This window comes from Ammospiza nelsoni, chromosome 2, assembly GCF_027579445.1.
Source record: "Ammospiza nelsoni isolate bAmmNel1 chromosome 2, bAmmNel1.pri, whole genome shotgun sequence".
NCBI classification, from domain to species: Eukaryota; Metazoa; Chordata; class Aves; order Passeriformes; family Passerellidae; genus Ammospiza; species Ammospiza nelsoni.
Genome location: NC_080634.1, coordinates 53,210,824 through 53,474,378, shown reverse-complemented (window position 1 = coordinate 53,474,378; position 263,555 = coordinate 53,210,824). Strand labels below are relative to the sequence as shown.

Here is a 263,555-nt window from a genome sequence, read left to right as displayed (position 1 = left end):
TACAGCCTGTCTGCCCATTTGGATGAGATGTGCATTCCATGGGAAAACTTGGAGCTAGGGTATGAAAAACCACAAAAATCTGCAATACCTGTAGTTTTGTTCTCAGGTGACAGTTACCTAACTGGAAGAGAATTTTCTTGGCTTCAAAAAGGAGGGGTTTCATTCTTGTTGCTGTATTGTACCTTTAACTATTGGATACCTTCTTCAGACTGGTGGGTAGAAATTGCAGGCAAGCTGTATAGCTCCGAGGATGACATTCCGTTCATCTGGGCTGGGCTCTTGGGAAAACATTTTTAAAAGGAGAAGTGGCTGAGCTAAGAATAGATGATTACTTCTAAATTTGCTTTCTAAGGGCCATTAAGTAATCAAATGAGCTCCTGTGACTGGGAGGAAAGCTCAGTAAACCGACATAGTGCTGGGTCAGCATGTGTACGAGTGAGCACACAGGAGGGAGCTCTGCATGGCTGAGTGGAAAGTTCCCAGTGATAACCATGACGTGTTCTCTTCAGGATAAAGGATTTCATTAGGTGAATATTGAACAGCCCTTACTTTGGTCTACACCACCTCCCAGGGTCACTCTGCAGGTGATGACCCAGCCTAGATGTCTGTAATTCAAATGGGGGACAGCAAAACAACCCAGTATATGGAAGTACTTACCTTTAAGGCTTCATTTTATTTAGACAGTTCTGAATATGGAATGATGTTATAATTAGGACACTCAGCTGGGCTGTAGGAGATGATGATGATACAGTGACTCAATTTCTCACTTGTCTGTGGGATAACAACTGTTTCCTGTGGGCGTTGTAAGCACTATAATTCTGTCATGTTATAGAGGTGTTTCCAACTCAACGTGACAAGCATTGCCGGTTAAACCCTGCAAGAGTCCTCTAACTCAGAAAAATGGAACAAGAAAATTTAATGAATGGTGGAAATTGTGCATGCTTATATTTTTCATACACCAAAAAAAAAAAAAAAAGAGATTTTTTGAGTTTATTGGCTGGCCACCCAGAAAGATGTGATACCCAGATTTCTGCAGTGCCTAGTTTCCTGCAGGCTGCTCAGACCATGGACTGCTTCTGCAGCGTAGCAGAGCCCTGATCCCGATTCTTTGTGACAGCCACTTCCACCAGTCTAGACCAAGTGAGTGTGAGAAATCATGGCAAGTTAATAATGTTTTTCATCCTCTCTTCCTGAAGGCTAAATGTCTTCTCTGTAGGGACAAGGATCCTCCAAAGGGAGAAACAGAGCAGCCCACATTTGCAGTCAAAAGGACAGCCACAAGTAGAAACACATAGTCTCTTCTGCAGAGTGCCATGGGCATTACTTTGAATTAATGATTTCAAAATCTGTCACGTTCTGCTTCAGAAACTGATGGAGGAAAGGGCCCTTTTATCTTCCTTTCTTTACTGGCATAAGAACTGGACAAAATCTGCTATTTTGTCCTAGCTGAGATTGGTACAGAACATCCCTTATGACTGAATCATTGCCAAACACCCTTGGGGTTAGAGACGTGAGCCTGAATGAAACTGTCAACTGTACTGGGAATATTTTCAGTTCCCTCCTCATCTCTGGAACCACTGCTCTGATCCACTTTCTCCATACCTTTTCAAGGAAAGAGATAAGGTATTTGGCTTAGATTTTGGATTTTGTCCAGGTAGATGTAAAGATGGAAACCCCTTCTTACTGCCAAAGTGAGAGATACACAAAAAATACAGAGAACACTTGTATGTTAAAACTGATTGGGAGCAAATGGAGAATGGTAATAATAATAATAATATGTAAAGTGACTTCACTCTGTTAGTGTTTCTTCACTTGAATAACTTTTGAAGTGTGAGTTTATGGCTTCTAACTTAGCTGTAGCTGATTTCACTTTGAATTCTTCAGGCTTCTCAATCTAAGCACAGAGATCCACCCACAAGAAACAGCTTGTAGACTCAGACCTTTAGCTGGAAGAGTTGGCTGACTTATGTCAATCAGCCTGCCAGTATATTCTCTCCCTACTCCCTTCCTAAAATAGCAGTAGCTAGTTGAAAATTTGTTTTCATGGGGGTGGGAAGGTGATAGGAATAATAAAATGAATTCATAAGCCTGGCTGTGCATCATCCTGTGTATATTAGCCATTCACATGTGGTGCATGGCTCCAGAGTTCACAGTAATGCCATTCAAAGGGATTTTGACATTTAAAGGTCAAGTAGCACCTCATTCATTTGGAGAGAATAATCAAAAAAAAAAAAATTAAAGTGAGCCTCAGAAAGATAAATTAAGAGAACAATGGTGTGATAGCTTGCCATTTTGCTTGCAAGGGGTTTTGAAGATCAGTCAGTAGTTTCTCTTGCCATTCACTGTGAAATATAAAAGGGGTGTATAAAGACAAGCCTCTGGCGTAAAAATGGCTACAGTGCCTCTCTGCTAGAGATCAAATAGCCAAGGTGCTTTGAAAATCAGAGGAAATAACAAAAATTATGTGACAAAGTTCTGCTTGCTGCCTTCTGCTTCCTTCTTCAAAGAGCTGGAAACTGAACTAGCCTTGCCTCTGGTCCATGCTTTCCTCCATTTTGTTGCTTCTCTTTTTTTTTTTCTTTGAATTTTTTTTAAATCAGAAAAAAAATTGGTAGGTTTAGGAAAATGTAGTTATTAAGGAAGAAGAACCAATTGAGTTTTAAAGGCTCTCTTATTCATCTTAAAAGTCACTGAGTCGTGCTGGCAGAGGGCACACAGTGCTGCTATTTGCACAACCTGAGGGCAAGAAACATTTTTTTAAGCTCTTGTTGTTACAACACTTTTATAATAGGCACAGTCAGAGCAAAAACCTTCCGGAAAAATGTAAAAATTTTTATAAATTTGTTCTCTTGCATAAGAACTGAAAGGTGAAGCCAACTTTTCCCCCATTCCAAAGCAAAAATAGACCAGAACAACAAAGAGCAGATTAAATTCTCAGCTTTCCTTGAACTCCCTTTAACACAGAAATGTGATTTCACAGCTGGACACTCTCCATGTCTGTAAATCAGTTTGTTGCCTACTTTTCCACACCATCCAGCTCACCTGAGAAGCTTCCTTTGGAGTGTGCTGTTGAAATGAGTCTTTAGGTTGGATTTTTAAAAGGTTGCCATTTAGCTAGATGGGAAATAAATACCACATGACTGTAATGATAGCACACACTCTTTATCCCCCAACTTTTGGAAGGATGAAAGCACAGGCCTGTCTTCTTTCAAGGCATTTTCAAACTTCCAGTAATGAGTTAGCAGGAATTTATTGATGGAAACAAAACACTGTGACTGCCACTGCAGAGTTCCCCACAGAACTGCCATGCACATCAGCCTGGCTGGTTTGAAACTACCACGTGTTGGCAGAGAAAAGGTGCAACACACTTGAATCACTTCCAACATGCAAGATTTCTAGGAAAAAAAAAGCCAAAACAACACAGTGAAAGGTCTCCCACTATCAGATTATGATTTGTCATTGCCATATGGAACACTTAAAATGAAGGTTAAAGAATTTTCTAACTCATCAGTTATTTGGCTCTTCTTTTTACCAAGTTTCTGAATGCTGGTTTTACAATCTCATAATTTAATAATGAAAAGAGTAAAGAGCAAACACTACATATGAGTGTCTGTAAAGGACATAGAAGACTAAGCAATATATTTAAGTTGACTTAACTGGAAAAATTTAACTGGATTGTGCTGAGATGTTGTAATGTATGATTTCTATGAACACTAATTTTTAAGGAATACAACAGTTTTGTCTCTGAGCTCCTCCACTGTGGTGCAAAAAAGGCATACATGTAGTGCAATGGGATTATATTCCTTGGGAAGAACTTGTGCAACTTTCTCCCTACCAAAAGAAGCCAAGATAGTGAGTGTTGTTAATTCATTAAACAACTACTACAATACAACTGGCTTTCAAGGCGAATATAAACTCTTCTGATTATTTGAACTTGAAAATAAATGAAGTTTTTAATATTCCAACTATGATCAAAAGAAGGTATTACTACAAAGTTATTACTTTGATCTCCTGAAGGAAATAAAGGGGGGGAAATGATGTTTTAGTAATTCTTCAAGTACTATCTAGTAATACAAAGTATATCCAAAATAGGATTTTTCAGGCACTCAGAACCCGTTCTAGATATTTTACAGTATTGTACATCCTGCCTAAAAATATTTCCCTGTGCCTGATTTTTCTTCCTATCATTACATTGCAAAGACACTTCAAAGCAGTGAAAGGACTCATAAGAGTCACCTGATGCCTGGGCTTCCATCACCACCAGCCTGTGTCATGTCACAGAGGTATTCCTGACAGATGTGGGTCCTTCAGGATCTGTATCTCAATTTTGCTTCTTCACTTCTGGGTGTCAATACACCAGGTGTATTCATCATGCACAAGAAGAGAATCTAAGAGAAAGAGTTGGGGTTGTTCAGCCTGGACAAGAGAAGGCTCTGGGGAGACCTTGTAGCAGCCTTCCAGGACTTAAAGGGCACCTGCAAGAGAGCAGGAGAGAGACTTTTCACAAGTGAATGTAGTGGTAGAAGAGAAGAGGTAATGGTTTTAAACTGTCAGAGAGTAGATTTAGGTATTAGGAGGAAATTTTTTACTGTGAGTGTGGTGAGACACTGTCACTGGTTGCACAGAGAAGCTGTGGGTGCCTCATCCATGGAGATCTTCAAGCCCAGGTTGGATCAGCTTGGGGCTTTGATCAACCTGGTCTAGAGAAGCTGTCCCTGCCCATGGCAGGGGCATTGGAACAAGATGTTTAAGGTCCCTTCCAACTCAAGCCATTCTAGGATTCTATGATTCCATGATGTTGGCAAGTGTATAACCTGTCCCTCAACAGGAGTAGTTTTTTCTTAATCTTCTAATAGCCTGGGACATTTGAGTTCTTTTGAGTGCTGTTTGTGTGGCTGTACGTGTGATCACAATAGCACCAAGTTTATGTAGATCTGTCACAGATGCTGCCTGAGACCAAGTCCCTTGGCACCCTGCTCTGAGTTACCTGGAAGCATTCCCACAAGCAGTTCTGGCAGTTTTATATTTATGTTGGGCAGTGCTTTGGGCTCCAGAAACCAGGGCCAAACTTCTGTCCCAGGATTATGTATCACCTTCTCTAATGAGCTGGAAAACACACCAGAATGCAGCGCTCGGAAACTCAGTGGAAACGACCGTACAACAGCCACTGGGGGAGAATTTTCACTCATCCCAGCTGCCAAAGGGGCTTTGTGCCAACAAGAGAGGCAATGCAAGACAGAAGCAAACCACTAGCAGCACCCTTGTCAAAGAAATGTTGATAGCTTGCACTGCTACTTAAGAGTCTCAAACCAGATTTAAGTGACCTTCAGGATTCCATTCACAAAAAAAAATGGAATAATAAAATTTAAATATGCTTTGAGTGTGGGTTTGGATTTCAGTTATCCTGAGGATCTTGCTGAAGAGCTTAGCTGGGTTGGTTTACAGGCAGTGTGTAAGTTTTTTTTTAAGTGCCATCTTCCCCTTCCGGTCAGGTCAGCCAGCCAGTCTGCAGCTGAGTTCCATGGAGATACAGAAAAAGGAGTAAAGCAGCTGCAGTTTAAAAGACCATAAATTACTCCATTCTCTGATGGTGGGTGAGTGCAGGTTGCACTAATTTTTCACGCCAGCATCCCACTTTCCTTAATGACTGCCTTAGCTTCAGCCCTCACAACTGTCTTTCAGGCAGTTTTTAAAGCATGCAGAAGTATCAAGCAGAACCTTGTCATTTCTCCATATTTGCAAGTTGAGCTTTGAAAGGACAGGTTTTCATGAGTGCATGCAGGAGGACACAGTTGTCAGGGATGACAAAATCTGGGTGGTCAGGACTATTTTTTGTTTTTAATGCTGTTACACAAAATGATGTTTTCAGTATTACTTCAGTGAGATCCAGAAATATTAGAAACACTTAGACAATCATTGAGGGGGGATTTTGGTGCTTTTTTTTTTTTTCCCCTCACATTCAAGGAATGATCCAATTATAAGCCTATAGGAATTATGATCCTTCCTTAAGCTGGGAAAATGTTCTTAAGATCCCCTCTTAACATCAAGAAAGCAAGAAAATTGCTCCTAGAAAATGATTCCATTTTTGAGGCAAGTGCATTCTCACTGACATTTCCCTCTCACCTTTGAGAAAACTCAGCTGAGTCCCTGAAATTAACAGTCATAAATGTGTGTAAGGATGTGTGGAATGAAAAATTATATGGAAGGTAAATTACTCCTGGAAAGTAAAGGCCGTGTAGCTAACTGGAACGGAAAGGCAATTGTCCATTAGATTCAGCTCCCATCTATCCACCACAGCCCAGATGTCCACAGTCAGGACAGCCACAGGAATGGACTCATTCAACTCAGTGGTTCTTAGGGGAAGGTGGGATGATGTTCTGTATGGGTTAGACCATTTCCACCAGAGTTCCTTCCTTGCTGTGCTATGCATGGGATGGACCACAGACATTTCTAGCCCAGTGTGTATAGTTTGTTCTAGATTATTAACAACACGAAATCAGTAAAAGTGAAATAACAACCAAAACTTAACCAAAGCATGACTCTTTGTCCTGAGGTTTGATTTAGGAACAAAAATGTAAGCATTAATAAAAGGTTACAAGATTACTTATTTCTGCTTGTTCTTGTGCTGCCAACAGTTCTTGTCATTTGAAAATGGCCCACAGTGTCTTTCAAGGACCTTCCTCATCCCTTTGTTCTCCTCAGGGAATTTATCTATCACTAACCTTTAAAGAGGTTATTTTCCCAGTTAGTGTTTGGAAGCAGAACAGTTTGAAATATGTATCTATATGTAGAGAGAGTTTATCAGGATAAAGCAAATTTTGAGATTTCTGACATTAAATTCCTAACACATTGTATAAATATGTTGTGTTAAATGTCTGGTTATCTGGGCAGGGTAAAATGTGATTTTTTTTTTACTCAGTTTAGATATGGCCAACAGAATTATAAGCAACATAAATATAAGCTAAGACCCAAAATAAAAAATGGCTACTATGTGCCTAATTTAATCTTAAGCGTAAATTACTATTCAGGTGTCTTTTTTTTCAGTTGAAGTTTATCTAATTTAAGGAGCCCAGGACTTGCCTCTTCGCACCTTTAATATACTGAGTGAGAATCAAGTGTGTGGGTTTCCATCACCTTGATTACCCTTGCCATCAGAAGGAGAAACTGTGCTGCAAGTAATAATAGCAATAATAAGATACTTCCCTTTATTTTTTTATTCCAGGCAGAGCATTCCAGTCAGTTTCCAGAGAAGTATAATTCTTGCCAATAAGAAGATTAAAGGCTGTTTAGACTACCATCATTTGTGGTCCATGGAGAACCTAAAAGCAAAATATTTTACCAGTAATACCTGCATAATCATGATAAAGATACGAGTAACTTTTTTCCTAAAATGGTTATAGCTGCCCATACTTACAGGCTGTAAATAAAGCTGTCTCACAAAGAAGAGATATAAGTCTCATAAGTAAGAATGTCTGCTTTCAGTATGAAAGTGTTTGATCTAAGAAGCCTGAAGCTTGGAAAAGAAAATTGAGAAGATTTGTTCAGCCTTACATTTCCTCCTAGAATGAAATCTTTACACTGCTGCTTTATCAAGGCAAAATGGTAGGTCTGAAGATGAACTAAAGTATTGTGTCTGAGTTACCGACCTTCTGTTTCTTGAAAATAATTCCCTAACCAAGGGTTATTTGTTAGGATCACCAGTTGCATTCAGACATTACTCGGTGGTTAGCAGAACGCAGCATGCAGGTTTGCAATGCTTCCAAGAACTGTAGAATCATAGAATGATGCAACTTTTCAGGCTGGATAAGATCTTTGTTAACTTAGCACCGCCAAGACTGCCACTAAACCGTGTCCCTCAGTGCCACATCCATATGTCTTTTAAATACCTGCAGGGATGGTGGCTCAACCACTTCCATGGGCAGCCTGTACCTACGCTTGACAAGCTTTTCAGTGAAGACATTTTTACATCTGAAGAAAAATATTTTTTAGTTGCTTTTATTTTTGACTTATTTTTTTAATCTATAAAAAGTTCAGTTAGTTTAGAGTTGAATATAAGTTGACTTATAGATTTTTAAGAACCTCAGAAGCCTCAAAAACTAAAAAAAAAAAATTAAACATAAAACCAGCCAACCAATCAACCAAAAACCCAAAACAAAACATAAAAACAAATTCAAACTTGAACTTCTGGAATAGAAAACCTCCAAGCACCAACACAGGCTGGGGACCAACAGCTGAAGGACAGCTTTCCAGAGAAGGAGGTAGTGGCTTTGGTGGACAAGATGACCAAAAGCCAACAGTACACCCCTGTGCCAAAGAAGGCCACTTCTAACAGCTGCTGTCCCATTTCTTTGATTAACTTCTGTTCTGGACTTGCTCTTCAAGTTCTTTAAATTGGGGTAGTACCATTTGATTAAAAACCTGTGTGATTACAGTGAAGGCTGACTATCCAAGGCTTTTTTCTTCCCTTTTCCTTTGAATGCTGAAGACTTTCACACACCAGTTACTTGTGTGAAGATTCTGACATTTCCATGAGCTGATCAGAATATGCATAAGAAGACTCAGAGGATTTTCTTCTCATTACGAAAGTTTAAGTGACACAGTCATGTTGGGGTGTTTTATTCTAGGAAACAGACAAGAGTACCTAAAGAAATAGTTTATTGCTCATACTCTGAATGTTGCTATAATTACTTTCTCTTTGAAAATAATCAGATGAATGCTTGCTGTTGTTAGGTGAAGCCAGTTGTTAATTATCTACATTTTCTTCTTTTTTCAGTTATTCTTCCTACATAATTAAAAATTCTGCCCCATCCAAAGAGAAGTCTGCATTCCAGCTGAGTCTGAGTCTCCTCGAGGGAAACTTTTTTCTCCTCTTGCTGGATTTTAGATATCCCCTGCTGATATCCTGTCGTCCAGTCAAAACAGAATGAATTTGCAAGAGGCTTTCAGCAGCAAAAAAGTCCTTGAAGCTTTGCTGTAAAATAATACATGCAATGTACTGGAAAACAATTGAGCTCACAGTGCTGGAATATAAAATCGTAGCAACAACCGCTAATCAGTATGACACACCAAGCCCAACATTAATTTGGAACAATTTCATGTAGTTATTGGGGACTGTCAAAATGGGAAGTGGATGTAATAAAGACAGTAACAAAATTAACTTATAAAAGTGTATTGAGTGAAGCAAACAAACGCATAGAAGTTTTAACTGACTGATAAACATGAGGTCAGATTTCATCTCACAGTGCTGAAAACCTTGTCTGTTTTGTCTGAGAATATTGTGACATGCCTAAGAGCAATCAGGCATGGTGCCTAAGAGCATCCAAAATGACTTAGTATCCAAATGAAGAATTTAAAACCCTCCCCAAACATTTCCTAATTAATTCAGCTCACTAGATTGCCTGTGGACTGTCAGTGCTGATGTGAGGAATTGGCAGATTCATGCACAGTTAGAGACAGATTCTTCTAGAAGCCACCAAAATGGAATCTGACGATAGTCTACAAATACACAGTGTTGTCACTGTGGAATCCTGTGGGAATTATCATGTACATCAGAAGAGCACAGAAGGCAATCTAGATTTTGTTTGGAACACAGGCTGGAAGACTAATCTGAGTATTATCTGTTTTAAAATCAGTTAAATTAAATTAATGAACCTGGTTGAATGGACACATTTTTCTTTTTTTTAGTATATAAATAAGGCACTTCTCATACTTTTTTAAAATATTTGTGTGAAGAAAAGGAGATATACAACCACTGTTGTGCTGATATAATTATTAAAATATTAAGATTTTTGTAATTTTATGGCCAATTAAGACATATCCAAGCCTAGTGTCAGTGTTGCACTAAGCATGAAATTTAAATTGTTGGAATTTGGAATGCACAAATGCTTTCCAAATAGTAATAAGTTACCCAGATATTTTTCTGTGCCTGTTACTCTGTGAACATGAATGTGCAGAGCCCAACATGTACAGGGCATTAGACAAAGCAATGGGCCAAATTCAGACTGGTGAAGCTCAGCCAGAGTGTTGTGTATGATTCAGTAAGCTTTTACTGTGCAATAATTAAAATAAATCATGCAACAATGCTATGCTGCTAATTGTTTACAGATCTTCCTTTGCAAAGTGGAAATTGTTCTTTCCTCTATGAGGGTCCCATCATCACTGTTCAGAGTTACTGAGAACAGAGCTGATCTCTTGCTAAGGAGCACTGCAGTAGAGGAACTCGAGAAATGCAGGAGTGTCACAGACATCTTTTCATTAAAATCCTTTCTTAGGATTTTTTCCTGCTGAAGCCAAGAAGTTTCAGCAACAAAATGTAAACAATGGTTATCTGCTGCTGTGGAATGCAACAGGTGGATCCGTGATTGGTCTCCTGTGGATGTTTGGATTTACTGACCACTCACGGCAGAGCTTGGTCTTGCTTTCTGCCGAGAGACAGATCTGTGTTATTCATTCTTTTCTATTCTTAGCTTAGCTAGCTTCTGAGAACTTTTCCTTCTTTTTCTTTTTAGTAAAGTCATAATGTAATATATATATCATAAAATAATAAATCAAGCCTTCTGAACATGGAATCAACATTCTCGCCTCTCTCTCACCCTGAAACCCCTCGTGACCACCATCACACAGGGGTTCTGTTAATCTAAAGTACATTCCTATCTGTTATCCAAGCCTGGTATCAGTGACCTGACAAGCAGTATCTTGAGACATCTAATTTGCTCTGCCTTTTGCAATTCTGGATTAATCTGGAATTTTGCTGGTATTTTGCTGGTGTCACACCTGGTTAGAGGTGTGACACCAGCAAAAGAGGTGTCACACCAAGGTTAGAGATTGAACAATATCATATACCATGTAACTCCTTATTACCCCATTTTGATCCTGACCCATTCTCGACTTTGGGGCTGCAAAAGCCCCTGAATATGCTGCATAACCCAGTAAAGAATTTTCTTTTTCCCCATGGTGATCCAACATGAATAACCAACTCTTTAATATATTTTCTAAGTTGCTCAAGAACAACTTCATTTATCTGAGATGTGATTGATGGAAAGCACAATTTTCAAACAGTGCTTAACAGCATGGAAGTTCCCAAGGTGCTGTGTAAGATGCAATGATTTTTGCCATGAAACAGATTTCTGTTGATTTTGTTTTCTATAAATATTGCTTGATCCAATGGATCTTGTTTTAGAGCTCTACTGAAACAAATCAATTACCTCTCGAAACTTTTCCCAGTATCATCTAGCTTTATAACCCAATACATTTCCGTTGCTAAGTACGATAATTTTATATAGTGCTCTACTAGTTTTTGATGATTTCTGGAGTAACTATAATAGAACTTGCCTTTATAAAATAAAGGCAATAAAATAATTTTTACTCTCTGATGAGGCCTTGTTCTGCTAAAAAAGTCAATTTTATAATAAGAGCTTCCATTAGGAAATAAATTTTAAGTAACTTTGAAATATGTGCCTTGAATTTGCTCTTCATTCACAAAACCTAATTTGTAAAAGATGTATTTTTAATAAGATCACAGTTATACAGGAAATATTAATATTTAAATTCTCTTGAGCCTGAAGACTTGTTGTTTAATTTTTTACATAATGGTGAAATAGAGTATTGAAGAATACAGTGTTCCTGCACATGTGTTATGCAGTTAAATGCATTTTAATACATTTTATTTTGTAGTGTGCCTGGTAGATTGAAATCTGCTGTATTCTGCTGCAATCTGGTGTTCATATTCTCACAGATAACAATGATATTTTTAGTCAATTTTCTCTTTTCATTGAATATATGGAGGATACAAAAAAATTCTTATGCCAGCAACTCCCTATACAGCTCTCTGCTAAGAACTGAGGCACCTGAAGCTCACACCTTTCTGTGTTCTCATACCTACTTGATGATTAATTAAATTTTTTTACTTCTCAAAACAGGAGATAAAAAACTGCCTTTCATAATTACAGAATTGCTGAAGCTGATGTCTGTAACCCACGTTCCATTTAAATGGTTGATTCCAGTGACATGAGCAGTGTTAAAGGAAAATTGCAAACAGTTGTAATTAATTTACAGCAAGGCACTGAGTTAGATTTCTTTGAAATTGTATTTCTTGTTAAAAGTCAGCCTGAGCCTCTAATAAGAGCAGATGGCAAAATAATTTTAAAATGCATTTCTTTTTAATACTAGAGGGATACCATAAGAGAGAGATTGTCAAACAAAACCCATTTTATATGGCAGCAGTTGAATGAGGAAAAGCAATAAGATTCATATTGTCATTTTTCACAGGTGACTTGTTTATATTTTTTCAGAGAGCTGTTAGGCTCTCTGAATGGTTAATAGGGAATTGTGTATTCATAACCTTTTCTCAAGGGGTTCCTCAGAACTACCAAATATCTTAGTCCTCCAGTTGTCTTCTGGGTCTTGGCTCCCTGATCGTCTTTTATTGTGTATTCTGGTTTGGGTAAGCACTCCTTTGGACTGAAACATTTAGTTCCCCACAAAATAAAGTCTAGGCGCAGTTCTGGGGATAACTCAGTCCAGAAACTGTTCTCCAAAGATGATATGACCCTACACAAGCTATTAACTCCTGCATTACATTCTTGCAACCCAGTCTCAGTGGGCTTTGCAGCCTCAAGCAGCCTTACATGCCTCCCCAGAAGAGGTAATACATTAGTTCTGTTTCATGTTATAAAAATACAGAACTTGATAGGCTGAAACAATTTAATTTCAATTTCTACTAGAATATGCAATCTATTAAAAACCAATTATGTTTCTCAGCAACCAGGGCACCTTGTAGGTCCCCAAGGTGGAAGCCCAGGGCTAGTTTGGATGCAGCTAGCCTGTTCAGGCAGGGGAAGTCCCAGTGTGGACAGGAGCCATCCTGCAACTGGGAGTGCAGGGTTGTCCCTTAGGAAATGCATTTAGAAATGCAGGTACAGCCAAAGATACTAGGCTTTACCAGTTATTTAGGCAACTGATGTCAAATTCACAATTGTGTTATTGGCAACAAGCTGCCTACAGAACTGCTCCACCCTGAAGTGGAAATATTTGTGCTTTGGTCCCACAGAACCTGTTTAATTTGTTTTTTACTTTGATGTGGTATCCACACACTTTAATGTGTATCATTCCACAGAAAGTCTTTGGCATAGACTTCCTCAATAATATTACTTTACTAATGCAAACAGCTCCATTGGGTCTCAGTGATTAGTTGTGTACTCAGGTGTTTTTTGCCCTGGGTCCCAAACTGTGTTCAGAGTAAAAGTGGTATAGGTTTGTTCTACCATGACCTCTAAATAAAAACGTCTGCAGTCCAGTGACTTCAAAGTCCCCATGGTTCAAAATACTTACCTATAACAAAATGGATGCTTTTTTTGATCTGGGGAAACAGTGTCCAGTTAAACTACATTTTGTTATATCCATCCCCAGCTTTCATTTACATGCCAAAGGTCTACTGCTCTTGCAACCCTTGAAATTTTATTAAGAATTCTGCTACTGTTAGCAATATGCTGAATCAGGGTGGGATTTTCTTTAATATAAATGTGCAAACCTAAGATGAACAGCTCAATACAGCTTTTCAGCTTTGCAAACTTGGCTATGCTTTAGGGAAGCTGACTTCATTCACCAGAGTGTTCTCACAGTTTTGAGCGGTGCATAAAATCTTTCCTTATATAATTCTCTTTTTTTTCTTCAATCCCTAGCACTTTCTTAAAGCTACTAAGCATACATGATATTTTATGTTATTTCTAAACAAAGTAAAAATCTGTGTACAGTTTAATTAAAGGCAAAGTTTTAACTAAGGAATTAGGTTTACTGATTTCTAGCAGGCTTAAGTATACCTTCACACACATCCATCAGCAAACGCTCCAATCAGCATATAGGTAAATGTTCTGCTAAGTCATAATTCTGGTTTGTTTTTTAATAATTTCATTGTCTGTCCTGTATCTCACCCATGCTCAGCTCTACTTTTGGATGTCTTCCTCATCTTATACCTCTTATATTTGTTCTCTATTTGTCTTTTTCATTACTTAGAAACTGCTTCTTTGTTTATTTTTAGAAAACAAACCTTTTTGTTTTATAGATTCCTCATCTAAGCATTCTTTCTATCACTTGCTGAATATTAAAGTTCAGTTTCTGTATTTACTGAGGAAGATGCTTCAAATCTAAGGAGAATTGACTTGGTTTTATTTTACAATTAATGTGATCAGCAGAAATATTACTTTCCAAACATCTCCAATCTGATGATGCCTTTTTGCACCCACAGTCAATATAAAACATGAAACATAAACAGAAAATGTATCCCCTCACCTTTTTTTCAAATCCAATCTTATAAAGAAAACATTCAACCAAGATCTTCTGAAGACACTTCATAGAAATCTGGAATGCAATTGCAGACACACACCTCCAGCTCTTGAAATTTCATAACCAAGGGCTGTAAAAACCATCCTTAGGAGAGGAGTGGAAACTTTCCTATTTAATTTTCATTTGTCTCTTTTGGGGAAAGTGAGACAATATTCAGAGGCTATCATCACAGTTCTTAATTTTGCCTTGCAAATTTGTGTCTGCAAAGAAGGCAGCAGAGACTCTGAGCCTGCCATCAAGTCTACGTAGGGATACTTCATGAATATATTCTACCAGGAAAATAGAAGCAAAAGAGACAATTAGACAGTATCTGGTGACCACAGAGGCGCACCAGGCTGAAGGACAAGCTTTAGGATTAAAGCTTTAGCAGGATCTAGGGTAGAAACTAATCTGAGAAGATGCTTGCTGTCTGTCATTGCTTGAGGCAGACCTGGTATTGTCATTCTGTGCACTCAGGGCTGTGTGGCCAGAAGGGTAAAGGGTTTGCCTTCTGCTGGTCATGGCAAGGCACAGTCACGTTCCCTCTGCCTTTCTGTGGCAATAGGCTTTCCAGAGTGCTTGGGAGGGAGAGGCAGAGATCAATGTGCACACACAGCCCCCTCTCCCATTATCACACAGTTCTCATTTCCACAGGCTACTGGTCTGATTAACAACTGATGCCAGTTTCCATTTGTTGGTATAATAGAACTGTTAATTTTATCAATGCCTTAACATTCGACATATAACATAATACTAGTGAGAATAAGAACTCCCCAAATACAACATAAACTGGGACTAAGAAGATAAGAGAATATCTTATACCAGCGGCCCATTACAACTCCCCTCTGCTTTTAGGGGTTATTTATATGCTATTTGTATTACAGTCACGTGCAAAGGGCTCCCACTGCAATACACTGAATCATAAAATAAATGGCAGTATTTTCTTTAGCACTGCTAATATAGGAAGCATATGCTTGTGAGTAGTACACAAATCACACTGTGGCAAACATTTCCAATGAAAGCCTGAGAAACCAATGGGCTGTACCTCTCAAACAGCAGGTATGTTACATATATTATATATGTTATAGGTTTGACCCTGGCTCTCTGAGGGGTAGATTTATGGTTGCTTGGGACAGACTAAATTCCTTTTAAGTCTACTGTATTGTATTTCATTTTAAAAACAAAACAAACCACAAAAACCCAAACAAGGCAATTTGCTTTCTTTTGAATTTTAGCTCATGCTTGTATCCAAGGGAAAAAACCCCCACATATAAGAAACTTACAATAAAGAGGATGGAGAAGCTAGGATGTACAACATAAGAGGATCTGAACAAATACTAAACAGTTAACCTCCCTTGTCTTATTTTGAGTTGTGTCTCATGTGTGTACATGGGCATACACATATATCCTTTCCTTTTCCTGTTTATGTCTCATTACCACTGATTCTTCCCAAAGTATATCTTCTCCTATCAGGCTTGTAGGCAGTACTTTGTCTTTTATCTTTATATAACCACTCTCCCCCTCAGTTTTCAACACAGCAGCCTGTTTCTTCCTCTCAGCCCCCACATGGCAATCACCTCCTCTTTGCCATATAGCTATGCAGTACCTCAGTTCTCATCACATACACATATCTAAATTTTCATAAATTCAGGAATATACCTGCTCTGCTTTTGTCTGCTAGATCCTATTTGCGGGAAAACATGCCAGGACTCCTTATATACCTAAAGGAGAGTATTTTAATCTATAGTATCTTGTAACAAAACCAATCATGTACATGATTCATTCAGAGTATCATCTAATAAACATCCTTTACTTAAGTTTGGTAGACACACTGCTGCATACTTAAAACTCTTTGTTTTAAGTTGGCACACTGTGAAATACAGATGGGGTTGACCCATCATGGGTGGAAATTAGTGTTCTTTAAGACCTATACTCACAAGTTTCATTTTAACTTGCATCTCTGAGAACATATTATATTAGATACACATAAGGGCACACATTCCTGCTGATTAGACTGGTGGTTTTTTACAGGCATATTGTCATCACACATAGTTATAATACTAAAATATGCAGCATAAGTTTAAAAGCCTATCTTTACTTTGTTTCCTCTCTTTTCTTCATCCAGCTTTGTGCCTGTTTTATTCTTTCACACCCTGAAGCTTCGTGTTTCCTCTCTAGCTAGAGAATGAAAAAGTATGAACACCAAAAACTCTGCAGGGAGTTCAGGAGAATGGATGTTACAACAATTACAATTTCTTTCTGCAGTTTTCATGGCTTCTTACACAGACAGAAGGGCAGAAAGGGTGCAGAATCTAGGGCAATTCTTCCAGCTTTGCACTATACACTATGTGGCCGTGGGGAAACTGAAGGACTCACTGTGTATGCCCAGCAACAATAAAGCAATCCCTGTTTAATAAGAAAGGAGAAAAAAGCATTTTTCAAACCAGATATTCAAGGATTCATCTTAATATGGAGTTCAGCCTGAATTTGTATAGGGTCACTTCAGCTCCCTTGCAAAATAAAGCTATCAACTTGTAACAATATTATTTTTGTCTCATAAGCCTGACAAAAGCACAGCTTTTGCTATAGGCACATTTTTCAAAACTATTCACACAACTGAAAAGTAATTATGATTCTGATTTTTTTTCTTCCTTTATAATCCACATTTGCCCTTTGCTTCTTTCTCCCTCTTGCTCCCTATTTTTATTTGCCAGTGGAAAGGGAGAAAACAGAAAGCAATATAAGTAATCCTGGGTTCAGATACCCACCTTCTGCTGGACTATTTCTGTATCCAGCATCATCAGAGATTAGATAAAAGATGGCATCCCTGGAAACCACAGCCCAGGAATTACATGTTTGAGTGAGTAGGCAGTATGGTTATGCTCCTGCATGTTATCTGTGTGCAAATGAAACAGAACTTAAATGAGCCAGAGGGGAGTGTTGATTATTCTGTAGTCCTACTTTCATTCTGGAATATGAAGTAGCATAGGAAGACAGTTTTCTTACTGAGATTATGGATGCTTGGGGAATATGCTGAGCTGCCCAAGGAACATGCAGGGATTGCATAAATGGATCTGTCTGGAAGACATTTGCTGAGACAGAGATTTTCTCTAGTGGTTTAGCTAAAGATATGAAAGTCATAAAATTCAGTGATCCTCAATTAAAAATTAGTTTGCTCTAAATTAAGGAGCAAACACTGTCAAAATGAGCACCTACCTGAACTTTCAGCATGTCTTTGGCAGTGAGAAGGTATGAACCATCCATTCTTCCACAGAGGCTCTTCACACTTTCTGGAGGATCACTGCCAGCTTGCCGCCCTTGTTGAACAAGTCATATCCATCGACTGCCTCCTGATCATCTGCAGGCACTGGAAACTGTAATCAAACTGGAGAAGAGGAGAGAACAAATCTATTTTGAATTCCTGAAAATGTTATGAAATAAGACACCTGAATAGAGAGAGAGTATTTGTGTCAGTGATGAGGAAAAGATTAGGAAACTCTCATCATTGGACATCCAAGAAACAACATAGGCAATATGTGCAACTGGCTAAACTCCATTTGCTCTGCTGTTCTGAGAACAATTATTTCAGCATCTGTCTTAGGAGCAAAGGAACTTTCTGCATCTGATGGTAAATTTACATTATTGGTGACTTTCATGTAGTTAAGTGATTATCATAATATTGTACAATGGATTTATCATTTCTGGAGTTATTCCCTTTTGCAGGTTTAACACAGTGTTTTACTAAAATAAGTCCAGGTCCTTTACTAAGAGTGAAAATTTAAATAATTTCAGGCTGGTACATTTGTTTTGCTTTTAAGTCATTTTTTTGCATCTTTTGTTCATCAAAACGTTTAAGTAGCTCAACTAACATGGGAAACAGGTAAAAATGTTGAAATTCTTTAATAGCATATATCTACCAACTTTTGTTGTGTACCAGCTTATATAATGCTCACATTTATGCTGAAACTGTAACTAATACTTCTCATAACACATGTAAGATATTTTAAATTATATAAGAACATTATATAGAATTATAAAGATCATTATATATATTTAAGTTCTTAAAAATAAAGAAAGGTGCATTTTCTGAAAGATTAGCTGTCAAACTTTACATTGGTTCAATTTTCAATGAAAGGCTTTAGGCCACTGTCAGACAGCAGTGGAAAGCTATGCTGACATTAAAAAGGCAGCTAGAACAGGGGAAATATTCACACAGTAACAAAAAAGAATCCCCATTAAACCATCTGAGACTTATACACATACAGGATATTGAGGTTTCATGTTCTTCTCTGCTATGTGCAAGAAATAATACTTTATATTAAGTTACTTGCTGTCTTAAAATGATTGTGCCTCATGTTTTCTGAATGGTTTAGTACTTAAAAAGTGGGACAAGTAATTATCTCTTACATAATAAACCATCTGCATGGATATATTAAACATTTGCTCAGTTGTATTTGATATTAAACCAGAAAAAGAATGTGGTTAAGTAGCATTTATCTTGCAAAAGATGTCAAAATCAGCTGAAAATCCATCTATAATATCCTGGTTAGTTGCTAAGCTTTTGAAGGGGTCTTGAATAGATCTCAAATGTGATGCTGCATAACTCAGGTTGACATGGTAACATGCATAGTAAGGAAAATCTCAGCTTTATGATCAACTTCATTTTAATTCCCTCCCCTTTTCATATGCTCCCCTCAGTTTCTGGAGTAAATGTATCTTAAGAGTCTCTGATTGCAACTCATAATTATTTGGTGTAATTAAGATGGCATGCTAGTCTTTTGTTTTGTAGGCTGCAGAATAGTAGCTGGTCTATGAAATGAATCCCTAGTAGCATTTTTTTAATGACCATGTTAAATTTAGTGCTGTTCTGAGAGAGATTATGTGTTTTTCTTGGTTAATGGGATGTTTGCTCTATTCAGACATCTGGCAGCACTGTGCCTGAGGAAAGAGGCAGAAAAGAACCTTGGTGTAGCTACTCTTACAGACATATAAACTGTTAAGGGTCAGTGACCACAGCCATAGGTCCTGAAGACCCTTGTTGAGAAGGCCAGGCCAGAAGAGTCATAGCTTGAGAATTCAGGCTGACATAATGATAGCAGGGCAGAAAAAGGACCCTGCAAGCCAGAGGCAAAAACAAGTTTGCAAGGACAAAACTGAGACATAGTCAACATTTCTTGATATCTTTGGACAAAACTGAGGCTTCACGGATGACTATCACAAAATTTTGTGGCTTAAAGTAATGTAAGCATGTGTTTAGATTGTTAAAAAGAATCTTTCTAAGAGCTTTATTTCTTCTTCAAAATAAATAATATTTTGTTTTTAACAAGGGTTCACATCTTTGTACATTCCTGAAGTATTTTCTCCTGTGCATGAGAGAGCAGTACAGATTGGGGTATGGTGTGGGATGTGTCTGGCACCTTATAGCATGTGATTGAGCAGAGGGAGGAAGGGAGGGAAGAGAGGAACTGCAGAGCTAAGATATCCTCTGGGGAACATGACAGACACGGAAAGCAAAGCGCTACACTGCACAAATGCATGAGGGACAGACAGGGATGAAGAGGAGAGGCAGGACCTGCTTCACTGTGTGACACTTCACAGGTTACTGACTCAAACTCACCCAATCCTTTTGGGTAAGTCTTGCATGATAGAGTGCTTCAGCTCCAAGACTGCTTGAGGGATAGGAGAACTGTGAGATTCCACAGAGGACAAATGAAGGCAGACTCAGTGACCAAAAAATAAAAGCTTAGCTGAATCTTTCTCTGCCACCTTGACATTGGTTGCTCTTCAATCTCAAAATAACTTGCCGCTTAGAAAAGTGAGATGTTACCATCACAGCAGACAGCAGTGTTACAGACTGAGAAATGAGTGTGTGTCTCCTGGCTTTATAGGGAAACCTTGATTTATCATGGAAACTTTGACATCATTGTGAGAGACCTCTTACAAAGGAAATTAAAAAAAATAATTAGAAATACTTTAAAAGGAAGCTGAAAAATGAAAGAGAAGATCTTCCTCTTCTCTGATAATTGTGGAATTAACAAGATTGAAAAATGGTTGAAACTTTCTATGACAGCTTCTGGGTCCATGGAAGCTTCACATATCATCTTAATGTCTGATCGCTTCCACAATGGCACTCCAGAGCATTAAAAAAACAACCTTTTCTTTTAAACTTAGAAGTGGGTTTTTTGTTGTTTGAATAATTCTTAATGTAATAACCCTGGTAAAATTAAACTGAGGAAAGAAAACAAGAATTGTTTGGAGACAGTTTCCCCTAAACCTACACCACCCAAAAAGGAAGAAAGAAAAGACAAGTTTTAATGCCACAATCTACTACAATATCATCAATTAATTGTTAACCCCAAAGAAAGGCTATTTTTCCACAATAACTTCCTTTATTGAAGCTTCACAAACTTAAACTATACACATTTTACGGTTCTTTAATGCTTTAATGAGGAATAATTCTGTTTATGTTAAGCAGCCTTTCTTATAAATTTTCAAGGGATATTTTACACTAAACTTCTGTGTACTAAAGCAAAATTAATTATTTCTTCAAAACAGAGGACTCTGAATTTCACTTTCATGGCAAATTAGATTTTGTTTTGTTACTATGTAAGAGCATGTGGATTAACTTTCTTAATACCAATTTCCTTTCTATCAACAATTATTTGAATGTAATCTTAAGATTTCTCTTTGACTTCTTTATGGCTATTAATAGCAACAGCATCTTTTTATCAAAACTTTTCTGTAATGCTATATGTGAATTTATTTCACATTGACTGCACCTAAACCCTCAAAATGTAACTACATACATGGACAAGCAGAAAAAGCATTATTGACCAGCTACCCTATTCTCTTCTAGACCTCATTAATTTTCCCCCACAAACATGGTTGCCCTATAGATTACAGTGGCTCTATTTATTATCAAAGGACTGAGTTGACAATCCAGAGACTTTTAAAATTACAGAAAACATCAATCTATGCCAGCCCAGAGCTTTTGCCTCACATTTTTAAACAAGTAATTCTAAAATAGCAGCTCTTAAAGTTATTTAATTTTGAATGATCCCAGATCATTGTCTTTTCGACTAGCTGAAGACTTTTCAAGGTCAAGTTTTTGAAGAATTTTGGGCTAATTCTGATTTGTTACAGTAGAACTGGAGGTGCCTGGCCCTGTCCAGAAGGGTAGTATGTTGGGATGATTTCAGTTTTGTATTTAGGTTTCTAAAGTCTGAGTCCAGTTTTAAGTATGTAAGTGCTTTCTCTGGGGGAAGATGAGAAGACTTTCAGCTACATTTAGATGCCTTCTCCATTTACTGGCTGTTTAGTTCCTCTCAGAGTCTCCAACTTTCATTCTTTTTCCTCTGTGTATGCTGATTTAGTTGTCTGTGCATCCCCGACATAATCTGTGATGACTGTGGCATATTATACTTTGATCCAATTTTACCTTAAGTCATGTTGCCACAAGAGTCACAATTATTCCATTAAAACACTGCTAATTAAAGCAGTCTGCTCTGTCAGACACAAAACTTTCACTGCCTGCATATTACCTTAGGTTTTTTTAGTCATATTTAGGATTGATGTCTGTGATTCTTTTGTTTGTCTTTTACCTGATGAACTTTACCAACCTTATGGTAGCTAAGAATAGCCAAAATAGCATGACAAGAGATATCATTAAAGAGCCTTTCTCCAGACCTTATGTTTTACATAATTTGGAAATAAAATTATTTCCTGCTCAGCATCTTAAAATAATACTTACTATTTATGCATGCACTGATGGTATTAGATGATTAGGATGAAATCTCTAAGACTACCATGATAGATTGAGGGTTGAATATCCTATAAATTAATCAAGATTTTACTTTCAGCAATAATGTAGGTAAATCTTTAATTAAAAGTGATGGAATTAGTTCTACCTGCTGCAGCTCTTTGTCCTGGGGTGGTTGAGTGGAAGGACCATCAGTGTAGACAATGTAAGGAATAGCAGTTACAGCAAGAGCTTTGCCTTACACCCTAAGCTGGGAGTGGACTGTGAGACAGGATGGCATCCATATCCTCACTCATAAAAATGCCCAAAGGATCTGATTGAGTTGTAACAGGAGCTTTGGAACCCAGCAGACACTGCCCAACAACCTCGCGTGGCCAGTGCGCCACAAAAAATAATATCTAGAAGGTGAAAACACTATTCCTGTGCAGTGAAAATTTGAGGCATTTCTTGTGTCACTAGAGTCTTCCCACTTCATTTCTCCTCCTTGAATGACCTGAGGTTTTCCCTGGTGTTTCCTGTTGATGTCCCTCACACATCCCTTAGGGACTTGGGACACACACTGCTGATTACCCACCTGAGGATGAGCTTACATCCATCTCTCCCTCCCTCTCCTCATAAAATCCTGCCTGAGCTACTGTGATATTCCAGCCCTCTTCTGATTGACAAGACCCACTTGGCAAAAATATAATATTTGGGGCTTTACTTCAAAAGTGCCAAGAGTTGGTGAAGAATTTTACACTCTAAATTCTTTTGGGAAGCATCTCCTTTTAAAAAGTAATGTTTGTAAAAATTGTATCTCAACCCTAGCCTCTCTAATTTGTTTTAAAAATGCTGGTAAACAAAACCACCACATATGCTGTTCTTAGGTCATTATAAAAAACAACAAAACAAAACAAAACAGTTCCTGCATTTAAATTCATAAAACATTCCAGCTGCCTCTCCAAATGAAAAAGACAGTCCTGAAATCTTCAGCCTAGAGCATGTGAATACCACTGAGATTCAGTTGAGGTTATTGTTAACATACATATTCTAAATTATTTAAATTGCTTCTGCTAAAGGTTAGCAGTCAGCAAAGAATATCAATTCTGTTAAACTAGTTTAAACCAAAGACCAGCAAAAATTCAGATCCTACATTTCAAAATTATTTTAATTCAGCTTCTTGGCAACAAAGGAGAAAAATTATAGGAAGAGTTTACTCAAATATATATCTTTCTATACAACATGATGATGGAGAATATTTGGAGATGGATAGAATTGTTTCACAGGTAGGATTTGACCTGCCACATGGATGGTTCATTCATAATTTATAAACTCAAAAGACAGGGCTTTAGGTTTAATGTGGTAACCAAAACAGGCAAATCAAATGAGCAAAACAGCTCTTTAAACATGTCCTTTCTCATACCTGAAATAATATGTCTGAAAGAAAAATAAAAGATATAAGTCTGACAAGCCATGCTTCAGCAGAAGGTCTTTCTTTGACATCGTTAAAGATGATGGAATATCAGAAAGTGAAATAATATAACATTCCAATACTGAATGTGTTCCCTTTACAATGAGACCTCTTTCCAGAGGACAAAGATGTAGAAATAACCTTAAGAATGTTTTATCCAATGACCAGCACGTAATTATATCTGCTCTATGTAAAGAGAATTAACTCCTGGTCTGCAGTTTAAAAAGATTACTTTCTTCGAGAAGTCATTTAAAAGAAAACAAATGAGGAAAAGAGTCTGTAACAATGAATGATTTTACCAGATTCAAGAATCCAGTTGTGCAGTTAGAGAGAGTTTTTTTTTTTTTTGAACACAGTCTCAATGAAGAGAAATACAAGACAGATAATCTAGCAAAAACTTTTCTTTTACCCATTATTTTAAGTCTGTGACAAAGGAAGTATCAATGACAAACATATGAGAAATTAACACAGAAATTTTACAATAACAATGAAGAACAGACAGAAATATTCAACTAATATTTCTTCATAATATGGCCCCATCCCAGTCATGAATGCCATATGTTTTTGCCTAAAATAATATGGAAATAATTTTTAGTACATGAGTAATTTTAAAAGAAATTATTACTCATCTGCCTGAACAATTAATGTTGCTATTCAATAAATTCTGGTATGTTAAGGATGTAAAACATAGATAAAGCCAAGGACAACACAAAAAATATGACCTTGATTTTATAATTCTATCTGTGCTGGAACCACTAGCAGGTAAAACAAATGGAGTCCTGGTATTTGATGTAATCAATACCAAAAATGATTGTGTGATTAGTGCCAATGAGCATGTCAAACTGGGCAGCTTTCTGGGTGAAATTGTTGGATATGATTGATGAAGATGACTGCACTGACATACGTGTCTCTAAAGTGACAGACATCCTGCAGTATATCAACCTAATTAAGTGACTGGCATTGCACAAAATCAGTGCAACACACAATAATTAATTGTGAAGCAGCTAAATGGTGGATCTACAAATGCAAGTATGGACAGCTAACCACCATCCCTTGGGTAATGCCTGAGGAATTTGTAGGGTTCTGCTGTTTCTCAGAAGTGGGTTTTTCCCGACGCGAGGCTGGTGCCAGACTCCCGGGCCGGGCTCCGCAGCGCCCAGCAGGCTGGTGCCGCTCCAGCGGCTCAGATCCCTGCCGGGAGCTGGCACCGGCTGTGTGCTGAGCTGGGCATATGCAGCAGCCACAGCACCAGCTCCCTTGGCCCGGTGTGGCATCCCGAGAGCCGAGGGCCTCTCTGATGAGAAGTGGAGGGAGCTGTAAACACACCCTTGACGCCGCTGCCGTGGGGGATTGAGCCCCGCATTTCAGAAAACGCTGTCCTCTGCTGCTGCATAAATTTATGAGGGCTCTGAAGAAATATTTAACAACATTAATGGTAAAATTTTCAGATGACATGAAATGCATAAAGCACTAAATAATGCAAAGAAAAAACAGTTTTTCTGTAGGGAAATTGACATCCTTTAGTGAGCCAGGATCATTTGAACGTGCTTTTTGAGACAGCTGAATGCAAGGTCATTCAGCAGGAACAAAGAATGTAGGTCACGTTTAGAAGACTGGAGACTGTGTCCTGGAAAGCAGTGACTCTGAAAAGGACTTAGGGGTCATAGTGGTTAGCCAACTAAAGAGAAGCTCCCAGAACAATGTTCCAAAGCATTTGGTACAGCCTTCAAGATACAGGAGTGTTGGGTGGTGACATAACTGTATCTGATTCTACTTTGACAAAGGTGCTCAAAAATTACAAATGTTCAGAAAAGCTGAAACTGTTGGAAGATTTCTAAATCTGAAAAACTTGATCAACAGAGATGAGAAGTCATGAGAAGTCACAATTACTTTGTCCAAAGTTAAATGATTGTACTGTGGTTTATAAAGATGCATTTACAGGGGTCTTAGAAATACACAATATTTCAAAGTCTGTCCAACAAGGAAAGACAATTTTCTATTAGGAAAACAGTATACTTTGTTAACAGGATTATTCTATAGCTGTTGAAATGTTTTATTCAGGTTTTGTTTCTATTTGGAATTGCATTGTTTTAATTCAAATGGAGAACAAACACAAGAAAAAAGGTAAAGCATATTTTAAAGTGCTTTAAAAATAAAAGCATGGTCAGAATGCTTGACAAACAGACTACACTAGTGTGTTGTGTCTTTATGTTAGAAACAAAACTTCAAATGAACAAAACAACATATTTTAAAAGATACTTTCCTACTGGTTTTATACTCTTGCCTTAATTTATACTGTATTCTTTTCTTTTGACCTTCTTTGATATAGTCAGAGTGAAAGTCATTCTTGAACATCTGTGAAATATTTTGAACACTTAGGCTAGATGTTAATAATACATGTCAGAGAGATGTAAACACCAATGGGAGAAATAAATTATGTACGTGAATACAGGGCACTATAGCTAAAGTAATGAGTCGAAACATAAGCAACATCCATTAACCTGATCATCAGAAAAAAAAATTCTTTATCATTGGAGGAATTCAGCTTTAAAGGGATGTTTCCTTTGGGTAGCAGAAGCCCCGAGACATTTAAATGAGATATTTACAATGAACTGAACAAAATAGCACTGAAGAATGTTAAAAAACACTCCTTTTTCAGGACCACAGTGGTATTTTCCATCTCTAATCTATGTGATTGTCTGCTTTTTCTTATAATTTAAGACTGTCATGAATATTTTATTTGATTGTTGACCTACAAAAGAAGTGGTTTAAAGAATAAAGTTTTGTTGTAAGACTACCAGAATTCCTTTAATATTAGTTTCCATTCTCCACCCACATAAACCAAAGTTACCAATATCACTGGTATCTGTTTTGTCTAAGCACAGACCGGGACATTTTCAAACCCAACAGACTAAAAAGTTGATGAAATACTCAATGTGGATGTGCTCATTTTTTAGGAACTGGCACCTGAAAAACAAGCCTTTACTGTAAAGTGACTCTGCACCTCATTGTCCATCGGGGAAGAGTTAAGTGCCTTAGAACAAGACCCCAAAAAACTAAGCTAGGTGGTAAGAGTGTGCTGAGGACACAATTGGACATTGAATTCTGACTCTTTTTGATGTTCAGGTATTTTAATACTATTACTCATTTGAGCAGAGGTTTTTCTGAAGGTTATAGGTGCTCATTTCTCTTTCAAATCTAGGGGAAAATGTGTAGCCAGAAGATGCCTGTTTGCTCTGTTCTTTAGTGATTAAAAAACTCCTCCAGGATAATGAAGACAAGGCAACAATTAATTTTTCTCCTTTAGGGAATCTCCTGTCTCCCGAGAACCTACATGTGGACTTCTCTGGGGGATAAGAAAAGAAAGGGAGTGCTCCATCCCCTTCTTTTGAGCCTCTTACATTTTTTGTAGATGGAAGGCTTGGTTTGCCTTCAGAGAGATTAAACAGGAGCCTCTATTCTGATTAAAGGTCTGTCAAAGGGAGCAGGGCACCCTGGGCTTAAGTCCCTGCTCCACTGATTGTCCCTGGATTTATGGATATAAAACACATAAATTGTCCGTAATACAGACAAACAAAGCCATCTTTTGTCCTTCCCAAATGAGTGCCATAACCATGAGGTTACAGACTAATTCCCTCTCTCTGATCTAATGCATTTTTAATTCTTTTAGAGTGGAGCAGCTCTAACAGAAGGGACAGACTGTGTTTTCTTCTCTTCCATGTCCCCCTGGACCACAGGCTGTTTACCTGACAAGCAGAAGAGGGCTGAAGTCTTTGCTACACAAAGGGGAGCAAACCAGATCCTTCATTGCGAGAAGGATCTCACCACTGAAATTTTTACACTAAAGTGAAGAATAACAAGCCTATGAGGACAAAGCACCAAGTAGGGCTGAAGTTTTGTGTGGAGGTTGACTTGGCAAATATGCTCCAAGACCTGATGGGCTCAGGGGTTGGGTGACTCCGATGAAGCCTGAGATGCCTTTAGCCAAATACACATTCTGAGAAATTTCATCCTAAAACCTGTAGCATCTATGGAATTTAGTCACCTCCAAGGTCAGTTGTAACTAAGCGAGTGCTATGAATAAGCATGGCTCCTGGTTTTAATGCCTAAATTCCACATCAATCCCACATTCAGCACCCAAGTCACGTCATGGGGCTATGGGAATTCGGTGGGATTTCAGCACCTCGCGCCCAGGCGAACCTCCTGGACATCCAACATACCCATTTGCTAAAATTACTTCCCAAGGCGCTTTTCGGACTCGGGCCAGATGCCCCCCTCGGCAGGCACAGCTCTGCCCCGGGCACAGGCAGCTCCGGATCGGGCACGTCTCACGGGCCGGGGCTGCCCGGGGCGGAGGGAGGCGCCGGGCGGGCCGGGATGTGCCCCGGGGAGATCCCGCCGGGATGGTGCCCGATGGGCCCGGCAGGGCTCGGCTGGCACCCGGCGCGCTGCCCGGAGCGGCTCCGGCATTCCCGCAGCGCCCATGGAAGAGCGGGCCCGCAACGGGAGGGAGAGAGGGGGAGACAGCGGCGGCGGCGGCGCCGCCCTCTGGAGAGCGCCTGGGAGAGGCTGGTGTGAAGAGCCGCATTTCAATGAGGGCCGGGCTAATGCAAATCACTGCAACCGGCAGCAGCAGAAGAAAGGCGAAGCAGCTGCAGCCCGGGCTCCCCAGCAGCGCGCTACAGCCAGGGGAGGCGTAACAAAGGCAGCAGAGCCGCTTTCTGCGGCAACTACTGCGCCTACAGCCGGGTGGTCGCGGGGGGAGGGCGGGAGCCGCCGCTCTTTGGCCGCTTCCCATTCCGAGCCGCCGCCTTCCCTCCGCGCCCGGCCGGCCGGTCTGAGTGAGGAGGTGCCTGCCAGGCTGCGGAGAACAGGTAAGCGCCGGGGCCGGGGCTGGGGCTGGGGCCGTGCCTGCCCTGCCCTGTCCTGTCCTGCCCTGCCCTGCCTTGCGCGGGGGCTGCGGCGTGAGGGGCCGCCGGGGCGCGGTCGCGGCGCGGAGCGATGCACCTGTGCCCATTGTGTGGGGCGGCGGCCTCCGCCGGGCACCGCGGGCGGCTCCGCGGGTGCGGAGCGAGTGCCGGGCTGTGGGAGCGGGAGCGGCCCCCGGTGTGGAGCGAGTGCCGGGCTGCGGGTCCGGCCCCGGGTGTGGAGCGAGTGCCGGGCTGCGGGAGCGGGAGCGGCCCCGGGTGTGGAGCGAGTGCCGGGCTGCGGGAGCGGGAGCGGCCCCGGGTATGGAGCGAGTGCCGGGCTGCGGGAGCGGGAGCGGCCCCGGGTGTGGAGCGAGTGCCGGGCTGCGGGAGCGGGAGCGGCCCCGGGTGTGGAGCGAGTGCCGGGCTGCGGGAGCGGGTCCGGCCCCCGGGAGCGGGCGCGGCGCTGCCCCGGGTGCCCCGCGGCTCGGGCATCCCGCGGGGGGCTGAGGTGCCCGGTGCCAGCTCCGGAGGAATGGGCGTGTGTCACACACGGTTCCCCTACGCCAGCAGAATAAACCCCATCTTTTCGTGAGCCCGCTGCCGCATGCATCCGTGTTCCCCCACCAGACCCGCCGCCCTCCCCCGGTGGCTAGTGGTCATCCGGCTCTGCTTAGTCGCCGAATGGTCTGCGCTGGGTCCCAGTCACATCGCGGCGTAGTGTGGTGGGGTTTTTTTTTGATCAGCATGCGTGTGTTTTTCATGGAAATGCTCACCCACACCTGTATTATAATTAATTCTTTAACAGATGTTAGGGTGTGAAGTGTTGGCATGGTGGTTTTTCAGGGGCGTGTCCGTTTTTGCGTATTTGCCTGTATAAGACTATATATTTATACACACAAACGGAAACATCAGATCAAATGGTTTAGCATTTCTTTGTCTGCTCTGACCTTGTGGTTTAGACACGCTTTTCCCTACATACCAGGACTGTGGAGCTATAGGGGAGCTCTATTTCGGTTTTGAGGATGTATTTGGGAATTACAGATAGTATTGATAAAAGCATAAACGTGTGGAAGAAAAGACAGTGACTCACACTTCTTCTTGCCCCTCATCCAAAATTAATAAAGCTGAAAGAGAAAATATCTTCCTCTAAACTTTTTTTTTGAAGGGAATGTATTAGAGATGGTTTAAGTAAAGATAACAGCAGACCTAAGAAAAATCCATTCTTCTTGGCATAGGAATTGCTTGAGAGATACAGTTTCTGAATTGTGCATTCTGGGATTGTTTAAATCTGAATAACAGGTTCTCACTGAAAATGGATGGGAATTGAAATAACTGACAGATTTTTTTTAACATGGAAGCAGTGATGGTGTGTTCTCAATCCTAAAATGTGGCCACTAAGCTGTATTTTGCATTTAACATATAGAGTGAAATGCCACAGCAAACGTTCTTGTTCATTTCACTGAAATGGGATGTAGTGTGCATGGGAAAAGCAGAGATTAGTCTTTTTTTTTTACATATATAAGAAAACACATACCCTGTACTATATGTAGGTACTTCTGAAGGATTTACAAGTATAAATCCTGCATTTATACATAAGCATATGATCCTGTGTCAGTTAACAAAGTCAGTTGTGAGCTGTAACCAAAGTAGGGTAAATAATTTCAGCTAGGGCCCCACATTTGCCTTAGGTGCCTGTGCTGGTCCAGCACATGGACTGCTCTGAGAAGTTGCTGAGCACATCACCTACAGCTTTGCAGCATCAGGGTCCAGCTGTATAATCATTGGTTTAATACAAACTTCTGCAAGTCAAAGAGCATCTGTAAGTTTTCCTCTATTTCTTCCCATGTTCTACAGCTGGTTTGAATACATCTTTTTTTTTTCCTTAATAGCCACATCATTATGAATGTTGAAACAAAGCTAGTGCTTGCTGGTTTTTTGTCTTTTTATTGGAAATCAATGAGAGAGGCCACTTCTAAATTAGGTCTATGTATCTGTGTTATAAATAAATTTTCAGTGCTTTACTATTCTGCAGACAGCTGCAAATGTACGTGGCTCCTAAATTAAAATGAATATGTTTAGAACCTAATGATCTTTTGATTATTCTATTTTTTGTATTTTTATGTCTTCAGTTTGCAGATTAATGTGCACTTTGTATTATTTAGTCTTGTGTTGGTTGTCAAAAAGTAACAGTATCTGCCTCCTTGATTTTATTTCAGAATATGTCAACTTCTGTTTATGTAAACTGTATTGAACAACTGGGATTGTTTTGGTCAAGGCTGAGGGGTGTTTCTCACAGTCAAACATGGGAGACACCAATTACTCATTTGCTCAATGACACTGATTTTATCACTCCTTTGGTGATGGCAAACGAAGCTGTTGGCCTTAATCAATTTGAATATTAGGCTTAGGGTATTAATAATATATCTTGCAAGACATAGAGCCCTGAAGTAGCTTGCTCATTGAAAAACACTGTCTCCTAATAAATTTTTTCTTTAATTTTGTGCCCTTTGAGCCCATCTGTTGGTTCAGAGGGTGTAAAGCATTTGTGCAAGGACAACTGAAATAATTTATTACAAAGCTTAGGCTATGAGGAAACCACTGGTTGGAATATGCAGGTAGTTTTTAACTTTGGGATTGACCCACTATGTGTGATAGTCCTGATTCTCATTGCCAACCTGCCAGATCTATTCCTCTGAAAATTTCTTAATTGCTTAGTTGTTGGCAACTGGCAGCCCTTCTGAAACAACACCTCCTGAGGTCACAGTTGGAACCAAGAGTTTAGTGGGGGCAAACGGTTGAGAAGGTAGATGAGACTCAAATAGCACCTGAATATAACATGAGAAAAAGTAGAAAGCTGATGCATTTATTCCTTTTTTCCAGTAGGTCAACTTGGTCCCCTCATTTTCCGAGATACTGAATTTGAACAAACACTTCTCAGTGTTTGCTTATCATTAGCATTTGGGTTCATGAGTGACATTGTTAAGACATTTAACTTAACTGTAGCTCTTAAGGCATGGCAAGAGGCTTATGTGTGAAATGACCACATGACTGTAGCATGGTTTAATTCAAACTTTTTTCTCAACCTAAGAAGCAGTCCTCTGTAAGAGCGTTGTATAGAACAGGAAGTCTTAAATTGAGCTCCCTTAAAACTTCTAAGTTTAAGCTTTTTCTGTCCTCTTCTGCATTCCTTAGGTTGAACTTCCAAGATGTCCCTTGGGAGAGATATGGAGCTGGAGCATTTTGATGAGCGTGACAAAGCTCAGCGGTATGGCAGAGGGTCCCGGGTGAATGGTCTGCCCAGCCCTACCCACAGTGCCCACTGCAGCTTTTACCGAACCCGCACTCTACAGACCCTGAGCTCTGAGAAGAAAGCCAAGAAAGTTCGTTTCTACCGTAACGGAGACCGGTACTTCAAAGGGATTGTATACGCCATCTCCCCTGACCGCTTCAGGTCCTTCGAAGCTCTCCTGGCTGACCTGACCCGAACTCTGTCCGACAATGTGAACCTGCCCCAAGGAGTGAGAACGATCTACACAATCGATGGCTCCAAGAAGGTTTCCTCCTTGGACCAGCTAGTAGAAGGTAAGCAGTAGGATCTGGAGGTGTAGAGTTAGGTTTGAATTGGCCTTTGTCTAATCTTTTAAATCTTTCAAAAAGAGGTGATGGTATTCTTATTGATAAAGGAAGGATTTTCAATGGTCTGACTAGAAATGTGGATATCTTAAATGACACCTTGAAATATTGTTGCCTTGCTACTTCTTTCCTTCTTGTTGAACGTGTCTAGCCTTTTCCTTTCAACATAGTGTTGTTAGTCCTGTATCCTGAAGATTGTGTCTAATCCTTCTTTTCATAAAGATGCAAGGTCAAACCATTGAGAGTTTGGTCTGTTGAACTTCAAAAGTTCTGTGGTGCTAATGAAACCTATGTGAAATTCAGTTCAGATGGTTTTTTTTGGTTTTTTAAGTCTCTGAAGCCTAGCGAAGAGCTCTACCTCTTCTCTACAGGTAAATACGTCTTAAGTAAAATACTAGCCTCTCATTGCATGGCATAAATGTTGGCAACCTGTTAAAAGAGTAATATTGTAGCCTTGATTTAGCTGGGGTAGATTGTAAAGTTTTTTTCCTCTGTAGCATATCCCTTTTCCCCAGTCATAGAATTGGTAAGGTTGAAAATGACCTCTTACATCGAGTCCAACCATTAACCCAGAACTGCTAAGGCCACCACTAAATTATGTCCCTAAGTGTCACATCTGCACATCTTAGAAGCCTACAGGGATGGCGTGTTCCAGTGCTTGACAGCCCTTTCCATGAAAAATTTTTTCCTGATACCCAATCTAATCCTGCTCTGGCTCTACTTGAGGCCTTTCCTCTTGTCTTATTGCTTGTTACTTGTGAGGAGAGAACCAACACCCGCCTTGCTACAACCTGCTTTCAGGAAACTGCAGAGATCTTAGGCTGTATGTAAATAAAGCTCATGTACCTGCAGTATAAACCATCACCAGTGGTTTAGTCAGAACCGACAATTCTTGGTCCGTGTTAAATGTCAGACATGCCAGTCATTAATTATCCCATTGAGAACAAATTTATCACTCCTTCAGTGATAGTTCTATTGCCAAAAGAAGCTGTCAGCATTAATCAATTTGAATATTAAATTTAAAAAATTAATAGTACTTTTCTCAGGTATTACAAATAGCTAAAGTAGCTTTTCCAACATGAAATGCTTCTGGGCTGCAGTGGATTTCTAGTGTAAAACATCAGAATGTACAGAGTATTAAGGCATTGACTATCACATGGCTATAAATGAGAGTATTTCTTACCCATGAAGTTCAAATGCCGGTACTTGATTGTGTTCCAAGAAAATAAAGGTGGAACAATTAATTCATGTTTGCTTCCATCCTCCCCCCGGCCCCTGTGTGCCATGGACAAACCAGTAAAGAATGGATAGATAGCCACCAGACAGCCAATTTAGAATTGTAACAGGGATTGTAATTTCTATGTGATTTTCATTTTTAGCACCAGGTGAGAGAACTTACAGTAACAGGATGTAATGAGAGGATCAGAATAAGGCTAATATGGAGCGAGAAGAATAAAAGGGTAATGGCAAATGTGGCTCCTGAAAGAGGAGTGCAGCTTTGCATAGCAGGTGTTCAGCCACCATTGGGTTGTCTCCTTTTTGTGTCGTAGCAGAGGAAAGCTTTTAAGTACTGAAAACCTGATATTCTTGATAATCTTCCTTGTGTAAAAAGGAAAGTAGGGAGCAACATGAAGATGCTTCAGAAAGAAAATTGAAGGGGCAGGATAGTCTAAGTAACAGGTTTGGGGGTTAGGCCAGAGCTGTAGTGAAATGGAAAGCAAACTGGTCTGAGGAGCAATGTTATCAGTTTCAGGGCACAGTTAAAACTATGTTTGTTAGGACAGTATTTAATTGGCAGAGAAAATCAATTTCTGGGAGGAAAGATCAATATTAATCAACGTCTGTTTAAAAGCAGTCTTTGTGCATTTGCTTATTTGATTGGTATGCTCAACAAGAAGCAAGTTTCATTGATGTTAATGTTGATTTGCCCAGTCCTTTTGCAGCCAGTCAGAACCAGTTTTGAAAATAAAGAACTGAATTCAAAAATAAATCCAGCAACCTGTAAGATTGGTTTATTTTGGCATCCTAGTGAAGAATAATACCAGCTATTAATCAGTCAGTCAAAATGAATGACAGTGCAAGGGCCTAAGTTTATTTTAAAGAAGGCATTTGGGATTTCTTTTTGTCCTGTGAGACTTTATTCCTTACCCTTGCAATGAATACATCTTCCCTTCCTGGTATAGTTCAAGGAGGACAGTCTTGTTCTCTTGTCCCATTAGGACTAGAACAGAAGTCAGTCTTTGTGTGGAAGAAGAGAGAGCTACATCCTCATTCTATCTGAAAAGGGGCTTCTGTTTATTTGTATAAAACTGCAGGGTGGGTTGTTTCACTCACAGAACTTCACAGTGGAGCACGGGTTCGTATATTATTAGCTCAATGATGGTTTTTGCATAAGCCTCTTCCACTCCTTACTATACAAATTTATTAGAGTTTGGCTCGTCTGGTACAGCATTAATTAGCTTGAAGCTGTGCTTTGTGTTTAAATAGCTGGAAAATCACTTGATTTTTGCCTCTTGCCAAATGACATTTGTGCTCCAAGAACCGAAATATGAAGTATTGCTTTTTTCATGGTGAGACTATTCCCTTCCTGTGTGAATTCACTAATTAATTTATTGAGACTGTTATGAATTTATGTGATTGGAGAAACATTGATTTGGCAATTCCAATGTAAACCAAATGTATAAAGCCTTGATTTTTAGAATTGGTTTTTGTCTCTATGCCTGAGGAAGTGAGGAAGTTCCTGTACTCTTACCTTCTCATGTGGTACATAAAGACAGAGAGGCTCTTGAGGGAAATGAGACAGCAGCCACTGTCTTTCATCCCAGAGCTAAATACACAAAACTGCATGAAGTACAGTCCCAAAGGAAAAAGATTGTAAAAGAGCTGTTTTGCTTCAGCTATATTTAGCTTCATTCTGCATACAGTTCAGAGCTGGCATGGCTGTGCACTGGTGATGTCAATTATTTTGAGATGCATGGACACTTTTTCTCTTTATTTGAAAGTAATGACATCCCTAGATGCGGGGGTTTTGTGGGTTTTTGGTTTGGTTTTGGTTTTTTGTGTTTGCTCCCCCACCTGTTTGTTTGTTGTTTTTTTTTTAAATTTTGTTTTTCTTAAGACTTACGTGTGTGAGATTTGTTGGAATTTGATAACAGAAGGCAGGTGCTGTTGTAAAAAGTTTCACATGGTCTGTAACTTCTGTCACCCTACATGAAGGAAATAATGCAATGGATTCAAGTTCCTTCTTTTTGTCAGCCTGCTGTTTGGACCCTCTCACGTTTAAAGAATGGATTCTGAATATAATCTGATGTGACTTTATTTCCTAGGCATGACATGCATTCAAAGCATGTAGAAACAATAAAGATAAAGTTGCTCTTGAAGGCTAAATTTTTTAGCTGTAAAGGAAGTTTCAGGAAAGAAATATTTGCTTTTCCAAAACTGTATCAACCTTAGAGGAACCAGCCTTAAAGGTGGAGAGATCTTACCCCCAAAATAAGCAATGAACATTGCAAGGTAACTCAGAAACAAAGAATATTTACAGTTTTTACTCCTGGGGTCCTGCTATGTGGAACAAAGACCACAGTGTCAATCTGTAGCCAGAACTGCATCTCTTTCTCATTAATTTTATAATAATATTACCTCAGAGTTTTGAGTATGAATTAGAAATGATTGTTTTAAATTTCTACGATACCTACCACAAAGTTAACCCTGCAGATGAGAGCTGGCAGTCAAAGACCAGCCGAAAGCCCCAGACCACAAGGCTGAGAGCATACTGGGAAACAGTTCTGTCACATGTCAATATTGGGTGCGCTGCCAAATGATTCTAAAGACTTCTGTCTGTGTCTGCATGTTTTGTGTAGGCATAATGGCAAAAACAGTTTTAAGGAATAATCTCAAAAAGAAAAATGAATGCCTCTCAGGGATTACCTCAGAGCCACAAACCTTGTTGAAGGAGCAGTTTGAAAGGATGCAGATATGCCAGCTTTAAAATCCAGTAATAGCTGTAGCCAGCTAATAACTCCTGGGAGATGTGAACCTTGCTGCAGGGCAGAGGAAATGCTGGGTCACATGAGGACTCGGGAAGGCTCTCGTGATGGAGGCAGGCAGTTTGTGCTCAGAGCAGCAGAGAAGCTGCCTGCCACTGCAGGGTTCAAAAGGCAGTGTCTCCTTGCTGGAGTGATGGGCTGCAAGAGTTCCTGACCTGTTTTGCATATGGGTCTTGCTACTCCTACTGTCACCTCATTTCTTGTATCTCAGCTTCTCCCTCTCCTTCCCAGTATTCCTGCTGCCTTCTTGACTCTGCCAGCCACTTGGGTGTTGTTGGCGAGGAGCCCAGCCAGGCCAGTCTGTAGGAATTGATTGATGTGGTCTCTGATGTTCTCTAGAGCTAATGGCTTCTTTTTTCTAGATCATGCCTACCTCAGCAGCTGGGAATTGATGGGCTGGAAAGATTCATATGCATGTGTAATGTGCTATCAAAATAATAATAGTAAAGTATCTGTTTAAATGTTTGTAGAGCTGAATCTATGTGGACATTTGTTTGTAGGATTAAATTTACCCTGGATATTTACCATGGACTTGATCCAGGGCTATCAAATTTAGGGAAACTTGGACTGAATCCTGGGGCAGAAATGGCTGCAATCCTTATATTGTTTAATAAACAAACAGCTGAATGATCCTGTTGCATAAAATAGTAGAGGGTTGTTCTGGCACTATTTATTTCATTATTTGTTCATCCATTAGCCTTTAGATCGTCTTTTGTCTTGCTTAACAGCTTCGTGGAAGTCCATGTGATTTCTTATTCTAGGTGCTTTACATTATTTTTGGTGGGCTTTTTTTTGAATGTTTACAGTGTCTATCTTAGTTGTAATAAGATTGCAGAGATTTGAGGGGACAGAAGAAGTATTTTTGATGAAGGGAAATGATCCCAACTTTTTAGTCTGAACTGAGAAGAAAGTAAATTTGTGAAAGAAGTCCTTTCCAAGGTTAGAGGAGATCTGATTTGAAGTTTCTGGTGCGTCTGATTGCTGGGTGAAAATGTGTGGGTCAGATTTATTTCCTGTAGATGCTCCATCTCTTGTGCACTGTTGCATTTTTTTCAGACCCTGCAGGAAGAAGCAAGGTAGACAAGGCAGCAGCAATGTAGTTAAAGTAGGTTATTGTTCTATTAACTAACACATTTGGGAGCTATCAAGTATCTGTAATTTATTTCATTCAGGCCATCTTCTTTTTGCAATCTGCTCAGTGTAGTGAGGCACAGTCAGAATTTTCTGTCCTTTCTCCACAGAGACTGAGATTCTGCCTTCTGTATGTATAAAACTAAAGGGTAGAAAGTGAAGAAAGGCACGTTTGCTTAGGCATGGAGTGCTGGGTGCTAGTCCCTTCCTCATCCTCTTAACATATTTCTTGTCCTGTCTGTTGGGGAAATGGACCCCAGTAAATCACTACTAATTCATAAATTAATAACTTTATATTCCTACTACATACTGTGCTCCAAGGAATCAACACTATTTTCCATAAATCGGCCAATCCTGACCTCCACAAAGAGGAGTTGATGTTCCCTCTCTGTTTGTGAGATTCAGACAGGTTCTCTCTTCCTTCTCCAGGGTTTCCACCTAAGATAACTGGCTTCATCACAAAGCCATTTTAGGCTTAGTCACCTTAAGCACAGAAAAGCAACACAAAAAATGGCTTTTGAGAGATGATGCCTTGGTCGTTCTTCTAGGGAGAATATCAGCAAGCTGAAGAAAACAAATGAACTGCTAATACCAATGTGGAAAGCAGGGAGACACTTTTGTCAGGAAAGCTCCAGTACTTAATTGCAGTGATCCAATGTCGCCTTACCAACCACTTTGTACACACAGATATTATTTCTACAAATATTTAATAAGTGAAGCAAGCCTTGAAATTCTGTCATGACCCATAAGAACTATCCTCCAGTGTTGCATGTCTCTGATCAGTCAGTTGCATTGAATTTTGACAGATGTGCAACTGCAGGTATGCTTTTTTTAAGCATAAACAATGTTTTGGGATCTGCCCTTCCACATGATTAGCTTTCTGAATAATTTCTCAGTGTTAAGATTTATTTTATTGTTCCACATGGCATTTGCCAGAAGTGTTGAACATTTATACAAATTAAATTGTAGGGTTACTGATCAACAAGTTTGAAACTGACCAACAAGTGCTGTGCATCTTTTTTGCAAGATTCCAGTGGTACGTGTTTCATTTGCACTGTTGCTGTGAAGAGGCTCTCAGGAAAGGGATACTTTCTAAGGTGTAATACTCACTTTTCTTCCTAGATGCCAGATCTCCTGGAGCAACTGGGTGTTCCCCTTTTCTTCTCCTAATGGCTATTGATACTGTAATCAAGAGTCAAAATTCCATTAGTGACAGATGGCTGCGCTGTGAAACCCTTGCTCCCCTCTCCTGGGGAGCTGCAATCAAATTGTCACTGTTAAATAGGCTTTGTTGTCAGTGCCCTTTGCTTAATCCAGTTTCTTCAAAGAATCCTTCTCAACCCTTGTTCTGTTAGGAATCTAGTGTCTGGAGATTGTTACTTTCTTCTTCCAGCTGCCAATTACTCAAAGCTGATGATGAAGAAGCAATAGCTAAAGCAGGAGATGGATTTACTGGACTTTTAAGTCATGCCCCTTTGAAATCTTTTTGCAGTCTGGAAGGTACTGGTGAAAAATAAGGAAATGAAAATCTAGGTGAAGAGCTTTTGTCCTTTTATTTGAGATTCCTCTGTACAAGCACCAGAGGTGTTAAAGGTTTATATTCTTACAGGCCTGCCACTTAGGACTGGCGTGCATGAAAATTGCAGTCCCTAGCTAATACCTAAAATAGTTTTAAATAACAACATTATGGGAGAAGTATCTGTATTTCTGTTAGCCTAAATAAAATAGTTCTTACTAAAGGTATTTCATCTTTGAAGTCCTTGGACGCTCTACCTCCAAGGTGTTCTTTAGAAAAATATGAGCCTCTTGAAGGGAAAGAATTATCTTGGTGTAAATATTTTAGTGATATGGTACCATTGGAGATGAGGAAAGGGCAAAAGTGCTTATGTTCAAACAATCCCAAATCTTCAGTGATTCTCGTGGTCCTTTTTAAATGATCATTTATATAAATTTAGTTTTGTAATGAAGAGCTGATGTGCAGTTAAATGCTACAAGGAATCCGTCTGACCTTTAAATGTAGCTGATATTAAAAATCATGTGGAACGCTGTCCTTTCAAGAAGGGGAACCAAAAGAGTTCTTAATAAATAAAATGTAAATCTTCTGAGTACACTGTGTATCAACATTTATTTATGAGCCTACCGCTTGAGAAGTGAGTTTTAATTTGAAGATTTGCTTTTAAATAAATGCTGTTTTCTGCAACTGAAGTGAAAAATTTCCCTAATGGGGCTGAACCTCAATATCCAGATTTATACCCCACCCCCCCCCACCAAAAAAAATAAAATAGAAGGTTGCCGGTGGATTTTACTGCTTACAGCCAACACAAGTGTAGAGAAGAATAAATTTTGCTTAAAAATTTTTAAGAGACTTCTGAAAATTATTTTATAGAGCGGGTATTTATTGTATTGATCTTAATACAGTCTTAATCATAGTAGAATTTCTTTTTTTTTTCCTTAAAACTTTCTAATTTTGTGGATGTGGTTTGGTGGATGCATTCTGACCTGGCACTGAGTAGCTAATACAAGAACAACTGGACAGGACATGGATAAAAGAGAACCTGCGCTGTTTGACCACTCATTGCTGAGCCCTTCTAATCTGATGTTGCCATACACATATCTGGATCTATCATATCTATCTTGGATATATGCAGTGGCTAAAAGGAAGAGCCTACCTTTATCCAAGCCTCAAGTCCCAGTGTTGCCTGCCTCCATTTTAGATGTTGTGACTCTGTGTGCTATAATGTCTCCAGAATTGGGTTGGGTGTCTTGAAACCTTAAAATTTCTGTTCAGAAATTAATTTTAATACTTAATTGTCTTTTAATGATTGAACTGTGAGTCCTCTTTCCTTAGAGGTAAGGGTCATTAGGAATATCTTTGGTTCTTACATGTTTTTTGGCATAGAAGGTGCATCGCTGAGTTTTGTTCTGGTTTTGTTACCCTGGGCTGAATTTCTGATACGAAGGCTTCTTTGCTGTTAGTATAGAGTGAACTCTTGAACCCAGAAGAAGTAAAACATCTCAGATGTCTCTGTGGGATTGTTCAGGAAAGGATCTTGCATTATTTGTGATTTAACTGTAGGCTGCCAGAAGGTGTGGTCTTGCTGGATCTAGTATTGGTTTCTTTGAGTTTTTTGGTTTTTGTTTGGCTTGTTAGTTTGTTTTTCCTCAGCCAGAGGACGAACTGGATCAGCTTGATGTTGCAGAATTAGTAGTGTCTTTGGTATGTACAGTCAGATCACTGAGCTGATCCAGTGCTGCTGCCAGCACAGGTACAGTCAAGCTCAAGGGAGAGTCAGGCGTTCCCAAGCAGGTGCCCCTTACACAGCAGCCTTCAGCTGGACTGGATTCAGATGCTAATCTACATGTTGCTGGGTTTTCTGGCTGATTTCTAGTTCCCCAGAAGTTGTGTGGGTGTGGTATTTGCAAAAATATTTTACTGTAGATAGTGCTCCAACAGGAAGAGGAACTAATAGCCACTATTTTTCTTTTTAGCATGGTAAATTTGTTGTGACGAGAAGTCTTTAATTGCTACTCTTTGTCTTCATTTCCCCACATATATATTTAGTCAGTAAATAATACAGGGAGATTTCTTGTCTATACATATCTTGGGTTTATGATGCCTAAAGCTTTAAAAAAAAAATCAAATGTTAACAAATTTCCAACTTTTATCCAGCTTCTTATAAAACATTATTTGTAGCCTGAATTTTTGGTAGTATTTCATAGTATTTCCTCCGAAATGTTTGGAGCCTGATGTTTTCTTAGGAGTGGGCCACTTAAGCATGAAGACTGGGGGAGTACTGTGATAATGTGCTGGGGCTGGGCTGCTGGTGAAATACGAATGCTGTTTACTGTGTTTACTGACAGCAGTGGTCCCCACTGCAAATAGTGTTTTCTGATAAGAAAACTGCTGCTTTCAAGGATTTTTGTAACAGCATTTCTTGAACAGTTAGCTGAAGAGTGATCTTTAAAAGATCACTCATTTTGTAGTCAGTAGCATCTGAGAAGGGAAGAGATCAATATTTATGCACTGTAGACCAAGAATAATAAGAATAATATTTAATAATTTGAGAATTATTTAATTTTATATTTTCCTGCATTTTTCTTTTTTTTCTTCCCTCTCCAATCTGACTTGCTGGACTTTTGCTTTTGTTTCCACAGGGGAAAGTTATGTATGTGGTTCCATAGAACCTTTCAAGAAACTGGAGTACACAAAGAATGTAAACCCAAACTGGTCAGTGAATGTTAAGACAACTTCTACTTCTCGTTCAGTGCCATCTCTTGCCACTGCTAAAGGAGGTGCTCCAGACACAAAAGAGAATAAGGATTTCATTAGGCCCAAACTGGTCACTATCATCAGGAGCGGAGTGAAGCCACGGAAGGCAGTCCGGATCCTGCTCAACAAGAAGACAGCACATTCCTTTGAACAGGTTCTTACTGACATAACCGATGCCATCAAGCTGGATTCAGGGGTGGTTAAACGCTTGTACACACTAGATGGAAAACAGGTAAGAATTTTCGTGATGACGGTTCTCAGCATGAAGAAAATACAATTTTCCAGAAGGAAAAGAATAGTACATTAGCAGAAAAGAGTCCCATTTGCTCTAGAACGTACTGCCAGACCTTCTACTGCTTGTAGTGTACTTAAGGTCTGTCAGCAGCTCAGGAACACCATGAAACATTACTTGGCCTTGGTGAAGGTCTTGCCATTTATGATAAATAATAGCTCTAAATCTGTTCTGCTGAAAGTGTGATGTGGTTTTGGCTCTGCACGCCGGAAACGTAGGATGAAGGATGTCACTTAAGCTCATTCTGTTAACTTGTTTCAGCTTTTTCTTGCAGCAGTTTTATGAGTCATTGCACTTGGCTTTCCGTAAACTGTAAGAACAGTGAGGACGCGTTTCACCATGATAAATGCAGACCTACTGCTCTCCAGAGTGACTAAATGATGAATCTTATTGCACCTAAAATGGACAATGAAGAAGGTGCAAGCTTAGAAAATTAATGAGCTTTTTTCCTTATTGCAGGAATAAAGGTAGGATTATGTGTGGGGCTCACATTCATGGAGGAGTCTCTTGTAGGTTTCATGTTATTTCTTCTGTGAAATAACTTCAAGCAGTGCCTCTTTTTTGCTGACTTATTAAATTGCAGCAGAGTGAGATTTTTGAGAGGCTTCTTATTGGGCTTGGGGATAGAGGGACATGAAAAAATATTACTGAATAATCCGACTTCTTTTTTGTCTTTCACTTTATTTGTAATTTTTCTATAGACATGTATTAATTATAGCAAAATGGGAGAAGCTCTTAACCTGCTGAAGGGCAAGGCTAATTTCAGCGTGACCTGAATTGATTTAGAGCAATGGTGACTCTAGAGAAATAAGGCAGATATTTGCATTTACAGATGTAACTTATTAAACCAAAGAAGTCTCCCTGAGAAGCTAGAAGCTGCTAGAGACCATATTTCTGCTGTAATACAGCTGTGTTTTTACAGATTCTGGGTTCAATGATGCACAGATAAGCAGCAAACAGTGTTGCTGTTGTGAGATGCTGCCAAATCTGCCTGATACAGGTAAATCAATGCTCAGCAAGATCTGGTGATGCCCTAACACATCTGCAGTTACTGGGGCTGATGTGCAGGCACAGCTCCAGAAACAGCTACAGCAGTACTCTCTGATCTCAGAGAGGGCAGTTCAAAGGACAAGCCTGCTTATTCAGAGCACTGGTTCAAATCAGGGCCAAGTTTGGCTTGACCAGAAGTCTCTTCTATCTGCTGTTTTGTATCAGTAACCTCTGACACCAGTTACACACAGTAGTACAGTTCTTGGTGACTGTGTACATGCCTGTAATGATCTCCTTACTGTGACTTTATTGGGAACTTTGACCTGGAGGAAAATGTGGATGTGAAATTCTGTTTTTCTGCAGCAAAGTTGAAGTGTTTGTTGGGGGAAACTCTCAACTCCTGTTCTTTCTTGTCTCATGCTCCAGGGAGCACTAAGACTAGTAAATTTGAGGAAGGAGTTGAGATTTTAAAGCTACAGAGGTCAGTGGTGGTTTCTGCTATGACATTGACAGAAGATCTTGAATAATTATTCCAGTTCCTGCAAACCCTCTCAGTAAAAAGGGAATACATATGCTTTGTATTTTATATGTAAATAAACTTGTTGTTTAGCTCTGAAGAAGTGCAGCCTGGAAGAAGAGACAGCCCATGTGTCTCCTGGATAATGTGCTCCACTTTTATCTTTTTGTATTTAAAACTCCCCTTTAATGATCGTTCTTAGAACAAACTGAAAAAAAACCCTTTACACCTGTTTTGGAACTCTAATTCCTGAAATTACCTAGTATTATCCTACTACTGGGGCAAAAAGGGTGACCAGATTTTCTTGGCCCTTATGTTGGCATAGTTCAGTTGAATCCTTTGTCAACTCATGAGCTTTGACTTGAGCTTAACTCAGTGGTGTTTTTGTTGCCTGCCTTGTAGCCTAAAACCCCCATGTCCAGAAGCTCTCCCAAGAGACCACCATCTCCACGCTCCTTCCCCTTTTGGATATACACATGGAATTGTGTAGCCTCCCTGGTAAGGTCAGGGTTTAGAGGAGGGGGTTTGTGTGTCCTGCAGGTGTAGCAGAGACTTTGCTTTCTCCATGTACAGGGCAGCTTTGCTGGCAGGAAGGGAAATGAATGACTCTGTGCTCGGCAGGAGCAGCCTGTTGCTCAGCCCTGAGTGGGGAAGTCATTGATTTCCTGTGCTGCCAGGCAATTGCTGCTCCATTTTTCTTTGCCAAAAGCCTGATCTCCCAGATGGCACTGGGGACACGATGATAGATTTTTTTTTATTGCTAAATTCAAGCTGTGAATTATTACTGGGAGGAAATCCATGGTAAATCCAACATTTTTCCAGTACTATTTGTAGTTGGAAACTTCTACTGTGACTCCTGCTGGGGTTCTGAAGATTCTGGAAAAGCCTGTGTTGAGGGGCTAAATCTAACAAACCTGTGATTAAATCTTTCATCACTAACTTAAAAAGCAATGAAATCCTAAAGCTCTGAGTCAAGAAAAGTAATTTACTGTAAGGATAAGAGAATAAAGCTCTCCTGGGTTTATTCTTTAGGACTATAACTTGGAGACAAGCTATTTTGTACTGTCCTCTCTTCTGATTTTTTTATAAGGCCAATGCGGGAATTGCCCTTCTGAAGCAATAATGAGTTCCCTGTATTGTTAATGCAGGTGGGCAGTGTGGTATGTGTATTGTTGTTGGATACTATCATTAGATGCCCCAGGCTAATAAAAGAAAGCAGCAAGAGTCAGAGACTTGGCATCCAAGTTAGGTGGTTGTTCCATACTGACACTACACATGGAAAAATAATACTCCTAGGTACTAAAATATTTGTCCTCAGATAGCCTTGTTAGTTGTGATGTTTTGATCTGTATCTCTAAAATATATTAATAAACATTTTGTTCAGTTAAGAGGAATTTAAATGATGACCTATAAAATTTGGTGGCAATGTACAGAGTTTGTCGTGATGAAAGAGGTAGTACTTAGACAATCAGAACCTCAGGAAAGTTTAATTGCTGGGAAGAAAGCTCTCCTTTGACATCCCGTTGATTTCCCCATCTCAAAAATTCCTTCCTGGTTTTGGAAAATTTAGTAAGTTTCAGTGCACATGATGCTTTGTCAATGTTTCTTAGAACTCCAGGACTTGATTAAGTAGGTGTGTTGTATTAGCCATTTCAACCTTTTAATTATGGAATAGCAAAAGAAATGTGTTGGGGGGAAACCAAACCAAAAAGAAGAAAGTAAACTAAACCTAAAAAAAAAACCACAAGAAAGCAATCCTCAAAAAATCAAACCCCAGCAAATTTAAATCAGTCTGTCTCATTGGGTCATTGGCAGTTCAGGGACTAAAACTTGATGTTTTCCAGTATTGGGTGGCTGTTGACTTAGGATTTCATACATTACTTTAGTTTTATTAAATAATAATAAAAAAAAAGTTTCTCCTTACTAAAAAACAGGGTAACTAGTGGCTTATTTTCATTTCTTTATAACCCATCAGAATTTGTACTTTGACTTCAAGGTCTCTGAAGCCTTAAAATATCATTTCATTTGTGCTAAAAAGGGCACAATATACAACAGCAATCTGATTATAAAACACACCAATGGCTGCATTTAGCATACTTTAGCAGTTTAATTATTAATGATTCCTCAGAGCTGGATAGGCTTCACACCGTGTCTGGAATAGTTTGTATATACTTTTATAAATACACTTAATTTCCACTGGTACAAGGGTCTTTTTACTCTAGAGAAAGAGATAGAATTACTTCCCTGTACCACAGTGATGCATTAGAAGATGGTGGGACTCTCAGAAGTGTTTAACAGTCTTATGAGCACAGGCCAATTCAAAAGCTTTCCAGGGGGAAAGCTTGAGGCGTTTTCCTTGCCAACTTTGCTATGTAAGGAAAATGAAAATAGAATGAGTAGGTGTAATGGCTGCCTGTAGGAATACAGATAATGAGGGCATGCTTTTACTATGAGCACTACTCAATTTTTTAGGTTAACCTGATGTTTAAGTTCATGAAGAGGTATTGTCAGCGTTGGCCCTTAATATTATCACATACTTGGGCAGAGAAAAGCACTTTCTCATGACTGAAATGTGTCTTGCTTCTCTGTAGCTGCCCTGTTCCAGTTTGATTTCTAACCTGTCCTTAACAGAAGGGGGTATTTTTACTTTGATGTGCATTAAAAAATGGCCTTCTAAAAGACAGTGTGTGGACACAGTGCAGACACTGAGGACACAAGCTGTGTGTGGAGATAGAGCCCAGTTGCTTTGTTGCAGGCTCTTCTCTGGTTTCTGTTTGCTTGGTGTACTTCTAGAATAACACCAATGACTGAAATGGGAGAAAACTAATCAAGGTCACATTTAACAGCAATATTGTGAAACAGTGCCCTTTTTAGAAGTATTACGATGTGTATATTTGTGCAGGGTATTTACAGTTTGCGTGTTTTGGCAAAGACTAAAGGTTGGACAACAGTGCTTTGTTACCTTGTACATCCTCCATGTGCTTTTGCAAGAACAAACATCTGGTTTATAATAGGACCTACTTATTTGAACAGGTGGTTTGCTTAGCTTAACAAGATGCAATCATGCAAATTATTTTTCAGTATATGCATTATGCTGTTGATTTGACTTCAGACAGATAAATGGTCAGTGCCAGAGATACCAGAATAAAAGTCACTATCTGTTCTCGTTTTTTTTTCCTCATACACAAATCAAATTACCTTTACAGGTATGAAATACAGCCACAGTTACTTAAAGACATATACCTTACAGAAAGTACAGTGTGAGGCATAGGATGTCCCTCAACAGCCTTGTTTTAAGCCATTGAAATAGCTATTAAAGAATTGTGACTACAAGGGAAGTGAGCATCACAGTACTGGAAAGCCTGAAGCTTCTTCATTGAGTTTAATATGCTTTTGTTTTTTATTGGAAACCCACTATAAAATGGGTATGTTATGATGCAAAAAAACTCCCTCTCCTGTGGACTTCTCATTCTGAGGACACATGATATTGTAGTTTTTAAAAAGGAATACCACTGTTCTAAAAAAATACTCTTATTAAGGAAGCAAAAGCAAGTGTTTGCACCTACACCTAAGATGAGCGTGTGATTTTTATGGTTTTGTTCTTAACCATTGAAAAAAATTTGAACAATAAGATCTGTATTATACAGTAAATTTTTGGCCAAAGGTACCGTTTCTTAGGATATATTAAACATCTAAAATGTCTTTCTCTACACCTGGATTGTCCTTGGTACAGAAACATCTATATACATGAAGGTAGGTATCATTCACAGAATAACATTCTAATCTCAGCATTTGGGTAGTGTATATTGTACAACAATCTAGACCAAAGGAATGTTAACCAAAATAAAATTTATGTGCAGCAAGTGACTAGTTTTGTGCTTGCCTCTAAGTTTGATTCACATCAGCATTAGTAATCTTAATGAAGAAGGTGCATTTAATTTTAAGGGTGACCGGTGGGGCATGTTCTTTATATTTGTAGCTGTAATTTGTATTGAAGTTTGTGTATTTCAAGTTGTAGCTGCAATCCACGCAAAATAGCACTCATTGTCCATTTTCAAACATTTTTCAAAACCAGGAAAAATGTTGAGTGCATCTTATTTTCTGTATCTCAGCACAGTAACTTTATCTTCTCCCTTTTGTTGAAGGCTTTGGAGCTCCCTGTCAGTCACAGGCACTTGGGTGATGTTGATTGACCAAAGAACAATGAACAAAGAACAATGGTGAATTCTCTGTGAGGTGTAGCTGTGCAGATCCTAATTGTGACTAATTGTGAGAAAACATTAAGTAAAATGACTTCTGCAGCTCACATAAGCATTTTAACAGGAAAGCAGCAGCTCTTGAGGTGGTACTTCAATAGTGGACAACCATCTGGAGTCCTGAAACCCATTTTGCTCACTCTGCATGAGCTGTTCTTTCCTAAAGGCCTTCTAATGTGAATGCTAGAAGGCCATACTCATCAGAAGATACCTGTGCTGCTTATTTTAGACATGAATTTTAGGCCCTGTCTGGGCAATTCTGACAGACCACCGTGTTTGTAGCTATGAGAGACATTTAAAAAAAAAAACCCAAAGAGTACCTCTCCACCTTGTAATGCACCTCACTTTCCCTCCTTCTTGCCTGCAGTATGTTTAATCAAAATATTTTTTTCTCTCTGGAAGATGTATAATTTCTGGCTTTACTGTTTTTAAACTGAGTTTGGGGAAGGATTAAAAAGATGAGGTTTTTTCTCGATACTCAGGAAAAGGCCCCCTTCATGATAGTCTGAAAAGCAAACAAAAGTAATCAATGAGTGAAAATTGTGTATTTAAGCAAGTTGTGATGGCCTCTGGGGGTATTGGAAAGTTCTTACGGCTACTGTTGATAAAAGTGGGTCTCCACTAAAAATTAGACTATACTTTGAGAAAAGCATAAAAAACTGGTTTAAAATCATTTGTGCTAGGGTAGCAAATTTGCTGGCAATTGGTGTTATCCTGGTGTTAGAGGTGAGGTCCTTGAACTCTTGTGCTTCTGGATGGGCTGTTTCATTGTCAGGTTATGACAGTGACTAACAATTTTAGTTGTTACTCAGATAAAGTCCTCTGAGAAGGAGTGAACAGGAGCCCATTCCTTGCTGAAAGCAGTGTGTGTTCATTCATTTGTCTGGGGTCGGTTCTTATTAAGCTGAGACTGACAACTGTGTTGCTCTCTCTCCAAAAGCTTCTCACAATAGGAGTTTCCATGGTTGCCAACTGGCATCCCACAGGAACTGCAGACTGACTTTGAAAATTGAGAAGACGCCATCTTCTGCATGCTTGGGCGAGGCTGGTGTGCTGGGCAAAACAAGAGCTGTTGTTAGGTGAAAGAGACTGAAAACTTGCACACCTGCTTCAGACTGTGTTAAACATCAGATAAGCTGATCTTAGTGTCTTAAAGATAACCAGATAGTCATTAGAGAGTTTATGTACTGTAGGAAGCCTTAAGGAACAGTAATTTCTGTCTCTTCAAGGTGGAGTTTTGTACTGTGTGAAGAAGTGTTTCTCAATGGAAAGGAGATGGTGTGGTGATTCAGAGCTTTCCATTTCTAGAATAAGGATAATTTTCCTTTACATCTGGCTTTTGTTTAAATATGCAATGTAACTAAGAACAGCTTATTATCCAGTTAAGTTCTGATTTGTGTTTAATGACTATTGGGGAAGGAAAAGAAAAGCAAATGGGAACATCCTCAACTCTACGATCTTGTTGTGGAGAGTTTTTTGGGGTTTTTTGCTAGTTGTTTCATGGAAGAGAGTTTGGAAAAGTGCTTGCAGATTTCTCTGATGATGCTGTTCAGCTGTTTTGTAGAGACAGGCATGAGATTACTGGTGATCATGGAGAAGAGTTTCCACTGCTCAGTAAAACACAATCTTTGAGAGCAGTTTGGTCCTTAATGAACAGTTGAAACCTTTAACCTTTTTGGGATGCTTTCAAACAGTAGCCATTCTAAACTTTCTCTGTTCTCCTCCCCCTGCCTTATGACTTTGTCTAAACCAAATGAGATTGATGGTTTGAAGATTTTTACAGTGTATTGTCAGTTGTTCACCGGGATTATTTTATTTATACTCTCTGAAGCTCTTACTGTTAGTAATTTTTTTTTTGTTGGCCAAGTGTGTGTTTCCTTTCTCTTAAGTGGTATGATGTAATGATCCTTTGTAAAAGCATAATGGGTGTTGGATTTGCTGGGTTGTTTCTGTTCTGTTCTGTTTTTCCTTCTAAAATTAGTTGTTACAAGAGGACTAAGAATTTCTAGTCATTTAGGAGAATCTTTAGTGTCATCTACAGAAAAAACCCAACACTTTTCTCTCACAAATTTTTTGTAACATGTTTCCTTCCTGAGAAATTAAATTATACTATACATAGGAAAAATTCTTAATTCTGCCTTGTAGCTTATGAGAACTTAAAGATTTCCTTTTTAATGTAAGTGTTTTTATATAATTATGTCTTTGGATGTTGGGCCTTGAGTTCTTACACAAACACTTGGAAAACCTTGTCAGTGCCTGTTTTGAAGAAAGTTGAGTTAATGAACTAAAGGGTAATAACTACTCAAACTCAAGTTTGAGCAGCTACCTGTGATTTAGTGCAAGTATATCCATGATTACTTGTTTCTTTCCACTTAGTTTCCTGTTCAACAACCTTTTGCCAAGCTATTGTGTAGAAGATGCTTATGTGAATGATGAATACTGAGAGCACAAACTGCATAAATATTCTGTCATTAGCTGTGTTTTTCTCTGAAAACTAATCCTTGTACCTATAGGAGCCAAGGTCTTTCAAACCTTTCAAAAGGCAATTGATGCTGGCAAAATAAGTCAAAAATTACTGACAATGCAGGAAATTGTAGTGTCAGCCCAATTTTGTACCTTGTTTTTCTAATTAAGTTTTTATGAAACCAGATTCTTTTGTGAAACTGCAGTAAACTGTGAAACATTTTGTGTTCAGTACTTTGAAGCTTCTTAAGCCATACACTTTGTGTTGCTTGTAGTGAGTGGCAAGAAACACAAATATTTTTGAATATTCAACCTAGTTAGTCTGGAATTGTCTTTTGTGATTCTTCTTCTGTAGAAAGCAAGTCTAGGGCAATGACATACTTTTCAGGTGCTCCTTGAGTTACTCAAGATGAATTCAGGTCTCTACCTTAATTTTTTCCTCTGTTGGAGATGCAATTCAGTTTCTTAGATGTGAATTTTGGAACTGAAACTGGGAGGATCTTCAGGGACAACAGCATTATGTAATAATAAATCAGTGATGTACCATGTATTCTGCCTCTTTCCCCCTCCATTTCTCTTTAAGCTTGAAACTAATTTGTTCAATCCTGGAGGAAGTATTGACTTAATCTCTTCTGAATCTATGTCCCAGTACTGTGTGCCAGTTCATAGGGCCAGACTGTCCAGACTCAATCAGATTTAGAAACTAATACAATTACTAGTAGGTGAAAATATTTCCATTGTACTGAATGAAGGCAGTAAAGCTCTGAGAACAGCTTAAATTTTTATGTATAAATCAAACATTTTTGAGACTGTTTTCCTGATGTCACTGGTTAATGGTATACAAGGTGTGTACTACATTTTTTCTTAAATTTTAATAAGTACTTTCTCTTATGTTTTACCCCAAGAAACTTCTAAAGTAGGCCAGAATACCTACTTCAAGCCAGTGATTTTGCTTAGCAAAGCTTCTGGGGAGGGAATGAAGCTTCTTCCATAGGACTGAATCCTTAAAGTCATAGACTAAAGAGCAAAGAGGTCTTTGGGGACCTGAGGACAGGACATAGTACTTTACACATAGATAAAAATGAGCATAAATGGTTTGAAATTATCAGAGGTAACTGAGTGTAACTAGAGAAAGCAAGGCAGAAGACTGTAGTATGCTCCTGCTGGAAAGCAGCAAAGCTTTATATGGGGTTTGGAATTCAGCTGTATGATACTGAAAATAAAACTCATGTTAGGTAGTTAAGGCTGATTGCCTCTCCCAAATCAGTTGTTGTAGTGGATTTGGTTTTCCATTAAATGTTGAATCTCAGAAACTTCTTTTAAGTAAAACTCCTCTGAGCTTTAATAGCTTAAAATTGTAAGAGACATTTACTCATCAACTGAATAGAGTATGAAATCTCAGTTTGAACTGCTTTTAATTATCTTGTTGGTTTGGTATAAGCAATGATTTTTTTTCAAAGCTGCCAGGCAACAGGGGACAACTGGGGGCATCTTGTGGAATAGGTAGGGTAGAATGGCTTTGATTAAAAGGAAGACAGACATTGCCTAAAAGGGATATGCTGACTTTTTAAATAGACTAGTGTTTGAATACATTCACCTGCCTTCCCTTGCAGACAGGTTATATGTCTGTTTTACATTAATTTGAATTGCAAACTGCAACTGCTGCCATATACCATGCATCCAGAAGCTAAACCTAGCTCTTCCTTTATTCTAGTTGCCATTGAAATATCTTGCTGTCTCATTTTCCCTTTCTTATTTCTTACTCACCTCTGAATCATTTTTCTGTTTCTGAAGGTTTTCTAGTAGTCTCTTTAATTTTCTTTGATTTTTTAACTTCTTGTGTCTTTCAGTACTATCTCCTTTCTTGATTTCTAGTCACAACTCCTGTTTTTTTCAAATCTAGCAAACTCTGAAAAATTGTGCTTTCTGTGGAGTTTCTTGTGTGTGAAATGGTTTCCTGAGCACATCTCAGTTCTGTGGTCCGGCCTTTGTTCTGTTAGTATATCTTGTACACTTATAACTAAGATTTCTTTAACCTTCTGCTGTTTCCCATGTGTTTGCATTTACACCCACACAAAATCTGAGTAAAAGCTAATGCAGTTTATGGAGTGTTTAAGTGGCATGCTTGTGTGCTCCTTGGTGAGGAAATAACTTTGAGAGGGAGGTGAGTGTGTTGTGGGAATGCTCCTGGCACACTGTGCACTGATAATGAGAAACCCTGTATTCACATGAGAGTTAACCCATGGATGCTGTAATTCTGTCTTGCTGATTAAGGAAAAAATAGTTAAAAATATAGAAATTCACAGTCATGAAAAAAGTCCATATATAGCCTTGTTGACTCTAGTACAGAGTAGTTTGGGGTTTTTTCCACTTTTTACTATAGCTACATAAGCATGGATGGGGTCAGTGCCCCTGTGTGGTTATGATGGTGCTAGCAGGGTTTATTATCTCCTGTCATCTGAATAGCCCATATTGTTGTCTGAAATGCTTTTGTACTTCTTTATTCTTGCTATGTCAAAATACTTCCAGAGCTCCAGCACTTTCACTGTTCTGTACATTTGTGAAAAAGAAGGCTGCCTATAGGTCTTAGAGAAAAAGAAATGATATTTGGATGTTTCTGTTTCTAAATCAGAACACATCTGTTCTGGGGCAGATTTGGGAGCATTGTGAATACTCTGGAGTAATCTGTTTAAATAGAGTGTGATCTTGATGAATTAGGAGCACGAACTGCAATCAGTGTGAAATTTAATAAAGCAAATATGAAGCAGTTAATGTAGGAAAGAATAATCAAGTGGCCTGTCAGAACTAGAGAAACAGAAACCAGATGAGAGAGCAGTGAGCATGATGTGAAGATCATTAACACAAGAAGTGTTGAACATTGCGTTGCTATGAGATGGTGGGAGAACATCCATGTAGAAGTGTTTAGTGCTTTTGCACTTGATTAGCATCCTTGTGAGTGCCGTTGTTCACAGCTTTTTTTTCTTCAGGGATAGGCAAACTAAAAATTCTGTTCCCCGTGTAAAGAAAATTGGACTAATATTAGCATTGATTGGCTGTCAATACCATGAGCAAAGGTTGAGAGAGTCATAACATCTTAAGGGATGAAATAGGAAGAGCAGGGCTATTCTAACAAGCTAAGAATGAGGAACATTAATAAAGCATTGATTTTTTTGTTTTGTTTTTGTTTTGTTGAATTTAACAGCAAATAAATTTGAGATGAGCATTTGATATCTGTATTCTGGACATGCCAACTGACTAGGTAAAGTCTCTCTGGGGCTCTATTTCTGTGACAGAAGACTGAAATGAAATAAAAGCTTTTATAATCATGTCTAGGTATTCCAGTAGTCAATGTGTGATAGTTTGAGGTAAGGTGTTTGTCAGAACGAATACATTTGCTCAAGAAATTTTGTTCTTGATAAAAAGTGATTCAGTTGAATTTCTTTTCAATCAGACAATTTCATGAAGACGTTATGAAGCTAAAGCAGTTTGAAAACATTGAATTTTAGATGTGGGACGAAAAGGACTAATTGATTAAGATTTATAGGAGTTGTTATAGATTAATGGTATTTGTTGGAATGTCATCTTGCTAAGAAATGCTTTCAAACAAAATTATTTGCAGCTTAATTTAAATCCCATTTAAGCAGCAGTATTTAAATGAGGTGGCCTGGTAGAGAGCCTGCTGTGCTTCATCCTTTGGTTGTTTGTGGGGGGGAGGTGATGAGAATGAAAGGATGAGACTTTCCTTTCTCTGGCAAGTCTTCAATGACACTGTAGGAGGAGTAGCTTTTAAATGCGGCATCCCTGTGAAAAACTAACCTTTCCATCTGCAGATGGAGGAGGGCTGTCCTAGAAAAGATAATCTAGCTCTGGTTTCTCTTGTGCCGAGTCCAACTGAATGCCAGTCATTTTTCACAGCATTCAGTAGGAACTGTTCTCTTAAATGCTACAGGAGGAGGAGGAGAGGAACAACTGAATGTCACTTTGTACCTCTGTAGGAAGAGGGAAGCTTTAACTTCGCCTGCTTCATTTACAGGCAAGTAATCAGGAGGATCACTGAAATTTAGAGGCGGGTGCTCTAAAAGGAGTGAGGCTCTCTACCACTACTCCCCGTTCCTCCCCTGGCTAGGAGAGGCTCTCCCTTGGCTTCAGCTTCAAACTCCAGCATCTTCTCCTGCTGCAGCACTGAAATAGAAAAATTATGATTATTATGTAGTCCTCATGCTTACCTTTTTTTTCCCATTTTTTTTAAAGCAGTCTGTCATGACTTCTGAAATCTTGTAGTGACAAGCAGCTTTACAGCTCCAAATTTTCTCCCCTAGAATAACCTAGGTAGAGAGTGTGGGAAGATTTTATATCCCAAATCAATGATAGTCTGTCTGTACAGTAAGTGTTTCTGTTCTTTGGGAACAAAGCCTCACTAAAAATGTGTACCAAGTTTCCTTAGCTTTATTCTGTATTATTTTAGATTACTACCTGGAAATAAGCCTGTTCACTTAGTACCAAAAAAACCTCCAAGATAAGGAAAGGCAGCAAGTAATTTTCAGCTTGTCAAGTAGAGCTGGAACAGATTTTCAAGGTGAAGTGGGTGTGTGCTGCATTAGAAAGAACAAAGATTCCACTTCTCCACCTTTGCAGTCCTAATCAATGTTAGGCAAAAAATGATGGATAACAGATGAATGGGACGCTGATGCAAAATAAGACCAAGACATTTTATCTTCATCAAGGTGTACATAATTCCTTTCTAAATTAGTATTTAATCTCAATCACTTAGAAAGAGGTGTAGAGAAAGGTATGCTGATGACTAAATAGTGGACATGAAGTTGAGCATGAGGCTAGATGACTGCTTTCTGTGAGGAGAGATGATACACAGAAGCTGAGAGGACAGTATAAAGGTGTCATGGATGATGCTAGGAGACTGCAAGAGTGAAGCTAACTGCAGCACAGAGGAATAGTAAGGAGAGAAAATGTTCTAGAAAGCAGCACAGGGATACTGAAGAGACATGAAAAGATGACTCGCTTTTTGCACAGGTATTTCTGTTAAATATAGGTCTGTAAAAGGAACCAATTTACAATCCAGTGAAACTCACAGGAACCCTGGGAGTAGAAGAGTTATCGGTAGTCCCTGCAGGGGGAGAAGCTGCTGTCTCCTGGCAAATCCCAAGTAATGCATCCCATTGAAGGAAGAGAGGAAGGACTCCAGACCCTAGAAGGGTAGAGGCTCCTTTGTTTCCAAAAACATAACAAGTAATTTAGTCATCTGCCATCATCGTAAGCTGCGATATATCCATGTATTTATGACACATCACAAGTAACTTTAGCAAAGCTTTAGCTGAAGCTAAGTAAGAGCTTTCCAAATAAAAAATTAGCAGACAAAACGCTTGGTAGACCTGCTTTGGTTTGTCTTGTTAGTGGAGCCATGAGTTGAGTTCTTCCCTTTAGGCAGCTATGTTCTGCATGACTTCAAAATATTCTGTGGGCTTCATGTTATCAGTCTTTCTCAGAAAAGATGTAAGTGCTGTGAATAATTCCATTCTGAGTCAATTGGCTAATGCTAATAAGTGTCAGGTATTGTGACACATCCTGCAACAGAATAGTCAACTAAATTTAACCAGGCTTTTTTGGTATTACTGTAATTCATAAAATTCTTGTGAAACTTTCTTCAGAAATCATTCCCTTGCTTCTAAATTGTCATATAGAGGAGAAGCAAGAGCTTAAGCTAATTACCAGCACTGCAAAACAGCTGAGCAAACTGCTCTCTTCCTACTTTTCTCCCTTCCTATAGGGAAGATGTTATCGTATAGGGAAGGGACAGGGAAGCAAAGAGAAGGTTGGCTTGGACTTATTCTTTCCTTCCCCTGAAAAAGTTATTTCCTGAACAAGGATAGAATTGATCTACACCAAAAAGATATTAAAAAGAAATTTTTACAGGCCTTGCATCGTTCAGGTTTCATTTTTTTGAGATGCCTACATCAATCTATGCTGCTCAGTAATGTGACCGTGTGGGAAAGGCAGGTTGGAGCTCTTTTGTGGTTTTATGTACACATACACCTACAATCCAACATGCACATTGGGGATCTTGAGAACAAATAGGGAGGCACAATTTTTTTTTTCTGAATTTTTTTTGGTTCGTTTCTTCCATTTGGTGTTGTCTGTGGAAAACCCCCGTGCTATCCCAGTTACTTGTTTCTGGTGGATTTTCACCCTCCATCTTCTCCCTACGTCTTGTTATGATGGCTCAGATTTCCCTCAGATTTGTAAAGTTTGGTTCATCTGGGAACTAGTACTGAGCAAAGCCCATCTGGACTAGTCCTTTATGGCAGATGGCTTTATAAGGAAATAGTTTCATATATGGCATAGCATGTGCAGCTGTCTTTGGAGAGGAAAAAGTTATTGGGAAGTTTGGGTTGGTTCTTCTCTGATCTTGCTCTGTCACTTACAAAAGCAAACAATCTGCTACTTGCTTAAAATATTTGTTAAAATCTTTTTGGGCTGTGGAAGAAATTGTCACCAACACACTCATTATTTTACCATTGCTGCTGATCTCTGGAGATATAGAAATGTGTTGCTCTGACATGAAAATCTGGAAGGCCTCATTTTCAGAGAGACTGGGCTAATGTTTGTTAATACTCATAGAATCACACAATAATTTAGGTTGGAAAAGTCTTTTAAGATCACTGAATTCAACAACTACACAGCACTGCCAAGCCCACCACTTAACCAATGTCCCTGACTGTTTTAAATGATTCCACCAGTTCCCTGGTCAGCCTATTTCAATGCTTGACAACCTTTTTTTGTGAATATTTTTTTCCTACTATCAAATTGAAACCTCCCCTGATGCAACTTGAAGCCATTTCCTCTAATCCTATCACCTGTTACCTGGGAGAAGAGACTGACTGTGACTACAACTTTTTTTCCAGCAGTTGTAGAGAGTGAAAAGGTCTTTCTTGAGCCTCCTTTTCTCCAAACTAAACATTCCCAACTACCTTAGCTGCTCTTCATAAGGCTTGTGCTCCAGACCCTTCCTCAGCTCCATTGCCCTCCTCTGGGCCTGCTCCAACACCTCAGTGTGCTGCTTGTAGTGAGGGCCCAAATCTGGACACAGGATTTGAAATGTTGCCTCACCACTGCCCTGGTCCTGCTGGCCACACTGTTGCTGAATCAGACAAGGATGCCATTTGGCTTCTTGGCCACCTGGGATCATGCTCACCTGGATTTTGGCCGAAATGTTTCAGAATAAGAAAGGATCCTTAATCCACTGGATGTCTTTGAATTGAGAATGAAGTTGTCAAAATAAGCAGTAAACTGCATTTATCACAACAGCTGCCTTCTTCCAACTAGTTAATAATTTGATGAAAAAATGAAAAATTGGAGATGCAGCCTCTTCGCTGGGTAAACTGAATTCATGTAAAGAATGGTAAAGAATGTATTTAGGTGGTAAAAATGGCTTTTAACTCACTGTTTGGAAAATGTCTTCTAAGCATAATGCTGTCAAGTATCTAGGTGCAATTTTATTGACTTCATGAGATGATAGGAAGTTTTGGTTTCATGAGATGATAGGAAGTTCCAGATGACTTACCAGGCTATGGCTTCAGTAGAAGAAAATTGGGACTGTAATAGAGAGTGTATCTTTACTTACATCTTCAAAGAGCAGAGAATGTGCAATGATGTATTTCAGTGAAAAAAGTTAACAGCCCACAAGCTAATAAAAAACTTGTAACACTTTAGGACAAAGGTTATAAAGAGTAAAGAATGTGTGCTACCCACCTTCTTTGGCCCTTTGCTAAGGTGACAGTGCCTCTGACTCTCCTAAGGCTTCACAATAGATAAGCAGTTGAAGTACAGAGCCACTTCTGAGATGTGTGAGAAACTCATCCATCTGTCTTACAGTTCTATCAAGAGAATTTGGTCTGTTCAGTGTCTGGTTAAAAGAACTCAAATTCTTTTTGTCTTGTTTGATATTTCTGGGTTTCTCTAAGGATAGCTCAAAATTTATGGTAGGTCTGTTAGAGCACTGTAGTAGAGAGAACTTTACAGGCAATATTTGGTACACCAACCCTTCAAGCTACAAAAATTAAATTTTGTCCTCTACTAACCCTCTGGAGAAGCTGTATATAGGAGTGTTTTCCAGGTTCTTAGGGTAAGCCTGTCTGTGTTGGGAAATAGGCTGTTGGTGTGTAATATCGTACGCTAGGGAAACATCTTCCAAGATTTTATAGCTCAAAAATGACTTCACTATTCCATGAAAATTAATGGAGTCTGTGAAGAATTTCTTTGTTTACATCATAGGCAAGGTGTTAAACTATGGGAACTCAGGAACTTGTGCAGTTGGGATGGTTTTTTTTTGTTTGTTTTTTAATTCACAGTAACTGATTGATGTGCAGCATTTCTCCAGAGCAGCTGTTTAGCTCCACTGGGTTTTACACACCTGACAATCTTGGTGATAATCAGCACTGATAACGCTGACTTTCACAGTTCATTGAATAGCTGAGCATGAGTGCAGTTATGTGACTGAATTTTGATTTGCAGAAAGCATTAAGAGGACCCATTTTCTTTTAAACTGCTGAGGTTCGGGTCTAGTTTCCCATGGAAAGAGTGTATGGGCTATTTATTTCAGTCCTCACTTACTATGTTTTGTACCTGTGAGTCTGCTTAAGTCAAACTTGAAAGAGCAATAGAGATTTTCCAGCAGTTCCAATCACTTTGAGGAATTTCATGGCTGGGTAAAATAGACTTGGGTTGATGCCCTTGGTGCTGCAAGTGGACTTTTCCCCTTAAGGAGGTGAAGCAGCCAGGACTCCTGTCACTGGTGCTGTGTTTTGCAGTAGTCAGATGGTCAGTGAACAGGTGGTTCCTGCCTAACCTGAACTCTGTGGAGATGTCACGGTGAATTGGAGGGGTCTGAGATTAACGTGGCAGGAGGAGAATCCATCCCATGCCCATTGATGGGCACCTGCCATCCATGAGTGGCTGTCTCTGAGCAAATGTCTGCAGGCTTTGTTCATCTCTTTCTCTGGGATGTATCATTCTGGCAGTTAATTTGCCTGGCTAGGCAGCTGAATGAGCTAGTTTTCTCTTTGAAGAGAGAACTTGCTGTGATATTGGTTTCCTTTCCTGGGAAATGCAGCGTGTGGTCGGGTTTTCCCCACCTTGTTCACTACTAAAAATGTATGCCTTGAGTGTGCTCTCCACATGTGCACATACTCAGAATGTGAGTGTGGTAGAATGCATTTAGAGGTGGCCATCTCCAGCATGTCTCTAGTTACTAAAGAAGAGAAAATATTTTCTACTAATAAATATTTATAAATGAATAAGAAACTTGAACATACATTTCTTAGCTCAAGTGATCTATGATGTACACCATTGTTCTGCCTTTTCACTGTGTTAACACTTGTTTTATCCAGCTTGCAGATATTTTGGGCACACTCCTCAACAGTTGTTCTGTGCCATTTTCCATCAGCCTTTCTCTTCCCTGAAAGAGAAAACACTGACTGGCTGGCATGGAAAGCATTCCTCTTCTGCTGCAGTATAAATCTTCAGGTGTATTTGCCAGCTTGAAGCAAAGGGAGGAATGGGCTGCTGGCTGCTGATGCAATGAAATGTTAGCTCTTTGTAAGTCCAATTTTACAGAAATAGTGAAAGTTACAAATAATAATTTAGTATTTTCATTTCTGATTCTTTTAATGGTGGGAGCACTGTAGGAAGTAATACAGAATATACCCACCCTATTTAGGGTTGCCTTTATAGCTGCTTTGTTTCAGAGTTTTTATAAATTAGTCTTTCCAGTTTCCGTGGCAACTCAGTTGTCTGCATTGGTTGCCAAGAAACAGCTTCTGCTGCACAAAGGGCAGGGACACTGCTGTGGAGTGATTTCATCCTTGGCATTAATAGGCAGTGGAAGCAAAAGCTTGATATTCCATGGAGTGTGGCCTCCATATTGACTGTTAGAACTTTATTTTTTTTAAAGTGTCATTAGGGTGTTGGCTTTAATGTAACTAAGCCAATACAAACCTGCTGTTATACACAGCTACAGAATGCCTGTGGAGAGATATGATAGTTATGTAGGCATAAAGCACTGGAAAATGTGTGTTCTGAGAACAGGTTAACCAGCCATACAAGAAATCCTGTGATTCTCTGGTTAAAAAATTATTTGTTTTTACAATAAGTCCCAATTCTGGGGCTTGTAGTCAGCAATTAAATGTTATCCTTCAAATATATCCCAGCAAAGACAGGATTAAAAGTGAGCATTAGAACAACACTTGGACATGTGGCTCCCTGGGCCCTCTGGAGATCTAAAAGATTTTTCCTGATTTGACCTGTTGTAGGACTACAATCTGGATTCCCATATGATCTTTCTTTTAAGAAGCACAAACTGGCACCTGTCATCAGTTCTCTAAAATGAATGCAGGCAGAGGGATCATATTGTGAGTCATGATTCTGCATTAATGTAAAATTTTATTTTTGAGGCTGCCTTCCAGCTGTCAGTTCCATGGCTGTGAATTTCTGAGTGCGCGGTCTCAAAGTAACCCAATTCTAAAGAATTCATTTGGAATTGGTTAAAAAAATAATACAAATACTTTCAAATGAGAATATTAATTTGCCTTTTAGTTTTCTAAGTGGTAATCAATATAAAATATTGTATATCAGACATAGTAATGAAACCTGCTCTGTGAAACAGTGAGAGAATTGGACACTGCCTAGGAGATTGGTGTAGATATAGAAATAGGGTTTTTTGATCTTGGTTTAGAATCTACAGCTCAGATTTAGTCTGCCTCCTCTCATTGATTCTCTAAAGAAGTGCCATTACTGTACAGTGTTACATGAATGCTGCTCTTCACTGGGGTTTGAGTCAATCACTATTTGGAATAGCTGCAAGGAGAGGGAGTTGAGTAGTATAATACAAAGTAATTTTATATATGCAGAAATATAGATACTCTGGTGAAGGAGAAATGCTGTTGCGTAGCATTGTCTGTCCACAGGTGCTTAAGAAAAGAGGCCCAGAACAGTTGTTTTCCTTTTTAGCTAAAATGTCAGGAGGAATCTGGAATTTCAAGGCAGCTGACAAAGTACGAGGAAAAGCTGAGCAGTTAGAAATTTGATAGCATCTCTGGTTCTGTGGCTTAGGCTAAAAGCAACATTACCTGTAGCCACTTTGCCTTCCCAAGGACTGAGCAAAATACAGCCTCCTAAGGTAAGTGCTGCCAAAAAGCACAATAATTACTTTCTCCTTTTTGGAGACTTTATAAAGTCCTTTACCACACAATACTGGCCCTCCTTTTGTGAACTGGCATGCCTGCAGGCTGACTCCCAAGATCTCTTCTGGACTTCATTTAGCTTAGCTTAGAAGTGCTTTGGCTTTGAAAAACTGGAGTTAAGTATCTGAAGCCAAGTTGGAGCCTCTGCCTTGTCCTCTCAGTTTGATGGATTACTTAGTGGAGGGCAGTTTTATCTGACTTCTGTTATCACCATTATTACTGGTTTTAATTTTTTTTTTTTTCGTTTCAAATGTAAGTGCAGAAGTGCTCAAACCTTTCCTGTGCTGTTGTAATAAAATAATCTGTTGTTTCGTAGTGAAGGTGTTTGTCAGGTAAGTTACAGAGCCGTGAGCACAGATAAAACTACTGGAAATCAGAGTGAGCAATAACTTTACTTAAATTAATAATCGGTTTGAAAAGCTAAATATCAGATCTCAGGTATGGTATTGCACCTTACGCAAACCAACTGAATTTTTCAAGTTAGGAATAAAGCAGTGGGTATGATGATGGTATTTCATAGGGCAAAACAGAGTCCTCAACCACCTTTTGCTGTAATCTGAAGGCTTTGAATAGAGAAGAAGAATGCACTGGAATATAAAGGAGGAAGTTGCCTATCTTTTAATTAATGCCATAAATAGCAGCCTGTTCTTTGTGTGTGCTCTCTCTTTCAGATACTTAATTTCATGATACAAGTCCTACAATGTTCTTTAAAAACCTTTTGGGTATTATTAAGTGGGGAACATTAAACTCTTTTTCTGCATAATGTACTTACAATAATTTGCAGTTGCCCAAATAGCTTTACAAGTCACTTGAGGCATGATTTACCTAAAATTTATATAAATCAATTAGATGCTAAAACATACTTAATGTGAAAGTTATAGCATGGACTGATCAAATCCAGGCAACAGGATTAAGTATTTGACCTAAACTTGTCCTTTTGAACCAGATGCAGGGCAGCACTCAAGCTGTAGACTTAAGGAGATGCTCTGATGCTGTAATCTCCAACCAGACAGGTTGTTTGAAGAGAGTGATCTTCAGTGATCGCTGTTTAAATATTTATTAAATAAGGATGTTTGTTATAAATACTGTTTACAAGAGAGCAAATGACATTGCAATACAATTCGGTGCTACTCTCTGAATTATTATTAGATCTTTATGTAAACAAGATCAGTCATGCGGATTGTACAGAACCTGGCTGAACTGTCATTTTTTTTCCCTCCTCTTACATAACAGTCTTTAAAGTCCTGATTTGCTACAACAAATCCACACAAATGTTTTCTGTAAAACGCATGTCCTATGTTCCATCTCTCCTTCCTGCCTAGCCTGACAAAATTGAACAAACGACTGAATACACACATGAATATCAATTTCTGAAGAAGTCCTCATTTTGCTATATCTGTAATTGCCAAAGAGAATGTATTCCAAAAGGAGGGCTTGAATGGGGAAAAAAAAGCCCAGGCTGGTGCCGTTTACATGAGATGGGGTTGCTTTGTACCTTGCTGATGTTGTCTGGTGTGCTCACATTGGCAGGATGTGCTTCCCAGCCTGGCTGTGGCTCTGCAGCTTTTGGCACAAAAGGTGCGTCTGCCAGCCCTATCCTGGTGGCTCCTCCCAGCTTTTGGTACCATCAAGGTATTCTTGTTTTGATCTAGAGCTGGAGAGTGCCTCTGTTCAGTAGTCCAGTTTTCTAATAATTCAGTCTTATAAAAAGGAAATGAATGATGATTTTAAGGTGTTTGTGCTACCTAATGAATGTTACAGTCATTCCAGTCTGAGGTAAGAACCCGTCTCTTTTTACAATGCCTCCAAAGTATCTGGAGAGAAAAAGAGATGCTGAATTGAACTGTGGTTATTTCACAGCACATCTTAAAATTCAAAACACTAAAGCTTAGATACAGTCTGTGCCATGTGTTGGAGCTGAGCTGTGAGAAAATTCTGTAAGCATACTAATATTGCCTTAGAAAGGCATTAATCTGACCAAGTAAATAACTTCCTAGAAATCTCTTGGGGTAGATTTCCCTGTGAGGGTAATTCAGAAGAATGTTATTGCAGAATTGAGACTCTTCTGAAATACCAATAAAAAACAGCAGGTGACTGGAATTTCATTTAGTCACTTGTCAGTACTTGCTGTCTGAAGTATCTAAATAATGTACCATTAAAAGAAAGTTACTCTCATACAATATTGCTGTTGATTTAATGACATGGACATCAGCTGTGTGATATGGCACAGTCTACACTTAACATATTGTTGACCCTTTTCAGCCTTGATTGATTAGTCCAATCAAGCCTTGTGTTAGAAGAAATTAGGGATATGATATTATGTTTACAATATAATGCAAAAAAGAAAAAAAGGCTCCAAAAACTACTTGTTTTATTCAGCTCCTGACAATGGACTCACCCTTTAGTCGCAGCCTGGCTCCTCAGATGTTTGGATTTGGGGCAAACTCTTTTGCCCATATTTCTGTATGAGTTGATGAAAATCTCATGTGTCATCCTTAGATTTATATTTTCAAATATTTTTTCTTTGTATTTTCAGTTCTGTGTGCTGCCTTGTTTAAGGATCTGCAAAGGTGTGGTGAAATTCTTTACTATTCTATAAAAAAGGACCTTTTATTTGTAGGTACACAGGTTGTGGTAATTTGGAGTGGGGCTGTGGCAGAGCCTGATCCCCAATGGGCTACAGCTGTGCAGGGCAGGTGAGCAGCATTGGAGGTAACAAGCTGTGACGTGCTGAGGTGCACTGACCAATCAGGAAAGGGCACACAGGTGCAGTGCATTAACATGAGGCTATAAAAGGTTGGGCTAAAGAACAAGAAGGGCCCATGCTTAATGCCTTATGGAATGGTATGGTGTTACTCTGTATTTATGAGCTTGTTAAACTAAGCTCTTCTGATAAGTGCATCTAGGTAAGTGCTGGTCTTGCTGTTTTTAACTGTCACGTAGCAATGTAGATGTACCTTTTCACCTCGTGCTCGTTTTCCTACCATTTTGAATAGTAGCTAGTATTTGCTTGCCTTAAGCTGGACCTCTTATTCTGATTAACAGAAACAATTCATAGTAAAATGGGATGACTTCAGCAAGATAAGGAGCAGGAGGGCAGTCATTTATTTCTGTAACAGAAACTTGTACAGTTTTTGCTGTTGGGACTTCGCTTTTTTTAATGTAAATTGTGAGACCTTAATGGCTTTGGCTTATCACAAAAGTTCCATCTAATAGTACTGACAGTTAAAACACACACAAGGAGAATATGCTTCCTAGGGCTTGAAGTTGGCTTAGTGGTGTTGAGTCTGATTTGGTTCAGCTTCCAGGGTTTATTGAAGTGTATATATGGGGAAAATCTCCAGGGTAGGGTGTCATACCACTGTGTTTATTTACTCAATTTGGAGCTTCTACATTGCCCGCAAGCCTGCTGCTTTGGTTGAGGGACCAACAGATGATATTGACAGCTTTTGTGCCCTCTTTGAAAAGGAACAGAGAAGGGTTGCAGTAATGACAAGACTTCAGAGATACTTGTTTTCTTTTGAACATACACAGGCTTGACTAATTTTTCAAAGCAGTGGCAAAAGCCCACCCTGTGATTTGAAGTGAAGCTGTATTTGTTATTCACAGTTGTTTTCAAGGGGGAGTCTTGCAATAAATGAGTTTTTCAGGCAAAATGCTCCCTTTTCTCAGTGCCCCTGGTTTCTGAATTTGATGGATTTTTTTTTTTTTAAATTTTGCTTTTAAATTTGAAGAGCAAGCTAGACTGGTGCACTGGCTCAGTTTACTGAAGTTGATAAGCAGCAGGGTACTCCCAGTGGCTATGCTGGGCAGCCTCCTTAGGTGTGTCTGCTTCTGCATCTTAATAACCACAGCTGAAAGAGCTGCAGCCAGCTGCAGGCAGTTTTTGGGAGGGATGAGTTTCATATTCTGTTCACCATCAGCAAATGACAGCTTTGGAAGGCTGCTGTTGGCTCAGGCCCAGAAGCCCTGTTTTGAAGGGCTGTGAATGGCAGGATGTTTTGAGCCAGCTGGTTGTCCCTTGGCAAGGTGTCTGCAACTGCTTCTGGTGTTTGGGGTAGTCATCCTTAGAGGGATCCTTATTTTGTGAGTTGAATTACATGGTTTATGTGTGTATCTTCAGAATGTGTGTTGGATTTCCCCTAATTAGTTGGTTTACAGTTTCTTGGTTGCTGATAAGAATCAAGAAAAGGGGAAACATTTTAATCTGTTACCTTGTGTGCTGCATGTTAGTCATGATGTTTCTACATTAAATCAATTAGTTATTATAATAGCTCAGCCTTGATTTGCCTTTGATCTGTGCATCAAACCATAATGCTTCTCTTGGTTGCTTTCTCATGGTTGCTGTACAACGTTTTCAGAATTCTGCTGTGAGTCATTATTTGGCAGGGACATGGAGAACTACAGGGTCTAGCTGAAAACTGACGAATTTCCACATTCTGCTGATCTTGGCCATATTGCAGAACAGTGGTGGTCTCTTGTACTTAAGTCTTTTGAGTCTTGTGTGATATTTCAGACAAGCTTTTAATCTCAGTTTTGGGCTTATTGTCAGAAAAAAATATTTGTATTGAATAAAATGGCTGTGCTGTATATTAATGTATCGTGTCTTTTGTGGTATTGGTCCTCACATACAACTCCAGGATAAAAAGCTGTTTATTTTAGCATGGCTGCTTTCTCAGCATTCAGACTAGTGGTGATATCAATCTCTTTTGTCTCAGACACTTGAAAATGAAAGACTGAATGATCATGACCAGCTTACAAAGTGGTTTGCTTATTTTAAAAATTAAAAAAATATGGAACTTTCACTTCCTTTCCCTGTCATCCCCTTCATCCCTTGCCTTTTTTTTACCCTACCAGATGCTCTTCCAGACACTTTCAGCTGGGAATAGCTAATAGTTCCCTGGTGTACTGCACACTGTATGATGAATTCTGGATTGAACAAGTATTGCATAATTGCCTGAGACCAGAAACAGGAGGTTTGGGGAAATTACCAAATATTGCATGACTCCTGATTAAAATTTTGCATTGGGAAGGAGTTAGTTAGTCTCCCAAGTCCAAGCTAGGGTTTTGGTATGAAAAACAAAGCATTGCACATGTGCAGTACAAAAATGGAAACCATATGTAATACTACAATGCCTTGAAGCAATTGTAAGTGAGAACGTGTGAGCCTGCAGTAGAGTTTAAAATGTGTGTAATAAGCATGGTGTGTTCTCTGCCCCTGCTACATTCCCCTTGATGCATTTTCACTTCATGCAGTAATTTGCATTTTTATGAGGATTCTTTATCCCTCATCTCCAAAATTTATTGGCTTTTGACTACGTTCTAAAGGTTATCCCCTGTTCCCAGGGCTTGTCTACAATTTTGCTCTAGAGCAAGAAATTTACTGTCCAGTCCGGATAAAAATACTGGCGATTACAGTGGTCTTTTTAATTATCATTTTAGGATGCACCAGAAGTAATTGCTTATCAGGCAACATAGTGTTTGGAAACAGATTTGGTGGCTAATGCAGGAGACCTCAAATCTTCTAGTTAGTGGCCTGTAAACGAATGGTTAGGTTTCTCTGCTGAAAGGCAGTGTGGAATTTGTGGGACTCCTGCAGGTACTTTTCAGAAATGCCTCAGCACTCTTGGCAAGATTTTAAAAGATGTTTATGTGCACTTAGCGGCCTGCAGCTAGTATTAATCTGAAAGCCTTATTAGGTGCTTAACAGCATCATTAGCTGCCTAAATACCTTTTAAACTATTTGTCTTTGCCAAAAGGATCACAAACTTTGCTGGATTGTTCTTTTAAGCTCAGCTCTAAGGCTCAGGTTTCTCAGCCTGTGCTAAGAGGTAGTGTCAGGTACAAAGTACAGGTAAGTAAACCCAGACACAATTTGAGATCTATGTGACTGGGTTTTTTTCAGGGTGTGCTTCACAGGAAAACTGGGGAAGGTACAGCATCTCCAAGTCTCAAGAGATTGTCAAATAGTTGTTCCAGTGAGCCATATAAAGATTTCCCTTCAGAGAAGGAAGTAAGAAAATCTAGTAGAAAAGTGGGGCTGGCCTTGGAGTTTCACTTCAGTTCCTAGGTTTGGTTCAAACATTCTGAATGAATGTGGATCATGCTGTTTTTGTAATAGGGCCAGGGACTATAACCTTCTGCTTAATATTGTCACCATAACAAATAACTCCTAATCTTAGCAGCAACATAGTAAAACAGAAATAAGAGACATTTTTAAAAAGCCCAACCCATAGGGCTGAGCAGCAGAAGCTGCTTAATAGAAAGGCACCTAAGATAGATGCTTGACTTCATGGCGGCTTCCATTGGTTTCTACCTGGCAATTCCTGGAATAATTAAAGTCTTCTATTCTACATTTCAGCTTCTCAGCTCTGCTCTGTACCTTCCCAGTCATTCTCCAGAGCCTCAGCATGAATGAGCACTGCATGCTCTCTACTGTGTCAGCTGCCTTAGCATATAGCTTAGAAGTTATATCTTGTCTTAGGCAATGAATAACTTTGTAATTTTTTCACTGTACATTAACATTCATAATCCATCCCTAACCATGATAATTTAAGAAATCAGTAAATCACTGGACTGTTTTTAGAGAGGTTTGCTGGAGAAACTTATTTTAATATGGGAAATCAAGGATAATAAGAAAGGACCCTGCAAGTATGGTGGTTACAAAAGAAAGTTTTTGGAAAATGGGGTGTTGTTTGCAGATGGAAGAAGGCAGCCCAATGACAGGAGATGTGCTAAAGTTGAAGTTCTCTCTCACTCTCCCGTCAGTCTTTGAAGACAAAGCTTCTTTCTTGGCAAAGTGATTTGGGAGAGAGTGGAGCATCCAGCAGTTGGGGAACAAGAGTGTAAGGACTACTTCTCTGAAGAGCTGGACAAACAAAAATTTATGAGCTTGCAAGGCTCATATTTGATTCAGATTTGACTTGTAGATAAATGAGATTCTGGTATTTGTTAATGAAGTCCAATATATGTAAAACAGACCTTTTTATTTTAATATGCCCTCCTGGAATAGCACTGTCCAAACTGTTTCAAAGAAGTTTCTTGGACTGTTTTTAGTTACATTTTTGAATCTGGAGCATAAAATGGCTATTGAATCTCTCCCTTCATGTTGTTCTTGTGGCCCTTCGGTATATTCTTACTCTTTTGCTTATCTTATAATTATGTATTTTCCTATTTCTCTCTGAGCAGGTGTGGTGGTCATTGCACATATAGTAGACATTTCCCTGGTTCTGAAACTCAGACTAATTTTTAAGATGGTAATGTTTAGTGTCATAGAGAGATTGGATTTTTTTATTACCAGCTCAAGTTCATGTGGAATAATTAACATGTTTCATCCAGATCAAATCTCCAGAGGTTTGCTGTCAACACAGAGCACCATCCTAGAAAGCAGTTTCCTGTTTGGCTGGGGTTCTGTTAGCAGTGCTGCCAAAAGATGCAGTTGTGTTTCCCTTTGCCTCTTCTGTGCCAGTGCCAGGACTCGGAGACAGCTGATTGAAGTCCCAACACCAGTAATCCCAGTACAAAATGGGGGATGGGGAGAAGGTGTTGCAGCTGGCCAGAGGTGGAGGGCTAGTATGTGATAGCCACATGAGAGCAGCATTGATGTGTGCTGGCTGCAGTTTGTGAAACCACATCCTAGCAGATATCTGCTGGATATGTTTGAGTTATGTTCGTTTGCTCAGATTTAAGAGGCTTTTCACAAGAATTTCTAAAGTCATGAACTTGACTGTGGATTCCTAACCAAATGGTGAGTCTGTGCTCCAGATTGTAGAATGATAAGAACTTCTTATGGAAATGAGCATTGAAGTTTTTTCCTATGAAGAAATCTCTTCATGTAAGAGCTGTAGTTGATGAGGCTTCCCACATCAAGGTGGTGTGAGACTGCTACATAGCATGGGGAGTTTTAGTCCAGATACATCATTCCTTGCCAAGTTTCAGAGAAGAACGTTTCCATTTATAGAAGTGAGTTAATACTGTTGTTCTATAAAAAAGGAGGAAACAAAGGCCAGAAAAGGCAGGGGGAAGGACAGGGTTCTGGTCAGAATAGGATGTTAATTGATCTCTTAGTCCTGATGGTGCATTACATAGCACTATGTAATCGCAGTGGTATGTAACAGCTCACCTCTGTGTATGGGGAATAAGCAGACTGTGCCTGCTGGGAAGGAGATGTGTCTCCAGTTCCATTCCCTTCAGCCACGGCTTCTGAGGAGGGAGTTCCCATGTGACTGGTAATGCTCAGTGTACAATGAAGTCATGTGGAGTTTGCCTTTTATATAGAAGCTTCTTGGTCTCCTTTCATCAGCCTTCAAAAAATTCTCGGCTTATTTATCTCTTTGCCACTGTGTGCCTCTAGGGTAGAGGACTTAGAGATACTGCTTATGGGACCAAATCAAATAAAGGCTATTCAGCATCCTCTCTGCTGAGTGACCTTTTCAACTTCTGAAACGGAGATGATGTACTGGGTAAAACATTGTGCTGGAGTAGCAAATAACCCTATTCTAAGAAGATGGTGTTTTGGTGGCAGGCAAGTAACATGAAGATGGGGCATAGTTGTGACCTTGTCTCTAGATAAAGCTGTATTTAATGATAAACAAGGAGCATATGTCTTCTATGACTTCACAGAAATGCCTTGAGAAAAGTCCTTAGCTTGAGTGCATTTAGTGCTGCTTAAAGTTCAGGGAGTTTTCAGCCCATTGGACTAGTTCTTTCTGCTTAGACAGGAAAGCAAGTGCCTGCCTTGGGTGGCAGAGCTGGCTGATGGCAGGATCAGTGGCAAGCTTCAAGTTACAAGTAACTAACGGCATACAATGTCAGGGCTTCATATGAATGTTTGCTTTCATTATTTGCTTTTTATCCCACTTGATCACCTCTGACTGTTACTGCAGCACATTGGGGTTTTAAGGCCAGATAAAAATCATCTCTTTGTTGTTAACATAGGAAGCTGAAAAATGCATTGTGTATATTTTGGTGTAATTGAAATTCAGGTTAGCAGGACCAGTAAACACAGAACCAGAGGATGGAATGGCTGGATTACGTCTAGCAGTTTCGTCATGAGAAGATAAGTTACAATACAGATGACTGCATAGGTCTGCAAGTGCCATATGTGATGGTCAGAAAAAGTTCTTTACAATATAGAAGCTCTTCCTTTCATTTTCCAGTAAACTCAATTTTCAACAGAATTTTTTTAAGGCAGTCAGAAAAGATATTGTATTAGGGCCCAAAAAGTGGTCCTAGGCTATGATGTTTCCTAGAAAAAGATGATTCCCATTTGATTTCAGGTAATAATATTGTTTTGGTAGGGAAACAAATCAATGAGACATTTACTTTGATATAAGAGTAGGGTAAATTCTCAGGCAGTTTGGGTGAACTACTACTTTGTGAATGCTACGCGCTGTCATGGCAAACCCAGTTTTCCTTTGGAGCAGAAACTCTTGGAGTGGAGGGCATTGACACAGCTGTGGCAAACCAGCTCTTAGGGTTTCTCCTCTCCCTCTATACCAGCTGGCAGAGGGCTGGTGCATCTGCTTGTCCCATTAGCAGCTGCCCTTCTGAGTAAGGAGTGTTTTAATACAGAGCTCCAGTGGCTGCTGCGTTTTTGGAGAGTTACCTGAGCTAGCAAACCACAGGGTTTTGTTGTTTTTTTTTTTCTGCTCCCGGCTGTCTGCATATGTGATATTGAAACATAAAGGGATGGGAAGTGTTGAAACTAGATCCCATGCTGAATTCTTAAATAAGATGAACCATTCCTACTAATGCAGAGTGATTTTGCTGTTTTCACTTACTGTATTGCTGGAGCACTGAGGCATAGCCCTTAGCAAATTGTTCAGAATGTATTATTGTGTCTGTTCTGTAATATCATCAGCTTGTACTCTGAAAAGTCAGCAGTACCTGTGGTATCTGCAAAGATGTAGAAAATGTATCGATGTTGAAGTTGAAAGAAGAGTTCTTTTTACAGCTGTAAAAACAAAGGCATTGAGGATGTGGTACTCCATAACTTTGGCATCTGATTGATGTGCTTTTGGTACAGCCTCACACCTAGCTGTAGGAGGCTGGCTCCTGCAGTGCTGGGCAGGAGGGAAAGGACTGCTGAGACCTGGAATTAACAAAAGTGCTGCTATTCTTTCTGACCTTTGGAGTAGAATTCACAATTCTGTTTTGAATATGGATCAGAAAGGGGAAAACTGAAGTGGCAATGTCTGGTATTGTTTAATGTATCAGAGGGTGGAGAAAAAGGATCCTCTGAAATAGAGGTAGCAGAAAACACTTATCTATAAAGCAAGTGCTGCAGTGGAAAATGGTGATTATGGTTTTGACAGATGAGAGGGAAGGATCAGTTAATGGTGAAAAAATGAAATTCAGGAGTACTTGCTCTCAACTCCTGCCCTGTTTTACCTTCTCAAAGACTGCTACTAGGGAATGAGAGGGAGTTGAGAAGTTACAGCTCTCTATGATGTTTGACTGAGACAAGAAAGAAGTGAAAAGGAGCAAAAGGTAGTTTGAAAAGTAGAAATGGATAGTTCTGTATTTTACTTGATTATGAATACAGAGCTAGATAAACCTCAGTATCTGTTGGATTAGTGAGTCTTTATAAGGAGGAGATAATACAACTCTGTCCCTTTGTTTAGAATGGGATTACTTTCTTACTGATGCTTGAAAGGATCCAGCTCGTTGGAAGCACCCATGTTCACCCAGGAAAGGAGTATTTCTATTTTGTTTGGAGGTAGTTTTCCCCTCTTGTTGCTGGAGTTATCCTTTTCTATTGCAAAAAAGAAAAGTCCCATTCTGTTTGAATTCCCCTTCTTTCTTAACTCCCTGACAAAGTCCTATGTAATGTCTAATTTTTATGTCTATATGATAGTTTTTAAAGTACTCCAAAGCATGGAATAGTCAATGGTAGCTGGATACCATTGACTCAAAAATAGCAAAACCCCAGGTATGGCTCTGCATTTATGCTTCTCTGTGGGAATTGATTCTTTATGATGGCTAATTAGCTGGAACTTTTATGAAGTTACATATGTATGTATTCGTCAAAGAGTTCATGAAGAATCTAAAGTCAGCTCTCAGGATCTGTAGGGTGAGAACTTATTTATGTTGGATACCTACGGAGAATGCAACCAGGAGCTTAGGCAGCCTGGCCCAGAATAGGAAGGGAGGGAGCCTTGCATGGCCATGAATTTGTGTCTTCAGGTGAGATTCATTAGCCTCACTTCAGATGTTTGTGTCCTCCTCTCTTTAAGTCTGTCTAAGCTGTTATAATAGTGAAAAAACCCAGGCATTTCTAAGGCATGACTGGTGATATTTTATAAGGGGAGATGAACTGGACCTGCAAGAGAGGATTGTTCTTTTGTGGTGTGGAGCTTGAGGTTACCAGAGTCCATGGAAATGTTTGTGTCGTGAAGGGCCACAGCCAGGGCAGAGCCTGACCACAGTGCTGGGGGACATGCCTGGCACTGGGTGCTGCTGGAAGCAAAGGGAAGAGAAAGGGGCTGGCAGGTTCCTACTTGCGAATCCACACCAGGAACAAATGTGGTAATAGGTTGTGCTCCTCTTAAGGGCTCTGAGAACTGATGGTTTCCTGTTCTGTGGGTTTTGTTTTGTGGTTTGGGGTGTTTTTTTTTTTTTTAAATTCTACTTTGGAGTGAGGGAGTTATATAACAACTCTGTCAGCACACCCACACCAGCAGAGGTGACACAGTTACAGCATAAGAAGAGCAAACCAAGGATGCTGCTTGCCCAGGAATTAAAAAAAAAAATGGGCTGTTCAGAGGTGTTCAGTTGCAGTGATGGCAGCTCTGATTTTTCTGTCCTTAATTTTGTTGTAGTCATTGTCAGTCTTGGAAATGTGGCTTCAGAACTCTTGCAGCTTTATGTGAGAATCTGTAAAATCTGTAATGCCTTTTTTTTTTTTCTTCCGAGCTGCTTGATATTATGCTTCAGAAAAAAAATTGGGAAATCTGGTTCACAGGATTTTGTCTATATACTCTTTTTAATTAACCATTGAAGATCTTCCTTTTTTTTTAAACTTTAGGAAGTTTGAGGCCACCTTTGTGGCTATTTGAGTTTTGAGCATATTGATTTGACAGTCAAATAAGACGTTCATAGGAACTTTTTGGTTTAGGTACTTAGAAGTATTCTGATTTTTTTTTTTTGGTAGAGAACCTTTTTTGATATGTTTTTGAGTAGACCACTCAAAACTGAGTATAACAAGAGAATGCAGATAAGAGATGTCTTGTGCTTTTTTATGCTGGAAAAGTTTTATTTTTCAATGGGAAAAATCAAAGTGAGCAGGGGGGTTTCAGTTTTTATTCATTCTGACTGTGTGTCTCAAAAGAGTAACTGACAAGGAAAGAATTAAATTTTCTGGTAGTTTTTCTGACTTACAAACATCTAATTACATTTGTTAACCTGCAGTAAAAAACAATTGTTGGAGCACAAGACATGTTGATGTAATTATTTTCACTGTTTATCTTGTGATAGGAACATGCATGCAGACAGATCAATATCAGTCCTTATGAAATGTGTCTCTTCTGGGGAAGACTTGGGGAATGATGCTAATGTAGATGCTTCTCTGAAGCTGTCTTGCTGATAGTTTCAGTGGTTGTAGTGAAAGAGAGAAAGGTAGGAAGTAGAAATCTGGTAAAAGCTAGATTATGCTCCATTTTTGCATTGTGAATATAAGAGGAGGTGCTCTGGTAACCCAGCCTTTCTGGAGGAAGTTTAGGAAAGCTTTCCTTCAAGCAGTTCTGAGCATTCACCAGGGCTCATTAATTCTGGAGAGTAGTGTCCTCCTTTGTCCTTCTGAAATTCTATTAGGTGTTTGTTGGAATTTCTTTCCTAATGACTCTGGACACTTTATTTCCTTTTTTAACTTTCTGCTGAGCTGGGGATTGATATTTCCATGCATCTGTCCATCATAACTATCAAGCTCTTGCTCTTAACAGGTAATTGTTTACTCACGCTCACAGTTGTCTTTGTGAAGTTAATGTTGTTTTTCCTGCATGCCTGATTTAACTACAATAAGTGTTACCTGCCATTTTACAGCCTACACACTCATTTTTCATAAAATCTTTGTTTCCTTGTCCTGCTTTAAGCCCAACTGGCAGCTAAGCACTGCAGAGCAACTCACTCTCCTTCTTCTTGGCTCCCAGTAGGATAAGGGAAGAGAATTGGAAAGGGTAAAAGCCTTGTGGGTGGAGATATAAACAGTTTAGTAATTAAAAGGTAGTAATGGCAATAAATTGGAATAAAAAGGAAAATAAACCCCAAGAAAGATAAATGATGCAAATAAAAGTTGTTCACCACCAAACTGATGCCCAGCCAGCAGCCTGCTGTCAACCTTCCCCCAGCTTTATATGCTGAGCATGACACCATATGGTAGGGGATGTGCCTTAGCCACTTGGGGTCACCTGTCCTGGCTGTGTCCCCTTCCAGCTTCCTGTGCACCCTCAGCCTGCTCGCTGGTGGCATGAGAGGCAATAAAGGCCTTGCCTCTGTGAAAACACTGCTCAGCAATAGCTGAAACACTCCTGCATTATCAACACTGTTCCCAGCACAAATCCAAAACAGATGCTGTGGAGAAAATTAATTCTATCCCAGCAAAACAGAGAAAAAATTTCTAGTTTGCCTTTTTTATTTATTACCTTGAGACCTTGAAATTCTTTCTTGAAAGTCTGTTGAAGTAGAAGAACTAGTTTAGGCTTCTGTGCTGGTTTGTGTCTAGAGCTCGAGTAGCCATGTAAATCAGGATGTTCCATTTCAAAAGCCGTGCTGACTTGTCCCAACAAGTTTATATTTACCCAGATAGCTCCTAATTCCATTCTTCCTTGCAGTTTTTATTAGTAGATACAGCACAAATCTCAGGCTTTGACGTCTTACCCACAGTCTCTGAAAAGTCTGTCACCTTTTCCAGCCACAGAGTCCTTTACTACCAGGTTTTAATTGAGAAGTGACACACCGTTGTGTTAGTAATTCACCGATTTCATGCTTGAGTTTCTCTAGGATGCCTGGGTTGAGTGCCATCTGGTTCTGCGACCTGTTAGTGTTTGTTTTGTTGGCTCCTGCTGGTTTTGCTCAAAGTCATTGCAATTTCAAACACCTCCATGGGGCCCCTAAAAAGAGGGGTCCTGCTAGGGAAATCCTGAGAAATAGTGTTGCAATATCAGAGCATGTGACAAAAACTCAGTCTGACTTTATAGGAGGGAAAAGTGATTTTATTTTAATACAAAATGGGTTTCATTTCATACTCTCACACCTGGGTACTTACAATCACCAAGATACTTCTGTCCACACAGTTTAGCATTCAGGTACTAAGATGTGTGTATCTAAGTTGTTGGTCTAGGATTCCTTGCAGTGATGCGGAAGACAAGGGAATTGAGCTGCTGAGTTCACTTTGCAACTTGTGGACCCTTAGTTCGGCAGGTGTAGGGATAATCCCTTCATCTTTTCTCACCCTTGCATCATTTAAAATTAGTTTCAGTCTCTTGTTTTAGACTTCCTTTCCAGATTTGAGTATCTGGAAGCGCTACATGTAAATGCACTGGTGTTTGTTGACCTCATAATCCAGATACCATACACAAATACCATTGATATATTACTATATTCCCTCTTCTGTTTATTTTCCTGATGTTTCATGCTCAGACATTAACATTTATCTTTGATTCATACCAATGTTCATATTTCTGTTAAGACTCCTTACAGAGGCTCCCCAGTGTCTTGTACTGCAGTGAATATGCCTGATCTATTTTCTGTAATGCCTTTATTTTCCTTACTACTCTGATGATGAGTTGCCTCCTGGAGTTTCTGGCAGGTTTCCTGTTTCTGATATGCTTGAAAAAAGATTTGTCATTAGTGCCTACCAGTTGTTCATCATATCTTTTGTTTGTTTTGCCTGCCTTGGTGTGCTTTTACATTAATTTGCCGTATTTTATGATCTGTTGAGCTGTGTTTTTCTATTTGGATTTGACTTCAGCTCTTTTGAAGGTAACCTCACTCCTACACTGCTGTTGTAACCAGTCTGGTTTCCTTTCTTAGGTACTACTTAATAGGAAATATATACCTGCCTGTTTTTTCTGGTTATCGCTGTTCATAATCTCCACAGTGCCTGCAAAGATTGAAATTATTTATCTGGCCCTCTCATATGCTCTTAATAAGCTTCCTTACTTCTTGTGTTTGCGATCTGAAGCTGGATGCAGCTACAGGTTTATTTTTCTTCTCCATTGCTCCAACTGGGAAGCTATTGCATGGAAGAGTTTTCAGAATCTTGTAGCTGAAGAGTCACTCTATATTTAGGACTAAATCAAGGATTTAATTTTCTTTTGCAGTCTTCCTCATCAGCTGCTCCATGAAAGAGTCACTGATTTAATGCAAAAAAATCACATCCTGATATGATGGGATGTTTGTGATCTATATTGAAAGGAAGTGAGCTCAAGTCTCCCAATATGATACTCTGCTTTCATCATATTGCATTAAGTGTTGCTATTCTTATTAGGTAGTAGTAAGGACCAAATACCTTCCTGTTTTAGCCTGGAATCAAGAACATGAGTATACTGCTTTGCTGATATATTTGAAATAAGAGGAAATGAATATACTTGCAAATCAAAGTTATACTTTATTTAGCATAAGCATAGATTTTTTTTCTTTGTTTTGTGGGGCTTTTTTTGTTTTGTATAAAAGGGACTTTTATAGATCATCTGGTCCAACTTCCCTTCTGTGGGCAGGAACATTTACTAGACCAGGTTGTTCAGGGCCCCATCCAGCCTGACCTTGAGCACTTGCAGGGATGAGGCATCCTCAGCTTATCTGGGCAACCAGTTCCCGTGCCTCACCAGCCACATTGTATGAAACTGGCCTCCTTGTGACCAATCTAAAGTTCACCTGCTTTCATTTTAAAGCTGTTTGCTGTTTTCTGATCATTACAGGCCCTGATTAAAAAGTCTCTCTCCCTCTTTGTTATTTCCCCCCTTTAAGTAATTAAAAGCCACAATGAGGCTACCCCAGAGCCTTTGTTTCTCCAGGCTGAACAACTCCAGCTCTCATAGCATGTATTGATAGGAGAGGTGTCCCTCCCCTCTCATAATTTTGGTGGCCCTTCTCTGGACCTGCTCTAAGGGGTCCATGTCTTTCCTGTGCTGCGAACCCCAGATCTGGATGAAGTACTCCAGGTAGGATCTCATGAGAACAGAGGAGGAGAATCACCAGTCAGCCACTCAAATCAAGTAAGTGCAGTAGTTTTTCTGACACAAGTGTTGAGTAAATACTGTACTAAAGGGAAAACAAGGACAGCTGAGAGGATTAATTCTTTCTGTATTGAAGATGTCTTTACTTAATCCACTGGGCAGTGTTGAAAAGCCTCTAAAGATACAATGAAGAAAAAAAAAGTGATTCTAGTTCTCTTTAGATTCCTCAAGTAGACTATTTCTTATTTATGTGTGTTCCCAAGTATTCAGGGGGACTTTATCAGCTCTGGCACCTTCCATAAAATAGTATTTTAACATGCAAAGACTAGCAAAATTTCAGCACTTCTTTTGATGGGCAGTGCTGAAAACAACTCGTATTGAATGTCTTCTGTATTTGCTTCTGACTAAAAGAAAGGAAGGGATGGAGGAGGGTGGTGAATTGGATGAAAGCAGCTATTTAGCAATGGCCTTGAAAACGTACTTAACAAAATCAAAGAATTTGTCAATGTCTGAGGACAGAAGATGTAGTGGCTTCTTAGACTTGCTGTAAGGGCACAAGTACAAGCTGTTTCTTTGGGAAGAACAGATAACCATAATTGCTACTGCCTAATTACAAGCTATTCATTAGTCAGAAACTGAAGGAGCCATGCAAAAAAGGGGTACTAGGTCAGCTTTTGAACATGTCTGAAAAAAAGAGTGGTGCTCGTGTGTAGAGACATTATCAGAAGGACTTGGTACAAAACAAGAAAGAGCTGGCAAAGCTGCAGTAAGAAAACATGATGTAAATATATTAGTGGCAAAGGGAAATCACTAAAGAAAGACCTTGTCTATTAGGCAGAAAGACGAGAAAGTTAACAACAGATGTTGCTAAAGAGATTGTAAGCACCATTTTTACTTTACTGAGCAGGATTAGCTGTGAGCAGACAAGCACAAGGGCTAAGATGCAGAACACAGCCTAGCATACATCCATGGAGGCTAAAGCTTGGGGTCCTTTCCTAAATACTCTTACAGCGGATAGAAAGTTTAGGCAAATGACTAAAATGGGTTGATGCTATTAGGGACCTTATCTGAGAATGAACAGAAGATAACTGAAATCCTGAAAAACCAAGGAAGGACTGACTTAGTGCCTTTTTCTAAAGGCATCAGGGGTTGAAAGTATAGAACTACAGACCAGGCAGATTAATTCCTGGAAAAATGATGAAAAAAGGCAATTGACAAGTATTTTGAGGAAAGTGAGGGTGGGTAAGCCACAATCAATATAGACTTGGCAAAGAAAAGTCACTTGGAATCAGTTTGTCTTCTTTCTGTGACAGGGAAACATGCCTCCTGGATATAGGAGAAATAGGTTTTGATACATCTTGACTGTAGGAAAGCTTTTGACACTTCTCTAGCACTCCTATGAAGAGGGTGTAAAAATACTAACTGGCTGAAGCTTGTACAAAGTAGATACAGAATCAAGTGTAGTGTATGGTTAGGCTGGTTTGTTTCCAGGTGCAGAGAATCTTCTGATTTTGCTACATATTCATATTAATGCTATGAAACAGGAAGATTTTTTAAATTAAGATCTGTCCTGCACAATTAATTGAAAAGCTGTGTTAGAAAAGAGATTTAAAATGGTGTTTTTTTCTTTTAATACTGTCAAAGCTAAGGGTGAGAGAAATAACCAAATATCACACAGGAATTGGTTGCTGGCTATGCAGGTTTGAATAAAATAATTTTGATGTTGTAGTTGATTTCAGCTGAACGCTAACTGGGAATGACATCTTGTTGGAAAACATTGCTACTGGCTTTTTAAGCAAAGTGGTTATTTCCATTACTGCTCGATCTCAGAAAATACCAAGTATGGAGAGAAATGAAATGTGCCCTGCATGGGGCTTCAGGCTCCAGAGAGGATGTTTGACAGGTTGGAGATAAGCTAAATGCAAGAGCACCAAGGACGAGCAAGGTTCTAGAAAACTTCCATGACATGGCCCATGACTATGACAGCCTGTGTCTGCAGTTCTTGTTTGCTTGACAGCACTGCCTAGGCTACTGTTTACTGTCAGTTTCAGTAGATCTTGAATGTAATCGTGGGTTTTATTTGGCCTTTTAATGTGTTCATAAAACTGCATTAAAAAGGTGGGGGAGGAGGGGCTGAGGGAAGTCCTTATTCAGAAAATGCCCTTACTGGATTGTAAAATGCAGTACTTATAAATTGAGAAAGGCCATAAGTGTATTCAGCCTCCATGTGTGAACACAGGCAGACTTTTTAGTTATGCAGTTGAGTGGGATTTTTCTCATACACCCAGCAAAGGAGTGTGTTCATCCTAAACATATCTGCCATTACCAGTGCTTGGTTTAGTGCAGTCCAGTGTTTTTAAGGTTTGGGGCTTTTTTTAAGTCATGGTTGTACTTGTGTAGGATGCACTATGGATCACTTCTGTCAGCTTACTGCAAGCCAGTGAAATGAGTTTGAGTGGTTTAATATTCAGTTGTTCACACTCCCAGTGTGCTTTGATATGAGAAGATACTTAAAGAACTATTGCCTTAATATAGTCGAGGAGATGGAATACTTGTAATTTATTGCTTGTCATAGTTTTCCATGGTAGCTGGTGATATGTATTGGTTAAACTATCCCAACAGTGATATTAAAAAGAGAACGTTCACCACTTGCAGAAGGTGAATTTAGAATGGTAACTTTTCCTTCATTCCATTCATGCCAGAAATAATATTTAATTACAGTGGTGTGAGGAAATTGGTTTATTTATATGCAGTGATAATAAAAAGATGAGTAAGGTGGTGTATATGAACTCCTAGGGCAAGGAGAGGGCAAGGTCTTACACTGATCTCTCTTCAGCTGGTGTAACTCCAGTGTAACTGGAAAGAAGTCCTGCTCTGTATTTTGTATATAGAAATGGATAACATTTGTAGAAGGCACTTACAGTGTGTGCTGAAGGGTGGGGATATGTTTTTGGAATGTGGATTTCTTGAACTGCTTGTTTTGACCTCTGTTTCAGTCTGACTTGCTACAGAAGAGAGTGTTTTCTGTTATCTTGTAGAAGTTAATTATTTGTGCCATTTGGCCCCCAAAAATCTTGAAGTACGTATAGAAATGCAAAAAGCGTTGCCTTTTCAGATTACAATGAAAGCATGCTAGTCTGTGCAAAAATTGAAAACAGCATTTCTATAGTACACAGTAATGCTGGATGGCCATATAAAAAAAACCCCAGTCAACCACACAAAAACTGCCAAACACACCAAAAAAAATCACCCCAAAACTGCAACAATCAAATCTGTTTCCTCTTTATCCCTTCTTATGCCAGCCAGGTTGAAACAGGAGCTGTGCACTGAGAGGCTGTAATTGCTTGTCAGGAGGGTTGGAGCAGCTTAGGGGATACATTTCCTGTGAAACCTTTATTGAGCAACTTAAAGATTTCTGCTTGTCAAACTGAGATCCACAGCCTGGAAAGCTCAGCAGTGGTGGCAGTCACAGCTGTGGCTGTGTCCTCTGCAGTCTTTCTGTGTAAGCTGCTGGGGGGTTGTAGGGATGAAAGCTCCTGGTGTGTCTGCAATGCAGTCAGGAGTGTGGCTGCAGTTCCCTGTGCACACTGAGCTCGCCTTATGCCTGCTCGAGGCTGTTTTCTCTAGCTGTAACAGCACAGCCTCTAATCACTCCTTGCAGCAGCCTCTGCGTTGCTTTCTTCCCAGTAAACTGCTTTTGGTGCAGGGGAATGAGAGGCAGCAAACAGAAGACTGGAAGCCCCATCTTAGCAATGAGTGTGGAGTGAGAATGCAGTGGAGGAATTCACACAGAGTCTCCGCTGGCAGCAAGAGCTAGAAATTGTTTTGTACTAAACAGTTTCCTCTCATTTTCCCATAATTTATCTCTCCACAAACATGTTTAAACTGTCTAATGGTTAAATATTAAGCTTCACTTATTCATACAGATTGTGTACAAAGGCATTTTTAACGAGCCTGTCAGCTCAGTGGACTCTGACAAAAGAAGCTGTGGCTGTTCTTGTAGCACAGCTTCATAGATTGTCTTGCAATAAACCACAGCCCAACAGAAGAGGATAGTGTTTGAGTCAATTATGTTGCTTGATTTTGTCAGCTGGCATATGGTATCTGCAGCCCTTAAATGGGTTTAAAACATAGATCTCCTGCTGTGCTGATAGCTAAATCTGATTATTCAATGATCTGGCTTTTCCTGTAAGATGCCAGAATTAAACAAGGCAGCACATTTATTACAACATGCGCCAGAACTGCATCAGTGTATCCTTTAATGAGGAATTTATGAAACCAGCTTTGTGAGATTAGACTGCTGAAGGTGAGATTTGACTGTTCCAATTGCCTGGCATTTATGAAGAGGTAATAGGAGGTGTCTTATGTGTTACCTAGTATTTCCTGTAGCTTTGCTCTGAAACAGTAGGAAATATCTTCTTACCAACTACTGTAGAACAGCTCAGCTCACTGCATTATCTGACACAAAACTGCAAAATTTTACTTTCCTGCAGTGTTTATAAAGAAAATGTTGATGAAGTTCAGTTTTGGTCTCAAAAAAATTTTCAGAAGGACATGAAAAATATAGAGGATTTGCAATTCAGAACTTGCTTCAGACTCTTTTTCCTTGTGTTTTTCCAGTTAAAAATTTATTGTAACTATGTGTTCTATATTTTTTTTATATGTAGTAGATATTTAGGTGGAACAAACTGCTGCAATAGTGCACAGTCTTTCACTGTGGGAACCTAAACAGGATCAAAGTGGGTACTTTTCACCTTCATTCCTGGGTGATTTCTGAGTGCATATGGAACTGGTCCATGAATGTAACCCCTCACTTCTGAGGGGTTTGCACTTAAAGTGCTGCAGGCGGGAGAGGGAGGTTAGCAAAGACTCTACCTTCAAAACAAGTTGGAATGGAGAACTGTCAACTAGATCACCTCTAATTTAAGTCTTTTTTATTCCTTTATAAATGTGGTGGTAAGCTTGTTTCATAACATTTTCACATTGTTTCTATGTTTATCTGTGTATTTTTCTTCTGGAAAACATATTGTAGGAAATGGAAACACTACTGCTGAAACTTCCATTACAGTCTCAATAAATATAAATATTTCTGATAATCACAAATAAAAGCCAAAGGTGACCTTTATTAACAAAAGATTACTTGCTTGTAGAAGGAGTAACATGTATTCCTGTAGTGGAATTACAATGAAGAAATTAAATATGCATTGCCTAAAGTCAGCCTAGTAGTCAAACACCATCCATTTATATTTGTATATTTTTAAATGCTGTGTATCAGATGAAAACAGTTGAAATTGCTCATGAAGTCAGATGAAACATCTGATGTCCCATTTCTTTTGTTTGTTATTCTGGAGAAATAGTTTTCAATGGGAAAAAATAGTTTGTTTTCTGAAAATCAGCAAAAAGGTGTTAGTTACCCTGACACACATCCAGGGTATCCAAATCAAGGGACATACTGTTCACTGTAGTTGGTAGCACACTCAAGTTATTCATAGCATGGTAGTGCACTTGGACAAATGCTTTATGTTGAGAATTTGTGGACTTTAGCTGGGACAGCACTCTTGATAGTGTAATGCAGTTGCCAGGGTGCCTTGTCACGCTCTAAAGGGTTGACATTTGTCACAAAGTGGTGACATTGCGAAAAATCTACCAAACTAATCAAACAAGCCAAGTTACTTAAGTATTTGTTTGATTTTATTTCAAAATTCTTCCTTTGGCTGATATAAAAGCATTTACAAACTGAGTTTGTTTCTATGTTAGAGTTTATTTTTGATAGCTCAAACATATATATATTTCTTCTGGGAACAGCCTGTAAGTCAATAGTACTTTTTCCTCCTTTCAACTAAAGTATTTCAGATAAATGTTTCAAATGTTGTGCTAGTCAACCAGCCTGTACTCAGCCTGTGATTACTTTTCCGTCTGGCCCTGATTATATTTCTGTGGTCTGGAGGTGAAAAAGAGGTTAAGGAGAAACATATCAAATCCTCCAAATTCTTTTATCTAATCCTCTCTCAGAGGAATCCATTCAGGCTGGGGAGCATTGGTGGTTCTTGGGGAGGAGTTTATGAAAGCTCACTTTTCTTTGTGGAAAAAAAACACCTGGTGGTTGTCCCCTGGTGTTGCAGAGGTGCTGATGTTTTTTCTTGGGAACCTTCTGACTGCTTTGACTGTTCAGAGGTTTTATAAATGCTTGCTCTGTGAAGCATCTTAGACCAAACCCACCTTCTCAATGTTGTTTCACAACCTTTGAAAGCAAAGTAGTGGCCGAAGCTCTGCCAGAGTCTCCTGTTCCCTTTTAAAACAGGCTGAAGGGAGGTTCTGGGAGGAGCAAGACCCATTGAATGAGTGTCAAAAGTAGAGCATTTTGCATGAGTCAGTCCTGTTTGAGTGATAGGAATACAACTGTCAGGCTTTCTTCTCAAGCATGGTAATGCATCCTCCCAGCAGTTGTTCATGATTTATTCTTCCTTCTGCAGATAGATTGACTTTGATTGCTTGTGCCTTTACAGAAACAAAACCTAAGTCACCCAGAATATCTTTATTTGCTCTGCAAGACTTCTGCCCTAATTCATGCTTTCTGTGCTTATCATCTAAACTTCAGTAAAAGCATGCTTACAGTTTTCCAGTCATTGATGGGAGCTTTCTGTTTTCATTAAGTAACATTGCACTGAGTGCTTGTTCTTTGTGTTTACTCCTACAGCTGATAATGAACTCATTTTCAGGACAGTCTGAGTTGACAGGGCTGCTTTGATTCCCTAGAGCAGTGTGTTACATATTCAGATTTCCTGATTGCTTTGAATGGGTTTGCTTAAGTGGCTATGCAGAATTATTCTAATATTTCTGATACAAGAAAGTAAAATTTCATTAAAGCAAAGCAAGCATGATGGGGTGGTACAGTAGAAGATGGACATTTCTGGTGGAAGTTATCTTATTGCAGCAACAGTGGCATTAAATTTATATGTGCCTCCAGTTATGTTGGCTCTCCGAGTTAAGGAATTATTAGGTAGGTCCAGTTGCCTGAATGTGCCGTCATGAAAAGTGAGAGCCCAAAGGCCAAACTGAGGCTTTGAAAGACTGAGGATTTGGGATCTACATCCTATTGCATTCATCATGAATCAGGATATTTTGAAAACTGTATTTCTTCTGCTGTGTACTATTTTGCTGAAAATATTATTAAAAAGAAATATTGATACTACCTTCTTGTATTCAAGGTAATTCATAAGGAAGAAACTATGAAACCATTTACTATAAAAACATGTTTGTCCTGCTTTGATACCTTCAGGATATATTAACATGATATTGTTTCTGTATTGTAGTGAATGTTTTGGATCAGAGAGTGACTGCCCTGACTTCACAGGCAAGGATGTGAAGCTTGTGATCTTAGCTGCTTGTCAGCACATCGGCCTTTTGGCTATAACACTTAGTTTTTAATAATCTGTCATGGGGGTGAAATGAGTTTCCATGAGTGATTGTCTATAAATCCTATTCATCTTCCTCAGTACGTCTCAAAGAAAAGATATTCATCTATTAAACCCACCTAGTTTTCCCCTTAAATACCATGAAGAAAGATGCTGTTTTGTCTCATTTCCATATGTGCTGGCATTCCTAACTTGCTGGCTATTGAGAAGTTGTTCTACATGACTTGAATGTGATAACTTCAGATTTTTTTCTGTCTCATATTCTCAGTGTTTGCTTGCTAAGCTCTACATTTTAAGCATCACCTCCATGGACACTGAGATGCTTGAGAGTTAGAACCAGGGCATCAGGCCTTACCAGCATGGGTTTATGAAAAGCAGGTCTTGCTTGGCCAACGTGATCTATTACAAAACAACCTTACTTAGTGAATGTTGTCTACCTAGACTTTATTAAACCCTTTGACTTTTTCCCACAACATTATCCTGTAGAAACTGGTAGCCCATGGCTTAGTTGCATTTTTCACTAGATTAAAAACTGGCTGGATAGTTGGGCCTAGAGAGTGGTGGAGAATGGAGTTACAACCAGCTGGTGGCTGGTCACCAGAGATGTCCCTAGAGCTTAGTACTGGGACTAGTCCTGACCCCCCCATTCACCTTCAAATGACACCAAAGTGGGCAAAAGTGTTTATCTGTGGAAGGGCAAGAAGAGTCTGTAGGGGGATCTGGATAGGCTGGATTGATGGGCTGAGATCAGTTGAAAGAGATTTAACAAAGCCAGTGTTCCAGATCCTGCAGTTGGATCACAGCAACCCCAGGCAGTGCTACAGGCTGAGGGAAGAATGGTTGGAAAGCTGCCCAGTGGAAAAAGTGCTAGTTGATAGCTGACTGAACATAATCGAGACTGTGCCCAGGTGGCCAAGAAGGCCAATGGCATCCTGGCCTGTATCAGTGATAGTGTGGCCAGCAGGAGCAGGGCAGGGATTGTGCCCCTGTACTCAGCATTGGTGAGGGCACACCTCAAATCCTGTGTCCAGTTTTGGGCCTTTCACTACATGAGGTGTGGGAGTGGGTCCTGAGAATGGCAGTGCAGCTGGCGAGGGGTTAGGAGCACAGGTCTGATGAGGAGCAGCTGAGGGAGTTGGGGGTTATTAGACTGGAGAAGAGGAGAGTCTGGTGGGACCTTTTCAGTCACTACAGCTGCCTGAAAGGAGGGTGTTGTTGGGTAGGGGTTGGTCTCTTTTCCCAAGTGACAGAACAAGAGGAACTGGAACAAACAAGTTGTGTCAGGGAGAGTTTTTAGTAGGTATTGGGAAAGTTGTTTTCATGGGAAAACAGGCTGCCCAGGGTACTGTTTCAATAACCAACCTTGTAAGTATTTAAAAGTAATGTAGATGTACATGGGACAAGGTTTAATGGTGGATGTGACAGTACTGAGTTAACGCTGGGCTTGATGTTCTCAGGTCTTTTCCAACCTAAATGATTCTATGATTCTGAAGTGGTTATTGCTGATGTTGAATTACCCATCGGAAAAGATTTAATATTGTGAGGGCTGAACTTGCAGACTCTTTAGCTTCATATTCTAAGTAAAAAATGGTTCATGATTCAGTCCTTGATTTCCTCAACATCCAAGTCAGTTCTGAAAATGTGCGTTAGAAGACTGTGATAACATTTTCGCTGGCTTTTATATCATGGTTAAGTGCAGTGCTGCACATGGGATCACAGAATCATAGAATAAGCTGAGTCGGAAGGCACCCACAAGGATCATCAAGTCCAACTTCTGGCCCACCACAGGATCATCCCCAAGAGTCACACCATGTGCCTGACACTTCTTGTACTTTTGTCAGACTGGTGCTGTAACCACTTCCTTGGGGAGCCTGTTCCAGTGCCCAGTCACCCTTCAGTGAAGAATCTTTTCCTGATATCCAACCTAAAACTCCCCTGACATAACTTCAGGCTGTTCCCACTGGTCACCATAGAGAAGAGATTAGTGTCTGTTACTCCTCTTCACTTCGTAATGAAGTTGTAGATGAGAAGTGCAATGAGCAGTATAGTACTGAAAAATAAAAATGGTGGTAGAAGTGTCATTCTATCAATAAAAATTTTACATTATATTGTAGTATAACTACTTCATGATATGTAAAAGCTTTTACTTGTTCCATTTATGTAATTTGCTGACAAACTTTTATCTGCTGATACAGAGGAAACCCAGTTGTGAGTAATGCATCTTTTGCATGATTCATAAAACTTGTGTTGCTGCACCCATTTAATAAATTTGTCTTGAACATTTAGGCAAGAAGGGGGAGTTCTGCCCTGATAATATAACAGTACTGAAGGTAGCTTTCAGATTCTGGCACGCTGGGAAAACCTAATTAGCTTGTGATACAATTGATTAACAATAATATGCAAATGTGTTTATTCTCTTTTCTTTCAAACAGCTTCACTGGGAGTTACCAGTTTTGCCTTGGAAATCAGTAGCTTTTGTATAAGAAAACAGAAACTTCACCCAATCTCAAGTTAAGTAGGTTTTAACCATGTTTGGTTTTTCCAAACTGCGAATCTGCAAGTCCTTCCCACGCCCAGATCTGCACACACAGAGATGTGAAAATTAAAGGGCATAATCTGGTAGAAATTCTGCTGTCATTATAGCATATACAAGATTATGACAGTTTTGACTGAAGTACATTTTTCTAACAGGCAGCATCTGGCCTTTAGGATTACAAGCAAGCCTGTGAATAAAATTCAGACTATTCACAAGGCTATTCACAATGAGTTATTGTAAGACTATTTTTCAGCAACATTTGTCTTTTAGGTAGTGGCTGGAGTGATTAATTTCTAATGGTAAGTGTTCTGCTTCTTTTGCTGAATCCCTTGTTTTAATTTAAAAAAAATGAATCAATGAGAACTGAGCTTTCTATTTACAGCTTGCCCAGCTCAGGTTAATGAGCCAAAACAAAAATATACACAGTGTTTGATGGGAAATAATAGATCTTTATTTTGAACAGAAAACACTTAGAAGCAAAGTATTTGTTAGGTCTAATGGGATGCCTTTTTTTTAAATTAATAAAGCTTTAATATAATTGTAAATCACAGAATGAGGTATATATGCTAATTCAGGAATAAGATAAAAATTGGACATAGGAGCTGCATGCTTTGGAGGAGTGTGTCCTCTTTTACCTCATTACAGAAAAAAAACCCCAAAAATGAATGACAACATAAAATACTGTTGTGCTTTTGCTTTGCAGTGCCTGCTCATTTTAGAAAGGGAGAGGATAACAGTCTTTTCTCAGCTTAGAATTCTGATTGTCTTTATTCTGACCTCTAACTCATATTGTGTAATGTTTATGTGTGTGTTGTCTGAAGGTGCAAGACCTTCACCAGTCAGTTTTGAGGCACTGTGTTTCAGGCTGCTCACGGCTGGCTTTGGAGCACCATCTTGCATAGAAAGAGTTCAAGGCCAGGTTGGATGGGGATTTGAGCAACCTGATCTTGTGAAAAATCTTACTGCCCAAGGCAGGGGAGTTGTAAGCTCCTGTCCATTGGTAGCAGTTTGTGTGAAGTTCCCATCTCAGTTTAACATTGAGTACTGTTGTAAGATATTTTCAGTCATTTCGGGTTAGCCTTTTTTTATAGGACATTCTAGACCATCACTTGTTTTTGCCATTACTTTCACATTTAGATACAGGTGAAGCATTTTGACAGTAGTGGCTGTCTTACAGTTGATACCTCTGGTCAAGGGACATTATCCAAAACTCTGCTCTCACTAAGGCTGCCCTATTTGTGGGATCAGGCAGTTGAAACTAAAAGAAAAGAAATGCATATAGAATAATTCTGTTCATAAGAAATACATACAGTTATTGGCAACTGTGAGTATTTAATCTACCTCTTGAGCTAAAGTAAGGTAGCTTATGCTGAGAAAGTTTGCTCTTCATTATGGCTCTTACCACAGTGAAGAGCTAGTTTCTGCTGGAGACTGAAATGCTAAATAGGAGAGGGGGAGGAATAGGAAGAGATGTGTATGGGGGAGTACTGTTACATTCCTGGATCACATATGTGTCTATACCTGAAGCATCAGTGATTAGCTTGCATCAAACTTTGGGGTAAAAAGTTATTGTTGTACTTCAGAAAAATGTGCTAATGTCTTCTAGTAACTCGTATTACCTTGCCATTAGTAAGACTGGAGAGAATTATTCACTTTCTCTTCATTCATCTATTTTAGGTATCTGTCAGGAAGTGAACTACTAACAGGATTTTCTCTTTGCCAGCAGCTTTTAAAATAGCTGCTTTTTTCATCCTTATTTGTTTTTAAAAGACACCAGTCTTTGAGATGTCTTAGATGCCCCCTATTATTTAAAATTCAGCATTTTAAGTAGCACTCTGGTATGAGTCAATGCTCTTTCTGCCTTTTATCATCTCCTTACCTTGCCTAGCATAAAGCAAAATTGAATTTACTGTGTGTTTCATGGATGCCTAATGTTGCAGACTTGATACAGAGAGCTGAACACTTCCCAGTGATTTGTTACCAGCCCTGTATTATAACGTAAGAGTTTTTAACTGAAAGTTAATTTCAAGGACTGCTCAATAGAGTTACAGGAAAAGGAAGAGATGAAGTTGTCCCACGGACTCCATATGAGCAAGCTTGTGGCAGGCATGAGCTGTGTGGTGAATCAGAGGTGGAGGACTCCAAGGACGAGGGGGACTTCTGGGGTAAATATACTTTGTAATTACATAATTCAAACTGTGATGCTGCTTTTCTCTTTGTGGTTTTATAGATGAATCATCAGTTGCAAGTGTGAAAATCAGATACTTGCCTGAAGATTGAGGGACAACTTAAATAAAAAAAAAGAAAAGCGCTTGATCTTCAGTGTTTCAACCTAGTTGTCACCCAGAATAGGTGATTTGCCTTTCTCTGTATGACCAGAATGCCCCAATCTTACCAAGCTATAAGCTAACAATAAAAGAATGACATGGTTGTAGTAACTGACACTTAGTTTTTCTTTGCTTTTGTGTATGCTGATGTCTGGACTAGAAAATTGTGGTCCTTCATGTTAGTTGGCTTTCTAAACTAATAATGATCTGTGGTGTACTTTGCAAAATGAAACAGCTTCATTATGGGGTTAAGTGCTGCTATTCAGAGCAGTTTGACCTGATGGTTAGGGTACTTTCTGGAGTAAAGCAAAAAATTTCTTTTCCCTTATGGAAAGGCTTTGGCTTGTAGATAAATGCTTGGGGTGAAGAATTTAAGATTGGGAGAGGTGGTACTTAGGGTACAGCCTTCCCTCCCCTCAGTTCTTTATTTCCTGTTAATTGCTCAGGTGTTCTGTTGAGTGCATTTAGTAATTAAAGACCCTGAGGTTACTGAGGGATCTGTTGTAATACTGAACAGGCATCATAGTCTTTCCACTCTGGAATATAATGGCCTCATTAGTCCAGTCCAAGGTTTTGCTTTTCTTGAGTACACCTGAGGTTACTTCTCTATTCATAATTTTTGTCTCCCTACTAAGAGCTTTCTAAAATTGCAGTGAAGTCAAGCTTGGCTGGTTCTGAGATATTCAAACCCAGCACAGGTCTTGAGAAAATGGTAAAAATGGTATTTCTGTAAGTTTTCTGTGAAATGCTTATGCACTCCATGATGATCACTGCCTTGATCCTGCTGGCCAACTATTGCTTATGTAGGCCAGGATGCCATTTCCCTCCTTGGCCATCTGGCTCAAGTTCAGCTGTTGTTGACCAGATCAGTCTCCACTGGGCTTCTTTCCAGCCAAGGTTCAGCTGCACAGCCTCAGTTCACTGCTGCTCAGAACTTCTGCTCAATATTTCCCTTTCCCACCTTCTGTAGGCCAAAAGTTCCTCTTCCCCCTAGAGGAGGGAAGAACTATGCCTACATCTCAACTTTGATTTTCTGCTGTAAACTGTCAGAAGCGGTGAAGCTGGCTGATCAGTTATTTGGAGGTTTTCACTGGCAAGAACTTGAATCGTGTATTTGATCTGGAGCTTCTTGCATCGCTAAGGGACTTGATCCACCAGGACCTGGAGTGGCAGCAGACAGAAGAGACCATGACACTGCTCATTGCTGTGCGTTTGCGTGAATGCTGAAGATGTTTCCTGGAGATCTCATGCTGTGATATTCTGCAGTCATACTGTAGAAGACACACACTTCCATCCAAGACCATGCTGTGGAAACAGCAGCTCCTGGAATAACAGGCCATTTGAAGAGCTCAGGAACAGGATGGGGCCCACTGCTGATTGTCAGCCTGCTGTCAGCTGGCTGAGCCTTGAGCAAGGATGTGCAGTGTTTCCAGGTGTAAGTGTGCTGCATGCTCAGGCTGACCCTGCTCTGGGGTGGCATCAAGTAAGACTTCTGGTGTAATGTCAAATTTTACAACTCTTCTTCTGGATCTTTCTGCTTTGTACCTATCCATAACTTTGAGCACTAAAGTAAATTGTGGTGTTGGTGCTGCTAGCTTGAGGGTTGGATTTGATGATCTTAAGGGTCTTTACACTTTTAAAGAGTCTGTGATTCTGTAAAATACTTAATAAAACTGAGATACTGTTATTGTAATTTCTGAGGTTGGTAATTTTGAATAGTGTCTAGTGCCAGCTCAGAATGGATTTTTTTTGCTGTCAGGAGTGTTGCAAAGCTGAAATATTCACACAGTTGTTATTCTAACTGGAGGACCAGCTACAACTGTATCACAACTTGCACACTATTTGTTATAATCAGTATATTTTATGTATCCACTCTGCTTAAACATAAGTTGCATGATCTGCAGTCTCCCTAAACAAACTCTCTTGCCTGTGCAGATATGTGTGAGGCTGATGACATTTCCCCCTGTATTTCTATTTCTAAACTAAAGTAGTCTAACAAGATATTTTCCCTGTCCTGAATTTCTCACTGAGTGACTCCATTTTAAAAGGCATCCCCAATCCTGTAACCTTCCTTTCTGTGTCATCGGAAGCTTTTCTTTTCCCAAAGTCCAGGTCCATTAGTCAGTTTGCCACATAGGCCGTGAAGAGCCATTATTATCTTAAAACATCATTGGATTTTCACTGAGAAATTGGACATTTTCAGTATTGTGCTTTAGTGTGCCCATGCTTAAACAAGAATGCAAATTCACTGTGACATTTAGTAAAAAGGCAAGAAAAGGTTTCACTGTAGGTAAAACAAGGAAGTAGAACATCTAGGTACTTGTTCAATGATGTTGTTTCCTCCTCAACTGAAGAGTTGTCACCTTCTATATGTTATTATTTTTTTATATGCAAAATTTGGATGTGGCTTTAAGGAGAGTGGTAAGACATTTTAAGTTACTTTGATCAAAATCCAGAAGGAAGAGAAGCTAGGGCCACAGAATTTCAAAACCGATGTATGACTTTTAATCTCTATTTACTAGTAGATATATATTTTTATTTTGATTGAATAGTGAAAAATTCAACAAAGAATTTATTAGATAGCCAGGTTTAGATGTAGACACATCTTAAATTTTGTGTGTTTGCTGAAGTTACATGTTTTTGTATGGAAAACAACAATATAAATTCAAGTTTTGTCTCAGCTACCTACTGTGTCTCATTTGAAAAGGTCTGCTTCACTGTTTTACAGTCTTTGAAGAGGCACTTCCATTTGGAGTCTCTGGTATGGGGTTTTTTTCCTTTCTTTGTGATAGTTGCTGTTACAGGAGAACACCTGTAAGTTAACATTCTATGAACATGTGAAAAACTCAGTTTCTGGGATTGTATGCTTTGGGATTATTGTGTTATGGAAACAAACTATATCAGTATCCTGTTTCCCTAAAGGCTAGAGGCTCCCAGGGGTTAATAAGAAACTTGAGATGCTGGATAGTGTACCACAGTATCAGCTCTACATGAATTACAATCAGGGACTGACTTCCCTTACGTTCCAGCAGGCAAAGCAGGATAGAGGTAGAAGAGAATAAAGGAAGGGGTGATTCATTTCATCTAGCACTAACTGTCTGAAATTCAGTGTCTAAGCTAATTGTTTGGACATAAGTAGATACTTCCACAGGGCAATTCAGTTCCTCTTAAAATAATCTGATACGACTGATACAATGAATTACCCTTTCAAGTCTGCTGTCCTCCAGTAACTGTGGTCTGTCTTCAGAAAACAAGCTGAAACTTTTCTTGACTTGTGTAATATATTTATTTTTAAAATGACAGGATAGTCTTTTAAGTTCTCATTTTTTCAATCTGTAGGGGTAACCTGGCTGACCCCCTCCCTGTCAACCTGCAAAATATTCTGCCCCACCCTCTAGTCTAGGGCCGTGAAAGTAAAGAAAATATTAAACAAATCTTAAAATCTATGGCTGTGTTTTTCTGCAAGCTCTGTGAGAACTGAATGCTTAAAATGGACTATTGGTCAGTCCTCTAACAGTGAGTAGTGTGAGTCTTATTTCCATAGTTTTGGTGGCTGGCTTTTTGTTTAGGGGTAGTAGGAGAGCTGGGGAGGGTGAGAACAAGTCATCTCTGTAAGCAGAGGTACAAATACAATGCTGGCTCACTGTATATTCCTAAGTCAATTTTTAAGTCACATTCTTCAGCTTCATCCAGAAATCTTAGTCTTGCTGTTGTTTCTGAGATAAAGAGATGAGTTTTCTCTCAACATAACAACAAACTGCAAAACTCAAAGACCCGGGGCAGTTTGCACGTGCTTTCTCTTCCTTCCTTGTGCTACAGAGATAAATTTCATAATTATGATCAAACCAAGCTCATGCATTAGTTGTCTACAAAATAGTTCTTGTTAACGTAAAATACTCTCAGAGCCCACTGAGCCTGCAGGCTACCATGTGGTGTACCTTCTTTTGTTTGTAGAATGCAAGTCTTGAAGATTGTATAGCTTCTGTATCAAATTGCTTAAAATAATTGATCTCTATCACCTGTGTGAAGCAATGCATTACCTGCTAGGACCTTAGAGAAGATTTTACCTGCCATCTTACAGCAACCTCCCCAACACACACATCTTTCTGCAAGGGTTTCATCCATACTGTGCATGCAGTCAGACGGCAGATTGTGGCTCCCCCATATCTCTTGCTGCTGCCTTATTTGTGACAAACGACCATTTGGAGGCTAATATAAGGGCATGAGAAAATCACTTCCTATAGCTTGTCAGCTCAATATAATAATTGCATGGAGAGCTCTGGGCTGAAAGGTCTGGACGTAAATTTGTGCTGATGCTGCTGCATCCCTTGAGGTAAAGTTTGCAGACATGCTGGAGGCCAAGAAAGATAGAAGCAAGCTCATACTGATATCAGTTATGATCCAGCCATCTCATATGGACATGCTTGACTCATCATTCTGGATCTTCATCAGATTCTTGTCACAGATTGACTTCAGCCATCGGAAAGTATTAAAGACAAAAGAGAAAAATGTGCTGGAGAATTACTAATTGTGACAATTACACATATTATTTTGACTGATTATAGGGAGATAAGAGGATTGTTTGGAACTTAGTGGGAAGTAATTAGTGAATTAAACTACATAAATAATTTCAAGAGAGCATTTCTAAGATGGGGCATGTCATACAGGCAGAGGAATGAGAGCTGCTTTCAAAGAGCAGTACTGTGGATTAGGGCAAGGGGCTCTGCTGGCTGTCTGGGATATCCAGGGTCATCTAAGCCCTAAGAAACGCGATGAGCTGGAAGCAAGCTCCAAGCATTATGTGCTTAACCTTTTTTCCTCTGCTCTTTGAGTGATTTGGGGGAGAATAAAAAATGTTGATTTGGAAGGAAGTTGCCATTTCGAACTGTTAATCAGTGACTGATAACACCTGAATGAGTATTACAGTTAGTCTTGTCCTAGATTCCCCCAAAACCATGGGGTGTAAGGTGGTACTTAGAAAGATATGAAGGCAGAATAAATTGTCTTTGAGAAGCACATCGTTAAGGCAGTTCTTATTTGAAGCATGACATCTAAACTATAAATTTACACAAAGAATCCCTAGCAGCAGTAAGCAAAAGAACATGCATGCATCTTTCTGTGAGCCCTCGTGGCATCTACCTGCTGCTGCTGGTATCAGGGTATATGGGTGAATTGCTCCTAAGGTCACATTTGGTTCTCTTTTGTCCTCCTTGCCCTGCCTGTGGGATGTGTTTGAAAGAAGGGCAGAAGTGACTCTGCTCCTGAATTTAATGCAAAATCTCCTTACACAGAAATTTTTAAGAAGGCACTGTCATCTTTTATTTTCATGAAAATGATGTCTTTTAGCAAAGTTGACCTTGAAAGCTTCTGAAAATTCTTCTCTTGCATGCTAACGTAGGATTTTGTATCCTTTATTCAAAACTCAGGACGTGTTTGATATATTGCAGATAATTAAAAATACATAATATTACAAGGATTTTACATCAGGCCGAGGAATGACTTTTCATAAGTCAGTTTTATGTTTCAGAGCCTATATGCATGACATTGTCCCTGTGTTGAAATAAACCACAATGGTATTAGAAATGTCACTTGTTTGCCAGCATGGTATGTTTGGAATGATCATCTGGATTAGTGATGTTTTAGTGATTTTATTTTTTTTTTTATATTCACTAATAAAAAATGTGTTTCTTCAGGAGCAAGACTATGATTCTGACAAGTAGTCCTTTTATTCTGTATGCACAAATCTGAAAGTTGTTTCCTTCAGCAACTGTCATTCAGTTACTTAAGTGTGTATATCTGGAAGTGCTGTCAGCAATATTAAAATGCTTAAGTGAAGACTGTTGCTTCATCTTACTTGAATGAGGAGAGTAAAAGCCATTACTGCATGGCTTTCCTCTCTAACAGATAGCAGACTGCTGAATGACTAGCTATAACCAGGCTTGAGCTGTTTCTCTTCTAAACTAACCTACTCTACCCAAAAAACCCTGGAACCCTATAAATACACGAATGGTAGAAGCTACCTTATTGGAAGGAACTGTCTTGTTTTGCAAAGACAAATTGATAGAATTACTTAGTAGCCAGCTCCTGTAATATTGCAGAGATTGACGAGTGGTGTAGTTTAATGATGAGAACAATTTTGAAGCTGTTGGCTGACACATCTTCTGTCCTTATTACATTTTGAGCAGTTTAGTTTCCAAGGCAACTGCTCGTGTCAGCATACAGATGTGCTTAAAGCTATGGGAAGACATTTCCCAACAATATCCTTAATGTAGTGGCAAAACATAAAGCACTAACTTTTATCCTTTCCAACACCTGCAGAGAATCTGGGATTTGCTGTGAGCCAGCAGTGTGTCAGGTTAATACAGAGATTGATGAAAGGGGAATGATCAGGATGAGTATCAAAATGAGACATGGTATTTACTGATGGAAATTATGTCTTTCTGATTAGATCAGTTCACTTGGAGGCTAGAAAGTGAATAATGAAGAGACCAAGATCAATGTTGTTATGGCACTGTTGTGGCAAGGCTTTTTGTCCTGGTATTGTTTTTGTTTTGGGAAGAGAAGATTGGATAACAGAACAATACATTGTGAGCAACAATACATTGTGAGCACAGCACACAGCACTGTGAAAGGTGCAATACTTGCTGATGGTGCTTTTGCTGGTCCTATATTTCTGTCAAGTAGGTCATGTTCTGAACTAACTAGGGCTGCTTTCTTGAGGGAATAGATTAAAGCAAATAAGCATCCTAAAGCTGTTGAGATGTTGAGCAGTTACTGTAATGGCTTTAGTTCAAAACTGTGGCGAGGTACAAAAATAAGTACTATTTTCAGTGTCTTTTGAACCAATAGGAGGATTCTGTCTGCAACAAAGCACAATGATTATCTGTTAAAAAATGAGGGGAATTTATCTATGGGTGCAGAGATGAAAAGAGCATAATAATCTGTGGTGATCACCTATCCCCAGTCTGCTATGTGAAGCAGAACAAAGGGGTTTAATGTTCTCATTTTGGCTGCCAGTGTTGTATCTATATTTGAATAGCATCCACTGTAGCACAGAAACTGATATTTAGGAAGTTTCCGGTGATTGAAAAATCTGCCATAACCCATGGTAGTTAGTTAGTGTTTTCCTTTGATGAAAAATACATTGCACATTTCAATCTGAATTTATCCAGCTCCAGCTTGCAGTAATTTGGCTTGATTAGGTCTTTGTCAGCTAGATAGGAATTCCTACTGGTCAGCAGCATGCTGAGCACAGAAGATGAGGGAAGCCTCCAGCTCTTTCTCCCACTAAGCCATTTGCTGCTCCCCAGCTCTGGATGTCGCTCCACAATAATGCTGACAGAGTTTGCTGCTCTTACTCATCCCTCTGCTCAAGCCAAAAGGGATGAACAACTGGAGACTATTCAGTTAGTGAGCACTGGGAGCAGTAGTCAGGAGTACACAATCTCAGGGATGTTTCTGATATGCATGTTGCATTGTACCAAATATGTATTTGAGAAAGGGAAGTTCCTTAAGGAAAATATTTCCCAATTAACTGGAGATACGGATAAACAAAATTATACATCAGCAATGATTAGATATCTTTGCTTCTGTCACATGTGTCCGTGGAAAAGTGTCTTTGAAATCTTCCCATATCAGTTTATTACACAAATGTTTGCTAGTGGAATATACAGAGTATTTCACAAGGTTCAGGAATGTAAGGAAAAAATAAATCTGTTCCTTACTGCATGAAGGGTAAATTAAAACCTAATTCTTAATCCTGGAAGAATTGTACATAGATTATGATTAAGTCCTGAAAGAAATCTCAAAAAGTTGCATAATTGAAAAGGTAGTGCTCAGAATATTAAGAGAATGTGGAGTCTCAAAATGAAGAAGGGTAAAAGAACTTCATGCCTCCCCTCTGTTCTAATGCTGCTGGTACCAAATCTTCTGATAGATTTAAGTAAAATCTTGTACAGAAGGGCAGAAAAATTACTTCCTGAAGTTAGACATTGATATTTGAAATTATAATGCTTAGGAAATTATAAATGTCAAGAAAATTCCATTATCATGAAATTCTTCTCATGCTTTGTTGTGAAGATTGCATGGCTGTGTAAGGTCTTGCCCCATTCATCCCCTCAGCTTCTGTAACCTGCTGGTTCAGAGTGATTCCATAGTTTCACTGAATAACCCTCTTCATGTATATACAAAACTGAAGAGTCAATACTTGTTTAAAAATATGCACTTTGGTGGATTTCCTTTCAAGAAATTTTAGTTTTGCTGCAAATGTGAGCATTTTTAATTTCACGGCAAAAAAGATACTGTTGAAGAGGTGAAGCATTTACAATAAATTATCATTTTTGTGGTGCTTTTTCCAAGACTTTTTCTTTTCATATTTTTGAATAATTTTTCTGCTATAGATAAAAGTAGCCTTTGAAATGGATCGTGACATCTATATGCAGACTCAAGCTTCAAGCCTGTAAGTGTTCACAGGGAATTTTCATTCTGTGGGAGATTGCAACGTGTCAGAGCTTTGTGCTTAATTGGGACAAAATATTAACCTCATTTCTGGATGGAACAGTTCAAAAACATTGCCACTGTTTTGGTTTAAAATATTGATGAAATGCTTATGTTCTCACAAAATGTTTCAGTTAAACCAAATCCTCATTTCCCAATGAGAAAAATCCAAGGTTTTTTTCAGCATGTTTTACACAACAGCACAAAACACTGAGTTAAAATCCACTTTTTATAGTAGGAATTAATTTTTGCATGCATGACAGAATTGGATTTTGGTTACTTAATGAGAGTTCCTCTTTGACGAAAAAAGAATCATTCTGTTGCAAAACTGTTGGCTTGCAAAACTAATAGGACCAGGTGAGCATTTTGCTATCTGTTTTGCATCCCCATTTTTAGCCCTTTACTGAATTGATTAGGATAACTGGGCTCCTTTGGTTAGGGATTGCACACTGATACAAGGAATTTTCCTGAGATAAAATACAGCCATGTGTTCTCTCAAGAATTAGGTGAGTGGTGTTAAGGAGATGGCTCGGCAAAGCCCGATTTGGAGCTGTTGGGAAGGCAGAGGGTAGGACCCTCACCATTAGACTTGTGTGGCAGAGATATCGAGAGAGAAATGGATTCACTTGGTGCTCCTCCTGGAGCGTGTTCTTGCTGAGGGCACCACTTCAGCAGCTGTCCACAGCAGATGTACTCAGAAATGTGCCTGCCATGTTTGCTGACTGAAAATACATTCTTTGTGTTCTTTTTGGCTGTTAAAGCTCAGGGTTTAACCCAGCCTTGCTGTGATCTGGGAGAGGCACAGGGAGCGCGGCGCAGCCATGCACCTGAGGCTGTGCTGTGCCCTGAGGTTTGGTTATAAATTATGGTTGCAGGGCAGCAGTCAGCAACAGTTTTCTGCCAGGTGGAGGGGGAGCTGTTTGGGAAATTAAGGCAGCTTTAGGCTTGAGTTTTAACTAATCCAATACAAGTCAACAACTAGGATTCTAGAAGGTGAATTCAAGCCATGCTACCATTCTGTTTTGGAATGTAAATGTTGTAGCCAACTCTGTCTGGTCATATTTTGCAGTAGAGCAACATCCATACCAGGACAGCTTCTACAATAACTTCTACCATGGAATGGTTTCAGTGACAGGATTAGGCTGTTTCTCCTATTTAAAGAGTCATTCAAGTGACAAGAGCCTCTGCTTCTCTTTGCTGAAGCCTCCTCTGAAAACAAACGTTTATTTTTCCTATCCTATTCTACACATTTTTGCTTGGTCATTTTACCACATCTACTGGGAAACCCTAATATCACGAAACATTACAACAGCTGCTTGGTGTGCTCTTCTCTAGTTCATGGTAGGAACATAATTATAGCACTGAAGCTGTAAGTCGTCAATATTTAGGGACAATCTCCAAGAATGGTCTGTCATCAGATCATTGTAGGTCAAGTGACTTTATTGTAATTGCAAACTACTATTAAGGACTTCTGACACTCTTTAAATTACCCTTGCCTGTATAGTAAGGGAACCACATGGTGACTTGTTTCTGGTGTAGTTATGAAGAATTGATTATCTTTCAAGCTACATCTTAATCCTTTTGTTTCATAAGCCTAAAAAAAATAAAGTCGCTACCACCCAGTGAACAAATTTAGTTAGAATCAGTTCCACAGATCCACTCAGAAACAAAAATGTAACTTTTGATTACAAAGCTGGTTTATTATTCTAGTTTTGAGGGGTTTTTTTTGTTTGTTTTCCCATCAAAAGATGCTTATTTGCATGTTGATATTGCAGTGTAATAATATGATCCAACTCTTCCACCCACACGTATCAGAGATTGGGCTATTCCTACATCGCCCTTGTGTTGTTTTGATGAGCCTCCCACTGTTGATAGGTTTGTAAGGTCTTTGATAGTTCAAGACTTTGCTGAAATTATTTTCCATAGACGCTTAATAGTGGTATTTCTTTCTGGATGAGCCTACTCTTAAATCTTAGAAAGTGTGTCAAATTGCAAGGTTTAGGTTTTTGGAGTTTTGGAAAGATGATTGTTGGGCAGTTTTTTTAAAGGAAGTCATATGGGGCAGAGGTTCAAAGTGAATATCCCTCCAGACTTATATGCCATGTGCCTGCTACCTTTGATTTATTAATATTTTGCTGTGATCCAGTGCTGTCTTTTGGAAAACCAAACTGTAGCTTGGAGGGGGTGGGTGGGTGGGGAGGGAGCATCTAGATATCAGCACAGTTTAGCTTTTGAAAGAATAAGAGGCACTTTTCCTTCAAACTCGTATAACCAGAACAAGTTGCCAGTTTGCTTTGAGGACCTGTAGGGTTTGAAGGGACTGGTGTTTTTGGTTTAGACCAAACGCAAACAGTTTCCTTGACAAGACTTTTGGAGATTTGTGGGACTAGGAATGGCACCCAAGTTGAATGTATAGCTGTTTTTCAACAACACAAGGGGCCGTGTTTTGGACTGAGTAGAAATAAGGGCAGTATTCCTTGAATAATTAACAGTGCTTTGAAACAGGACTGCATTAATTCTTTGTGCTTCTTAATATTCTCATAAACCACAGTAAACATGACTGCAGATTAGCTCTGCTGCAACTTTCTGCCTGCTTCTCAAGCTGATATTCAGAGTCTTTCCTTGGCAAAAAAAGCAGAAGTAATTTACACATATAGTGCTTAGAGAAGATGCTAAGGAGGGTTGCATTTTGTGCAAGTCTTACAGACCTCACATTTTGTGCTCTAGTTTAAAAAATAGCCACCAAGCATAGCTCAGCCCTGAGGGTGAGGATGTGAGGTTAGCGATGTTACCTAAGTTAGTCTGGAGTCATAACTTCAGTATCTTTTATGTCTAAATTCACTGTGTTTTGTTTTCTGTTTTAAAAAATCCCAGCAACTTGTCACATTTTTGTCATTGTTTTAAATTAATTATTTCTAGGTACCATTTCTGGAATTTTTGATTGTCTTTTATACTTGGGAACTGCTGCAGCTGTAAAAGGGATGAGTATGGCTGCACCCTAAGTTACTCAGTGAGTTGCAATAGTTGATCATAAGCTGCTCCTGTCTACCCATTTTAAGACAATGATGTGTTTTAGGGCTTTGAGGTCTCCAAATTCATCCAAAACCTCTGTGTACAGTGGAAGTAGAAAAGTCCTGGTAGACTATTACTTGTTCAAATGTGTGAAAGCTGTGGGGTTTGCTAATACCTTTTTTATTTTTACCTTGTCATGTGTTACCCATTTGTACTGTTGGTCACTGTTGACTACCTTAGAAAAAAATATAATTTGAGGCCAACAGAAATAACACTATAATTCAAGAATCTATAAGCTGTAGCTGACAAGTAGAGTTTTTAGGGTTTTTTTTTAAGACTTCTTTCTGGGAACTAAGCATTTTTAATTGATTTTGAGAGGTGCTATTAGAGAGTAATTACTAGTGGAAGTTCCAATTAAAATGGATGTTTCAACTCTTCAGGTTTATTGTAGGAGGCAAAAATATAGAGGAGGGAAGGTTGTATTGGTAATTAGTATTTTTTGGAATACTATAAAAATATATAAAATGCTTTAGAGAGTTGCAAACAGCAAGTTTTGTAGCAGATAGGCTGTATACAATGATAAATTAAACACAGATTTTGATGCTGCAGCATTAATTAGAGAGAAATACAAATAGGATATGCAACTCAAGGTGTCTAATTCTGAAAGGAGTCTTCCCTTAAAACTTCCTCAAATTGCTGGAAACCATTGTCTGAGGGGGTTATTTGAGTAACATTTGCAGGATGAGACACGTGTAATGAAAGATCAAAGAAAAAAGAAAACTTGGGAGAGAGGCAGAACAGGAAGGATTCTCTGCAGAGTTGCTGACAAGCTTTAAGTGGATGTGAACAGGTAACAGGGGAATAAGGGACTTGGAAGAAGGCCTTTAATGTGGATTTCTCTTTGAGATAGCACAGTAATCCAAGCCAAAGACCTTCACCTCTGTGATCTTTCTCTGTGCAGAGGATTTGTCTCTGAGGTGGCAAGTTCTTAAGGAATTGGACATTGGACTAATGAAGTCTAAAACAGTTTAGTTTGGATTTTGAAGTCAGAAGTTCAGACCGGGCCAAGATTAATTGTAAGCTAAGCCTGGAGTATGATTGGTTTCAAGATTTTAAAGATTCTTAGATTATATGAATTGGGGTCACTAGGAGAAGATTCTATACCAACATACCAACAGCTATGTTGTGAAACTAGATAATTTTCACTACAGCAGTATTTCACTCCATCACCTTTGAAGCTTCAGTAAAAATTGTAACAGGCAGTGAAAAATAAAGCCTTGCAAAGGAAAATTATTGGTCTATGTATTAATTAAAAAAATAATGAACCATTCCTGACTCCCTTCTGCCTTTATTTTATCTTCCCCCTGTTTTATAGGTTTTATTTTTCAACAGAAACATCGTCCTCTACATCTTTTTGTGGATTCTAGTGCTTTTGTAGGATTTTTGAATGTAGAATGAGTTTTCAGGAAGGGATGAGCCAAGCCTTCGTGGTGCTGTTAGCCAAATAAAGATTATTAATTGAAGTTTTCTAAGGCATTCATAAAGTTATGTATCAAAATAGCATGTTTGCATTGGCTGCCTTTTTAATGAGGCAAGGCTTATTATTAATGTTCCTCAGTCAATGGAAGGGCTTGAGTTGATTCTGAAATAGGTGAAAGCTTAGGTGGTTTCTCCTGTTCTTTGACACATCTTGATGTTCATTCTGGGAACACAAAGTGCTTTTACTAAGCTATTGATGAATTCAGTTTAGTGGTTCAAGCAGTATTTGAGCACGTTCTGTGGAGCATTGATGAGAAGTCAGTCCATGGCAAGGTTTAACCAGCTTCCTGCCTTTAACGAAAAATAGCACTATAAGTCCTGGTCTTGTTTTGTTTTCAGTTTCCCTCATGCTTTACAAGATCAAGAGACATTTAATATAAAAAGTGTCTGCTTTCAGAAAGTACTTCTTTAGCTAAACCACTGAACTGGGGAAAACATGGAAAACTTCATGGCACACACTTCGTCAATAAATAAGTTCATCTGTTATTCTGTTTCTTAGGTAAAATATTATGTGTATAAAAAGTAATATTTACTGACTGAGGACTGTCCTATATATTTCTATCAGAATTTAAAATACTGTCATAATGTAGTGAAAAAGTGGTTGCATGGGTATTTCTGGTTCTGTGCAATGCAAGGTTTGGGTTTTTTTAGTTTTCTTTTTGTCTTTTCTTCTAGATGTGGGGTTTTTTGTCATGAACTGAAAATGTGAAATGGATGTAAATTGTTCTCAAGTTATATTTAGGAATGCTGTTCTCTGACCAGATCCTGTTTTTTATAAAGCATGATGGAGGTAGATTATTTAGGACTCCTTTTTATAGTGCTCACCTTGACTCTTCACTGATGTGCACAACCCCAAGTGCTTTCTTCAGGACTGTCCAGAGTGAGACAGAGCATATTACTTCATGGCTGGATCAGGAACTGCAGTGCTGTCCATGGAAAACTTGGTTTAGCTGATGGTTTTTGCTGTGCAGAAGTTATAAGAAAATAAAAACATACTCTGAATTGTATTCTTGTCTAAAACTCCTGCTATTTTTTTTCCAGTTAGTTAAACAGATTCTGTTCTGGCATGTGCCTTTGGATTGTGTTTGGTATCACAAGGACTTTTTCTCAGAGTTTGAATTGCAGAAAGTTGATTGCACTGTTTCTGCTAAAATACATCTGCAATTTATATTTAAGGTTGTGCAAATGTCATGGTCATTGTTCAGAGTATCCATTTTACAGGATTTTGTTCAGGCTATCTCTCAAAGCTACTGTTTTCCATTATTTTAATGAGTTCTACAAACCTAAACTTTGGAAAATTTTAGTTTTTCTTCTTTCTGAAAGAAACTAAATAAAATCACATTTAAAAGCAGGTAGGTGATAGTTGCTGTCAACTGTCATAATCTCTGTAATTAAAAGCTCTCTTCAACTTTCCCTTGTATGTAAAAATCCAGAGTAAAACAGACACTGGGATGTCACCATGACAGCTGGCACCTAGCATAGTCTCAGGTCATGGTGCTGTCACCAACACCACTGTCCATAGGCTTTTTTCTTGTCTTGGATAAACTCACCTGTCACAGTCAAATACATGAAATATATAAATCTAAATGTTAATCAAAGTGTTGTTTTCTTCATCTGGTTTTACTGGGTTAGTCTGAGCTACCTGCCATTGTTTTGCTTGATAAAGAAGATACAAATGAAATATTTATCCTTCCTACATCTTCCCTTCCTCGGCAACTAAATTAAGTGCTGCTGCAGGATAATGTGTTTGAGTTATATAAACACTGTTCTTCATCTCGTTAATTTTACTTCTCTTTCAAACTTTGTACTGATCTCTTCAGTCTCAGTTTCTGCCTACAGGTAGAACTATTTGTGACCTCCACTTTTTATCTGAAAGGTGGTTAATTAATTATGGCTTAACATCTAAGAAGTGGGAAAGCAACTAGAATAATTGCTTGTCTTCATTATTGGGGAAAGGTCTTGAAATGTGTGCCAACCCAATTTAAATTCTTTGCTGTGCATGTTGTCACAAATACACAACTACTTGATGTACAGCAGTGGGTTAATGGTATGATGTTGGGGTGTATTTTGTTTCTGTGTATTTGGTGGCAGGGGGCTACAGGAGTGGGTTTTGTAAAATGCTGCCAGAAGCATCCTCCACGTCCTACAAAGCCCGTGCCAATGGGTTCCAAGATAGACCCAGCCCTGGCCAAAGCCATCAGCAAAGTAGTGCCTCTGGGTAACAGAGTTGAGAAAATGGAGCTGGGGAGATGGGGAAAGGGTACACAACAACTTCATCCAGAAAGAGGAGTGAGAACACGTGAGAGAAACGTCAAGGTAAGAAGAAGGAGGGGAAGAAGGTGCTCCAGAAGGTGCTCCGTGTGCAGAACAGAGATTCCCCTGCAGCCCGTGGAAATCCACAGGGCAAAACAGAGATCCTCCTACACCAGTGGAAGACCCCACGCCAGAGCAGATGGATACCTGAAGGAGATCCATGGGAAGCTTGCACTGGAGCAGGCTCTGGCAGGACATCTGACCCTGTGGAGGCAGTGTGGGCACTGGAGCAGTGTGAGCCAGAAGGATTGCACTCATGGAGTGGACCCACACGGGAGCAATTTGTGAAGAACTGCAGCCTGAGAGAAGGATCCACACTGGAGAAGTTCACAGGGGACTGTGCCATGGGAGGGACCACACCCAGGAGTCCTCACCCTAAGGAGGAAGGTGTGGCAGAGACAAGGTGTAATGAACTGACCAGAACATCCATTCCCCATCCCTCTGTGGAGGTAGAGAAAGGGAGATAAAGTTGAGCCTGGGAAGGAGGGAGTGGTGTTTTATGATTTTTTTTTTCTCTCATTATCCATCTCTGAATTATTAAATTACTGAATTTCTCTCATTATCCACCTCTGAATTACTCTGAATTAGGAAACTAATTTCTCCAAGTCAAGCCTGTTTTGCCTGTGACAATAATTGATGAGTGATCTCTCTCTGCCCGTATCTCTCTCTATGTTTTTTCTCTACTGCCCAGCGGAGGAGGGTACTGATGGAGCAGTTTGGTGGGCACCTAACATCCAGCCAGGGTTAACCCACAACATGGAGCGTGGCTTAATTTCAACTAGTCCTTTTTATTATCCAGGATCATGCTGATATGTCAATTGTCTTGGATTCCGTGTGACAGCAGCTGAGTGCTTTTGAAATACAAGGTCAATACTCGAATGGCAAAGGAATTTTTCCATTCAATTCTAGCACAAAGATTTTAGTAATTTGTATAAGTTAATGGGGTAATTAAAGATGTAAATTTATTTCCCAAAATTTTAAAAACCAAATTAAATCTACTTTTTCATCTGTATTTCCTTGGGATTGTACACTGCATTTTAGCAGAGGGACTTTTGGTAACCATTCAGAAATTTAGGATCAGAGTTCAGCATTGCCAGTGTTCTTCTGTAAGTTTTCATGGGTTGCAAAATGTGTGAGCCACCCCTCTACTCATAAATATTCCATTTCATACCTGCCTAGATCTGTTTGCCAAAATGCAAGTGTCAAATATATTAGTGTGCATTTGGGGAAGAAGAAATCATCTGCCAAGGAGCAAAGAGATATTTCACTGTGTGTTGCCTGTGCAAAGAGTGGTGGCTTCTTGCTCCATCTGTGCACTTCAGAAGGATTGATCTGGTTTTGGCATGCCATGTACTCCGTGGCATCTTGCAGGGTGTCACATTGCTTGTGGAGTAATGTCACTGGTAGGAGAATGGTCTTTATTTTCAGTTTTTTAAAAAATTGATCTTATTGAATCCATTTGGATTTTATTCTTAATTAAAGAGCTTTACAAATTTGGAGACAAATGAAACTAATGTGCTGGGGGTTTTTTGGTTTTTATTGGTAATGTGCTGCATTTTAAAAAACATCACTGGAATAAGCTGGCAATTTGAAAGAATGATAAAAAATAGTAAATAGCAATTTAGAAATTAAATAAGAAAACATGGCCTGTTAGCACATTGGATTAATTAATTTAATGGCAGCGATTTCAACTAGAACTACAACTGTAGTAAAAGAATGTAAAAAAAAACCAATGCCCATTAACAAGATTCAAGAGACAAGGCTGTTTTGTTGACGTACACAAAACGTACCAGCTTACAAGATGTCATAGGTCTGTTACAGACATAAAGGATAATAAATTAGAGACACTTAAAAATGGCCACAGGAGTAAAGAAAAACCAGGAGAATCTGTAGATCTTCTCTCTGTTTCAGAATGCCTGTATTTCTGAAAGCATATGTGTATGGTTTTTTTTTCCTTGGGGATGTCTAGTGCTCTTAAAGACTGAGTTATGTAAGGAAATGATTGGGGGTATAGCATGGAGGACAAGGGAGACAGAAATTGGCAGCAAATAGAGCCAAACCCAGCAGTATCATATGGGCTATTACCTTGTTAACATAGGAATCCTAGTATAGGATGAAGGAAAAATGCTGTTGCTTAAGGCAGGAAATGCTGTACCAGTGAGTTTACATCCTTGGATATAAGGGATATCCCTGTATGAGCATTGATAGGAAAACGTAGTCATTTGATGCTACTTCACTAAGGAGAAAACCCATTAGGAGATACAAAAGAAAGATTTGCCTGCCTTAAAGGACTGTTCTTTTGGATTTTTTGATAGTTTTTTTTTTCCCCCACAAGATTTCCATGTTAAATTTTAGAGGTGACTGAAGACTTTGCATTATGTTGTTACTTCAGATGGGAGGGATTGGTCCTCCCGCATGTGCAGTCTCTGTCATATCAATAATTAATAATTCTTCAGAATATGCTTTGCAGATCAAACTTCAGGATCAGTACTGACTTCTGGTTTTCCACTTTTGCATCAGCTCTTGTAATGACAGCAAAAATAGTTGATAAAAACCTGTATTTCTTTATGCAATGTGCAGCTTTCAAAACTTGTAGCTGTTTTAAGGTTCATCAGAGCACTTTGCTGAGCATCTCTGCTCAGGGCCTCTGTAGTGAGGGTGATGGTTTCCCATGAGAGACACAGTTCAGCCTGAGAGGCAAAGATGTATCTGCAGGATGGGTTTTTCAGCAAGGGGTGGCCAATAGAGGACACTGCTGCAGTGAGATCAGCTGGCACTACACATTACCCTGCCTCAAGACTGGGGGAAAAAAAGTTACTACCCTGTGCTGTAAAATACTTAAGGCCATCAGGTATCTGAAACCTTTCTGGGTAGGGCAAGAGAGAAGCCCTTGAGTACTTCAAAGTGTGGAGGTAGTTGTGCACTGCAGGCACAGGCATTAAGAGCTGGACGTGGTGGGTGTGGGAGGCTTTCTTGCTGCTCTGATGATGATGCCCAGGACCCCTCATACAACTTTCTTTTCCACTTTTCCTGTTTAAAAAACAATAGATGTTTCTTTTGTGCTGCCACTATTCTGGATGACTCATGAGCTTCCTCTTCATACCAAGACTGTAGCCCTTTTTTTTTCCAAGCAAAATGAGAATAATTCAAGTGCTGTTCCCTGAAAAATCATCTCTACAAAGGTTTGGGTGAATGTGAATCATAAGCTTCCTATTGCCTGCAAATGCTTTTTTTCTTGCTGGGGGTTGTTCAGTTTTTTTACAGCTGTGCCTCATAAGAACACTTGCTGCCTTCATTTTCATTTTTATATATACCCTAGAGTAAGATAAAATGCCATTGCATTGTTTCCTGATCTCTATACCTCAAATTGTTTACATAACTCTTAACAAATAAATACTACCATACTGAGTCCTTTGTTTTTAATGAATACCTGATCTACTTTTAAGCTTTTCTGTCTGTTTAAAAAAAAGGTATTGGTGAAATAAAAATTCATTTTTATCTCTCTACAGCCCATTTACACACTGATGTGTAGAGAACTGATGAGGACAAGGGAGAGAGAGTTTGGCAGGAGTAATTTCTGTGGACATCAAAATTTCTGGATGATTTTCTCAAACACTTGCCTTGAAAGTGGAGGAGGTATTGAGATAGGGATGGGAATTCCAAGACTGAACACAGTCTTGTTTCCTGCCTTTGAATGTGGAGATGGGCAGAAAACAGACCAGTAGCTGTAGATGCAAGAGAAGCCAGGAGGGCTGATTTTACCTACTTTTTCTTCTTTTGGTCTTTCTGGAATCCCCCTTCAGATAGTAACACCAAAGCCTTCTGTTCACATGAGGTTACGTTTGTTCTGTGCTGTGTCTAAACTCCTGCCTTTGGCAGTACTCCTTAGGGAGGCATTTCCATCTCCCAACCACCTGGCCTTGGAGCAGGAAGGCAGTGATAGCTGCTCAGCTCTGCTTCACTGTTCTGCTTTTTCCATTAGACTGCCCCTGCCTCCTCTCTCTTCCTTTTCTAGTAAACAGCTTGCACACTTCCTCTGTTTAACCTCTACCTTGGTGACAATTTTTCCTCAAAAAGTGAGCAGTATATTTGACTTATATGCTGTCCAATTTCATTGTAACTAAATCCATCCGTTCTGATTGTCTGGATTTGCCTTGGTGTCCTCTATCTATCTTCTGCTGCTTATCTTGCCAGTCAGCTGCTCTATACCTTGTCATCTGGCAGCTGTTGACTGCTGCTGCTTTTGATTTTCCTTTCATTGATTATCCTGTAAGGACAATTTGTTTAACCTTTTTTTCCATTTAAAGCTCCTTGTTCAATATTAGTTGAAAAGCATTGTAACACTTCATTTGGCAGGCCTGTTTTTGGCTATTAACTTATTATAAAAAGTTTTTTTTTTCCACATGGAAGGAAAAATACAGAAAAATGATAACTTGAAATGTAATTTTGAAAATTGCGTTTATTTTTCTGAGCTGTGAATGTATTCTACCAGTATTGAATGTTTCTGTGATAGTGTTTGAAATATACCATTGCTGAATGCGTGTCCTGTGCCAAGCATATTACTTGTAAGCAATAAATCAGCTTATCTTCAAACAAATTAAATCTGACAGCTGGCCTTTCATCACTCCCTATCAAATGAATATGTCAGACTGTTCCACTCATTAACTCCTGCTTAAGTCAGGATCCAGTCTGGGTTTTGTATGAAATGAAGTCACGATAGCCTTTTAGCATCCATTCCTTAAGGAAATTCTTAAGACTTCTCCTTCAGAAAGAAAGATTTGAAATCTCCTTCCCACTCAACCCAAATTCTTTAGCCCTGGGGACAGATTTGTGGGGCTGTTGGATTACTTTGGTGGCAGGGACAACAGGGAAATTTTGCCAAATGGTACAGAAAAAAATGTATCTTCTTGTTGTCCACAAATATGATTTTAGCATTGTCAATTATGCTGTTTAAAGAAATGTTGAAAATAAACTATTTTGATAGCCAGCCTCTGACTTTTGAATGCAGAGCAACTTGAACTGAGGTTTTTCTAAATTGCAGTACCTGTTACTTAGACCCTGGGTAATGGCATATGGATCAGTTGCCTCCGGTCTGTCAGCATGTGTGGGAGGATGTTAGGGTACATGGATATAGCTTCTGCAGATGTCAAGGGGAAGCAGAGAGCGTTAAGGAAAGCGTTTCTAAGGAATGATCTGTTTATAAAGAGTTTTCAGCTGAACTGTGCTGTATGTGGGTCAAGCAGTATTAACTTTACTGTGCTAGATTTTGGACAATATATAGTTCAGTCTTTCCACAAACCATTTATAGACTGAACTGGAACACAGACTGATGAGATAAAGAAGTGGAATATAAACAGGGCTATCGGGTCCTCTCCCGTACCAGTAAGACTTGCAGAACTGACTCCTATCTCACACTTCCCTGCTGCAATCCTCTGCACTTTTTTTGTGGTGTTTTTGACCTTTTTGCTGTCACTTGACTCCAATTTAATCACAGGCATGTAATGTGTGAGAAGATGCCCAAGAGGTCTTCAGGTAAGTCTGGAGAATAAAAATATGTCAAAGTTTAGCAGACTTGAACGCAATGAAAGACCATGTTTATCCCTGGCAGAAGCCCCCTGTTCTGAACAAAATGTTGTTGATCCAAAAATAGAGGTAAGCATAAATTAAAAACAAAGAAACAAGCAAAACTGCAATTATATATTTGACTTCTGTGAAGTTTGGTTCCATACTGTATATTTAAAAAAATCTGAAATTATTTGGAAATTACAGCTCAGAAAGAAACAGGCTTAAGTTATTTTGTTTATGACTATGCCATTTCTTGTAAATGAAGCATGCAGTATGAATTGCCCATAAGTTTTCTTACCCCCTCCAAGTTCAGATTTCTTTTTAAGGTTAATTTTTGTGAAGCACTATATGAAAGTCAAGAAACTATGATCTGAGTTAGATTCAGAAGGTTGGAGTAATAATTAGTTGGACAAGTAAAGGACCGTAATGGAAAGAAAATGTCTGCGTGGCCTGTAATGAATGAAAAACTGAGAAACAGATGGCAGGAGTAAGATCAGATTCATAATGAAGTCTCAGAGGGTTCTGTGCTAGGACTTCATTATGCTCATAAATGTCTGGGAAGAGGGGTCAGTGCTGGGCTGTCATCGTGTTTCCCATTGGGAAAGGCTATCTTAGAACTGGTGGTGAAGATTTACACGTGTATTTCATTATATTAAACAACTGGCCAGAAAATAACACAAATATAATTTCTCATCTGCAGATGGAAAGTGATGCACCTAGCAAGGCATATGATAATTTCTAAATCAGCTGCTTCTGTTCAGGAAAAAAAACAACTCTTGAAGTTGAAATGGATTGTGTTTTAAAAGCCTCAGCTTCAATACTCAACAGTGGTCAAACACACAAATGGAATGTTAAAAGTGGTCTGGAGCCAAAACAGCAGATGCTGCTGCTGCCCACAGCACTGGAGTGCCATGCTCACTCCTCAGGTTGTGTGTGCAGTCCTGCCCAGCCCTGTTTGTTCTCTGATGTACAGAGAAGAGTAGAGAATATGCATAAAGACCCTGAAACTTACTCCAAGATTAAGACCTTTTTAACATGGAGAGGAAAGCCAACAAAAAGGAAATGGAGTCGGGGTCCATACAGCCATGAATAATGTGGGAATGTTAAATAGGGAGTTACTGTTTGCTGTTTTTCATCACATGAGCAAGAGGCGATACATCTCCAATAGAAATAGAAAACAGTTTTTACACTGAATTGCCAAGTGTAATGTCACTCCTCATAACAAAATGTAAACCCTTAAAAATGTCACTAAATGTGAACTCTGTGCATTGCTAATGTATAAGCTAAACCTATGTGACAAGCAGACAGAGATCTTTCACTCTGAGCTAGCACAATTGATCATGGTTTTTCAGTTCCTTCTTAGTTTCTGTCTCAGCTTTAAATTAGAATGTTATGACCATATAAAGGTCATATGTGATGTCTGTTATTTAAGCTGAAGAAACTTGAAAAGCCATGAAAGTTAGTTTGGTATGTATAAGCAACTTATGTATGTGTTAAAAGTCCATTTTCTATTTACTGAAAAGACCAGAAATTTCATTTGAAGATAAAGCTACTTTCTCTCAGCGTCTGGACTCTTGCTCTAGTTACCAGTTTCAATGTTAACAGCATCAAATAGGTTTAGAGTTATTCTTCAGTGATGATAATCTCTCAGAGATTATTTCTCTCATTTGTGTCATATCGCAGTGGAAATACATTTTTGCTAATTGAGATGTTGGGCATTGTGAGGGAAAAAGAACAATTCCTGCTCTTCTTTGGTTGTTGTAAGCATGCTGGCTGAGGGGATGCTGCTGTTGTTTATGCACTCTGTGACAGAATGATCAAACCCTTGGCTGTGTTCTTTCCTTTTCTTTAAAGATAGATAAACTGTAAAAAGGAGCCATGCAGGGATATTTGATGTATTGAGAGAAGGGAGACCAAATGTAGAAACTGTAGACTCTGACTTTGCAGAGTACGCCAATTATATTGAGTCTATGAGAGTTCTTTTAAGAGATGTAATAAATATTTTCTAAATCTTGTTATTCTAAATCTCTCTTTTACTAGAGAAAAATACCTTGTGTACAAAAGAGAGATCCTGCTGCATCCCATCCTCTTTATATCCAAAAAGTTTGTTTTGGCAAGAAAATATAAATGTAAAACGAAATTATTTTTGATACCAGGCAAAACAAGAAGATTGTCTTTGCTACAGAGTGTAATCTTTATCAAAAACCTCACAATAGACTGATTTGGAGGTGGACATTTCTCTGCACAACAAAATTTGAAGCATCTAGATATCTAATGACTCAGGAAACTGCTTATGTCTTTGCATTTCATCAAGATAAAAGGATATTTGAGCAGAACTCCCAAGTTTCTATTTAGGCTTCTGGGTTCCTTGACCACAAGCATTCTTATCTGTGCCAGTTTAAAGATATGTCATAAATACATTGAGTTTTGGCAAGATTAGAGGAAGAAGGATATTTGTTGTCCTTAAAGTGGGGAATTGTCTTCATTTTTCATGTATGCTGTAGCATTGTGGGAGAAAAATATTTGAAAGGGCTTCAAAGGGGTCAGTGGCATATTGAGACAGACTCCCTTTTCCAGGGCCAGACTGGCTCTTGGAATAGGTTTGCTGGAAATTTCAACCTCCAAGAGGTCCTGCAACTTCTCTGGGGAACGTTTTCCAGTATTGTACTGTTCTTGCAGCCAAAAAGTTTTTCCGAAAGTTTAATCAAAATCTTCCTTGCTTATCATTAAATTCCTTCCTGTCCTAGCAGCATATATTTTCCCCATGCGTTTTTTCTATACACAAATGTTTATGACCTCCAGACTAAACAACTCTGGTTTGCTCAGTTTTATCCCATATGTCATATTTTTATACATTTTTCTTTGTTCTTTGTCTTCTTGGACTCTGCAGCATCTCCTGTCCCTGGAACTCTGTTGTTCATAGCATTATATTATCTAAAGTCTCCCTGGAATGCTTTTTGGTCTGAGTTATCTAGTGCATTCCTGCTTTATGGAAGTGTTTGATTTACTTGTTTAGATGTCAACTGAGGGTCCAGGTTCATTAGAAATGTACAGAACATTATATGTAAGGTGCTTCTTACTTGTCATGCCTATCCTTGTCTGGCAAAAATTTTAAAGAGCAATGAATTTATTATGTTTGTTTTGGGGTTACTAACTGAAAAAAAAATTGCTGTTAAACATTGAGTCCAGCTGCCAGTCCCTGTGGATCCCTGCTGGAAATGCTGTATTTTCAAGGTAATTTCCCAGCTGCAGCTACTGTTTAGGAGCTGTTATCTGCTATCTTAATCCAACTATTATATATGTTAGTGATGGTGAATACTGCTGATTTTTTTGATCAGAATACCATGCTATAACAACTCAGGTATCTAAGCTAAGTTTGTCAGGTGCATCTATGTAGTTACCTTAATCAACCAATTGTTATTTCATCAGAGAGTAAAACCAGGTTTATTTGACAAAATAGATTTTTTTCCACAGAATTGCATCAACCAACACTCATTATATACCAATCTTCTAATTTTTTATTTCCTCAATGTATTGCATTTTCAGGAGAAGTGTCAAGCTAAGAAAACGTGTCTGTCAATGTTATCTGAGATATTTGTTTTTTGGTTGGTACTCTTCCAGGCTTTAAAAGATTCTATAGCAGCCAGAGGTTTATATTTCAACAAGATAGACTATTTTTAAATTTCATCTAGATTTTGGATAATACTGATCCACCTCTTCTGATTTTGAAAGTATAGGGTTTTTTTAAGGGTGTTTTTTGGTTTTGTTTTGTTTGATTTTAGTGGGGTTTTTTCCCTTTTGGTAGTAGCTACTTCCTGATACTCCCTTCAGTTTTCAAGGGACTGGAACATACTCTATTGTGACTTAATGCAGTAGCTTCTCTGCCACTTCTGAAATGGAGGATAGACAAACCTTTTTCTGCCTCTCTATTAACAAATTTGCCATCCTTATCAAAGAGAACCCATGCTATTTCTTTTGGTCTCAATTTGCTTAATATTCAATATCCTGTGTTGTTGGAAGTGAGAATTTTCCTTTTTCATATTTTTTTACTGTGAGATTTGTTTTTCTTTTACAGCTACTATTTAGCCTTCTCCTTTCCTTTTGTGTGATTTGGTAAAGGATGCTTTAAATTGCTTTTGTTTAACCACCAAACTAAGGACAGTTTTTATTCCATGTTATCTCAGTCATCCCAGTCACAGATTCGGGATGACAAAACCCCCTGTTTTTTCCAATCAGTTGTACCTGTAGTTATGGAAGAAATGTGTAGCCACTGTCCTGTTCTTTATTCAGAAGACAAACTTAGCATTGCATAAGTCATTTAGCTTCCTTCTCTTTTTTTAACATGATTGCATAGAAGGTTTTAACAGAAGAAGTGCAATGCAGTTGTTGGTTTCAACAAAAAGTCAGGCATACATTTCCTGTCTTGAAGTGTGAAAAAATAAAAGCTCAGTCACTGTGCAGTGATGGAAAAGGGTATTGTTCATTCTAGCAGAAGGGAAGAAGGAGAAAATGACAACTCAGAATAAGTCTGATTCTGTACTGATCTCTGGAGTATAAATGTTTGGGTGGCTGGTGAGGCTGACAGGCAAAGAGGCAAATGAGTTTGAGCTGCTCTGAAATGTCAAATGTACCTGGAGAGGTCCTGAATTAGAATGCTACTTCTTGGCATTTTAACTGCTCTTCTAGAAGAAGTATTGCAGACAGGAAAAAAGAAAATGAAAATGCTTTTCAGTAATGCTTTGTTGCCTGCAATTATGTTTCTTATTGATACTAATATTTTTTTTGTCTTTCTTTCCGTATGGAAGTGGCATTTAAATACATATTTTCAGTAGAGTTGATCAGAAGGATGCAATTAGGTTAACTAATAAAACTGAACTTGGAGTTTCTCTCTGCAGTTTCCCTCTGCTTGGAAAGGTTTGTTGCATTGGAAAAGAGCATAGACAAAGAAGTGGGCAAAGAAAATTGAATAAACCTCTCAGGGTACACACGATCCAGGCCCTTGCAGCAGACTTCCTAAAGTTTCACAGATACATAGAAAGCTCCTGTTGCCAGTGCATAAAATAGGCAGCTCACATATGAAATCATTCAGGCCTGTAACACCTATGTGACTTTTCTTTGAAATGCTTGGCTGACATTTTTGCCTTGGAAAGTAGGAATTCTATGGCACTGTTTTGCAAGTCAACTATTTGAAAACTATCAGATGAGCTCCTTAGTCCTCTGAGGACCTGTGAAAGTGAAGAAGGAAGGAGGGGTCATTTTGGGGCCTGGAAGGGCACAAGACACCCTTCTCCTGCCCAGCAACTGTCCCACAGGACAGTCATCGGTGCTGCTCTGTGGCTCTTTCCAGGTGAACTGTGATGGGACATGTTTGTCCTTCACAGGCACCAACTCAGCACATTTAGGAATGTTGGAAGGGCAGAGAATTACCAACACTTAAGTAATTTAGTATACCCTCCTACAGCAAAGCATTGTGTGTTCAGCTGGAATGGTGGCTCCCTCACAGCTGCTGAAAATTCACAGGTGTTCCCTGTGTCTTTCAGATACATCATAGTAATTTGTCAAACTAAAGTCAGAAAGTTCAAGTGTTTTGAAGTTACCATTTCCCTTGAATTTATCGTTTCCCATGTGCACACTGATATGTGCACATGGAGGAGAGAACTCCTCTGGCTTTGTCTTCCATATCCTGCTTTATTAGCAGTTTTGTGGTCATAGAGGAAAAAAAAATACTGTGCATGATCAGCAAATCATATCCAAATCCAGCTGCCTCCACCCTCATCCACAGTTTTACTGTTGCATGAAAATTAAAGTTGACAAAAGGAACCCATTTTGCTCTTGTTTCTTCTCAAGGGTACCTTTTGGAAAATATTATTTTGACATGCATGAGAGAGCCTCAGTATTGGTCTGTTCTGCTGTCACAAGAGCACACAGTAGGGATTTCTGCAGTAGTTTTAAATTTATAAGGTGCCATAAGCACCTTGGAAGCAGTCTCTCCCTTCCTTCTCATGGAAGCATCTCTCCCTGATGATTCTCTGCAGCAGCACAGACTCATCAGGGGCTGCTGCACCTTCCCAGGCAGTCGCTTGCTTCCACAGGAGAGGCGTGCCCCTGTGCCCCAATGTCTGCTTTCCATGGCAGACATTGGTGATGCTGTGTGCTGCTGGTTCCTAGCAATTCCTGTTCACCTTATTGTGCTGTCATACTTGGCAAAATTAAAGATTTAAGAAAAGGCTTTTGAAGCAAAATAGTTATCATTGAGGAATTTAAATGGCTCTAAGTTCAGAGTGAATCAGTTAGGATACAAATCTTGTAGTTAATTGTCTCAAAGAATATTACGCTTCTCTATCAATGTATGAAGATGTAGCTGGGAAGCCTTACTGATCTTGAAGTGGAAATGAATAAGAAATATGTACATATGCTCTTTTTTTTTGTCTCTCAGTTATTTTGAACCTCATTATAACTGGAAAATTGCCTTGCATAACATCATGCATTGCACAAACTGAAAGAGTCTGTGACTAGAAAATGGCAGTCAAGTTCCATCGCAATCAGAAATGCTGTTTTTAGGCCTGCTGAGTAGTACTTCTCAAAGGTTTTCCATGGTTAAAATATGATTGCTGTAAGTGTGATGGTAGAGGCTCAGAGAAAGAAGTGAAATTTCTTCTGGAATTGCTTGAAACAGGCTTAAAATACTCCTACTGAACTGTGCTGGGAGTTGACAGGATTTTGTGTCAGGTGCTTGAATTCTATCAAAGCTTAACTTAGTGAAATTATCTTTTTACTCACCACTTTCATTACCTTTTTAGAGTAGCAAAGTCTTTACAAGAAATATAACTGTTGCTTCTAATATCCCTCTCTTTGCAAAGTGTTGGAATTTTATAATATTCCTCAAATCACTCTCTTCGAGAAGCTCTCAGAGTTTGGTAATGAAGCTAGAGGCATTATTTTCTGAATCCATACCCCTTCTGTAGGAGATGAGCAGCACTCTAGATTCCTCCAGGCCTGAAGATCTTCTGAGAGTCTGAGAACTCCAGCCTGTTCCCACAAGGCAGAGGACACTCTGCAGCATTTGTATTTCTCTCCTGAAGCCTCCAGCTGCCCTACTCAGCCCAGCGGTAACCACGTCTGGAAGGGCAGGTCAGGAGGAATGCTTTGTAATCCAGCAATACAAGGGAAATGGAGACGCTGACACAAGATCAAGACCCCAGAGAGGGATAAGTGGCTTTCACTTAGAGAGCTGAGTCAACAGAAGATGCTTGGCAATTCCTCTGTCTGGTTTCTGATATGGTGCAACAGCCAAGACAGGAACTGTGTAATAGATTTTTTCCATAGAGCAAGGTGTTCAAGTTTTGAAGCCACAGAAGATCCCTAGGCTGGTTCAGGGCTTTACTTGGGCAAAACAGGGAACTCTTTACATGCTACCTACCTTTAAGTTTTCAGTAAATTGTGAAATAATAGAAAAATAAGTTCTGTTATTATTCTGTTATTAATAATAAATTTGATTAACCTTTCATGGGTAGAATAATCAATTAGTAGATTCATCAATAATCAAAACTCAACCTGTCATGCATGCAGCTGTGGTAATAGATAGGAAGCCTTAAGATGTGGCTGCTGTTCTCTCCCAAACACAAGTGAACACACATTTATATAATTTTTTCATTCCCTTGCCTTTGTGTCTGTAAAGTCACTGTGGCTTATATCAGGAAAACAGTCCAAAATTTACTTAAGAAAATTGAGTAGAACTCTCCCATTGCATCAAAACATCATATGAAACTTAAGTAACATTCAAGATGAAATTATAAACCCTTTCCTTCTTTAGTCAACCACAGCCCACAAGCCAGTCCTGGCAATAAGGCCCAGGTGAATAATCATTGGGAAAAGTTCCCAAACCTTGGATTCCTCATCCTGAAACATTTTGGCCTTTGCATCCTATTGTGCTTTTGAAAAGTGATCTCTCCCCCTTTGTCACTTTCTATTCTTTGACCTCTTGCTCCTGTCTGTTACCCCATTCCACTTCTGCACCACTCAGCAGCTGTGCTCCAGGCGTGTTGTAAGGACAGAAGCAATCCCTGATGCTTGGTTAGCTTAGTGATGTCATTTTAGCCACATCCCTTTATGGATATATCTGAATGCTCTGCAGAATAAAGCAGCAGAGAAAAACTTTCAGGCTCTTGTTTTCTCTGACAGAAGGTAAAAAAGCAAAGTTGAGAGGAAAGGCATCCGTGTGCTATACATTTAAACGACTCAGGCAAGGCTGAAGCTCTGACAGGGCGGGACACTTGCTAGAAGGCAGTGGGCACTAGGACAGAAGCTCTGCTTTGATCTTGTTGGACTGGCTGTGATTCTAGAAAGGAGCTGAGAATCAGCAGGGAAGGATAAGGACTTATTTTTGATGATGGAAAAATAGTGTGTAAAGGAAAGGAGATGACAGAAAGGGGCTGTAGATTCTTCATGTTGAGTTTAAATGTTTGAGCCTGATTGCTTGTCAGGACATTGCAATCCAAAGATCAAAAAAAAAAGGAAAAAACATAATTGCTCTCTCTTGTGGTGTGATTACCTTCAATTTCGTGATAAGATGACTTTGCTTTGAATAAGTGAAGGTACTAATTGTACTCCTGTGCTGCTCCTTCTTCCTTGTACCCTGTGGTGGCAGAGATCAGCCTCGCAGACAGTTGCTGCTCTCCTGCTGTGCTGTGAGCTCGTAGTGGTTGCTATATGAAACACAGGTCTTGCCACAGAGGGAGGAAGAGCTGTGGAGCTTTCAGTTCCCACATCTCTGCATGATTCCAGCCCTCTGGTTGACAGTGCACAGTCGTGTTTTGATTGTATGAAATGGGGAGGGAGATAATGCAAAGATTATCAGGCATTCACTGAGGCTGCAACATGAAGGGGAAAATGACTGCAAATGGCTGAAGGGTTAAGTGTTAAATCTAGGGATTTTGTGTGGTTAGGATACTTGGAACTCTTCACCCTAGGTTTCCTCACCCCTTCTTATTGTCTTTGTCTTCATTCTTGTGATCTGGCCATTCATGAGATACCATGGCCATCTTCTCCTTATTCCAGACAGCCAGAGCAGCAACCATGGTGTGCTGGCTTTCTTACAGGCAAACACCTCTCCTTAACTTTGGCTTCTGAATTTTTCTTTCAGTGAAGCTAGAAGGAGGTTGGAGCTTAAGTTATACTGCTGCATTTTAAATATATGTTGCTGTCAAAGATCATTAAAACGTGTTGGATACAGTTTCTTTTTGAGTTTTGTACATATTTAGGTTTTTTTAATAACAAAAATTTACATGAAAAACTGTGCATTAAATAGCCATTTTAATTTTCTATACTGTCTAGTGTTGACTCTTACTGCTATTAATAGTTCATGTGTAAATGCATTAATGTGCTAGAACTACTCTTTAATACTTATAAAATCGTTTCAGAGATGTTAGCAGGCATTATCTCAATTTTACAAAAGGAACAAAAGCATGGAGACATAAAATGCAGTGTCTCAAAACATTCTCTGATTCTGGGTAGCCAGAATGGTGTGTCTGTACCTGGGCTCCCAACTATGCATCCCCTTTCACCAGTCTCTTTAACAGCTCAGCTTTGCTGTGTTTCAGTCACGACACCCTTCTCTTCCCCCGCCGTCTCCTTTTGTTCACCACATGCCTGCCAGCTTTCTCAGCAAATGAAGAAGGGTTCTACAGATAATTAAGCTTTCTTCATTATCCTCTTCAAAAGGACAGCAGCTCAGGGCATGAGGCAGTGTATGATCATGCAATTAAAGGCTGTGTGGTGTCCATTCTGCAGCAGTGGACTGTGAGGAGCAACTCCCAGCTCCCATTGTAATGCCGCAGTAGCATCTGGTGGCCGGAGCGGCAATTGCACGTGGAAAAACGGATTTTCAGTTCCTTGAGTTATAGAGCTGGGAGGGGCACATCCTCCTCAATATTGCTTTGCACTTTCTGGGGCTGGAAATTGCCCTATGGAGGCAGAGCATTAGAAAAACACATTATTAGATTCAAATGTGTCTATGGGATACATATTTGAATAATGCACACACCCCATAAAATCTCAGCGAATTAGAGTTTTCATAGGGAGTGAAAAAAGGTTTTTCTTTGATCTTGGTGTAGTCCCTTCTCCAAAATATTGAAGGGCTAAATCTTCCTTACAAAGCACTAGAGTTGTTTGGGTTATATCCTGCCTGGTAACAGAGAAATGGCTGACTGGCTGCTGCTGAAGATTTCCCTTCTGTTTTCTGGACTGATATTGATGTGAAATGATGGCAAATGGTTTTAGAACTCAACATGATCATTAAAGAGGATGATCCAAAATGCTATATATACCGAGTGCTGCCAGCTGTATGTGTTGCATGAATTCTCCTTTCTGCAGAGAAAAAAACTAGGAAAATCAGTTTTCATGAGACCAAAATAAGATCTCTTTCAGAAGAGAGTAGTAATTTAAAATCAAAGTGATTCTTCTTTGCAGTGATACCATAGTGTTGCTTTGTCCATTCTGGTTACAGTTCATCATCCAACCGGTTGGAAAGTATGAAGACCATACGTACATTCTGAAAGCGCCCAGCAAGACTTTTAGCCATGGAGATCGATTTCAAAGCTGACAAAAGGCAATGGTCAGAAGCTGTGTGCTTGGCCCCTCTTATACCTGGTGAATATGGACTGCATGAGTGAGGGCTTGTGATTGCATTCACAGGAATGTCACACATTGTGAGCTTCTCTCCCCTGACCCCTCTTGGGCTTCTGCAACCATGACATGACAGGAAGGTTACAAGCCTGCTCATTCCAGGACTTCAGGACAGAAACATATAGCCCTGACCTTTCCATCCTACTGCAGCTTCTTCCACAATTTTTCAGTTGGGAGATCCCTGAGTCCATTACTTGCTGTCAGGTTGTGGGGGGAAGCTGGGAAAGAAAGATGAAAAGTAGATAAGGTGCACTAGATAGGATACTGGGAAGAAATTCCAATGTGGTTCTGCAGATGAGCAGTTCCTACTTCTGCTGTGTTTCTCCTGGTTTTGTAAGAAGGCATAGTTGAGTCTTTTTCTGCCAAGCAGACACTGGTAGAGGGCTTTGGTGGCAATGGCCCATAGTTTAGGTGGTGCTGCACACAGAGTTTGGCTTCAGGTAGTGGCAGGATGACTTTACTATGGTGTCACACAGGTGCTCTGGGGTGTCCTACCTGCCTCGTGGGGCTGTGTTGTTTTAAGATTTTCTGCTTTCAGTTTACTGTGCTTGGCTGAAGTAGGGGAATAAACTAATTTCTCCCCGTGTAATGTGAGCTCAACTCAAATAAATTTGAGTTTCTGTGCTTGAAATGCTGATTTTTGCCCTGGGATCACAGTATTATACAACTTCACAGTAAAAATTCTCTTCTGTTGACTTCAGTTATTTCCTAGTAGGAAAGCGGATAATGCTATGCAAACTTCTGCTGAAGATTATGTATTCTCGCTTTAGTATAATGCCATTGAACAAGGCCAAATAATTTTCATTGATAAACATTTCAAATCTTTTTCTAGATATAAAGTAGATGATTTAGGCTCTCCTTCAATGCTCAAAGAAAATGTCCTTGTCTGTATTATGCTTTTTACTCAACACTATCCACACTCAGAACTCTTTGTACATATACAAAAAATATATCTATATTGCAACACATTGATTAAACCAGAACTAATCATGTGGTGGCTTCTGGAATTTCTGACAGAAACTGAGCTTGGAGCTGAACCTACAAGAGTTTATTCCTAGGCCTAGGAGTTAAATCTGTATAGCCCAAATGCTACAAGGCTGTGAACCTTTGTTCCCTCTTGGGTCTTAGTACATTAATTAGTCTTTTATGGCTGCTAATTAGCCCTTCCTGCATCTCAGTTTTGCATTCTGGACTTTTAGGGATGTGATTTTCAAACTTCAGTGTCACCTTAGAAATAATCAGTTATGTAAGTGTATGTGTTCTTGTTTTCCCATGGACGTTGGCTAAATTTCCAGATTCTTTAATGCTCTAAGGTATTTTAAACAGTAGTAAATATAGGATTACGTTTGTTAAATGAATTAAAAGCTGAGATTTCAAAAGGTCAAGTATATTGAGCATGACAGCAGCTAATTGAAAATAATACCAGAGGAAATTGTCAGACAGCAAAGGCTCCTTCTGCACAGGTGAAGTAGGTGGCTGCAGTGACTTTTGTGCTGAAGGTCCATGTATGATGACTCCTTAATGCATTCAGAATGTCTTGTGCTGTCTACCTATGGAGTTATATCTCCATATCCAGTTGGGGAAGGTTAAGGCTGTAGCAGGTGATACACACAGTGACAGATTTATAGAAATGTGTGAGAGAGCAAGCAGAGAGAAGTTACAGGTTAAACAAGTACTTGCAAACATTGCACTTAACATCACACTGTCCTTCAGAAAATCCACTGTACTCTACAGTGAGTTCACAGTGGTCATTTTGGCTCCAGTAAATATCACCAAAAGTTTAGGCCTTTTGTGTGTTTATCTTAGGAAGTTAAGTTACAAAAAAAAAAAACAAACTGCAAGACATTGTATCTGAAGCACCTTGTCACCTTGTTTCATTCCGGAGTTTCTTGTTTTTCTTCTCAAAGGAAAACAGTGTGTGTTCCACTCTGTTGGTCATCTAGCTCAATGCTGGAATCTTCACTGTGCTGTGCTGAAAGTTTTTCCCATGGCTTTGTCTATCTGCCTGTTGCTTTTACTGCCTCTGAAGGCTACAATTTGTGCTGGTGAGTGAAAACACACTGTCATGGTTATCATGAATCTGTGCTCAGAAGCAAATTAAGAGCATGTTGAAGAGAGCATCTGCTGCCAAATAAGAAAAGAGTTAGGTTTGAGAAATAAATCTATTTTCTGACAGCTTGTGTCCCAAATGTCTCACTTCAAACCTTAGGCAGTTCCAGGCATTAACTGCTGTGAATTACAATAATGGATAAATTCAATTGCAACTTTGAGTTCAGAGTAGAAAAATTCTCCAAATTAAATGTGCTGGATCAAATCTCCAAAGGTTTGCAAAGGCTGGGTAGTGGTTAACTCTTTCTGCCTTCTGCAGCGACAGAAATGACCCTGGAAGGCTTATTTCTGCAGAAGAGGTCATTTAGTAGATGTCCTACTCCACATGAGACAACCTGCACAAGAGGAGCTCAGTGCTTTGTCTCGACTGTGTGCATATTTCTTGATGTGAATGAGGTTTGGTCTTTATTGCTTGCTTCATCTCATCCCTATGCTATGCTTGTATAAATCCTCATCTGTGAGATCTGAAGAGACTTTATGGAGATGGCTGCTTGTGCAGTGGAGCGTGTGGTTGTTCCAGCTTCACGGCAATCTGAGGAACTAGGTGAGCAGTAGTACGGAAATGGCATGTCATGTTAGTGGGGAAAAAATGAGCTGCTGCTCACTGTCCCCTGCCTATGTGTCAAAGTAATCCTGGGTCATCATTTCTTGTTACCCTTTGACCTCCTGCCACACTGGTATTAAGCCTATTATGGGAATGAAATGTGTTCTGTAAACTCAGGTCAGTTCTTAATGGACAATAATTCAAATGAAGAGACACATAATTGGTTATAGCTTGCTCTAATTGACATGCTTTTCCCAGGACAACTCCAGTGCTCAGACAGCAGGAGCATGGATGTTGTTAACCAGGGCAAGTGTGAAGGACGTCCCACTTTTGTATGTCCTGTTTTTTTTTCCCCTGGGTCAGATGCACGATAACTTTCCTCCAGGCAAAATTTCCTTCAGGTCATATGCATATAGACAGCTCCCACCTCAAAATCAGCCAAAAATTTCCTGCCTACCTCAATTATAGTGGTTTTGAATGCTGTTACAAGCAATGATAACAGCAGGCAGTAAATATTAGGTGACACTGCAGTGCATGTGTCTGCTGTGCTTTTCAAGCCTTGTTCAGACTCCTTCCTTCCAAGTAGGCCAGTCTTAGGCTAGCATTTAATAAAGAGTATTTCATATTCTTCAAATTACCCTAAATTTGAAGCCCTTATGTGTGGAAGTGCAGAAGACAAAATTTCTTTCAGTGTGTGCTACATATAGCAGTAACAGCACACTGACTTTTTTCTTCTTTCTAGCCCAGGACATATGACTGAAAAAGTGTTTTAATGGAGTTTATTGATATTGTATGTTATTTTAACTGGCCATCTTATAACTGTACTGCTTTTATTAAATATAGAGGAACAAATATTTCTCTTAAGTCAAGCAAACAAAAGAAGATATTCCTGCGAAGTGGGAAGCTTTCATGAGCTTTAAGATCCTTTTTAAAAATAACTTCAGCCACTGTGCAAGTTTTTAGTTATGAAAAAACTGAAAATATTTTCTTCTTCTCCAACTTAGGCTCCCTCAGAGCTGCCAAAGACTCCAGTCATCTAGGAGCCAGTCATAAAAGAAAGGCATTTTCTGAATGGAATGTAGATACTGGTTGCATACATAAGAACAGTCAAAATGGTGCACAAATTTACATGTATTACTAATCTAATAATTTTGGATGATTTATGTTTTTAAGCATGTTTCTGAAAAGCATTTACTGTAATTTTAACAGTTTGGAAAAGAGTTGAATGTCATCTGCTGGGTTTTTTTACTCCTGAAAGTCCCCTGCCTGCCTTAATAGTTAAAATGTGTCTCAATTTCCATAGTTTATGTAGACATCCTATTAATTGAGGGGAAAATCTTTCTAGACCTTTAGGACAGCTTCTGGGATCATTATTTTAATCCCAGGGAGTTTTGTTCATATTATATGGTGACAAATGCACTTTCTTCTAGACTGCATGCACAGATTTTAATCTGCTGTAATGCACTGGGTTTCAGCCATTTCCTTACTGCAAATGAATAATGAATAAGCTGTGGTTTGAAAGCTAATGTTTCAAGATGAAATCTGAATCTCATTGCAACATGGATGATATTCATTTGTCATCTCCATGGAAACATCTATTTATCAAGGCACTGCAGCTAAGACTGTAACAAGAAAGTAAGCAATTGTTGGAATGCAGGGCTTTTGCTGGGAAGCAGACTTAGCAAACAAAAGATAGGATTATGCAGGACTGTGGCGTTATTTTTAAAATGGGAATTTTTTTAAAAAAATGCATAAATCTTTCCCCTTGAAGGATATGGATGTTGCTGTGTTTTGAAATGCTGAAAAATATCAGTAGAACGAGGAACAAAAAGCATTAATATCCTGGGAAATCTCTGCCATTATCACCTGTTGTGGTCCATGTGCTCTCAGGAAATTCCAAAGCTACAGAGTTGTGTGTCTCCCTTTATTCAAAGTACAGCAATGTATGCCCCCTACATACAACATGACAACTATAAACTTAACTGAATTTAACAGCTAGTGCTGCTTAGCAGAAGAATTTTCTGTGAGGCATATCAAAATTCCTTAAAACAAAGCCTGGGTTAAATATTTGAGTGAGGAGTAGGGGACTTGTGGAAAAGGCTCAAAGGCAAAGAAGGTATCATTCCTCAGGACTGGCTCACTCTTTCTTCTATTCTTTTCTCAATGAAGTAGTCATAATACTGCAATCCTGAAACACTGTTTAATATTTCATTTCATAACAGGCTTCAATTTATGGATGTAAGCTGTGGACTAATTTTTTTTTTTTTTTTTGTATTCTTAAAACAGCTTTCATTGTGTTCCAGGAGGTAAGCTCAGAGCTTGTGAGGCAACAGAAGAAGCATGAAAATCTTTTTTTCTAACTTCTGTTTCTGGTGTGTTTCAGGTTTTTGAATCAGGGAAGAGCTTTCCTGAGCAGATGATGCTCTCCCCCAGGAATGCCACATGCCCTCACTGGGGCAGGTGATGCAGAAGGGAAAGAGGCTTTTTCTTCCCTCTGGAGTTTGGCTGCAGTTTCCACAGCTGGATTAAGTAGTTACCCCTCTTCCTCAGGAGCATGCTCAGGAATAGTTTGGCCTCTGGGACAGGTAGTCAAGACATGTGGCTTTGTATTGGATGTCCAAGTAATGTTACTGATGAATTTGTTCACAGAACAAAACTGAGAGAGATTGGTGGGGGTGAAACTTGTTTCTGGAAAATAAGGATACATAATCTGTTCTCTTATTTACTTCTGTTCCAGTTTTGTTTATGAAAGGGACTTACATTGAGGTTGTTTTTGGTTTTGTTTTCTTTTTAAGGGAATGAGCTATTTTGAAGGATTTTCTTGTAAGGTCTCTTTTCATGTAAGGTCAGTTTATCACCTTTTACAATTAGTTTGAAAAATCAGGATTTAGAGAAAAAAAAATTCAGCTTGATTTTGCAGTATAGTTACAATATATATGCTGTCTCAAAGATGAGGCATACATTTAACTCCAGCATGTAAGCAGCCCTTGTGACAGAGGGAAGCGTACTGACTTTGGCAAAAATTGTGCGATTTTCTTGTTACACAAAGTGTGTCTGGTCGTGTGTGCACTTGCATTGATGTCCTCTGGCCATGGTGGTGGTGTTCTCCTGTAGTGCCTCTTGTCTGATGTCACTATGGAGAAGGAAGGTGCAGATTGTTAGCTCCAATTGTCAAACATGTACCCTCCCCAATTGCTTCATAAGGGCAGAATATTCTTCTATTAGCTGAGGGCAAAAAAAAAACTAGATGAAGAGTAAGAAGTGAGACAACAAGGTGGGAGTAAGGCAATTGAGGCAGCAGATATTAATGGGAAAAAGTAAGAGTGGGAGGGTGATAACAGGAGAAAGTGAACTAAAGGAAAGAAAAACCACAGAATCACAGAATTGTTGAGGCTGGAAGAGACTGCTGGAGGCTCCCCTGGAGCCTGGTCTGGACCAGCTCCCCTGCTCAGGTGGGGTCACCCAGAGCAGCTGCCCAGGACGTTTTAGAGTCCAGATGGCTTTTTAGTGTCTGAGGCTGGAGACTCCAACACCTCCCTGTGCTGGTGCTCAGCCACTCTCACATTAAAATCTTCTCTCTGATGCTCAGAAAAAAATATGAGAAAGTGTGAAGAATAAATTCATGCTGTGAGTGGGAAAAAAAATAATAAAAGCTTGGGTGATTGCCCATAGGCAAGTGTAGCTTCAAGAAAAGCTAAGTTCATGCACCTGAAGTGTCAGAAAGGGAGAAAAACCTTCTCTTGGATTTCCCACTCTTAAAAAACTAGTTCAGCAATAGCAGCTTCACTGAGGGTGTAGGAGAGCTCAGTCATGATCCTTTTTCCCCGTTATCTCTGGGTTTGTTGGCTGTTGGGCCCGTAGGCCTGTGTGGCTCTGAGGATTGCGGCTGGGCCGCCGCCGGCCCGGGAGCCCCGCAGGCAGCGCGGGGCGGGAGCGGCGCCGCAGCGCCCCCGTGTGTGCGAGCCCCGCTCCTGCCGCCGCCCTGCGGCAGCGCCGAGCTCCGCACGCCTCGCTGAGGGTGCGGGGGCTGCTCGGGGTGCTTAAAATTGGATAAAGACCTCTGGGGCCGCTGCAGACGGACCAGGAATTGTTCACCCTCGTTTGGAGGTAGTATTCATTTCTCTGAATATTCACGGCTGGTTCAGAGGCAGGGCAGGGCTGCTGCCGGCCATTAGTGTCATGAATTAATGCTGAAGTGGGCACTGATGAATTCAGCGCGGTAGACAGTAATCTCTGCACAGGAGATATTGTAGAAGATGCCCCAGATAGTGACTCGGATCTCCCTGTTCTCCTGAGCCCTTAAGTTGGTTGAGTCATTGTACCATTCAAGTGGCGTTTCCATGCATGAATATTTATTTTTCCATTAACTTCTGGGTCACTTTAAAGGAATTAATACATTACTTGATCAAGTTTCTGTTTGCAGAAACAAGTTCTAATGTACTCTGGAGGATCTTTGGCTAGGTCTTACAAATCTCTATTCGTGCTCTCTTCCTGTGTTGTGTCTCTGTTTTGTCACTCTTCCACGCTGATTCACAGGTTTGGGAAGTCAAGACAATTAGGGATGCTGAGTAACTGTATTTGTAAAGGTGAACTAGAGGTTTTTATTGACACTATAAGCTATTATGTCTGTCAGCAATGAGGCGCCTCTTGAAAATTATTCAAAACACTTAAAGGTGTGTTCTTCCTCTGAACCACCTTTTCTGAAATCTTTCTATTCAGAAAGAGAATATTAATGAATTTAACTTTGATGAATAAATTCCTTCTGTGTGTAATGGCAGGTAAAAAGAAATATGATTTAATATATCTTTATTTAAAAGGAATATGCACAAATCATACATTGCCAAGTGAAAAGACCTATAATGCATCTTTGTAGATCCTAACTCTGGCCTTATACAGATCCATCACTGCTGGTGCTAAAATCTCTGGCTGCTACTGAGAGCTTATTCTGGGTCCTTGCGGGTTGTTTTTGTACCAGGTTACTGCTCTGCGGTAGGCAGTGGGCATTTTGTATACTCTCAGGTTAATTTTTCTTGTAAGAAGGGAAAGCATGACCACTTTTGGCTTCAGTAAAGAAGGATGATACCAAAGGCTTGAACAAAAGGCAAAGGAAGTACCTCTAGAAAAAATGCAAAGTGGTGGACGGAAGTATCTTGGGGCATTACCTTTGTTTTAAATGATTGGGAAAACTCAAGTAACAGTGTGAGTTTGAGATATTTTTGGCTAAGTGAATCTGTTGCCTGTTATAAATTTGCTAGAAAACTGTAATTATGTAGTTAACATAAACAAATGTTTCTCATATGCCTAACTTTCATTGAGACAGGTAACTATGCTGAGAGCCCTTGAATGGTTTTAAAGCACATGGCAGCACTCTGCAACCTTGGTTGTGAAAGTGATTTTTCTGTGTTCACATTCCCATTTTTAGGTTTTCCTTTAAGCAGTAAAAAGATTTATAATTTGGATTCCAATATCAAGTTATTACTGCACTATCTTTTGAGAAAGAAAATCCTCTCATATTTTTTTAAGCACTACCTGCACTTGCTGAAAGGAGTTAACATCACTTCCAAACTAATGAAACCAGTTGGAGTAATTGGAGCCTTGCCATTAATATGAGAGTGCTTATCCCCTGTCACATGCCTAATGTTTGTGAATATCATTCAAGGACTCCTTGCATAGTCCCAGGACTGAGACTGGCTCATAATTGCTTCCATCCCCATCAGTGTGTCACCATCTGTGACTGTGTGGGCTGTGTATTCAGTTCCTTCTTTCTGCTTTTGCCTCACTTGATAATTTTTAGTGTTGCACAAATGACCCAGCTTTAACAATTAGTGTTTCCATGGTTCCATGTTTGCTCTCAAGTGGTTAAGGTACTTACCTTTCCTCTGCTTTGCTTCTGAGCTGACAACTTATTTCTTTGTTAACAATTTCTCAGTTAACAAAACACCCAAGAACTCCGCAAACCACTGCTGCCAAAACCAAATGCAAGCACAGGAGGGAGATTCAGGCCATGACATTTCATAGATATGCCTAAAATTAGAAGAGATAAGAAGGTTTGTCCAAAAAATTGGTTTGGGTTGTTTTTTGTTTTTTTTTTTGGTTGTTTGGTGGGTTTTTGTTTTGTTTGTTTTTTGTGGGGGGGGAGGGGGGTCCTTTTCTTTTTCCTTATGGATCAGACATTTTTTGGTTCATTATGTTGGCAGCTACAAATTGATCCTGGGATTTTTAGATCAGTTTATGTTGATACACATGGGATGTGTAGAGATAGGTATATGGACAGAACTTCATTTCCTGGGCTGTTCTGGATGCAAAAAATGAGGTCGGGTGCTTTGTAGAGATTGGCGCTCCTGGGGATCTTGCCCTTTGTGCTGCAGAAGAGCATCAGTAAGTGAAAAGAAAATTCAGAGACACTGCAAGGTGTTATCACAGGTGAAATTGCTTTTGGTGCAAATTTCCCTCTCCAACTTGGTGCTGTTTTCTGTGATTGTATTTTTCTTTAGAACTTACCTGTGCCTGGCAGCCTTCTGAATTGCAAATGTGCAAAATTCTCCTACATTTTGTAATGTTGCTTTATCACATCATTCCCTATGAGATGTAAGATCTTAGAAGTAACGGATTTGTAGCTGAAGGCTATTAAGTTTGAGTTCATAACTGGTAGTAGAATCAGAACACAGGGGATACAATTCAAAAGATTATAAAGTTTTGTAAGGAACAGCCTAGCAGAATAATAACTTGCTGTGCTTCTGGACCTCCAGTTCAACAAGTTATTTGGGGCTGCACTGCCTGAGCATAGATTGCTTCATCTTTTTGATTTCATTTTGGATTTGAGTCAAGTCTTTGAATGTTTGTTAAACAGCATAGCATTTCCAAACACATCTGGCCGGTATTTTTGGTATGGCTTTTGCATGTGAGTGATGCTGCGCTGCCAGCAGAGATGTGCATCTGCATCAGGGTGTCAGTTTGATCTATCTTATTATGTCAAAAATAATCAAAACAAATTCCTTTGGTACTTACTACATCTCCACATGTTTCCTCTAAGCTATGCTACAGCCTAAAATAAGTCAACCTTAGGGTGCACAGATTAAATTAAGCATGAATGCAATGCTTTTGGCTTGTGCAATCTATAAATACACAGCAGTCAGGTTAGTGATGAATGTGGAAGGATATGTCAGCAAAAACTTTTCATTTACATTTTCTTAGGCAACAAGTAGTTTTGAAGATATAGTACCAGTGTATTATAATAATTTTAGTCTTAAAATTAAGGGCTCTGGATATTGATTTTTCATAAAAGTACCTCCTTTCACCATTTATAGCTTAAATATTAAAAAAGTTTTTCTGGAAAAATAGAAGGGATTTTGAAGGAATTCTGTTCTATGTCATCATGCTGGAACTTTCAGATATGCTTGAGAAAGCTCTTAACTCTCATTGTAACATTAATTTATTCTATCTTTTGCTGGCAGGGATTTATTTGTAACTTGTGCTGATTACATCTTAGCAGATTTCTTTTTAATTCTCAGATCTGTCAAAAATCAGTTGTGACTCTGTGTGTAGCAGTACTTTAAAAATCCTTTATCCCAGTGCTGGCCTGAATTTTTTGCTTGCTTTCTTTGTTGTCAGCTCTCATCCTGATGGTTCATGTCATATCCATGGATTTGTAAACTCTGCTTATTTTTTGCTTGCTAGATTTAGTAATGTCCCAGGACTTGCTGTACTGAAGCACTCACAAGCAACAGGCTCTGTTCCAGTAAGAAACTCTTACATGAGAAAGCAATCTCCATGTTCAGCATGCCTGAGAAATCTCAAAAGTTGTAACAAGTCTGCCTGGTGGAGACAGTGTTCTGACCAAGGTGTCCCTTCACAGAGCTGGACTTAAAATTCCAGGTTTTTGTGATTATTGCCTGTGTCTGCTCTTTCTTCATCCTTAAGCTTTTGAACTCTTTCACGTTGTAAATTTCTGTAGGTTGGATTCTCTCTCTGCACATTTCCTACCTTTGCTGCTCTGTCCTAAGGAGCCAAAGCCCAGGGAGAATGGCAATTGCAAGAATCACTTCGCCAGAGTACAGATTACACATGCAGACCATGTTTACATCCCTTACTGTTTTTTTTCTGAATGATACAGTCTTTTTCAATGGATATACCTTAAATTTTTAATAGTTATTAGCAAGGAAAATTCCCTGATTAATTTCCCAAGAAATGCTCTTGGGGAAATAAATAATTTGAACAGTGGCTTTGCTGCATAGACACTTATATATTAATATTAATGTTTATTTAACATGCTCTCTATCCATCTTGTTAACATCTGTTGTAATAATGGAAATTATTGCCAAATAGTTTCAAGAGTGATGGTAATGAGATAGTGTGCGTCTGAATGTCTGTTTGGATTGGATTTTAGATTTATTGTCCGTATTCTGCATTTAGAAGAAAGAGAATCTCTCAATTTTCACTTTTCTTGAGCATAAAGAGCTTTAATGGTTGAATCATTTGATCTGGTTATTGAAAGGATTACTGTTATTGTTCAGCCCAACTGACCCTATGGAATTTGAGAAAGGTGTTTAGCCATTTGAGCTTTTGCATTTTGTGCTGTTTTATTGTCCTTATCATTACATGAAATGCTCCATTATCAGCAGACTTGCATTGTTTTTGTACTGGTTCCAGCTGCAGTGTGCAGGGACTTGTTGAAACCTTGACATCTGTTTTCCCTTTTCCTCCTTTTTTTTCAGAATTCAACCATGTCGCCTTTTTTCAGTGTTGCATGGTGAGCCTTAAGTTAGCATGAGTGTGCAGCCAAAAGCCATTACACCTCTCACTTATGTTCCAGGCAGTTTGTGATGGAGTGCTGTCCTGCATGCATTTTATTAATGATCATGCCTGAAAGAAATGGAGTTTATGGCATTATCACCAGAGTTCATCATTAGTCAGTAAGCTAACATGAGAACATTGTGCCATGGATATTAAGGTGATACACTGGGATTTTGGAATTAAAATGCTTTCAAAGAAGGGAAAATAACTCTCCCATCTCTAAATGCAGTTGGGTAGCTATATATATTTTTGCACAGTCCATCTGCTACTTGAAATCGGTAGTTGAGATCTGTTTCTGCTGCAGGCACAAGGTGTGATGGGTTCGGTTCAGGTATTAACTCTAACAGATTTCATGCTTCAACCTACTTTTGTAGTGCACACTCTCACAAGAACAAGAAAGCCAGAAATGTTCCCACATTTGACAAAGCTCTGCTGAGGCAGGTTGCTCTGAATCGAAAAACAAAAGAAAATCTTGTTTTTAGAGGTCTTTCAGGAATCTACTCGTGGAATGCCACCTAATGTCATGGTTGTTTCTAAACTGGATGCTTTCATAATGGTGTGTATATATATATATATATATATAATGAGATATATTTATAATATAATTTCTGTTATATCTGTAATAGAGGGATTGCAGTACCTAAAGCAAAATTACCAATCAAAGCTTTCCATCTGGATTTGGATCCAGACAGCCAGTAAATTTTATTTGGACCAGTTCCCAGAGAAGCTGTGTCTCCAAGGGAAGGCTGTGTGATCTCCCAGTGTCTCAAAAAATGATTGTAGCTTGCTCCCACAGTTCCCAGCTGGGAAGGTAGAGAGCAGCATCTGGCCAGCTAAGCAGAGTAGGATCCAGCTTAAACCTCCTGCTGAGCAGAACTTCGCAAAAATAAGCAGACCACTAGAAAAATACATAGTGGACGGAAGTAAAAAATTAATCAAATGCTTCTGTTCTAACAGTTAATTCAAGGATTCATACTTGCCTTCTGGCATGAGATGGATAGATCTTTCGCTTGAAAATGGAAATAACAGTGTTGTACACTGTCAGGTAAAATGGTGAGAGTGGCTTTTGTTGGAAAATTGTATTGATTTCAGGGAGAAGTTGCACTCAGAAGGCTTTACTGGTGTGCAGATATTTTGAAAAAGTGGTTTTTGAGAAACATTGATTGTGTGCATCATATTTTTGAGATTTATGCATGAAATGCAATAAAACTACTTCAGAAGTAGCAGGCCCCCTAATTCATGTTTCAGGTAATGGGCCAATATAATGCATTTACTAAACACAGTGAACATGACTGAGCAAAATGATTCATTTCACCTAGCACTAGAAGCTTGCCCTGAAAAACATTTTTGTCTGTACTTTTGAAAGGGATTTTCTTCTTATCTCCAAACCTGTAATTATAATTTTCAGAAATTGGCATCTGACTGCATTTTTCTTTTTAATGAATTTTTTTCACCTAGCTGGTCTCTGCCTCCTCATTTAGCTGCTCTAAGCAACTAGAAGGATCATCAGTGAAAATTTGTCATGAAATGTGAACAATGAGAATTAATAATTGGTTGTTTTTGCATATTTGAAAAACTTTAAGCACAGACATGAGAAAGTAGTCCAGTGCTCTGCTGTTCACAGCAGACAGAACAAAGCTGTGGATTTAGTTTTTTTTAATATATCTGCAGTGGTATTCTAGAAAGTAGTATTATTCCAACTGAGGTAAAAAATAATATTTTTGCTTGTAACGTGATTGGTGATGGAAGAGCAGCTTGAGTTTTTTACTACATGGCCTTCAGATTGTGGGGTTTTCTTTTATAAAAAAGCAATTCTTAGAAAGGCGTCCTTCAGCCATGATCTTGCAAGTGTCACTGCTTTTTGAAGGACACACTGACCAGTGCTTAAGGTAGTTTAAGAGACTGCTCTGAAACCATCTGCTTTTGTACAAGTGCAGTTGCAGGAGTACAATTACGTGAATGGTGAAGTAAAAGTACACATCATCTTGACAGAGGATATAGCCATACTAGGATTTGTTGCTCCTTAAATCATGGACAACATATTCTGTACTTAGTTTTTCTGAGTATATAAGAGCAGAATTCAGTCATGATAAAAAATAAAAAGCTCACAGGGGCATGGTATCTTTTTTCAGCAAAACCCAGCTTTTCAATCTGGGTAAGTTTTTTCCCTTGAACATACTCTTTCTGAAGGTCAGCCTCCAAAACCATTTTAGTACCTCTAAAAAGGCCTTATTCAAACACCTGAAGTCAAGGAGGTTTTATTTTGCTAAGTGATCAGAAATTAGAGTAATATTTATTTCCTGTTTCTTAGGAAATTACATTCTTCTTATGTGGATTCAGTGTTAGCAAATAGTTGCCACCTGTTTGGAGACAGAAGCCCGGTGGGCTGCTGGAGTCCGCACTTGGCGTGTCTGGCCACTAAAGGGTGGTGTTGTATTGCAGCTGCTAAGGGCAAATGCATGAGTGCAGCAGGAGAAACAAAAACAATCCAGATCTAGTTGAACTCTGCTATCAAGCCTTAACTATTTTTCCATTGGCCCCCCTTAATTACATCTTCTGCTATTAAATCAGCCATCCTATCAATGTCAGATAGTCCTGAAGAAACATCCTCTGTTTAACATGAATGTATTTTAAATGTGTGAGGAGAGGTTTTTTTCTTCTCTGTTCCTGTACAAACTTTGTTCTGCTGTTTGAATTGTCCATAATAAGCATGCTGATCTGTTGTGCAGTTGCTGTGGGATTTTATGGTGACTAGCAGGGTTCAGCCTTCTCCTGTGCAAAACCCACATTCTCGTGGCTCTTGTCCTGTGTGCCACAAAGCAGATTTTGACAGGAGGCGTCTCAAGTGGCCATGTTGGTGGTTCCTGCAGAGAAACCTTTCAGGAATCTCAGTGCTTCTCAGTACTGCAGTCACAGATAAGCCCATAAGGTGTCTGTTGCTTTCCTCAACTTTGCTAACAAAGAAGCTTGTTTACTAAATTAGTGTCTAACAGAGAAATTATTTAGATTTCACATAATGTCTGGAGCCAAAGTATAGTAGTTACTGTGCTTTAGAACTGCAAACTTTCTACTATCTTTATCTGAATTTTAAAGGATTAAGGTGAAAGCTTTTAAAAAGGGCTTGTCATAAAGTGAACTTGTTTCTCAACAGGAATGTGATGTGATTTGAAAAACCTAATTTAAGGTGACTGGTTTTCTAGGTATGCCATCATGTAGTGCAAACCAGAAAAGTAAAATAGTGAAGTAAAACAATATATTGATATTAGTGTATAAAGCATAGTATGGAAAGGTTTTCTTGTCCTTACAAGATACTTTACTGACCAAGAAAGACATATTTTACTGAATACATATTTTAACTGAAGAAAGTAGGTGATTTTTCTGTCAGTTTGTTTACCAAGTCTTATAAAGATCATACAGGCTGAGCTGTGTATATCACAGAATGGATGTTGATGAATACACACTTTGTAGAAGTAGACTGATACCGCATCTTCAGCAGTCAGAAAGGGAGAGAAACCTCTGTATTGGTGGCAGAGGAAGCAAGATGAAGAGCAGTGAGTCCTGAGCCATCAGTGACCAACATGCAGCTAAGGGGACAGTGTGCATGAGGCAGGTGAAGCAGGACTCCCCAGGTCATAGGGATGCTGGCTTGCTTTCCCTCTGCTCCTGACAGCCAGCAGGAGAGCAAGCTATTTCTGCTGCATTTGAGGATGAAAATTCATGTGGTTTAGCTATGATGGTGTCTTATGTTGTGATCTGGGGACACACACACAATCAGAGGCATTAATCTGCACTGCAGCCACACAGGCCAGTTGGCAAAGAGCAGCTCCAGCCAGCTTGAACCCCTGCAGTAACATCTCTTCATTTACAGAAACCCCCACGGCACCATCTCCTCTTCATTTACAGAGGGCACTCTTGTAATGAGAATCTCATGATAAACTGCTCTTCTTCACTGAAAAGCTCTCACAGCTTGACAGTGCAGTTGTCACCATGGAGATTTCACTCCAACAGCAAAGAATGAATTTGGTGCTGTTTAACTTGGGGAATGTGTAGCAGATACTTCCCAATGGCTTCAGCTAAGCCACCACCTGAGGAGAGAACTTGGATCAGAAGCTGAGAGAGGAAGTGCATATCCACTGATGATAAATTAAATTTTTTGTAGGTGACTGGCTCTCCAGAAATGGCATGTGTGTAATGACAGATAGATGTGAAAGGGTATGAATAAAAGCCTCAGAGCCTGAGCCAAAAGGAAGAGAAATAGACTTGCCTTAACCTTGAAGGAAATATTCAAATGTGATGGTCTGTGAATTCCAGCTGAGGTATAATTCCCTTTCCTCAGAAAGAAGGGAGGGCCTGAGGTTCCTTGAGGAAAGGGAAGAAAAGAGACTTGCTATCAAAATGCATTTAGAAAGAGCAGGTATTTTTCCTTCCCCTTCTCCAAAAGGCCATATTGATATGCTTGGATTTCTCATTTCACAGAAATTACCTAAAAAGCAGTATGGAATGATTAATTTCTGATTTTCCTGAAGCTGTGAAATCCTTCTGTGTGAATAACAGTTGATTGTTTCACTGGTCTATATTCTGAACAGAGTTCTACACAATAAGCAGTATGGTACAAAGCTGAACAAAGCACTGGGAAAGCTGATATGAGATGCTGGGAGATAAAAGGAGTAATACAGGAGGTCTCTTCTGATACTGCATTTCTGCTGGGATTAGGAAGTGATTTTCCCTCTCTGCCCTCTTGAGACCTGCAAGGGATGAAGAAAGACACAAGAGACTGGTGGTTGTTGAGTGTGGAGAAGGGAAAGCCCTGAGAAAACCTTATTTGCCTTTGAGCAAGCCTTGGAGAACATAAAGGGGGCCTGCACAAAGTCTGGGGACAAACTTTGTAGCAGGGCTGTTGCAATAGGACAAAAAGTTTTAAATGGTTTGAAATATTTTTAAACGAAAAGAGCGTAGGTTTAAATTAGCTATTAGGAAGAAACTCTTTACTGTGAGGGTGGTGAGGCACTGGCACAGGTTGCCCAGAGAAGTTTTGGATGCCCCATCACCCCTGGAGATGTTAAAGACCAGTAGCAGGGCTCTAAGCAACCTGGGCTAGTGGAAGATGTCCCTGCTCAGGGGGTAGGACTAGGGGAACTTCAAGATCCTGTGGAACCCAAACCATTTTGTGATTCTATTATTTATAAGCTCTCAGGAATATTCATAGCTGTCATGAGACTTGTTACTGACTCCCAGGGATAGATGTCAGTGAGATAAATTCAGTGTCTGAGATATTCCTCTGTGAAGCAATAAATACTGGGTAAGTACTGCAAAGGTAGTGGTTAGTGGAAAATGTAGTTTGGCTAAGGAGAAAAATGAAGGGAAAATACCAGTAAAGATCAAATTGAGTCTTAAGGGGGGGCTTTCAGGTTTTTTTTTAGCTTGAAAAATCAGCCAGAGGCAAAATAAAAAAAAATGAAAAATAGTAGTAGAGAGGTATAGTGAACTCCTTTGACATGAATAACTGGAGAGACCTGCCTAAGAATTAAACATTGAGTCTGAGTGAGCCAAAAGTAGCAGGAAAATGAAAATTAACTTTGTAATAAAACTCATAAAACTTGACACAAAATTGATGAGTCAGAGTCCTAAAATCATGAGTCATTCAAACAATGAGGTTTTTCCTAGGATGAAACATTTTTTAGTGTCTTTTTTCACCATCACAGAAGTGGTAATCAAACTCAACATGAGATTGTTTGAGATTCAGAAAGGCTACTTTAAAACAGATTTAAGACCTCCCATCTGGCTGATTATGGGCTGAAGTCTGGAAGGCAATTGTCACTCACTCTCTGCCTGCCCCCTCCTTTGGACTGTTCCTTCCTCACTAGCCTCAATTACCTCTCTGTCACCCTCTGTGTGCTCCTGGCTGGCAGCCCATGTCTCCATCTTCCTTAATACCTCATATTTTCCTTTTGCCATGCTTCACTTCTCTTTGTCTTTTCATAAAACCCTCTACTTATCACTTGAATTTTCCTTAGAGCCTTCTGCATCTCTTTTGCTTTAACCACCTCATTTCTTTGTCCTCACTTTTCTTTCCATCTCTCCAGCAGCCATGATGCCTGAGGACATGCCAGCTTGAGGTTTCCTCATTGCTCTTCCAAAACAGCTTTCAGCTTTAAGTCAAATTAAGTTGTTATTAAAGTAAGACAAACACACAGAACACCCCCTCCTTCTTTTCTGTCCAAGAACCCAGCACAATGGAAATTGTTACAAACAAGTGAGATAATAATCATGGTGGTTGTGGTTTAATGTGCTGGTGCTATGAACTGTTCCTGAATGCAGTGGAAAATTTTGTTTTCTGAATATTAATTATTTAAAAATATCAGTGTTTCAGTATTTACTTGATGTGCGGTCAACTTTAAAAGAATAGAAAAGTATTCTATTTGCTGTGACTGATATACACAAAGAATTAATTCTGCGGTGGTTTTTGTGGATGTGTTTGAAAATGTGAATTTAAAAGGTCCCTGAATGCAGTCAGAATACAGCAATTATAAAAGAGGATTGCATCTGTAGCCTTCATTACATGCTTTTACTGAAAGGATTGATCCAATCACTCTCTCCATCCCTCTCTCCCTCCTTGATTCCCTCCCTCTTCTTTCTCTTGGTTGCTTCCCTTTGCCTTTCCCTCTTTTTCTCTGTGTTCTCCTTTCGCTTTCTCCCTCCCTCTGCACCTCCTCCAAACCACTTCTGACTGCCCTTTCTTACTGGTGAGAGAATATGACCAGGTATTGGCTCTATGAGCTGCTGTTCTTGGGCCTTGTGCACTCCACAGTGTGAAGCACAATTTCTGATGTCTTTTGTGTATATGAGAAGGAGGGTCTCCGTAACAAGGAGACCATCTACAAAGAGGTGAACTTTAATGTTTCAGGTCAGTCAAAGGAAAAATCCCTATAGTAGTTAGGAGATTTCTCTTTGGCTCCAAATGTTTGCCTGTTCAATTAAAGAAGGAAAAGTGAAGATAATTTTTCAAAATGCCTATGGTATGTAGTGTATATGGCGCAGAGCCAGTCCTGAGGTTGGGCTGGAACACAAGTTTGCTGCTTTTGTTCTCTGTTCTCCTTCTGGGACAGCTGTGCTGATCTGCTTTGTGCTTCCTTGGCAGCTGTGGGTGCCTGGCCCATCCAGGTCCCCCCTGGTCCCTTGTGGGGACACAGCTGCTGTGGTGCTTTCACTAGAGGGTCAAAGCAAAGTAGCAGCTACTGAGGTACAAAATAATTTGGGGATCTTCCCAGCTAGACACCTGTGCTTCCCACTGGAGGGGCATGTGGGTGTCTTGAGTTGTTTACTAGGGCAATGATGATTTGTGTGGAATCCACTGTGTACAATGGAATTGTGGAATTCACTGTGTACAACTTACTGAGGGAACTTTAGGCTTGACAAAGTTTTCTGCCTCTGTTTTTTATGGTTGTGGCCAGGTCAGCCAGTTTTATTTTTGTGGCTTGCCTATAACCAATAACCTATAACCAATACTAGTGATCAATTTTGCCTATAACCTATAACCAATACTAGTGATCAATTTTGCTTTCTGCTGCTTGTTGTCTTTCTCAGCACCAATGCAAGCTCTCCCTGGCCCCTGCTAATGCTACTGTTATTTGTTAGTGTAAAAAATTGTATAAAGTGTAAGAGAGACACCATTAATGTTAAGTAACATCTCTGTACCAGAAAGGTTTTTTGTTAAAAAGAGTCACAGAGTATTTAGTACCGTGTGTGCAGACAATGTTTTTTCATTTTCTTTTTATTTAAGGTATACATTTGACTGCATTGACTTTGTTTTCCCCCCCGTGAAAAATAAAACTTTATTTGTGAAAAAGAATATGGATTCTGTGTCTTGAAAACAACAGAAAAGTCCAAGGGAGGCTTTTGTAATTTGCTGATGTAAAAACAGACTAATTTTAAAGTTGATCACATGCAACAGAGCACACTGACCTCTAAAACACTTTTATGGTCCAGCTTAGGTGAGAAAAATTCTTGGTCTTCTAAACTCTGACTTTTTAGGAGCCATCTTCTCCAAAAGTGAAAATGGGTATAAAAAGCAGGTCCTGTTGCTTAGCTGATGACTGGGTGTGAATAGAAAGTGTTTGCAGATTTCTCTCCAAAAAAGCCTGAAAGGGGGTGCTGTGTATGTGTCAGATGCCTTTTAATTTAACTGCTGAGGAGTGTGAACTTGCAGAGAGGGCCAGGGATGCAGAGACAGAAGGGATGGAAAATGCAGACAGTGAAGGACATCTCAGGGCTTCCAATAGCAATATAAAAAGGCACTGGAAGCCTTAAGAGAAGTTACTCTGGAAGAAGATGGATGGAAAGGAAATTGTGATCTTGCTACAACCTTTCTAAGAGCTAGTATTATAATTCCAAAATTATTAAAATTTCAGGAGGCAAGAAAAGCTGTAATTTTACACACAGAGTATGAAACTGAGGGCAAGGAGAAAAGAGGCAAGCATAAGAAGACTTTAAATTATAAGTGTAAAGTTTAATAAAACACAAAGATATCTAAGCACAAATTATTTTTTGTGTGTTAATCCTATTTTCTTTCTTATTTGCATTTAAATTGCACTGATTGAAACTGAGATGCTTTAAAAATTGGCGTAGTTGAGCCTGGTTAAGTGTTGCTACCTGAATTTTAATGTCTTGTTTAGGCTTCAAAGAAACCCTCTTAACTGGGCAGAGCCAACCATTTTTGTGTTTTATTAAATCTATTTTTTTTCTCTCAAATGTGAATTTAATTTGTATTTATGTTTGCTGTCAAAATAGCTCAACTTTGTTCCTAGAGTTGCTTATTGCTGGTTTGATTCTAATACTCTGCTTGGTATAAAGACAAATGTTAAAGTTATCGCTCCCCAAAAGTGTGTCAAACTTGGGAAGCAAAAAGGAAATCACAGGATTTTTAATGTTATTCTGCAAATTAGTAGTTTTGTACATGCAGTGGGAGAGGTGGCAATTTCAGAGGAACTTGACTGAAGGGAAGAGCTGTTTGAAGTTTGGTGGGAGTATGGGGTGGGAAGATAGGCAGGATACGTCTTGTGGACAAAAAAGAAAGATGGGAAGCAAATGAGTTTATTTAAACGTTGCTGAGGCTGATACACTAATAGAACATAAACTGAGTAGGAACATGGTATAAAGCTCTGTCAAATATTTACATTGTTGATGTTCAGGTAGTGTGTAGTGTAAAGATGACAGTGGTCATAGAAATGGGGTTGTGGTGGATCTAAATTTAAAAGGACATGCCTTGCTTAAGGAAAGGATAATTTAGGAAAAACCTTTGTTCTTCTTTTGGTATTTGTTTCATCTAGTTGTTGTTTTCTCAGTTTCCTGGGATTTTTTATTTGCTTATGTTCTTCCTTTAAAATTGTTTTAATTATGAATAGTAGTCTACAAGCAAGTCGTGGCATGTAGCTCTATTTTTCCTCTTTATGTCATTCCTGCTATAGAGGCTCATAACTGTTGTGGATGTCAAAGCCTTCAGCCATGTTTCTGGGAATGATGACATGAATTTTATAACCCCTAGACACCAGTTACTTCAGATAACTGGTGGGGGTACTTTTCATGCAAAAATCTGGCAAAATCTCATTAGGTAACTCTTTCACTTGTGTTTTTGTAGACTTTAAATGCTTTTTCTGAGGGGGCTTGTTCTTATGAGCTGGACTGTTCTCAACTGTTTTGTAGATTTTTGGAGACTGTTGATGTGTTGCTTTGCTGACTGTAGAGCTGAAACTCAGTTTGTGAAATTAACCTGTTCAAACATCAGTATGCTATTTCATTACAAAACTCAATATAAAAATATTTAAGTAAGCCTACTCTTCTAGAATCTTGTGAATGTGAAGTGAGAACAGACTTTATTAAGTATTTTTGTGTTAAAGATGGATAGACATCTAATTAGTTTTTAAAATTTTTCAGAGATGTATCAGTAAGTCCAAAGTCAGTTTTTGGTAAAAGTCACTGATTCTTTATTTAATATGATTCCATATGATTGGAAAGATTGAATTTTTAAGCCGTGCCTTGTAAAATAACTAAAAGCTGTTGTAAGGAAATCATAGAATACAATGATTTAGGTCAGAAGGGACTTAAAGCTCACCTAGTTCCAACATCCCTGCCACGAGCAGGGACACCTTCAAATAAATCAGGTTGCTCAGAGTTGCATCCAACTCTTTACTTAGAATGTTTCCAAGGATGGATCATCTGCCACCTCTCTGGGCAACTTGTTCCAGTGTTTCACTATCCTTATTGTAAAAAACTTCCTTATATCTGCCCTCTTTTAATGTAAAACCATTTCCTCTTGTCCTGTTGCAACAAGCCCTACTAAAAATTCCATCCTCACTTTTCTTCCAAGCCCTCTTTAGATACTGAAAGACTGCAATCAAGTCTCTGAAATCTCCTATAGGGACATAAAAACACACCAATGTAATTCTGACTGTTCATATATGGGATAGAAAGAGAATATCCTTTTACTCAGTACTGGAAGACTTGTTCCCAGCTCATCTGACTTGCCTGTTCAGCTTGGTGCCTTCAGAGAGAACTTCCCATTCACTCTGGCATAGGGAGAGATTTGTGAAGGAGGCTTAGTTCACCTATGTGAGTTTCATTCCCTGTCAGAGAGATTTTGCTGAAATAAATGCATTTCATTCTGCATACAAAGCTGTAACCTTGTTTCGTTGCAGCCAAATGATGGAGATGTGAACTGAAAAGCAAATTAATTACCCATTAACTGCTGAATGGTACCTTGTGCACAAACAGAAGGCGTTTACCTCATACCATGGATGCATCATGTAATAAATCTGACAGTTATGGCTTTTTGTCTTATCTTTCCCTGCAGTGTCCATAAAAGTGTTTCTCACTTGTAACAGATGGTCAGAGCACAGATTTGAAATTTATCTGGAGATGAAGCCCTGTTGATTCCATTAAAAGTGAAGAATTTTCATTTAGATGGAGACAAAGAGGGATTTATTGTTACAATTCTGATGGTGAGGTATTTCATAAAAGCCTTCTTTTCCTTTTTCCTTGTAGGTGATGTGCCTTCAGGATTTTTTCGGCGATGATGACATTTTTATTGCATGTGGACCAGAAAAGTTCCGTTACCAGGATGATTTCTTGCTGGATGAAAGTGGTAAGATGTATTTTTTTAAATCCTTACAATGACAGTAAAGGGCAGATTTCCATATCATGCTAATTAAACTAAAGTAGTATCACCTGGATTGATTTCAGAAATGGAAGAAATATTTTAATTCAAAATACTGAAAATAAGATAATTGAAAGCAACAATAAAGCTGTCTGCCTATTGCAGCATAAAACTTGATTTCAGCCTGAATTTTACATATTGTATGAAAAGTCGTGTTTGGTGGAATTCCTTTTTTTTGGTAAGGCCTTTCATGTTTTGACTTTGAATTTATTCTGTTTTTTTTTAATCACAATTTCTTAGGCTCCCGGCATCTACGATTGAGATTTAGTTAATGATTCAGTTTAAGTTATGTGATAAAGAAAGACAGATGCAATTCTATGTGGAAGATAAATGTAATCAGCAAATGCAGACAAAGTCATCTGAGAAAATTCAATGAGTTCTGTTTTTCAGAGGCTGACTAATACAGTAATGAAATCAATGTATGTAATTCTCTAAGGAAAATACATGTTTTGTTTTCAGATACCTTCACTGTTACAAAGAATATTCCTGACTTGGGAATCACAGTTGTAAGGAAAAAGAAGAAAAACTAACTATAGGCTTTGTGCATTTAAACAAACAAGCAAAGCTGTCAACAACATTGAATTTATTTTTGTGCATAACAAGGCACAGTGAAAGTTTTATTGCTCCTACACTCTTTCTCCCTCCATGGTGTCTTTGTAATCCATTGGTATCAAAATCTCTAATATTTTTTAAACTATCAAAGGTCTGAAAGAACACTTGGCTGAAGAATCAGTCACAGAAGATTTTGTTACAGCAATAACCACTTCACAGTCATTATGTGTGTATCTGTTTAGCTTCACCACTTCATCATGGTTTTTGATGCAATTATTCTCTCACAGTTCAAGATGGTGTAATTGTATTTTTCTGACTAACCCATGAAGCTGGAGGGCCTCTTGTCCAGACAAATGCTCCGTTAGCGTGTGTAGGAGCAGAAGGCAGCAACTTGCACAGACCTGGCTCTGTGAGTTGAAGGATGACTCTGAAAAAGGAGGTGTCTCCTGGGCACAGCAATGACCTTTTGTGTCAGGCACAGACAGAAGCAAGAACACAGTCTGCATTCCTCTAGAGGAAATAAAAACCAAAATAGAGCACCAGATCTGCACTTTGCAGTAATGAAATTGCTGTAGTTGACTCTAAGGCAAAAGGTACCAATGGTGAAAAAGTGGCTTTAGCCATTTTTAGAATGGGAATTAGAAAGGTGAGGGGGCATGTGACCCGCAAAGGAGTTTCCCTAGTGGCATTGTGCTTGGAATGGATGTCCTTGCCTTTAAGGAGAGGACACCTGGATAGTTGGCTGTGTAGTCTGGGTTCACTTGTTTCTCTCATCTGAAGGATGACACTGGTGGCTGCGCAGTGTCTCCTCACAGTGAACTCTGTGGCAGTGTTTCCAGCAAAGACTCAAGAAATGCTGACAACAGATTTGTTGAAATCCCTTTTGGAAGTGTGTAGTTGGTTTTTGGAAGTCCAGTGCCAAAGTACAGACATAGCCTGACTCTGCTTAGTCTTTGTTCGTCTGACATATCAACATTTCTTTGAGTAAGCAGTATTTTTGTCTGAAACTTTGGTGCTTAAAACCATTTTTTACTGATCTTAAGAAAAGAGAAATCCTAAAAATCTATGCTGAAAACACAACTTTAGCTATTTGTTGTAGTGTTTGCTTTTCTACCGGGTAAAGATTCAGTGAACATTGACTGTTCTTTTACTGCAGGAATGAAGAAAGAGGAGAAAATCAGACTATGTCTCTAATTCCTTTGAGCAGTGTACACCAACTTTGCTCTCTCTCTTTCAGGAGGTTTGATATCAGAGAACTTGTTTAGGTTGCTTGCCAGTAATAGCTGATGTACCAGCTGATATGCATCTAGTCAGCCTTCTCTGAGCAGGAGCAAGAGTTGGAGAGAAAATAATTTTTTTTAAAGGAGCTTTTAACTTGTTTTGCTTGGCAAATGAAGTTTGTGTGATCATGATGCGTGTCTGTGCATTCCTCATAGCTAATCTAAGAACATTACAAGTATTAGGAAGTGCTGTCCAACTGTGCAGGGCTTGTAAGGCCTGTCTCTGCTTCCCTGAAAAGCATCTTGAAGCAACACTGCTGGCTTGTCACTACATCTCTCCAATATCCTCCAGGTTCAGCCAGGTGATAACAGTGAAGGTGTTGTAGCAAGAGGAGTAAAGAAAAGCAAAATTTGTAGGCAGGAAAGAAAAGTAGAGAGAAGAAATTTATAAATAATCAGGGTTCTGGGGTTTTGGGAATTACTTCTCAGGGAGGAAGAGGAATGCCATTGTTTTGTGGTCTGGGTTCAGAACTCCTGGTGAGCAGGAGGCAAAATTGGGGGTTGGGAAACCAGTCACCTGTACTGGGATCCATTGTAGCTAACATTAGGTAGCTACACATAGGTAGTTGCCTGGGACTGAGCCATTCCCAGCAGATTTCTTTCCCAGTAAAAAACCCCTTAGACTTACTGACAAAGTAGATGGTACATGTTTGGTTGACTCAGTTGAAAGTGGATGTCTTGAACAGTTCATATGAATTATGCTCCAGAAATGTCTGGTTTGCTTCTCTAAAGGCATCTATATGCCTGATGTTCTTGTCTACAGTTTGTGTTTTAAAGTTGCTTAAAAAGTTTTTAGGATGAGATTAATTCCACCCTGTCAGAAAGGAAAAATCCAAAATCTCATCAGTTTGCATTATTTCTAGTCATCTTTGTCTCTTCTGCTCCCATGGCTTGCTCTTGCCTTTGGATAGCACTTCCATTCTAAAAGCCACAGAATCAGAAATTTAGAAAAACCAATCTAGAAGTCATTTAATCAATCCCCTCATCTGAGTGTGAGATTAACATTCCACATTTAATTTCTGGCATGCTTGGCTAACAAGTCCCTCTAAAGCCTGTGATGAGGAAGAATCTGTATCTTCCCAAGACATTCTGTGCCGGTGGTAAACTCTTCTTACAGTTTTTCAGCTCTCTTCCCCAGATTCCCTTGCTATAAATGAAATCCATTACTACATTTCTTATCTACTTGGACCATGGGAAACAGATGATTCCTTTTTCTTTTAAAAAATCCATGGGCTCATCAATTTTCTTTTCTTTAGGCTGAATAATTAGGTCAGCTTTGCTTTGACTTCAGGCTCAAACCTGCCCTTGAATGAGGCTATGTGTTCCTTCTTCATATCATCTTCCTTCTCTGTTCTATGTCTTTCAGGAAAAGGCATTGCATATCCCTTTGGCAATCAGCTAAGAAAAGTCAGTTAATTAGGGATCCATCAAAGAGGAAAAAAAACAAGCAGTCCTCACTATTGCAGTTTCTTCCCTGACTGGATGTACAGATGGTTTTCATGCTAAACATGCTGTTTATTGCATGAAATGCAGAAACAATAGGCACCATCCCCACCATAATTCCTAGCAATCATCTTCATATCTGACATGATCAATAGATATGATAGCCACACACACTTTCATCATGAGAGCTGCTGATGGGACATATGAATGTATGTGGGTGACCATAAAATTAAGAAGTAAGTGCTCCTTGTTTGTCAAGTGTCAGTGGTGATGCTATTTTCATAAAAAGTTTTTATGGGATATGTAAGCACAAAAGCATTACATGAATGAAGTACACATTACAGCAGCTTGCAAGAAGAAAGAATTCCTCAGCATAGAGTATGGCAGTGACTGCTTCAGGCATTGTTAGCTTGCAGTTTTGGAAAGTCTCCCAGAAATCCCAGGTTTTCTTTAACTCATGGTTGTTCAGTTTTCAAAGAAGAGGTCAGGGGATGCCTTTCAATAGCCCTTAGCTGTGTGTTGGCAGAGATTAAGGTTTAAGGGCCACTCTCACAAAAATATTTGCAATCTGCTATTATTTAGGCACCTAAATAGGATTTTGCAATGTGAGTAACTCATGAGATTTGCCCTAATTTAGAACATCTCCTCTGCTTATATAGTTATTTCTTTCTCAGCACTGTAAAATAAGAGAACTTTGAGGCTGGCAGTGTCTGACTTTTTTTTCTTTAATTAAATTATTTTTTTATGTTCTGTTAATGCTTTCTGAGTTCTTTGGAACCTTGAGAGTTGCACACAGAGGGTATGGCAGGCTTCATCACATACTGAGGTGCATCATGTACAAAAGCTGCAATCTCAGCTGGCCAAAGCCAGTGTCTGTGCCTCCAAGCAGAGTGTAACCAATACAGAATGTCTGGATGTGAAAACAAGTGCAGATTGCTTGTCAAAAGCACATAGTACTGTTATGGAAACAATGAGGAGAATGACTCCATTTTAGGGGGAAATTAGGACTGGAACTTTGAAACCTAATTTCACTTTGACTTTGCTGGCCTGCGCTAGTCCTCAGCTCAGCATCTCTGGGCCAGCACCATTACTGCTTCATCTTGCCAGCAGCAGACAACTTGCCAGGAAAATCTGAGTCCTGTGGTGTCCACACACACGTGCATGTGCACATGGAGGCGTGCACCCGCATCTGATCCAGGAACTGCAGTTAAGGTCAGGGGTATCATGTTTATCCCTGTTAATAGCTGTCATGTCTCTGCAACCATCATTAATCTGTCCTTCCTAAAAGAGGCAGGAAGGGGAAATCAGTTATAGTCCTCATCTACCCTGATTTATAGGACAGAGACTGATGTGTTAAGCAGCTTTTGGCTGGATTAGCAGTGGAGAGCATGCTGGCTGACTTACTCTGCCCTCATCACAAACTCGTGCTTTGGCAATTGCAAAGTAATGGTGGGTTCTGGGGACTTCGAGATACAACTTTGCTTTCAACAGAGGCATAAATATAAAGTGTTCCACTGCAGTGTGATATTTTCAAATGTCAACAACTGCTGGGCCTTGGAAACAGATATTCTGTGTATGAGGAAGAAACAAACTAAGGCAAGAGAGGCTAGACTTTGGCTGGATCTGCCACTTGGACTAATGGTTCAGAAAGGCAAGAAGGAAAGAAGTTGTTTTTCCAATGGCTTTACATCCAATGCCCCCTTTATCTTCCTACTACAGGACCTCAATTTTCATCTCCACCCTCTTTAGTGCAGTTGCACGGTATCCTCAGCTCCCTCCCATTTGGCACATCGGTACTTGTCCTCATTCCCTTCCTCACAATAAGTACATTAACAGGGTCTCTCTTTTATCCAGTAGAGGGACATTCCACAACTTTTCCCAAAACTCTAACCTCTCACTGAGACCACCTGTGTCCAGCTGTGCTGGAAGTATGTCCCTCCCTAGGCATTTGCTTCCAGCTCGACCCTGGCTGCCTGGAAGTACTTGGCTGTATGGCAGCGTGTGAGTGACTCACTTGTTTCTGTTGTGTTAAACTCTTAAAAGGAGGATGCTGATCTTCAGTGAAATCCTCAGAACAGGCTGTTAGCGTGATCGTCAGGTGGCTGTTCATATAATGTCATGTGGTGTTCATTAAATAAAATCTGTAGTAGCACTTGAGTCAAATGAGCTGCTCACATGAAAAATGCATTCACAGAACTTCAGGTTTATTCTATGCAGCATTTCTCTTTTAACATATGCCTTTTTTATAGGTATGTTCTTGATTGCAAAAGCCTACTTATTTATTTGTTGTCTGCAAATTTGCTTTCAGTATTCTCCACTGTGTTTTACAGGTGCACTAACTTGAGACATTGCTTCTCACCTTTCTGCCTAAGCATCTCTAGCAGAGAAAGCTTGGCCACTTAAACCATAAAATCTTTGCTTCCCCCCTCCCACCACAGCTAGCAGATTTATAGACACGAATAAGGGATGTTAGAGCTTTCAAGAAGATAACATATGTGCTTTCCAGTCCAGATTTACACTGAAATGCATGCTCCTTTCCCCAGCTCCTTGCCATGCATGCATGTATATTTGCATAGTTATCACATTTCATCCATGTTGCAGAGAAGGAGTTGCCTATATGAATAGCCAGGAAAATTTGTGGTCACTTACAGCTTACAAAACAGCCATTGAAACTGGCCAAAACAGTAAAACTGCAGTTAATGCTAATTCATTCTGCTCATTGAACCAAATGTTCTTCAATATGTTTTTGCAGTATTTGCTTCCCCAGATGTCTGTTAAAAATAGCATGAATGAAATGCTATCCAATAAACTAGAACTGGTGGAAATTCCCATTTCATTTGCATAATGAGGTTTGAGTGTGCAAATTCCTTCAACCTTTTTCAGCAGTAAAGCTCATTTTGGATATAAAAGCGCTAAAAATTTTGCACCCAAAAATATCAAGGATTTCCTCAAAAATATTTACATAGTAATAAATTGTATTTATGCTGGGAATTTATAAAAGTTCAGCTTATTAAAAAGAAGAGAAATTGTTATTAAGCATCATCAATACCATTATCTAATGTACAAGGGAATTTAATCATAACTGCTAGTGTTATTAAATAGTAAATAAGAGAGTAGAGTGGATATTTATTGGTTTTCTATAGCTTGGTATTTTTACTCTTTCATTTTGATTCTTTCTTGTAACTTCTTGAGTATTTAGATTATTCAAGTGGTCCAGGAGAACATGTTTCTTACAGAACATGTTGAGCTATTTTCCCAAACTGTGAACATCTCAGTTGTATACCCAAATGCAGAAAGTGCAATTCCAATATTTATGACCACTTTTTAAAACAAATTTTCAGTTCTGGGGAATAAAACCAGAAATTTGATACACACAACAGGGTAGATCTTGGGACTCAGGCTCTTACTTTGACTGTCTCTTATCTGTTCTTTTGTCATGGAAGTTGCTTCATTTTGCAGCCTTTGATGATATTCCAGTTTGTATAATATTCCATGTGAGATCACAAGTTTAGTTTGGAGCTTGTGTGTTCAGTCTGATCCTCAGAAGATGGTAGCTTCCAAAATAGCAGCTTACTTTCAGTTCTTTTTAGGAGAGGTTCTTCATTTTATTCTTCCAGTTCTAGTGATGATGGAAGTAGAAGATATTAGCTGTATATTATAACCTCCTCCACCAAGTTTGTTGAGTGGACTGGTGAAGAGCATAGAGAAGTTTCACATCAGAGATGTTTAGAAATTACCTTTTCCATGTGTTTATCTTTGTGCTTTTCTTGTCTCGTTAATTAGCCAGGTAGAATGGAGCATACATTGTTGGTAATCTTGGCCAGTACATTTGTACTTTTCACGGATTGAAGATACTTTAAAATGCTGGAAACTATTAGAATCTGACACCATTTCTGAAATGGTGTTCTGTTGGCAGGAGATCCTTTGGTGAGCAGCATCGTCCCATTACAAATTGGTATGACACAGCTTTGAGATGAATAGTTCTTGTGTCATCAGTGCTTCCTCATTCTCAGTCTGAGAACCGGAACAAAATGTGCAACTGCTAAAGTGCATTAGGATTTGCCCTGGAGACCTGCCTGTTTGTTGGGTGGATGGTTGTACCAGAGATTTTGTATGGAGATTAGACTCATCAGCAGTAAAATTGGACTGACTTGCTAAATTGATCACTGTAATTTTCTACTTTTCATTATAGATACAGGCCCTATACCTGGAGTTTTGTCATGTCTTGACAAAGTATGTGCACAATTTTTTTTTTTAGTGTCAGAGCTGTCCAGATACTTTTATACTGGCAAAATACATTGAAAAGAGCATAATTATTCAAAATCCAGAGTTATTTAGCTTTTAGAAAACAAAAAAGTTCTGAAGGCATATGAGGAAAATGTCTTCATCCTTAATACTCATTAAAAGCCTTCTTTTAAAGTGTTATCAAACATGAACTTCAGCGCAGCAGCTGAGAGAGACTCAATCACAACCTGGAAAATACTTCAATGTGATGAAAGTGGAGTAAACCAGTGATAGATATTTTATACTCATACCTATTCATTGAGATGGTGTGTATACAGACAAATCTATCAGGTATAAAGGCCAGTAGAAGACTTCTGAATGATGGCTGTGTTGGTCTGTGCTGCAAAACTGGTGGCTCACAGTGTGTGCTGCAAGAGTGCTTTGGTGCTGTTATGTACAAAATGCAACCTGCAGAGATTTCCCATGGAAAACCTCAAAAGTCTTACCTGACAGCTCAGGTTGCTTCTGTGAACACTCACCTTCGAAGAAACTTTTTTCTGAGCATAGCTCTCTGCAGGAGAACTGGAATAATATGCATAAAGCAATATAAGGCTGAGTAATCTTTAGGAAGTCTCATGTTGCCATGGAATTGAACCCTCGTAGGTGGTAGGTCATGGAGCTCTGATTTGGCTTCTTTTATTCTTCAGTCAGAGCTTTTGGAAATTTTGTTCTAGAGGAATTGTAACCCTGGTTTTGTTTTGTTTTTCTTTTTGAAAGAAAATCTTCTAGGGACTCTAAAATTTATTAAGGCAAGAAGGGGGTAACATGAAATTTCATTCTTTCAAATGAAGGATCTCATCCAAGGAAAGTTTGTAAAAGATTGCTAATTATTCCTAATGGAGTAGAGAGTAGTTAAAAGACAAATAAATTTAAGTTGCTTAGTCTTTTCTATTACACTGGAACTTTTCTCTGGAAAAAGAGAAAAATTTTTCCTCAGCTACTTAGAACTGTTAAGATTTTCTAGCAAAAAAAAGAAAGCAACTTAGAGAGTAACGCAGTTTCTGATGAGGACACCGTGTTCAGGAAGAAAAAAAACCCTGGAAGAGAACAAATTCAATGAAGCTTTATACAAATTATTTCTGTCTTAAACTGTACATGCTCTTTCTGTTTTGCAAGCACATATTGATGTTTGCAGAATAAGTGACTTCAGAAAATGGAATAGATTTATTTTTGCACAGCAGCTGCTGTATACTGCAGGACTGTAAGATAGGTGATATTCTTTTCTGCTGAAAAGTATAAATTGGGAAGCCGTGGGAAATATACAACAGGGAGCCTAACTTTGGGATCAAGTAAATGCTTGAAATCGACTTTGAAAATGGAGTTTTTAAATTATTACTTAACCATTTAATAATAAGGACAAACATGCATAAATAAAACAGGATACTTTTTGAAAATCACTTTAGGGAGGAGCTCTCTCTGGAGATTCTGGTGAGAGTCTTCTGGGATCATAGCTCAGACTGCATGCAGACAGGTAGCTGTGATAGTTCTTAGCAGCAGGAGAAATTCTAGTGTATCATGAGGTACCTCAGACTTTCTAGATGCATATTACAGACAAAATGCTGCTAGTGCTAAGTGGGAACATTTATCTACCTAGATTTAGTGCTGTTAATAATAATGATATTATAAAAAAGCTGTCTTAAGAAGAGCATTAGATCTAGTAATCATATACTGATTTCATTTGTGTTGACCAGAAAATGAAACTAGTCCAATATTAAAGGTTTTATTATATTAAGAAGGAGAAATTTGAAAATTCAAAAGAATTAGTCAGTGTAGTTCATTAGACTTAAGAGTCTGGGGACTTTAATGTTGGAGGAGGTTTGGAATTTCAACCAAAAAGCAAGCCAAAAGCTGTCTTAGGTTTGCATCTGTCCAAAATACATTGGTAAAGGTCCAAAGTTCAACAGACAGAAAATGGAAAGCCTAAAAGGAATTGCTCAGTAAATATGTCGATACCAAACATGGAAATAGTCATGTAGTCACATTTGCAAAAATTATGCTGATTTTGAATAAAGGTTTTTAGCCAGATGTGGAGATTAAAAAACCACAAAAACATAACAAACCATCGCGATCTGAGGTCATGATATAGTGTAATAATGAGAGATCTACTATCTCAATTTTTTGGCTTCTATATTCAGCAAAAAATAAAATGCATCATGGGAGAAAAGCCCCCTTCCTAATCAGAATCCTTGGAGAAATGCAAATGACTGTCCCAAAAAAGAATGCAGAAGTTGAGTCAGTTGCAAAGTGTATCATGTAGAAGTGAGACCTGTCACTGTTTGGGATAAAATGAGTTTGTATAGGCTATTAAGACAGCAACAGCATTTAGTGCTCTGGACCTTCCTGTGAAGGAAAACCCCTGATATTAATAAAGTTTTTCTATCTTTTTTTGTTGATCTGACTGTCTATATTGAATAAAAATAGTCTCTTTGAGTTTTCAGAGAGGACATCAGCCTATGAATAAACTCCTGTGTAAACTTCAAAACACTCCTCTGACCAATCTCTGAAATATGCTGTGGTACACAGAATGAAGGATGGTTTCATGGGCTATTTCCGACCCAACATGCATTTTCGATCTGCAATTATTTAAACTTTGTCAGAAGAAAAAAACCCTGTCACTGAGACTTTACACACCTCAGTAAGGGTTGTGGTGTTAGCAGATGTTCTTAGTAAAGCCACATTTTCCAGATATCCCACTGTTAGCCTATTGCCAGGATGACTCAGCCTGTTTACTTTAGTTTTATCTAAATAATTATAGTAAAATGTAATTGCCTGAACCAGATAGCATTCAAGGAGAACCCATTAATATTAGAGGCAAAAGCTGCCTAGGGATTTTTAAATTAGAGACAGCTCTGGAGTCCTTGACATTTTATAACTTGGGAGACTTAATTTCTGGGTTTTCTGTTGACAGGTAAAGCAGTGTTGCGATAAGTCTGCTTGGTACTGTTGTGGAGGTTGAAGAAGCAAAAACGTGGGTGGTCTGAAAAACTGTGTGTGCCTGTAGATGGCAGGTGGGTTTTGTTGCCCACCTTGCAGCACAGCTCATGGTGTGAGGCATGAGAGTCCAGGTGTGAATATTGGTTTAACAATATCAGCAAATCACAGTGCTTTGCTTTAGTGAGAGTGCTGTCTTTAATTGTTTGGTGCCTAGGGGATTCATCTGTAAAAAGTAACTGTTGAGAAGATCCATACCGTAGTAAGTTGGAATCTCCAGTTTGGCCTTTTTTCCTCTATCCATTTGTAGATTCCTTAGGCTGTCATTACTTTGATATTTCTCTGGTGTTGCAGCTCAATATTTTTTTTTCTTATGCGTGTGAAAATTTGATAAACACATTCAAACCTGCTAATATTTGACACTGTAAGCATTTTTTTTGATGGCTTCCCAAATATTGTTATTTTAAAAAGCCATTACAGTACCAGGTGGTTTGATTTCTTCAGACATAATTTTACATTTTTTTCTTTAAAAATTTCTGCCTGCTAACTTTTAATACTCTTATTACAGGCATATTTGAGATGCTAACTAGAAAAAAAATCAGTCTGTAATATTTTCAATTCCTTGAGGTATGTTAAATAACTTTATGTGCTGCAAGAGAGCCAGCGTGTGCCTCTTTAACTTTCTTTAAAACCAGACCTACTGCTGCAGACACTTACATAACAGCTTGTGTTTAAATGGAACAAAAATGCAGCTTTTATAACTCCTTCTCTACTTTTTAAATCAATTTTTAAAAAGTTTAATCTCCTTTTCCTACCCCTTACAAGCAATCTACACCTACTTACATGTTCCTGCCAACCCAAACTGAATTCATACCAGTTACACACGTTAGAATTTGGAATAATTGCATTCTTTGGAGAAGTGTGTGATTGGTGGTTGGTGAATTGGTCTAGATTTGGATACAGCTTTTTATAGGGAAGTCAGAGGCATGGTGTAAAAGGAGCCTACAGCCACCTCCATAACACCTACACCTTCCCCATTGCCCTGGGATATAACACTTTCTTTTAAATGGATGGATGGCCAGATGGATGGATGATGTTTGATAAAGGACAAGATGAGAGGAAAACCTGCAGGAAATGCAAAGTAAGCGTGACAGTAGTTTCATAATAAGTACTGTAGGTGCACAGCAAGGTAGCACAGAACAGCCAACATTTTTGACAGAATTCCAAAATACCTGATATTCTTGTCATAGACAAATCTGTAATTATAGCTTAAAGCCCTACACATGGATAGAGCTATACGAGGTACCAGAACCAATGACTTTCTGGTAGACTCAAGTAATCTGATTCTTTTCTGGCACTGGTCCACATTTTCCACCTCCAAAACAGGTGTCCTGATATTTTGCGTGCAGGAATTCAAGACACATGAAACTGAAGAGGTAGGAAGCAAGAATGTGCATGTTTCTACAGTCTAGTAAGTAAGGACATGCATCAGGGAGAAAAAGGACTTCCATTCAGCTCTTTCCTTCCTAGGATAGTTGGCAGTGTCTGTATCCACCATCCCTTACAAGCAAAAATACACAGGCATTAAACATTAATTGTCATCTGTTTAAGTGTGTTTGCTAATTGCCAGGTAATGGAATGAAGGCCCATTTGTGGGTGTTCTTGTTGCTTGTGCTGGCCCCATTGACTGGCATGGCCATGTTATGTATTGCTTTGTCACTTTGATGGACCATGGTCTTGGGAATCTGCTTTGCATCCATGAAAATGCTTTGAGAGTGAAGGAACCTTAAACCTTGAAAATGTCAGTCCAGAGCCAAGAAACTTCACCCTTTCTTAAGTTGCATCCATAAACCAAAATGTTATAGGCATAGCTCCTTAATCACTCCAGTACTTTTAGTTTTGTGGTTAGAGGTATCTTTGTTCTTATTGTTCTTATAGTCTAAGTTCAATGAACTTAGACATTTCACATACATTAAGTAAATGGTGAACTTCAGTTAGTACAGTGCCTGAGGTTTTTTTTATTGACAGCATGTGAGTGAAAAGAGAATTTATGGTTACTTTTACTTTTAAAACTGATTAAACAATATCCTTCATACTGTGTGAAATAAGTATTTTTTTCTTAAGTTCCTACATTTTTTCTGAAGTTTTATGATCTACCCATAGATTTCTAATTTCTCTGTGAGTCAAACAGTTTTGTTATCAGTGCTTTGGGAACCTATACCAAATTGAAAGTAATTTTTTAATTGGAAAAAAAGTAGAATAAAATTATGGAAAAGTGTAACTTGTAAATTACTTAAGAATGACCATGTTTCACATCTTATGCAACAAGAATGTTACTACAGCAGTTATTTAACTGTTCTTAAATTCACTGGGACACTAACATTGCAAAGAATGAATTCCTTACAAGCTAGTATTGTACAGATAGTCCAACAAGATGTTGTACGTTATTTGAAGAAACTTGTGCCCAAGCAGTGAAAAAAATAAAATTAAAAGAGTCCAAACCTAGTACAAATAATGTGCTGTTATTCCTTTTCTGCTTTGTGGTATTTTAATATATACGTTACTGTTCATCTTCCCATTTATGCCTAGAGTTTCTGAAATCTTGATTGGGTTGAAAAATGCAGTGTGCATTTAAATTTTCAGAACTTTTTGGGCACAGAAGTAGCATGTGGCCTTGTTAACAGACATAAAATTCTTATTGTGTTGAGCTTGTGTCTGGTAGCTGGTCTGAAGAGTGAAGCAGCTTTGGAAGGGTCCAAGCCTTTGTCAGTTAATATCAGGGTTGAGAGTTTCATTAAGTGATTCATGAATTGCTATCTCAGCAGACTCCTTATATGGGAATCATGGTTGTTCACGCGCTCTGGTGCTGAAAGTCTTATCAAGTACTTTGTGTCTAGGCTCCAGGAATGTGCTAAAAAGTTTTCAGTCATCAAGTGACCCCAGGATTTCTGGAGAACATGCTTTTTTTGTCATTTCAATCCTTCTCCTGGGTCCTCTCTTAAGCATTGCTTTCTCAGCCCCAAGGTTTGGTTCTAGCTGAGGTCAAAGAGGTTAATTCCCATTGCAGAAGTGTTGATGAAGTTTTCTAGCTAAAATAAGAATTTCCTTGATAGTGTGTATTTCTGTGTTGCATTAGAAGTAAACCTAAGGGATAGATTTTTTGGGGGGGGGGGGGATTGTGCATTCCTTGGATTTTTCGTGTATTGAACACTAATATAACTTGCATTGCATTGTGCATCTTCAGTGAGATAGGATGTTGAATATTTCCTCTTGTTACTTTTATGATGTCATTATTTCTGACTCTGAATTTGATCCAAGTGCTTGTTTAGGTATTTGCAACTTGGTATAGGTGACTGATGTTTGCTGATGGAGATACAATTGTGTATATCAGGAATTCCTTGTAATACAGAACAGGCCTTCTTTGAATGGTTTAAATGTAAATGGAGTTTATGGGTAGAGTGCAAAATAGGAATCTTTGTAAGATCAAGTGGGATCTTCATAAATATTTTTTATGGCTCTTATTTTTGAAGATAAGGGCAAATGCCTCTAGCCTGAGGCTGTACCAGGCTAATTATCACAAGATCTAATACACAAGATCATAGGATCTGAAAGATTATAGAGGAACTTGCAACTGTTGTTTTTGCCCGGTCCCTTTCATACCATTCCTTAAGAATGAATCCTGAGTTCTTTCATAATGATGGAAATAGATAGGTCTTGTTGCAACAGGAAACCTGAATAAGAAAGTTCAGTGATTGTTCTCAAGAAAAGAGAGGCATATATATTGTCAGTAATGGAAACTCTTCAGGGAATGTTTATCATGAACTCTGTTTGTTACTTTTTCAAAATTATATTGCTGTGGTTGGATGTAAGTGAGGTTTCCTTTTTTAAGGAAAGTAGTCTCCATTAAACTACTGAAATGTTGTTGTTGTCTCAGGATATTGACATACTGTGGGGTGATTTTGCTTTATCATTGGAAGGTGTAAGGAGGGCCCACCTTCTCCAAAGTCTCAAATGAATGGCAACATTTTTCTGTGATGTATGGCAATATCTGTATCTGTGTTTTCAGGTTAGCTCTTCATATACACTTTATGTATTTGAATAGAGCAATGAATATAACTTTGTGATGAATTTGTTCAAGAAATAATAGAATAGAATAGTTCAGTAGGAAGGCTGTGAATTTTCCTGCTTTCCTAAGAGACCAAGCTTTTGAAAAATGCCTTTTGTTTATATGGTAATTTTGAGGGGAAAAAAGTCACCTGTAGACATAATATGAGGAAGAATGTCCATGATTAATAAGATCATGGTAATATATTGGCTATGGCTGAGATTTCAGATGACCGGTTTCTCTCCTCAACAGATAACAGAGAAAAATTCTTAGCATAATTACCTTCTAAGCACATAATGGATGCTTTCTGAATAAGATTAGAACATAATTCTCCTTTAAACTAGGCTAGAAGTCCCTTAAGAAAAAATACCTTTCATCTGAACAGTTCCTAATGTTACCTCTTCTTCCACAAGTATTCCTAACTTTGGTGGCCGAATTTCACCACATTTTCCAGAACTTTTCCTAACCTCCCACACACACATGAAATAGACTTCTTGGACTCACCCCTAAGACTTAGGTCTCACATCTTTCTTCGTTGATATTACTGAGGTTCCTTCTGGTAGTCGTGATAGTGCAGTTAGGTGGATGGGCAACAGAAAATAATCAGTGATAAACATGAGGGGAAAATATCCTTCCCCCTCTTTTTAAATAACCTGCATGAATATATCTCAAAACTATTTAAAGCTGCTTTCATGTCTTTATCTTCCCTTTGGGAAATAGTTCATGGTGCTACACCAAGTACACAATGTTCTTTTTAATGACAACAATGCTTCAAAATACCTTTACTCACACCCTGTACAAATTCAGGCCAACAGGAGTATTTAATCAGACACTGCCTTTTGGATATCTGTGTTTTTCATGTGTGGCTGACATGAAATTTTGGAATCTTGGCATCATAGTCTAGTTTGGGTTGGAAGGAACCTTCAGAGCTCATCTATACCAACCCTCTCCTGCCAATGAGCAGGGACATCTTCAACTAGATCAGGTTGCTCAGAGTCCCATCCAGACCTTGACTGTTTCCAGGGATGGAGCATCTATCACCTCTCTGGGCAACCCTGTTCCAGGGTTTCACTAGCCTCATTGTAAAAAATACCTTCCTATTATCTAGTCTAAATCTACCTTCTTCTAGTTTAAAGTCCTTACATCCTGTCCATGTTTCTGTATGGCTCTGTCTAGACATCTTAATACTTCCTTTTTGTCAAATTCTTCAAACAAAGACTGCACATTTTTGTGAGAGTGGTTAGCACCTCATAAATGGGAACACTTCTGTAAAATATGTTTCCAGGAGAACAGGAAGAATGAGAGGAAAAGGGATCCTCAGCCCAAAATATGATTTTTAACAGTTCAACTGCATTCTTCCTGCAACAACATACACGTGCTGTGCATTTATCATTAGAAGTAGCATTGCTGTCAGGCCTCCTGCTTGGAAAGTGTTTAGATGCCACATATTATGTGTATTAGAAGTGCCTAACTAGGCAGAATCTGATTGCCATCCTAGCTAGTCTAGTTGAAGCTGGCCTCATTTTCTTTAAAGTTGCCTGTGATCTGCAAACCCAGTAATGAAGAAGGAAAAATGAAATGAAATGAAACAGTAATATGTATCTCCTGGGTATTTCAAAGCCAGAGAGCACTAATTAAAATCTAAGACTTAAATATCTGATCCTTAGGGTATGAAACAGTGCATAGGTTAGCCAGAAACTGTAACTTCACAGATAAACAGGGGCAAAATGAAAAGATAATTGTCTGAGGCCAGTTAAATTGGGTGTTTAGAAGGATTTTATTTGAATAGATGTTGGTTTGTATATCTTAATATATTATCTGTGCTGTTAGATACTTAAGCTGTAAGATGCCAAATGTGGTGCAGCAGTTACTGGTGTTCTTTATGCACAGTGTTGAAGCTGTGCCTTCTTAGAATGCAATCCCTCACCTAATGAAAGTGCCTCATCTTTGCTGGCTCATCACAGGACAGGAGATAATTCAAATTGTTTAGAAATGCTGCTGAGAAGCCATTGGAGTTTGATGCTCAGGAAATTTTGTGCTGATAATTTTACCCTGTCCTCCTTACCCTCCAAGATTCTCCAAAGGGATCAATTCGTTCACATGTTTTCCTTTACCCTCAGGTTGTAAGCAACTGAGTGGTAATGCGTGGTCTGTGATAGAAAAGGGCAGAAATAGAAATCATGTGTGGAAACAGCTAAAATTGGACTATTATGAGAAGAGATACACTGTAAGGAAGGAACTAAAAATATTTCCTGGATAGACGTAGACATGTGTGCATATACAAATGGGAACAGAACTTTAACCACCAGTATACAGATTCCATTGCTGAGGGATTTTATTCCTTTAATGATCTATTGATTTTCACTTCCCTTTTCAGAAGGTTTCTTGCACTTTGGTTTTGTTTTGCTTTTTAAAGATCAGAAATAATGTATTTCTTTGCTGTTTAGTATTTGGCAAACTTTTGCTATTTTTAAACATCCCTTTTCAAAAAGACTATGAAAAAAATGAATGTTTCAACTAAAAAAAAAATAAAATTTAAAAAAACCTCTCTAAGTCCAAATCACTATGCAGTGGTACTGTATGAATATTAATTAAATCAGACTCACAAATGTAAGGGAATTCAAACCATGTTTTACTTCATAGGTTTTTGGCTGCCCTAGAGCTTCAGCGTGGCTGTTTCCTCTTTCCTCTGCCGTCCCTTACAGGACAGCACCAAGAGTACAAAACAGTGAACTCCAGGTCCCCTTTCCACACTGGAACTGCCATAGCCCCAGACTATCAGAAAAGGGATATTGGAAAGGAAGTTCTGCCTCTCACCTGATAGTTCCAAATGAGAGATGCTTGGTGGTGGTTGTACAACATGGCCCGCCCAACCGTGCAGTCAATGAGCAGAGGCTGTAGAGGAGCAAGCAGGATCTTCAGAAAATGTCTCTGTAAGGTTTGAAGGCTTTTAGTCACATGAAGACATGTCTAGGAGTTTGACCATTCCTTTTTTGACCATTCCTTTGCTTTTCTGCATATCTCTATAAATCAAAGCAAAACTGAACTTTATGAGTGAACATTTTAGGGAATCAGTTTGGAAAGAGTTCCAGTTCTGCTTCCTTCTGGTCTCTTTAACCTGACAAATAATTCACTTTTCCCTCACCAGTTCTATCTTTTGGGAATCAGTTGAGGACTTTTAAGTTGGGTAAGTCAATCTGAGGACAGACAGTAAACATGGAAGATTTCAATCCACATTTGAAGTATTCATGAAGATGTGTAAGGAACTGATAAACAACATTTCATAATGGGAGGCATCAAGAAGCTTCAACTGTAACATTGAGCTGAATGTTCACTTGAAGTGAACTGTTATGTTCCACTTAATGTAATCTCAATAATGTGTTTTGCAGTAGAAAGGAGGGCTCATGATACCGTGTAGGCAACATTGTACACGTGAGTTGTGAAGAAACAAAAGTTGCTGGCACCAAATATCTTACCTTTTAAATGTGGCAATGTGATAAATATGAGTCAGAGAACAGAATAATTTGGTGTTTCTTTGTACATCTCTTGACATGCACTTCATCAGAAGTACAAAATTTTAAAATTGCTATTTTATTAAAAAAAAATTATTTTAAATAGTGCTACTAATTACCAGAGCAAGAAAATCATTGTGTATTTTACATTGGGATATCAGTAAAAGTATGGTGTCTGGAGAATGATGCAAAGAAAGGTGCCATCTGAGACTTCTTCTCTTTGGCCTGGGGGCCAAAGTCCTCACAAAAGTCAGGTGCTTGGAGATATCTGAATACATAAGCCATCAAAGCAAAAGAAAAAAAAAACAACCTAAAACAACATAATAGAATTTTTCTGAGCATCTTTTAAGCCAAAGTATTCTGTGAACATGTTCAAAAGTTATCAATACATTATAAAAACCTTAGAGTATGAGCTCACTTTGGTTAAAATAAAGAAAATAAAAACTTGTATTATTAAAATATTTTAAGTTTTATGACTTTTTGGAGTGAGAAAAAAATAGGTTGATATTTGAACTGCTCAAGAAAAGATAATTTAAAAAGCAAGTTACATCGAGCTAAAAGCCTTTGAAAGATGTAGAAATGAGAAGGTAAGTTAGAGATGTGCAACTTAGCTTATTAGATCTGAGACCTGAAGTAGAATGCAACCCTGGCATTTGGTTTTCAGCCTATAGACATCTTTGTACTGAAAAAATAAGTTACATCTGTGCCTCTGCTGAAACTGTCTTTAGTACCCTTTCTTCTCATAATGCCAATGTACATGTTGCAATATGACAAGTTTGGAACAATGAAAATTAGAAATTAACTCCATGGTAGAAGGACACTATTTTCGAGCACTATGTGATTGCTAATGGTATCTTCAGCAAATACCTGTGGCAACCCAGAGGATTTATATTAACACAAAAAGTAATCAAAAATGGCGTAATAACAAGAATAACAGTGACAAATAACAGTACGAAATATGATGCTTTCAGCTTCCTTCACTTGAAATAAAAGGACAAGCCTTACACTGTGACTCTTCCTTTGCCAGGACACCACTGTTCTTACAGCTGGCACTAGTGGGCTTCCCCTCATGGAATCTTCTCAAACTCTCTGTTTGTTGTCATCTGCTTGTTCTCCAACTGTAGCCCCAGTGTTGCTATTGTTATATCCAGCCCCTCAGATGTGATTTTTCAGGGGTTCTTAATTGTCCATTCCTGGCTGGATCACAAAGTGTCGTTTGCATCCTTCTTCTCTTCCACCCTTTTCACATTCTGCACAGTCGGTCATGCTTTCCACAATTACTTCTTCACCATTAGCTCCTGTATTTTCCTCTCCCGGTTTCTTTTCCTACTCCTTCATTGCCTCAGCAAATCACCACAAAACCAAACAAAACCCCCACCTATTCCTAGGGGAGAGGGTAGAGACAGAATAAGCCTCAAAATGGGATAAGATGCTGGTAGACAGTATTTTTGTTTCCTGCTGAGTTAAAGATGTTCTTCAAAATTGTTACTGAGTCAAAGCTTCTGCGTCCTGGGATTTTCTCATGAATGATGTTTCTTAGACCACTTCATTTTAAGATTTTACTGATATTTGAAACAAAAATGTCCTCTGTTCCTTTCTTTTTACTGACAAAAACTGTTGTGTTGCAAATGTGAAAATGGAATTGCAATGATATGTATTTACATTAATGGGAGAAATTATTATAGTAAAGTCTTTCACTGTTTCTTTTCTTCTTGTAAATCAAATGAGATTGTGCCTTTCTTATGTTTTATGCTTTGACTTTGATGGTCATACATGTTAGGAGTGATCACTAGGATTTCCTGCTTATGATGTTTGTACTGCTTGTGGTACAAGCAAACTCACTGTCAAAAAAAGAAGACTTGTTTACAAATTTGGACTATTTGAAGAGGGTGGTATTTAGGCACTCTTGCCCCTTAAATAAGACTTATTTCAAAACTTTATCTCCTGTTCAGAATAAAAAAGGAAAGAAAAAAAATTCAATGTAATTGAAAAGAATCCTAAAATATCATTTCAGTGATATGTATCATTTATCTGAGAAAAAAATAGGAAGTCTTATTAGAACGTTTATGTATGGTCTGATATAATACAGGAGGGATATCATCAGCATGTCATATATATGACATATATATTGTCATAATTCATTCATGGTAACTCAATTTAAATCAAGATGCTCAAGCTGAAAATGTGCACTGAAGTGTGCATATTAAACATCTGCTGTTAAAAAAAGGTCCAAAAATATTTGGAGAGGGAAATAAACTGTGAAATTCTGCTTTCTGTTGTTTTATCTTTTAAGACATTTAGCTCTGTAGATCACATATGCAAAATTCTTGATATAATGAGCTGCCTTTGATAAAAATAAAGAAAATAGAAACTTTTATTAATAAAATATTTCACCTTTATGACTTTTTGGAGTGAGAAAAAAAATTTAGCTTGATATTTCAGCTGTTCAAGAAAAGGTCATTTTAAAACCAAGTTACATTGTGCTAAAAGCCTTTAAAAGATGTAGAAATGAGAAGATAGAGATGTGCAACTTATGTTATTAAATCTGAGGCCTGAAGTAAAATGCAACCCTGGCATTTGGTTTTCAGCCAATAGACATCTTTGGACTGAAAAAGTAAGGCTGTTTAATTATGGAAATCATGAAACCTAGGTTTTGAGATACAGTATTAAAAGAAGGCTATTTGCTAAACCAATCCAGTCGTTTCTTTTGGGTACTCAGTGTGATGTACAGGTAGAAAGTTACAGAAATTCAAAAGAAATGAGAGGAAAGAGGAACAGTTTTGTAAAAATTATGGAAAAAATGAGTAGAACTGGGTTGCTTCTTGGGTTTTTTTATAGCATGCTTTGAGAATAAATTTTCTTTACTGATGCATATGCTAAAATAATCTTTTGCTGCAGTCTCTCTGCATTGCTTTCCAAAATTTGAGGATGAAGGACATAGCTCTGTTTTCCATACTGGTTTACAGGAAAAAAGGTGCCAAATTACTAGCTTTTTGATCAGGTAAATTTGCAGAAAAAAATCACCCAGCTAAGAGAAGTTCAAGCTTCCCTAGGATGAGTGCAGGGGTTCTCTTTACTGTGTGCAGCATGGCTCATCTTCAGGTCATGCAGCTGGGCCATTTTTGAGGTGACTCTTACAGTGTGAATCTAGGTCCTGTATCTGATAACAGCTTAAACCAATCGGTTTAGTATTCTTTCCCTGTAAGCTGAAAAAGGAGAAAACAGATAAGAGTGTCCCTTGTCTCCTTTGCAGCTTAGTAGGTTGTAGTATAAATGCAGAGAAGTGAAATATAAGGCTTTTGCTTTATGTAGGTGTTCTCTACTTCTATAGTACCAATACAGTAAAATCACCACATATTTTCCCACCCCCTACGTACTTAAAGAAAAAATAGCTTTTGCCTGAGATGTAAAATTAATCTTGTAGAGATCAGCAGCACGTTGCTCTCCTCAAACTCTATTGCTTCCATAGAGATTAATTTTCCATTTCAAATTGCTAGGAGAGCCATAAAATAGATAGCTACGTCTGTAGAAATCTTTTGTTGGTTACAATTGAGTCCAGATAAAGAAGATCTGCAGTTAACTTTGCGGTCTGCATCTATGCAAACTTAAAAAAAAATAAATCAGAACTGTAAACCAATGATAATATCCAAAATTAATGCTGTAGAACTTTCTATATTATTTAAACTAACTTTCAGATTACAATGAAATTAATTGCTCATTTGCCAGAGTAATGAAAAGCAATGCATTGTATTAAACCTAGGATGGTTATAGAATTCTACTGATATAAAAAGCTTTCTTACCAAGCTGAACTGGAGAAACAATCCATGTGTCTTGCATAACCTCTGCAGGTGTTATCAGCTACTTTATTCTCTTCATGGTGTAAATTAGCAAAAGAAAATGTAGCATATACTCTCTTGAGATACATAAACATATCAAAAACTGTGCAGAGATAAACAAAGATAACAGATCAGTCAAAATTCTGTACAGTCTCCCTTGAGCTACAGTCCATCCACAAAAGCCTTGCCTTTTCTCCCAAGGAGAGGAAGTGCTGAGGATCCCCAAGTTGCCATGGTGAGGGTACAGAGCAATTGGCTGCTCTTTACTTCACCAGGACTCTGGTATCTGTGGTGGAACTTTGCACATCTGAGTGATGCTTGTACATTTCTGTCCTGAAGAAGCACAATTCTCCATTTGATTCCTTGACTTCCTTCTGTCCTGGCTCCCATGCAGTAACCTCTCCTGTCTTAAGAGAAGCCTAGTGTTTCCTATGAATTTTCTTCAAACAAAGAGTCCATTATTTAATCCAGTGCACCCAGGTGTTCTAGCTGGACTCTGGGAAGGGGTGAGGGATGAAAAGGAAGTCAGAAACAGTTAAACTTTCATAAATGGCTGTTCTTTTGTTTGTCTTTTGAAAATGGAGGAGTGCCTGCTGTGTTCCGTAAACACGTGCATTGCATTATGTACAAGCCAATGCATTTCATTCAAGCACGTCTAAATATTAAGGGGGAAACCAGCATGAAGTTATGGTTGCAGGGAAGATTTATGGGGAAGAAGAAAGAGTTCTGTCTAGTTCAGTGAGTAATAACTTGATTGATAGTCATTTATAGGGTAATATTGAAAGAGCAAACAAATGTAAGTCATTTAATTAGAAATTGAGAAAAAAACAAGAATAAGAAAGGAGAAGCTGAAGTAGACACGTACAGCAACAGTTATAAAAGTATCTGTTGAGTTGGTCTTCATAATGAAGAATGGAGAACACAGCATCTGATTCACACAAGGTTTCTCTCAAGTTGCAGCTCCCAATAGTTGTGCCAGTGTAAAACCGGGAATTCGGTATCTGTGTGTGTCTGGCATGCTTTGTGTGGAAGTTCTGAGTGGATGTTTGTCATAATTTGTCATTAGTGGATATATAACCCATCCTCATAAAATTACTGGCCCGCTGTGAATTAAATGTTATCCTGGCCCACTGTGAATTAAAATAAAACATATCAGTCTGTATGTGTGTATGCTGCCACATTAATAATAATTTGCAGGATGATAGAGATTGTTTCAGCTGCTTGATTCAATATGAGAAGTCAGGGAGATTGTAAATCATGGAACAAATTATCTTTTATCCCAAAAAAGAGTGAAAACACTACTGTTAGATTTATGTGAATGAACATATGCTTTTGCACCATTAGTGAAACAGCTCTCCATACTGATGCTTTTGAGTTTTTGGAACAATAGTTAAAATAGTGTTTATACTTTTTAGGGGTTCTTCTTTTTTTTTTTATCATGTGATTAAATAAATAGATTATGTTATAACCCTTTAAATTCCTTTTTTAAAATGTAAATTATTTGCTTGGTTGACTTCAAGGTTTGCGTATACAGGCAATTTCAGTAGCTTGAAAAGTAATCACCCATCAGCTCAGATGTATAAATTGTGCATGTACACATAATTAAATCTTCCATTGTAGGCTCAGCTAAGCCATGTTGCATTAAGTCACTTTTACTATGCATGTATGCAGATAATGGCTCTGACTCAGCCGACACTCAGCAACTGGGTAAGCTGCAGTAACCTGGCCATCTGCTTTTCTCTTTTTAAATTTCTGTTTTAAAACAGACATAACGATTTTTCTCATTTCTTTTGCTTTTTAAAAATACTTTTTCTGTTTTGGCTAGGCATGGATCCAGTTTTCTTTTGTGAGGTTGGATCAGCCAGATTCTGCACATTAACTTGGGGCCACAAAGTAAGAGGGGTTACTGAGACCTGTATCCACAGCTGTGGCTCATACTGCTGTGAAAAGGGAAGTCAAAAGTCCTTCTCTGTTAGAGGCACCAGGAGAAAAAGCACTCATCAATGAGCTCAGCAAGACCAGCACTGTGGAGCCACAAAACAATCTCTTGCCCACATGGGAGTCTGCAGGAAAGGGTGGGAGGTTGACAGCTTTTTGGATCTGGCCCCATTTCATCTTAATCTACTCTGGCTCCTGATCTTTTCAAAGTCTCCCCATTGTGCGTGTGATTTCTGCTAAACACGCAGAGAAATTTTTAAGATCAAGACCATATGATATAGCAAGATTAATCTACCCTTTGGCCTTCACCTCTCCCTCCCACTGGGGGAGAGGTTTGGTTCTGCTAATTTGTCATGTTACTTTTTTTCTTCTTCTTCTGCCATCATTTTTTTTTCTCCTCATGGTTCACCTAAATTGGGGACTTTTTCCCAAACACTTTCAGCCTATAATGAAGATAAATAGATTTCTTCATGTCCACTACATGAATTTTGAAGACATCTTTGTTTATTTCACCCAGTTTTAATACGGAGAATTTGTAACTCATTTGTTAGAATATAAGTGTTTTTTCACTTGTGTTATATATTGTGGCTGAGCGAATCCCTGTAGGTCTGTGGAGCAGATGTGTTAGCACAGGCAGTAGAACAGCTTCATTCCTTCCCTCGTCTTCTGCAATGCAGTCAAATTCCGAATTGATATGATACGCATTAATTAAATATGAATAAATAAAATATCACCAGATAATGAAGCTGCAGTTCCCTCTGTCATATTAAATCATTGATGAGGTGCCTGTGAGTAGGAACTGTGGCCGATGGTGTCTCCTGCCTCAAAGTCTCTGATTGGTTTGGGGAGCATTTGTGTAAATTTTTCCATCATCCTTGCATCAATAGCCAGAAAAAAATCTTTTGCCTCAATAAAAAATATTTGGATCATGATATCCTCCTGCCTCATCAAGCCATTCTTTTCATGCCTCCTGACATCTAAATAGTTACTGAAAGTGGGCCAGTTTTTCAGATAACAATTGTGTAGTTCAACTGTGTTATTTTGTTATGTATCAGTATGTAATTTGCAAGCTTGTTAGAATAAAGAGGTTTTTAGGAATAGATGCTGAGTACCTCTATTACCTGTTTCTGTTTTTAAAGTCAGATTTACGCTATAAAAATATTAATTTTGGTGAAGGAATGGAAGAAATCATGAACACATAAAATACTTGTTTGTGCTTTCTGTTTCAAAGCAACCCAGATGTTAATCCAGCTATTCTGGAGTCTGCAGATCCTACTCTGCTGGAAATAAGGTCTGAATTCAGTAATCATGCTCTTCTGAAAATGCCTTCTGTCCCCATAATAGCTTTTGACCCATTTGAAACAGTTCTTCTGCATCCATATCTATGACTTTTGTATCTATAAGTATCTCAGATTTACAATACTTAATTTCAGACTCTACTGTTTGCACCGTATTCCTCGCACGTATGAGAGGTACATAGATTATTTGGTTTATATGTTGTGAAAAAGCAGATATTTGGTTTCATCAGATGCGACTGTTAGGGAAAGGAGCTCCTCTTTGAACAGTAAGGCAATTTTCTCATGAAACTGGTGACTTTAAAGGATGCTGCTTATTTGAAACAGTTCAGGCATCAGAATTCTATTCCGCTTCTTCAGCTGTTCCTGTTGATCACTTAATTTGTATAGCTCAGTCCATCAAGTGTTTCTTGCTCCTGGCTTTAGTCCATAACTGCAGTGGAAATGCCATTGCCTAGTCATGGTCTACAGAGTGATGAGTTGAGACTGAACAGTCAGAGTACTTGAGGGTTTGATTTACTATGTTCTCTGGTATTTCATCACTGAATTTGCACTGGCTTATAATACTTGTGTCTTTTTCCCTATATTTCTTAATTTTTAATTTTCTTTCCCTCAAAGTAATGTCTCTAGTCCTCTGCTTTTATATGTTTGATGAACTGAACCTTCTGTCACATAAAGATAGCATGGAGTAATAATAATTAGGAGAGAAATTTTCCAGGGGCTGATAATTTACTTTCTGTACCTTCACAGAATTCCTGTTAATATTAGAGATGCCCAAGTGAGATTTAAATAAACCCTCTCACACAGCCCAGCAGCCTGTTGCAGGAGCACAGAAGTTAGGATATGCTAATTTACCCTCCTGAGCTCCATTGTCACAAAGCTAGGTTGGTGCCACCACTCAAGTTAATTCCAGGATAGTATCTCCAGGTCTTTATGCTGCAGTCCTAAGAGTAAACGTGCCTCATCAAAAAATCCCCATTTGTTCATCACAGACTTTCAGCACAGGAAAACATGCCTGATCTACATAACAGAGTTTTGGCATCCAGAATTACCTTTTATCTCCCCAGGTTTGCATTCAGGCACGTGTTAACGTGGAGTAAGCAAACAAAGCCCAGCTTGTGGCACCTAAGTAGAGCCACATGCCGAAAATCTAAGCCAGCAATGCAGCTGCCAGCAGATCCTCAGCGTGCATACATCCCAGGAGCAATGTCAGCAGCTGCGAGCCCAACAACATTTCTGGCAGTGATGTTTTCCAGTTTAGGCCTTGCCACGCTTTATATCTCTTGCCCATCTGTTTGTTTTGCATTGTGTTGCATCATCTCAACTGCAATAGTTAAATTATAAAATCATCGGGGGATCATACGGAGAGGGAAGCTGCCTTGTTCAGGTTGCCTCAGAGAGCGCTTTCTATTCATAGACATTAGTGTCAGAGAAAGTGTAGAGGCATTTTTGTGGGAGGAACAGACATATGGGAGGCTGGGACTGACACACAAAACCATGGGGAGGTTAGAAGCAAATTGGAAAGTTAAGGCAAGGATATGTTGTCTTCAGTATTTCTACATTTCGGGTATGAAGTGGATTTATTTTGTCCTTGAAGAGATTCTTGTGTTTCAGACACTGGAAGAATGGAAATTAGGAGTTCTAGGGACTATTTTATCATTGGCATTGTTGTCTGTATCAGTATTTTGTGACTTTGAATAACATTGTTATCTGTATACTTAAGTAGGTGATAAGAAGTCACATTCTCTCTTAGAATATCTAGAGGAAGGTACAAGTAGGCCCTGTGAATAAACCTGGTTTTTAAGTTAACTTTTGCAGTCAACTCTGCTAGGAATTTTCTGTATTTTCTTTTTTTTTTAATATTCCTGTAAAAAAGAAAGTAGGTTTTAATGACTTTTCAAAGGAAATTAAGTTGCTTTTTAAGCATGTTTGTAGATAAGTTAGCATAAGGTGTTTAGTGATAGTTGTTCCTTATCTATTCAGAAACAGCTTCGGAGGGTTGCATCCTTTCCAAGTCTAGGAATACTTTTAAATATGGGATAGTCTCAACATTTTAAATGAATGTTTTAAAGAAGTAAGACTTTAAATGAAAAACATATCTGAGAAAATTTTGGAGGATTCACAAAGAATAATGTGGTAGAACTTGTTAAATTAATTATTTGTTAATCTTTCATACTTCCTACACAACTTCAAAAGCAGTGCAATATTTTGTCACGTGACAGTCCTCTTCAGACACTTACTTAGCAGGATATCAACTTTGTTTAAAAAATTGGAATTGATAGGTTTCCACATTTGCAAACTTTATCAATCGTAGTATGGCTTTCATTTCATGGAAGAAGATCAACTCAAACTGGATTTGTCTAATATCAGCTAAGTTTGTGCAACTTTCAGTGAAATAAGGTTACCAAAAAATAGTTGTAAAAACAACAACCCACTGAAATGCTAGACACTATCATAAATGATACCTATAACTTTTAGGGTAAAGTGTAAAGCATTGCTTTCAACAAAAACCAAGGCAATGTATATAAATACAGTCTTTTGATCCATAGTTAGCGCCTCCTTCTGTACCCCCTGCCTACACTCTTCTTTTTGATTATCATTTAGGCACTAGCTGCATATTAACCTCTGATCCTTGCTTCACATGGTTACAGTCCAGACTGCTTCAAAAGGTTATGTAGGCTAATGTGGTTTTGATTGGTTGGCTTTTATTCTCTCATTCTCTCTCTCTCTCTTTTTTTTTTTAAATATCTTTTCGTGAGCTACATGGAATGGGCGAGCTTTTCTGTTTTCATCTAGGTTTTTTTATCTGGACATGCATGTGAACTTAAGAATGAAAGTTGTATTTTGAGAGCAGATTGAGTTGTGGAAAATGTAGATAGAGTCATCATGCCTTTTCATCAACTCTAGCATTACAAAATCAGTTTAGATCTGTCCAATGAAAGTACAAAAGCATCTAATCCATGAAGCCAGTAAGAAATATCTTCTTTCAGTAGGAAGTTCTGTCATCTAGTCGGTTTTGAGGGAATGTACATATATATCAATGGTATGAGACAATATTAGCCAATCAGACTCTGAATTGTCTGGGAAGGAGAAGGTCTGTTTTTTGGAGATATCAGTTCTGCTAATGTCATATTGAGAAAAATTCGAAAAGTTAATCATTCTGGCTTTTGAAGACAAAAAAAAGATTTGTATCTCAATAGTCTCCCCAGTCAGGAAATGATAATGATTTTAATTCACAATTAAGCAATCACTTTTCCCTCACTAAAATGTTCTTTGACTTTCACCCTGTTTTACATACAGTTAGAGTGTATCTCCTCCTTTTACTTATCTTTCAGCTAAATTCAGGCAGAAGTGCTGACAGTGAAAAAATTTTGGAGTACCTTTTATGAGTCATACTAGGAAGACTCAATCAAAAGAATCATGGAAGGGATTTGAGAGGTTCCATAGGAGGACCTGCCCTACCTAAATTGACTTTATAGGTTTCTGGCTAACATGTGTTTGTGCAATTGGGGTTAAGGAAATTCAACAAGTCCTCCACATGATCTGTTCCAGTACTTCCTTATCTTTGCAGTTGAAAACAGGTTTTCTCATGTCTGAATTAATCTACCTTTTGGAAGCTTAAGATCTCTCTGCTTTGTTGTATTTGATATAAAACTAATTGTAAGATTTTAGTTTTTCTCATTTTGGCAGCCTATTTAGTATTGAAGGCTGCTGTTTTGTCTCATCACTTCTTTTCTGAAAAGAAAGTTCCCATTTGTATTAGCTCTCCTTCATTAGTCATATTTCCTCATGTTGTAATATTCCTTAGTACTCTCTTAATCCTCTGAAGGTGAAATCTTCATAAATGGAAAACAAAAAAGTGGATTTGTTGTGTTAGCTAACACTGCAGTAGTCCAGGGGATTAAGTCAGATGTTCTCCACAGAGGTGATGCCCTCAGAGGGGGATGATTCCATTTGCTGTAGTAGTTTATTTCAAATTCAGCATGTGACCCACTGCAAAACTTACGTCCCTCTTTGCAGAACTGCTGCTCTGCATTTAACGAACTGACTCTTGTAGTGATGGCTTCAACCTTTATTGTGTTGCTTATTCTTTTGTGGTTCTAGTATCTTGGACTTGTTGAATGTTATCTGTTTTTTTCTGATGACTTTGTAGTTTTCAGATTTATACTGTTCCACAATGCCTACAGTTTTACCTATGGTAGTATGACTATGTAGTTATCTACAGATTTAAAATGCATTTAATTAATTGCATTAATTGCATATTAAGACAAATGTTGACCAGGAACTCTGGTGAGTTTCTCTGCTCATTGTCTCCTAGTTTGACAATAAACTACCCTGGTTAGCTTTTCCAATGCCCATCTTAAAAGCAATTTCTATAGATGGTATTTTCTAGAATCGCAGTTTGGGTTTCAAAGTTCTGAGCCTTATAATCTCTACTGTCTCTCCTGTTATCCTTTATAGGAAGACTACTTTGACAGAATTTATTCTTGACAAAACGATTTTGACTACTGTATATAATTTTAATGTCTTTAAGCTTCAAATATATTGTTTCCTTTATTGCTTTGTATTGTCTTGAAGTCCCAGAGAAGGGCTAAGCTTGAAAGGGACTTCTAAAGTTCATCTGGTGCTGGGTGCCCAGGATCATGTCTAGATGGCTTTTGAGTATCCCTAAGGCCAGACACTCCACCATCTCTCTGGGAAACCCATCCAAGTGCTTGGTCCCTTCAAAGTGAAAAGATGTCTTCTGCTACTCAGAGGGAATCTCCTCTGTTTCAGTTGGTGCCCATTGCTTTTTGTCTTGCCATAACCAAAAGGAAGGGAGCTTGATCTGTCTTCTTTGTACTCTCCCTTTGGATAACTTTTCTTAGTAATCTCAAATAAGGGTGTCCTCTCTGCAACTCCCAGTTTTCTGTTGTGTCCCAGTTTTAAAGATAGGCATTTGCTTTGACTTTCTCTCTTGGATCTTTATCTGTCCTTCAAAATTCTCATAAAATAGTGTCTGATAGCTTGGAGTTTATCTTAGATGTGTCTTTAAATATTCTTCACATCTCTCTAATTTGAAAATGTTATCTAAAAACTCTCTTTGACTTGTTCTCTTCTTAGTGTATCTTGTCTTCTAGTCTCACTGTTGTTAAATTTATGTTGTCTTCCTGGTTGCAGTTAATCTTTTTAATGATCATTTAAATAAGAAAACCCCCTACAACAATTGGTGTCTCGTATTCATCTGTTATTTAATGGATATTTTATATTTGTATATCCCTTGTTTTTTGCAAGACTCTTTGCTAATCTAACTAATTAGCTGTGTAAGCCACGGGAATTTGATTTGTGTTTAACTGTTATGTCTGTAATCATTATCCCACTATAGTCTAATTCATTTCTTTGAAGAAAAAAAAAGGCTTTTAAAACTTAATACTTCGCAATAAAGTTGTTAGACTACTAAGTGGGCAGATTTAATTGAAAAAAAAAAATCAAAGCAGAGGTAGGGCAGCTTCAATACATATTTTGTTGCTCACCACAAATAAGTTACACAGAAAAATCTGTAACTTAAGGAGACCTTTCTAAAATGTATTAAAATTTAAGTGTTTTGAATGGATGTTTCTCAGTAATACCTTTAACTGATATTTTTCATGTGAGGATGATGTTCTGCAAATGAGAGTTTATATTTGTCACTGGGAAATGGCTTGAGCTTCTAAACTTCCAAAAGAGTAATTTGAAATAGTGAACAACTGAAAACAATTTATACTCCTCAGACAGCAAGTAGTAATAGCAGAACACCAGAATTTGTTGGACTGCAGCACTGACACTTCTCTTAGACAGTAATTGAAAAAATATGTGATAGAATGCCTATGTACTTGGTGCTTAGGATGCTGTTAATATATTTATCATATGGATTGGATAGGAGGTCTGGTTATTCTCAAAGTAAAGAAGAAAATTATTTTTAATGGGTAATAGGACAAATATTACCTCTTTGTGCTGAACAGAAAAGCAAGAATTTTGATGAAGAGAAGATTAATTAATTAATTTGTACCATTCTCTCATTTCATCTCCAGTTGAATGAATAAAACAATATCAAGAAAATTGCCATCCAAACTGTGCAGATAAAGTAAGGCACTTCAATGTTGAATTTTTCCTGTGACTTCAGCAGTGATTTTTGAGATATCTGTTGATATACTATATGTCCAGTAAACAAGCTTTTGTCACAGAAAGAAAAGGAAAGCCATAAGCAAAGGCATGCCACATTTCTTTGTTTCATGAAGAATAATGCTGTGGCCATAAATAAAAATAGCACAGGTGGTTGCAGTTGCAATTAGTTGTGCCATCTTAAACATTTCCAGTTAAAAGTAGTGATATTTGTGAAATTTTGGTCACTGCAGCTAGCATGGTACATCTGCAGAGGTGTAGGGAAGGGGTGCTGAACACAAGGGCAAACTAATGAACATTTGTATCTGTATTGGAAAATATTGGCTGAAGAATATTGAGCAAACAGTGATAATTAAAATCTCTGGAAGTGAAACAGAGTATGTGTCGAGATGTCAAAGAGAATATGTGCTAGAGGTATGTTTTAGCTAATGACAAAACTCTTATTTCAACTCAGTCTTCAGGTATCATAAAACAGTTTCCGATAGTCCCGTTTTAATTTCAGAAATTAATATTTTATTTCAGAAATTAATATTTTAATATTTTAAATTAATATTTTATGCAAGTTCATTCACACTAATTCAATCAGAAGTATTTCAGATTCACTGAGACAAGCAGGTTTTTAAGAAGTATTCTAGTTTTTTCTGCCTAAAAATGCAGAACTCGAAAATAATTAGATATTGTGCCTCATCAGAAAAGCTGTTGCAGTGATGAAAACTGTTTTTTCAATCCTTTTTTTTCCACTGCTGTGGGCTGGAATCTTTCATGATAGAAGATTTCTTTTCTGATGTAAAGCAATATTTAACATAACGTTGTTTTTGTAGACAAAATATTAATGTGGAGCTTTGTGTGAGATGAATCTGACAAAAAGGTTAGGACTTGGAGAAGGTGGGGAGATAAAATCTACTCATACACAGTAAAATTACAAATTACAGCAAAATCTTTTGTTATTGTTTGTATTAAGTAAAAAAGCCTATAGGTCTTTCTTACTAGTCCAGAGATACTGCTTCTAATTAGGGTATTTTCACCAAAAATGAAAACATAAAATTTGTATCTGATAATTCATGAATATCTGATAATTCATAGGATTCATCCTTTCTAACTTACAGGTTCCTAAGATAGGTCATAGAAATGAACACTGAAAAATGTTCCATTGAACATCCATTGTTTCATTGTAGAAGGACTGTGGAGTGAATAGTTCATAATTCATCATATTTTTATCTAGCATTAGATGAGTTTATCCTCCCAACAGTGTCCTTAAGACAGGAACATGTTCAGAGAAAGAATTGGAAATACTTGAAGAAACATTTTGATTTATATGTAAATCTGTTTACCTCTTCTGGTAAATATTTAGTCTTCAGTGAATTTAGAAACATTTGAATTCAGAATCTGAAGATTATACATTAGAGTAGAATAATATATTAGTGATAATATCACATATTATGTAGTTGTAATAATACTAGTAGTGATAATGTATTTCTAATGTCTTATGTCTCAATGAGGTATTTTTGGAGTAGTGCATATATCTGAAAACATTCTTAGCTATGGTTAAGCGATTTGTGTTCCTGAGATCTTTCAAGATTCTCTATTTTCTTGATGTGTAATAAGTCATAGATGGCTTTAATAGTTTGTACTTTACTGTATATACTTACCCCAGTTTCAAATTTGGAGAATGATTTTTCACATTAAAGAAAATCTAGCTGTTTCTGTATTTTATACCCCAATCAAAGAATATTTCTTTGCAGAAAAAAAAGGAGATTTAGGTAATTGCTTCCACAAGCATTTGGCACACAGTAAAGTAGAATTCCTAATCTTTATCATGTGTGGAAGACCAATTACTGGTAAGAAATCAAATCAGAAGATCCAATGTCTCAAAACCCTATGCATTTACAGTGACATAGAGCTTAGAGCATGGGATCAAACTTAAGGATTTTGCATTCTACACATACATCGCTGTCCACCCGCATCTGCAATGTGTTCAGGAACGCATTGAACAGGAAGACATGCAGGAAAAAAATTGAAGCAGGCACAACCATGACGGTAGAAACTTAGAAATTACTTAAACCTCTGTGAAATGCTCTATATCCCTTTCATTTTTGGAAACTGCATGATAGTTACCCTTTTGAACATGTTGTAATTGCAAGTCATAGCTGCCAGTGATTGATCACTTGGGTAGGGTGAATTGCAGTGTGTATCAATGCCACTAGACAAGAGGCTCTTGCTGAAGAGAGTGAAACTTAGTTCTGCAAACAGAAGATTACTGGCATTAATTGAAGGCATGAATACAGCTGAAAAGTAAAATCTTATTAGCTGCATTAAGAATTAGCAGCATGGGACAAATTGCCATTAACATTAAAAACTGAAATTGGTACTGCATTTGGGGTAATGATCCATTGATTGGCCTGAGGACATTGCTGGTGACGCTAATGTCTTTAAGCAGTGGTAAAAGGCAGCAGCCTGGAGCTTACAGCAAAGTGGCTTACCAACAACCACAGACATCCCTGATCCTCTCCCCTTGCTTATCTGCAGGATACAGCTGTTGCTGAAACCAAGTTAAATGTTCTCGTCTTAGAGAAACAGATTGGCAGGGATACTGAAAATATAAAATCTATTCCCAACACACAGACCTCAAAGAAAAGCAAAACACAGCAGAGAGTGATATTTTTGCCCAGAAAGAACTCATGAAGGCCATACAGTCAACTTCTGAGTTGCTGACAAGTAAGCCTTTTTGATCTCCTGGTAATTTAAATAACTTTTCACAGTCTTCTCTAGAAGCACATTAAGCTTTTTCATTTTATGACACATTTATTGCAGATTAGTTACTCTCGGCTGCTTTTTTGCCATTGTAAAATCTAATGAGCGTAGAAGCTAATGTAACATTTTGGAAATGAAACATCATGGGGCTGGAGACTGCAGGCATTGTGATTCCTTCCGTGTGTTAGCATCCTTTATTTACTTTATGCTTACCTCATTTTATCCATTTTGCAGCAGGAAGAGTCAAGAGCTCACAAGTATGTCTGTTGGGCTTCCCCCCTGATTCTGACAGTTGCTGTTGCTGATTGACACCACTGTACAATCACAGTAACTCTATTTTTCTTATCTTGTCCCTACAGTCTTAATTATGTCAGATTGTAACCTTGGGGTATTTTCTCTTTTTTTTCCTCAGCCCTATTGTTAATGTGCAAGAAGGCCTCAGAACTCTGTGGTAATATTCCATAAAATAAAGGGACTGCGGTGTTACATTTTTAGCCTTGCTGCTGTTAGTCTGTACTTCTCTCTCCTACTTTATAACTTTGTGTGTAGTTATACAATAGAATATCTTATTGCAAGATGTTTTCACTGGAAAATCATTCTTATTTGTATAATATTTTGAGTTGGAAAACAATAAAGTCTGTAAAGTTCAAACTGTAAAGTTGACCTTCTTTTGTCTTGCATTACCATGGGTGTCATCATTTTGTTCCTTTAATCTCAGTCAGTCAGTGGTGAGAGGAAGGACTGGGGTTTCATGAAACATTTCTTTCCTTACTGAACATAATATAGAAACACTTGGTGTTTCTTCTTGGCTGGGAATGCCATGCCCACATGAGTGAGAAAGGCAGTTGTCCCTTCTGTCAGGAGTTCAGGTCTATTTCTGATACAGTTTTGGCATCAAAAGAAAATTGGGGGAAAAACACTCTTCTGTTATAGTACTTGCAAAGTAATCCAAATACTGTTAATGAGGAGAAGGTATGTATTAATTTGCTCACCAGTTTAGATTCGGTGTAGAAAACACAGTTTCAATAAAACATGCATTTTTCTTTTGTTTTCTCTATACACACAGAGCTTTCCTACAGCAACAGGCAAATTATGGTAATGTCTTAGAGGAACAAGCAGTGGTTGTGTGGTTACTGAGTGGGATCTTTGCCTGCAGTAAAATTTTACTTTACAAACTAAATGTGACAACAGAATTGCATGCATAAACTGTTCCTGGGATCTGAGACCTATTTAAAACAAGCAGCCTGGGTACACTCTGCCCATGACTGGAAGTCCTTTTAGACTCTGGAACTAGTCCTGACCTAGTCTTTGAAAGCATGTGTTTCTTGAGCCTGCTGTGTGCAGTACTGAAGGCTTTCCTACATGGCTCTCCACAGGCCATACCATAGCTCATGTCCTTTAAGAATAAACTCATAAACCCATAGAAAAGATGGCACTTGACAAGTTTACCTTAAAGAGAATATATGCTTATTTGAACTGTGACCTTTTAAAATTTCACAGCCTGTGAATTATTTTTGAGAGGAACAAGAAAATTGTGCCAAAGAAGTTGATAATTGAGCTCAAAAGGGTTTAAACAAATAGAAAAATAGGAAAAAAAGATGGTATTTCTGTGACATAGATTAAATAGGACTCAGTAGAGACAGGGAACTGACTCTACCTAGCACGTGATGCTGCATCTGGAATGCTGTGTCTACCTTAAAGCTTCCCAGTTCAAAGGAGACATCATTAAACTGGAGGCAATTAGAGAAGGACTATCATTTGGGGTAGCTGGAGCTTTTGCTGTGTGAGGAGAGGCTGAGGGAGCTGGGGTTTTTCAGTGTGAAAAAGGAAATTGCTTCAGGGGTACCTGCCAATAGCCTCCAATGTCAGAGGGGCAGCATCTCTTCTCCATCAAGGTGGTGGAGTCAGGCTCTTCACAGTGATGCTTGATAAGAGGGTGAGTGGTGATAGATACGAATTGAAACAAAAGTTTTAGACTGGATATAAAGAAAAATGTCTGAGACGCCAGCCTCACTGGAGTCCTGGTAGACAATATCCACTGCTATCCCTGAATCTGCCAAGCTGGTCATTGCGTTGCAGAGGTATCAAATTGGTTGAGCATGGCTTCCTGTTAGTGAATCCATGATGATTGCTTTTGATGGTTTTCTTGTCCTTAATGTGCCTTGAAATTATTTTCATGATTCATTTATCTGTCTCTTTCCCAGGGACTGATGTGAGGCTGATTTCTGTATTTCCCTGGGTATTCTTGAAGATAGGAGTGAGATCTGCTGGGTCTTCAAATGGCTATCCCAATCATCACTATCATTCAAAGACTATTGAGTGACTTCACAATGACATCATCCAACTCCATCAGCACCTGCAGGGTGCATCCTGTCAGGTCCCATGGACCTACATGTGTCAGTTTTGCTTAAGTATTCTCTAATCTGATCTTCTTCCACCCAGAATAGTTTTACCTTTCTCCAGACTTTCATGCTGCTTCTAGGACCTGGGATTCCTGAAGGTTTGGCTTGATAGTGAAGACAGGCAAAGAAGCCATTCAATACTTTAGCTTTTTCCACATTCTGTGTCATTGGTGCCCTATCTCATACACTGGGGCCCTGTTTCATGGGTGTGCATTTTCTGTAGTCTTCCTTTTGTTCCCTTTGTGTGTAAAGAAACACTTTTTATTGCTCTTGATGTCTCTCATCAGATTCAATTCTAATTGGATTTCAGCTTTCCTAACTGTGTCTGCATGCTGGGACTATATACCTCCCAGGTTACCTGTCCCTGCTTCCACCTATTTTATGCTTCATTTTTATGTTTAAATTTGGTCAACAGCAACATGTTCATCCATGCAAGCCTCCTGGCATTTTTAAACATCTCCCTGCTTGTTGAGATGGACTGTTGTGGAATTTGAAGGTGATCTTTTAATATTCCTTAGCTCTCTTGGGTCCGTCTTCTCTCCGGGTCTTATCCAATGGGACTCTTCCAAGCAGATATGTGAAGAGTCCCAAGTCTGCTTATCTGAAGTCCAGAACTGTGATCTTGCATTTTGCCCTCCAATCCCTTCACAGTACTGAACTCTCCTATCATGGTCACTGCAGCCAAGGCTGCCTTCTGCCTGCACAGTCCCAGAGTCTTCCCTTTTTTTGTGAGAGTGAGCAGAGCATCTCTTCTTACTGTTTTTTTCTGTCACTTGGAATGGGAGGTTGCTACCGATGTTCTCCAAGATCCTCCTGCGCTGTGTATGCCCCAAGTGGGTTGAAGTGTCCCCCAAGTCATCCAGGACTATGAATATAAAGCTGCTTCAAGCTTTGAGCAGGAAACTGGACTAGGAATTTCTCATGTCTCAACTGGATTATCCTATGATCCTGTGATGCTTGTACATTTCTTGGATTATCATATGGTCATTTGTGTTTCCTATGGAGAGAGATTGTTTATCTGCAAGAGGTGACTTCCTCTTAGGGCAGTATGCCATTTGTGTGGGGTTACTCACAGGTCAGGGTCTGTAAGTGCCCCTCAGGATGATTTGCAAATGAACTGTGTTTGCATGGCCACGTTTTGGAGGTGGGAGAGGCTACAGGGGTGGCTTCTGTGAGGAGTTACCAGCAGCTTCCCCCATGTCTGGCAGAGCCAATGCCAGCTGGCTCCAGGACAGACCCATTGCTGGCCAAGTCTGACCCAGTTAGATACGGTGATAATATCTCTGTGATAACATATTTAAGACTGGGTGTTTTTAAGGTATTGAGAGAACCTGAATGAGTATTAATACTTGTATTAAAATAAGAGTTAGGCTTTAGTATGAATTGTGGGAGAGGTATGTAGATAATTGTTTTTACATGCTGGAAAGAGGAGAGCTTTTTACATATTGCATAAAGTAGCTGTTTTCTTCATGGATTCTTAAGTTCTTCAACGAAGCAAATGATATATTCTAATGAGTTTCACTTGGTTGAAGCATTCTGCTTTATTTACTTATTTATTGTTGTTTTTTGACCATTGGAATATGCAGTTCCCCTTCCTGACTGTCTCCTGTGAATGAGCACCACACTAGGATTACATCACAGTTTTAACAGGCTGTTAGATGTTTGAAAATTTTGCATTTTTGTTTACAGGCAGATAAAGAACCTGCTTACATTTGCTTTGTATATAATTTCTGGAGTAGCTGTTTATGGCAATAAATCAATGTAAGATTCCTGCTGTAGTTACCTAATGGCACCTAATTGAAAGCTTTCATCTGATTCCACCTGTTTTCAGTAGATAATTTCCTCATAGAGTAAATGTTTTTCTCCATTTCCACTGTTAGGTATAAAACAAGAGAAGTCATCAATGAATCACAAAAAAATGTCAAGAGAAAGAAATTAGCTACTTTTGGGCATTAGGAATGTGGAGAGTTTGGTAAGAAAAGCTTCTTTGGGAAGATCAAGGCATTTCTCTGTTCCTCTCAGCTCTCACCTGTGCTGGATGTTTCACTCAGTAACGCATCAGTTCTTGCTTCTATTTCCTTGAACAGCTTGATGAAAGACAAACAGTTAGGGCAGCCAAGAGAAATAAATTTCATTACATCATTCTCGGGTGTATATATTTAAGTTAATTAGTTATGCTCAATTTTATTTCTTTGTTCTCTAATCTGTCTAAACTATGTTACAGGCTCCACTGATCTGTGAAGACTAAATAATGTGCAAGCTTGTACACGGTATTTTCTGACTAGGAAGAAAAAGCTCTTGTTTACTTCTCTTAACCTTTGTTGAGGAACTTTAACCATGGGAATAAAATAGGAAACAGGTCTGGTACAGAACTAAATGTTTACTGATGTATTTTTAAACAAGTGAAGTGTACTGACATTGTCAGGTGAAGACAGTGTAAACATTGCTGCAGAGTTTTAATTGTGTACTGACTAAGAAGTGGATTTTTTTTCCCAACTGTGTAATATGTCTGATGATTAATCTAGTATCCATTAGGAGTGCAAGACATCAGTGCTATGCACAATAAGTTCTTTCATCCCCAGGCCAAGAACCATTTTGCAGTCGTAATGCAAGGATGCCTACAGATCTGTGTGGGTGTACATAAACTCTAACCTGAACATCTTGTAGTGTTCTCGAGTGGGAGGGTAATTTCGCCTCTTCATTGATTTTACTGATGTCTCTTATGAGCGAGCAGTGCCGTTTCCCTCACCTGTGATGAATTGTGTGTGCTACACAATGTGGGCTATTGCTCACCAGAGGATTAAGCAGGAGCAACAAACCTGCTTTATTTTCTTCAAACCTTTCATCGGTGGAAGACAATTGCGTCATCGTGTTCAATTGTAACATATTGATACAGAAACGAAGACTTCCGGTTTTTCTAGAGGAGACTGCCTCGGCTGACAAAGATGCTTACATTGCATCTGGATTGTTTACAAAAAATGGCTGCATTACTTGTACTGAAATCTTCAAAAGCAAATAAATTTTATGAGTAGTCTCAGCACAGTTAAATTAAGCTGTCCTAAGTACCTGCAGTAACCATGGAATTTAAAAGTCTGGATTACTGCAGCAGTTCTTTGTCTGGGATATGGTACGTACTGTACTTGGATTTTAATGGAGCCATTTATACAGATTTTATACTTTCTCATAAAACTCAAGGTGAATGGAAACAAGCGTGGGCTAAATGTTTTCACTTCTCAATATTCTTTCTGTTACAGAATCTTGCTGGCTTTCTTAATTGCTAACTTATGCTGTTTCTTTGTCTTCTAGAATGTCGGGTGGTGAAATCCACTTCCTATACTAAAATAGCTTCGAGTTCACGTAGGAGCACCACCAAGAGCCCAGGCCCATCCCGACGCAGCAAGTCTCCTGCTTCTACTAGCTCAGGTAAAGCAAGCAAACAGTCTTTCTTCGCAACAGCAACCATTCTGTTCCAACAGAATGGGCAACGCACTTAAAATAATTCCACATTTCTGTGGAAAAACATTGAATGTATAAAATAGTTGATACTGAAAATTCGTGTGGTTTTCTCAGTGACATCTGAGGTCAAGTGTCTTCCCAATACAGAATAAAGCTTCATCATCTTATAAATCATACTCTGGCATTACAGTGGTTCAATTCACTTCATTTTTTCAAGCATATTTTTGCTTCCAATACCTAAACACAGAGGAAAAAAGATGTATGGTAGTCTTTATACTAGGAACTGAATGAGAAAAATCCAAAAAGTAGCCCAAGTTATGGAGCGTAAGAGCTGTGTTGCTGAAAGGGTAATTTTGTAATCTTTTTTAGTTTTGTTTCTGAGGGAGTGAGGAAAGGATTTATTAAAGATCATGAGGGTATTGAGGATATTGGGCAGGGCAGAGAAAGAATGCAGTTACAGATGTTAATGTGAGGTGCAAAGATAGCTGAGGAAGAAATGTCAGAATTGACCTAACAAACCAGTGATACAGGCTGGAGAAGACACAGTAAAAAACTTTCGAAAGTTCTGTCTGAAGGGCCTTGCTTTGGCTGCCTTTGCAGTAGCTCCCACTAGATAGCTGATGAGTTTTTCAGCCCTGCATTTTTTCCCTAGCAGAAAAAATAAATAAACCAAAAAGTGAATTAGATTTCCAGTACTGGTGCCTGAAGGTATGAATAATCCTTGGTGTGAGCCATTTGAGTAGACCCATTCAAGCATTTGCAGCATTGCTTGTGAATACAGATTTTGCAAGAAGCAAACATTAGAGCAGTCTGGAAGCCACCTCCCTTTTTGCCTCAGTCTTCTGCCAAGAGGAAAGCAAGTGGCATCCTGAAACCTGCATCCAGCACCATAAGGTCTCTGTGGGGAAGTGGTGATCAGAATGGCCCGGTGCTGGTTTCAAAGAGGGTAGAGATAGACCAACTTGAACTTTTTTTTTCTTTTACAAAAAGACAAAGATGAGAAAAAAAGATCTTGCTCTGGGAAGGAGGAAAGTGGGAGAGACACAATGAGGGACAGATGTGTAGATGTAGGTAGCAGGGCTGGGAGGCAATTTGCCTCTTACACATCCTAGAGAACAGCTGAGATACACAAACCTGAATAGAGGTATTGGGATAAAATATCAGTTGTGAGGAACAAGTCCAGAGTAACTCTTTCATAAATATGTTAAGTTACTTTCTTTGTAGCTAGGTGGAACAGAGTTAAATTTAAGGGCAGTCCTGTTTAGTGTGTGAATGTTACAGACTCTGAGGTTTTTTTCCTAATGAATTTGTGAGTAGAGATAATAAACATTGAACTGTGTATGCTCATTTCTATGTGAAATAAGTGAATAATACCGAATCTATGGGGTTTCTATGGGACTAGCAACATTTTTTTCTGTGTTGAATATCTGATACCATGTTAGTTTTGGTCCTGAAAGAAATAATATTCTTTTTACTTAAAGGTTCCGGGGAAGTCTAGGTGAGGAAATCTTAGCTTCTTGCAGTCCACTTCTGTAAATGTCTGAGCAGAATATATTACATACTTCAAAAGATCAGGAGATTATTTTACAGCCTATGGAAAAATGGGAATGTTTTTACAATACAACAGCAATAATTAATATATCATTACATTTATAGCAAGAAGTGAAACAGTGTAGTGAAAATATTAAAAATGCAAACTATTTTGGATGGTGCTGTGCTGATGACAGATGTAACCATCTTAAACATTTCTCTGAAAATATATTTATAGGAAGTAAGCACATGTTAGTTTGTCACCAGCAGCATTTCTTCAGGGTTCAGGTCTAGGACCAGTTTTGTTCAATATTTTTAATAATGTTCTGGATAGAGGAGGTGAAAGTGCCAGTAAAAATTTTGAGGATGATGACAAACTTGGAGGTGCTGAGGACTCTGAAGGAACAAGATGCTTTGCAAAGGGATCTAGGTAGGTTGGAGATTGGGCAATGATTAATGGGATGGAGTTTAAGAAGAACAAATACCAAATTCTGCACCTGGGATGGAGTAATGCCAGGCACGAGTGTAAGCTGGGAGAGGAGTGGCTGGAGAGCAGCTGTGCAGAAGGGATCTGGGAATGCTGGTTGGCAGCTGGCTCGTTACAAGTCAGCGATGTGCCCTGGTAACCAGGAGAGCAAACTGCAACCTAGGGTGTGTCAAACACAGCTCCACCAGCCAGGTGAAAGAGGGGATCACCAGGATGTGTTCAGGGTTGGTGTGGCCTCACCTTGAGCACTGTGTACAGTTCTGGGCACCACAGCTTACAAATGATGGGAAAGGGTCCAGAAGTGGGCAACAAAAGTGATGAAAGGGCTGGAAGGTATGTCCTATAGGGAGCAGCTAAGGACTTTGGGCTTGTCTTGTTGTGAGAAAAGGGCTGAGGAATGACCTAATTGCTTTCTACGGCTTCCTGAGGAGGAGATGTGGAGATGAAGGTGCTGAGCTCTTCTTTCTGGTATTCAGTGACAAGGCACATTGGAATGGTTCAAAGCTGCAGGGAAGTAGGGAAGGTTTAGACTGGACATTGGGGAAGCATTTCTTTTTGAGAGCTTTATCAAGCATTGGAACAGGCTGCCCAGGGAAGTGGTTGAGTCAGCATCCGTGGAGATATTTAAAAGATTTGTAGACATGGCACTGAGGGATATGGTTTAGTGGTAGACTTGGCAATGCTGGATTAACAGTTGGATTTGATGATCCTAAAGGTCTTCTCTGGTCTAAACTACTCAATGATTCTATAGCTAGGAAGCATTCCTTTACCAAGAAATACTGTGTGGTTGCTTGGATGACAGGTGCTCACCAAAGCCACTCTATTGTGAAGCTCCACTTCTCACCTAAATGTGCTGAAGTTTTGATCAGCCCTGAGTTGGTCAGGCAGTTGGACTAGATGGTTGTTGTAGGAACCTTCCAATGGAACTATTCTATTTTATTCTGTTATGTTCTGTCCTATTCGATTTTAAATTTGTTAAGCTTAAAAAGGATAAACAACTGAAAATGTTTCTATAGAATTTATTTTTAGTTAGGGGAACAGCTCTGATTTGGATGTATCTCTGCTTTTTGCAAGTAGGTCAAATTTTGTGAACATTACAATAAGCCTATTTCTAACCTTACATACATGAGTACTTAGATCAGTATTACTTTCAAACAAGGAAACAATATTGTACTAAGCACTTGCTATCAAGAATTGCTTTTAAAACACATAAAGCTAAAACTAGTCAATGATTTTCTAAAAATGCAATTTTATATTAGACATTGCATTTTTAAAAAACAGTAGTAGAAAGAAAGAGGACAATGGTTTTAGACAAAACCCAACATTCTCCCATGAAATGCAGAATGGAGAGATTTCACTTTTCTGCCACCCAGCAAGCATAAAATTGCTGCTTGTTTCTTGGAATTCTGTGTACCTGTGACAGAAGCAGAATAGAGAAATTGCTGTCTAGCACACATATGAGCTGATAATTTTTTTCCATGAGGTCTACATTAAATATCTCAGTACTAGAGAAGCTCCTGAATGACTTGTGCATAGCTGGAAGTTATGCTTTTGTTGTCATGTTTTTACTGCTAAGTGTATGTACGTGTATTTTTATTGTATGTTGTTAAACTGCTTTCAGTTAAACTCTAAACTACTTTTAGAGATTTTTCTTGCATTAGCAATAAACAGGGAAAATAAGAAGAAGAGTAGGTTCTTTGTTCTGATCAAAGACAATACATACATATTACAAAAAGTTAACGGTGTATCATTTTCTGAAGAATTTTGTCTCAGAACAAAGTTGGAAGAAGGAGGGATAAAGGGAAACAGAAAGCACACTAGGTAGTGTACCCTTGACAAAAAGCTGAGAGAGGTGAATGGAAAAGAGCGTGTTGCTAATTAGAAAGAATTCAATTCCTTTTGTTTCTTTTTGATTCTTGCTGCACTTTGAGAAGTCTGCACATTCTAATTGCACAAAAGGATCATATTTCTGCTTCAGACTTAAATTAATGTTCATATCAAGAAAATACACATGGATAATTACATGGGCCAAAAAAGGAAAGTTCTATAGACAAAGACTATGTTAAAAAAATATTCAAATCTTAAAGTTAGATATTAAAACTGGTAAAATTGTCGAATGAAGAGACATCCTTGAGTTAACTTTTATTCTTTTGTGTATGCATCTGTAGTATGGTATAGTCTTTAATGCAGGTATTCAACAGCATAGCTGATTTAGATCATCATTTTTGGAGTTAATGAAGGCAAAATCTTGGGCCATTTTCCCATTATTAGAGAAATAAATGTATAAACAAGGCTAAGACACGTAGACAATCTATTCTGGTTTAGGCACTTAAATGCCATCCTCAACAACTGTTTCCCTTCTTTGACACAGAATTTCAGGTAGTCAATGAATTAAGCCAGACTTTGGCTTACACTAACGATTTATTAATTGGATGAAGTCCATGAGTTCATTTTTCTGAGCAAATGGTAGTTTGGGGTGATAAACTTCTTCAAATTCATCCCAATAACATCTGAAGTTGCTTACAGAAATCAAAGGACTTACATGGAGGGATTGGTCATTTGTTGTTTTTCTGTGTCTTGTTTTTGTATCTGTAAGTCTGGAACAACAATATTTTACCAAAACCAGTGCTTTGAAGATAAACTCAGTAATGTTAAATTATTTTGGGGGAAATTCTGCTTAAAGGCCCTTGCTTTCCATTTCAGTCTCACCTTGTTGTAGAGACCGCTGACTCTGTGAGGAGCAGGCAAAGGACCCTAAATGTCCCCTCTCCCTGGGGAGCCATCACCCACTGTCCTGGAAAACCATCTCCCTCATTGTCTCATCTGCTACTGGGGAAAAAGGACTCTTAATAACGATTGCAATGCTCTTAGATGACTTTCACCCTTTGCAGGTGCTTTTTGCCCTCTGCTGCCCCTAAAGACAGCCTCCTTGGCTGAAAGCTCTATACAGAACCTACCACAACAGCACTTTCAGGCTTTGCAGATACATGACTATGGGAATAACATCATGGGAATAAGAGGATGAGAAACACCATCTCACAGGTTCTAGAACACACTGCAATGGCAGCACAGGGCTAAGTGGGGAATCTGTGATGGGAAATCAGGCTGCAGGGTTGCAGGGAAAGACCCTTAATGAAACCAGAGGCTGCAAAAGTGATCAGGGCCACAAAGGTTCAAGTCTGTGCTCTGGTTAGCTGAGGGCACAATAAAATGTATCCGTCTGTGAGAAACACGCACTCACTGTTGTTTTTTGAGCTATGCAATCTGCAGTGAGCAAAAGGACTGCATCTGCCTTTACACCATTTTTTGGCATATTTCAAAGGCATGTATGCCTTTACATAGGTGGTGTTCACCTTTTTTCCATCTTTGTTTTTTCACTTTATTTTTTTTTTTGTAACAGAGCATATGTTTAATGCACTTATATTTTCCTGATAGCCTTCCTGGCTCCTGAGAACAGATGCATCCTATTTTTATATAAAAACACAGAATAATGTTTTCTTCCAAGAGTACAAGTAAGCTAGGAAGATCTGTGTAAGGGCTGACTTCTCCGTTATTATGTTTTCTTCAGTTTGTTATTTACATCTGACAGTGTTTCAAAACAATACCACCAGACAGAAATCTCTCTGCAGGAGGATTGCTTTCTGCCTTTTTACAAATCCATTTGAGGTATTGTCTGCTTCAAAAGGTTTTCAGTCTAAATAGAGAAGAGAAGCATGGAACAAGGCAAAGAAGAGAAGCAGAGAAAAGATAGTGTGACCTCCTGAGTAGGCAGAAGGCTGATGTCTGATTCCAAGGACAATAGATAATCCTATCTCTATTTAATTTTTCTGATGTCTTCTTAAAGCCTGTAAACCACTTTGATGTGGTTTTGTTGACATCAAATAATATTTGGGAAAGGGCATAATAAAAGAGACATTTAATTTTGGTGAGACTGGGTATCAGCCCATTGCTGGTGACCAAAAATTATGAATGTCTGATGGCTATTCAGTAGCTGGTGGCTTCTGTCCAGCTGCCATTTAACACCATTGGCGGCAGCTTCAGTGTGGGTGAAGAGGTAATAGATTCAAAGAAAGCAGCAATACTGACGTCTTCATCATCTCTATTTTTAATCAAATCAAGAACAGCATGAGATAACTGGAATTACTGTACCCTTGGTCCATTAAATTAAGGAAAGATGCTGCATTTGGGTGAACTCTGGTTTACCTTCTGAAATTCCAGCTCTCCAGCTCTAATTTTCAGGACTTACTCTCAACAAAAGTAGCTACTTTTTTTTTTTTTTTTCCAGTTTGACCACCTTCTTCAAAATTGTTTCCTTCTCACTTTTTTCTCCCTTCCTGTTTCCCTCAAGTTATCACTCAGAATATGTCAGATGCTTGAAATCTTATTTACAATATCAATTCAGGTGTTAAAGTTTGGTTTTAAAAAGTTATTTAGGAGTTTGGGTTATTCAGTGTGACAGGTGACTATTTCAAGAATACCTGGGTTGATATGTGCCTATTCCAAATGTCAAAGGGAACGTAGTGAGGAATGGATGGAGTAGGTCATGTTACCAAAGACTGTGTGAGGTTCTTTCTTAAATTGTACCTGAGTAAAGAAATTGTGAAACTGCATATTAAATTAAAGCCTAATCAAAACTGTAGATGCTCCCTAAAGAAAAAGTGGATATGGAAATAGGATCTTATGGAAGCCATTCCTAGGTCAGATGCTTGTACTTTTCTCTGCATGTTTAAAAAAAAAAAAAAAAAGAAAAGGAAGTAGAGGTGTTCCTCTGCATTAGGGTATGTTTTCATTTAGTCTGGTGGTTCAACCTTAGGCTCTTATCCAGAAGCAGCCCTCCTTCAACCACCTGACTCCAGAAGGTCTTTTGTATCCCAAAGGAAAAAGCATGACATCATATTGTCTTCATTCACACTGTTACATTCACTGTTATAATTTTTTAGCTGAACTTTCCTATTCATAAGGTACTTAGCTGACTGATTTTATGATAAATATGCCGAAGCAAAAATTTCCTAAAGGCAAGAGCACACACCCATGGGAGTGATGGAGTCATACTGCAGACCCAGGGATTTCCAGATGATTTTTGCTTTGATCTTGGCTTCTTTTTAATTTTTTATTTATGATGTTTATCTTTGATACTAATCAGTGAAAACTTAATTTTCATAATTCTATACTCAGTAACAAAAACAAGGGTTGATAAGAGAAGTCAATTTGGTTATGTTGAAAAGTTTAACCCGCTTAAAGGATGAAAAGTGAAATGCTAAATGAAGGAACGTGCTCAGAAATTGCACTCTGTTCAAACAGACTGATTTGAGAATCCTCATCTTTCTAGTTAGGCAAAACAGTCCAAAAGACAGATTTTCATAAAAACTTATGTGCACATAGATGTTCTCCTGATTAGTACTACATTAAATTAGCAGACAGTTTCATAGATATCAGCTGAAGTGGGGAGGAAAAAAAACCCCGAGAGGCACTGAGCTTCTGAGACTGGAGGAAACAACAAATACTGGTGGATACCAGGGAACTGCATTTTCTAGGCAATCCCCTTTCTTCTGAGATATAAGATATGCCTTCTGTATCTGTGTGTCTGCAGCACTTCTCTGCTTGCTAGTGCAGACATAGGTGACTGGGTTGAGGTGGACGTGCCTGTGTGAGGTTTACAGTCCCTGCTGAGCTCTGCACAGCTTGGGCTACACTGTGTGGCTGCCACGGGTACCAGGGACTAACAAGGACTGGTATATTGGTGCCTGCTGGGATGGGGAATGTATACCTGACCTGTAGGTGATCCTTTCTGCTGACATTTCTGATCTGTTAATCTGTTGATCAGGTGAAAGTTCTGTGTGGGTCTGTCAGGCCTTGTCTTCAGTGGCAAAGGGATGTTCTACTCTTATCTGCTTAACTTTTTGACATAAACTCTACAAAAGATTGAAAATAAAAAGGACAGTTTAGCACCAGTTGAAATGAATGCAGTATCTGGGCTTTTTTCTCAACCAACTGCATGCTAAGGTAGAACCTCTAAAGCCTTGTCTTCTTCAGGGAGTCATACTGAGGGCACTTGCCTAATGTGGTGCTCTGTGCACACTGTCTTTTGTCTTGTTAAGACAAAAATGACAACATGTACAAAAGTAAAATACAAAAGCAGAATGGACAAAAAGGCAAGATATGGTTTATTTCCTAAATATCTTCTAACTACATAATCTTACCGAGACAAAAATTTTGTTTTGGAAAGGACAGTGAAAAACTACAGAAGTAATTGCAGCAAGGTCAAATAGTAATCTCACATTATCTCCTAACAGTTGCTGAATATGACCTACACATGTTGTGACTTGTGAAAATAATTTTTTAGCTGAACTTTCCTATTCATAAGTTGTGGCTGCAAAAAAAAGCCTGCACTGTTCTTTTCCCTTAGTGTCCTCTTTCTTCTTCACACACACTTTTGTGTTTGGCAAACCTCTTTTTTAAACGCACCAAGTTATCTCTGTGTGTTTTATAAAGTGCAATATGCTTGCACATCCATAGGCAACTCTATAGGAGACTGATTTTACTGATTTTATTTGTGGCTTCTCAGACTGGCACTCAATGCTTGAATTAATTTTTTCCTGCTTTTTGTTTCTATTACTTAATGAAAATATGCCCTATCAAAGTTTATTTTTTGGAATGCCATCAAAGTACTTTTTACTTGCAGCATTTTCATTAGTTTATTATCGTAGTATTATTAATAAATATTCTCATTTATTATTTATATTATCGTATGAAAACCTATTTTGCATTTATCTCAGTAGATGCTGGTATCCAGCTTTAATGTTCTATTTTATGGGTTTCTCCATCCTCACGTGTGTGCCAGGTGCTGGAAAAGCAAGTACAAAGACAGGTTCTTGCTCTGTTGCACTTCCTCAGCAAGAGAGGACAGTGAGAAAAGGGGTTCACAGCCAAGCAGTTGCATACATCTGCTCTGAGCAGCCACAATAATTTTGGTATTGTTACAGCTTTTTGATACATATTTCACTGGTGAAATTTTGAACTGATAAATCTTCTTCTTAAGGTGATGGGAGGGCGCTGTGTGTTAAACTGAATCTGTGACCCTTGCCATTTTATGAATAAAAGTGACAAGAAGCCTCTTGCTTCACTCAATAAAATGATCAATCACTGCAGTGATTTACCAATTTCCTATGTCTTTATCTACATCAAGGTTCCCTCTAGGAACATGTGCTGTATCAGTCAGTGAGAAATGTAGAGCAGATACTGGATAGAAATGCAGTTTCCAACAAAAATGCATTCCACCTAGAAATGGATTTTAGGGCAATTTAGTCATCAGGAATGCAGTATTATTAAATCTTATAGCTTTTATTCACATATTTGTTGATATGTTTTCTGGTAATGAGCAGCTTATGTAAGAGTGGTGTAATGATTGTAAATGGAGTTCAGGAAGGGGGTCAGAATCACTGCAGTCTCTTCCTGCTACACAGCACCTAATATCACCTCTATTTGCAAATTCAGTCTAATGACTCATAAGCACAGGAAGCCATAAACAAAAAGCTATAAAAGGAGGGCCCCTGGAATGTACTGGGAAAATATCAGAAATTACCATTTCTGTCCTGTTGCAATGTCTGTCTTAAGGATTATATTAATAATATCAGTACTAAGGGTAATATAATAACAGTAATAGCAGTGTATATCTCCAGGTATGTAGAGCATCCAGAAGGATTCATCTTGTATAGCTTTGGAAGTTTACATTGCAGTGGAGGCTCCTAGTAGATTGTTCATCAGGTCAGGTTTAGATGATAGCTTCAGGATGATACAACTTCTGTTGTGACAGCAACTTAGTTAAAATAAAGTCAAGAAAACTACTTCAGATGTAGAAGCCAATACAATAGGTATGTAAAGATTGGTAAAAGGAATTTCATCTCCAGAGCTAATTGCCATCTCTGGAGTTTCCTAATCAGCTCTCTATAGGGAGTCCTTGTGAGCTCTCAAAAATCCTGGTGCATGTTTTATGTACAGGCACCTTTGTATTTTGGATATGGGTAAGGAGGTGAGAAAATTTCACTTAAATCTGCTGAGGGCCTCAATTCATTAATTGTGCTGTTGATTTCACATGTTACATGGTCAAAATAAGCGCAACTACCATGATTTTCCTTTTTAAAGGCACAGTTGAAGAGATCATTCAAACTTAGTTTCAGCACTCTGGATACTCTGATAGTGACAAGTAAGAAATTTTTAGGATTTATGGTAATACTATGTTTTCTCATCCTAAATAGATGCTCATTAACATACATAATATACATCAATACAGAAATATGTGGATAGTTAAATACACTATTGCAACTGTTTGTCTGGTTCCACTTGGTAGCCTCAAGTTTTTGTCTTCAGGACAGAGTCATTGCTCTAGTAATTCTAAAAAAAGCTATTGTTGGAAGTTATGGGGAAGGAGTCAATCTATTAAGAACAGGAACCAGTGCCTAGTGCTACAAGGTGTATTGAAATGTATATGTTATCTTCAATTTGGTTATGATAATAAGACCTAAGAGTATCTTCTTGGTTTAAAGAGAAGGCAGAGCACTAGACCTGTTATTGAGCAGTCTCGAGGACTAGCTCTGTGTGAATAGTAGGAGTTTAATGTTGATTTCCAAACTATGCCATAGGTGTTTAGAAGATGCATTTTACAACTTTACAAGTTTGAGATTCTGATTTTAATTCATCTCATCTTGCTCTTTTCCTAAATTATTTCAGTGATATCAGTAATAAAACTTGATTTTAGCCACCATTGGACAGATCTGTGGCTGTTTTGCTGAATAGTGTATGAACATACATAAGCATGTTTGTTTCCCTACACTTACTACAAAATTTGAATGAGTGCTGATATGTGCAAATCATTGTCCTCTGTATAAAGATATTTAGAAGCCTGGATGAGTGGAATGTTTATCTATAAAACCAGCCTATTTAAATCCAATTACAGCATCTTGTTTTTTCTATAGTTATGCAAATATATTGCACCTGTACTCTAAACAATGCCTTGCACAAAGTGATGTTGAGATTGGATCACTCATAGCACCTAAGTGCTATTGAGTGATGGTCCTTTATCATGCAGTATAATGTGTTTTATTGATGTGTGTGGTGTGGTAGGTATACATATTTCTTCATTGTAATGTGTGGGCCCAGTATTAGCCAGTAAGAACAATGCATTATGCAAAAAGTAAGAAGAATCTTTTAAAAATGCCTAGTGTATTATCCAAAGGAATTAGCATTTGCTAGATTGCCAGTCAGCCAAGTTTTTACACGAGTTATTGTCATTTTGATTTTCGGATGAGTCACTTGCTACATTGCCCCCAAAGGCACCTCATTATGATTCAGTGCACAGCATATAAAATTGCTCAGGCTTTCGGGGCTCCATGGAAAGCGAGTGGGGGTTGCGGTGGCTCAGCAGCGTTGTGAAGCAGCAGCATTATGCTTAATTGACACCTTTGATGTAGCCCTAAGACAGCACCTGCACCTCCCACTGCTGCTCTGAAGACGTCAGCCTTACGCAGAAAAGGCTTCTGCTTATGAATCCTGCATCGCATTCAGCTCACTCTGTGAGCAGCCCCAGCTATCCTTAACTAATCCCATTGCTTCTCAGTTTGGCTACAGCTTGGCTTAGTACAGAGCAGGAATTTTGCTGCTTGCTCTTATCAGGTTAAACAGTCAGATTTTGTCCATGTTAGAACTCATAGAAGGTAAGTCAAATACCTTGTTGATATCCTTAGTATGCAGATATTCTCCTAAGATTCAGAATCTAGGAATCTGATTGTTCTTTTTGTCCTAGCACTTACAAATGTAGACTCTGATAGAACAGTTGCTTGTTGAAGAGTATTTACATGTATATGTGATAACGCTTTGTAGTGTTTCTGTCAGTGCTTCAGTGTGATTATTATTGATAGCCTCTCGTGTGATTACTTTGTAGTAGAATTCTGTCCTCTGCTGGCATTGTTTTGTTAATTTATTGGATAATGTCATGTGCATGTGAAGATGCTTCTATAAAGATAGGCACTGACATATGTGAAGAAACTTGCTTGTTTGAGAGAGTGCTGCTTTCCTCTAAGTCAGACCGGTGGAGTTATATCCAATTCATTTGCCTCCAGAAAGCCCTTCTGGGTTAAGTCTGAGGTGCTGTTTGGGTCAGATAGTATTGCAAAAATCTCTTCAAATGGTTGAGTCCTCACTCAAAAAGTGAAAAGCAGGCAGCTGATTTGTTCTTGCAAGCAATACTGTGTTTTATTTTTAGTGGGCAGCACTTCAAGCCATAGTTAAATGGAATGAAAAGGTTTATATATTTTGTCTTTTAAGGTTAAAAAAGCACCTTGTTCCCCATTACTTTCAGTAATGGCAGTATTTTACTTTCAGTAAAGTACAGGAACAATACAGTTTAAGAAAACATTATCATGTTCTCTGCCATTGACTAAAGTCTTTTCAGGTTTTATCATTATTTGCTTTCACCCTGTGTAAAAAAATTCCTTCATGAGCCAAAAATCTAAGGAAATAATTATTTTTTGAATTACCTTATTTAATGTTTCAAGCATTAAGCAAAAGCAAATAATTCTGTTCAACAAAGATTTAAGAAAAATGTTGATTTAATTTTTTTTTCCCTTAATAATGCCTTGTATTCATTTATTTCAATTTCTTGTCCTTTTAGTGAATGGAACCCCTGGTAGCCAACTTTCTACTCCCCGCTCTGGGAAGTCTCCAAGCCCATCTCCCACCAGCCCAGGAAGCCTACGGAAACAGAGGGTAAGGAAATAAGGAAACTGATTTCTGAGCATGGCTGGGGAGAATCCAGCATAGCCATTATCCAATAGCCTTCTCCCTTCTGATCCCTTGTGTGTATGTAGAGCTGTAGGGTGGAAGAGCCTGGCTACAATCCTTGTGTTTGTAAAACACCCTGAAGTGGAATACAACTGTTCTGTGTCTGTCAAAATGCTAAGTATGCTGAGAACTGGTTTATCCTTAGGGGAAAAAAACAGAGTTTTTTTCTCTTTTTTCACAAAACTTTTTGTTTGTTTTACTTTCTTTTTCTAAATATTTCACAACTGAAAGAAAATGTCAAAGAAATCTCTTTTGTTCCTAACTTGCTGTGGGCATTGTCACTTGCACAACCTACAGACTGCTTTGATTTTGAAGCAAGGTGAAAGAATGCACTGTGGAATTTAGCTGTGATATCACAGCCTTGTGCAGTGAAGATACTATCAGCACCAAGGCACGTGTCCATCACTTTCCTGGATGAGAGTTGATAGTAGCTGTAGGTTCCCCCTAGTTATCCTGTATGGAGGAATCTACAGTATTCCTAAGCATCCAGAACTAAGCTAATGCCCACGTTACTGCTGTAACTCTCTGATAAAATATTACTCATTCAACCAAAAAGCTCCACATGCTGATAGAATTAATTTTATCTGTTTAAAAGAAATAAGACAGATGTCTATGTATTTTCTGCTGTTTTCTTAACTGTGGTCAGTTCTCAATGAAAGCATCCCTGAGGCAGTAATCTGTATCTCAGACTTGTTTATAAACAGAGTTCGAACACATGCTTTTTCTGCCTTTTCAGTTTTTAAACAAAGATACAATTTCTGTCTCTCAAAATAAGGGGATTTTGTACAAAATTGGCAGTGCTTGACTTTAGGAGCTAGTGCAGACCTGATTACCCAGATACCCAGATCAGGAATAGCTATAGCATGACACGATTCCCTTCTAGCCTGCAGACCCTTCTTCACATCTGATGTATGCCAGGGAGCTGAGGAATGGTGCATGTCCAAGTCTTCCCTCCATCTGGGATACAGCTATCGGTTTCTGCCATGACTTGTTTACAGACTCAGGGCTGACTGTGATCTTGCAGTGTAGGGACAGCCAGTGAGCAGCAGCTCGGAGCCTCGGGGTAGTGTCATGGTTTTCATCATCCGGTACACAGAGAGGAAGGATGTAACTTCCAGCGGGTAAGCTGGTGCTAAAATCTTCTTGAATGCAATGTCTTCCCCACCTGTTTGTTCTTGCTCTCAAGGCTTATTAATGAATCATTAATAAGTCACTGGAGAGGGAACAAAGAGTCTTCCAAATGAATTATACATTGGTGATGTGAGGGCGTCTGTTTAGATGGATGATACCAGTTTACATTGGATTTGCATTTGCAGTAAGGCTGTCTCTTTTCATTGGTAACTTTCCTAAACTTTCTTCTCACCACTGAAGCTTTGCTCTCCACAGTGAAGAAATGTTTTTCTGCTAACGTTTGTGGATGGGTGAGTGGGAGCCATGTGATCAGCACCATTAGACACAAGAGGTTTTCTAGGCACAAGATTTCTGACTTTCAAATGTGAGGAGGAGAGCAGATGGGCCTCTTTTTATGTGTAAGTGTAATAGGATCACCGAGTGGCAGTATTATGGATGCAAAGTGCTATGTAGCAGTAACAAAATCAGACTGCTAACTGTAGAGAAAATAAATATTGAAGTGTACTACAGGATAGATAAGACTAAGATTGTTAGTGAGATGAATTCCCCTCTCCAATATTCATATTCAGTCCTCGTGACTTCTGTAGGGGACCTTTCATGCTTGTCTGGCTTTATTTTAGACAGATTTATTTTTTTTACCTGATGAAACATGGAATATATTCATGTAAAGATAGATTGCAATCGTGTAAAATGCATTGCAATAACATTATTTCGATTACAAAATCAACTCAGAAGTTCAGGGATGGAAACTTAACACTCAGTCTGAGAATTTACTTCATCTGCTTTCATGTTTAGCTTGTGAAGTGAATGAGTTAGAAGTTCAGTGTAAAAACATATGATTGTGTCATTAAAAGTTATAATGTGTATTCCAATGAATAAATAAGGCATTAAGCAGTGCTTGAAAATCATAATTTCCTTGTTAGCAATATAAATTGTGTTCTGTTTAGTCTTAGTACAGATTTTTGTGTCTTTTTATTTAAATTTCACCTAGAGAGGTCATTTTATGTACCATATTGCCATGAACCAAATTTAAACCCAAAATATTTTGTTCTGTCTTCAGTGGCTTCAGCTACAGTGCTGACAAGCCAGTAGCAGGGTGAGGTTTATTCCCTAGGAGATTGCTGAAGTGCTGGTATCTTGTGGTAGACATACAAGGGAGAAGAGATGGATTTCAGTTCCCATCTTGTCCCCTGTGTTGAGAGATGACCTCTTCCTGTCCTGGAGGAAGAGTGTTGGCTGCTGTAGCTGTGAGCTGGAGTTGAAGGTGGTGGCTGGTTTTCTCACTGCTCTGTCTTTCTCTCTTTACCTGCAGTTTGAGGGAGCTACTGCTTTAGAACTGAAATAAGATGCTGGGTCCTGGGGACACCAGCTCAGCTCTGTAATTTGTGGTGTTTTGTGCCTCTCTCTGTGCAGTTAGAGTTACAGGAGTTCCTGTTCTCTCATGGCATCAGGTACATGGGGTGCCCGTGGTAGGTGCTGGGTCTGGAAGGTGATAGGAACATTTCCTCTAGCCTCGCCTGGTTCGCGAATCAATCAGCTCTTCAGCATCCCTATCCATGGCTGTGAGGGAGTTGTAGGCTTGGGACATCATAATGCCCAGGGGTTCTAGGCAGGCTGCCAGTGTTTTTCCTGGAAGTACACCTGAGAGGAGGTCAGGCTTTTGAATCCAGAGGCACCAAAGCAAGATACTTCCACAAAGGTGGGGATTTCTTCCTGGGAATAGTAAAGACCTGTGGAGTGCATTAGGCAGCTTAATATAGGATTTAATCTTTTTACTTACTGACATTTCATCACTCATGTTTTTAAAAAATGAATTCTGGCCTTTGAAGGAAGGCTTTTGATTGATGTGAATAAGGCCAAAAATGTGGCCTTACATACTATTATATGCTTACTGTCTTGTGGTACATACTCAGGAAAACAGTACTCTTGTAACCCTACAGGTAAAATTTTGTACCCTCAAAAGCCAAAATACAAAAAAGATAAAATGTATCCTTTTTCATTTGCATATGTATGTTGGCTGAGTTGTTTCCAGAAATTCAGAAGTCAGTGAAAGTTATATTTTTATAATCTTCTGCGAAACTCAGTCTATATTTGAAGAAAGTAAGATTTGAAAGATTGATTTCATGGGTGTAATTCACGAAGTTGAAAGTGAGCTAGGAACAATTTATCAGCTATCTTAGCTAACTGTCAACCAATTTTCAGCTTCTGAATATTTTAACTAGCAGGCTGTGTGCTGTAGTTACTCTTTCATGCAGTTTAATCATTGCTTTATTCTTAAATAGGAAATTAAGATTCTGGGTTTTAAATTGCTATGAACATAATTAAGTTTTGGAGTTTTTTTCCCAGAGGATTAATACATTTGAAATTCAGGTTTGAAATAACAGATTAAAGTGGAGTTACTGTGTTATCCACACATATAGTTACTACTTCAACAGAGTGCAGTTAACTATGCAGACTCGGAAATGGTGACATGGCATTTAGAAAATAACTTAAGTATTTTTTTCTGTGTTCTTAGAGGTTGCAACCTACAGAATAAAAAAGAGTTAGTTTTAAGGTACTTCTTGACTGATTAGACAGGCTCAATTCTATCTATATATGAATTTTTTGAGTTGTATGTAGCCAAGAAGTCTGATTCATTCAGCAATTTTTGTCTTCTTATAAATCTATGCAAAATAATAAATAGATTCTCCTCATAATTTCAACACACACAGGTCTCTGGCTATTTATGGGTAAGAAAAATTCTTTCAGAAAGGAAAACTTTTTAAGACTTTCGAGTATTTAAAAACAGGTAAATAGCAGAGAAAATGACACTGAAATCTGGTGAATGATTTTGCTTTAAAGCAATCATAGAGTTATGAAAAGAAGTGCAAAAATATTCTCTAAATATTAAAATTCAGAAATACCTTATTTGTTAGTTCTAAATGCATAATTTTTAGTTTTTTTAATATTCAGAAGCAAGAGCAGTCATCTGGGAGATAGTATTCAAAATTTTGGGGTGTTACCCTCTCTAGAAAATACAAAGATTCTTTTTTCCTGTACTATGTATTAGAAATTCCCAAACTGCATATTCTCAAAAGACATTTTAATAATTAACTAGCTAGTTAGTATTCAGAATAAGATGTCTGTTTAAAATTGTTGTCTTGTCTAGATTGTTTGCAACATAATAGAAATGTATCTAAGATCTCTTTTCACTCTGCCAGTCTAATGTCTTGTAATGTGTGTGTATAGATGCCAATTGGCAGAATACACACAGAATAAGCATTCTAGGTTATCAACCCCCCTTTAAGGTACTTAAATCTGTTTTATATCATGCCTACAAGTAAAATATGAATTTGCATTGTTTATTGAGATCACAGTTGGAAATTTGTGAAGCATTCCATTTAGCTGGTCCTTTTTAGTAGTATAGCTTTCAGATTTGTTCATTTATTCTCTCGGTTATCTTACTGTAGTTAAAAAAAAAGCAAAACAAATCCATTCAAGGTCAACCCAAAAGCTGACTCCATCAGCTTTCCCATTCTCATGTTTTTCTTGTACTTTGTCTTACAGGGATCTTTTGTTGCAATTTGTTCATATGTTCTATATGGAAAGAATCCCCCCAAACATCTTTAAGATATCAGAGAATGGCTATGAGATATGCTGGGCTCTGCCCAGTCAGAGCCCCCTCTGAACCGTCAGATATGCTTAAATCACCTTTAAAAAACGGTGCCCTGTCCTCTACCACTTCTCTTTTTTGAGCTTTCATTCCGTGCAATAGTGTGTCTCGAAGAGGGTTGTTGTGCTGTGTAGGTGGGAGAGGGCCATGTATCATCCCATAGCACCTCTGGCACTTGAGGATTGTCTGATCTGTCAGAGGATCAGAGTGTGTTGAAAGAATGAAGTGTACAGATGCACTCAGACTCTCCCTCTGCTGTCATGAGCTGGTTGCTTGGCTACCGGCAGAAAGAGACGGTGATGGGGGGACAAAGTGTAAAACATGCTGTCTTTTTATACGCACACACACGGGCACAGAGGAGCTGTGGGAAAGGAACACCACTGTCAGTACGACATAGGCAACAGCAGTATTCAGTGTCAGCAGCCCAGGGGTCAAATGTTGCTGGATCCATGCTATATCACCAGTGGGTGGCAAGTTTTTATTACCTTATGCATGGTAAGCACTTATTCTGTCCCTGCCAAATGGCCAAAAGGGCAATACATTCCCTTTGAGATTAAATTAATGTTTCCATGTTTCCCAACCATTAAGAGATTCTCCAGAACAGACAAATGCTGTTTGAATAGTGTTTAATAGGAAAGACTCAAAGAAAAAAATAGTTGCCTCTGAGAATATGTTGTGCATTGAAACTTCAGCTTTATTTACTAACCATCTATCTTTTTGATTAAAAAATAATAATATGACATAAAGACAACAATATGAGCATATAGAACATGTGTATTTTGTGTTAAACAATGTCTTCTGGTCCACAGTAACAAAAAGAATATAAGACAGTTGCAGTGCAACAAATCAAACAGAATAAACAAATCTATACTGCACTTCATCTTACAGGACCTGTATCGCCCACTCTCTTCGGATGATATGGATTCAGTAGGAGACTCAGTGTAAAAGAGAAAATGGAACAATGTTTATGGTTTGTGATTTGATGAAGGTTTAACATTTTTAAAGAAAATAGCTGCTAATTTACAGTAATAGTGAATCGCACAAAAGAGTTTTGCATATTTAATAATAACAACATGGGGCCAAATTAATTCTAGTGTGTGGGGGTATTTTTTGGCTTTATCACTGCATTTTAATGCAAGAATTTGTAATGAATGAGCCATTGAATATGTCCATCAACTCCAGAACAGCATTGTGCATACTTAAAGGCACAAAGATTGGATAAGGTGAATTTAACGCACAAATACATAGTGGGCACATTTATGAATAGCACTATTTTTATCATCGAAGGTACTGATTATATGTTCTGTTTTTACCGTATCTATCTTTATTCATTTTGATATGAACAGTTAATGGGTACTTTGCTTTTACCAACGAATAGGTAAAATGCAGAGAAGAAAAAACCTGCCATATTAAACTGCTTGCACCACGCTGTCTGATCCCAACACGCACATTTGAAACACCCTTACTTTAATCTTTTTATCCAAATGAAAGGAAAGTGAAGAAATCCTGTGTGGTCACAGGACGAAAGTAATTCTTTCAAACCAGTGTTCAAATTCTCTTCACTGCCTTGCCATCCGATGGCTGTAAACAGAAGGGTGTTCACAGGCATTATGAATGTTTTACCTGACGAGAGCTGTTAGTGCTGATCATCCATGTGTTGCAAGCAAATGGGGACAGATTTCTGACCGAGCAAATACGAGGGCCTGCTGTCTAGCAGCATCATCTGACATACATTTGATGACATCTCTTGGAAAAATGTATTTTACCTGAGAAAGTAGTTGATTATATTCACTTATGTTAAGAATGGGAACATCATTTTCTATTCCCTATAAGAAGACATTTTGTGCATTTTAAAAAGAAGGCCAAAAGAAATGGTGATACTGTAAATCATCCTCCTATTGACCTAATATTTCTGTTTTCGCAGTATCTAGAGGTGCTCTTTTTATACAGCATGAATATGCAAAACTCCTTTAGTGTTAAAGTAGGTCATACATTAGAACCAGTTGCTTAACAAATATCTACTAATTTTCCTTTGTTTTCTGCTGCTTTATTGTGAGAATCTTAGTGTATTTAATTTACATAATAGCAATATTTCCCATCGTACGTTGTATTAAAGTCCATAGTAGTGATCACACACTTTTGCAGACTTATACCTTTCCTTTAATTTTGTCAAATACTAATAATTTAAGAATTAGAAATCAGCGTGTTTCTGATTCTCAGCAAAAATCTATAGAGGTTATATTTTTGAGCTATTTAGTGATGATTTAATATATTTTGAAATCAGGAAAATTTACTTAATTGAAGAAAAGGTTTAGCTGCCACATGCCAACTTCTAAATGTAGTGAAATAATTCCTTTATATTGATTTGTCCATATAAAACTCAGCAAATGGAAATTGTTGGCATGTGATGTTATGGCTTTACTGGATCAACATAATTTTCTTTACAGAGGATGTTTGCAAAAGAAATAAAAGGGCAGCAGAATACAAAACTTACCTTCTCTGTTTCCAATATGTGGTTCCAGTATCACCTGGAGGGAAAGTCATTGGTCTGGCAGGTTTGCTGAAGCAGTCAGGTCATTCCCTTTTGAAATGCATGTTTTGCCATTCCTGCCTCAGACTTCAATCTAAAACTGTTCCCAGCCATAAAAACAGTCCATCCCTCACCCCATACCATAATGCATAGGCTGCCCTGTTCTACTGAAAAAGTTTACAGCTGTGAAGTTACTTGCATTTTTGGTTGTTATGAGGGAATGTCTTTGCAAAATGTATTACTTGATCCTGATAAGGGCATATTATATAAAGGTGCATTGGAATCAATTTCCAAACATTCAGGCAACTAGACCAGATTGAGCAAAATACTTACTGACATTTTAAAAATTGTTTTTTTCCTCTAAAGAAAATAAATTCCAGGAATTTTATTTTCCCTCCCTTCTCCCATATAGGCTACTGCTGCTTCAGGCAGTTTATTAAGACTGTTCTGCACAGGGAGTACAGATTGCCAGCAAACCTGAATCCCACAGCTTTGCTTAGCTGTGGAAAAGAAAAATGGACCTTATATCAGTAATTGTTATCATAGTGAGTTCTCCATCAAGACTGTTTTAAAAAAAATTATGCTAGTCCATAACATTTAATCCTTTCAACATATGACTTGTATTAAGGGGCTATTCAGGGGCAAGACGTATCATTAATATTTCATTTTAGGAATGGAAGTCCCTTAGAGATTGAAAAGGTACACTGTTTATAGACTTTGAGATCCTTTTTTGTGTGGAATGTAATTCCCATTATACATGAGCAGAAATGAAATGTTTCTTTTGAGCAAGACCAGAAGGTTTCAGTTTATGGGTGGAACTGAAATTGTGTTCCTTGATGCTGTAATTCTGCTTGCAACAGCACAGGTTTTAGTTTGTTCCTAGATTTCATCAACTGCATTAAATAATAGAATAGCTTAAGCAACTTTATAGTGTTTGAACCTCTAAAAGTTCTTTGTATGCTGCATTATTTGTGCCTACTCCAAGGTGATTATGATGTAGCTAAAGAGTCTTGTATAGATTGTGAAAGCTTTGCTTCCCTTTGAGCTTTATGAATACTTGTGATTATTTCCCTAATGCTTTCTGCAACTTTGTTTCATTTTGTTTTTTAAATCTCTTTTCTTCTTTTGTGCAACAAGCAGTTCACATGTGAAGCACAGAATGTGTATGTTTATATTTACATGCACATGCACACGTACATAGATTAATGGCTTTGGAACCCATGCGCTGTTACGTCACATTTGTGACTTTAAACAAATAAATGGGGAAAATGTTTTAACAGGAGGATGCTCGTCTGGTGGGAGTCACTACAGCTCTGTTAAAGTTGGTGGAGCTGCACCAACCATTACTTGCTGAGCAGCTACCCCAAGGAATTCTGTACAGTTTTAAGAGACCACATCTATGAACAAGGGCTAATTTCAAACTGAAAACCAGAAGTTAGTGGCAAGCCCATCATTAACTCAAGGTGGGAAGGATAGAACCTTACGCACAAATACATACACACACAGACAAAACATTAATCCTAAACTGAAAATTGAAATTTGAATATTGGAAATGGTATTCTTTTGACATGTTCAGTCTTATGCCTTCTCTTAAATGGTGCTGTTCTGAAGTACATTAAGTTATGCAAAATTAGAAGTTCTTTTGTTGAAATAATTAAATCTTTAGCATTCATTATGCAATGTGAAAATTGCTTCCCAATTTGTAAAATAATTCAGAGACAGAACATTATATGTAATTATTTTTCTCTTCAGTTCATTTTCACAGGGCATATTTGGCTGAATGATAAAAATTCTGGGGTATTAATATTGTGGCTATAAATGTATATTACAAGAAAGGATATATAAAGTTCCTACAAAGCACCCGAGAAGAACAACTGGATTGAGATTGTGTGGAATAAAAATTGAGATAAATAATTGTGTTTTCTTCCGCAGCTTCATAATTCACACTGCTGTGTGAACTTTATATAGTGCATACATTACAAAAATGCACTCTGAATGTAAAATGAATTAACAATAATATAAAGAACCTCTGATCAATCCAAGTTTACTGTTTCTGTCAAAAATGTAGAGAAATTAACAGACAGAAAATCTTTATGGTGCTAAATTACCTCATCACTTGATGAATACATAGATTAATGTTGTCTGTGCTTTTTTTTATATCTGGTTAATGGTACGCAACCAAATACAAGATCGGTTTTTATTTAATCTTCACTTTCAGCTCTATCTGCTAGTGACAAGAGCTTGTAACTATGAGTGATGAAAAGTAACTTTGCAAAGCACAGACAGCAATACCTTTACATGCAGAGCAAAGCAATCAAGTGGTTGTCCCTCTCTTTGGAAATGAGTGTGCTTCCCCCAGGAAAGCCCTTCCATCCAGAAACCGGGGTCTGCCGAGCAGAGCTGGGGCTGCTCTGAGCTGTGCTTGCTGCCATGACAATTTTGGCCGGCTCAGCTGGCCTGTCTCCAGCTGGCAGCTGCCCCCAGGCAGGCAGTGGGTCCGTGGGTGACACCTGAGCTGTGTCCGCGCAGGGCTGAGCGCGCGCTCGTGCTCCTGCGCGGTTCTGTTTCTGTGTCCCTGGTCGCGCATGGTGGTTGTCCTCCCGTTCGCTCCAATTAACCCTCAGCGGTGAAGTGTGAAGAAAGCTGTACTATATTCAGCGTGTCCTTGTTGTCTGGTGTTATATGGGTAATTAGGTTGTGGTTTGCCCTGCAATACAGTGTTTTGGAATTTGGGCTCTAGTGAAAGAGGAGCTAACAATGTTTGTGTTAAGGCCTCTTCGTTTTCTTAGTTGCACTATGATATTGTAAATATTGGCACATTTACAACATAAGTTTAAGATTTTACAAAGTTATGCATACAATTATTTTTTTTAATGAAAAGTGCTTGGATATTTGCTTTTAAAAATATACCATTTTTTGTATTCATGTGATGCAGGAAACCAAAAAGAAAGCTGTTGATTTATCAACAAAACATGTAAACCTTGCAAAATAAATACCGATGAATGTTTTGTTTCTTATAATCAGCTGACGAAAATCACCTTCATTTTTGTGCCATTGTTTCATCATACTGTATTGTACTTGTGTTTCATATTTGACCATGTCATCCTGGTTGCAATTTTGCTAGATTTAACATTAATGTAGATTCTTGTAAGTGATGTAATAAATATATATTAAAAATACATACTGTTCAGAGAATTTATTTTGGAAACATGATTAACAGGCTTTAATTCTTGCAGTTGGTGTTGCTTGCTCATTTTGGATCAACATTGTCCATCTAGTCTTAGTGTAAGCATATGGGATTCATGCATCCTAATGGGTTACTTTACACAGTAGATGCATTCAGTGTCTTTTCTTTAGCAATAAACTCAGGGCTTTAGTGTGCAGATAGAAAAAATGCTTCAAGGAGGAATTTGGTTTGTTGTGGGTGTTGTGAAGACAGTAAATATAACTGCCTGGAATTGCTTATGGGTAAATTTGTGTGCACATGATGGGCTAGATTTGAAGCCTGAAGTGGGGAATTAGTAGAATATCCAAAGCAAGGTACCAGCTCCCTACCAACAGCCTGAGCCCTAGCAGCACTTCCCCTAAGACAAACATTAGGGAAAATATGCTTGTGAAAAGCTAATAGTACTGAAACATACCTGGTGTGTTTTAAAATAATACCTAATTTTGTGATACATTTTTCCACTCTTTAAAAATGCATATCCACATATCCGTAGCCTAGTTTTATTTCTTGTTTGGCAGGGATGGGGGAAGAGAGATGTTACAAATTCTGACATGTCATCTGCCAGCCTGCTGCTTCAGCTGATGTTCCTGGAGGAAACTGTGGGCTTGATAAAAGTTCTAGTTTTGAAATGCCCTTGTTTGCTGGTAAATAGTTCTGCCTAAAAAAGGTGTAGACACCTGGAAAGGAAAAGAATATGAGTGAAATGGGGAACAGTAAGAAACAAAATAACTGAGGTTTCTGTCTCTATCAAGAAACAGTTAAAAATACCAGGAGAGCTTTTAAAATACAACTAAATAATTTAAAGTGAAGTGGTTATTTTGCTGTGCCCTTAATGAGGTGAAAGAAATAAGAACTCCTTTAGGTTGGTAGCTTTTCAATTTTTATTCTGTAGTTGAGTAGAAAATTTTACCTGTGTATAACTTTAGAAGAGGTAAAAGGAAACTTTCACATTGCATCACATGTAACTTTTAATGTTAACCTCAATAAGGATACAAAAATGACAGTAATAACTTCCGATACCATAAATCTGATATTTCACTTTTTATATCATCAATCTTTTCTGAATGATGTCAAAGGGTGAGTGAGCCTAGAGTGAATTATGGCTCAACTTTGGAAGCAGCTGTTAGGAACTAGTGGAGGTTAGATTTATATTTATTGTTAAATACCATGTAGGAAACAATATTAGTCTTTCTGAATTGTCTTGTTACACAAATCAAATGAGTGTATAAGCATCCAATGCTGCAGCTTAGTTAGGAGATCTTAATAAAACAAAGTGCTTCAAGCTTGCAAATTTAACTTCAGTCTGTCAGCTCCATTCTGTTGCAAACTCTCCCATTTGTCACTCTATCCCTCAAAGAAGAAAACCAACACAAGACCCTGATAATACGCCAGATAATTGCTTGTGTCATTTGAACTTATCTCTTCTCCAAGCTGTGTAAATCCTGAATTGCATAAATGAACAGCCACAAAAAAATAATTTCCCTGTGTAGGGCCTCTCTCAAGTCAAGTGTCTAACAAAACAGGGCAGGATGTAGAATTGTGAATAAATTTGTAAGCAGGTTTGCATACATTTTTTACTGTTCCTTTCCAGATGAAACACTTTATAAATAAATTTGAATCTGATGTGCCAGTTTAGTGCAGTGTCCAAACTGGAAAACAATTGCATCATTTCTCTTTCGATGATTGAACTCCATTAGTTTCCATTCTTTCAGCATGAAGATTGTGGATTTCATGTTTCTTCATGAAGTAATTTTTTTGCCAACTCTGTACTGTTTACATGAAAACTTTTTTTCCCTGACTCAGCTGACTGTGCATAAAAATGTAAGGTTAAACAAAAGAAAATCAAAAACATTTTTCACTGGATATAGTTGGGAGAGGGAACTTCCGTGTAACCCTTTACTTCTCTGGAAGTTGAATAATAAAAAAAATCCGTTTATCTTCTTCAAAGTTACATCAAAATGTATTACTTTATTGTTTTAAATCAGCTGTCCTCTGCTTTTGTTCTCTTGTAATGTACCATTTTGCTGTTCATTGACTCACTTATTTCTTGCTTAACACTGTTAAGTATTATGGGAATTTTTTTGTCTCCTTCAAAATCTTTAAAAGCTAATACCTGTACTGGATGATTGTCTTTATTTTACCATTATTCACGATCATCTTTATGCAAAGGAGCTGAGCCTGTCAGGAAGCCATGACAGCTGCCTTGCAAAGGTTGTTTTATAACCAGACTGAACACTAGTATGGGCTCCAAAAGAGGTGAGCGTGGGGGCTAAATGCTTAGTTTTGGTTTTAAAGCTATTTTTTCCTTACTGAGTTGAACTTCATCTTACACATATTACTGATATGCTTATCTTTTTGTATTTTTTTAAAGATTCTGTAGAGTTCTTTGGAGTGGGTACATCTTAGGAGGCATAATTTAAAGACATTAATAATTCCCTTCTCCTGAGCCTCCTTCCTGAATTTACACTTTGTTTACTAATTTTAATTCTCACTTCATTAAGACAGCTTCTAAAAGAGTAGAGCTTTTCATGGGATCCAAACTTAGCATTGCACCTGTGTGCTTTTCTGTTACTCACATTTCATCCAGATGCTTCCTTCGTACTGGAAAAATACAAAGGAATCTATTGTTGAGAGACGTTGTAGACTCCACATGTGCTAAGAAAGGTTTTGAGAGGTTTAGAAAATAGAATGCAGTGTTTGGGGTTTCAGATTCAGGAATCTGAATTGCACTAACAAACTTTCTAGTCATACTTATTTAAGTCTCTTTTCATAACTGCTGGCACTAGTAGTCCACAAGAATAATTCCTGCTGTTTATTTGGAACGGGATTTTAAGATTAATTTAGGACAAAGGTGAGTATCAGGAGAGAGGAGACATTACAGTAATTTTTATTTTGCTGCTTTTTTTTTTCATGAATTTAGCACAGTTTGCACTGAGATAAATCTATTTACCAAACAGTTGCAAAATAAATCTCCAGGTGAGAACATGGCTGAAACTCTATAGTGCTAATGTTTCCATTCACATCAGTGAGGTGTGTGGTGTGCTGGCCTTCTGTTATATAAACCTGAATAGGATCTGAAATCCTTACACCAAAGACCTGATTTTTTTATGCTGTTGCTTTTATGAAGGTGTGCCATAAAACTGGCCATGTGCTGGCAACCTGTGCAACTGGACCCCTTTAAATCTGCGTGAAAGTGATGACATTCCAAGCACCTCAGCATCTCTTAAAATTAAACCAGCTAATTACATTAAAGTCTGTGTGTTGAAGAGATTATACTCTTGCTAAGGGTTTGTTTTCCCCCTCCCCATCTGCAAGATCCCTGATGGGGTCCACATCTGTGAGAGCAACAGTGCGCACGACAGACTGCCTCACTATTGGCAAGCCAACTGGAAGGAACGCTGAGACCCACAAGGATTGCTGGACCCGCAGGGCTCTCAGCTTGTGAGAACAGCCAGCTAATTAAAGGCTAAATAAATGAAATCTCTTTCTAGCTGAAGTAAAGATAAATAAATAAATGCCTGCGTGTTGTTGGAGAGGGCCGAATAAAGATGAAAATATTTGAGTCATGTTTATCGTTTATCCAGTAACATCTCTTTAATTGTGAAAAGGGTGCTGCCAGCAGACTTGGTAAATATGTGCAAATGTCCACTTCCTGATTTATTTTCAATCTGTTCTTTTAATAGGAGGGGTTCAGCAAAGGTAATGAAGAGTATGTTTTGATATATTTTTCAATAATTACTTAAAGTTTTATAAGTCTCAGTGTGTATTTTTAGCACATCTTCCTAGCTACTGCTTCCTTGTCACTAGCAAGTTCTGCCTCCGTGCCAATGCTTCGCAGGCTGATGTCACCAAAGGGGCTGTATGCTTTGTTGGCAGACTAGTGGTATGTTGTATGCTACTAATGCATTATTTCAGTTCTTCTGTTAACAAATAACATTTTAACCTTCCCATCTTTAACAGTGCCAATAAGAAAAGAAGTAGAGCCACTTAAAACGTCAGTATGAAGTAAATTTTTTCCTTTAAAATTTTAAATTTTCTGTGGGCCGCTTTTTTTCTCAGTCTATTAGACTAAACCTAGGTTAAATACATGTTTAAGGAGTTTGCCCAAGACATATTTAGGAGTCAATTTAATTTCACTCATGTGTAGACCATTAAGATTATTTGTATTTAAATTGGAGCACTTGCTAAAATGCTTTGTTTAAATGAGCCTTTGAAGATATCTAGTTTTGGAAGGACTGAGCAATTGCATTTCTCAGCTAAGCCTTAGTTTAAGGTCCTTGAAAAATTCAGTCCTCAAATAAAAATTTGAATGTCTCTAGGTACCCATTCTGAGAAGATGTGGCTGCTGAGTTAGGTCTTGATTTTCACATCTGCCGTTCTCACAGATGAGAGCAATGACTGCAAGACTGTAAAGAAACCACCAGGATGCTTGAAGGAAGCTGCAGTGCTATGCAGTCAGCAGCCTTGACTTGACATCTACTTAAAAGTGTAATCTCACTATTTAAAGTGAAAAAAAATGAAAAAAAAAAGTAGCTGTTAGATAATCTCTTGAAAATCTAACACTAACCTTTTTGTGATTGTACTCCTTAAATGTTGTAATGATTCATTCCTGATCATAGAAGTAATAAATATTAATCATGTTTAAATTGTAATTCCTTACAGAAAATAGTGTGAGAGGGAAAATTAGTATGAAATTGAATGTCTGTTCTAGGAAAACAAACACAGCAGAATGAGTAGAGAGAACATGTTTTTCTGCTTATTTTACAAGCAGGACTGTAAAGGAAACAATTCTCTCATTACATGTGTACAAAAATAGGCTTTGTGACTGACTTCTCCAGGCATGAGAACTCCTAGCATTTCCCCGTTACCTTGATCCACATCTGCTCATTTGTTCAAAAATGAACCAGAGGTAAGTTTTTATTGGGATGTCACACAGAGTTTAGTACAGGAATGGAACATATATAAACACGTCCTGACCATGAAACAAGAACAGCAGTATCTTAGCAAACTGCATAAAATCATTCAGTGCTGACTTCTGTTGTCAAGAGGCAACAAAAACAGTCCAAAAACTGATTAATGCATTCTTCAATTCTGGTCAAAGCTCAGAAGAATTACTTGCCTGGATGAAAAGAGGGAGCTGGGGTTGATTAAAGGAAACAAGGGCAAAGAATCTCATGGTAAATGGGATGTGCAAGCTCTCAGGATTTTTTAGTGAAAAATAGGCCAAGTTCAGACTTTGTCTAAGTCATCTGACCTTTGTTGTGGGAGAAATTAAAAGTTATTCTGTTCAAATGAACTCAGCATACTGGCCAGATTTTAAGTCTGCTGACTGCGTTTTCCCTGGCTTGGTACTCAGCAAATATCCAAACTGCTGGAACTTCAGTTACTCTTGCTCCAGTCATGAACTGTGTTCTGCAGTGTCAGACAAAAGAAATAATTCCAAAATAGTTGTATTTAATTTGTAAAGTGGATTGGCACCAAGATTGTGGGCATCTAAATACCTTGCAGACACTTATAAGGAAGTGATAGTGTTAGTTACGTGAAGTACAGCCTGCAATCTATGTATTATACAGATTGAAGAAGATAATGAAATACCGCAGCACTTTCAGCATGTGAATGATGTGAACCCAAGAAAGTTTTAGTTTTGCAACTCCTCTGAATATTTTTCACTTAAGTTGTAATAGGAGAACTGGAGGAAGTGCTTAGTTTGGCTTTAAGTTTGAAGGGGCACCATTATATTTGTAGCTTCTTCTGGCTTCCTCTGAAGATAGGAAATCCTGAAGATGAGGTATAATTGTTTTGCACCACAAGATAAAAGTTTTGGATGAAATCCAGTCCATCTCAAATGTCTGTGTAGCTTCATCCATCTAGATGCATGATGAAGCAGTTTTCCTAAAGTCTGTAGGTTGAAGTATGAAGCAGGTTTCCTAAAGTCTGATAGATGTTGATAGGTGCTTTGGAAGGCTTCCCTGGTGAGATCCTGCCTCCTACACTTCTGGCATCCAAGGTGGGTGGCTACAAGTTTCCTTTGAGGGGCCACAGAGACACCACCCTCCCCCATTAGCTCTACAGACAGGACAAGAACTTGAAATGGAGCAGAAGAACAGTCACTGCCTCAAGTGAGCCGCCCCCATTCAAATGCTCCTATGAAGCAGCAACCATTATTCACCCTGACATTTTATTTTGTCCATACACTGCCATAATGATTTCTCCCTTTTAGAACAAAACTGGGGAAGATTTCAACAGAGGGAGGTTTGTAAAATTGAGGAATTCTGCCCATAACACAGCCAGCTAAAGCCTTAGGATCCTCTAGTGCCTGCTGAGAAAATAAGGTCTCTAAGAACACGGTCTCCAGCCTGCAGAGGGCATATGGCTCCTCGGTTTTCCCTGCCAGAATGTGTGTGGAATAGGGAGAAGCTGTTGGAGCATACATCAAAGTATTCTTGCAGGCACATTGCTTCACTTGGTGGATCAAGGATCTCTCCAATAATGTGAGGTTACCAAAAGTGTAATTTCAGTGGATGAAATTGGACTCTTCCCAAGGGTCCACATATCCATCCAGCAAAGTAAATACATACTTTACATAGGGAACACTGAAGCCTCTCCAGGACATGTGTCCAGCAGGAACATGCTGTGGGTACTCGTACTTCTTAAAAATCATCTGTTTTCATTTGTGTCTCCATTTCCAGAGCTCCCAACACAGTGGCTCCTCTACCTCATTAGCATCCACCAAAGTTTGCAGCTCTATGGATGAAAATGATGGCCCTGCAGAAGGTAACATTTGGAGCTGACATTTCAAAGCAGTCAGTGTAGTGATAACAGCAGCTGTGTAGGAAGTGAGTCATTCTTCCTGCCAGAGAAGGTGGGAGCATTGCAGGCTGGATGATTTTCTGTTAGGAACCTCCTCAGCCTTAGCAAACCAGTTAGGTTCACTCTGGATCAGAGTTGATCTGGACATCACTCTTCAGAGATATTTTTATTGCGGAACACTTGAGCCTTTATTTCTGCAAGCAACACAGTGCTGACTGGCTTGTTTCGGTATTTTTGTCTCATCTGCCACAGTACTAAAGAACACACTGCAGTCCTGGGTCTTTACTCAGAAATGGATAGTCCTACTCCCTGCTAAGGCTTTGAGCAAGTTGGCTAAGGGACAAGATCTGCTGGAGCACTGCTGGCTCACATACACATCTGTGTACGTGTGTGTGTATCTGTGCTCCTGTTGGAGAATAACTCTTCATGCTGTCTGTGCATTCAGACAAACCCCAGCCTCCTTGTGTCCTAGCATTCCTAGCATTCACTTTTAATACTCAACTGGAACAAAGGACAAAGTAATACACAGTTAAATGCACTGTCTTAAAGAGTGTAAACACAAATCACATTCTGAGAGGCTATTTTTTTACATTACAATATTTATATAGTCGTTTGCATCAGCTGCAGTTTACAGTGAGCTTTTAGAGGCATGTTAGTTATTTGTAACACTATTTCAAATACATTTAAAAATAATAGTACAGGAATGAGCACTAAAACACATTAAACTACAAGCTTCTCCTATGCTTAGACACTGTGTAATGCAATTTTACCTAAACATCTGGTACCCAGGTTGCATGCGAGGTAGTATTATTGAGAACATTTGTTTAAAAACTAAATATTTGATATTGGGGGATGGGGAGAACTAGCACTTAGCACATGAGGAGTTTTATGGATGTCTCAGTTTACAGGATGTAATAAAATAAGTGCTTGAGTGTTGGACTTCTTTGGTACATATATTTAATCATGCTGTGTCAAGGAGTTCCAGCCCTTTTTGGAGGCTGGTCTGCGCTTGTGCAGATCACAGAGGCCTTTTCGTAATTAAAAAAATACAATTTTGGTTATGTCTTGGGGGCATATTGCAATGGCAACTATATAACACTCAAATGGTGGTATGTTTGAGCCCCCAGAAGTCTTATTTTTCATTATTGTATCTGCATGAAACCTGCTGAGTATATACAATGTCAGCAGCATGGTTTCACTGTACAGTAAGTGAGACACTGACTGAATGGTTTCCAGGCTCCTAAACTGTGGACTTAAAATGCATGTTATGTGCAACATCTGTGTTTCCTTCACTAACAATAAAAATGTACTAATGATTCTTTCAGAAGTGTTGGAGGAAGGTTTCCAGGTTCCAGCATCGATAGCAGAGCGATATAAAGTTGGAAGGACTATAGGAGACGGAAATTTTGCTATTGTGAAGGAGTGTATAGAAAGGTGAGGAGGATAATACACTTATTGCTGTAAAAAATAATTATTAATGTCATGCTTTTTCCAGATCGTATCTTTACTTGTAGAATACAGAAATGTAATAAGGTAATGTCTCAATTCCAGATGGAAAAACTAATGTCCTCAAATTAAAAAAAAGAGTGAGTTCAAGGGGCAATCTATGAATTTTATTCTTCGTGGGGTATATATGGGTTTTTTCTGCTACACGCCACGTGATGTTACCAGTTCCTTGTGTTAAATCTCTCTTGTTGCACTGAAATAACATCTTTTCTTGCAGTATGTTCTTGCAATGCTGCTTTTACATTAGACAAGTGGAACATTTCGCATACAGCAGCACTCTGTAAAGATATCAGGAAGTTCTCTGTTTGGGGTGTAGTGGCAATGGTCAGCACAAAGAGGTAATTTTGGATCAATCTACTCTGCCATCTGACACTGAGGTGTAGTCTCTTTCTTATTTATTTTTAATTTAATGGACATCTAACTCCTGCTTGCTGCTTTGTGCCGTTATATTTGCTCGTTCCAACTTTATGACCCTTACTGCAGACACCAAAATCTAACTTCTTCAGTGACCTTTACTGCTAAGAGGTGAAAACAGTCTTTAATTTTAGACATCCACTCCAGATTGGAGAAGTCACAAGTCACCTCAGTTGTCAGTGTTGCTGAAAATGTCCAGGTTGACATCTTCATGGGTCTGTTTCTAAATCTGTTTAGGCTTGAACCTGCTCTGCCCAACCTTAAGAGTGTAAAAATTATGGAACCAAGGAGGAATGCTCTAAACAGAACTGTGGTTGCCTTTTAGTGGTATTGTTAAAAATAAGAGACTATGGGACATAAAAGACAGAAGGTATTTCACCTATATGTGAAACAACGTAGGATTGCTCATGTTAGTAGCAGTGCAGACAAACAAAAAACTGCCAGAGCTGGAGGCATCCAAAAGAGAGAGCAATAGAGATGTCAAGGTTTGAGAATGAAATTTCATCAGATAAGTTTTCTATCCCCTATTACCATATCCTGGAGAGGAGACTCTTACAGAGGACTATAACTTCACCTTTGGGCTCAAAGAAAAAACTGCTCTGTAGCCTGTAAGAATATGATATAAACCCTGGAGAGTGAGATTAAATCTCCTGACAGACAATGATAAATTAGCTTGGCTGGTTTTAAACTAGTCCCATTGGAAAAATGCAGGTCCACCTCTGCATCCAAAAGTGCAACTTGGAGATCATGAAGACAGCTGTTGGGGAAAAGGGTGAGAGTAGATTTTGTATCAGCTGACAGTGTGCTCGTGGAACTTGGCCAAAGTTCTGGTGAGGCCTTTAGTGGTTTGCCAGAGTGAGTTCTTGGTGGAGCTGGTCATCCAGAGGGCAGGAGCTGTTCAGATCAAACTTCAGGAGCACTAAACTGTATGGAAACCTAAAGGAAGGAAAGCAAAACAATATGAAAGAAAGGAAGTACTGAAATACCCTATGGAGGGACATGACTAATGAAAGAAATGGGTGAAAACACCCATTTTCACCCAAATTCTCTTTCTAAGAAAAGAGAAAAAGGCAGCTTAAGGTAAAATGAATAGTGACTGGGAAAAGCAGATTAGAAGGTAAAATAATGAGAAGTTGTGGTTTTAATAAACTCATTCAGCAGAAAATGCAATTTGGGCTGCTCAGAGACAGTACAAATGTGCTAGTGTGCATGTCACAATTATTTCCCAAATGGAGAGAAAACACATGAACAAAATTAAATATAGGTCCCATCACACCTAAAAATAATGCTGATTACAATATCCTGGAGAGCTTGAATGAAAACTATTTCCTGTCCTCTTGTCTCTCCCACTGGTCCCAGAAGTATCCAGTAACATGGTGTCTCTAATGTACTCAAATAGCATTTTTACCCAGGTATTCCCAGATATATAGTCTTGTGGTCTCTGAGCTATACCATTCCATAGATCCCATTTCTATCAGAGAGCTACTGCTTTCAGAGATCTTGAAAATTGAAGTGGAATTGTTTATGTTAGGATACTTCTAAAGCAGTATATCCTTGCCATCACAGGTGTGAAAGGAGAAATTAAAGACTCGGAGGGTAAATTATACCAGTACCTGTGAAACACCTTCAAAAATATTCTTTTCAGCCTTTTTTTAAGCATCTTTAACCACCTCACTTCAAAGTCTGATGTGCCCATCATTTGCAAAGCCAGAATTAATGGGGTGATACTTGGGACAGAGAACTTTCCATTTCCTTGTGAAGTATAATTCCTGTGTGCATTACACTTCAAAGCAATAGCACCATAAGGTGTTGAACAAGTAGGAATGGGTCTTGCTACACAAATTCACTGGTCACATGAATACTCCTCCATAGCTCTGAGATCAGTCTGTGAGCACTTCAATACATTCACAAGAGTTTTCCTCTGACAATGAACAGTCTAAATAGAAACCAAAAACCATCTCCAAAATTTTCACATGTGGGCTTCTAAATCCCATTTTGAGCGTCTGTGAATGCGCAGGGACACACTCTTAAATACATTTAATGCATGCAAAAATGCAACAAAGATAGATTTTTGTCTCCAGTGCAGTCTAAATCTCCGTGAAGTTTGCAACAGTTTAAAGAGCCAGGGAACATGGCACTAAGCCCTGTTATGAGCTAGAAGTCTAACTCTGTGGTAGTGCAGTGGGTCCAGACTCCTGTCCAGCCACAACATGTTGCCTTCTTTTTGTGGTCCCTTTTTATTGTTTAGGTGAGAGGAGAGATGCCTGTTCCATGGTGACTTTCTGACATGGCCATGCATATTTTTTGGTGGTGTGTAAGTTGCTGCGCTGCTGACAGGCCGCGGTTCTGCAGCTTTTCAGGGGAAAGGATTTACATTATCTTAGCTTTAATTTTCTTTTTACCAAAACAAAGAGCAGTCACAGTTGTCATCTGCTTGTTACATATCTGCTCCATCGTATGCACAATTTGTCCTGCGGTGTTTTTATATGTGTTCGTTTTTAACTTTCTGATACTTTCAAATGCTGACATTTCCTCACTAGCTCAGATTTCCCAGTGTCTTGGAGTACATGGAGTCTCCCATGGCCAACAAAAACCATCAATTTCCTTTCTCATGACAGAAGGGAAGCATTCCTAGGGCAACCAAGCAGCTTGAAAGAGACTGCTATTGAAAGAGGCTATATTTTGTCTGAATTTGAACCCCAGATATCTTAATTTCTAATATTTATTGTTCAACCTCCTCCTTCTAGTCCCAAAAATAGTGTCCAGATCTCTTCCTGAGCCCTCACTGAGCTTGGACTGTAGCCACTGAAGGGCAGCACTGGAGAGGGGCACCCCACATGGAGTGCAGCTCATTTTGGGGAGCTGTAGCACTAAACCCCTGTGTGGGGGAGTACAGATAGGAGAAGTTTTTATTTGTGTAAATCTTGAACAGATATGCTGTAATTTTTCCCCCAATTCATAAACTTTCTTATCTTGTGTGACTTCTTTTAATTAATGTCCTAATAGAGGCAGTTTTAGCTGTTTGCCAGGGAACATAAACAGAATTAATATTTTGGTGGTATTTTTGCTTTTTACTGAATTATCTATTTTTCCTTACATTGAAAATTAGTGGTACATCATTGCCAGATGAGTCCTCCATGTTTTAATATGGAAATGAAAATGCCCAGTTGTTTTTCAGATACAGTGCTTTCAGTGTATTACTCACTTTGCATGTCCCGTTTGACAGACTGAGCACACGTTTAGACACATTAATATCTCTGTTGAACATACTCTGTATCAGTTTAATGTATCAGTTTAACTACTGTCTTTTGTGAAATGAGGAATGATAAAAATGACCCTGTATTGAAAGTTTTTTTTTTTTTTTCTTAATTTTTAACCAAACATGCCCAAAGGCAATGTAATAGACATTTGTAATCTGTTTAGGTTCATATTACAAAATGAAAATATTTCAGTTAGATCTTTTTCTTAAATTATCCCTTTTCCATTTCATCTTACAGGGAAACTGGGGCTGGTAGGCAGAGGTTCTTGTTTTCATTCTTACAGCTGTCTTTTGGTTTTGTTAACTTAATTAAAAAGTGGAAGTGGATACTGTTAACTTGTCTAAAAGCCTATTTGTCTGTTAGTATTCTAGATAATAGATAACTACATACATGTAGTAGTGATAAATACTATAGCGATTCAAAACAACACAGTAGTTTAAAGGAAATGTGTTTTCATCCTGAAGTAATTTCTTTTACTGCCTCCAGAATCTTCCACATTCTGCCTAAAAGCCAACATATTTAACTCTGCTAAATATCCTATAATTACTGAATACATAAAAATTATTCCAAGGACTGACCTTTTTGTCATAGCAGTTGTGACTGCAGATATGCAAAGACATGACTTTTCATTTTAAGTAAAAAGTAAGTAAGTATTTTCTGTGGACTGTATTTTTTGTAGGATAGAAAACAAATATTCTTCGTTTATTCTTTGTTTATAACTTCTTTGTTTTGCAAATATTTGAACCTGTGAACCCCGCATGGTATTTTTACATAAAAATGACAAAGTAATAACAATTTTCATTAAAAATGGAAGAAAAAGTCAAGCATTTTTTTATTTTGAAAACACAGAAATGCTCTCATCTTAAAGCAAAAAAGTTATGTCTTTTTCTCAGGCATGCATATTTAATAACTTTGGCTCAATTTCACAACACTAGTCAAATCTAACTTTGTTTCTTGAAAAAAAAAAGAATATGCTACTAGAACTCTTCATTACACTTATTATACTCATATAACACATGTAAACTCAACTGAGAAAGATATTCAATGTGATTGAACATACAATTTTTTTCTCTTTCCTCAGATCAACTGGTAGAGAATATGCTCTGAAAATAATTAAGAAAAGTAAATGTAGAGGAAAAGTAAGTACAAAAAAAAATATGAGACCAAAAGATTTTTTTTCCAAGAAAATTTTTTGTGAGAGGTTATTTTGAGAAGCTGTTGGCATTTGTGTCCTTCCTGATAAGTGTCAGAATCTCTTTGGTTGAAGTCTTTGCCTGCCCTCTGGAGACTCTTGGAGTTCCAAGAGAAAAAGCAGTCATGTGCTGTTCTAGACCTGTGTGATGAATATCCAGTGTTTTCTTTTATCCATGTAATTATGTCCTCTAATTTTCATAATTTCAGGTGTTATAGAAAGCAGAAAATAATACAAATAATTATAACAAAATTGGTCACTGTCTGTAAGGCATAGGTTAATTAAATTGATGTCAATTTTGCACCAAGTTACTGTTAGCTTTTAAAATCAGTAACAAAAGGTTCTGTGGGAAGAGGCAAGCATGTTGTTAAATCTAAAGATTCTGCATCAGAGAAAATTTAAAAAGCTTTCATTTTTCTCTGCACCAGAAGCACATCTTTTCTTCCATTTCTTTTAATGCGTTCCGCTCTCTCTTCTTTCAGTTACCACAATGATGTTTCTAAACGTGTTCCTTCTCTGTTGCTGGAGGCAACATCTGTTAGTTTTTTCAAAAACCCCAGAGAATCTGTGCAGCTCCCAATTCTCTCTGCTTTTCCCACTGTGAATTTTTTTCCCATTAACCCATATTCATTGAAGATTTTTTGTGTGTCAGGAACACATGATCCAGAATGAGGTATCTATTTTAAGACGAGTCAAGCATCCCAATATTGTACTTCTGATCGAGGAGATGGACATGCCAACTGAGTTGTACCTTGTCATGGAACTTGTAAAGGTGAGTGTTTTGGAGTCAAGCTGCTTATTGAATCAACCATATTGAAAAATTCCATTCCTGCTTAGGCTTACTAAGAAACATGGGATCACAGCATAATGTAGAGTGGAAGAGATCTCTGAAAGTGGTCTAGCATCCTACTGAAAGATGTATAACCCACTGTCACATTTTTTTTAATCAGCTTTCAAATATTTCAAGTATTTGTCTAACTTCCCATAAGCCACACTTGGAAATGCTCTGTTGACTGTTGACCACCAGTTTTGTTTGCTTCCTCAAGAGAAAACTCGTTAAAAATTTATAATCTGCCTTGAGGTGAATTGAAAATATACCCAGTCCAAATAGTCATAAATACCAGCCTTCAAAATACAAAAAGGTGAAAGGGTTTCATTAGTTTTTATGAATTTACATTAAATCTAAACAATATTAAATATGTTTTTTCTCTATTGATTTATATTAACACAGTGTCAAACTTGCCTCCCCAATAGCAATCTAAATTTAAGCGGAAGGAAGGGGAAAGTGAAAAAGAAAAGCCTGCTGTTAAAAACATGGTTCTAGTCTAAAAAGTAATTTTGTGAATGCAGGGGTTTATATTTTGGATGCTATTCACAGTGACTTAGAGAAAGCGTTTTTTGGCAAACAGGATTGTTGTTCTGCTTTGCTGTGATGTAGGTGGAGGTTAGAAGGTGCTCCTAATGTCCCTACTACACCTCACTGAGATATTAAATAGGGCAATCCCAGGTCCAGGTGTTTCTTAAATACCCTTTCATTCTCTGGACCGGAGTACAAGAGCAAGTAGAATGACAAGGTTTTTTGGCTTGTTCCATTATCCCCCATGCTCTGTGGCAGAACCAGTGACACAAGCCATGTTCCCAGTCCAAAGCTGGAAGGCTCTGTGTGCCTCATGGGTGGATGCCTGCAGATTTTCCCTGTCCTCGTGGCAGTCTGAGAAAGTCTTGTCCTCGTAGGTCTGTGCCTGACAGACGCCCTATTTGGATCGAGTAGTGCTGTGGAGCTTATGGTTCCCCTAACCCCACTGTCCACCACCTCCAAGCTCTGAGAAAGCACATTAGGAGATGTTGGTACTAAGGAGCTGACATATTTTTTCTGATGAAAAAGTTAAATCCCAAGATGAAAAAAAATACTGGCAATCTTCCATGCCATCAATCCCTTTGTGTTACCAGTCCCAGAATAATTTCTCCCACTCCTTTGACAATCTCAGCCCTCTCTTACTGTTAGGCATGCAATGTGAAATAGCACAGCTTGAGATCAGATACCATTAGCCATCTAGCACTATTTTAATCATAATTACTGCTCTAATTTATTCTATTCTGTTCCAAGTGAGCTCACTGTGAGATCCATGCTACTGTCGGTTTTCCTCAGTGTCTGCAAGAGCTTGTTCAAAGGTACCTCAGGCCCCTTACACAGCACTGTAATCACATGTAGCCACAGCTTTTAGCCTGCATTGACAAATCCTTCATCTTGGCCCCATGAGGTGTGTTAAAAACTAAAAGCTGTGCCTTGTCTAACCTGCCAAGATGTAAGCACAGAGCTGGTTTTATGGGTGAAACCTGCTGTGCTATTCATGACTGAAAAATGTGTAAACTCTAGTGTCCAATGGATTTTTAATTGAAGTCCTACTCAGCTAAATGAGAGAGGAGGGGACAGAAAACTCTTAGAAAATAATTTAGAAAATAAGCCTTAAAGATGTATATTAAAAAAACATGCATTTTGTTCACTTTCTGGAGAAATCTGGTTTTTTGTGCTCCTTTGTCTTTACTCTTAAAGATTGCTGTACATATTCTTTTAGCTGAATTATGGAAGGGCACTATAGGAATCTCTGTACTTCTCGTATCCTAGAGAGCACTGTTCTAATAGTATTTACTTTTATGTAGAATAATAGAAGAAATGTAGAAGAAACAACCTTATTCAGGGAAGTCAACTTTGTTTCTCTGCTATGAACATCTATTCCATAATGTCTAGTTGGAAGAAAAGCCTCGTTGCACTCTCTGGGTATTAGGGAAGGCATTTCTGGAGAGACATTAATTGTTAATTCACCAGTTGCTGACTGTTATCATTTCACAGTGCACACTGTTAGAATTGATTAACCATCTGTTATTGACTGACTTTTGAAGACCTGACATTAAATCAAACTCACAGACAGGAAAGAGAGGCAAGGAGGAAAGGCTTGATAGTGCAGAGCCCGGTTTCAGTTAATACCACCCTGCATTAATTGGCAGTAACATGTTTGACATAAGTGACTGCTGCAAATCCTGCCCTCACCTCATGGCAGATAGGCAACTCATTGCTTTGTAACGTGTAAGAAAAAGCACTTCATAAATACAAATATAAACACATTGCAAGTGGTGCTTGTAAAAGGAAGCAAAGACCTGGTTTCTGGCACATTGCCTTTTTACATAGCGAAACAAAATTGTTATTCAAACCTAACAGGGGTTTGGCCAATTTAAGAAGCAAGATTTATTGCTGAGTTTCCTTTACTGCTCCAGGATATGATTTCACTTTTGCAGAAGAAAAAGAGAGATCATATCATTTACATAACAAGGTAATAAATAAATAATTGGTTACTGTAGTTCCAAGTACACTTCCTCATGTGCACAGATGATAAAAACTGCATTCAGATGTTGCTGGTCCTGTTTCACTCCAGAACAGGGGATTTAAGACTGAAATGTCATCCTGAACTCACCCCTGGTGCCTGAATAAATGATAGTGACCTGCTGTGTGAATCGGCTTAGCAGAACCTTGCAGGTTAAAGTGCTCTTTGGGGAAAGTCTGAAAGCAATTCTGCCTGATATAGCTGTCAGCTCTTTCTAAGAGCTGTTAACTCATTCCAGGATATCACCTCTCCTTTAACTGCAGAGAATCCCACAGACTAAATATATGCTCTCTTTTCTTAGCAGGATACCTGGTAAGAAACTTTACCGACTACAGTAGATGCTTAAATGGAGAAAATTATTCTGTTTCAGATTGGCTTTACTGTTAAATTGCTCTTCAGCCTCTATATTTTTCTGAGTTTAAGTTTCTCTTGTGCATCAACATTTGTTCCTTTTCTTCTGACTTCAAGCCAAAATTTTTCCTTCTTCTTTTTCAGGCTCAGCTTCTTTCATTCTTGCTCCTCATAGCTCAGACTGTTTTCTTTGTTTGGAGGCAGATGCTTTGCCGATGTTATTGACACTTCTTCTGAGCATCTGGAACATATTAGATAAGACCAAAGATCTGTCTAATCCACTGCCTCATGTTAAAAAGCAGCTGGTACAGGGGTTTCACAGGAAGGAGCTTAGGGAAGATAGATTATTTATCTCACATACTTTGCCACATGCTGATATCTAATACTTAGGGATCAGATAATGCCATGAAGTACATGGTATTGAACTTTTGCCAAATATTTGGCCTCTTTCTCTCTAATCCTCTATCTGGTTTAGCTTGGCCTTTTGTTCTTCCTTTTCCTTGACGCTCTGTGTCTTGATGTGTCTTGAACAGTCACTAGCCAGGGCAAGAAATTTGATGTGGTCCAGATTTGACAATTTTTGGCTGTAAGCAATTTCCAAAGAGCTGGGATTTTGTATCTACAATGGGAATAAACCTGCCCTGGCATACTTCAACTGCACCTCAACAGTGCAAAAATTTTAATAGATTGTTTGTTTTTTATAGCAAGGAAAGTATGTTTTACCAGGTTTGAGCCTTTGGTGGTTCCCTTTTCCTACTCTTTTCTCTGTAACCATAATTCCTGGAAATTCCTTTTTCTTTCCCCTCCCTCCTCCTTTCTCTGGAAAGTGGAAAAAGTGTTTACACTGGAGTTGAGCCTTAAAAAAGAACAGAAAATATCTTGAAGCTGTTGATAAAACTATGAGAGCTGGCAAAGCTGGGACCCCTCTGTTGCCTTCAGAAAATACACAGTTTTTCTTTTAAATACAGTTCTCTATGATTTTTTTCTTGATGTTTTGACAGTAGCAAGGAATTTTTGCATTGCTTTTGCAGAGTTATCTTTTTTTTTTCTTTTTTTTTTTGTTCTTGTTGGATTGTGTTTTCTTTGTGATGCTCCTTTGACTTTGGCCAAAGGCTTAATACCTCTGAGTAGAATCTCCCAAAAGATCACTGTTTTTTCCTCCAATCTGTCAAGCTCCCTTTTTAATCTCATCTTTAATATTACTCTTCCATCTTTGTCCAAGCACTTCCACATTCCCTCTCCCCACTTGCCAGCTCACCTCTGGAAATATAGTCATGGCTGCCTCAGACACTGGTGAAGATCATTTCAACTTTGAGGACTTCCACTTAGTTTTCCTTGTTTTCTTCTTTCCTTCATTCTCTCTTGTTTTCTTGCTTTTCTTTCACTGGCAGCAGCTTTTAGCTGAATTAGCATGATGAGCTGAGAATGGCACAAGCAGCCACCTGTGTCTACCAGTGTGATTGCCTGACATACACGCTATAAAGTTCTTCAGTATTAACTGCAAGAGGCATCACACTACCAAAAAAATCACGTCTTGTGTAGAGAAAGTGGCTTCTAAAATCCATGTTTGCAAAGCTTTATGAGATGGAAACAGACTTTTAAAATACGATAGCGGGGAGAATAGGTAACTTTGAGTTCTGAGTTTTACTCAGAGTTCCTTCATCTTTCTGGGGTTCAGTTAGGCATTGGGCAAATTTTGTTGGAAATCTGTTGGAAAGGCCCAGGGATGGCCTTGGAGAGCCGACGCTTCAAAGGACGAGGAGAGACTTCTGATCTTGTCTCGGTCTTGGTGTTTATTAATTGTTTATCTAAAAGATTTTCTTTCAGCCCGACAGAGGTCTGCACAGCAAGTCAGCCATGGGCACACTGCGAGCCCCCGGGGCGGTCACTTATCTTTATACCCTAAGTTACGTGTACAATATTTATCATTTCTCCCCAATGCCTTCTACCCTTATTAACCGGTGCACTTTTAGTAATGACCAATCCCAAAGTGCCACCACCACCACAGAAGATGGAGGCCAAGAAGAAGAAGAAGAAGGACAGGACACGCCCCAATTCCTCCATCTTACTTCTTTAGACCCCCCTGTACCAAAATCCTAAACCCTGTGTTTTACACTTTAACTAACTTATCCCTTCACCATTCACCCAGTGAATTCCTCCCAGCCTTCATACAGGTCTCATCTCCTGTGTAGGATCAAAATCCTGCCACCAGACGCTTCTGGCAACATTCCAGGATTCCCGAGCCCCCCAAGGGTGGTCTCAGCCTCTCTGCACCTCCATCCTGAGGTGCTGAGATCCCACAGTTTGTGATTATTATAAAGAGTGCCAAGGGTTGGTTGATGCCATTGTGATAGACAAATATGTACTCTTGCCAGACGTTTGTAGCAGGCTCTGAACATTCGGGTTGGCAAGTGCTGGACATGTTACAGAAGCAGCAGCAGGTGGGAATGGTTTGCAGTAGAAACTCCAGCTTCTTGGCTGACCACCTTAGCCATGACCAATGGTTTTGAGTTATTGGTCTGTTTACCTGCCATTATGGGAGTTGTTATCACAGTATCCATAGTTTATAGCTGCAAGGAAACTGTGCTGCTCCCTTCCCCTCCTCCTCCTCCTCCTCCTCTAAAAATGTTCCTTGATCTTCCTAAATTTTTCAGTCATTTCACAAGCAATGTTGCTCATATCCTATGGTAATTTTGCTCCAGGGAGGAGATCTTTTTGATGCTATTACTTCCACCAACAAATACACAGAGCGGGATGCCAGTGGGATGCTCTACAATCTGGCCAGTGCCATCAAATACCTTCACAGCCTGAACATTGTCCACAGGGATATCAAGCCGGAGAATCTACTGGTAAGTGGAGATTCATCTTTCAGTAGGGCTGATAACTCTGGAGTGTGTGAGAAAAGGTCTGCGCTTCCTCCTTCCACATGCCTGCCAAGTTTATTTCAGTATTTTAAATCACTGATCTTTTAATTTTAACCTTTGCATTGTAAAGCTCTCCTAAGAATAACAGCTGTCCCAGGAGGTACAGTAACATTAGGTGGTATGTCTAGATTGTTCCATGGCACACAACCGCTGAGTAATTCCTGGGATCACTAGAAGTCAACTTGTAGTAAACTGCAGGAAGATTTCAAGCTTCTTATAAATATGTGTTCTGTTCTCAGCAGACCATTCTGTACTTCTGTCACTGCCTAAATAATTAGCAACCTTTTAGTTTTACAAGAGTGGTGCATGTAAATGCTGTGTCCTAATCATGTCACACATCAGAGCAGAACCAGGAAGATACTTCATTGTCCTTCCCTTACCACATCTCCAAATAATCCTGCAGCACTTTTTATTAAGCCACTTTCACAAACAGACAATCTAAATCTTTGTTTTTCTGACTAAATCTATATGAGCCTTATCCACTGAAGACAATGAAAAACATATCCTGGCAATTAGTCTTCTGAGAATTTTGCACACTTGAATGCAACAATTGCATCCCCTTCATAGTTTTATTTCTCCTGAGAAATTAGCTTCTCCTGATTATTTCAGTGTTCTGAGTTTTTACAAATTTGCTGACATGTTCCAATATCAGGGTGTCCCAATTCTCCATATATTCTGCAACTGCAAAACAGTGTTTGTAGAATCATAGTGTATCAGTTCTCTCAGCTGTGTACTCTCAGCCATGACTTAATGCATTTAATCCTGCTTGACAATGAAGAGTTTTTATGGGGAAGCTGACTCCAGCAGATATTGCTAAACTTCCAGGCAGTGGGATTTTTACAGCTGAAGTTCCTTTATTGGCAGGTTCTGGGTGAGGAAGTGACCTGCTCTCACTCTTGAGATACTGCTGAAAACACATGGGTGGATGTTTCACTAGACATTAATGACTGATACACCTTTCTTGGCCCTTTTTCTCCATTTTATTTTCTGGTGTTGATAGGTGGCTGCATGCAGATGTTGTAGCAATCCCATGCCAGGATTCATTAATGCTGTTCCTGGAGTGTGCAGGAGGATCTTGGTCTGGGACAAGCCTTGCTTTGCTGCTGTCTTGACTTGTCTGTAAATGCCTAAACTCTGTTGTTGTCAGAGTTAAAATTCTGGGGGAAAAGAGGTATGGGTAGGAGGTGAGGGCAGCAGGGCAGGGATTAGATTTACCTGCTCAGCTTTTCTAGTAATTATCCACTAATGATCACATTGTTCACATTGTAGCTGAATTATTTCTGAGTGACTTTTCCAGAACTGTGCATTGATTTTGAGACTGAGCTGTAAGGATGCATCATTTAACCTCTTGCAGCATCCTAATCCTTGAGAGCCAGCATTTGATTCACAAATTGCATTGATTCTCTAAGTTTTATGAGGCCCTTGAAAGAAACAAGCACTGCTGTAGAAGAGGGCTTTGGAACTAGCCCTACCTGAGCTCTGATCCTGGTTCTGACATTGGCTGCCTGTGGCCTCAGTGAGTCTGAACCTTTCTGCTTTTATCTCAGCTGTCAAATGGGATGTGTGGTTTCTTTTGTCACAAAATTGCAACTAGCGTTATTTTCATGGCATTTACAAAACACTTGAAAAATGCCACATGGGTCTCAGCATTTATTTTGCTAAATACCTACTACTTGCCTTTTGTAGCCTGCCCTTTTCCTTGCAGCTCTTTAACCCTTCACCTAAGTGGTCATGGAGGTATTTTTCTCTTGTTGTTCTTGTGCTGTGGCTTTCCCTCTGATACTGTCACAGTGCTGCACATGCAAACCCTGGTTGTGTTATTGCTGGTTCTCCTGGCCACTAGTTTGAGAATCAAACCTTTCTCCCCCACCCTTTTCCTACTCATGGATTGTAACTTTAGGTTTAGAGGAGCATGTCCTGAGGCTAAACAACCTCATTAGCAGGAAAAAAAGACAACAGGGAGGATGAGCAAGGCTGTAGAGTTGCTAAAGGAGACCAAGGGGAAGTGAAGGGAACATGCTGCTCTGGAAAAGGAGACCAGAAGAGGATGTTCACCTGGAGCTGCTTTATTTCATCTCTTCCCGGCCCCCAGTAGAACCTTTACTTTCACCTCCTCCTTTGTGTCTTTTAATTTTTCCTTCTTCCCAAAAGTAACTTTCAGGCTTAGAGCTGATGTGTGAGACCAGCTCTAGGTCCTGCTAATAAATCTTTGTGTGTGTGAACCTGTCCTGTGTGCAGCACCCATTATTTTTTAACTGCTTAAATATTCCATATTATCCTCAAGGCATATAAAGTCCAGCTAACAGTCAACTATCCAAGAGTTTAGGGTATGCTGAATACCTGTGATGTTTTAGCATTTTTGTTTGGTTTTTTTTTATTCTCTAGGGAGTCTTCCATGTTTTAATTGGAACATTTTTCATAATTGTTGCTATTTAGAACGTTTATTTTGTCAAGTCATGGGATGTCTTTATAGCCATATAATAAACCCTAGAGAACAACTTCTCTGACTGTTGCCATCTGCACTGATCACAAGAGCAGCTTAGAAAATACTGACAGTCTTTATACTAATAGGATACATATGGTGGCATACAATTATGTGTGGCTGCATTCAATTAGTGTAGTACAATTACACAGTTTTATAGCTTAGTTAAAACAGTGAAAGCTCTATGAAGCGGGCAATTTGCACTAATCCCCATTTCTTTAATTGCCCTTCAGTATTTAAATGCAGGAACATACATAGCATTTATTCTGAATGAGTGTTAAATTATCTTTCCTATTCCTTGACTGGCAAGTAACATAACACAGCTTCACATTGGGCTCTTTTTTATATGAAGTTATAACAGGGTGAGGAAAAGTTACTTTATTCATTTTTACAAGTCAACTGAAGTAATTTTCCAAGAAAAGTAATTCCTCGAAACAGATGAAGCAAAATAATAGAAAATGCACTGTACCAAACCTTCTGCATTGGTAAATATTGCCAAACAAACCTCTTCTGTAATTAATTTCTAGTATGGATGAGTCCCACAAGGTGTGGTCTATTGAAGGAAGGAATTTACAAATGTTTGCTGGGTTAGCACAGTTCAGAGAGGGCTGTGTAGAAAGATAACTGCATGAAACAGAATATGAAATAGTAATTAGGCCAGATTCAGCTCTTCATGTCTAAGTGCACACTTTACATATTTCAGCAAGTGAATATTTAAAGCCCTAGTCTCTAGACTTTAATTAAAACTGTTGTTGAAATTAGATTTATTGCTGCCATTTCAGAGAGCACTTTCTTTAGTTTCAGGAACCAGATGTATTTAACAATCTGTGTTTTGAATAAAACCATAATTGCCTTTTTTTTTTTTTCCCAGTGCTTTTCTATAAACATAACTTTTTTCTGGCTTAGTAGAAGAGAAATGTAAATCCATTATAAATTGCTGGTCCTCTTAAAGATCCAGTTGAATTCTTAAAAATAACATAAGGAGAGGAGAAGAATTTTGTGTATTCTGAATGTCTGCTTGTGGCTGTATCACCTGGTAAGCAGGGATTCAGGACAGAGAGGGGTTTTCTCTCTAGACATGACTAACATTAACAAATAAGAAACTGGGGGATGGGGGCTGTATAATATAACTAATTAGTATAAGCTATAACAGATCTGTAGGAAACTGTGGTGAGAGACTTCAAGAATTTACTTTTGCACCAAGTAAACTATTCAAGGGTCCCATGTAGAATTTATTGTATTTTTATAAGAAGAAAAGCTAGGATTTTCTTCTTAAAACAGTTGTAGATAAATGTGATTTTGGATGTAGGAGTAGCTGGTCAAGATATATGAAGGATTGTTTTGGTTTTGATTAGGAAGTATGATACCTACTATTTTTGCACAGTTTTGGTGCAAATTGTTTACATGATATCACTAGTGGTGATCCAGACTGCATGGAGCTTTGGTTTGGCTTGCAAAATAATGAAGTGATATATTACATAAATGTCTCCTGTAGACTGTTTCCATTTTTTAAGTTGCTGTCATAGAAATAAAGGACTCAAACCAGCACATTGATTAAAGATAGGCTTACAGTCTAGTGTTTAGTTCAGATACAATTTTATATTTTTTATTTTAAACATTTTTTTACTGGATCTAATTTTAAAGCACAGAACTTCTTCTCTGGCATAAGCAGATGGTGGGGGATACAATACAGCATCATAAAGTCACCTTAGGACATTAGTATTCAGTGTTCGCAGATTTGGGGCTCTTCTTTTGCTCTGAGCCAGCTTTTAAAATTATAGTTGTTTTACTGATGCTTCTAGCTTTTTTTTTTTTATGTGACTACATCTTAATCTCCTTTTGCACCCATAAAACCCTGTAAACGATCACGCTGCCACTGTGAAGACCAGGTTTTAAGACAGGATTTTCACATATCCCTGTTAGCAGCCCTAACTGCTTGTGTCCTGTTCATCCTGACATTACCGTGCCAGTAAGAAACTCATTGGTGTGTAAGAGTCATCCAAGGAGAGGAGACTATTTCTAGGTGAAATACTGCAGCCAGATTTGTGTCTTGTGGCTTCAGCACACAGAGAAGAGCCTGGAACTGCTATCACTACAGTCACTTTTCTATTACCTAAGTAGCTGAAGTTCCTGTGCAAACCTTTAATCTCTCTGCAAGTAAAATGAATAAACTCAACCCGCCTACACTGTGAATTCAGTAGGGAGCTGATGTAGGAAAGCCACTGCTGGAAGGTCACACATTGCTTCTGGGCTTTAGCTCCTAGCAAGTGGTACATCTTTTGTTGGACAGATAGCAAGATAAGTCTTTCCCAAACATCCTGACTGTGTTCGAGGGAAGTTGTCCAAATTGTCTGTGAATTTTCAAAGCATGCAGAGAAATATGTTAAAGGTAAGGAGGAGGAAAAAAAATCTGTAAATAAGAAGGAACATTTCAGGCAGTTAGTAGTTGCATTGATGGTTTTCAATTTTCTTCCTGATTTAGGTTTATGAACACCAAGACGGAAGCAAGTCCCTGAAGTTGGGAGACTTTGGCCTAGCAACAATTGTGGATGGACCTCTATATACCGTCTGTGGGACCCCAACATATGTAGCTCCAGAAATCATTGCTGAAACTGGGTAAACCCCTTGTAGTGGTGATCCATTGATGTGTACTCACAAGAGCACATTCTTATCATTGTGCCAGACTGGAGTTCTTGCAATTAAGATTTTTATGCTGCCTTTGGTTGGCTATGATGCAGAATCATGGCTCATAGAACAATTCATGTGGAAGGGACCTCTGGAGGCGATCTTACCCAAACCAGTTCAGGGGAGGCTGGCTTTTGAGTTACATTGGCCAACCTCTGCCAGCTATTGGCCTCAAACTTTTCAACTTAATACTGAGTTATTAACTAGCCCTTTGCAGATACAGTGGAAGTAATTCTATTCTCTAGAGACTGCTAACTACCATTCACTTAATTCTATTTTGTTATTTCACACTATCCTCCTCTGATTTGTTCCACAGAGTAAATGCCTGCCTGCTGGCTTGAGCAGTCTGTGTCCCCTTTGCAGACTTCATGTTGACAGGCATCACTAACTCAAGTAAACTCAACTTGAATTAGTTAACTAACTGAAGAATACAGCCCAATGTCTTCTGTGCACTCACACATTCTAATCTAATGTAATTTTAATTTTGATTTTAAGATGTAAATGCAAAAAATATTTGATAGCAGAATGAGGATTGGTAGGTAAAGAAAGTTCAGATGAGAATTTATGAGAAATTATTAATGATTCTGAACATATTTCCTCTGTAGTCTGTAAGAATCTGATGTCTCTAACCATGTCTCTCACACTTCTAGATATGGCTTGAAGGTGGACATCTGGGCAGCGGGTGTGATTACTTACATCCTGCTCTGTGGTTTTCCTCCATTCCGTGGGTATGGACTGACCTATTCAACCATCCTTGTTATGTGAATTGGTCCCTGTGCTCCTTTCACATTAAGCACAGAGATTCCCACTGGTAGAAGTTCTCTGCTCATAGGGTTTGATGTTTTTTTTCTGTGCTCTACGTAGTGTTCTACACAAGCCCCATAAATGTCTGTGATTTTATGGTAAAATCTCTGTCTCGTGTTTATTATAGTTTAAACTTCATTGCATTGCAAAACAAGACCTTTCATTATAGGTTCTGTGTGCCTTTGTCTGAAGTTTTAAATACACTGTGAAATAACCATCTTCTTTCACAGACAAAATGCAGCATATTTTGTGGTTGGTAAAAGGTAATTAAAATGCAAGCCAGTTAATAAGGGCGTGTCAAATATTTCATCTCCTCAAAGCAACTGCAAAGTTGTGGACAATCCTAAAGACAAGCAGAAGGGAAGAGTATACCACATGCACTGTGTTTTATGATCTCACCTTTAACACCCATGGCTGCATGTTTGGGGCAATCAACATCTTCCAAAAGCATACTAAGGCATGAGCAATTAAAAGCAATTTTAAGTCTATTGAGACCACATCTGAAAGTAATTTCTTTTTGGGTTTTGTTGTTGGTTTTCTTTGGTTTTTACTTTACAGAAGTGGAGATGACCAAGAAGTGCTTTTTGATCAGATTTTGATGGGACAGATGGATTTTCCATCTCCATATTGGGACAATGTTTCTGACTCTGCAAAGGTGAATTTTACAGTTGATGCTATTTTCTTCTACAGTATTATTTCCAGTGGGAGTGCCTAATGCATGTTGTCCTTTCACAGTGTTGTATTTGACATGTCTCATACATCTCCTGCTACACCTATAAATTCCTCTGGGTCACCAATTATGTTTCATTTAGTTACTGTCTTTTAGACCCCAGGTGGTTTTGAAATAGACCCCATTCTGAAATGGACATCGTATCTCTATGATTTCTCACACAACAGACACCAGCAGCCCTTATTGATTAAGAAAAAGTAATTCACTTCCTAGCTTGAAAGCTCTCTTGGACTGTGCTTTATATGTACTTATGAGGGGCACCAGGTACCAACCTGGAGCCTTTGAGTGTTATCTAATAATATTATGGAGAGGCTGATTTCCCTTATTGACCCCATTAGATGTTATGTCTGTTTTTTCTTCCTGTCAAAGAACCAGGCCTCCCATTGCCTTATTGTTGCAGAGTGGTATGAAATACAGACTTGTTCTGGTCACAGCTCTTGACCTGCAGGTTTTGGTGTGCTAAGGCAGATATAATTATTTACAGATACAGACCTTGACAGACTTCATTATACTTGCAAAGCAGATCAGGTTTTTTAACTCTCACCAATTCATTAGAGCAACAGTTTAACTCAAAGATTTTCTAGGGATCTGGCATTCACTGTAGTCATATGTATAAATATATGTGGACAGAGACAAAATACATATGTGAATGTAAAAAAAATCACATGGTCATTCTGTAGATAGGTAAGTGCTTACTTTCAGTCAGTTTACTTCTCTGGTCTGTAAGGCAATCTATGAAAAACTGTCTTCCTGTTTCCTTCAGTGTGACAGGGTTTGATTAATCACAAGGAAAAAAAAAAGTTAAATTTGGAGGTGGATGCAGGTATGAGAGTAGCTCTGAATCTCCATTCTTTGGAGAGTTACATCCTGCTTTTACAGGTATGTGGAGACTTCTAACTAATGAGATTAAAGAATAAGATACAATCATAGAGTTGGAAGTCCTCTAAAGCAAATCATTGTGTTGTAGCAGGCATTATTTCATAGCATCATTAATGGGAACCTTGCAAGTCCTTTGCCAGTGGGTTTTCCTGTGAAACTTCTTCTGTCAAATAGTTCTGTCTAAAAATTCTGATTTGAAGCCTTAGCCTATCCATTTAAGTTATTCTTGTAATTAAGGATGAATAGCTTTGGTCTTTGGCGATGCGCCTTTATTTGCTGTCATATTGCCATACTGTTTCCATGCACTCCACTCTGTGAATAAAATAATCTAGGTAATTGCAGAGAAAATCAGAGGATGAAAAATAATGATTTTAAGTGTCAGGGTTTTTTTTTTTAATATCTTCTATGTTATTTAAACAAGAGTTTAAAGTAAAACTCTTTGCTGGCTTTTTTTTCCCTACAGAGGAATTGGCTTTTTCTTAATGGAAAGCTAACCTAATTTCATGAGACCATCTGTTTTGCACAATATGTATTAAGTGCTTTTCTCTTAAACAGTGGCTTCAGAGCCGTAACTCAGAACTGTCTTCTAGCTTTTCAAGATACTGTCAGATATTGATTTAGAAGTTCAGCTGAGAGTTCATATGTTCATAGTTTTTCTATTTTTTGAATAATCTTAGTATATTTCTTCAGTCAGTAGTTCACTCTCTCTTTGAGCACTCTTACAAAATCAGTTAAAGAGTTCTGAAGTGTATGAACTGTTGATCTGTTCTTTGAAAGTGTTCTTTAATTTCAACTGTGTATTCAATTTCTCAGGAACTTATCACAATGATGCTTCAAGTAGATGTAGATCTGCGGTTCTCAGCCTTGCAAGTTCTTGAGCATCCATGGGTTAATGTAAGTATTTTCAGACTTGTATATGCTTCTTGCAATTCGACACCTTTGAGTTCTTTTCTGTCAAGCTCTTGCTATGCCCTTTTGGAAGCCAGCACATTCTAAAGATGCCACAGATTTAACTGGAAATCAGCTGGGTTACAGGCTGATTTACTGTATTTTGTACCTTGGAGTTGTCATTATTTTGTGTGTGCTCAGCTACATTTTCTCTGAAATGGAGTTTGAACAAATCTCAATCCAATTTGATAAATGTATATCTCTACCTCTCAGCTTGCAGGTTCAGTGACACATTTTATTCTCCTGAGATGAGGTGGGCTCAAAAATCTCACAGTCATGATTAAGAGTTACTGAAATATAGCCCATACTGTTAAAACTACTGTTAAACCTACTTGATCCAGAATGGAACAGGGAAACATTTAGAATCATATTTAGCTTCTGACGGTATTTAAGATTTGCTAATTATTCCAGACTATTTAACATGTTTTAAAATATTTGGATGACAAAAATAAAAAATCAGGATAATCTATATTCCAGTTCAGAAGGGATATCTGAAAAAGAAACACAATTGGGATGATCAGTGAAAAAAAAAATACAGGAAGAGGAAATAATGCTTCATTTTGTTTGTTGCAAGTTTGAGTGTGCAGTCCTCCCTGGAATACTCTTTGGTCCCTGAGCTGCTGTGTCCAAAATCCCTTTCTCACTAAAAAACCATTCTAAAAATTCAAATATACAGTTACCTCAGATATTAATTTTTTTTTATGAAAGAGTCCTCCATATAGAGTAGTAGTGATCACTTAAGTATTATTCAAGTACATGCTTTAAACTTGGAGAGCTCCTTTATTACACAAACTGCTTTAAACTTGCAGGGCTCCTTTATTACCCAAACTGCTTTTTAAATTGTAAATGCTATTAACATGCAGAGCTTTTCTGTGGTGTTTGAAGAGTACAAGGATCCAGGACAATGTCTGATGAAAATCTTTTCATTTTGAAGATGACATTCAAGCAGCTGAAATATTTATTTTCCTTGGTGCCAGGGGCTATCCTTGGACATAGTGTTCTGTCACAGTTTATAATGCCTTATGGTGATTGAGGGTTCTCTCTGTCTCCATGGGAGGAGGACATGTGGAGATTTTTGGAGTGCTGAAGAGGAAGAGATGGAAGTGACTGATCAGAAGCCACAGAGAGGCCAAGTCACCCACAGTGTGAGCCTGCACACTGCTGCTGAGATTACTGAAATGTCACTTGCTTACATCACTTAAGGAAGTGGTCACTAATCTTCCATTTTTTATGAAAAATATATTTGAAATGTTAATGTGCTACCCCCAGATACTTACTTTTTTTAAATTGCTGCACCATGATGTGTTTTAAAAAGCCATTTTAATGTGATGTATAAAAAAGAAGAGGTGCAGCTCTTTGGCGGTAACCTGATGATAGTAGTGTGCAAGTGACATGAGGATCTGCTTCCCTGTCCTCAATAGTACCTGCTGGTGAGGATAGCAGGGGAGAGGAGCTGGGGTCTAAAGACATTTAACACTCCAGAGCTCTGCTAGAAAAACCTGAGCTCTGGTTACTGAAGCACCTTGGCAAATTCCTGAATTTCTGCGCAATAAGTTAACATGCAGAACCCTTTGCCAGAAGGTGGTGTAGAGAACTGGTATAAATGGACTCAAAAGAGAATTTAATACATTTTTGGAGGATGATCCCATTGGTGCTTATTAAATATAGTGGACTGGATAGACCTCTTGGCTCACAAAGTTCTTAAGTACTTGGTTGGCATGAACTAGACGATATACCAGGGAAAGTCCAAGATCTACTAGCTTCTATTAAATATACTACTTCTTAAAGAGTGCCTGTGATGCACTGTTAGAAACAGAATGCAGTGATCAATTCATCTGTGGTCTAGCTCTGGTGCACTTGCAGTTTTATGCTGGTAATAATTCTCTGCAATCAAAACCCATAGCAATTCTGTCTATATGTAAGTGAAACAAATATTCCATGACAATCCTCTAATTCCTTTTTTTCTGCTGCTTTTAATAACTGAAAAAAATCAGTATTTTTTCTGCATCATTACACTAGAGATAGTTCATAATGTGGATCAAAATTGCTTTTGAATTTTCTTATGTCCTCCATATATTTTTTCTGGAAGTAAAAAGTCTAGCACTGGGAGCAGTTCAGGAAAGTGCTTTAACACATTCCAAACATTGCTCCCATTTCAAGACATCACACATGGAAGCACTTAATACTGGGCATCAAATTAACTAGATGGCACTACAATCCTAATTCACATTGGAAGAAATAAGAACATGGCTGAGTTGAAACAGGTGTTTAACTGGTTCCATGAGAAAGGGCACTTCCCTGAAGTGTGTCTGGGCAGTATCAGTAGATAAGCTAGCAAGGGCAGCCTGTTGATGCGCAGAGGCAGAAGGTAGAGTGTCAGATCCAACTACACATACCTCTGCCATCACTGGCTGGATCATCTGCAAATCTGTCACACAGCCTCCCTGCACCTCATTTTCCCAGCTTCAGGACAGAGAATTAATGCACTCATCCCTGTTTACAAAAGGCTCTGCAACCTATGTGTTGTAATTACCTGAGCAATTCTGTGTATACTGTCTTTCTGAGAAGAAATGGCACATGGAATTTTCACCTACACTCCATTTTCACAGGTAAACTGCTTTAATACTTTTCCATGGTGTCAAATGCTGGAGTTTACTTTCTCTATTACTTTTAGCTGGTATACGGCTCACTACAACACTTCCCTTATTTCAGTTTTGAATGTATTCAGAGTGTTAAAGCTACAGCTAAAATACTAGATAGAACAGCTGGCTTGAAAAGCAGGCATGTGTTTTCTTTGACAATTTTAAGAAACATTTTCTCTCTTTGATCAAACCTTTGATAGAAGTGTTGTAACTGCTTACACTGTATAAAACCATTTTGTAGATTGTAAATAACCATTCTACTTTATAGCTGCTTATTATGTGATTACTTGGTAAATTGCTGAGATTCCTGGAATGTGCTTTGACAGTTTCAGTAGGAGCAAACCCTCATTTCACTTTAAGATTTTGCTATAAAAATATCTGGATTCCTCTTGGAAACTGCAAAGCTTGTTATGGTCAGAGTCAGACCAGTAAAGCAGTTTCGATGTGAATAATATCCCAGCTGTTTTCAATTCAAAAAACAAAACCTGAAAAGATGTTGGCTACATGCCACTGCCACAGATGGAGATCTTGAATTCTTAATGCAATTCAGCAGCAGTTCTTTGCCCCCTCCATTTCGTTTATTTGGCTATTTGGCATCATCTCTCCTATGCAGTACACTTAGACCTGGAAAAAAATCCATTAGTTTATACTTCCCCTACAGGGACCCCAAATCTTTACTTTACCTGCTCTTTTTTTTTTTTTTTTTTTTTTTTTTTTTTTTTTTTTTTTTTTTTTGCAAAGTTAAAGAATTATAAAAGAGGCAGGAAGCTTGAGATTTGGCATTTTAAACTTTGATGTTATTGATAACCTGAAACAAGATACAGGACAAACTCATTCTTCTTTGTATAAGTAGTAAATGTTTCCTAATACATCCCTGAGCAGTGAAAGGGATGTATTAGGAAGGGTTGCTGAAAGGGATAGATTGCATTCTGTAAATCCTTCTCTGTTAAAATAATCAATATGAAATGCATGTTGTTGCTGGAAGAGAAAGATGGCACACACTAGCCTAAAAAGAATTAGAGAACCTGGAGCTTTTTTATTTTTCCCTCAATATGTCTGCCTTGTAAATTTGTGTGCAAAAGAAATTAATAGCCAAGCGATACATATCATTAAGCTACACATTTGTAAGAAAACTAATTTTAAAAGACAATCGTTATTTTGCAGCTGCACTACTTTTGGTTACACCCTAGAACACTGTACAAAAAAAATTCCTTAGAATCCTTAAAGGAAACAGTGTCCAAAAGCTTTTCCAGCACTTCTATTTACACTAATTTCCTGCTGTTACTTGTATGATGATCTATTCATCTGACATTTGTAGACTCGGAAAGTAAAGCTCTTGTGACCATCTTGTGAAATGGATCTAAGCACCCCAGGGCAGTAGGAGTCTGGGAATCCTGAGCTTCATTACATCTTTATAACATTTACTTTGAGTGGCAATGTCTCCTGCCACAGGGAACAATACAAATATGAAAAAAAGTTTTTATCAATTACTAGCTTTTCTCCTCTTGCCTCTTTTTTATTGTTTTTTATTTTGAATTTTTGTAAATAGACCATGAAAGGTATTTTGTAGAGGCTGATTAAAAAACCCGAACAAACAAACAAACAAAAACCAAAATAAAACACCCCAAAACAAAAAACAAAAATGTGTTAACATTCCAAGCAGTTTATATTGTCCATGTGAAAACTCAAATTCTGAGCCAGAGTTTTCAAACTCTTTTGACTGCTCAGCTCCTGAGGTATGCACAGGAGAGCTCTTCTTTCAGACTATTAGCAGTCAACATCTTCTGAAGCTCATGACTCTTTAAAGTTCCTAGCTGGAGCAACAAAAATAACTGCTCATCTTAAAAAAAATCTTGTGATTAGTGCTAAGGCTGAGATGAAATTCTGTGATCCCACTGCCAAAATCAAAGGCTTATAAAAGGGAAAGAAACAGTTAACCTCTGCAGGGTTTGACATCCCTACCATTTCAGCAACCCAATGAAATTCTTGTCAGCAGTGTTTACACTGTTCTCCAGTTCTACAACCTATCCTGATGATTCTGATCAATTTGATATTTGATGGGGTGTTTTTTTCACTTCTTGCCCTTTAAAACTGCAGAGCCACTTGTTTTGTATTTAGATAAACAGCTGTCATCTCTCACCCTCAATAACTATCTTTTTGTTGACTGAAATAATTCTAGGAGCCAGTTTAATATATATTGATTTCTTTATAAAGCATTTTTGAATAAAAGAGAACTACTAAACATCAGATGGCACTAACAGTAGTAATAAAAACTTAGTAACAATAGAGGAATTCTGATATATCTCTATGCTGCATCTTAAACTGGGCTGGAAGGTATTTCATCTGAAAGCTGGAGCCCAAACTCTGTGTCTGTGGCATGCTGCCACAGGAGCTGTGGGTGTGGTTCTTCACCAATAAAATATGACCACAGTCTTGGTAACTATTGTCTTGTCTGTAATTTAGTCTTTTTACAAGATGACATGAACGCTTGGCAGACTTTCATGTCAAGAAAGCCAAGAGAATGATTTTATTTTTCTTCCCTCCTCTCGTGACGAGGAGTTCACTTTACAGACTAGCTTTCTTCTGGGAAAGGCAAGGTCAACGGGAAGCAGGTTATTTTTAGGGGTCATATACCACCAAGCCAGGACTCCCAGTGATAGACAATGATCAGCTACTGGGTTCTATTGTTTTGTTTTGTGTTTTGCAGCTGTGTGCACTTGACCATATTTTGCCAGCTAAGACATTTTGTTAAGGGGTGAGTAAGGGATCTCTAAACACAAACTCCCCAAGCTAAATAAATAACAAACCCTACCAACCTCCCTAAAATTCCCATACACTCACTGAACTCATGATTTACTGCAGCAGCTCTGTAACTCTTTAAGGGCACTCATAATGGCTGAAAAATAAAAGAAAAAAGTGTCTGTCATCTCTTACTATTCTGATATTTTCTTATTTTCCTTTATTCTGCTAGGATTTTGCCTCAGTGGAGTTTAAGAATTATTTCATTTGTTTATTCCTATACATACCATGCAGCACCAGTCAGGGATGACTATGGCACATGGCTCTGTATATTTTGCCTGTTGTATATTTTGTTTCCTATTCCACGTGTTCTGCGTATTTGTTGCCTGAAATCCTGCTGCTAGTGAGGGTCTCACTTAGTAGTGGCTTTTTGCACGTTTTTAAGGCATAAAGATCTTTGGTACAATTTCTATAAAACCCTCCTCTTTTCCTGGGCTTGAATTCAGTGTACGGACTTGTGCAAAACCACAAACTCCATTCTTTCTGTCAGGGTTTCTGCTCAGTATGAAGGATGCCAGTCTCCCTAGGTGCAGGTATCCAGGTTTGCTCTCCAAAGTGAGAAGACTCAGCTGGAAGGAGGAATGACCCAGCCCAACCTCTTGTTTTTGTAATATCTTGGAGACTTTTTACTTTTGAGGTCATTATCATTAAATTTATGTGATGAGTAAACAGAATCTTAAACACATCTGAAGTCCTCAGGTTTTGAAATATCAATGGGCATAAAAATAACTGGGTAGTGGTAATTAATGAAAGAAAATTGTAAGAAATGTTAAGGAAAATGAATTGTTTAACAATTATTATTAATTAACATTACCTAAAGTTTGAGAAGAAAATATTGGGTAAAGAAGAAGAGAGAGACTGCTTGGTGCCATAATGTGTTCATCTTGTAAGTACCTTAAATGTATTTATTGATGGAGACAATGATTGACCCATATTTTAATACAAACATTTTGTAAAATTTTCTGTATTGACCTATCAGAATCACCTCACAGTTCCTCTTTTTTTTGTCTTTCCTCTCTGAAGTTTTATTTTGCTTTATTTGTCTGCAGGATGATGGCCTTCCAGAGAACGAACATCAGCTCTCAGTAGCTGGGAAGATAAAGAAGCATTTCAACACAGGCCCTAAGCCAAACAGCACAGCAGCTGGAGTTTCTGTCATAGCAGTAAGCATCTGATATACACAGATGAAACAGATTTGTGTGCCCACCAGCCAGTTTTGTGTTTATGACACCAAAAGAAAACAGAGAGGGTTAATATTTAGATAAATGTAGCATTTAATTAATATCAGCATAGTTAGACTGGTATCCTGCACAACTTCTCCTTTGGTTCTCCTTGTGAGTCACATTGTTATTTAACTGCCCTAGGAGGTATAACTGTACACACAGAACACAGTTCCACATTTTACCAAAAGATCAGTGGACCTAACTCCAACATAAATTCAACCATTTGAACTGGGATCATGACATTTTACTTGGCAGCAGACTCATTATACGGATTTAGGCCACACAGAGATTGTAGGAGGACAGCAGCACTTTAAAATGGAAATTTCTTCAGAATTTAATTGAAAATCTCTATGGCAGCCTAAACCTCTCCTCTCTGAAGACATGAAAGAGAGCTGTGATGCCTCACTGCTGCCTTCATGGTTAACATGAGTCTAGTCGCTTCAGATTTAGCTGGGCAGCAGCATGTTATTGTAGTGCCACACACAACCTGCTTCCCTGTCAGCAGAAGTATTTAATGGGGTAAAGACTTAATGGAACTTCTTGCTGCCTTCTGTCACATTGCAATTCCAGTGGAGCCATTCCAGGTTTGAACATGTCAGTGTCTGAAACAAAGCTTGGCCAAAATTTTGACCAAGCTTTACTGAGATTTCAATGGCATCCTCAGTGGAGCATACATCACATACAATTGTATTTTTTCCTCACAAATGCACATGTGTATTACATATACATGGACATAGGATATATTCAGCATATGAAGAGATTATTCATACTAATGCCATTGAATAGTAACATGCACATCCTTCACATTTTTGATACATCTGCTTGTGTTTGTAAGCTTTCCTTTATTACTCATAGTAATGTGAACACTCCAAAGAGTCACTAAAAATGTGACATGTTAAACGTAACCATTCCCATATCAGATTACTCAATGTTCATTCCCAGCTTCCATAAATTGCAGGTGGTGTGACTGCACATGTACACTTTCTTGTACTGTTTCCACTTTCATGTTTCTCAGCTCAGCCCCTCCAGTGTTGAGTTAAATCAGCATGAAATAAATTCAGCTCAGCACATGCAATCTGGCTCACAGGTGTGAAGTGCTTGTGCAGCAAAAGGGATACTCTCTCAAAGTTACTTGGTATAAGTACTAAAAATTTCAAACTGTGCCTCTCTCATATTTTTTCTTTACTCTTTCTTACCCTGAATGTCCTCAACATGGCAGCAAGTTGTTCCTCATGCTTTTCCTAGATTTTTTCAGTCATCAGCTAACATAGTCAGCATTTATTTATTTTCATTTTTAAGCAATAATACTGCAGCAACTCTCCCACAACTAAAACATCACATACCCATTGCTCATCTGAACTGCAGGTATGTTCTTTATAGACTAGCTGAAACTGTGTTCCTATTGAATGGACTGCCAGCACGCTTGTCCATGAGAATTACTGCTCAGATCCTCCATGCTAATGACTTCAAAGCTTAAAAGCAAGAAATGATGCCTCTGTCCTCATCCATCCCTTGCCTCCTTTATGTTTTTAATTTCCCTGCCCTCCCCTTTTTTTTATTTGCCCCAGTTGCTTTGCCAAGGAATTGTTTGCAGCAGTTTAACACCCGAGTAATGAAAAAGGCACTGTAGTGAATCTGTACACTGCAAAAAATCAGGAAAAAATGTGTATGATTAATTATATTCTTAATGACTTTTATTTGTTTTTTAGTGTATGGAAATTTAACAGATTATTTTTAGCAATCATCTCTGTGGGCAAACTTCATATTCTGACACGACTGATCCTGCAACTCGGCCTATAAAGTAGAAATATTTAGAATACTTAGAAGAGATAGGGAAATACAGACCTCTTTAGTGTTTTGGTAATGTTTCGGAATGCTAGATAATTTCCATTTTATTAATAAATTAGTTTTGTTTTCTACAAAAATAATTGAATATGTAAAAGAAAGCCAAAAGCAGAACAACAATGTCTTTAATTGTTGTTTCTGCATTTGGTAGTCTATTTAATATACATTTGACATGCATGTCACCAGAGTTTTATGTTTAGGAATCTCCCTTTAACTGTGAAATCTCAAATAAGCTAAAATTAAATCGTATTAACAAAGGCTGATCTAGATTTAGAGCTTTCAAAGTATGTATAGAGGCTGTAACATATTGTTTGGCACTAATGACATGCACTAACTATATTTGCTAAAAAAAATACTGGGGGTTTGTGCCTGCCTGTATGTTTACATACTTTTTGAGAGAATACTTGTGTATATAATATATAGAATTGCCATCTGTATATTATATAACACATGTGTGTCTGTGTTTGTGAAAATGTGTTAATATGTGTTTATATTTCTGCAGCTTAATAGTATGAAAAATAAATATTATCATTATTTTGAGTATTATAACCCTGTTTATGTACAGAGCTCGCTAATATGTGGTATTTAGTTCTTAGTTTGTCCTCACATTGGTATGATGTGATATTATATGCCTGTTTTCTCTGGTGGTAAAAAGTAACACACCTCAAAGATCTCAAGGAATATTTATCATATGCACCAATTAAAACTATGATATGAAAATTAAGTTCCTAAAGCTGTGTCTCTGGTCAGCTTGACTGAAAGGAAGTTTGAAGCTACATGTGTTTTTACAACTTCTGTGGCTACTGCTTCCTTCAGCAATGTCCAAATTGCCTCGATTCCTTTGGTTCAGACTTATGTCTGCTTTATTGATGTGGTAATCTCAGTAAAAGTTGTCTCTGTCTATCCAAGGCAGAGACATCCTACTTCTCGTGCATGTGTCCAGACTTCAAGTTTGTCCACATTTGAAAGGATTCGTCAGTTTGGACAAACTACCCTAATGAACATGTGCATGCCTAGCAAAGCAGTTCATTTGCTGATGTAGTAGAATGATTTCTCTAAAAAAATTAGCTATACAAGTGAAGAGACTTTTCTGTTGATGCAATAATACATCATTAAAAGTTCTGCCAGAGTAACTATGTCCATTGGGAAAAAATTCCCCTGAACCAACATAGCTTTGCCAGCAAATTTTTAATTGGAGAGCTAGCTTTTAAAACAGCAAGAGAATTAGCAAGTCCCAAAAAAACACTGCTTGCTGAAGAGAGACTATGTAGGAGAAATATCACTTTACTTGCCCTGTTCTTAAACTCTTGTCACAGGCGTTGACTACCGGTCTCTGTGGGAGACCATTTGGGCTAGTGCCCTTCAGTCTGTGTCAGAATGGCCACATTACTGTTAAGCATGTGCCAAAATATTTGCAGGATCATGTTTCTCGTACAGCTTTTCAATAGGAGCAGTATTTTTTAGTTCTGTGATGGTGTTTATAAAAGGTACTGCAGTAAAAACATAAAAGCAGGTTTACATTAACTAGCCTTTTTAAAATTTTGGGGTAGGTTTTATTCTTCAGCTCTTCGAGGGTGTCAATTCCATTTATTTTGGTTTGGCCACAAAACAGTACCCTTGTGGCTGTACCCTTTAGGCTTCAGTGACAGTGGCTAGAGCGACTAAGAGTGCAAATCACTTTCTAAGAATGCTTCTGCAGTCCAAAGGTGTGCTGTAATTCCTTGTATGAACCGAGCATTGTTTAATACATGTCCTTGTCTGAAGTGTTAAATCTTAGCCTGTATGTCATCACTTTGGTGCTTGTACTTTTGCCATTGTTAGGACAGAGAAAAAGACTAATGCTAATCTGCTGTTAAGGTTGTATGAGGTCTTTCTCTTGGCAATGGGAGTAAACTCCAGCTGGAGATGCAGAGTAAACAAGTAGAACAGAAAAGGAGAAAAGCTGCTTAGAAAGTTGGTGCAGCTCCCTTCTGCTCACAGGGTCCTGGGTTGAGGACCCTGGCAATGGGCAGGCAGCATGTGGGTCATTGCCCTGCGTTCTGCCGATTTTAAAATGAAAATTACCCATGCCAAGTGGAATTTTTAGTCTTGGGATTTCTTGGTTGGTGTGGAGGAGAAGCCAAGCCTAGCCTGTACGTTTTGCTTAAAGTTTTAAAGCTGAACCTGTGTCTCGGCTATCCTTTTACATCTATTGTCTGTGTTGTCCTGGGGTCATTTTCCACAGTTGGGTTTCTCATGGCAGGATTTCCACACCACCAAAATTGTTTAAGCTCTTGTTAGGGAGCGATTTTTCCCATTTTTTCTGAATAAATTTTTGGCTATTCAATTTTAGGGCAATATTTTTTATCTGCTTTTTAGGAAATCATCCCTTTTGTGTGTTTTATGTGCAGCATACAAGGAAGCCAGTAGATGGCAATAGCAGACCAGCATAGTTAAGCCAACACAAATTTAACTCTAGGTACAAGGTTCCCATGGTTTTAAACAGGAAACATGATTTAAATAATTCTAAATAGGATGAAAGAAGCATTGTTTTAGCAAAAAAGAATAAAATATTAAATTCTACACTTGCAGAGGAGTCATCAAGAAAAAGTTAAATTTGCAGTTAGTTCCTAACTCCCCTTTAAGTGGTTGGTACCTGGAAATGTGTTGAACTGCTATTCTGAATTTAGAATTAGAAACTGTCATCAGTATTGGAAATATATGCTACACTCTTATTGAAGCCCAAAATGGCCTTTTCCCTTCATAGAGCAAAAATTTGAAAATCATTGCAACAGTTTTCGTGCAGTTACAGTTTCTCTGTCAAGATTTTTTCCCCAAAATTTTATGTAATTCAGCTAAATTATATTTCTACCGTCTGTTAGTGCAGCACAGAAGGGTTAGAGAAAAGAACACATTTTCTTTGTTCCTATGCACATGATTTTGCTGATGATAAACTAAAAGAAAGATCCATAGTCCTTAAGTAATATCACCAGCACAATTTCCTGGACACAATGTTAAGTTCATTTTCATTTTGACTTTAATTGGTGCAATTTTAAACCAAATAGTTTTGTACTGTTATCTTTTTGAGCATGAGGTGTAAGTTGAAATGATAAACAATGTTATTCATGGCTCTGAGTAGTCCTACTCTCCAAGGTTAACGCATTTTTAGAAATGAATTACCATGATTGATGGGGTATCAAAATCTGATTCTTTTCATCTTTACACATTCCATGATTATGAAGCAGTCTAATTTAAGACTCGTGTAGTCTGTCTAGCCTGCTCCTTGTGATGGTTGCACTGCATTTAATTTTTTAAAAATTATTATTTTTGAACTTCTCAGTTTAATTGCAAAAGATAATATTCTATTACTGGTATGTGCAACTTAAAAGGGCACTACTGTCTTTGGAGGTAACAAATATTTCAGACTTTTAAATGAATGAATCATGCATTAACTAATGGATTTGCAAACCCCGTTTTAGTTTGAATAAATTGGCTTCTAATTTGGCAAGACTAAATCTAGAATTAGTATATTTTTCTTTTATTTATTTTTTTTTTTTTTTCCTTTTTCCTGTGCAGTACATAGCTTTAGGATGTTAGATAAGAGTGAAAGTGAAAAGAGTAAATATGCACTAAATAAGGAACAGCTTGCTCTGGAGTCTGAATTCTCTAGCCTAATGTTGATCCACTGAGTTGCCCCATTTCTCTCTGCTCAGCTGGACCACGGGTTTACCATCAAGAGATCAGGGTCTTTGGACTACTACCAACAACCAGGAATGTATTGGATAAGGTATGAGATGGTGCAGCGCCAACAGTCAGTGTTTCCATGGCAACGTGCTGGCAGTCTCCATTAACCAGTTCCTTCAGTGGATAAACATGCTTTTTGATTTGTTATCCGGTCCATATGCTGCTTTATCAGTTTCGTTTTAATCTTGATTGAGATGCCACACCCCCTCATTCCCTTTCTTCACCCATCCCTCACACCCACATTGCCAGCTTTCTCTTCATTGCACATGCTCAGTATCAATCTCCCCTGTAGTTAAAAGGACAGTGTATATAGAAAATCTACAGATATGCTGAAGTACGCACCCTCCCCCTCCCTTCTGCTTGTTAAGGCATCTGCTTCCCCTGTGCTCCTGTTTCAAAACACACGGAGCAGCAACAGTCCCTCAGCATATATTTTCCTCTTTTTCCATATAAGATGTGGAGCTATATACTGTCATTTTAAACCCACTAAACACAATCCTTACGTTAGATTGAACAATGCATTTGCATAACGCGGGCATAGAAACTCTCCCAAGTTCACTGAAATACAATGCATTGTATGTGCTGGTAAGCTTGTGTTTCTAACAATGCATTCCTTCTCTTTTCTTTTTAAAACCCTTCTGATACCTATTTATTTTGGTTTGATTTTTTTTTTAAATATTGCATGAGTCTCTTGAATATATTTATCTTCATTGTGTAACTGTGCCAGGGTTGTTGTTAGCTGGCTTAACCTGTATGATAAAATGGGGCTCTGGGCGGGAGGGGCTTATTCTGGAGTGGGGGCAAGGTGGTTTCCAGGTCTGATAGCCCACGAGAGGCCCACCCACCTCCTCAATAAATCCAGAGTACTGGAGTTCCCATCAAGTGGTTACTTGCTGTCTTTTTCCTTATTACTCACAAGACTTGCATTTTGGTAACTGGAGAAATTTTATAAGTTTACGGTGAGGCCTGTGTTTTCTAACGCTGCCTTTAAGAACTTGTCTGTGAGGGGTTTGTAAAATCTCAGCAAAGTAACCACCTTAGCAAAACAGCAGAGATGGTCACTGTAAGTGTTTCCACTAAGTAAAACTCCCACCCTGGATCATTTCACCAAGTGCATGGATCGAGCTGCAGCACGCTTTCCATAAAATCTAACGGTTCCCTGAGCACACACTGAGGGCTAAGTAATTTCTGATATGGATGTTCTGGGGAAAGAAAAACGAAACAAACCCGAACTCAAAAATAAGCCTATTTTCAGGCAAAAAAGTAGAAAATCAATCCTATTCAGGAGTTGAACGCTGGCTAGCAAAAATTGAGAAAGACTCTCACTCTCAGTGCTGGAGTGCAGTAGTACCTGTAATTCATCTAATTCCACCCTCTTGCACTTGTAGTGTTGGCTACAAACCCACTGTGACCTGCAAGGGCAGAACAAAACCTGCTGATCTGTCTTGTCACTTGGCCTCCTTCTTCGTGCTCCTTGGTTTTGGAGAAGGGGGAATGGGACCTGAGTGCCCAGCTTTAGATGACTGTGGGTTTGATAGTATTAGAGGAATTTTTTGTCAAGCAGAACTTTGATGAAGAGTTGCAAATTTAATGCTTGGTCTGTAAAATGGTGGGGAAGATCACATGAGCTTTATTTATCTTCCTGGAGGTTAATTGCTATCCATGGTCAGTTTGCACTCTTTCTCTGATTTGCATTTTTTATTTTATATTAAAAAAAAAAAAAAACAAACAAGCAATGAAAGTCTTTCCATTTGCTATACACAATATTTGGATCTTTTAAAACCCTCGTTTCAGGGGGAGCAGATCACCAGAAACAGGAGCCTGTGAGAAAAGTGAACATCTCAGACTGGCCTTGACTCAGTTTAGCTGCATAGCCCAGGTTTTGAAACAAACCATATGCATTTTTGGAGAGGTAGGGGGGAAGGCTCTAAGTCTGCAACTTGGTAAATAAATAAAGCTATTTAAAAAAAAAAAAAAGGTCATTTGACTAAAGCACTAGTAATGGCTGCCATCAGCATACAAAATGACCCATCCCTGAATAATGGGCTGGAGCAGATGGGCGATAATCTCTCTTATTCATACATAAACTGCTCTGTTTTCCAGCTGGGGGCAGTAACAACAATGTTTATAATTAGGGTTTTCTAAACTGTGCACCTAGTGTGGAAAGGCAAACTGGGAGATCAGGGCTCCTAGGTGCGGATGCTTAATTAGGAAATCCTCTGCGAGGGGGTACAGTGGCCCAAGCACTGCCGTGTGTTTGGGCCTCTCTCATCTCCCAGAAACATGCAGCTGTTGTCGTGACCAACATTTTCATCTAAATAAAACCATTTTGATACAATAAGTGTTTAGTTTTTAGTAGCGCAGATGTAAAATATATGAAAAGGTTCATCAATTCATGTCTATAAACAAATAATTTATCACAGGCACATGAAAATTAATCTGAATTCACAAGTACAGAGAAAAATGAAGCCATGTCTCAAGGAAAATGTAATGCTCCCTTTGTTAACGTTAAACTACTCATTTCTTCTGCGCTCCTCTTTCAGTTTTTATCTTTATTTTCTTGAAGTCTTCTAAAATAATTTTTTAAATGGCACTATTTCCTCCTTCAACAACCAGAAAACCTTGTCCTTTCTCTGTCTAAAAGACTTCTCTTTTCAAAATCATTCAAAATCCTAATTTCCAAGTGTATTCTGCATCTTCTTTTATTCCCTTTCAGTGGGATAATACATGCAGAAGTGATGTGATTTTTTACATACAGCAGGAGCTGTTGTAGCTGGCATGAGGTATAATGCCTGGAAAATCTTTCACAGTTCCTTGAATATGAGGATCTGGGAAAACACAGGGCCCAAATCAGAAAAATCATTTGGACCCCAGACTAATACATTTAAAAACCAATCCACCAAATGCTGTTGGAACTTCAGCCCTGCAATCAGAAGTGCAGTAAAGGCCAAAGCAGCATCAATAGGGGACAAGTCTTGGGGGTCCAGTTAAAAACCTGAAGATTGGGCAGATTCAGAAAAGCAAAGGAGCACTAGATGGTTGCATCCAACAGAAAATTAGTAGAAAATGTCAGTATGCGTAGTAGTACATATATTATATTAGTATAGAATATTAGGGTGTGTTATTTTCTATATATCCAAGACACTCAAGCAAAGCAAAATGGGCAAAATAAAATCCAGGAAGTGTATGGAAAAGTCATTGATGATCTGTCTATATGATGAGAATAGAAAGGAGATGAGTTACATTGGATACTTAACAAAATTATCAATCTAGTCAATATTAAATACAGTTCTCACTGTATTTAAAAATTTTAAAATACAGTTCTCACTGTCACAGTTAAAAATATATCTAAATAGCTCATTTGAAAACCCAAACCCATAATTCCATTGTCTCTGTTTGGTTCCTAGTTCACATTACTTTGCATCTGTCGAGTTACTTACACCTGTCCCAAGTGGATACAACACACTTTCAAGTCAAAAGTTGCAGCCAGACATCTTGGTGATGGGACAAGGAAGCTGGGAATCAGGCTTGCTATCTGTAAAGTGCCATTTTTAATAACATAAAACCCTCTGTAAACTGAATATTGGTAAATACAGGCAGATACCTAAAATAATTTAAAATATCTTCTCCCGATCTTCGAGTAAAAAACTCACAACTGATTTACAAACTATAAATAAAATTCACTCATGCAAACAACTTGGCACTAACTCTCTTCCACATGTAATTGAAACCAGCTGAGGAATCGTGTGTCTAAAAAGGGGGATGTCAAAGAGTAAACACAAACTTAAACACAGCAATATGAATTCAACAGTTATGTATACAGAATACTTGTCTTTGTGTTCACTCACCAATACAGTACAAAGCATATATCGAATTGATTTGGTTTTCTTTCTTTTTTACTTTCATTTTAGCTAAATTTCATGCTGGAAGTTACATGGTGTGCTAAAGCATCAGGCTTTTGTATTTGGAGGTCTGGGTTCAAATCCACTCGATTAATTTGTCCCCTCGATGTGGTCATTTGCACGTCTCCAAATCACCGTGTAACTTGACTTGGTTGTACCTTGTGCCTGAGGGACTAAAAATACCATGAGTGTCTTGCTCCTGGACTGAGGTGCATTGCTAAATTTGAAGTACTCTCAAGAAAGTGTCTTGATTCATCAATCAATCACACTTATATATATATATAAATATATATAGTGTATATATAATATATATATATATATATATATATATAACCTGAGAAACCCATGGAAAAGAAATTTTTAAAAAGATGAGACTGAAGGGCTGCCTGGCTTGTGCACAAGCAATGTTTAATGGTCATTTTTACAGCAAGGAAACCTGTCAACGTATAAAGGTCACTGGCCAGAAGTGTAAGGAAATAAGATAAACTTATCTAGGTGTGAGCTTTTAAATGTGTGTATAAATCCATGGATATAAAAGAATGTACTGGAAGAAAAAATACCAGTGTTTCAATACGTAGATTCATCTAATTCCACACGCTAAACAAAGCTTCACAAAAATTGCTAACAAATTGCAATATGCTCCTGCAGAATAAAAACAAGCAAAGGGAAGGGTTTCTTGGATTAATGCGTGAACAGCTGCATCTCCAGTTTAGTCTCCTGGATGGTATGAATAATGTATGGACTAAGAGGCAAAATGCACATTAATGTTCTTTTATTAATGAAACTAATATATATCTATATTTCGTGGCCAGCAGTAAATTAAGACAAGTGAAAAGAATAACAGTCACTGCTCACTTCCATAAAATTCAGTTACTTTAATCCAGTAATTACTGATCTGACAGAAAATATCAGCCCACAGCTAAAATAAGGCTCTTCCCATTGCAAATCCACCACATATATCAAAGTGGTTGTAGTTTTTGAAAATCTGTTCATAAATACACAGTGCAGTGTTTTCCAAGATAAAAAATAGATTTGCATGGCTCATGAGTCCTGTAACTTCAAGTATTAGAAATCAGGATGAAGACACTCTTTAAGGAAAAATCCTGGAAAAATGCTAACTGTGCCTTAATATGTCAGTGACAGAAACAATGATTTCAAAATAATGCTCTGTTACTACAAATTAGATGCATTTCCAAGAATGGCTTGGTAACCATTTGGTGCTGGGTGTCAGGATTACTAAATGTTGATGCAAAATACATTAGTTCTTAATGAAGTACTTCAGACCCATCACCACCAAATTATTAGAGGCAATCCACTTATCTTCTGCTGGATGAGAAGCTCTACATTTTCTCATATGGATTGCAGGACGGCAGCTGCATATCTTAAATAAGAATGCTGTCTTTACATCTTTGATGCCATTACTCTCATGTAGTGCTCAAAGTTCTCAATCTCTAACCTAGAGCCGGGAAAAATAAAATGTCAAAATGTGATAATAAAAATCTGGGATTTGCAGCCCTGTGAAGCATAAGTGCACTTGAGATCCTCCTATTATTTATTGAAAGAGTACCTTGAAGTAGAAATGCCCTGGAAATCCATAATGGACTGTGTCATACACCGGCAAACCACCCAGATGAGCAGCAGGTGAAAGAGCACATCTGTTAAACCAAGGCAATAAGAGTCCTTTTGTTACCAATAATAATGAAAAAGCTGATTTTTGGAGTATGTCCATGTGCACAAGGAAGTACAGTAGGTGAAAATCACCTTTACAAAACACATGCAGTCAATACTCTTGTGTATCTGTCTTACCATCTTCTCTGCATTCCAAAGGATGGATCTATCATATTTTGAAATTCTTTCAAGGTAAAAAGTAACCGCAACGTCATTAAATGAAAAATAGCATTTTTGCAGAATGCAGAGACACAATATCATCAGCAGTGTATTACACACTGGAAGTGTCCAATGTCAATGGAACATTGGGCAAAATGAGCCTTTTCTTGCAAGTGCTACAGGGCCAGAGCACTCTGTGGCTAGAAGTGCCCCATTTCATAGTTTTGACATGGTAAACACCAAACATTAGAATATGACCTGTGTATTTTTGCTCTCACTAGATAAATACTGACGTCTTTGACTCTCTGTGGCTTTGTAACTTTTTATTCAATAAACTCTTCGGGTGACAAAGGCTCTGGATGTCTCTCAGCCCAGGAGAATAACCACAATAATGCCCCATACTCTAGAAATATGTCTTTACAAAGACTGATTAGATCAAATCCAGGGCAAAGACTGGATAAAAATGTAAAGAAATTAACAAAATATCTCAGGAAGTTTCTGAAGGGTTAGGAAGCCAGAAATATTTGGCCCTACAAACTACAGCAGCATAAGGTGCTAGTTTAGGTGTGAGACAGTCATGGGGTTTTTGCTTAATATCTTTTATTATTGAGGGAGTGGTTTTATGTATATTTAAACAATAGATTTAAAGAAGAGTCTCTAAAGCTTTTCCAACAATCATAGAAATATAATATCTTGGGGTTTATTCCTACAGACATCTTTGAAAAGATGTTCTGGTACCTACTTATCTTTGTTCTTTATAAAAAGCAATATCCCAAAACCCCAGTTTTCTTATACATTCCCTTATGTGTCAGTTATCTAAATTTAAATACCTTCAGGTTTTGCATATACATTTGCCATTCCCATATAGTAGGTTTTAAAAATAAATTCTCAATTTAATACAAGTATTTTTATGTATTCAACAAGAAATGTTTAAATTTCTCAGGGGAGAGTATCTGTTACCACAGGATGATGTGATGTGGTTTAAACTTTAAATAAATGCTTATTTCCTGTAAGCATAAAAAAATATCCTTTAAATGGAAATCTGTATTTTATAGAGCGGTAATATATGCCATTCTTTTCAATTTTCACACAAAATTACATACTGTAAGCAGTATATTCACTGTGTGTAAAATATCTAGGTATTCTTCTGTTTCACATTAAAAATAATCAAAAACTGAATTGGTTCAAGGCTAAGAAACATAGAAAGCATTGAAAATACTAATTAGAGCTCTTAACCAAAAGATAGCAGTAAACAAAAAAAAATGGCAGATGCAAAGTGTTGGATTTTGTAGCAATTATTATTTAAAATATAGGAATGAACTTATCAAAATGGATCACTTTACCCTTTTAAAGTAGTGCTATATGGTTTCTAGACACAAAAAAAAAAATCATTCAGCAATATAGCCTAACTAAATCCATTTGCTATAATAGTTCTGTACTCCTGTCCATCTTCTGTCTCTGTTACATCATTATTGAATGCTGGTTGCATTATTTGAAAGCCTGGATTGCTATAATGCTATTCTGCACCAGTATGATGGATTTAGTTTTCATTTTAGTCTCAACAATATGTTGGCTATAAATACATCTCTGCTCTCCTGTGAGGCTCACACTGTAACTGGTAAATTTTCTAGAGGAATCAGTCATGCATATCTTAAGAGAACACAATAAATTCTTTGAAGCAGAATAACCTTTTGGCTGCATTCCTTTAAATAGACCTTTTCATTATAGGGACAAATTTTTCAAGCCTTATGAGTGAAACCTATTTAGTTCTCAAAGTTATCTTTTTCCAGTGCCTTGATCAGATACTTAGTTGCATTTTGTAAGTCATTTTACTGGTCACCTGCCTTTTCCCATTTTGCTTTTTCCAAAACAGTCATGGGTTGGGATTTAAGGGGGCAGCCCTGCTTCAGAAGCAGCTAACCATGTGTCAAAATGCTCTTGCTGAATCAAGGCCATCCTGTTGAATTTATAAATTTACAGTGATTTCAGAGACTGCAGTCTAAGATTTCATAATCAAGAAGAGAGCAAAACCCAGTACTGTGCTTGAAGCTGATAGTCAGACTAGGGCTACCCTTACTTGGGTTGAAGTTTCACCTCGTAAATGTGCCAGAAAAGCAGAAGAAAGAATGTGGCTGGGAGTTACAGCCATCTTATTAAGAATTGCTTTCTCAATATGGCAGAATGATCAAAAATTAATGGCCATCAAGTAAATATTGCTCTTTCCCATTCCTGGATACCTTAGCTAAACATGGATAAAATTAGCAGAGTATTGAGTTCAGTAGACCTTGGTTAACAGGAAGAGACAATGTGGTCAGGCTGAACAGGTCTTTCCGTCAGAGCTCTTCAGCGTTCTCCCTAAGAACATCCATTGAGCGGCATGATGTGTCAAGGAGCTGGGCTAGCTCCCTTCGGTGTTTGTTTTTCTCTCTTGTCTGACAACTTCATCACAATCCATCTTTGTTAGCTGATTGCACTGACTTGAACACGGGTGAGTGTGTATCAGCCTTCATTAGGTCAAATCAAAGACAAGTGTACATCTCTGCCTTGCCTGTAGAAACAGATTTATACTTTGAGAAGGATGGGGGAAGGTCACTTGGTATTTGGCTTGAAATTTGATCCTGTTAAAGGATGAAATTAATAACATCCAGAAGTAGAACATATGGCATCCATATATATGGCATTGTATGTGCTTGATGATGTCACGCTACCTCTTAAGGTTTGGGAAATGCACTTTTTAAAGTGTTTAGCTGTGTTGTGGGCTCAACCTTTCAGACCTGACTGAGACAGAGCAGGCTTAATTTGGTCTGAACATTTATTATCCCTGGTATTTGCAAGCCACGTAAAACCTCATGGTTTTCATTATCTTTGCGTTTCACACACAGCCTAATTTCATTTATTCTTATTTTATGCCCCTGCCAGACCACCGCTCTTGATAAGGAGAGGCAGGTTTTCCGACGAAGACGCAACCAGGATGTGAGGGGACGTTATAAGGCTCAGCAAGCTCCACCCGAACTCAACTCCGAATCGGAAGACTATTCACCAAGCTCCTCCGAGACTGTTCGCTCACCTAACTCACCCTTTTAATAAAACACTTTTTCTCAAAAGCCTTGGCTTTAACCCTTTGAGACCCTGAAACTACTTCAGGCCTGTGTGGAGTGAATACAGCTGATCTACCCAGCAATAAAAGCTGGGATGGTGGAACGCAAAAGGGTGCTCACAGAATCTTTGTAAGAATAATTTCCTAATTGATTGAAATACTTGTTCTCTGTTTAGATTGCAACTTGCTGCTAATAAGATCCTCAAAGGGTTAAGGCTATTTTGCTTTTTTATTTAAGGATAGAAGCAGTGAATGTTTTCATCAGTGGAGCTAGGAACTGCAGTATGTAATTTTAGCACATGTTAACCCTCTGAGTAAATGATCACCTTAAATCTTGACAACCCGTATTAGGGTTTTATTCTGGCTTTTTTGCTTTTATACGCACATATCTTTTATAGTATCCTGGAGTTCCTTGCCTGTTTCTGGCCAAAAATATATCAATTGTATTATTGCTTAGGAATTATAAATACAGGCTTAAAAATGAAAATAAAATTAAACAAACAGTATCTTCTGCAGCAGCTCATTCCAAACCTGCATTGTATTTCCACACAGAGTGACTGTTATCAGAGGATATGATGCAGGGCTAAATGGGAAATTCAGTTTAGGTCATTCTCATGGTTTACAGAAGATGACATGATGATGGCCACAAAAGATTGCTTCCATATAGTTTGCTGCTAATGATAATGTCGAGTTTTGGGAACTTGCTTGAGGACACGTTCTGCCATGTAATAGTGTGTAATGATTTAGTTGAGAAGGTCCTGGTTCCTTTGCATCACATTCAGTAATGCAGAGGCATCCTCTGAGCATGACCTGGTTATTCTGGCAGAGCCATTTAAAAATATTAACACTGATGAGCATTGCCCTTTAAATAGCTAGAGTACTTCTAAATCGGGGAAAATACAAGTAATTTAATATATATGTAAAGCCTAAACAGAATTAGCAGAAGTTTTGTCTTTAGAATGGAGAAACTAAAAATGATTCACCAGTTTTATTTCTAATATTTAATAAAATGGGCATTTACACAGAGTATATATATATATTACTGGTTTGTTAAAACCTCTAGACAACATTATAGCTTTTTATTTGACCATTATCATAAAGTTGGCTTCCACAGAAATATTACAGTGTGTAGACTTTTGCTTCAGATGTGATAATTTGAAAAAAAAAGAAAAAAGATGGCTCAGAATTTCACTTGAATGAAAGAAAGAACTTTTCAAAATCATGTTCTAAAATAAAAAACATTGTGAAATTTATAGTTTCTCTTATTGCTCATATAAAATTGAAGTTTTCTCCTCTAAAGTTAAAGTTTTCTCACAGTGTTTTTTAAAATTCATGTGGTTTCCTCTCTCTCTTTCTCTCTCTTTCTCTCTCTCCTCCTCAACCTTGCCCTTTATCTTACCTTTATTCTTTCTTCCTTCCTTTTTCTTTCCTGTTACACAGCCAGAAGTATCAAGATACCACCCAAAATGACATGCAGGTATTCTCAGCTTTCTGGGAAGTATAAATAAATTTTTCAGGAGCAGGGCAAGTTGCCCACAGTATCACTCCTGTTCTGAGTGGTGTTTGTTCACGGAACTGTCCGTATGAGCAGTGGTGGCAGCCAATGTAGACCTTCAGCTGGTGGGGGCTAGTGTAAAGCTCTTTGCACTTCTAGGTGGAAGTATCAGTTGAACTGTAGTTCAAGAAACATTGGAATTCTGTTTCTCCATCCTACGGAGTGCATCTTTCATTGCCTGAGACATGAAAAATTATATATTGAAAGCTCTGAAGACTTTAAACACAGGAATTTAATCTTGTGGATCTTCATACAAGTGGTATAAATATTTCTTTTTTTTTTTGTTTGTTTTTAATCTACCTGATACTGATGGTCTAGAAGTGAGGTATTTAGTAGAAACTAATTCTCCAGACTTCCTGGGCCATACAGAGAGATAAGAATTCCAGGTTTGATTCATCTCACCTGACATGGGCACACATTTTAGGTGGGACTCATGTTTTGATTAGCCTGTTGGTCTCACTCCATCAACTGTAGAAGGAACTGTTGGTAGAAGTTTACATCAGACACCAACTTCAGATTATGAGTTTACTAGAAAGTCATCTAAACCATAAGGAGACTGATCTCTGAATGCATGTCTGTGGACAGAAGGCCTGTGTAAGGCCTGAGTTGCTCTGTCTGGAACCTGAGTAACAACATTTTAAAGCAAGTGAAGCAAATAAGAGAACTCCACTGGGACAGGAGGTGAAGGGGCAAAGGAACTACCATACAAAGTTTCTCAGATTTTAGGTTTTGGGAAAGGGTTCTGTCTGTGTGTCAGATCCTTTACTATAACCATCCAACGCTCAACTCATTGTGGAGAGAAGTTCCTTAGTAGATAGGGAGCAACCACTGTCATCTTAATGGTTGTACATTTGTAACTTTTGAATGGGACAAGGATTTTTTTTTCCATAGGATCAAAATCTCAGTCAAGATAAAGCCTTCCTTGCCACTTACCTACCCTAATTTACAGTAGGTCAGAATCTGGCACAAGTTTGACCAGCACTGACCTTCCCACATTTTATCACAGTCTTCCCTGTAGAAGAGATACAGCTCAGCCATGTAAATGTAAGACATACATGTGGTAATAAAAAAGTGTCCATTAATACCACATGCTCCTTGACTATTGTGAAAATTTGGCAGTCTTAAACCAAAGGCCAATGTTCATTCTTCTTAATTAGAGAGGGAAGTCAGAAGAAAAAAAATATGTTTCACCTTATGCATGAGAAATATTATTCAAAAAACCATCTGGGATTTTCCAATCACATTTTCTTTGCTTTGGAATACAGGGTTATCATTAAAATAAGATGTTTGGCTCCTTCATCTTAGACCATCTTGTATTACTTAAAATGTGTGTAAAAATAATCTTAGATCCTGAAAATCCTACTCATCCCAAACATCTTATGTTTCTGATTGTTGGTTCATGTTTTATGAACATAACTATAAAAATATTTTTTAAGTTATTTTTAGGTTTGTGAGAGACTGGGTTTCAACTTGCTGATATCCTATATTAGGTTTCAAGGAAAGGTATCTGAATATTTGAACTGTTTCAAAAGTGTTTACAATGATGTTTTTAAATCTATCCATATACCCATAGATATATATTTTAATATATCCATATATATGTATATATATTTATGGTTTCATGGAAGTTATAATGGTTTAGGCTTGTTTGGCAGTGACTGCCATATTTTTTAGTCTAATCTCTGAATTCTTGGGGGTAAGTGAAGACAGAATATGTGGCCCTATAAATATTTCAAACACCAATGAAAAAAAGAAATCAAGCATAATAGACTATTTCTAATGTGAAAATCTGGGAGAGCGTACCATGGTCATTTTACTGTAATACAGACCAGTCCTTCTGACTTCTTTCCTCGTTTCCCTTTTGAATCATTGGCTGGTATTGCTGCTAAATGTGACAACAATTGTTTTAGTTAGCAGAGATGGATGGCAGTTGGGGTAGGCACCATCTATCACCGAGGAGATGGAGACGAGCATCCGAAGGGTGACTCAGGTCATCTAATGTTTGCTCTCTGGAGACGCCTGACAGCCTGATCTTAGAATTAGCAGGAAAGTAGAACAGGGTCACTTCCAGCTTAAGTCCTCTCAATTAAATATAAGCAGGGACAACGTGGACTCTAACCTAAGTGGGATATTCTAGTGAGCTTACATGCAGTGAGCAAACTTTGATGTGAAAATGAAAATGTAGTACAGGCTAGCGCAGGATTAGCTAAAAGGGAGTGAGCTGGGAATTGTCTCATCTAGATGTATCTGTCTAAGAGTTGAGCATCTAATATAGGGCAGTAATCTAATCTTCCCATACAGGTGCTAGAGGCTGGTTTCTCTAACAGATAATTAAAATTCTAGGATGGATTAATCACTCATGAGATGAGGTGCCTAGCCCAAACATATTTAGAATATAATTTATTAAGTCATGACATATAAATTAGTATTTCGGTGAGTTATAATTTTCACAGCATTAATGTACAAAAAATCCAGAATACTATGGTTCTACTCAGAGGGTTAACAGAAAAGCACTAGGCATGCTGATTACATTGGTGTATCCAAATTGCTTTGCTTTTTTAGCCAGTGTTTGCTGATTTTTTCAGAAAATTCTTGAAAAAATTCAAGTTTGAAATAATTTAAGTGTTGTTGTTTAAGGAATTTCTATAACCAAATTAATCTTATTTTTAGCTCAAGTTATCACAGGAATAATATGTATCATTGATGCAGTGTAATTCTGTAGTTACCAATTTTATTAATTCCACAAGTGATTCCAGAAATCTCTCTTTTTTTAAGTACTTATTATAGAGCTTACAATGGTGGCATAGGTGACTGAGACTGTCTTTCTTATTGGTAAACAAACAATATTGTAATTTCAAGAAAGTCCTAAGAATCAGCTTTTCAGTTTGGTAGTGTACTAGTTAGGGGAAAGCTATTTCATTACATGCATTGTGTAAGTCATCTTTGTAGATGAAGATTGTTCATATTAATGAACACATTCTTTTTTCCTTGACATTGTAGCAGAAACTGTTTACTTGTTAATGAACAACCAATACATTAATTTGCTTCAGACTGTTAGAGGGGAAAGTGAGATTCCAGTCATTGACAATGTTATTGCTTTACAGTAGCCCTCATCTAATTAAATGTGGTGCATACTACAATAAGCAAAGCCAAACCTGTGAATAAACTCCTGAAAAAGCCTGGTGGGTCTTTATTCAGTTGGGTGCTTGCACACAGTAGCATGTGACAGCAGGAAGGCTTTCAAGAATTGCTGAAATGAAAGCGATATATCCACAAATAAGAGCTAAATTGCAATCCTTTCCCTATGGGGCATATATGTTTGAAAAGAAAAAATAAAGAAAAGAAAAGAAAAATTGGCTCAGAGGTTTGCAGTGGTACTATATTACCACAGGGCAAGTACATTAAATCATTGTTATTTGCTAGCCTGGGGTATATGTTGGAAAATGGCATCTTTTTTATTTAGTTTACATTGTGGGCAGAGAGAGCTTTCCTAATATTATTGCAGTGCCTGCTAGTGCTGCCATGGTTAAGTCTGTGTTAGTATTTCCATTATAAACTCTTAGTCTCAAAGGTTTTTAATTTGATTGTAAAAATTTGCTTCAGGCAGAAACTTGGCATACAGTTTTTCAGCTCAGAGCAGTTCTTTTCCTAAAATGTGAGGGAAATCAGCTTGACCTCTTCAACATTTATTTTCTAAGTGTACACAAATATTTGTGGACACAAAGGCCGTTTTTATGCAGCTCATTTCAGATGTGTCACGTTCTCAAGCATGTCTCACAGGTCTTAACTACAAAGGTGACAGCTCAGAACTTTTGGGCATTTTGAAAACCAGGAGGAAAACTCAGTGATCAAGAGCAAAAATGTTCCACATGTGGAAGAGTTTTATTTTGACGTGACAATCATTTAAAGTTTGCACAGTAACGGGTATGTATACGCCCTGCTGAGTGCTCATGTAATTCCAAAACCCATTAATTTAAGTCATTCCAAGTAGAAAATGCAGAATATGAATGTGTTGAATTTCCCTGTAATACTGGGAAACAAAGCAGTTTTTTCTTTTGTTTTATAGTAGCACCATGGACAAAGCTGACAATACACCAGTTAAAGGGGTCTGGGAAGAGAAGAATCAAAAGGACATGTTTTATCTTAAGGGCAAAAAAATTGTCTGAATAATACAGAGTTGAAAGCTCACACTGAATAAGATAGGTATCAAAAGCAATTTAAAAAGCATACGTATGGGACCATTTGAAAACTATAAAAGTGCAAGGGAGCCATGCAGTGTAGTGAATCCATGCGTGGAACCAATCACCTACTAATCTGGAGCAAATTTACAGCTACAAACAGGCATAATTAATACACAAATCAAACACACCCAGCAGCAGATGGAATTGAAATCCTAGTCCTTTTAGCAAACATAATGCAAACCTTTTCCTCATATATTCACTAAATGAGACCGTCTGTAGCTGTTTGAAGTAGTGTTGCATACAGGCTAGTGGGGAAATTAGGTGTTTAAAAAATGGCTGCAAATTAATTGTTTTTAATAGCAATTCTACCTCACTGGGACCTTTTAGGAAACGACAGCTTTTAAAATGTGATGTCTATGCATTTTGTATTTGTGTGTGTATATACTTGGATAGCCCATGCCAAACAGCTTCAGTAAGAATTGAGTTGCTATACTGAGGTTTCATGTTGCCTGAAGTTTTCTGCCACAGGGGCCAGAGGAAGGGACAAAAGTCTCCGTGAAATAAAGAATTCATGGATTGATCCACCTGTAATGGATATGTCTTCCTAATCTTTCTCTTAGTGATCAGCTTGGGTGATAAACCACAGTCCTCAGTCATGTCCAGAAGTATTCTCCCTACCTGAGTAGGTGGGAAGGGGACACTGGATGGAGCTTGGCACCTGTTTTCTTGGCACCCACCTACAGTGCTGCACATTTGTCAAGCCATGCATAAATATCAGGTTGGAAAAATAACTGTTTGCACCAAATGACAGAGCCGGAAAAAGCATATCAGTAGTGATTAGCCATGACGAGGGTAGACTGACATTTGGAAGATGGTTTCCAACCAACTTATCAGTCAGATTTTTGAGAGTTTTTCCAATGGAACCATTGGAACTGAGAAACTCCAAATGATTGTTAGGTGCTACTTGATCTGTTCATGAAAAACTTTCTTCTTGAGGTGTTTCTGATACGTCCTCATATGTGTTTCCTGATGTAGGAAGACTCTGGACACAAAAAGCCAGAAGACAGCTTTATT

General features: G+C 38.5%; 1 protein-coding gene across 5 annotated transcripts; it reads left to right on the top strand.

Annotated features, from left to right (window-relative positions):
• Window positions 1-28,154: 28,154 nt before the first annotated feature.
• On the top strand, window positions 28,155-261,479 carry DCLK1 (doublecortin like kinase 1). 5 transcript variants are annotated; one of them, XM_059466639.1, is made up of 18 exons: window positions 28,155-28,402; window positions 31,631-32,020; window positions 41,404-41,750; window positions 143,833-143,932; window positions 183,781-183,897; window positions 196,614-196,708; window positions 214,012-214,096; window positions 215,458-215,566; window positions 220,394-220,451; window positions 221,157-221,276; window positions 226,938-227,084; window positions 232,124-232,257; window positions 232,977-233,054; window positions 233,689-233,785; window positions 235,553-235,633; window positions 242,178-242,291; window positions 247,889-247,962; window positions 256,568-261,479. In XM_059466639.1, the coding sequence occupies exons 2-18, from the start codon at window positions 31,645-31,647 to the stop codon at window positions 256,623-256,625; spliced, it is 2,190 nt and encodes a 729-aa protein (XP_059322622.1). In that variant the 5' UTR covers window positions 28,155-28,402; window positions 31,631-31,644; the 3' UTR covers window positions 256,626-261,479. The 5 variants fall into 5 exon arrangements, with proteins under 5 accessions (XP_059322622.1, XP_059322621.1, XP_059322624.1 ...); XM_059466638.1 differs by lacking the exon at window positions 247,889-247,962; XM_059466640.1 differs by lacking the exons at window positions 28,155-28,402; window positions 31,631-32,020; window positions 41,404-41,750; ... (1 more) ...; window positions 183,781-183,897; window positions 247,889-247,962 and adding an exon at window positions 195,500-195,657.
• The last annotated feature ends 2,076 nt before the right edge of the window (window positions 261,480-263,555 follow it).

Coding starts and splice junctions, on each gene's coding strand:
- DCLK1 (XM_059466638.1), top strand. CDS start 31,645: ATGTCCCTTGGGAGAGATATGGAGCTGGAGCATTTTGATGAGCGTGAC. Junction 232,258..232,976: donor GAAATCATTGCTGAAACTGG/GTAAACCCCTTG, acceptor TCACACTTCTAG/ATATGGCTTGAAGGTGGACA. Junction 233,786..235,552: donor ATGTTTCTGACTCTGCAAAG/GTGAATTTTACA, acceptor TCAATTTCTCAG/GAACTTATCACAATGATGCT.